This window comes from Onychomys torridus, chromosome 3, assembly GCF_903995425.1.
Source record: "Onychomys torridus chromosome 3, mOncTor1.1, whole genome shotgun sequence".
Taxonomy (NCBI): domain Eukaryota; kingdom Metazoa; phylum Chordata; class Mammalia; order Rodentia; family Cricetidae; genus Onychomys; species Onychomys torridus.
Window position 1 is genome coordinate 86,906,801 of NC_050445.1, and position 254,010 is coordinate 87,160,810.

At 42.0% G+C, this 254,010-nt stretch overlaps 1 protein-coding gene across 2 annotated transcripts; it reads right to left on the minus strand.

The window, feature by feature from the left end:
- Positions 1 to 22,999: 22,999 nt before the first annotated feature.
- On the minus strand, positions 23,000 to 215,846 carry Tafa4 (TAFA chemokine like family member 4). 2 transcript variants are annotated; one of them, XM_036182088.1, is made up of 6 exons: positions 215,580 to 215,846; positions 169,981 to 170,116; positions 165,176 to 165,291; positions 50,461 to 50,616; positions 37,188 to 37,312; positions 23,000 to 24,127 (listed from the first exon to the last, which is right to left on the minus strand). In XM_036182088.1, exons 3-6 carry the CDS (start codon positions 165,288 to 165,290, stop codon positions 24,116 to 24,118), a joined length of 408 nt encoding a protein of 135 aa, XP_036037981.1. In that variant the 5' UTR covers position 165,291; positions 169,981 to 170,116; positions 215,580 to 215,846; the 3' UTR covers positions 23,000 to 24,115. The 2 variants fall into 2 exon arrangements, with proteins under 2 accessions (XP_036037981.1, XP_036037980.1); XM_036182087.1 differs by having other exon boundaries at positions 169,981 to 170,120.
- Positions 215,847 to 254,010: the final 38,164 nt, after the last annotated feature.

Consider the following 254,010-nt stretch of genomic DNA (forward strand, 5'->3'; position numbering starts at 1 on the left):
TACATACTTATTGGTTGTTAGAGAGTAGTGACCAGAGGCTGTGTATCAAGCTTTCCATTTTCCCCTAGGAGCCTGGGTTAAGTGTTCACCAGTTCAGTGTTAGTGGCAATAAGGTAGGACATATTTACTGTGAATAATAAAAATCAACTCTAAATTCTTTAGAGGGGGCAGACAAATTGGGTGTCTAATAAAAGGGATGTGGCAGTATGAAGTGCACAGAAACTCTGGAAACAGTTATAAATTTTCTTATGAAGTTAAATATACAAGCACATACTTTTCCCTAAGTGTTGTCCTTGGTTTTCCCACAGTAAGGAAAACTTAGCTATACATGCACTCTTGAAATGGGAGGTATGAATCTTTTTGCCAAATTTGTCATGTCTTCAGCCACACCTTTAAAAGATTTTGTTTTATATATGGGATATTCTGGGCTCTCTTCCCTCTCCCAAAGAACCTGAATGTGAGTTGTTTCGCTATTTTCTTACACTTTTGGAGAATCTGTTCATTGTGTTCCAGTCCATTTTCTGTCCATTGTTCAACATGGGTGGTTCCTACTGTTCTACTCAAGGACTCTCATCCTTTCCTTCCTCATTTCCTTCTAATCCACCTATCCAGAGAGCTTTTACACTCGGAGTAGTTTTAGATTCTAAATGCGTTCATCTTTATAGCTCCTGTTTGTTGCTAGGGTAGCCTACTTTTAAGTTTGTTTTAAGAATGTTTATAATTGTTTGTTAGAATATTGTTCTCTAACATTCTTATCCACACTCTAGCACCTGGTCCTCTCAGTGCTGGATTGGGCCCACCCCATTTCCTCATTGAGTTGGGATTGTTTCTTCCTGTGATGATGATGATGATGTTTAGATTGCATCCTGGAAATTTTGTGTATAGTGTTATCAAGCATTTCTATTTAAATGATCTGCTAAAGCAAGATCATAACCTGTTTGGGCATGTCTGACCTTGAAGGTCATAGTTCATCTGTCATTTTGGTTTATAAAGCATGGTGCACTATTCTTATCTTTCTTACTTGTGTAGTCTATAAAATAGAGGATAGGTGTCCAGTCCACCCAATAAGTTCATCAAGGAATCCTGTGTCATGTGCTGCTCATTGCTACAGGGTAAAGGCAAGAGACAGGCTTTTGTGTGCTGACAGAGCTAGGGATGAGAAGGTATTCTTGTCTCCCTTTAAAGGAGATAGTGTTACAATTTTGTTCCCATGCTCCACACAACAAAGGGCCCCTTGTGACTGAAGGCAGAGGCTAGCAATCAGTTCTTCCTGGAAAGAAGTGGCTACTTCCTTACTGCTATTGGCAGGTGGTGGAAATCAGTTCATCACAGGCCATGCAGGACTACTGCACTGTGGGAGGATTGAACACAGCCTGAGCACTGGGTGGGGAGGAATATGGTAGAAAGGATTCCAACCACAAACCCCACTAGAGGAGTTCTAGAGTAGAGTCTTTTCATTGTGCTCATCTCAGGAATAGACAGGATTGGGAGATGGCTCAGTGGGTAGAGGGCCTTTTGTGCAGGCCTGACTACCTGAGTTTAATGCCCAGATCCTACAAGTTGATAGGTGAGAACAGACTAGCAAAAGTTCTCCTCTGAGCTCTATGCATGCACTGTGGCACTCCAGATGCAGCTGTACTCACACACACATAGTCAAAAACAATTCATTAATTTTAAAAGAATAGAAAATGTTTATTCAAGGTTTCTGCACTGTTAAATTGTGACTTTCACATTTCTTTAGCCAGAGAAGGCACTCTGTCTCAGGATTCCTTTTTTGTCTGGGTCTTCAATGAGGCTCAGTTGCTGATTTCTCAAGATCCCAAGCTAATACAAGGAAAAGAACTAACACATGAGTCCAGCACTCAATCCCAGAGCCTCCTGGACTCCTACAGTGCTTAACCAGGCTCCCTTTCCTCAACCTTTCAGATTCCTCCGCTAGGAAATTGATGTGTTTTTGTTCTAGTTGTTATTTGACTCTGTGTGTGTGTGTGTGTGTGTGTGTGTGTGTGTGTGTGTGTGTGTGTGTGTGTGTCTGTGATAAACTTATGTAGATGTAACCACCTTGTTAAATAAGAAACACAGGGCCAATTGCAGAGTTAAAAGCCAAGAGGTCAGAGCAATAACTGAGAGTTGAAAACCTTACCCTTCACTGCTGCTCTGTCTTTCCTCTCCGCCAGAGAGCTACTTCCTATGTTTTTCTCTTTTTTATAGACTTTCTGTTCTGCCTTCTCATTGGTTGTAAACCCAACCACATGACCTCCTTGTCACTGCCTGTCTGTACAGACTTCCAGGTCTTCTATAGTTGGTATTGAGATTAAAGGTGTGTGTTGCCATGCTGGCTGTATCCTTGAACACACAGAGATCCTGCCTAGCTCTGCCTCCCAAGTGCTGGGATTAAAGGCATGTACCACCACCGCCCAGCTTCTGCTATGACTTGCTCTGACCCCAAGACAACTTTATTAATATACAAATAAAATCACATTTCAGTACAAATAAAATATCACTATACTTACCTAGAATCAGAATGACACCACTCCCCTTTTGAGGGCTATGATACAGGTTTTTTTTTTTAACTTTTGCTCTTATGAACAGTTCCATGGTTCCTTTTCTTGTCTATGCCACTGGCTTCTTAATCCCTTGAAATAAATTCCTACAAACAAAGCAACTTCCTCTCAAGCCTGCTCCCCACTGCAGGGAGACACTTCTCTACTCAGTAAGACTTGCCTCTTTCACAAATGAACAAATAAATAAGTTCCTACAAATAGAAAAGAGTTGTTACCTTGTTAACTCTTACTATATATCATCTAGCCCTGCATGCATCTTCTCAATTCTTATTCAATATTGTCTTTCTTTTTACTATTGGACAAACAGATACACTATAGACTAATCTGAGCTACTTCTCAAAACCTTGAGTCTTTGTGGTTTTTACTGCAACTTCTGTGCATTATGTATGTACATTATTCACTTTCTCTTGCAGTATTTATCTTTCACTTGCTGCCTTTTATTTTATTAAAATATAATTACACCATTTCCCCTTCCTCTCATCCCTCCCACCCCTTCCATGGCCCCAGCTCTTATTCACTCTCAAATTCATGGTCTCCTCTTCTTTAACCACTGTTGTTACATGTACATATAAATGTATAACTATACAAATATGATTATCTGTGTCTACTCAGTGCTGCCTGCATGTGTATGTTTCTAGGCATGACCACTCAGTATTGAATAAATAACTAGGAGGCTCATGCTGGGAAGATGAGTTGCCATTTCCTCAGCAGCTGTCTAAGATGCTCCCCCTCTGTATTGGTTTGTCAATAGTTGAAACTGGTCAGGTCCTCTTTAGGCAGCTGTATTGCTGGCATTTCATAGGTATCACTTTCCTGTTATAGAATGAACAGTTTCACAGTTTCACAGTTTCTGCCCCTCTTCTGTGATGCCCCTGCACTGCAGGTGCAGGAGGTGTGCTGTTGATGGCTGGGCACCCGACTGTCAGCTGCTCTCCACATTTGAACCAGTTGTAGCTTTCTGTGATAGTGCATTTCTACTGCAAAAAGCAGCAGCTTTGATAAGAGGTGACGGTTATACTTATCTGGGGGGGGGGGGGGTATGAGGATATGAGTATTTAGAATGCAGTGAGGAATTACACTGGTTTAGGAAAGTAGAAAATGTAGGTTGTTCTTTCAGGTCTATGACATCTCTGACCACAGGTAGCTGGTTAAGTTTATAGTATCAGGCATGATTTCCTGTAGGTGAATTTCTAAATAGTCTTATTAAATAAAAACAAACCCAGAGCCAGGTATTGGGGTGAACACTGGAAGATCAGAGAAGCAGAACAAGTCACAACTACCTCACCTTGACAACTCCTTAGCCAATCCTGTTTCCTCAAGCTGGAAGCCTCTGAGTCTTCATCTGAATGGATCTCAGCTGAACTGCTGCTCAAAGTCCAAAATCTAAAAAGCCTCTACTTCCTGGTCCTCATGCCTTGAATACCTTTCTGCTTCTTGCCATCACTTCCTGGGATTAAAGGCATGTGTCTTTCCTAAGCAAGACATGAGATCCCAAGTGCTAGGATTAAAGGTGTGTGTCACCATGCCTGCCTTGGTGTAGCCTTGAGCTCACAGAGATCCAGACAGATCCCTGCCTCCAGAATGCTAGTAATTAAAGGTGTGTGCTACCACTGCCTAACCTATGTTTTCTTCTAGCAGCATTTCAGACTTCACAATTTGAGGTCTTTGATCCATTTGGAGTTGACTTTTGTGCAGAATGATATATAAAAGTTAAATTTCATTCTTCTGCATGCAGATATCAAGTTTTCTCGGCACCATTTGTTGAAGATGTTCTTCTCTCCAATGTTTGTTTTGGCATCTTTATCAAATACCATATGTCTATACTTATGTGCTCTCATGTTGGGGGTCTTCTATTTTTTCCATTTGTCTACATGTCTATTTTGTGCCAATACCATGCTGTTTGTATTACTATGTTTCTACTGTATCTTGAGGTTTGGCTAGTAATCCCTCTGGCATTGTTCCTTTTGCTCAGGATTGCTTTGACTATCCTTTATCTTTTGTGGTTTCATAAAAATTTTAGAATTTTTTTTCCATTTCTGCAAAGAATGTTGTAAGAAATTTGATTGGGAGTGTATTGAGTCTCTAAGTTGCTCTGGTGGAGTGATCATTTACACAAAATTCATTCTACCTCTCTGGAAGTTTGGATGTAATTGGCCCCTATAAGCTCATAGGTAATGAATGGCACTATTAGGAAGTGTGGCTTTGTAGGAGGAGAAATGGCCTTGTTAGAGGAAGTATGTCACTGTGGAGGCAGGCTTGTGGTGGTATTGTATTCCCCGAAATATTGTGTGTTCCCCAAAATAAATTTATCTGGGGTCAGAGAACAGACAGCCACTAGAACAGAGCCAGAAATGGTGGCTAGAAAATGGGTCAGAGCAAGCCATAGCAGAAGTTGGGCGGTGGTGGTGCATGCCTTTAATCCCAGCACTTGGGAGGCAGAACTGGCCAGATCTCTGATTTCAAGGCCACTTTAGAAACAGCTAAGCATGGTGACACAGCCTTTAATCCCAGAAATCCAGCCTTTAATCCCAGGGAGTGATAGCAGAAAGCAGAAAGGTATATGAGGCCTAAGGACCAGGAATTAAGTTAGTTAAGCTTTTGGCTGGTTAAGCTTTTAGGTTTGAGCAGCACAGTTCAGCTGAGACCCATTCTGGATGAGGATTCAGAGGCTTCCAGCCTGAGGAAACAGGATCACCTGATGAACTAGCAAGATTTATGCTACACAGGCTTTGAGGTATCATATATTCTCAAGCCACACCCAGTGTCTCAGACAAGTTCCTGTTGCCTGTGCAAGATGTAGAAAGAACTCTCAGCTACCTCCCCAGTACCAGGTCTGCCTGCACATTGTCATGTCCCTCCATGATGATAATGGACTGAATCAATGAACTATAAGCCACCAAATTAAACATTTTCCTTTATAAGAGTTGCCATGGTCATAGTGTCTCTTCACAGCAATAAAAATCCTAACTCAGATATTATCCATAAGAATTATTGGTTTTTTCACTTTCTGTGACTTCTTCAATCTCTTTCTTTAGAGACTTAAAGATTTTGATTTAGAGGTCTTTTACCTCCTTAGTCATGGTTTCATTCTGGTATAGGAAAAGGCTACTAGTTTTTTGTAAATTGATTTTATATTCTGCCATGTTGCTGAACTCATCAATAATATCTCAAAGTTTTCTGGTGCAATTTTTGGGATCTTTTATGTGTAGCATATTATCTGCAAATAGGAATTATTTGACTTCTTATTTTCCTGTTTATAGCCCTTTAACTCTCTTCACTTGTTGCTCCAATTAGTACTTCAAACATTAAATTGGCAATATTTCGAGATAAGTGACATCCCTATTTTAATCCCTATCTTAATGGGATTGCTTAGAATCTTTCTCCATTTAGGGTCATGTTGACTATGGGTTTGTCGAGGTATGTTCTTTCCAGTCCTGCTCTCTCTGGGATTTTTATCAGGAAAGCATACTGGATTTTGTCAAAGGGCTATTTTTTTTCATCATATGTTGAGATGATTATGTAACTATTGTCTTTAAGTCCATTTGCATGGGTTAATTATATTTCTTAACTTAGATATGGTGAGCCATTCCTGCATTTCTTGAATAAATCCAACTTGATCATGGTGGGTGACACTTTTTTCTATATTTAGTTTGTATTTTTGTTGAAAACTTTTGTATCTATGCTAGTCATGAATAATGGCCTGTAGTTTTACTTTTGTTGTTGTTGTTGGATCTTTACCTAAGATTAGTATTAGAGTAATACTGGATTCATAGAAGTTTGGAAGAGTTCCTTCAGTTTCCATTTTCTATTTAAAAAGTATTGGTTATATACAAAATTGATTCATCACGTTGTATTTATGTACTTCTCTCTCTCTCTCTCTCTCTCTCTCTCTCTCTCTCTCTCTCTCTCTCTCTGTGTGTGTGTGTGTCTGTGTGTGTCTGTGTGTGTCTGTGTGTGTCTGTGTGTGTGTCTATGTAATAACAATAATCAAAGAAAATAGGGTATCAATTTGAGAGTGGGATGGACAAGGAAGGGGCTTCAGAGAAAAAAGGGAAAAGGAAAATGATGCTATTTATTATATTTTAATTAAATTTTTTGTTTTGTTTTGTTTTGTTTTTCGAGACAGGGTTTCTCTGTGTAGCTTTGCACCTTTTCTGGAACTCACTTGGTAGCCCAGGCTGGCCTTGAACTCACAGAGATCCGCCTGGCTCTGCCTCCTGAGTGCCGGGAATAAAGGTGTGTGCCACCACCGCCTGGCTTAACTAAAATTTTAAAGATAAAAATTTTTTGAAGAAATTTAAAAATAATAGTCATAGATCTTCTTTGAAAACCTGGTAGAATTCTACTGTGAATCTATCTGGACCTGGGCTTTGATAGGAAGGCTCTTATTACTGTTTCAGTCTCTTTATTTGGTATGGGTCTGTTCACTTTGGTGATTTGGATTAATCTGAAAATTCATCCACTTGTTTTAGACTTTCAACGTTAATGGAGTATAGATTTTAAAAATGTCTCCTTATAATGTTTTGAATTTCTCTGTTGTCTGTTGTGATGCTTCCCTGTTCCTTTCTGATTCAGTTAATTTGGGGATTTCTTCTTCCCTTTTGGTTGGTTTGGTCAACAATTAGTAAGTCTTGTTTATCTTCTCAAAGGACCAGGTCTTCAATTACTTGATTCTTTGTATTTTTCTTTGTTCCTATTGCATTAATTTTGCTCTGTCTTTTTATTTTATTTTTTAATTATATTTGTGTTTTAATTTTACACATCAGCCATGGGTTCCCCTGTCCTCCCCCTTCCCACCACTGCCCCCGCCTTCCCCCCAGCCTCTCCCTCCATTCCCATCTCCTCCAGGGCCAAGACTCCATTGGGGATTCAATTCGACCTGGTGGATTCAGTACAGGCAGGTCCAGTCCCCTCCTTCCAGGCTGAGCAAAGTGTCCCCGCATATGCCCCAGATTCCAAACAGCCAGCTCATGCACTGACAGGTCCTGGTCCCACTGCCTGGTTGCCTCCCAAACAGTTCAAGCTATTCAATTGTCGCACTCATCCAGAGGGCCTGATCCCTTTGGGGGCTCCACAGCTTTTGGTTCATAATTCTTGGGTTTCCATTAGTTTGGCTATTTGTCCCTGTGCTTTTTCCAATCTTGGTCTCAACAATCCACACTCTTACAGTCCCTCCTCTTTCTCGACAATTGGACACATGGAGCTCCACCTGGGGCCTGGCCAAGGATCTCTGCATCCACTTCCATCAGTTATTGGATGAGAGTTCCAGCACAACATTTAGGATGTTTGGCCATCTGATCACCAGACTAGGTCAGTTCAGGCTTTCTCTCGACCATTGCCAGTAGTCTACACTGGATATATCATTGTGGATTTCTGGGGACCTCTTTAGCACTTTGCTTCTTCCTGTTCTCATGTGGTCTTTATTTATCATGGTTTGTTATTCCTTGTTCTCCCTTTCTGTTCTTGATCCAGCTGGGATCTCCTGTTCCCCTAACCTCTCTTTCCCTTGAAACTTGCCCTTCATTACTCCCACTCTTGTCTAGGTTGTTCATGTAGATCTCATCCATTTCTCTGTCATTGGGTGATCCCTGGGTCTTTCTTAGGGTCCTGTTTTTTAGGTAGCCTCCCTGGAGTTGTGAGTAGCAGTCTAGTCATCTTTGTTTTACATCTAGTATCCTCCTATGAGTGAGTACATACCATGTTTGTCCTTCTGAGTCTGAGTTTACCTCACTCAGAATGATTTTTTCTAGATCCATACATTTGCCTGCAAACCTCATGATGTCATTGTTTTTCTCTGCTGAGTAGTACTCCATTGTGTATATGTACCATATTTTCTTTATCCATTCTTCAGTTGAAGGGCATCTAGGTTGTTTCCAGGTTCTGGCTATTACAAACAGTGCTGATATGAACATAGCTGAGCAAATACCCTTGTGGTATGATTGAGCATTCCTTGGGTATATGCCCAAGAGTGGTATAGCTGGGTCTTGGGGGAGATGGATTCCCAATTTTCTAAGGAAGGTCCATATTGATTTCCAAAGTGGCTGTACAAGCTTGCATTCCCACCAGCAGTGGAGGAGAGTTCCCCTTGCTTCACATCCTTTCCAACATAAGCTGTCTTCTGTGTTTTTGATCTTAGCCATTCTGACAGGTGTAAGGTGGTATCTCAGACTTGTTTTGATTTGCATTTCCTGGATAATTAGGGATGTTGAGCAATTCCTTAAATATCTTTCAGTCATTTGAGCTTCCTCTGTTTAGTTCTAGAACCCATTTCTTAATTGGACTATTGGGCATTTTGATGTCTAATTTCTGGAGTTCTTGATATATTCTGGATATCAGCCCTCTGTCAGATGTGGTGGGGTTGGTGAAGACCTTTTCCCATTCTGTAGGTTGTCACTTTGTCTTGTTGACCATGTCCTTTGCTCTACAAAAGCTTCTCAGTTTCAACAGGTCCCATTGATTGATTGTTTCTCTCAGTGTCTGTGCTACTGCTGTTATATTTAGGAAGTGATCTCCTGTGCCAGTGTGTTCAAGACTACTTCCTAATTTCTCTTCTATCAGGTTCAGAGTAACTGGATTTACTCTACACATTGACATCCAGTTATGCCAGCACCATTTGTTGAAGATGCTTTCTTTTTTCCATTGTACATTTTTGGCTTCTTTGTCAAAAATTGTATGTTCATAGGTGTGCGGGTCAATGTCAGGGTCTTCAACTCAATTCCATTGGTCCACAAGTCGGTTTTTATGCCAGTACCAAGCTGGGTTTTTTTTGTTTTTTGTTTTTTTTTTTTTTTGTTTTTTTTTTTTTTTTTACAGTAGCTCTATATTAGAGCTTGAGGTTTGGGATTGTGATGCCTCCAGAGGTTGTTTTATTGTACAGGATTCTTTTGGCTATCCTGGGTTTTTTGTTTTTCCATATGAAGTTGAATATTATTTTTTCCAGGTCTGTGAAGAATTGTGTTGGTATTTTGATGGGGATTGCATTGAATCTGTAGATTGCTTTTGGTAAAATTGCCATTTTTACTATATTAATCCTGCCTATCCATGAGCATGGGAGATCTTTCCATTTTCTGACATCATCTTCATTTTCTTTTTTCAGGGACTTAAAGTTCTTGTCATATAGGGCCTTCACATGCTTAGTTAGAGTAACCCCAAGGTATTTTATATCATTTGTGGCTATTGTAAAGGGTAATGTATCTCTGTTTTCCATCTCAGCCTGTTTGTCTACTGTATATAGGAGGACTACTGATTTTTTTGAGTTGATTTTGTATCCTGCTATGTTGCTGAAGGTGTTTATAAGCTGTATCAGTTCCTTGGTTGAATTTTTGGGGTCACTCATGTATACTAACATGTCATCTGCAAATAGGGAAAGCTTGACTTCTTCCTTTCCACTTTGTATCCCCTTAATCTCCTTATGTTGTCTTATTGCTCTGGCTAGAACTTCAAGTACTATATCGAATAAGCATGGGGAGAGGGGACAGCCTTGCCTTGTTCCTGATTTTAGTGGTATTGCTTTGAGTTTCTCTCCATTTAATTTGATGTTGGCTGTTGGCTTGCTGTAAACTGCCTTTATTATGTTTAGGTATGTTCCCTGTATTCCTGATGGCTCCAAGACCTTTATCATGAAGGGGTGTTAGATTTTGTCACAGGCCTTTTCTTCGTCTAGTGAGATGATCATGTGGTTTTTTCTTTCAGTTTGTTTATATGGTGTATTACATTGACAGACTTTTGTATGTTGAACCACCCTTGCATCCCTGGGATGAAGCCTACTTGATCATGGTGGATAATTGTTTTAATGTTTTCTTGGAGTCTGTTTGGCAGTATTTTATTGAGTATTTTTGCATCAATGTTCATGAGGGAGATCGGTCTATAGTTCTCTTTCTTTGTTGCATCTTTGTTTGGTTTAGGAATCAGGGTAATTGTGGCCTCATAGAAGGAGTTTGGTAATATTCCTTCTGCTTCTATTGTGTGGAACAATTTAAAGAGTATTGGTAGTAAGTCTTCTTTGAAGATCTGGTAGAATTCTGCACTGAAACCATCTGGTCCTGGGCTTTTTTTGGTTGGGAGACTTTTAATGACTGATTCTATTTCGTTAGGGGTTATTGGACTACTTAAATGGTTTATCTGGTCTTGATTTAACTTAGGAATGTGGTACCTATCCAGAAAATTATCCATTTCTTTTAGATTTTCCAGTTTTGTGGAGTAGAGGTTTTTGAAGTATGACCTGATGATTCTCTGGATTTCCTCATTGTCTGTTGTTATGTCCCCCTTTTCATTTCTGATGTTGTTAATTTTGATGCTCTCTCTCATCTTTTGGTTAGTTTGGATAGGAGCTTGTCTATCTTGTTGATCTTGAGAACCAACTCTTTGTTTCATTAATCCTTTGTATTGTTCTCTTTATTTCTATTTTATTGATTTCAGCTCTCAATTTGATAATTTCCTGGCATCTATTCCTCCTGGGAGACTTTGCTTCTTCCTGTTCAAGACCTTTCAGGTGTGCAGTCAAGTCACTAGTGTGAGATTTCTCCAACTTCTTTATGTGGGCATTTAGTGCTATGAATTTCCCTCTTAGCACTGCTTTCATAGTGTCCCATAAGTTTGGGTATGTGGTGTATTCATTTTCATTGATCTCTAGGAAGTCTTTCTTCTTTTTTTCTTTATTTCTTCCTTAACCCATTGGTGATTCAGTTGAGCATTATTCATTTTCCATTAGCTTGTAGGTTTTCTGTAGTTTGTTTTTGTTGAAATCTAATTTTAAACCATGGTGGTCCAATAGAATACAGGAGGTTATTCTAATTGTTTTGTATCTGTTGAGATTTGCTTTGAGGCCAAGTATGTGGTCTATTTTAGAGAAGGTTCCATGGGGTGCTGAGAAGAAGTTATATTCTTTTTTGTTCAGGTGGAAAGTTCTGTAGATATCATTTAAGTCCATTATGTCTCTGTTAAGTTTCAATTTGGCCTATCTGTCCAGAGGTGAAAGTGGGGTGTTGAAGTCTCCCACTATTAATGTGTGGGGGTTTTATATGTGATTTAAGCTTTAGTAATTTTTCTTGTACAAATGTGTGTGCCCTTGTGTTTGGGGCATAAATGTTCAGAATTGAGACTTCATCTTGGTGGTAATATCCTTCATCATCTCTTTTGATTGATTTTAGTTTGAAGTCTATTTTGCTGGATATTAGGATGGCTACACCAGCTTGCTTCTTAAGACCATTTGATTGGAAAGTCTTTTCCCAGCCTTTTATTCTTAGGAGGTGTCTGTCTTTGAATCTGAGGTGTGTTTCTTGTATGCAGCAGAAAGTTTGGTCCTGTTTTCGTATCCATTCTGTTAGTCTGTGTCTTTTTATAGGTGAATTAAGTTCATTGATATTAAGGGATATTAATGGCCAGTGATTGTTCATTCCTGTTGTTATTTTTATTTTTTGGTGGTAGTGTGTCTTTACTTCTCTTCTTTGGGATTTACTGCTGTGGTGTTATCTATTGCCTGTGTTTTTGAGGGTATATCTGACTTCCTTAAGTTGGAATTTTCCTTCTACTGCTTTCTGTAGGGCTGGGTTTGTGGATAACTATTGTTTAAATCTGGCTTTGTCTTGGAATGTCTTATTCACTCCATCTATGATGACTGAAAGTTTTGCTGGGTATATTAGTCTAGGCTGGCATCCATGGTCTCTTAGTGTCTGCATTGTATCTGTCCAGGTCCTTCTGGCTTTCAAATTCTCCATTGAGAAATCGGGTGTTATTCTGATGGGTTTGCCTTTATAAGTCACTTGGCCTTTTTCCTTTGCTGATCTTAATATTCTTTCTTTATTCTGTACGTTTAGTTGTTTAATTATTATGTGGCAAGGGGACTTTTTGGGGGGTTCTAGTCTGGTGTTCTATAGGCTTCTTGTATCTTCATAGGCATTTCCTTCTTTAAGTTGGGAAAGTTTTCTTCTATGATCTTGTTAAATATATTTTCTGTGTCTTTGAGCTGGTATTCTTCTCCTTCCCCTATCCCTATTATTCATAGGTTTGGTCTTTTCATGATCTCCCAAATTTCTTGGACATTTTGGGTCATGATTTTGTTGGCTTTAGTGTTCTCTTTGACTGATGAATCTATTTCTTCTACCGTATCTTCAACACCAGAGATCCTCTCTTCCATCTCTTGCATTCTGTTGGTATTACTTGCATCTGAAGTTCCTGTTCATTTACTCAGATTTTTTATTTCTAGTATTCCCTCTGCTAGTGTCTTCTTCATTTTTTCTATTTCCCTTTTCAGGTCTTGGACTGTTTCCCTCATCTGTTTCATTGCTTTTTCATGATTTTCTTTCAGGGACTTATTGTTTTCTTCTGCTTTATTTGTCCTTTCCTCTAGTTTTTTTATAGCGTTCTTCCCATTTTTTGTTTGTTTGTTCCTCCACTTTATTTTTGATTTCTTCTATATAAGGCTCTAGCCTTTCATGATGTTATTTATAAGGTTGTTTTCTTCTGCTTCTTCCATTCCGTGATGTTCAGGTCTAGCTGTCGGAGGAGGACTAGGATCTGGTGCTGCTGTATTGCTCTTTATTTTGTTGTATGTACTTCTGCCTTGTCTGCCTATCTCCTCATGGATTCATTCTTGGTCTTATCAGCGTACTTGGTCCAGACAGAGCTGACAGATTTAGGGAGCCTCTCTCTGGCCCAGATGGAAGCTCTGGGCAGGATGGGAGTTCTGTTCCAGATGGGAGTGCTGGCCGGATGGGAGCTGGGGGCTGGTCTTTGAGTCTCAGGAAGTCGCTGGGGTCTCTGTATCTTGTCCAGAAGGGAGCTCCAGGGCAGGATGGGAGCTGGGGGCTCTGGTCCAGGTGGAAGTTCTGGGACTGGATTGAAGCTGGGGGCTGGTTTATATGTCTTAGGAAGTGGCTGGGATCTCCGTATCTTGTCCAGATGGGAACTCCAGGACAAGATGGAAGCTCTGGTCCCGATGGGAGTTCCAGGGCAGGATGGAAGCTGGGGGCTGGTTTCTAAGTCTCCAGAAGTGGCTGGGGTCTCTGGCAGATGGGTGTGGGAGACGGACATGGAGGTTGTAGGGTCCACCAGAGGGTCTTGGAGAGGGGGAACCTTCCTGGTGGGATTGGGGTGTCCTGCCCTATGGCCAGAACCTCTGGTCCAGATGGGAGTTCCGGGGCAGATGGGAGCTGGGGGCTGGTCTTTGAGTCTCAGGAAGTCGCTGGGGTCTCTGTATCTTGTCCAGAAGGGAGCTCCAGGGCAGGATGGGAGCTGGGGGCTCTGGTCCAGATGGGAGTTCTGGGGCAGGATGGAAGCTGGAGGCTGGTTTCTAAGTCTCCAGAAGTGGCTGGGGTCTCTGGTGAATGGGTGTGGAGGCAGGGTGTGGAGGTTGTAGGGTCCACCAAAGGGTCTTGGAGAGGGGGAACCTTCCCAATAGGGTTGTGGGGTCCTGCCCTGCCAAGTTGGGCAGGTCTTCCCCAGAATGGCTGGTGCCCAGGGCTGGGACCTAGGTGCCGGCCTCTCTGGGTGTGAGTCCAGGCACTCACCTCTGGTCCAGATGGGAGTTTTGGAGCGGATCAATTTTGCTCTAATATTTATTAGTTCTTGCTATCTACAAGGTTTGGGCTTGGCTTGTTCTTGTTTTTCCAAAGTTTTGAGTTTTATCTTTAAGTCATTTATTTGTACTCTTTCTGGTTTTTTATGTTGGAGCTTAAATTTCCCTTTTAGGGCTGCTCTTTTTTTTTTTTTTAGTTTGTAAGTTTAATGAACAAATGGAAGGATCCAAATTCCAAGTAGTCAATCAAAGGGCTGCTCTTAATGTGCCCCAGAGGTTTTGTTGTTTTGTGTTTTCATTTTTGTTTAGTTACATTTTTTTATTTCTTCCTTGATTTTATCTTCTATATATTCTTGCAGTTATGAGTTGCTTAATCATCATGAGTTTGTGTACTTACTAAAGACTATTGATTTTAAGTTTTATTGCTTTATAGTCAAATACAATATGTATAGTTCAATTTTCTGATTTTGATACTTGTTTTGTGTCTAAGATGTGGTATATTTAGAGAAATTTTGTGAGTTGTTAAATAGAATGTATATTCTTTGGTGTTTGGTGGGATATGCTATAGATACATGTTAGGGCCATTTAAAATATGATGTCACTTCATTCTGATGTTTTTCATTATTACTTATCCATATGATCTGTCCACTGGTGAAAGTAGAGTATTATCTTCTATTATTTTGTTCATGTTAATCTGTATTTCTTTATTCCAGTAGTAATCTTTGTGTGAAATTGGGTGCACCATAGTTTGATACATATATGTTTAGGATTGTAATGTCTTGTTTAATTGTTCCATTAATTAGAATGAATGTCTTTTTTATTTCTTCTGATTAGTTTTTGTCTGAGATTTATTTTTTTGGACATTAAGATAGTCTGCTTACCTCTTTGCTCCATTTGCTTAGAATACTGTTTTACAGTTGTTCACTTTGAAGGTGCTGCCTATCTTTACAGTAATGATAATGTCTCCTATAGGGGACGAAAAGATGGTTTTTGTTCCTTAGTTCCTTCAGGTGGCATTTGTCTTTTGACTGGAAAATTGAAGCTATTAATATTTAGAATTATACTTGAAAATTATGTATTAGCTGTTGTCATTTTTGTATTCTTAGTCATTCTTTGTGTTTTAGAAATTATAGCTTCAATTTTTTCCCTTTCTACAGTCTTGTAGCTGTGCTATTCCTGTTCAAAGCATTGCTTCTGTTCAAAGCATTGCTTCTAGTATTCTCCAAAGGGCTGATTTGGTGAACATGAGTTCTTTCAGCCTGTTTATATAACTGAAAGATTTCCTTTCTCCTTCAGCTATACTTTTTCTGGGTATAGTAGTCTAGGCTGGCATCTGTGGCCTTTAGAGCATGGATGATACTGCTCTATATTCTTGAAAGTTAGAGCTTTCAAGGTTTTCATCAAGAACTCAGCTTTTATTTTGAAGAGTTTTGCTTTATGTGTAACCTTTATTCTTATCCCAACTTTGTTCCAATATTTAGTGTCTTAACCAGGATATGCAATTGGTAGTTTCTCTTCTTTTCCTATTTAGCATTCTGTGTGCTTAATTTATCTGTATGGTATGTCTTTCCTTGGTTTGGGGAAGTTTTCTTCTATAATCTTGTTCAAGATGAAGTCTATGCCATTGACCTGGAATTATTCTCCCTCATCTATGCCTATAATTTGGAGATTTGGTCTCTCATGATTGTTCCATGTTCATGTGTTTTGATTTTTTTCATATTCTTTGCTTGTGTGGTCTAATTCTTCTACTTTATCTTCAAGCCCTGGCTATGTGTCTTCTGCTTGATCTATTCTATTTGTAAAGCTTTTCTTTGCACTTTCTAAGTGGGTTGTTGAGTGTTGAGTTTTCTAGCTCATCTTCATTTTAGTTTGAATGTTCTTTAGTATTTTTATCTCTCATGTGAATTTATCCTTAAAATCCTGAACTATCTTCATCGTTACCTTCTGCCATATATTTGTGTCTTCTTGGTCATCACTACTGCTATTTTTCTTTAAGTTCATTAATCTGTTTGTTTGTGTCTTCTTTAAACTCCTTGAATTCTTTGAGGATGTTAATTATTGCTCTTTTGATTTCTGTGTCCTGTGGATCATCTCATTGGAGAAATTTTCTACAGGACTGGAGGATTTGGGGGGAGATGTACTGTCTTGGCCCTTTGTCATATTGTTTTTGTTTTCACAATGAGACTGGAGCCTGTGAACTTCATTGGTTGAGCATCTGATATAAGATTTTAGGCCAGCGTACAAGCTATGTGGCAGACTTGGAATCACACATTAGGAAGTGTTCCAAGAACTCACCAGAGTGGTTTCTCACACAAATGTGTGATGTGGGCTAGACCCAGAGGTTGTGTATGTTCTGGATGGCTAGGGTATCAAGAAGAGGACCTCATCAAACTGGACCTTTGCACAATGTATATAACCAAGTCTAAGTCTGGAGACAGGGGGAGAGTTCAAGTAGGATCATGTTCAATGAGCTGCCAGACTAGACCTGGATACACCACCAGGGATAGGCCTGAAGGTTAGATGAAGGAAGAAGTTGCTGATCAGACTCAGTGAACATACAGGGTAGGGTGTGGGGCCAAGCCTGGAGGAGGGGGTGAGGATGATGTAGCCAAGACTGATCATATTGGACCTGCAAAGAGGTGTGTGCATATATGACTTAGGCTGTGTTTGGAGACTAGAAGTGGATATAGGTGACTCCTGTTCAGGGAATTCACTGAGGATTACTGGACTGGACCAGGCCACAGAACATGGGATCTATCTAGGCAAGGCCTGGGGGTTCAATATGGCACAAGTTACTTGAGCAGAGTAGGAAGGAAGAGAGAGCAAAATTATCCTATCTGGTAGGAAGTGGGTCTGGGGTGAGTCCCGAAGGAATGGAGATGGACGAAGAATGGGGCTGAAACTGTCAGTGGCTGTTGGACTCGGGTTCATTTAGGGAGACTAGAATGGAGATTCAGTAGAGCACGGGTGACCTACCTGGGTCAATGCCATATGTTATAGCTGTGGGTATCTGTCAGGCCACCAAGAAGGGCCACCAAGTTCCAAAGACATGAAAATAGGGTGGGAGGAGTTAGTGCTTTTTGAAAAGCTTTATGTAAGCAGATTCTAATAGCTTGCTAGTAGGTATAAACACTATTCCTTGTTTGGCCCTTGTTTAAATGTGTGTGGTTTGGTATATGTGAGGTGTGAAGTGTGTATCTAGTCCAGAAAGCAATCTTGGGTATCTGTTTAGGATCCACCCACTTTTGGTTTGTGTGTATGTGTGCACATATCTGTGTGTGGCCTACTTGTTCCTGTATATGTGTAAAGAGGCCAGAGATTGACATCAGATGGCTTCTACAGGTCTCTGCCTTATTTTTTGAGACAGGATCTCTCACTGAACCTAGATCTCACCATTAGGCTAGACTTGCAGGCTAGTGAGAGTCAGGACCCACCTGTCTCCAAACACCCCTAACTCTGCAGTTATAGATACCTGCCCTAGGGCCTGGTTTTTATGTATGTGCTGAAGTCTAAACTCGGGTTCCCATGGTCATCAGGATAGCACTTTACCACTGAGCCATCTTCCCATCCTTGTTGAAGTTTTCTGAGATAGTTTTATCTTTTTATAGCCCAGGCTCACTAAGTAGGCTACATTGACTGGCCAACAAGCCCCAGGGATCTGCCTGTCTCTACCTCTCCAGTGCTAGGATTATAAGTGCACACTGTTGCACCCTCCTTTTTTAATGTGGATCCTGGGGATCAAACTCAAGTCTTTATGCCTCTAGGCACTTTACTGCATGAACTAGATCCCCATCCCACTTCATTTGAGGCTTATGGAGTGCATGTGTGGGGGTGAGTGTATGTGTGTGTGTTTATGTGTGTGTGTGTGTGTGTGTGTGTGTGTGTGTGTTTGTGTGTGTGTGTGTGTGTGTGTGTTTTAAATGGCCATATCATTTTATACATATTTCTTTTTGAAAATCTCTGCCTTCTAAGTCCCATTCTGAGTCTGAACAGTTCTCTCCCCACACTGTTTGCCTTTACGCATCTGTGGTATCAGAAATGAGCAGAGAAGCTGTCATGGGTCTCTCTGAGCCACAGAAAGATGAATGGAATTACAAATGGCAGAGGTCTCAGATGAATCTCTGTCTAATCAAAAGTGAAACTAAAGCCTTCCCCAAACCCATGTCAATCCCTGTCTTCTTTGGTCTGTCTGACCTCATCCCAGATGCCACCATCACCTGCACACCTGTACTGGCTTTCTGTGGGGGAAGTTACTTCCCTTGGGAAATCCAGGCACAGCAATTGAACACCCTCCCTCCTGGGCCCACTCGTTGGTGCTTCGGCACTGAATCAGGAGAGACAGTGATTGAAACAGCACATGCCAGTATCAGATACCAACTTTTCTGACTTTGACAGTTTTGATGGTTGTAAGTTTTTCACAAGCTGAGACTTGGTGGCTTTGCCCCAGTTTCTTTACTGGGACATAAAGAATCAGTTTTGGTCTTCTGTCAGACACACAGCACTCATAAATATTTAAGTATTCCAAAGCATGGTCCTGATTCTTGTTTCAACCCTGGACCCCACTGAGCTGACCTATGCATTTCCCTTTATTGTGTGAGAAACTAGAAGTGATCTGTGTGTGTATCTGTATGCACATGTATGTGCATATGCACACATGCTGCTTTTAGTTCTGGGGATTCAAACTGATTTCCTCAGGCTCAGAAAAAAAGCTAACCTAGCTGACTAACTGACCTAGCTCTAGGCGAAATCTTTTTAAATGCCTTCTTTTCAGTTAGTAGAGTGCTGAAATATGAAGAACATGATTTTATTTTCTATAGTTTTATGAGTGCTCTACAGAACATGGAGTGTGTGTATGTGCATGTATAATTTTGTATATGTGTGTTGGACATATATATACTGAACATGAAACTCAAAGAAGACAAGAGATTTCAGATGATTGAAGTTCATTTGCTTGCTTCTATTTCCTGGCAGCTAATTATAGTTATTAAATTAATAATTCAGTGTCTTGAACTATTTTGATAACTCCTCATTAAAAGAATCAAAGGTTATCATCAGAGGATGGGTCAGAGACCTGATCTACAAAGAGCAAAGACCCCAATGTCCAAGGCAAAGACCGCCTTGTATATTCCTAGCACGTGAGTGGGCTGTGAATATTTATGGACAAGAACAGGGGAGGAAGAGACTGAAGGAAGAGAGCTTGCAGAGCCTGTTTTGTTCACAGTCCTGAATCAATACTGTGAGAACTGCCCAACATACTTCAGTAAGTGCTCATCCATTATTTACAGGGCTCTTTTGTTCAAAGTTTCTGTTTACAAGATTACTGTGTAAGTTGAAGTGATTGTTTCCTTTCCTGGGGAAGCTGGACCCAAGTGGAAGTCTTAAAGGGTGAATTTGAAAGAACCGAGTCGGTACTCTTTATTCCTCACATCCCCAGCTCAGACTCGACCCAGGATAATTAGTGTCCCTCCTGCCTTCTGCCAGATTAGCAGCCAAGGTCATGGGAAGCTTTACTGCCCGAGCTTAGTCCCTCTAGCTCAGGGGTTCTCAACCTTCCTAATGCTGCAACCCTTTAATACAGTTCCTCATGGTGTGGTGACCCTCCAATCATAAAATTATTTCCAATGCTACTTCATAACTGTAATTTTCTACTATTATGAATCATAATGCACATATCTACGTTTTCCAGTGGTCTTAGGTGACTCTGTGAAAGGGTCCTTCAACTCAACCAAGGAGTCACAACCCACAGGTTGAGTACTGCTGCTCTAGCTTGCCCTTCCTTTCTACCTCAAAGTTTGAACTGTCTTTGGCAGGAGAAAATGAAGTGCCTCACCTTGTCCATACCCAGGCTTCTGTGAGCCACGGGCCTTTGGATTGCTGGCCTCAGTGTAGAGGAAGGGTGGTCTGGTTTGGTGTTTGTAGAAAGTGTCTTGAACAAGTTAATCATGTAAGGATATGTTCTTTTTTAACTGCCACCGTGGGTTATGGTTCCATCTTTGAAATCAAAACTGATGAGGTTGTTGTGGTTTGAGTATGGTTTCTCTGCTTCTAAATGAATGTTGATTGATCCTCAGCCTTTGGGCTTAAAATCAAGTGAAAATGTAAGTGGAGATTGGTTTGCCATTTTGTTGTCAGATGGGGGTCTTGGGGGGGGGGACTAGTTTGTTACTAAAAACAGTGGCTTGCTCATCTGGCACATGTAGGGATCCAGTCTTCTCTGAGATACTCAGTTCTTGCTCTCACAGACCTGGATTAGTTATTGTGAGAGCATGTTATTTAGAAGTAGGAGCTGGCATGTCTTTGGGGCCTGATTTTCAAGCACCTGCTGCTCCTTATACCGTACACTGTGTTGAAGCCTTTGCAGACACTGCTATGGCCTTGGACTCCACAGCTGCAACAAAATAAACTCTATTCCTTTAAACACTTCCCCATCTCGACCATTCTCTAAGACAGAGGTGATAGGTAGATGATAAATAGTTTCAATATTCCCATTTCAAGAGACCGAGGCGTAGGGAGTACAAAGCCTTAGGAACAAACAGTAGAGGCATTGTTCAAAGCATCTTGTTTTTCCCACAGCACTTGAGCCTTCTGCTACTCTCCTATACTGTTCTAGGGAACTCAGTTCGAAAGGTCATGCCTTTTTATTACATAAAACAAGGATTGGAAAACTCCTGCTATGAGCCAGAGAGTGAATATTTTAGGCCTTGCCTGTCATAAAGTATTTGCCACAACCAGTTTATTCTGCTTTTGTAGGGCAGCAGTAGCCAGGGATAATATACAAAAGACTGACATGACTGGTTCTGATAATTTTGTGTTTATACAAATAAGCCAGCCAGAGATGACCTCTGCACCTCAGCTAGTGTATGAGAGTCCAAATGCTGATTTCAGAGAGGTGCTTCATGGTGCAAGTAGTCATGAGCATGGCATTGGCTTTGTCCTTGTTCATGAGGCCCCCATAGCCCACTGTTATATGCAGAATCAGCTCCCGGTCCTGGAAAGGCCATTTGAGAAATAGATATTGGTACAAAGCTTTATCCTACTGCCATTTTCAGGAGTTGGGCCTTGGTCTTACATTGCAGCAATTTCCTCTGGAAGTGCATGTAAGAGGATTAGCAAAAAAAAAAAAAAAAAAAGAAAAGAAAGAAAAAGAAAAAGAAAAAAATGCAAATGAGAAGAGCGCTAGCTATGAGATGATGAAAGGAGGTGGGGGAGGACATGCCTACTAACATGGATGCCACCACCATACGCTAGGTTCTCTCCAAAGTTCCTGGTGACCAGACAGTGGACACAGCGCTATGTGTAATCCTATAGGCCAAGCTCATAGGCCAAGTCCAGTCACATGGTCATTCAGTCTGTGTAATACTCTCCCAAACTAACAATAACAAAGAACTTCAACTCAAGTAGAAAACCAGCTATGAATATTTGTCTCCCTTTATAAATGTTACCAATTTGCTCACTATCAGTTGATTGATACTTATTACATGGTAGCAAAGTACACAGGCACTGATTGTAAACATATCTAACCCAGGTACAAACATGACCACATACAGCCAGATGCTAAAGCTAAGCCCATGCCCTTGACAGTTGCAATGAGGAACATTGTGTGATATTTAAAAAGTACTCAAAGAAAACTAAGCCTACAATTCGCTGTATTTTTTATCAGGGCCACTCAGTTTTGGTATGAGCTAGCTGTGTGAATTTAAGCAAGTTCAATATTGCTAGGTCTGAAATCCTCCTCAATATAATGGAAATATTCATAAAGATCTCCCAGGAATCATTTGTATGTGGATAAAAAATAATATTGCAGTAAGTCAGGGCAATCACGAGGAGGTTAGATTTGTTGAACTTAATGTTCTTTCTTCTCCAAGTGCAGGTGATAAAAAAAAAAAAGTCTATCCATGTGAAACAGCACATCTGCACGTGAAGGCAAGCTGTAAATTTACACTGGTCACTGGTTTTGTTAGACTGAGGCTTTAGTTATACCTCTAGATGGGCAGCTATGTGTTTTAAGATTCTTTTAAAAAAATTTTTTTTTTTTTAAATTTAAAAAACACACCTTAAGATCTACCTGAAGGGTACTTGATTGACTGAAAGCTGCACCGCCCCCTTAGAAACCTGACTTTAAATTCTGTGAAAACACAGAAATGTCCCTACCCACTCTCCTATAGAAGGAAGAATGATAACATTAGCCTGAGCCTCAGAGCCCCGGTTCTCACTTTGGACTGACATAAACAGCGCATATTGAGGCAATAGTGGATGGCAGAGCACTTTCTGGGCCTTCCATTTACCTAATGGAGCATTTATTCCCTGGAAATAGTTTAGTCCCCAAAAACGCTCTCCAAGGTGAAGTAGTGTCTTCCTCGCTTATTCTGCTTTCTGATATAAGATCAAATGTGAGGGCTGCAAGCTAACATGGTGCTTCATGTACCACAAAAATCTCCTTACATTTTTAAAGCCCTTTAACAGTGGAAGCCAACAGAGGACACGCGGGAGACACCATAAATGTGCCAAGCCTTGCTGACATCCACTGGATTCTCAGCCTATTTTTCTAAGCTGTACACACTGGAGACAAAATAAAGTAGTGACCTAAATTAGTCGTATTCCCAAAGTTAAATTTAAAGTAACCCAATTTTATATTTAGGTTTAAAAGAACACTTGCAAGCTTGTGTTCTGAACACAAAATCTTAAGGCACCAAATCATCACAAGATCTATGCCATCAACAGCATGATATTTTACTTATTCATATGAGGGTTACTGTTCTGGTAGGCCCACAGTCAGTCAAATTCAAACCAAAGTTTAACCAATAAATAGGTAGCACCCATTTCCATTCCTTCTGTAAGAACAAAATCAAATAATTGACACCACTACAGACAACATAACAGAATTGATTTCTCCTTGTAACTGTGAAAGAACAGGGACAGCTGGTGCAGCAAGTATATTTTCAACATTTCTTAATATATACAATCAGTCCCACATTACAGCATGTACATAAATAATATCGCTTTCCAAACTTGTGCCAATTTTTCTTTGTTTCTTATGTTTCTGTATGACAGTATCTATGAAATCATTAAAACAGGAGGAGAAATGGCTGAGGTTTTATTTACATTTAAAGAGGTAAGAGAGCTGACAAACGGGGATAGAAAGAACCATGTTAGGCTAGCGTCATCTGGAATGTAAATATTTAGCCTTTAAAGGCTCCTAGGAGATAACAAAAATATTTCCATAGAATTGGCATAAAGTGAATCTAAGAAATCACCCTTACTCTAAACAGAAATTGTCCTATATTTTAAATGGTTCTTCCATCTGATTAGACCCAAGTCATAAAACCCCAACATGATTATGTTACTTTGTGAATGTCATGATAAAGCTTTGGTTATAAAACTCTACTGTTAGTTTATTTCCCTTAGAACTCAGTTAACGGCACACCAAGGTTAAAATGTTTCTGCTGTGTCTCTGCAAATGTAGGAATGGAACTAAAAAGGTAAACATGTTAAATTATCAAAAGGAAAAAATACAAATGCATACACAATAACCTAACGAGTCCTTTCATTCTCCAAGGTTCATACAGTAAGTTTTCTGCACCAGATAATTTGAGTTCTTCAATCTACAACACATATATGTTAGCCAAATCTTCTGTCATTTAGAGTCTCTTCATACCTTCTGTATAATGGCTAAAGGACATATCTGAAAGAAGAGCAAATGGGGTTCATTGGACTTCCTGTCCATGTTCCAGGGAAAGGCAGAAAGTGAAGAGCCAGGTTCCCCCAGTGCTGCTCACTTAGGTCCCCTCCAGCATGTCTCCTGCTCTGTCCTTTTGGGATCAGAATGTGTCAGTTGAGTAGCCATTTGTAGTTGTGGGTCAGTGTGATAAGATCACAAAGCAGAAAGCAGGGGCAGTTGGGTAAATGCCACTGTTTACGATGCATGTATTGCAGTTGTGAATTTCTGAGATCCAAGATGAGTTCTCACTAGACTGGCAATCCACACAGCACAGCTCTGCATCCTGATGCCCCTCAGGGTCAGACACTTCCTTGTCTGCTACCGTGTCACCTAAAACAAATGAAACTATGTGAGCATTTGACCTTATAGCACCAAGAAGAACTCTTCCTGCCTCATTTGTATCCAGTTTATCAGTTGGAACCTGTGTCTGTAACCGACCTGAACCAAATCAACTCTTCACACCCAACTAGGCTTTCTATTTCTCACTTTCATTATACAAACAAAACACACACAAAGGCTTCTATGATGGGGAATTATGTGCCCTTGATTTTTATTTTCTAAGGTTATAAAAATGCCATGAGATTAGGTACAGTCACTGCCCATGAATCCATGCATGTTAATTAGGCATGCTTTGTTAATGGCACTGAATAGTTTTTCAAATGAATGCTGATTAAAGTCACTATATGTCAAAATCAAAATTTAACCTTTGTTACATTTTTCAATATAGTTAACCTGTCTTCAAAAGCAAAAATTGTTTGACAGAAATGATCAGTTTAATGGAAGCATACAACCATTAAGAAAGTTACTGGGTTTTTCATTTTTAAACACATGGTCTCATTATTAAGACCTTTAATACAGTTTGCAAGTTACACAGTCAACACACCAGCTCAGGGGGAAAGTAGCATAACACTTTAACACATTTATACTATGCAAATATTTTTAGAATATGCTGTGTTATTTGATAACACAGTCATCATGCCTAGACCTAACAAACCTTTTATTCTTAAGCAGGAACTAGAATGCTTTCTCTGCAAAGAATTAAGTATAGGGCAGACTTTGAGCTTTCTCTGCTGGACATTAACTCACAATTATAGCCATGACTTTAGGTAAGCTCATAGGCATTGTTTAGTTCCAACAAAGTATCAATGGATAGTGAATGGGGATTTCACGTAATTCTCAAATGTTACAAAATAGTCTCATTTGATTTTTTTTTCTCTTTCTTTTTTGGATTTTTGAGACAGGGTTTCTCTGTGTGTAGCCCTGGCTATCTTGGAACTCACTCTGTAGAACAGGCTGGGCTCTAACTCACAGAAATCCACTTGCCTCTATCTTCTGAGTGCTGCGATTAAAGGCATGCACTACCACCACCCAGTTCTGGTCTTTTTTTTTTTTTTTTTTTTTTTTTTTGAGACAGGGTTTCACTATGTAACCCTGGATGACTTCAAACTCCATATAGACCAGGTTGACCTTAAACTCAAAGAGCTCCTCTTGCCTCTCTGCATACTGCATGCTGCGATTAAAGCTATGCATCACCACACCCAGCCTAATAAAGTCCATTCTTATTGCATCCTATAAAAACAATCAAAGGGGCACACGTCATGGCCCTTCCCCCAGTCATTGCAGCCCCAGACACCAGGCAGCAGCCTCGTCCCCTCCACCCCCTCAACAACCATCCCTCCACAGAACCAGCGATTATCGGAGGCACACACCCCTCCTGCACCCATTGGGAAAAAGAGGTAAGGCCTCATATCCTAACTGGACAGCCTAGTTCTCTAGCCCCTAGGCCTTGAGGGCACATTCTGTGCCCCTCCCAAAGAGGACCCAGAGCTCCACCTGTATAGATTAAAGGAAGAAATGGGTAGATGGCAGTGTAAGAACACATTCAACAACATAAAGAGCAATATGGCACCACTAGAACTTAGTGACCCTACAACAGCAAGACCTGAATATCCCAATGCAGATGATCCAAAAGAAAATGACCTTAAAAATAACTTGATGAAGATGATAGAGGAGCTTAAATAGGAAAAGAAAAATTCCCTTAAAGAAATGGAAGAAAAGCCAAGAAACCCAAGAAAAAAATGATCAAATAGGTAAAGGAAACAGTTCAAGACTTGAAAATTGAAATAGAGGCAACAAAGAAAATACAGGAAAAAGAAAATCTAAGTAAGTAAACAGAAACTACAGAAGCAAGTATAACCAACAGAATACAAAGATAGAAGGGAGAATCTCAGGTGTTGAGGATACCGTAGAGGAAACAGATTCATCGGTCAAAGAAAATGTTAAATCCAGCAAATGTTTAACACAAAACATCCAGAAAATCTGGGACACCATGAAAAGACCAAACCTAAGAATAATAGGGATTGAAGAAGGGGTATTCCACCTCAAAGACACAGAAAATATATTCAACAAAATCATAAAAGAAAATTTTCCCAACCTAAAGAAAGACATGCCTATGAAAGTACAAGAAGCTTACATAACTTCAAATAGACTAGACCAAAAAAGAAGTCCCCTCATCACATAATAATCAAAACACTAAACATACAGAATAAAGAAAGAATTATAAGGGCAGACCTATCAGAATTAAACCAGATATTTCATGAGAAAACCAGATTTAACCATTACATATCCACAAATCCAGCCTACAGAAAGTACGAGAAGGAAACCTTCAACCCAAGGAAGTTAGCTCTAACTATCAAAATGTAGGCAATAGATAACCTCACACCAGCAAATCCCAAAGAAGGGAAACACACACACAACTACCAACAATAACAAGAATTAACAATCATTGGTCATTAATAGCTCTTAATATCAATGGACTCAGTTCACCTACAAAAAGACACAGGCTAACAGAATGGGTACAGAAATAGGGTCCATCCTTCTGCTAAATATAAGAGTCATACCTCAACCTCAAGACAGATATTACCTCAGAGTAAAAAGTTGGGAAATTTTTTTTTCAAATCAAGGGGGCCTAAGAAACAAGCTGATGTAGCTCTCCTAATATCTAACAAAATAGACTTCAAATTAAAATTAATCAAGACGGAGAAGGACATTTCATGTTCATCACAGGAAAAATCCATCAAAATGAAGTCTCAATTCTGAACATATATGCACCAAACACAGGACACCTACATTTGTAAAAGAAACATTACTAAAGCTTAAATCACACATCAAACCCCACACACTAATAGTGGGAGATTTCCACACCTGACTTTCACCACTGGACAAGTCTGCCAGACAGAAACTTAATAGAGAAATAAGGGAACTAACAGATGTTATGACTCAAATAGACCGAACAGACATCTATAGAACATTTCACCCAAACACAAAAGAATATACCTTCTTCTCAGCACCTCATGGAACTTTCTCCAAAATTGACCACATACTTGGCTACAAAGCAAATCTCAACAAATATATATTAAAAAAAAAAAAAAAAGGAATAGTTCCCTGCAACTTATCAGACCACCAAGGCTTAAGGTTAGACTTCAACAACACAAACTGCAGAAAGTCTACAAACTCATGGAAACTGAATAATGCTCAACTGAATCACCAATGGGTCAAGGAAGAAATAAAGAAAGAAGTTAAAGACTTCCTAGAATTCAATGAAAATGAATCCACAACATACACACACCGATAGGACACCATGAAAACAGTACTAAGAAGAAAGTTCATAGCACTAAATGCCTACATAAAGAAAGTGGAGAAATCTCATACTAACAACCTAACAGCACACCTGAAAGTTCTAGAATAAAAAGAGGCAAACTCAGCAGAAACAGATGACAGGAAATAATCAAATAGAAACAAAGAGAACAATACCAAGAATCAATGAAATAAAGAGTTGGTTCTTTGAGAAAATCAAGATAGACAAATGCTTATCCAAACTAACCAGAGAACAGAATATTTAAAGTAACAAAATCAGAAATAAAAAGTGGGACATAATAACAGCCACTGAGGAAATCCAGAGATTCATTGGGTCATACTTTAAAGATCTGTACTCCACAAAATTGGAAAATTTAAAAGAAATGAACAATTTTCTGGATAGGTATCATATAACAAAATTAAATCAAGGTCAGATAGACAATTTAAATAGACCTATAACCCCTAAGGAAATAGAAGTGGTTATTAAAAGTCTCCCAACCAAAAAAAGCCCAGGGCCAGATGGTTTCAGCACAGAATTCTACCAGAATTTCAAAGAAGAGATAATACCAATACTCCTGAAATTGTTCTGAACAATAGAAACAGAATTTACAAGGCTACAGTTACCCTGATACATAAAACACACAAAGATGCAACAAAGAAAGAATTACAGAACAATCTCCCTCATGAACATTGATGCAAAAATACTCAATAAAATACTGGCAAACTGAATCCAAGAACACGTCAAAAAAAAAATCATCCACCATGATCAAGTAGGTTTCATCCCAGAGATGCAGGGGTGGTTCAACCCACAAAAATCTGTCAATGCAATCCACTATATAAACAAACTAAAAGAAAAAAAACTACATGATCATCTCATTAGATGCTGAAAAAGCCTTTGACAAAATCCAACACCTTTTCATGATAAAAGTCTTGGAGAGATCAGGGATACAAGTAACATACCTAAACACAATAAAGGCAATATAAAGCAAGCCAACAGCCAAAATCAAATTAAATGGAGAGAAACTCAAAGTGATTCCACTAAAATCAGGAACAAGACAAGGATGTTCACTCTCTCCATATCTATTCAATATAGTACTTGAAGTTCTAGCTAGAGCAATTAGACAACAAAAGGAGATCAAGGGGATACAAATTGGAAAGGAAGATGTCAAACATTCAATATATGCAGATGATATGATAGTATACATGAGTGACCCCAAAAATTCTACCAGGGAACTCCTACCACTGATAAACACCTTCAGTAATGTGGCAGGATACAAGATGAACTCAAAAAAAAAAAAAAAAATCAGTAGCACTCCTATATACAAATAACAAATGGGCTGAGAAAGAAATCAGAGAAACATCACCCTTTACAATAGCCATAAATAACATAAAATATCTTGGGATAACTCTAACCAAACAAGCGAAAGAGCTCAAAGACAAGAACTTTGGTCTGATATTGAAGAAGATCTCAGAAGATGGGAATATCTCCCATGCTCTTGGATAGGTAGAATCAACATAGTAAAAATGGCAATCCTACCAAAAGCAATCTACAGATTCAATGCAATCCCCATTAAAATCCCAATTCTTCACAGACCTGGAAAGACTAATACTCAACTTCATATGGAAAAACAAAAAGCTCAGGGTAGCCAACACAATCCTGTACAATAAAGGAACTTACAGAGGCATCACCCTCCTTGACTTCAAGTTCCATTATAGAGCTATTGAAATAAAAAAAACAGCTTGTTATTGGCATGAAAACTGACACATGGACCAATGGAATTGAACTGAAGACTCTGACATTAATCCACACACCTATGAACACCTGATTTTTGACAAAGAAGCCAAAAGTGTACAATGGAAAAAAGAAATCGCCTTCAACAAATGGTGTTGGCTTAATTGGATATCTACATATAGAAGAATATCTACATATAGAAGAATGCAAATAGATCTGTATCTATCATCATGCATAAAACTCAAGTCCAAATGGACCAAAGACCTTAACATATAAATCCAGTAACACTGAACCTGATAGAAGAGAAAGTGGGAAGTAACCTTGAATGCATTGGATGCATTGGCACAGGAAACCACTTCCTAAATAGAACACCCATAGCACAAACACTAAGAGCAACAATTAATAAATGAGACCTCCTGAAACTAAGAAGCTTCTATAAAGCAAAGGATACAGTCATTAAAACAAAATGGGAAATATTTTGTCAAGGCCACATGGGAAATAGAGCCAGGCGTGGTGGCACATGCCTTTCATCCCAGCACTTAGATCCCATGCCTTTGCTACCAAGTATTTGGGAAGCACACATGCCTTTAATCCCAGCACTAGGAAGGAAGATGGCAGGGCACAGAAAGGGATATAAGGTGTGAGTAAACAGGAAGTCTGGCTCTGGAAGCTGAGGAGTTGGTAAAGTGAGGTTGACTGTGGCTTGTTCTGTTTCTCTGATCTTCCAGCTTTCACCCCAATATCTGCCTTTGGTTTTTTGTTTTGTTTTTTTAATAAGACTGTTTAGCAATTAAAGTTATACCTGGAAACAACCTAGATGCCCCTCAACTGAAGAATTGATAAAGAAAATGTGGTACATTTACACAATGTAGTATTACACAGTGTTTAAAAAAAAACATTCCATCATGAAATTTGTAGGCAAATGGATGGAACTAGAAAAAAAAAAAATCATCCTGAATGAGGTAACCCAGATCCAGAAAGAAACAAGGCATACGTGAATATTAGATGCAAAGCAAAGGATGAACAGGCTTCAATCCACAACCCCGGAAAAGCTAGGTTTACCAAGCACGAATTTCTTCCTACTGCATGGATCTTAAGTCAAATTAGATAGCTGTTGGTTCTCTCCAAGATAAAAGTGCCACTATCACACCTTGTAGGATATTTTGCTGGGCTGAGCATTGTTGTTGTTCATAGGCTTTACATCTGGGTTTGACTGCTAAAGATTGTTCCCCTCACCTGGCAGCTTGCATAACACTTTTGGATACTATAAAGCCAGCCCTCTGGGAGGAGGTATCCAGGTCAGTTCCAGCTCAATTCCTACAAGTGCTCTGATTGAGTGTGTGGTAAGTTCAGCAACAGGGGCTAATATTCAAGTTCTGGCAGGCAACCAAGAGCAATGACAATTGCCAGTAGCCAACATGATTTTGGGAGACTCTGAGCAACAACTCAATAGGAAAGTTTGCCATTCATGGAACTGGATTTTTGTTAGATAGTGCATGACTCTTGGGGGGAATATCATTACCTCTAACTCCATTTAAAACTAACTAACTAACTAACTCACTCTCTCTCTCTCTCTCTCTCTCTCTCTCTCTCTCTCTCTCTCTCTCTCTCTCTCCTCTCCCCTCACCCCACACCCACCCACATACTAAAATAATAGGTTGCCCTAGGGCCTTATCAGACATCCTCGTGTTCTCTCCTTCCCTCTCCTCTTGTATTACCCCCTCCCCTTCTCCAGTTAAAGTCCTACCCACCCCCATTTTCCCACTACCCCGTCCATAGCACCTGTTTCCTCACATTCCACTTTCTAGAGCTCCATCTCCTACTCCTCCCCCACGGCCTCTCCCTGTTTTTCCTGGCTTCTTCAGAAACTTCAGGCTACATACTCTAAGAGTCAGAGCTAGGGTACACAAACAAGAAAAAAAGATACAGCATTTTTATATCTGGATCTGGGTTACTTCACTCAGCATAGTTTCCAGCTCCATTTTCTGGCAAATTTCATGATTTTATTTTTCTTACCAGCAGAATAGAATTCCAGTGTGTATATATACCACATTTTCATTGTCCATTCATCAGCTAAATGACATTCATATTGATTCCATTTCCTAGCTACTGTGAATAGACCAGGAATGAACATGGCTGAGCAAGTATCTTGAGAGTAGGATATCAAGGCCTTTGGGTATATATCAAAGAAGGGTACAGCTGTGTCATATGGTAGATTCAGCTGCAGCTTTTTAAACATTCTCCATGTTTATTTCCAGAGTAGTCAGACCATTTTTCAAGCCCAACAGTCAATGAGGGTTCCCCTTTCCCCACAATCTTGCCAACATTTGTTGCTAAATGTTTTCTTGGTTTTAGCCATCCTAACTTGGGAAAGACAAAATCTGAAAGCAAATTTAAGTTGCATTTCTCTGATTTATATATGTTGAACCATACTGCATCTCCTTGACAAAATCAACTTGATCATAGAGGATGATCTTTTGATAAATGTCTGTATTAGGTTTGCAAGTATTTTATAGGGTTAGAGTAATATAGAGTAGAACTCCTTCATAGAAGGGGTCTGAAAGTGCTCCTTCTTTTCTATTTTTTAATAAAATGAGAAATATTGATTGGAAGTCTTCTTTGAATGTCTGCTAGAATTCTGTACCTGTGCTCTTTTAGTCAGAAGGTACTCTTGATTACTGTTCCAATCTCCTTATTTGTTATGGGTCTGATTCAGCGCTGGGTTTCTTTGTGATTTAACTTTGGTGATTTAGATGAATCTAGAAATTCATCCATTCTTCTAATATCTTATAATTTAATTAATTTAGATTTTTTAAAGTATTACCTTGTAATATACTATGTTGCCTTGCTGTCTGTTGTAATGTTTCCCTGTACATCTCTGATTCTGTTAATTTGATTCCTGCTACATGGGAGTGTGTCTATGGTTTCTTTCCAAATGTATTTGTTGGTGGTACAGAGAAAGCATACTGATTTCTATGAGTTGTTTTCTATCTTTCCAGTTTGCTGAAATTTTTGATCATTTCTAAAAGCTTACTGATGGAATTTTTGGAATCTCTTATACTTTTTCTATAGACATATATTTTGTTAACTGTACTAAAGGTCTTTTGATCAAGCTTATCTTTTCAAGGAACCAGCTCTTAGTTTTAATGAATATATTATTTTGTTTTTATTTAATTAATTTCTGTTCTGATTTTCATTATTTCTTGCCATCTACTGGATTTCAGTTTGTTCTTATTCTTCCAAATTCTTGAGTTGCATTTTTAAGTCATTTATTTATGTAGTTTCTGATTTTTTAATATAGATACTTAGGGGTACATATTTTCTTCTTAATGTGTTGTCCCATAGGTTTTGTTGTGTTGTCTTGTCAATTTTTCATTCCAAGATTTTTAACTTCTGTCTTGATTTTTTTACCCATTCATCATTCAGTAATGTGTTAATATCTATGAGTTTATGTAGTTTCTATAGATTATTTTGTGACTGTAAGCTTTACTGAACTATGGTTAGATAGTACAAATAAAGTTATTTTATGTCATTATTTTGTATTTGTAGGGATTTGTTTCATGTCTCAGTATGTGATCTGTTTTGGAGAAACTCCCATGGGTGGCTGAGTAGAATGTATGTTCTTTGGTGTTTGGGAGGAATGTCCTATAGTTATTTCCTATGTCTATTTGATGTATAATGTCACTTAATTCCAATATTTCTCTGTTTATTTTTGTCCAAATGACATATCTCCTGGGGAGAAGAGATATAGAAAATCACCTACTATTATTGAATTGTACTTAGTTTGTGTCTTGAAATTTAGTAGTATACTTTTGATGAAATGGGGTGTGCTAGAGTTTGGTGCATTTATGTTTGGGATTGTAATATGTTCTGGGTTCATGTTTTTCCTTATCTCTACTGATAAATTTTAGTTTCAAGGCTAGTTTATCTGATAGTAGAGTGGAAACTACTTGCTTTCTAGTCCCATTTGCTTGGGATATTTTTTCCCTGTCATTTCACTCTATGACAGTACCCATCCTTGAAGCAACACAACATTTTTCAAAGTCTGTATTCTAAGTCCAGCCCTAGGCTTAATATGCAAAATAGCCTAGATGCGGAGGCCTAAAACTGCAGTTTTAACAAGTCCCATGGTAAATATTCTACAGTCATGAAATAATGAAATAATTATGACAGTGACCCATGGTGGTACCCCTAAGAGACAAGAGGAAGGCCCCAATTAAGGTGTCACTTGAGGAAGGTACAAGCAAGGACTAGGGCATGTGTGACACTAACATGAAGGAAGCTTCTGAAGCCAACATGGCTGTTTCTGTTATTTTATGAATTTCTGCATTTTTCAGATGATTAAATTTTATTTTCATTCCTGATCTTACCAATGTAAGTTTCTTAGGCTACTAGCATGATCATCAGAAAGATTGAAGTCTCTTTAGGTTGAAACAATTTGCATGAGACATTTCCCTTCATAATTCATCCCTCTTCACATTTCCAATGAAACTCTAGAAATTTTATAGAAAATGTGAATAAAGTGAAGTAACATCCAAACCCACTATTGTGGGCCTGTCATCCCAGCCACTGAGAAGCTGAAAATATTGGATATTCAATACAAAAGAGTTTATCTCAAAATTTTATAAGTAGAAAGAAGGCTAGTTGCTCAATTGAAGTTGCCAAGCATGTTTAGGTCCCTTAATTCAATACCTAATTCTGTGTGGTAGAGGGAAATAACAAAGTGAATTTCAAGAATGGAGTAGGGAGGTTACAGAAAGCTCCTGAGAAAATGTATCATTCTCTGGAACAGGGCACCAGCCTAAGCACTGTTAACTGTGGGGACTACCCCATCCTTTGTAGGATGCTTATTGCTGTCATTGGTGTTGATTCATAAATGCCTGTAGCATCCCCGTCTCAACATATGACAACCCCAAAATATCCTCACATATTATGCAGTGTCCCCAAAGGGCAAGAAAATACCCAGTGTAACTGTTCCTTTAAGACAGGTCTTACCCTTATTCACAGTTTCAAAATAAGAAGCTTAAATACCATAGACTTTCTCAAGATCAATGCTGTTTTCTTCTACGGACAAATTATTAAAATGTTCTGACAAACTTGCTGTTGATGCTACACTGGGTCCTTGAAAGACACCTCAGCACTGACAGTTTGAAATAGGGATGTGTCAGTCAAAACCTCAGAAGAAAGGGAATGAGACAGGAGGCATGAGAACAGCAAGCCTTCTTTTCCCACAGGAAGTGGTTCCTGAGCCTTCTCAGGGAAAGCTGGAAACCACCTGGGGAGAATGAAGAGGATGTCAATCTTTTCTATCCAGGGCTGATGACTAAGGACAAAGACTTGTCTGCCTCTTTATTTCATTTCTGAGACAGAGCCCATTAGTATGTCAAACCCAGTGCTAACTCTTTATGTAATTGCATTAAATAGGAAATAAAATCCTAGCATAGGTGACTTATGACCCAAGACTGACATCCTGAGCTCTGTGTTCCCATGCTGCTGTATACAGATTCTCTAAGGAAAATGGAAACGTTTGGTTGTTTACTTAATACCTCCTCTAAGGAGACAACTGCATGGACATAACAGGATGGCTGTCCCTCCAGAAGTATAAGGTCAATACCATTCCAAGCAAGAATGCCAAGTTCAGCATGGGAGGCAGACTGAGCTCCCTAAACGAACTTCTGTGTGCAAATGAGCCATCACAAACAAGATGTTTTATGCAGTTCAAGGCATGCTGACTTGGACTCATAAAGGAAACAAAGTTTTATACCTTCCAGATTACTCTCAAAAGGCATGGCACTGAAAAAAGGCAGCCCAAGTATTACAGTGGCTTGGGGAACTGTATTATGTTTCTACATCTTTCCAGGAGATAAATGAAATGTCACTACCATTGAGAATTTAGCTAGAGCAAACTCATATTCCCAGCACATGGTGGCAAAATGCCCCGAAAGGTTTGCTTCCTGCTAATGCTCTCACTAACTGCACATAAAGAGAGAGGGCCACTAGACCAAGTGAACTACTTACACACATTCTTTTTCCAGAATTCACTTGGCTTCCATTCAATCTTGTTTTACATTTATATCTAAAAATCAATACAAATTTAATCTTCTAAAATGTTATTTCTTAGTCTACAAGAAATGCAATGAAAGTTTATTTTAATCACTGATAGATGGAAGATTATTTTTTTAACCTCATAGGAGACTTCAATACTTCTTATTTAGAAAGTACTTATGGGAACCGTTGCTGAAAGGAGTCAGGAGCAGGAAACCTAATTTGCTTAGCAAATACAATATCTTTAGGTGGTTGGAAGTTTATTTGGAGTGGCCTAGTGGGATCAGTGGGGTAGTGGGACAGTTAACCTCCTTGCTACTTCAACAAATAACTCCATGGGTTTCGTCTAACATGCATGTAAAAAGAAAGCTATAACTTGCTGTCTATAGAAGACTGTCTCAAAGATCTCCCAGATACCAAAATCTGTACATGCTAAACACTTACCTAGGATGGTATAGCTCTTACAATGTAGTGTATGCAAACTTTATTTTTCTTTAAGTCATCTCCAGATTGCTTATAACAGTTGCCACACAAATGTAACAAAAAATATTTTTGTATGTATGAGGCTTTCTTTTATTTGTCTGCATGTATGGTAAGTACTCTACAAAAGCAGCAAGTGCTCTTAACTGCTAAGCCGTTGCTCCAGCCAGAAATGATTTGTATACTGTATCATTTATGGAATAAGGACAAAAAAGAAAACTGTGCATGTTTAGTTGAGTTGTGATCATCTTTTAATATTTTAGTCTGTTATGGGTGGAATCCACACAGGTCCTGTCAATACAGAACTTATTATAATCACATCACTAATCAGGAAAAATTATGTTCTAATGGGAAAGGAATTTGAATGGACATCATTGTAACCCATCTATTTCCAGTAACCTCAGGAAGACAATTCATTAATGGGTGTTCAAGAAATAACTATGGAGACATCAGCTGGATCTGGGCCTACCAAGATAAGCAAACACAGACAAGGACCTGATGTCACAGATCCCACACCAGATAGGAACAAAGGAATACAGTTAACCATGGTAAATATAAGCCTAGCAGACACTCCAACATTTAACCCAGATGCAACCAAGGAAGGATTCCCTGAAGAATAATAGATGACTAGAAAAAACAGGAAGACAGCATATCATATGAGAGGGAAGAACCACCTCAAAGGCACCATAACAGGGACCAACAGAAGACCCGGAGATCTAGAGCAGAAAGAAGAGCAGCCATCTTGCTGGATTGTCTATGAAGGGCCAGTGTGGTGACTGAAGCTGCTCAGCGGCTTTAGGATGGCCTGGGTTAGAGGGTGACACTGCACAGATACTGTTTGTCACAGCCACTGAATGGAGTCTATACCGGAAGGAAATCATTACTCATCTGGATGTGATGGTAGATTAGGTAGGAGCTGAGAAAGCAGTCATGGAAGGATTTGGAAGTAAAAACTTCTAAAATCCAAGTAATTGAGTGGACATAAGGAGACAAAGAAGTTTGCCTTCTCACTGAAAAACTGAATGGCTCCTGTTTACCTTCAGGTGTGGAGAAAGTCAGAATGGGGGAACCACTAGGGAGAAGCAGCAGAAGACTTTAAGAATCTCACCTGGCTAGCCTCCAATCTCTGTGGCAGTGCATTTCTTACCTGCATAAATCATCTGGCATGGATTCTCACCATGTTGCTTTGATACACCACTCTGTCAACTCCAAAACCTTTACTTTAAATTGAGCTCATGAAGGAGCAGAAGGGAATTTAGGGGCCCTGCTGAAAGAGCGAGCTCACCCACCAAATCACTTCCCTGACACATAGAGCAACATTGGCAAATGGACTTTCTGAAAAGGCTAAAGACACAGTATAGCACAGCCCTGTCTGGTTTACCAACATAAAACAATGTTGTTCTGTTGCTGGCTGGTGAGATCCAGTCACAGTAGGAACGCCCCTGAGTTAACAGCTCCTGCAGCTGTAAATTACAGTTGCCTTTTGGCCATACTTGCCTTGGTGGTTTTGACTTTATTGCCACTGCTGCAGGACCAACCGGAGGAGTCTGGAAGCACTCTGCAATCCTCTCCTTCCAAGCAAGGATCCATGTGGCACCACCACTTCTCAATCACAATGGAAGCTGGAAAACAAAGGTTACATTGTATTTGCTGCATGCTTTCTTCCCCCACACGTGGGTGGCAACGTTGAATACAGACCAGCACACTGACACAAACGTGGGTCCGGAAGGACTGCATCAGTGCATTTACAGAATTCAGCTGTGCCTCCACATCCTCTGGAAAGTGCAGTTTTGGGGTTGGCTACCAGATATAATAGAACTGGAAAGAACCGATGCTTTGTGGGGCACCTGCCCTGATTGGAATCTCAATGTGTTCCTTTTTTCATTGTTTTATGACCTCAGACTTATCATCTAATTTCTCTTAGCCTCAATCTGTCCAGAGACAGAGGTAAAAAAAAAAAAATTGTCCAAAGATGCAAAAGGATACAATGAATACAGGAGAAACTTGGAGCCAATTCTTTGTCCCAGGAAATGCTAGATACTATGATGGCCATCCTCCTGTGGCAGGCTACAGCAGCAAGTGTTGGTACTGCAATGTTATTCTTGGCTATGAACAGAGAATATCTACACTAAACGTTAAACTTTTGTCCTGCATGATGATCATCTCCATAGACCACTGCAGTGACTAGCTGAATGGTGAGCCACTATTTGTCATGTAAGGAAAGCTAACTGAAGGTGACAGAACCCAGCCTTGCCTCACAGTCTACCTGTGATTATTCTGGGGTGCTCAGTTTATCAGTGAATTCACTATTCCCCATCCCTCACCATCTGCACACACACAGAAGTCTGCTGATAAAACTGTGTTTTATGTTCATAAAGCAAAAAAAGCACAGTAGATATCTGGAATTAAGCACACACAGAAGTAGGGGTATCTCCATTATATAGGATGGTTAGTCCTGCAGGTTCACAGGGTGGCTGAATTCTAGGAGTGAATCCAGCCAATGAGCTGGTACAGAACTGAGCTGGGCTGCGGTGTTGGAGAGTCAAGAAAGACTGACCTGTTTTTATGTTGAAACAGCAATATTTACATAGAAAACATGCCCCAAGCAGATGTTGCAATTCCCTCTTTGGATGACAATTGTATTCCATATTTTCTGAGCTGCAGAGATGTGTGACCCATAGATTTCTTTTGTGTTTTAAAATAAGGACTTTAATGGGTGGCATCAGGGTAAACATAACAGTTTGCTGTGAGTGTACAATACGTGGTGGTACCAGAATCAAATAAATTAATTCATCACTGATCATTAGATCTCCAAAACATGTGCACCTTGTAATTGAAGATCTGCACCCTTGAGCAACAGCACTTCATTTCTAATCCTACCAAACCCTCCAGCTCTGGAAACCACAATTCTCTGTACTAACAGGAATTCTACTTTTTGAAAATTATATATACATGAGATCATGGGATCTTTTACCCTTTGGTTCCTAGTTTATTCCTTTAGTATAAAAGCACTCCTGATTCATGCATGTTTTCACAGATATTAGGATCTCTTTGTATGAACAAATACTGGTCTAGTATGAAGATAGCCAACATTTTCCTTCTCTCTCCATCAGTGAAGTTATTGGGCTGTTCTCACTCAGCTACTTCAGTGAAAATGGTGGTACAGATACCTTATGGGTACCAATGTCAAGGATGGGGATGTGGCTTGGTGTGGTGGTATTGTGTTCCCCGAAATATTGTGTGTTCCCCGAAATAAACTTATCTGGGGTCAGAGAACAGACAGCCACTAGAACAGAGCCAGAAATGGTGGCTAGAAAATGGGTCAGAGCAAGCCATAGCAGAAGTTAGGCAGTGGTGGTACACGCCTTTAATCCCAGCACTTGGGAGGCAGAGCTAGCTGGATCTCTGAGTTCAAGACCACTTTAGAAACAGCTAAGCATGGTGATCCATGCCTTTAATCCCAGAAACCCAGCCTTTAATCCCAGGCAGTGACAGCAGAAAGAGAAAGATATATAAGGTGTGAAGACCAGAAACTAGAAGCATTTAGAGTAAAGCATGTAGTTAGTTAAGCATTTGGTTGGTTAAGCATTCAGGCTTTGGAGCAACACAGTTCAGCTGAGATTCATTCTGGATGAGAACTCAGAAGCTTCCAGCCTGAGGAAACAGGATCGCCTGAGGAACTAGCAAGGTGAGATAGCCGTGGCTTGTTCTGCTTCTCTGATCTTCCAGCATTCACCCCAATAACTGGCCTCAGGTTTGATTTCATTAATAAGACCTTTTAAGATTCCTACTACAGCTTGGAGCATCTGTTGACCCTGGACAACACTCTAGGTTGGATCCCCCAGAACCACATGAAAAGGAAGGGCTGATTTAATTAATGTCCTGTGGATTATGTCTAGAAGGAGGATTACTGCATATGTAAACTTCTTTTCCAACTTTGGTATAATAGTTTTTGCTTAGCTTAGTTTATTTTGTCATGTTTGATTATTGTCTCTTGGAAGCCTGTGAGACAGAAAGGGAGTGGATCCAGAAAGGAGTCAAGGAACTAGGAGGGGTAGAGGAGAAAGAAATCAGGATACACTGTATGAAAAAAGAATCTCTTCAATAAAAGGGAAAAATGAAAAAAAAATAAATATTTTAACATTGTAGTACACATTCATTGAAATACTATGTTTAAATCAACATCCTTCATGTTCTATGCCTTTAACAGTACATGGGATCTGAAGCCTTCAACCTCTTCTCTTATGGTAAAATAGTATTTTAGATTAGTAAGAACTGGATTGACATGACATATCATAAAGTAAAAGTGCTTTCTACATGACCCAGGCAATCTGAGTTCAATCCCTGGAACCCATGATGGAAAGAAAAAGAATAGATTCTTTAAAATTATCCTCTGATATCCAATACATGCCTGAATTCACACATAATAATAATACAGTAGATTAGTGAGTAATATGTAGAGTCTTAATATACTCATAGTATCACACAGTTTTTTTCATTACTTCCTGAATACCTTGGTTTGGTCCCAAATGGACATCAAGGTAAATAAATAGCATATGGTTGCCAGTCCTCAATTTAAGTCACCATCTACAAGACTAGAAATTATATAAATGTTAGTGACGCTTGGCTATGTTTACACAGTTAGAGCTGAAGCTAAAGGACTTTTCATCTTTAAAATGTTGTCTTGAACAAAGTCTTGCTCTCAGTGGGAACCTCAGGCACTCTGAAGCAGGACCCCAGCCCTAGGGAACACCTGGAAGAAGCCACATCATGTGGCTCCTGATGTGACCAAGGAAAACATAAGGGGCAATGGGTCAGTGGCCCGCCTGGAAGCCAGCAGACTCAGGTTGCCTCAGTAAGACTGCTGGGGGAACACTGGCATCTGCTTGAAGAGTGTATCTGGGGCAAACCTTTCCGATGCTCTTGAGGACTGTTTAAGACTTGAACGGTCTCTAAACTGATGAGAATCACGACAGGGGTCTGCACCAGCAGTGAGTGTGATGAGACAAGGGAATCTATAGCTTATGGAAAGATGCCTGGGTGGCGAGGCAAGGGACAGCAGAATTTAGAACAGGAAGAACTCGGAAGGAAAATTTAAACTGGGTATAAATGAAGTGAAAAATGAGGAAATCAATATCCTGCAGATAACTGCCAGAAACTTATTCAAACTGAGGGGACACAAGACACTTCTGATGTCATATATGAAAAGGAACTTGACTAGAAAAGTACTGAGGCTCATATCATGGAAAAAATATGTTCCTCACATGTAACTAGAGAAAGCTTAAAATACTACAGCCTCTTGGTGAAATTATTAAGGCCACTCCATGTAGTTAAAAAGGAGGGGTTTTTTGTGGGGTAGCTTACAAATGAAGGGATAGGTTGCAGGGTCTGGGAAAGGTATGGTGCAGTCCTGCAGTGTTCTCTAGAGAACTCTGCTTGGTCTACCTCCAGCATCCAGGGTCCTGGAACCAAGAGAGACCTCTCCTCTCGATCCTGGGTCTTCAGCGTCCTCCCTCAGCCCCACCTTGTGGGCGTGACCATTACCAAAGCCTCAATGGGGATTGGAACTTCCACTATAACAGCCACTCCTGTACTGTAGGTTTTAGTGTATGGATTGATGGGATTACTCTGAAACTTCTATATACTCATATATCATGAATCAATCTACCAATCAATACGTCAATCATGTTCATCTACCCTACTTCTCATTTTACTCTGAACGCATCTCCAGGCATTCTTTCCAGTCCATAGTAATCCCTCTTTTATTTAGAGACCAATTTACTTTTTATATTTCAGCATCTACATATGAGAGCATCTAATATTTCTCTGATTCTCTAGGTTTGTGTGGCAAGCCTCTTTATACACAGATTTATCTCATTGGCCCTCAGTTATTTGTTTGTTGTAATAGAAAAAAATAATAAAAGGGTTACATTTGAATATTCTGCATGTATACATCCAGTACATTCTTCTAATTTATAAATATACTTTTTAAAGTTTTAGATAAAAGAAAATATAATATCAAGTTCTTATCATTTTTTTTTTACCAGTTTTCTTTTGTTTGCTTAAAAAGTGATGTTCATTAAAATAACAAGCTACTCTGGAATTTTAAATTGCCACATTTACACAAACAAAAGTCCTGTTTGTATCTAACAGGAGAACACAGTAAGGGAGCCCTAGTGAGAGATTATCCCTAGGGAGTTTCTATGTGAATGACTTAGCAGCAAATATTCCTGAAGAGAGGAAAGAGAAAGGGGCCAGTGCAGAAACCAGAGTGCCAGTTTCGGATGCCCTTTCGCACTGAGGATTGCCTCTGATTCCCACAGCAAAAGTAAGAACTGACTGAGGTCAGACCTCACAGAGAGACAAGCACTGAGAAATCAGAGCTTCTCAAACAGTTGGAACCTAGCTCTGAACTGAATCAAAGGGCCATATGTTGGATTCTACTAAGACAACTGTCAGTGACATCTGCCCACTTTCCTGGGCCCTTCCTCCATAGGGAATGCCTTGTTGGAGGTATGTCCACCATCCTGCTAGAGAACATTACAATCTACTCTAAACAAGAAAATGCCCTGTTGTGTCTATTTTTAAAGTAAAATTCTTTCAAAAGCTTCATGCCTTCCTGGTTTAGGAAAACACATAATAAATACCCTCATTTTCAAGTTGTAATGAACTTGTGGTTTTACATGGAAAGGAATAAACAAGACAGTGGCAACCCAGTCTTTGATGGTGGCTAGTTCATCATATAAAGTTTTCTAGGTCTAATTGTCAAGTGACTAATTAGCTGTTCTGCTTTGGTGCAGAAGGGACTGCCTTCTCAAGAGTTAGTCTCTCGTTTGTTCACTTAGTTTAGCTCTACTTACAGAGTTAAGACCTTTCTGTTTGGTCTTTGAAATAACGTTTTATTTATTCTTTAAGAATTTTAAGGTCAAATATTTTGATCAAGTTCATCCACCTCTGCCCAGATCTTCCCTCATATCCCTACAGACCCAACTTCATATTCATAGTCTCTCCCTCTTTATGTCTCTCTCCCCACTTTCAGTTTGTGTTGTCACACTACTCAGAACACAAGGCCTGCCCTGGATTGTGGTAAAGACACCAGGTGTCAAACCATTGATGAAAACTGACTTCTCTCAACAGCAACCAAGTGCCAATGGATCCTCAGCTGGGGTCAGACTTCATGCCCCTTCCTCCACACTGGAATTTTGTCTGCCTTGAGTTTGTATAACTCTGGTTTATATTGCCTCTGTGAGTCCACATGTGCAGTTGTGTCTGGAAAACATTGTTTCCTTGAATTCATCTACCACTTCTGGCTTTTACAGTCTTTCTACTACCTCCTCCACATGGAATCCTGAGCCTTGGAGGACTGTGATGATAGACATCCCATTTAGCACTGAGCACGCCAAAATTCTCTTATTCTCTGCAGGTTGACCAGTTGTCCAATTCTGTGCTAATCACCATCTACTGTAAGCAGCTTTTCTGATAAGGGTTCAGAGATGCACTGATCTATAGGTATATCAATAAGAAATTATTATCATATTCATTTGGCAAAATAATAGTAGGTTTTTGCCTAGATCTATTTAGCCACAAGTTCTTGGTCTCATTGACAGTGTCAGGTATGGGGTTCATCTTGTGGAGTAGGCTTTGAAAATGCAATCACAAAGTGATCCAATCACTCCTATAACATTCATGCCACTATTGCACCAGTGGTCCCATCTTCCCAGGGATGCTATTATTGTAGCTTGCAGGATTCATACCTGGGTGGGTGAAATTGCTGATTACTGTTCTCCTCTGGCAGCATACATAGCACTATGCACAGTATAAGGCAAAAGGATGAAGCTTCTTAGGTGAGTACCAGCTAGATTTCTCCATGTTCTATGATACTAGTATATAGTATCTTCAGCCATAAAGTCTTATTGTTGAGTTCTGTAATAGCCTGTAATGTTTGGGGGCAGTCTATAGGATCCTATTGGCTTTCTGTTTTTTTTTTCTTTCAGTCTATTTTTAATCTCAACATATGGATGAGGCAATTTTGCAAATACCTTCCTAGAATATATATCTTTGAGCCTCTGCACTGAGATTCTAATACATTAAAATCCTGTGCTTATTGCCGCTGTTCCAACATGCTCACTGAGTTCTTCACTAATGATGCAATGAATTCCATGACCTGCCTTTTCAACAAAAGAAATCATAGCAGCTTGACCCACCTAACTAATGTGAGCAGTAAAGAGTTAAACTTCCTTATAGAAATAGTATTTGTTTATTTTTCTAGCAACATAGTACTGTCATTTCCACACGTTCACATAGCCCTGAATGAGCTGCTATGTAAATCCATGCTGGTCCCTTTTGGTTTTTTTGTTTTTAATGAGCTGAGTGATTCCTCCTTGTCAAACACAGACTCATAAATATATGTATATATACTGGAGACTTCAAAGTCCAGTTTCTCAACTTTGGTACTATTGCCTTTTGAGGCCAGGTAATTCTTTCTTGTGCAGTCTACCCTGTGTACTGTAAACTGTTTGGCAACATCTGGACATCTGTAGCCTCTACATAACAGATACCAGTAGATGCTTTCCCAAGTCTGTCCAATATCCCCAGGGGGCACAAAATTCATGTTTCTCAGCCATAGATATTTAATACTTTGCAGTCCAACTCAGGGGAAAAAAAGAAATAGAAGGTGGCCTTTTCTAGTTTATTAGGTCTGTTCAAAGCTTTGGTTGGTAGAAGGAATCCTAATCCACAATAAAAGGCATATCACCTCTATTCCATGTCTTCCTTCCTGCCCCTACTAGGGACAATACAGCACTTCTAAAATGTGTATGTACTCACTTGCTGCCATTCATAGAAACACAAATGCAGGGCTCACTATGTAACCTGTGCTGAGAAGTGGGGCTATCAAAGGCAAGGACACACTTTGCCCTTTCAACAATTCTAGGGGGCTCTAGAGAAACTTGGATTACAGCAATTCCCATCTTTTCCACTGGCACACAATCTGCTTCCTCCATTCTCCTAAACATAAACTCCCAGAAGCAGTGAAATCCCACCCCAATTCCAGGGCTCTGTGTTCCTCCAGTCTTCAGGTGCTCACACTTGCCTAACCACTCACAATACATGTTGTGCTTCCTCTTTCCCTTCTCCATCTTTTCACCTCCTACCTAGTCATTTAAGATCCACTGCTTCTCATGGGGTCCATAGCTGACCTTCTCTGTTCTGCCATAGAATCTTGCATGTGTGAGGGTTTGTCTGTCTCTCTTTCCTTGGGTATTATCGGCTTCTTGGAAATGGTACCAGAGTCCACTCTTACCCTATCCCCAGCATGTAGGGTAAGGCCAACATCAAGGAGCTCAATTAAAGCTTAATAAATGATCCAAGATATTCAAGATGTACATCCTGCCAACCCCAGGGTGCTTGTGTGAAATAAGCTTCCTTGCTATTGTCCTGACTGCCCCTTATAGAAACTCAGTGGCAAGGAGAATAACCCAACTGAAACTCCAACCCCAATGAGAACACATCATTAAGAGAGACCCTGTCTTATCACACAGCCCCCAGTGCAGTGAGAACTGTCTGGTCCAAATATTAACTCTGTTCTGTAATTAAACCAGTCCTCACAGTAAGAAAGGCAGAAAAATTGGAGCCTTGTCAAAAGATTTAAAAATACCTTTAAAAGTAACTGTCTTCCTTCCCAAAGCTTTTGTCTTATTAATCTATTTTAAATCCAATATTTACAAAACATTCATTTTGACAAAATAAATTAAGCTTTTTTGTAGTACACATTTATCTCTCTTTATCATAAAGCTAGTCAGCATTATCTCTATAGGACTGTGTTTTGATAAATGTGTAGGACATTGCTCCCATCATAAAAAGCCCTTGTGTATGCCAGTATGATTGCCATGGCTCAAAATAATTCCCCTTCCTCCTTCCCCAATCCCCAGTGTATATTGAAGGTGAATTTAAATAACTCAGAGCTAATTGTGATTTAAAAACTGGGGTGACTGGGCAAAAATATCTGAGTTTTGTATTTAACTAATGAAGGCTAAGCTTTTGCAGAGAAGCAATGAAAGCGCCAGATAAGTATCTGTGGTGTGGATTAACAAGAACGCAAAAAGATATTCCAATTTCTATGTCAACATTAATTAGTGCCCTGCTCCAACATCTCCGTGCCTTTGTTTTAATTTAAATGTAAATTCAAGCTAATTTTATGTTTTATATCCTTTCTACTCTTATTTACAAATAAGATAAGAAGGACATATCAGCAGAGAATGGGTCCAACCACATGCCAATTAACATGATACTGCATAATTATTATGGAATAAAGATTAAGCAGGTAAAGCTAAAAAGCCCTAATGGAAACACTCAGATAAGCAATAGATGGCCAGGTGGATAGGAGATAGATGTACATCCTAACTAAAGCTTAAAATTTCTATTCTCCCTCAGTGACTTTGACCCAATAAACACTCCTTGAACATGGCTATTTACCAAGTGAGGCTAGGTATGGGGGAGGAGAGCAAGAAGACACAATCAGTTCTCTTTGGGATACTGCTTGGCAGTCTCTGGCCATAAATGTTATATTGAAGTTGCATATTACATAAATTAAATGGTGTACTATATAATATGAAGCTTTGTGCCAGATATGCCCATTTCAAATCATACTAGACACATGTGGATCATCATTTCTCTTGAGAGAGAGAACATTTGTATCAACACAGAAAGTATTGCTCAACAGAACTGCATAGACAGTCATCAAATGCCAAATAAATGATTGTCTGTCATCACTTACTGATCCTAAAATGCTTGAAGGATCAGGCATGTAACTGGCCTATGAGTATGTTGAATTTGCTGTAGACACAGCCAAAATACCCATCAATAGAGGAATAGCTTAGTTACAGCCAATTCCTTCTATAGATAAAAAGCCAAGTTAGATTCACATATGTATCTGTGATCCAATACAGATAGAAAAAACTAGGTGGACCTAAGAAAATATACAAAACATACATAGATAATTGCTGTCTCTACTCTATCTCTAAAATTTATAGACACACTAAAAAAATACACTGTCTAAATATTATAGTTATTCCAAGGGTGAAGGCCAAAGATGGAGTTTGGGTATTTATATATTTTTTTTACTTAGGTGGAGAGAGATCTGGGACATTCACAATCTTTCGTTGTGGGGAAGATGGGGTATTCATATATTTCCTTTACTAAGATGAAGGTGGCAACAGAAATCATCATCATGTCAGTTTTCAAGTACCATTAAAAGTGCTGACTACTGCAAAATATTACATGTAAAACTTTTTCTCCAAAGCTGCTGGGCAGGATATAAAAATAGTCCACATTATGATTCATCACTTCCCCTAGAAGAGGTTTCAAGCCCACAGAGAAAAAGGTAGCTGTTGCCTTCAACAATTAGATAGGATGAGTCAGTTCTCTGTCAAGCTAAAACTATTCCATAGCTAGCCTGTGCATGAAGGTGAAAATATTGCTTGCAGACTATCAGGAGGGTATGCATACAGCAGGATTTTACTGAAAAAATGGTATGAGAAGAAACAAAACTTTAAAGGAGATGTGAAAGTACAGAGGAATTCAGTGAGCCAAATATATGGCCTGGAGCAGAGATGTGTGGAAGTCAACATGTTCTGGGTTGACTGAAGCAGAGGAATTCAGAGGGGAAATGAGATACAATAAGATCTTGGAACTATTCTGGAGGACGGAACACAATCCAGAACTCATCTTACAAGACTGGTTGCCTAAGTGTGGTTTTAGCATGAGAGTCACAGGTCCACTCTGTTTTTACAGAAGATCTATTCTGGGTGTGGGATGGGAACTAGGAGGTAAGAAATCATAAGAACAAAATGTACATTGGCCTCTGGGATGAGGAATTAGCAAATGTGGGGATGGGGGAAAGTGAACTGATGTGAGAGACAGGAGACAGAACACAGGACTTGAAATGATAAATGAAAAAGATCACTATTCTCTTTGGTCCTGGATTGAGGTAGAGTACCTTAGTGAGTTTAAGTGTCATTTTTAATATTTTTTATTAATGTTTTGAAAAATTCATATTGATCATATTCACTGACATTCCTCACTACCACTCGTTCTGGGTCTGCCCCTCACCTTCCTACCCTCCCAACTTTGTATCCTCTTGTTGCTGTTTTTTAGAGCTTACTGGTTTCCTGCTTGTACTACCCATACACTCACAGGTGTGAGGCCATCCTCTGGACCGTGGTAGACCAACAACAGACCACTCTTCCTTTAAACACTTACTCTCCCTCCCCTAGAAGTCATCAGCTGTTAAGACCTCCTGCTCAGGTAGAGCTGGGGGTTCCTGAGTCCCACCAGTCCAGGCTAGAATGCTGACTGCCTTGATCTTATGCAGGCAACCACAGCTGCTATGGGTTGAGGGCAGAGGTCCTGTCACATCCAGAAGACACTCTTTGGCCCCAGTCCTCCCTGACCTTTGACTCTTACCATCTTTCCACCCCCTTTTTCATGATATTCCGGAGTCTTGAGGTGAAAGGAGAATGTTCCATTGGTGGAGCATTCCCCAGACACTCAAAACTGACCGAAGTGCGGTGAGTGATTTTCTGTGTTAAACCGTCTACTGTGAAGTGTCAGGTTGTTTTGTTTTTTAAATGTTAAAGATCCTCATCCCTTCCATGGGTCTATAATCGTTTATCAATAATCTACAAAGCTCTGAGGAGAAAAGGGTTTCTGTAGATGATAATGAAAGCTCCTTACCTTAACATAAGGTTATTCTCCATATGTATATGCCATACTACATGAAGATTTATATACTACACTGCAGAAATTGTACTATGATTTTCAGGGTGCATGTGCAGAGTAAAGTACGTCTGTTGGGCAATAGATGGTATGGTAGTTTGAATGTAATTGATCCCCATAAGCTCATAGGATGTGTAGCCTTGTTGGAATAGGTATGGCCTTGTTGGAGGAAGTATGCCACTGTTGGGGTAGGCTTGGAGGTCTCATATATGCTCAAGTCATGCCCAATGCCTCAGTCCATTTCCTATTGCCTTCAGATCAAGATGTAAAATTCTCAGTTCCTTCTCCCATACCATGTCTGCCTATATGCCACCATGTCTCACCATGATAATAGACTGAACTTCTGAACTGTAAGCCACCCAATTAAATGTTTCCCTTGATAAGAGTTGCCGTGGTCATGGTGTCTCTTCACAGCAATAGAAACCTTAACTAAGACAGATGGAATATGTACCATGTTACCCTTATAAAGTCTGAATTCAGCAATACAATTGACCCCATGGCTTCTGATAAGGAATTAAAGTGAGGAAAGTTTCCCTTTGCACTTTCCCCCTTTAAAGGTAGTTGAGAGGTTCATTGTAAAACTGTGACAACCCAATACATAATAAATGTAGGGGTGTCTGTTTGCTTGGGGGAGTGGAGTCAGTTATTATCACTGACTGCAGTAGATGCAGCATTAAAAATCTGCTTATTTGTCTTTGCTGCTGACCTTTCAACAGACATCTCAAAGACTCCTGAGCTTACGATGGTCAGAGTCATGAAGCCTATATCCTATAACAGGATAGTTGTTCCAATGATGTTTTATAAATGTTTGTTAACACAATAAAGTAGGGCCTGGGAAGATGGCTCCATGGTTAAAAGCATTTGCTGATTTTGCAGAGGACCCAGGTTCTGTTCCAAGCACCCACATAAAACTCAAATCGCAGAGATTCTGACACCCTCTTCTGGCCTCCACTGCTACTGTATACACATAGTGCACATGCATACATGCCAGCAATTCACTCATACACATGAAATTTTTAAAAAATTAAATTTTAGAACATGAAAAACTAGAAGTAATGAAAATAATATTAGTAATAAGGGGGTTATTAGTGTGTACTACTAAGTAGGAAGTAAAAGGCCATACTGCCAGTTCCGACAATAGTCGCCTCTCCATATACATCAACTAAACATCCTTAGACTTAACTGATCACAGGTATAAATTACATTGTTTTAAGTGTATGTGTACTAAAAACATACAGAATTTTGTCTCCATAAAATATGAAATAATCAGGGGCTGGAGAGATCGCTTAGTGGTTAAGAGCACCAACTGCTCTTCCAGGGTCCTGAGTTCAATTCCCAGCACCCACATGGAGGCTCACAACCACTTGTAATGAGATCTAGTGCCTTCTTCTGGCCTGCTGGGACACATGCAGGCAGAATACTGTATATATAATCAATAAATAAATCATATATATATATATATATATATATATATATATATATATATATCACTCTATATTGTTTTAGGCATTATAGGAGAGATGACTTCAAGTATACAAAAGAATGCACATAGGTAATAAACACAATCCATCATTTCAAATAAAACTCTTGAGCCTCCATAGATACTTGGGTATCCACAGGGAATCCAAAAACCAGTTCTATAAGAAAGTAGGGGACATATATGCAATGGGGAGACTGAAGAAAGAAGTGCTTGGTCTGAGTGGCATTTGGAGACAGGTGAGCAAAGTAGCTTTAAAGCATGCCTTCCCAAACCATACCATAATGAAGAACACACACACACACACACACACACACACACACACACACACATACACATGCACACACTGAGCCCTCTTGAGAGAGATTATTAAAGGCTTGCCTTATTCAGCAAGAGATTTTGAAACTCAGATATCTGTTAACTTTGGGACAGACACTTCCCTCAAAGCACCCTGAATTTCTACAGGTTGATTTTCAACCCTTTTGAAATAACAGAGAGACTAACCAGAAAGGCCCTTACCTTCAACACAAGAAGGCTGTGCCCGAGTTGTGCCAGCCACCTGGCCTGGGAAGCAGGAACATTTGACAGTTTGAGAGCGTTCCTCTATGCGGTTCTTATTGCAGCAGCGGTGCACGGCGACCACCTCACAGGTACCCTGCTTGATTAGGTGGTGGCCTGTGAGGTAATAAGAGAGAACACAGACCAGTCACTGTTAGAATGGACCAAGACACCACGAACTCAGTGATGCTCTGACTATCTGTTCCCGCCTGCTATGTTGTGTATCTTGGTAGCACTTCCATTTGATGACATCTCAAATTAACATAAAATTCATAAGAAAGGTGCAGAATACTTGAGAAACTCAGCTCCAGAACTCTTGTAGCTGTTTTACATTCATGACATGGCCCCAGAGATGTTGGTGAAATAATTAAGACTTCTGATTGTTTGATTTTAAAGGAGCAGATCCCAGATTATCCAGATAGAGACAATATAATCCCACGAGCCCTTAAAAGTTGACAGGTTGAAAATATACATGGACTGTTGCTAGTTTGCAGATGGAGGAACAACATGTGGATGAACTAGAGATTTCCATCTCATCCGACATGAACTCAATCAATAATCCAAATGAGCCTGAAGTTGATTCATCTCCACAGCCTCCATAAAGGAATGCAGCCCTGTTGATCTCTTGGCTGTTGACATCTCAGTCATAAGAGCCTGGGGCGACACTCAGCCAAGCCCAGACTTCTCATCTCTAAGAATGAGGGGCTGACTTGATAGCAACTTGTTAGAGCAGCAACAGGAAACTAACTGTTCACCAGATTTACCAATTTGCATGTGACAACATTTGATGTGTCATTCAGAATCTGTCTCACCTGTTTTCTCTAGACATTCAACATTACAAGCCTGACACTCATTCACCCCTCAGTACATCAGTGAATTGTTTTCTAAAAATGACATCCTCATACACATACTTTCTGATATATGCTGTTATATAATACCCACACATGCAGATTGCCCCAACATGTGCATACCATTTGCTTCCTTTAATCAGAACCTATTCATTAAACTGACAAATCTTCCTTGACCTTGACATTTTTAAGAACACATGTCAATCACTTTACCGAGATCTTTCCCTTTGCGTTTTTTTTTTTTTAAGTCTTCTTAAGCTCAAACCATTCACTTTTAGCAGAATATCCTGACAGCCCCTCCATATTCTCCACCTATCAGGAGACACATGATGACCTCTTATAACATTCTTGGCTTTAATCACCTAGTATCTGTCAGGCTTCTTTGTTGTGAAATTCTATTTTCTCTCATAATTTAATATACAGTTGAGAAGAGAAACCTTGAAACTATATACTTTTTATCAATCTCCAATCCTCTGATTTTAGAATCCATTGATGATTTATACCTGAATTGATCATTAATTTGATGGTTAGAAGACTGATTCTCTATTAGCTTTCAAATTGTTCCAGATCTGTATAGAAGGACAATCTTCACACTTGACTGCTGTATTATTTTTACATGGATCTCTATTTTCTTGAACAATTTATTAAGCTTTTGGCCCACAAGAAAATAGCTCACATTTTCCCACTTCTCATTTCTCTAGCCTTGGTGACTGTTAAGAAGCAGTCAGACTTAGAAACTATGACCTTCATATATAGGCTTAGTTACTACTCCAATTGAGTAATTTGGACTCTTAGTGTGTATAAGTACACATACATGGCATGAGTCTGCATAGACATCATCAGGTTCTAGTCAAGTATCAGAAGTTCATACTACCCCATCCTATACTGTCCATTACTAACAATAACAAACCTGACTTCCACAGTCCTTAGACACCAGAATAAAATGGATACCATGGTTGTTTTCATCACCAGTGGTATGCAGCATAAACAGTGCCCTGGCATGTCAAAAATCAGGAAGCTTCCATCCCTGTTGATCACATCCCTCTCTTGGGTACGAGCAACTAAATTCTGTTACCAAGATCCATGTACATGAGCTTGCAAGCAAAGCTGTTCTAATGACCCCTCCCCAGAAGGAACCAGAGCTGGTCTGTGTGACAATGATATAGCACACAGAACTAAAGATTGTCATTTTATCTGACAAAATAAACACAATGAAACTGGAGCTATTATAGCCCTACCTCCAAATGCTACCACACTCAGGGTTATGGAATCAACACATACACTGGGCAAAAGCATCAGCATTCTGACCACAACAAACAGCAAGCCATACTAGATTATTAAATGATCCTAGAGAGGCCATAATGAAGGCAGTGCTATGCTTCATTTAGAAAATGAAAGAAATATGCTTTAATAACTTCTTAGAAAAGTTAACAAGTAATTTGGACCTTCAGTAATAATATGGTCTGCTTGGTGCTCTGGTGCTGTTTGGATAACTATGCACAAACACAAATGGATTGTCTACTATTCAAACTTAGAATTGTTCCAGGCCTCCCTGAACAGTAATTTTGCCTGACTAGAGATTACATTTACTTATACGAATCAATCTATTGTACTTCCTTGGACTAAGACTTATTACTTCATTTTCTAACTTAAGAGAAAATAATACAACAAATAGCATCTGACAACAATATTTGACACGGCTTAAAATCCTTAGGAGTACCCACACTGTGGTGAGTCTGAGAACTGATGACATCTCAGATTTGATTAAATATGGCGGGCACTGTTGTGAACATTTTACAAATATCCTGTATGATCTAATAAAAATGCTGTGAGATAGGAATTATTTTTAGCACAGTTTTACTTCTTAACAAAATACACAAAAATTGTTTCACCCTAAGGTCATATAAATACATGACTTGCATTTGAATCTCACCTCTCACAGCCTTTGCAGGATGGGAGGAAATGGTGTCTCTGCCTCAGCCACTCACACAGCACATGTCAGTGTCCAACTTTCCTATTCAACCATGGTGTTTTTGTGGCTCCAGGTACACATGGTTTCTGGGAATGCGTGTGGTGGTGACACTGAGTCATAATCACTGGTAGAAAATGCTTCATTCCTCTGCAGTCTCCCAGTGTAGAAGATAAACACTCCAGAGCAAGTGTCAACATAAAAACCCAGCACACACTGCACACAGAATTCACTAATTATGGCTGTTTGCCCACTTCGTGTTAGAACACTACATTGGGCAAGGTCTCCAGAGAAGCAGTACAGAAGGGACACAAACAAGGGAAAAGAGGTCCACTGTCTGTCATTCACCATCTAGACACTGAACCAGAAGCAATGCTTCCTTTCCAGACCAAGGACAGAAAAGAACTCCCTGTCTCAAAAGCAAATTAGTAAGGAAAAGGTCTTTGATTTTTTTTCCCCAGGAGAGTGTCAGCCATTGTATTCTGTTTGGGACTTCCGTGGGTTGGCTGAGGCCTGTGCACACTGGGAACAATGAACTAGTAAGACTACAAATTCAAATGCTAATCTCATCCAGAAACGTGCTCACCTGGAACACTCCTGGGCCGAGTATCTAAACGCCCCCTTGGGAAGTCAAGTTACCATAGAAAACTCATCACCATGAATGTCATATGACTATGTGTGATATACAGTGTTCTAAGATAGAGGAAAACATGAAGGTTGACACAAACTAGTGGCTTTCATAGTAAACTTACCTCTAAAAATGCATAGGACCGATGTCTGATATGTAACCCCACTAGCAAGACTCTATCAAGCCAGCTCACTTGCAACAGAGAGAAGTCTTCCCCTTCAATAAAAGGGGAATATTCTCATGGGTGGGGCCTACCTGAAAATTGCAACCCACGTTAATAATATAGTAATGAGTGGCAGGCTGTGCATGAGACTTCTCTTAGGGGATGTAAGGGTTTGAGCATGGTGTAGGGGAAGAGAAAACTAATTCAGAAGTGGGGATTTTTCTGAAAGGACACTGGATAAAAAGAAAGTAAAGCCCTGACCCTCTGACCCTGCCTGTGGAACCATGTCAGTTGCTACACGGTTTCCCCACATGCTTTGTCTGTGTGGGCAGGGGTATGGATAGATACAGAGGTTTTTGTTTCTTTTACCCACATTTATATACAGTATACAATGATCTGCCAGACTATAGACTAGGTGACATGTGATGCTCTATAAGGTGTGTTGTTGAAATGGGGAAACTTGAAACTGTTAGGTAATTCTTTTCCACACCCCTTAAGTTGCATTCAAGGGCTGCATGTATTCTTTTCAAAAGGGAAGACTCAAAATATTGACAGGGCTGTAAAATGCAAAAAGCCTCTTCCTTCACTCACCAGAATAGTTAATGTGTATAGCATTATAATGTGAATGGGGTTATGATAATCCTTGTAATAAAAATTGATTGCTTCAGGATTGCTATGGAGGGTGGATTAACTTTATCTGAAGAGTAAACAGCTTAAATACATATGGGGGTATTATTAAATATACCTTTAAGAAAAATTTCAAACAACAGGAAAATATTCATTTGTCCCAGTCAAGCAAGGCTCTTCCATTGTAAAATGGATAAACTACAAAGCCATGTGTACAATGTAAGTACTTCTGGGTAACGCTCTTGAAAGTCAGGACAGGGAGAGGCCATGGACTGGTAAGGCTTCCTCATGCTAGTGTTTGCCCAGCATCCTTTCCTACTGAATCCTTTCTTCTCTTCCTCCTGCCCACCACTAGAAAATAAACCCTCCAAGAGAAGTCTCATACTCCAGCCATCTTCTCCAATGATGCTGATTTGACGCAGACCTGGTCTCTTTGGAATTTCACTCCATGGAAGCAGAACAGAGGAGAGAGATGGTGAATACAGGATTTCAGTACATGAAAGCAGGGGGAGGCAGTGGCTCATCGGTGCCTGTGGCAAAAACATGACTGGTATTCCAATGTAGTACTTAATTTGTTTACCCTAACCCCATCCCTCCCAAAGTGAAGTGTTTATTCGAGAAAGGAAATATCACAGTACAGAAGCAAAGACTCTAGTAGCCATTAGCCAGATTTCGTCAATACTTTGGGAGACAAGTAACTACTGAGTCCCTCCAGGTCCTCTGCTAGCTCTTGAGGGCAGAGAAATAAAGAAGGAAGTGACCTTGGGCTCCATGTGTGATAATACCAAATGGAAATACCTTACAAGCAGGTGGGAATGGGCATATCATCTGATGTAAGAAAGGAAAGAGGAAAAGACTTAAAGAGTCAGAAAAGCTGAGCTACACATGCCAGCTGCAGAGGCAGTAATTGGGCCTCTCAAAATTCACTTTCATCATATGGATGTGGTAAGTGATATATAGGGTTTAAATTATTTAATGAACATTATGAGCCGCTTTAGTCACCATCATTTATCTTTTTAACTATTTAATAAATAATTTTTAGAACTTCCTGTGTGCTGGACACATGAAAATATAGCATCAAAGCAGATCAAAAAAAAAAAAAAAAAAGGTTAACTTCCTGTGGACCTTTTATATTTTAATGATGAAAGAAGCAAAAACCAGAAGAGAGCCAATTTAAAATAGAAAGGGCTTAACAAGTTAACATCAGAGTGCTAAGTGAGAAATTAAGGCAGTGAGAAATGCTCCTCACTAGTAACAGAAGCTCTGTGAGAAGGAAAAGTTAGTGGACAGTAATGAAAACAGAATGGGCAGGTTACATGGAGCTAGCTTCACGTGTCATTTTGCTCTAAGAGGGATAGGGTGCCACTTGAAATTTAGAGTTTAGGATGTTAGGATGACCGAAGATAACACATACACACACACACACACACACACACACACCCTTCTGAGGAAAATCAGACCTTTAGATATTTGTGTATGGAGCTCAGGGGAGAGGTCTGGCTTTGATAGACACATGCTCATATGGGGTATTGAAAAAACACAAAACTAGATAAAATCTCCAAGGGGAAAATGACAGCTAGTGAATAAAGAAAAGAATCATTTCAATGCTAAGAGACTCAAAGGGGAGGAGGAAGCATTGCCTAGAAAGAGAAGCAAGAGTAAGTACATGATTTACAGGAAGGAAGCCCAGTGAACAGGGCTGTAAGGATGGGCAGATAATCATGTCAAAGCTCCTGGGAATCCAAATAAGACAAAGAGCAATGTGAAGGTCACTGATGACCTTAAGAGAAGAGGCAGGAGAGTTGAGATAAGCCTTGATTGGAATGGGTTGAAAGCAAGCAGGAAGTAGAAAATTTCTTGCAGTAATGGCTATTTGAGAAGTTGTACTATAAAAGAAAGGAGAGTAGAATGCAACTAATAGTGTATTGAGATGCTACCAACTAGGAATGGCAGCCATGTGTCTGCACAGATGCTTGAGTAGATAGAATGAATAGACCATCACAGCAGAGGCAGACCTGTGATAGGAAGATAGGCAGTGCACTGATAGTCTGACTCTCCCAGTTTTCTACATATTGTCCTTCTAAAGAATGATCTATATGGGATGGGAAGTTCTTGGTGTGTATTTATTAAAAATCATTAGAAGAGAAATATGCCTACCATGAAAAAAATAGCCCCAAGCAATAACAGGGATTGCCCAGATGTATCTGTCAGTACCTCAGTGACTATCTAAGACTCTATGATGCAAAGATTACACAAGATGAAGAATTTATAAAGACAATGAAAGTTATATTAAAGAATTATTTGAATACCATGCAGAGCCATTGGTTGTGTGGAAGACATAAGTCAAGAATTGAAAAGAACATTGACTGAATAGTGGATAGGGATTTGTCTAAGTAGAAAGGGGCTACCCTTAGGAAAATGTGGGATGTTGAATGATACAGCCATGTATGATCATGAGACACAATTAATGTCAAAAGAAGGGCATATTGGATATACTACATGTCTCTCTCTAAGAAGCCATGCAGCAAAATTTGGTTTATGAATTAGATACCAGCTCTGTTTTGTTTCCACTGACAGCCTCCCTCCTCTTTCCAAAAAGTACACTCTACTTCCCAACTTTACTCAAAGAAAATTTTGTCATTTTCCTGGAATACTCTGCAAGAATAACTATAACTATTCTCTCATAGATTTGACAAGTAAATGTTTTTCAATTTTTTTCAAAAATAAAAACAATAAGTATTAACTACCATACATCTGTTTCTTACCTTAGTTTTTTAAGATAACAAAGCATTTTCCAAAGTTTATCATTTCTAATAAATCACAATTTTTTCTTCTTCCATAATTCAAAATACTACTTAATTTAAGGGCTGTTCTCCCACCATTTTTCTTAATCAGAAATCTATTGTTTCTACCGTTTGTTGCCAAGAATGCCACCAATGAGAAGACTGGTTACTTCTAAAGGTACAGCTAATGGGATGTCTAAATGCTCAGTGCTGATATCATTATTAAGGAACATTGGACTTTAGGATGCATGGCATGGATGATTTTATATACACATAAGCTGACTTTGTAGTGAGATACAATGTGCTGAGTCTTCCTGCATTTGATAAGTGCTCTACACTACAAAACTGCCATACAGTGAACCATGTCACCCTAAAATCTATGTGTCAAAACCCCAATGTGACCATGCTTAGAGGACTTTGTAAAATGAATGTAATTAATGTTGAGGCCCTAAGGGCCAGGTCCCAACTCAACATCCCTGTGTACTTGTAATATGAACCCCTGGAGAACTCAACTCAATGCTCACATAAACATAAAGCCCCTATGAGCTTTCAGAAAAAAAAAAAAATGATGTCTGCCAACAAGCTGAGAACAGAGCCCTCACTAGAAACCAACTGTTGCAAGTCCAAGATCAAAAGTTGTCAATAAATAGCAGAAGTGACAAGATGAGTCTAGTTCTGCAGAACTGTGATGAGGTAAGTTCCTGTTCTTTGTACCATCCAGTCTAGGATACTTTGTTATGGCAGTCTCAGACACCTGTCACTTAGTAATTATCACTTCACAGGCTGAAAAGAGATAAAATGCTTCCTGTTAAGAGGTATCACACTGAAAATATAATGGAGCAAATCAAATCTCTTTGGGATCACTAAGGTTTCTGAGAAATCTTTCACAACTTGTTCCTATGCATGGTAAATTGGCTTTTTAGATGCTATTCAGAAGACTGAGAAATTCCAGTTATAAGTCAAGATCTATGTCCTAGACTGTTGGTAGTTCAGCCCCTGTCTGTCATTGACTTTATATCAATATAGATTACTACAATACCAAATTGTATCAGAGGATGGCCTTGTTCTTGGGAAACACATGTGGTCTGTCCCTCACTTTCAACTTCAGAAAAAAAGAATAGATGGTGAGGCAGATACACAGTGAATTCACACTTCTAATACGGTAGCATGCCAATGGGTTACAAATCTAGTACATAATATAAAGATGTCTGTTTTGATTTGTTTAAATCTGAAAACCTTCCAAATACAAATGTGTGTGGCAGAGGGTAATGAATCACACAGAAGTAACTATAATCCATTATGAGGGTAAAGACTCCCAAACTCCCAGGCCCTCATGCTCCTGTCTAGTTACTTTGCCATCTCCTAGCAGGTTTTCAACAAATGATTTCATTATTTTTTTCACCTTGCCTTTCCTGTCTGAAAAATAATAAGCCAGGGAGGGAGCTGATATGAGAAAACACAGTGACATGGGTAAAAGGCTGACAATGGTAACTAACAGGTAGTGAGGACGGAGCTTAACAACAGACGGATCATAAGTAGTATCATTACTACACCCACCAACCAATTGAACTTACTATGGACTTGGGCAGATCTTGGACTGTTCCTTTTAAAACTCAAAATGGCTGAGCAGAGGTGTGAAGTGCTGGCCTCATCTACCACAAAAATGCACAGCAACAGGTGGGTGGCTCATCTTGAGGTGGATGGCCGTAGAAAATGCTGGCAATCACCAAGGGGGAGACTAGATCCTTATAAGACTCAGAGTGTCAGGGTAAGAGCCCAGGAAAAGAAATGAAGTTCCCCCACAACTGGCACCTCATATGCACAGCTGGACACCAAAGAAAGATGAACGGGAGAGAATCCCAGCACATTCTGTCAGCATAGACCCTGGCCTCTGAGCTTTGGGAAATTTTCACAGCCATCACAGGCTTATAGCCCAGTTGATAGAACAACCTAGAACCTGCACAATAGTTTTGCTTTGGAGAAGAATCTCACATTGTCTTCCTGTGAACACCAGTCTATTATTACTAGGTGCCATATACAATGCAAACCACTGTCCAAATTCATATCCTCTAGTGGTCAGATTCCTGCATATTCCCACCTCTGGGACCTCACAGATCCCCATTGTTGTGTAGACATTTCCTCCTAATTAAAGCATTCTCTCCTAGATGGAGGAGAGTTAAAAAAAACAAGAGTTGCAAACCCCATCCCCAAAGTTACAAAAGCAGTAAGCAACTGCTGGGGAGGGGACACCCCAAGTGGCCATGCTATCTGACAGTTCTCCAGGAGATTCCAGGGACCTGAGTTCTCTCCCTTCCTGGGCTCAGATTTTCAATGATGCAGCAGCCTTTTAGTCAGCCACTCCCTAAGTGACCTCTCACCCAAGTACAGTAAGGGACTCCAGTAACATCATGGGTTCACTGAGCTGGAGTTGATGAGAACTGTTCCTTTAGTCTGTTGGTGCCCCATCTGGGATGAACAGACATTGGTCTGTACCTTCACAGGAAAAGGCACATAATAGAACTGGTACCCAAAGAGGGACCAAGAGAACCAAAGATGGATAAAGGAGGAATGCTCGGATAGTGATGAGACAGTGGCTGAGCTTTCTAAGGACAGCACATCTGCAGGGCAAACTTTCCCAGTGTGGTATGGAATGGTGTGGCTTTTTTGTGCTTGATTGTTCTCCTGGAGATGGGTGACAGGACACAACCAAAACTGAGCTGCTGAAGGAACCCAAAGCAGCTGATCTTCTTCTGCTTGGTATGAGATGACACTGCGTCTGTGATGAGTGGGGTCCACCATTTGAGTATGGGGATGTTCCTACAACCCCTGGTGTACTAGAGAATATAGTGCAACCCCTAAAAGACTCACACTTGAGACAGAATCAGAAGCCTACTCTGGGGCCAGTTTTGTGGCCTTTGATATGAGATGCAACTAAAGCTTAGCTGTCTGCTCAAGGGGCACATGCCTGATTCAAGGAGAAAGCACAACAGGAAAATGGCCGGTGTAGACCATCCACTGCATTTGCCTCTGATTTACCAGAAGAAGTGGGAAAGAAGGGGATTAAACAGAGCTGTTGGCTTGCAAGTTTTCACAGCAGGCAGGATGCAAAGGAAAATTAGATCTGAGCTGAGAAATCCTTCTTAGAATTCAAAAGGATTCTCCTTTGGAACTCCAGGAAAGGATCAGAGAGTGAAGAGGAAGAGAATATAGTGGAAGTGATGGAATATGCCTCTCAGATCCAACCTTTAGTAGAAATAAAGGAGGAAAGCCATGATTTATCATGCAGACAGGGGTCTTAATAAAGGCCTAATACAAGAACCTAGGACAACCACCATCTCAACTGCAGTACTCAAGAACAAAACTTTTAAGCAACTTCAGAAACTGAGAAAGATTTCTATGCAAACAATAAAAGAGCCCCTCATAGTCTGGCCCTTGGGACTATTGAGCATGGTGATGGATAGGCTAAGGCTGAATGCTGTGGAAGCAGGGAAACTGAGTGATTTAATTATCCATAGTCTTTGAGTAAGAGGCATAAGAGTCATTAGGGGAATCTGGCTATTGCCAGCTGAGGTCTCTATGAATGTCAAGGACTGGAAGACAACAGAGAAAGGACAGGTATAACCTGATGAGAGATGGTGTTTGATGACCAGTTTACCAAGCCCAATAGGACCATGTTCAGCGATGGGTTAAGATCCTGACTTAGCACACACCTTGAGACTTGTATGAAACTTTAGAACTTTTACTGAGCTCCATGGTCGGATATGATCTTGATGCGGCAGAAGAGGCTCTGGAAAAGCTGAATGAATTAGACTAGCAGGGAAGTCTGGTTTGAAAAGTGCAAAATAAAGAAAGAAATAAAAGAAGGAAAGAAGGAAGGAAGGGATAAAGAAGGCAAAGAGTATAAGAGTGGAGTTTGAATAAGGATGGTTCACATAGGCTCATATATTTGAATGCTTAGTCACCAGGGAGTGGCACTATTTGAAAGGGTTAGGAAGTGTGGCCTTATTGGAAGAAGTGTGTCACTTGGGGTGGATTTTGAGGTTTCAAAAGCCCATGCCAGGCCTCATGTCTCACTCTCTGCCTGCAGATCAGGATGTAGCTCTCAACTACTTCTTTAGCACCATGTCTGCCATGCTCTCCCCCATAATCATAATGGACTAAAGCTCTAAAACTGTAACCAAGCCCCCAATGAAACACTTTCTTTTATAAGTGTTGCCTTGGTCCTGGTTTCTCTTCACAGCAATAGGACACTGACTAAGACACCAAACCATTCAAAAGCAAAATGGCAAGAGTTGTGTTGAGTCACAGTTTTAAAGAAAAAACATAAATCAATTGATGTGAGTTTCTGGAAGGCTTTAAAGCCTGAGTAACAGTTTTAAAAATTAAAATAAATGATAAAATAGTGTAAGTGAAAAAAAAAAATAGTGTAAGTGAGAAAGACTAAGCTTATCCTAAGTATGAGCAGCAATCTCCTAAAATAGTCTGTGTACATTTCTCACAGGTAAGGGATCATTTCAACAAGATAAAACAATTTAAAGATATACTCAACAAATAGCAGAGAATTTAAATATATATATAATTAGATTTAAATACAGAAGTGGGAGACAATAAAGTAATAGTTGGTCATTTCAATATCTGACTCTTAAGAATGTATATATCATCTGTACCAAAAGGTAAGTTTTAAAAAAAAAAAAACAAAAAGGTCAACAAGAGAATCAGAGTAAAGGTCCACTATAGATCACATATGCTCAACACATTTACAGAGAAGTCCCTCAATGGCTACACACTCACATTACTTTCCTCATACTTAAAGTTCCCTAGAACAGGCCATGTATCAGGCCACAAAACAACTCTCAATAAATTAAAAATATTCTAAATCACACCAGCTGTCTTCTAAAAACACTACAGAGTAAATGTAGAAATTATAAATGAAGAGTTGTGGAGTAAGTGAAGTGCCCACTGTGCAAGTGACCTGAGTTCCAATCCCAGAGCCTATGCCAACCAGGTATGATAGCATGCCTCTGTAATGCCAACTCCAACAGCAAGGTGGGAGATGTAGATAAGAAAATCCCAGAAACTCTTGGGCCAGATAATCTGGCATATGAAGCATGAATACAAGAAAGACCCTACCTCAAACAAGATAGAAGTTGAAGACCAACACACAAAGTTGTCCGTCCATGTGTGACTGTACTCACACATATACACATCATACACACACAAACAAAAAAAAATTTTTTTGAAACACTTCAGAAAGTAGAAAATACATAGAGAGCTAACATACCACTGAATGGATGATAGATCATTGAAGAAATGAAAAGGGATATTTAACAAAGGGATGAGAAAGTAGAAACATGGCAAACCATAATTACGAGATATGACATTGTTGCCATTTGAATGATAAATGTCCCCTATAAGTCTCCAGCTGGTGGCACTGTTTGGGAAGGTTGTAGCTTTCTGATGTGATGACCAAATAGAAGACATGAGTCACTGGGGATGAGCCTTGAGGCTTTGATTTTATTTTTCTGTTTGTCTTATGGACTGTGTCTCATAAAGACCCGGCTGATCTAATATGCTGTATAACTGAAGATATCCTTGAACTTCTGACACTATTGCCACCATCACCAGAGTGCTAGAATAATAGGTATGTACTGCTGTTCTGCATTATATGCAGTGCTGGGACTAAATCCAGGGCTTCATGCATGCTAGGCAATTATTGTACCAACTGAGCTGCATCCCAAGTTTGAAAAATTACATCTTTGAAAAAACAAAATCAACTATGAAACGATAGGAATGACCCAAACAACAGGAATGAATAGAAGGTATTACTATTAAAATGCAATAAAAAGTATATATGTGAAATGTACATATTTGAACACACACACCTACCCTTTGATAAAACTGAACCAGGAAGATACAGAAAACCCAAACAGATTGATAAGTAGTGGTGAAATAGAACCAATAACTTTAAAAACAGCCTTCCAATACAGAAAATATAGGAGTCATCCATTGATAGATTCCACCAACATTCTAAAGGAGAAACTAACATTGATTTTCCTCAAACTATTCCCAAGAATTTAAACAAAATGAATCCTTCCAAATGCACCCTATTAGGTCAGAGGTGAACACACAAAAAAAGTAGAATCACAATAAAAATTATAAAATACAAATCATTATCTCTGGTAAATATACATACATACAAAAATGTTCAACAAAGAACTAGGAAATCAAATTCAACAGTACATCAAAAATTTAATTCATTATGATGAAGTGGAACTTATCCCAGGAATACAAGGATGGTTCAACATATGACTAAGGCATCACAGCAACAAACTGAAGGATAAGAAATCCTAAGACTGTCTCAGAAGACAAAGGAAAATTACCTGATAAAAGTCCAAGCCCCTACACAAAAAGAAAAACTATTTGAACAAATTAAGAATGTGAAGTTCATGCTCTAACCTGTTTTAGACTCTACATGAAAAACCCATCACCAACATTACACTGCATAGGAAAAGAGAAAAGCTGAAAATGATTCCTCTGGTGTCTGAAACAAGAAACGGTTGTCACTGGACTCACTGTTGCTGAATCCAATAACACAAGGTTTAGCCAGGACAACTAGGCAAGTAAAAGAAAAACCAATGGCTACATCCAGGAAAGAGAAAAGTCAAAACACCCTTTTTTGCAGACTCTGATTCTCTACATAGAAAAATCTTGAGATTCCAATAGAAGATACTAAAAGTGATAAGTGAATTCATTAAACGTTCAGAATAAAAAAAAACAAACAAACAGCATGGTATAGACAAGTTACAGACTGAAAGAGAAACCATTAAAGAAATCCCATTCCAAATAGTGACAAAATAAGTAAAAATTAGGTTAACCAAGAGGGCAAAGATCATTATAATAAATATTAGAACATACTAATAGAATCAACTGAAGAACACATTAAAATGGAAGACTTTGTTTCTGGACTAGAACACTTCAAATCCCAATGTGATTTATAGATACAGGGCAGCCTCTATAATAATACCAATGACACTCTTCCTAGAACTAGGCAGAAACCCCAAATTCATCCCAGAAACCAAACAGAAAAAAACAAAGCCAAAGGCATTGCAATGCTTAACTCCAAGGCACACGACAGAGTCACAGTAGCCAAGACATCATGGAGCTGGCATGAAAACAGACCAATCACACTGAATGCAGAAAATAAACCCACACATGAGCAGCCAACTGATTCCTGACAGAAGTGTCAAACATACACATAAAAAGACAGCTTCTTCAAGGACCAGTGCTTGACAAACTAGATGTTCATGTGTACATGAGTGAACCTTGACCCTGCCTCTGCCCTGTTCTAAAATCAAGTCAAAATAGATGAGAGACCATATTATAAGAAACTTAAACTACTGGGAATAAAACACAGGACAACACATTAAGACATACATGTAGGCACTGGAGAGCTCCTCTTCCAGAGGACCCAGGTTTAATCTCTAGCACCCACATGGATGGCTCACAACTATCTGTAACTCCAGTTCCCAGGGATCTAATACCCTCTTCTGGCTTGTGTGGGCCCCAGGCACACACATGGTACACAGAACACACACACATCATTCGAATAAGATAAAGGAAATTAAGACTCATGTGCAGGTAATGATTTTCTGGCTCAGAGTCTGAAAGTACAAGAAATAAATGTAAATGTTGACAACTACGACTAGATAATCCTAAAAACCTTCTACACAGCTAAGGAGACAACTAGCACAGTAATAAAAAAACAGCTTACAGAATAGAAGATAGATGCCTAAACTTCATCTGACAAAGAACTAATAGCCATGTTAAAACATCAAGTTTCAAAGTGCTCAATTCTCTGAATATACGTCTCAAAAACAAAAATAGACAATAAACATATGAAAAATACTCATCATCATTAGCCCTCACAGAAATGATGATCTAAACTACAAAAGCAAACCATCTCTCCCTAGTTAGAATAACTGTATGTTGACTACCTTTGTCAACTTCACACAATCTCAAGTCACCTGGGACGGGAGTGTCAATGAGGAGCTGTCTAGATTAGATCAGGCAGTGGGCATGTCACTAAAAGATTTTCTTAATTGGGTTCATTGAGGTAAGAATGTAGGCAGCATCCTTCATTGTCCGGACCCTGCACTGAATGGGAAGGAAGGAGGGAGCTGAGGCTGGAATGCATCCATCAATATACTGTTCTCTGCTCTTCACTGTGAATGTGCCCAATTGCTTCAGGTTGCTGTTGCCTTGACTTCCCTCCGATGATGGATTGGACCCTGGAATAGTGAGCCCAACTCCCCTTCACATGGCTTCATCAGGGTATTTTATCACAGCAACAGGAAACAAAACCAAGAGAATCTATTATTAAAATAACAATAATATTGGTAATGACATGGAGAATAAAGAACTCCTGCACACCATTGGAGAGGATCTAAATCAGTACAAACATTATAGAGAACAGTATGGGGGATAATTTTTTTAAATCTAAAATTAAAGCTACCATTTGATATAACAACCTCACTTCTCAGTATATATCCCAAGAAAATGAAACCCACATGTGCCAAAGAGAAGCCTAAACATGCTTGTCTGTGGTGCTACAAACAACAGCATACCATGGAATTAACCTAAAAGTGTCTATCAATGCGCAGATGGGCAAAGAAAAATACATGCAATGGAGTATAATCCTGCCATTCACAGAAAAATGGGAAGTCGGGGGCCTTATGTTAAGTAGAATCAGGCCAGCAGAGGCACAAGGACCAGTACTACGTGTTTTCTTCCATGGGCAGAGACTGAAACATCAGCTGGAATGTAGGATAATTGTTAACCAAGCACCTTAGTTAGGGATACTATTGCTGTGATGAAACACCATGACCAAAGCAACCTGAGGAGCAAAGGGCTTATTTGTCTTATCCAGCACTGTTTGTTCATCACTAACATCAGGACTGGAACTCAAACAGGGCACGAACCTGGAGGCAGGAGCTGATGCAGAGGCCCTGGAGGGGTGCTGCTTACTGACTTGCTCCCCATGGGTTGCTCAGCCTGCTGTCTTATAGAACCCAGGACCACCAGGCCAGGGAGGGACCACCCACAATGGGCTTGGCCCTCCCCCATCAATCACTAATTAAGGAAATGCTCTACTGGCTTATCTACAGCCTAATCTTATTAGAGGCATTTTCTCAGTTGAGGCTCCCTCCTCTCAGATGACTATAGCTGTGTCAAGTTGACATAAAGCTAGCCACCACACAGAGGTTGAAGGGTGTTGATTTGATTGTTGCAGAGTATATACTACACTGAACTTTATACATGCCAGTCAAAAAGACAATAAAGCACAGATGGGGATGTAGCAATGGTTAAGTGTGTGCTTAGCAAATTCAAGGCTTTTTATTTGATCCCCAGAAAGGAAGAAGGAAAGAAGGTAGGGAGGAAAAAGGAAGGAAGGATGGAAGAGAGAGAGAGAGAGAGGGAGAGAGAGAGGGAGGGAGGGAGGGAGGGAGGGAGGAAGGAAGGGAGGAAGGAAGGAAGGAAGGAAGGAAGGAAGGAAGGAAGGAAGGAAAAAGAAAGGAAGGAAGAAATATACTTTTAAATACATTTTTTTCACTACACATATCAGGTGACAGGAGCCCTCTTACCGGATTGATGCTCACTATATTTGGGGCTCAAAAGAGCTGGCATCTTATTTTCACCTGTCACAGGACCCACATTATTATTTTCCCTACAAACATTAGTTTAATGCCTTCTTGAACTCTCAACTCTCCTATAAAATAAATGAACTTAGACCAAATTTAGGATGTGTCCAACAATCTGAGTGGCCTCATCTTGCTGTATTGACTGCATTGGACACTCTAGTTCCTATGACCTGCTTCTGGTTTTACTACTGCCTAGTAATTTAAATGTTTTAGGGTCAGCATTAAGGAAAAGGAAATCAAGTAAAGTGAGTCCTCAGGTGTGGCAATATTTTATTTGTGCACCCCAATAATGCTTATCTGAGGATCAGAAGAAAAAGCCAGCCTATATTAAACGTAGAAGTCAGGAAATGGTAGCACACGCCTTTAATCCTAGCATTTGGGGGGCAGACATTCATCCGGATCTCTGTGAGTTCAAGGCCACACTGGGAACAGAGCTAGGTGTGGTAGGTAGCACATGCCTTTAATTCCCAGCACTAGTTAACCTTAGAGGTCTGGAGGTCTGTACAAAAGACAAGAAGTGACAGAGCTGGGCAGGAAGAGGAAGTGATGTAGCTGAGCAGAGAGGAAGTGAGATGGCAAGGCATCTCAGAGAGAAAGACATATAGGTGAGGGTATACAGGAAGTAAATCTCTCTTAGGATGAGAATTTCCTGGCTGTAACAACTTGTGGCTTGGCTTGTTCTATCCCCCTGATCTCTCAGTTTTTCACCTCAGTATCTGGCTCCAGGTTTTTTATTAATAAGATCATTTAGCAATTCGTCTTACACCCAGGCTCAAGCCAGGGAACCTGTGCAACGTGTTTCTAAAGGACATCATTACAGAGACATGGAAGGGACTCGGACATGATGGGAGGATGAACAAGTGAAGCAGACAAGTGACTTCTCCTACAAAATGGGCTTTCCCTCCCAGCCCCCATGACCTCTCCTTTTCCCAAAACTGCAAGGTTCACAAGCAATAAAAAAGACAGACGCAGAAGCAAAATTGCTCGGGCCAATTATAAAACTATCTATATTAAATCAGAATAAACTCAAACACAGCTAGGCGAAAGCCCTGTTGAAGGCCTTTCCGGTCTCTCGCAGTGCCTACATTTGTGATACTGGCATCTGAGCACAGTTGGGTGGATTTCTTATTTGGTTTTCTATTACATTTGTATGCAGAACCCTCTCAGTGGACAAAAATATATAAATCTCTGTGCGTGTAACATAGAAACCAATGATGAACTTGCACTTGCATGTTTAAATAAAAAGCTTGTTTATATTTTTAACATTTCCCCTTAGGAAAGTTTATTCTATTTTATTTCTAAGTAAAAAAAAAGTCTCCCAAAATGAACTACATAATGTGCTAGATAACCTAAATAGCATTTTAGGTGTCATTTAAACTCTCTTTTGTAAATGTTATTTACACACACACACACACACACACACACACACACACACACACACAATCATTAAGGCTCTAAACTTAGAATTAAAATTCCAGGGCATTCACCATAGCTCTCTCCTTAGTATCTAGCAGATAGGAGTTTCTACACAGGTTTATTTAGTCCCAGGGAAAGATTACAGCACCATATTTAACAACCAGCTATACTGATTTTTTCCCCTTTCTTTTAGATGCTCCCACTAAAACTGTATCTATAGAAGGAGAAAAGACCCATCCATGCTCAGAACAGGAAAGATGTGGGGAAGAATGCATGCAGGTAAAGCACAGTTAGTGGAAGTTTGGAGCCTGGGAAGCAGGGCTGGGACAGTAGAGGCAGGCATGGGAGACTCTAGGTGGAAAGAATGATTCACCCCTAAGGAACTCAACCTGAGCTTCCAGGAAAGGGCGAACAGCAAGAGGCCTGCGTGGCCATTGTTCATGCCCTGTTCACACTGTGAGATTCCGTGTTTTCACTAAGCGCTGCCATGTGTGGACAAAATCTCCTTTCAAAAATAAAAGTGGGGATGGGGAAGCTAGAGACCAAAGGAAACAAACAAAACAAAGAAATCGAGAGGACAGAGGGACAGGCGTCCTGGCGTCTGAAGGTCTAAGGACCTGTGAGCACCAATGGTAAAGAGTGAACATCCCTAATCTAAAATTATTTCAGGTTCAAAACATTGTAAAGAAAGATTTAGGGTTATTTCACCCTTTCTGTGTTTTTTTTTAAATTAAAAAATTGGTCAAATTCTCAAATCTATGTGAATACTACAAAATCCATAAACTTCTAAATTTAACACACTTCTGGTCCCCAGCCTTCTCATCAGCAATCTCCAGGCTACAGCAGTCCCTCCTCCTCATGATGAAGAGGAAGAAGCAGTAAGGACTCTCACCAAAGGGTCAGGGATCCTAGGGTCTATTGTTCCTCCTCATTAGAAAGGTTGTGTGCAACAAGGAATGGGCATGTGCACACAAGCATTGGAATCACATTAAGTCTTTGATGTTGTGTAGAGTAAGGGAACCAGAAACAGTTCCCAAACACACCCACCAAAAAAAAAAAAAAAAGAAAAGAAAAGACCTGACACAAAGCTGGTACCTTCTGCCATGCAACTTCCCAGAGAATGGTGCAATGTATGAAGAAGTTGAAAACTGATGAACAGTCAACCAGACACTGTAACAACATGCCTGAGACTATTTCACAGGTAAAATGCACTCCCATAAAGAGTACACCTCAGAAAAAAAAATAATAATAAAGATAAGGAGATTGGAATTAGGAAAGTCAACTGAAAAGACTGACAGACACAGTCCAAGTGGTCCAGTGTCCTATTTTCAACATAGACAACTACAAATAACACAGTAAAAATCAAAGAAATAATACATGTTCCTGATCAAAATAGTGTAAATGCAGTTCACTCCCCAGTACACAGAATGGAGGGCAGAGCCCCACCTAAGCAGACGTCCTGAGCTTTACGATCCTCAGGCACTGCTGCAGCAGCAGCTATGACAGCAAAGCTAGGATGGGAGCTGTGGAAGGCAAGGTGGGATGCTAACTTGATGAAAAGGAAGGAAACAATTTTATTAAACTTACGTGAAAGCAATACTCTGTAAAAAGCCAGTAGTGTCAGACTTCAAAAAAGATTTTTCTTCCCAGCCAAACTGTCCAAGTCTAAGACAAAATAGTTCATATTCCACACTGAAACTGTCACTTTCATAAGTACAGCTATTTAGACATTACCTAGAGGGTACTCTGCCGAAATAACAGCAAAACATAGTGCCCATGTCGGTTTCTCAACCAGATACACCAAAAGAGGAGGCCAGTGTGTGAAGGGCTTTGAAAGAAAAGGGCATCTGGTAAAGTGAACAAGCTACAAACATTTTCACATGCAAATAAATGAAGCAATTAGAATAGGAAAATAAAGAAAGGAAACACATTTTAAAAGTGCCCACATAGAAGACCTAAGATTTACATTTATCTAAATCATAGGATGGATACATGTTTTAATTACACTTTGTTTATTCTGCATGTGTGTTATGTGGAGTCATGCATGTGGAAGTCAGAGGACAACTTGAGGGAGCTGATTCTTTCCTTCCACCGTGAGTCCAAGAAACCAAACTCAGTTTGCCTGGCTTGGTAGCAAGTGCTTTGACACCCTGAAACATCTCTTCAGCTCATTCATGTATATTTTCAGAAACAGGGTGTTAATACACAACACAAAAATCTAAAGAAAACAGTAGCTAGAGCTGGAAAATGAGGGATAAAGAAAGTCAAGGCAATGACTTTTCAGCTCTATGATCTTGAGAAATATCATTGTATATTTTAATATCTTGAACACCCAAGTGTTTCCAAACCATAAAACTTTACTTCACATACAAATATGCACATATGTATCCACATACAACACATAAATGCACACATAACAGCTTCTCTTGACTTTGTGGCATTGGCTGTGTATTGCATCATGCTGCTACTGACCAATACTATAGGATACTGCAAGCCACCAGTCCAGGAAAAGATAAAAATTTAATGAGTATTACCTTTGTACCATTGCAAACTATTTTAAAAATCATTATCTCAGCTCTGTGTATGTATATATATGTAAGAGTTGTGCATTAATAACTATGTGGAAATTTTCTACACATTTCTAACTTTGGCAACTTTCCCCCTATAATACCAAGGTTATTTTCAAGTTACTAGAAGCCTCTTAATACACCTTTTGTCAGATCTACTTAATAATCTACATCCCCATACACAGACTCAACTCCTGCCAAGAATAATGAGTAACAACTATGAAAACCTCCAAGACAAAAGTGGAAATCCCATAGAACTGCCATCTTGGTATCTAATTGATATTAGGAACCCTACCTGTGCACTGTCTAAGGCAGTAGGCTCCACTATTACAGGGAATATAACCCCTTTATTCATGGATGTATCCCTACAAAAAACAATCATTAAGTTCTTGGATGAAGGACTAAATTCTTCAGCTCCTATTTTTCATACTTGTTACACTAATGCTAGAAAGCAACTGTCACATAAAAGCTGCATTAGAGGCTGACCAACTGGCCAAACACACCTTTCTCTCATGAAAACCCAGGGAAGATAGCCTGCAAGGGTGCCTATCCTCTTGGGTAGACACAGAACCACACTTTTTTTTAAATCTGAGGGTAGCCATATGGCTCAGCAGGAAAAAGTTCTTGCTGCCAATTCTGGTGTCCAGAATTTGATTCCCAGGTCCTACCTACATTGTCCTCTGACCTCCAGATGCACAGGAATAGCACCACACAATGAAAAATGACTGAGGGTGACATCTAATGTTCACCTCTGGCCTCCATATGCATACATATATACACATGTATACATACTTAAACATGTACCCATACACATACACACAAATGCACACACATACAAAAATCCAAATATAATTCTATTCAAATGTAAGCTTCTTATACCCTTTATTTGAGGTTGTTGGCTTATTATATTTTGTACTCTGTTTTTCTCAGCTTGATATTGTTGTAATCACTTTTCTGTGGGTTTCACACATACTAGGCCAGGGTTTTAGCAATGAGCTACATCTGTTGTCTACTTGTTATGAAATTTTAATCTATGACAGCTATAGCAATGACTTCCAACAGCAGTTAAAGTTAGGACTTGACAGCCACCTGAGACCATGTTGGTATCCAAGAGCCATGCTGATCTGGGTAGCCTGTGCTGCCACTGGGGCCATGGTGACGTCCAGCCTCAGCTGCTACCTGGGGCCATGCCTAGACCTGTGGCCCTGCAGCAGCCAGGGTCTGAGTTGTTGTCTGTGGCTCCCGTTACTACTGAAGGCTGTGAAGATGCCTGGGGTCTGGTCAGCTACCTCAGACCATGTTGGTGTCCAAGGGTCATGCTGCCACATGGACCATACTGATCTGGGTGCCCTGCTCTACCACTAGGGCTATGGTGATGTCCATGCCTGAGTTGCTGCCAAGGGCCATATCTGGGTCTATGCACACCCCTGCTGTAGCTGGAGTCTGTGTTGACATCCATGGCCTGTGTTACCACAGGGGGCCATAGAAACCACATATGTTGACATCCAAGGGCTGTGCTGAGCCAGCCCAGCCATTCATTGGCCCTGAGATAGCTGACCCTGCCCCCACACTGGTCACTGCAGCCAAAGATCTGGCCCACCCCTTACCTGAATGGGATAATCCCAGTGTCCCACACTGACCAGCTCACCTACCACCCAGGCCCAAATCCTGGGCCTTGGGTTGGCCCACCCTAATATTTACCCCATCTATGACCTCCTAGAGAGTGTGAAGGGGACTGGTCCTATGGAATCACAGCTGCAGATCTCCATGCCTTGGGGCAACAGCAGGATATCCAAGAGGAGTTTTGATGAGGGTACAGTGATGATGGTGTGCCAGAGGCCAGAGGCCTTGGACCAGACCAATAACTTATTACAATGAACATTTGCATGTGGGGCTGACTGGACAAAAGGGTATACTGTATGACACACCATAGTTCCCAATGCTACTAGGACTAATGAAGAGAGGTGTTGGAGAGGAGGGAAAGACAGAGGAGCAAGGTGGGTTTTGTTTTTATTTTGTTTTGTTTTTTCATTAATTTGGGGTGGTCTTTTAGGGGACACTGCAAAGGTGAGAAACTGATGTGGAGGGACTGAGAGGTGAGCAGGATTGGGGTGCATGATATGAAACTCCCAAAGAATAGATAAAGAAAAATGTTATATAAAAATTAGGGCTTGAAGGGTCATATATTTTTAGTGTGGTAAAAGTAGAAAAGATTTTGACAGTGTGTTCTAAGATGGCCAGAGTCAAGTAGACTGTAGAGCAGGTGACGCTATTAGAAAAAGTTACTTAGAGGGATGAGCCAAAGGAAGATGATGTTTCATCAAGAATTGTTGAGGCAAAGGGAGCTGAGGAACGGCTTGGTGGTACTCAAGATCCCTTTGATATGACAATTCCTAGAATGATTCAACTCAGGACAGCTCTTTGCCTTGGTCAGTAGTTATAAAGAAATCCTATGGGGCAAGGCCAGAGTCTTTCTCAGCCTCTATCCAAGGACATGGTACTCGATGTTCTTCTTTAGCACTATGAAACTCAAGTGAACCTCAGTGCCCAACACTTGGTTGGAATCTACTGAAACATGGGGCACTGGTGGGGAGGTGGAATTCCCTCTGGCTTCCTTCATTCTACAGGAGAGTGGGAATTCCATCTCTCATCCTATGTTTATTCGTCTTACCTGACTCCAGTCTGAGGTCATAAAGTGACCAGACTTGAGCCAATGTGGTTGCATTAAGGAGAAAAAAAATGCATTCTAGAACTTTCAAGATTTATTGTTTGTTTGTTTATTGTTTCATTTTGTTTTAGATAGCTCTGGACCAGGAAGCAGGGACATAGACCAGATGCACTCTTTGTTATATCACACCGAGTAAACTAAAATGGCAGAATGGGGGCAATTGAATTTTAATTCAATGCTTAGTGAACTGTTGAGAGATTCCTAGTAGAGGAGCTCGTGAAGAGGAAGGAAAGATGCATGGAGTCAGAGATCTGGGACAGAAGAGCATGAGCCAGTGAGAAGCTGACAAAAGAAGGAACTGAGAGCATAACTAGGTTGTCATGATGATGTCAGCAGAAGCCTCTAACTAGGAAAGCCTTCACTGGCTCATTCCATAACATGAACTGTAACTGTCACCCTAGGCCTGCGACAGGGTAAGAGGCCTGAAATAAACGCTAGAGCCCACACCCTGTCTTCTATACTAACCACCTGAAGAAGCTGGAAGCCCCTGATTATAATGATTCAATTTACTTTTTTGCAACTTTGGGATGGAACACACTGTGAAGATGATTTTCTGTCAATGGAAACTCTACTTGGAATTTTCCATCATGATCTTTCCCTGGACTAGAAAGATATGTAATACAGTTCCCCTCCATGATGCTGGGCAGATGGACTCCTGGTCATCCACACAAGCATGAGGGGGAAACAAACAGCCAGGGTCTGTTAGACATGTTGCTCAGCTAGGATATTCAGCAGCTGTGGTACCTGGTTTATTAACTGCATCTTCTAGGGGTAGTTTTGTGGGGGATACTAAGGAACAGACCCTAAGCCTCAGGCTTCCCCAAGAACCTTCACTCTGCCAAGTACATGTTCAACTTACATTATTTTTATCTGACAATGAGTAGATCAAGACACAATCCTACCACAGGCAGAGCCCTTGCTTAGCAAGTGTGAAACCTTGGGTTTGAACCCTAACAACTGAAAGAAAAAACAATGCCAGCTGTAACTTAAAGGACATTTGTACTGAAAAGGAAGCCTCTAGAGGCCATTTACCTCTATGAAGGCCTGGTGAACTCGTTCAACAGAATGCTGGAATGCACACACTGAGGGGAACCATTTCTATGCATTATCCACTCAAGCAGAAAATAACCCCAAAAGGCAGACGCCCACAGTGAAGGCTGTGCATGTGACCCACTCTGCCTTCTACCAGGGACTGCCCACACTGGAGAAGTCACACAGCAAAACTGACTTAGCCAACCAATGGGTCCACTAGATAACTGCCTGGAGGGAGTCAATGTGAATTAACATATCGTGTTGCATGGGTGGGTTAAATTTTTGAATTGTAAAATCATAAAATGTAAACATGATATGAAGAAACATGGTTCTTTTCTGTTCGTTTACAGTTAGGGAAGCTCTTTCTAATCAAAACATCAAATCAAAGCATAAAGAGAGAAAATTATATATGTGTGTGAAAAATTACATGGCTACGACTGACTGGTAAAAAGAAAACTCCAAAGGCAGACAGGAGCTCCATGCTGGTGCTTAAGATGCAGAAATCTGCAGAGAAAACCGCTTCCACCCAAACAACCACAAACAAAGCTAGAAAAATTGGCAAAACTGTAACCCCTGTGAGCCCATCAGAGGATCACAAAGAATTCCCGGGAAGTCCATTCCAGAGAATGGCCAGTGCCTGTGAGGCATCAGTTGCCTTTTGTTGAAGGCTGCCATAAAAGCTAGTAATAAGAAAGCAACAAGATTTTAACAGTTTTCTAAAGACCAAATGTAAACTGGGGGAGGTAGGATGTGCACTCTCACCCTCTTCCAAGGTCCTGTATGTGGTACAGATGGCCAGGGAACAGGCATAAAGCATGCTTTCCTGGAATCTTCTCACACACTCTGCAAGAGTCACAGCAAAGACAGTAGTCAGGAAGAGCCCATGGGGAGGGGAACAGCTGACCCTCCTTCCCAAGGCACCACACACCCTGGGAAGGAGGAAGAAAACCCACTCCTTGACAGGATCCTACAGTGAGGAAAACAAGAGTTGGCCATGGTGTGAAGCAACTGGCACCCTCTCCAAACCTAGCTCTCTCTGGATACAAGGGAAAGCTCAGCTAGAAATGAAGAAAAAGCAGAAGCATGGAGAAGGCACCATCTTGGGCCGGCCTGACATGGGACTGGAGAAAAAGAGCCAGGAAATAGCACTGTATCTAAGACAGGGGTTGTGCACAGTAACAAGCAGCTCCCATCAACCAATGGGGAAGGACAAGAGCAAGAAGGGAAGACATCTTGGTGATACAGATGATGGATGGGCCTCTCAAGCTCGGAATATAGTAGGAACTATGAAGAGATGTGCTAGCAGGGTGAGCACTGACCAAGACAGCACCCCAACAGCCCACCACCACCACCCCACCACTAAAGGCATGGGAGGTTGTGGGGGACTGCAATAATGAGAGCAACAAGAAACCACAAACACAACTCAACTTCAGGTGAGACTGACTGAAGCCAACAGCTGGAGAGCAGATGTGGCCCGGGTCTGAGTGTGAATGCTTAGCTCCATCTCCCATTCTGTATACACACCCAAGATATTGACTCAGAGTAGTGAGACTCACATAAGAAAATGCTCTGAGCATGGTAACACCTGCATTTAGTCCTATCATTTAGCACTTGGGAGGTAGAAACAGGAAAGTGTCTGTGAGTTCAAGGCCAACCTGGTCTACATGGCAAGTTCTAGCTCACCCAGAACTACACAATGAGAGTGTCTAAGAAGGGAAGAGGAGAAAAGGGCAGGGGTAGCAACTTAAAAGCAAACTGAGAATCTATTTTTTAGTGTGTGTGTGTGTGTGTGTGTGTGTGTGTGTGTGTGTAGGTTCACATGTTTGGCCATGATACAAATGTGGAAGTCAGAGAACAGTTTCAGGCATCACTCCTTTCCTTCCACTTTGTCTAAGATGAGGTCTCCTGATATTCTCTAAAGCTGTGTGTGCAGGCTAGCTAGTCCACAGCTTCCAGGATTCTCCTTTCCCTGCCTTCTATCTTGCCATAGGAATGCCAGGGTTGCAGATGTGCACTTCTCCATCTGGATTTACATGTGTTGTGGGGATCCCAACTCAGGTCCTCATGCCTGCACCACAAGCACTTTAACCACACATCCATCTCCCCAGTCCATAATTCCAATTGTTATCCTCAAACGTGCAAATGAAATACAGAAGCAAAATTAGAACAGAATTCAAAAAATTATACAAAAAAAAAAAAAAAAAGATGGACAATAACCAGGGCAATGAAAGAACAGAAAAGGAGAAGCAGCAAGCAGTAAAACAAAACTAGACTCAAAGCAAAACATACTAGAAGTTACAGTCCTCAGTAAAGGACTACAGGGACAATAAAAGGTAGTGGTTTCATGACAGACATATTATCCACTATAGGTACACTTCTCTTCTGGACAACCAGCCCACAAATAAATGACACTGAGACTTATTACTAATTATAAAATCTTGACCTTAGCTTAGGCTTGTTTTCAACTAGCTCTTATAACTTAAATCAATCCATTTACATTAATCTATGTTCTACCACATGGCATTACCTCTCTTCCATCCTGTACCTCCTGTTTCTTCTCCATCTCTCACTGGCTAATCCCACCCTTCTTCCCAGAGTTCTCTCCACATTCCCCAGAAATGCTACCTATTCTCTTCCCGCTTAGCTATTGGCCATTTGGCTCTTTAGTAAACCAATCAAAAGGCACATTGGCAAAGACACATCTTCACAGTGTAAACAAATATTCCACAACAATCTACAATTTAGTATAAAAAAGTTGAGAGTAAATGAATTTTAAAAAAAAAAAAAGATAAGTCATGCATACAAGATTGTAGAGTGTTTAAACGTCAATAAAATAAACCACGTAGTGAGTGGCACACTCCTTTGAATCAGCACTCAGGAGGCAGAGGCAGGCAGATCTCTATGTGTTAAAAGCCAGCCTGGTCTACAGAGCAAGTTCCAAGACAGCAAAGGCTACAAAGAGAAACCCTGACTCAAACAACAAAAATTTAAAAAAAAAAAAAAAAAGTAAATGACTCAAAAGTGAGGAAATTAAAGAGAGAAAGAGGAATTCCTACAACTGCAGCTGGAGATTGTAACTCTGCTGTCTTAGCAACTAGGAGAACCATGATACAAAGTCAACAAAGATACTGTGAGTACAGCAACAGTATCAGCCAGCTGCACTGCAAATGGGTGGAGTACTGGCCAGCAAGTCTGAACACATATCACTGTGGTATGTATGGTAAGCCATCTGAATAAGGAATACTGCAGCCAGAAAATAAGTCTTAATAAACTCAAAGGTATTAAAATTACAAAGCATGTGATACCAAAATAACAATCTAACAAGTTAGACGCCAACAATACTGAGAAAACCATTGGGGAAACTGTAAACTAAACAACATACTGCTAGGCAATTATTGAATCAAAAGAAGTGACCACAAAGGAAGTTACACTTACGGGACCTGTGTGATAATCCTTTAAAGAAAAAATGAAGTTTCTTGGACAAACAAAAGTCAAGAGAAATTATTATCAGCACAACAGGAAATAACAAAGGACCTTCAGGCAGAACAAAAGAAAAATAACACTACAAGGAAATTGAGGTTTATACAATGAAATAAAAACATGCTGAGAATTTGGGCTGAACTGATAGGTCAGAAATTAAGAGTAGTCACTGCTCTTCAGAAAACGTGGGTTTGTGCCCAGCACCCATGTCATCTCACACCTGCCTGTCACTCCAGTTCCAGGAAAGATGGAGAACTGATGCCTTCTAGTCTCCATGGGCATCTGCACATGTGGTGCATACAGACTCATGGTGCCTACATGCACACATACACACACACACACACACACACAAACACACACACACACATGCATACATGTACACACACACAAATAAATAAAAAGAATAAATCTGTAGCTGAAGTTTTCCTGGTCCCACCCAACTCCCATGGTCTGCAGTCCCAAAGCCACTTATAAAATAATCACTCAGGAGATTTTATAAAATAAAACTGCTCAGCCACTGGCTCAGGCCTTCCACTGACTAGCTCTCACACTTAAACTCAGCTATTTCTGTTAATCTATATGTTGCCATGTGTTCCATGGCTTTACCCCTGTGCCGTTACATACTGCTCCCTGCACGGCAGATTGGTGTCTCCTGACTCAGCCTTCCAGCCTTCCCACAATTCTTCCTGTTTGCTTATCCTACTTATACTTCCTTACTGGCTACTGGCCTATCAACATTTTATTAAACCAGTGTACAAAAGCATTATCCATAAATCTTTCTTTAATGCTGGAGAGGTAGAAAAAAATGGATACATATGAAAGAGTTTTCTCTTATTCTTAAATCTCTGATAGTACAACAGTCTAAAGCCAACATGGTTGTTGTATCAACCAACATGGTTGATTCACTTGTAACACAAATTGCTGTGATTAAAGGCATGTACTGTCATTGTCTGACTTCTATGTTTAATATAGTAGCTGGCTTTTTCCTCCGATCTTCAAATAAGCTTTAGTGGGGTGCACAAATAAAATATCACCACATTCACTAGTGGGTTAAAGAGGGACTCAGGAAACAGAAGCCTAAAGAAGATCACACTATGGCAAGACACTCACACTACACGTAAGATGGCATGCTGTGTGAAGACACCAGACATGACTATTACATATAATAATCTTCCACCCATGACGCCATAAAAAATTTTCCCTTTTGAGAATGTGGAGGTTGTTTTGTTTTGTCTTGTTTTGTCTTGTTTTGTTTTGTTTTGTTTTGTTTTGTTATGAAACAGTCTCTACCCTATTTTCCCAGACCCAGACTTGAAACAAACTCTCTTTCACCAATCTCTCTCTGTTCATTTTGGTAGAGGTGGTAGTGGGTCCACCAGGACCCAATAACACTACATCAATCAAAAAAATCAAATTTGTAGTTTAAAACCATTCCACAAGGAAAAGCAGGAGAGCTTACTGCTAAAATGTTCCAAAGAAATAAGAATTAATACCAATTTAGCACAAATCATTCTAATGCAAAAAAAAAAAAAGATGGAAACATTTGCTACCTAATTGTATGTGAACATTACTACTGTGATACCAAAACCAAAGACATAAAAATAAACAGAACTACAAATCAGTAACTTATACATAAATGCAAACATTCATTTAGATATGAGGGCATCAATTAGAACTAAAACTACAAAGTTATGGGAGCACTGCTCATGAAAGGAAAATCATTATTATTGAGAGAGGGCGGAAAGGGACTTTGGGGAACATGAGAATGAGGAGGTACCCCTTATCAAGGAATCTGGTTGAAGCCTTTATCAGCAGAGCAGCAAGAACTACAGCCCAATTACGGACTTCTGGTGGCCTTCTCCCATCTAGCTGTGAAGCTTCAGTTTCCTAGGAATCTCACTTGACACGCCCATTTACCATGGAAAGGATGTAACATGAATCTTAAAAGATCTTTTAATAAAAATCCTGGTACCAAATACCAGGGTAAAAGCTGAAAGATCAGAGAAGCAGAGCAAGCCACAGCCAACCTCACTTGGCCAGCTCCACAAATCCTGACTGCAAGCCTCTGAGTCCTCACCCGAATGGGTCTCAGCTGAACTACTTTAGTTCCTGTTTCCTCGTGCCTTATACACCTTTTTCTCTGCCCTGCTGTCACTTCTTGGATTAAAGGCGTGTGTGCTTCCCAGTGCTGGGTGGAATTAAAGGTGTATGCCACCACTGCTTGGCTCTGTTTCCAGTATAACCTTGAACTCACAGAGATCCAAATGGATCTCTGCCTCCCAAGTGATAGGATTAAGGGTGTGTGCCACCACTGTCTGGCCTCTATGTCTAATCTAGTGACCAGCTCTATTGTCTGATCCTCAGGCAAGTTTATTTGGGTACACAAATATATCACCACAAAAAGACATATACTTAACACCTATGAAGCCCTCAGTGGCTCCTGATTTTACCTAGTCATATTATAATACCATCCAAGTTTGTTTCCCCTATGAAATAAGGACAAAGACCCATGGTGAATTATGAGCTAGTTATGTAGCCTGGGAATAATGGGTTGGATTCAAAGTAACCCAAAATAAGAAAGAAAGTGAACAAAGGTACCCATTATGTAAGAACACCCTCCTGATATACGGCACATGATGGATTCTGCTGTTGGGCCAAGGGCAATGGGTAACACATTTCCCTTTGGTGTGATGAGAATATTCCAGAACTTAGTCATGATGGTTTTACAATACTATAAATGTGCCAAATACCAATGATTTATAACCTTAAAATTATTTATTTTGCAGTGATAATTTCCAAATTAATCAAAATCAAGTCCAGGAGTTCACAAAAAATAACAATATACAATGAACAAGTATATATAATCAAGAAATGCAAAGATTGTACAACATGAAAAACTAGATCATCAGGGGCTGGAGAAACGGCTCAGCAGTTAAAAGCATTTGTTGTGCAATCATTAGGACCAGAGTTCAGATCCCAGAACCCACATAACAAACTGAGTATCCTTCAAATGCTCCTAACTCCAGCTCCAAGGGATCCAACACCCTATTGTGACCAAAACACACACAGAGAGACCTGTATATACACACACACATGAACATAAATTTGAAAAAAAATAAATTCATTAAATTCTTTTTTAAAAAGTCAAAGTAGTTTATAAAAAGGAACACACAGAGAAAGAAAGTCACAAAAGTACCTCGCTGAATGCATAAAAAATAGTTAATATGAGCCAGACATGGTGGTGCATGCCTTCAGTCCCAGCATTTGGGAGGCAGAGGCAGGTTCTGTGAGTTTGAGACCAGACTAGTCTACAAAGTATGTCACAGGGCAATGTAGAGAGTCCTTGTCTCAAAAAGGCAAAATAATAATAATAATAATAATAATAATAATAATAACAACAAACAAAACTCAAGATCCATTTATTAAATAAAAAGCCTCTCATTACACAAAAGACACATACAGCCAAAACAACAAAAAAATGTACATAATTGTAGAAGAGTAGTGAACTCCCTTCTAAGACCAGAAATAAGGCAAAAATATTTGCTCTCACTTACTGAATTCAACTGTATAATGGGAGTTGTAACCAGCAAAATTAGTCAAGAAAGGGTGGAGGAGATGGCTCGGTGGGTAGAGAGCTTGATGAACAAACATAAAAACCTGAGTTTGAATGCCTGGAAGCCATGTACAGCCAGACACAACAGCGTGCATCCATAATCCCAGCACTCTGTCCAAGAGATGACCAAGATGAGCAGCAAGCCCAAGGAAACTCACAAGCCAGCGAGCCTAGCACATGCAGTGGGTATAAAAAGACCCTAGCTCAAAGTGGAAGGTGAGGACCAATGCATGCAGTTCTCTGATATGCTGCTGCGGCTCATATACCCACATTTCACATACACACACACACACACACACACACACACACACACACACTATATATACATATATATATACTGAATTTTAAGTTCTTCTTTAAATTAGGAGAGAAGAAAGAGAAAGCAAATGGAACTCTATTTTTAAGAGACATAATGTCCAAATTTGTGTCAATGTCCAAAACACAGGCATACAGTCCCAGAACCATGTACATAAGCACAGCCCAAGGTACATCACCCTGCTCAGGAGACTTTGCCCTGTGAAGACAGCACAGTGTAGGACAGTCAACTCAGCTTCCCAAGAAGGAACTCAGCAAGAAAAGGAGTTCCCAAACACGGGGGTTTTTCGACTCCGTGAAATGGAAAGAGGCAGTGATATGAATGGATATGTCCCAGGCATTCCCACACTTGTTTCTGGCCTCAGAACTGCAAAATAAAGTAAATATTGGGGGAAGTCACAGATACACATAAACATACATGAGTAGACAGGACACACAACAAAATAACAAGCGCGGCTCTCATTAATAAACGGCAGTGTCAGGACTTGAAGTTGCTTCTTTTTGGCTTTTCAGACTTCCTGAGTATAGTTTTATAGTTACTATTGTGGAAAATTCTGTTTTAAATGGGGGAAAGATCAAAACACATATATGAATAATTGGGACTATTTGTAACAGAATATATGGAGATGTATTCTTCAGTACATAAAGAGCTTTAGAAATCAATTAAGGAATACATGCATGTACACATGTATGTATGTATGTAACAAAATTAATGAAAGCAAAAGGGCCAGATATTGGGAAGAGAGCAAGAAGAAAAATCTAGAGGAAGAAAAGGAAGGGAGAAATGATGAAATTATACTATAATCTCAAAAATAAGAAACTATTTTTAAATCAACTAAGAAAAACATCACTGAGAACCCAAAATAATCATAAACAAAAAACTGGATATGAAATGCAAACTACTTATAACTATTTGAAGAGCTGCTCAGTCTCACTAATAACCAAAGAAATGCAAATGAAAACAGCTGAGATTGGCAGTCAGGAAGGCTGTATGACTCAAAGCATTAGGAGTGGTCATGAGGGCAAGGCAGGATCCTTCATGTCACCTTTATAAATACTATGGTAAGATACTAAGATGATTTTTAAAATATGCATTCGAATTTTAAATAACCCTGAACTCAGAAATTCTACTCCCAGGAATTTGTTTAGGCATATGTACAATATGTTATGCAGAGATCACAGGCATGGCTATTCAGAACACTCCTCCAAAATACAAAACCAACCAAATAAGAAGAGATGACTTCATTGGCTGCTTACAGAGGATTAGTTAAATAAGCTACAATCAATCCGCACAAGTCGAAAGGGGCACTGACATGGTTCTTGCCACATCTATTTGACCTTAATCCTACACAAATAGGTTAAGCAAGTTGTAGATTGCTGTGAAGAATACTGTCTATGTTTAAGAAGAAAAGGTGCACGGATCTGAATGTGTGTGAGGAAACCGCTGTTCCTGAGAACTGGTGACTTCACCCCCGCCCCCCCCCCCACACACACACACTGACTCAGGTCTAACCACGCCTGTGGGTTGGCTTGGATTGCCACTTAATCTTGACTAATAATGTAGTGCACCTTGTCTGTCTACTTTGTAAAATGGCAGAGACACTTGTCCAGCTGCTCACAGAAGCGGAAGGACAGGTGAGAAAATATAGCTGCGTGAACCACGAGCTTTAAACGGTGATCCACAAACCACACTGAAAATGTTGTTGCTGATCATGGTAATTTTTCTTTTCAGCTCCAAGAAATGATATGGTGCTCGGGATTTAAAATGAAAAGGTCCGAGGAAATTTAAATTTGGGAATGGAAGATAAATGGGGACTCAAAGCTAAGATCGACTGCTACAAGAAACTGTATTAGTGGGTGAAGGCTGCTGCTGTCTTGTTTTGCCCTTAAGGCTGGAGCAGAAAACCAAAAAGGGTCAAAAAATATATACGGAAGCTCGCACAAGAAGCTGCTTCTGTTCCAAATACAAATTTTAGCCCATGGAACATTTCTGAAGTCCCTTAAAAATGAAGATATAAGACCCCCCGTGAAGTTGCACGGGGGCCTCATAATTAAAGAGGAGTCGGCTGAGGCCAAGGTGATCCAATGAGAAATATGTCTGCTCCGTGCTGGGTGAATCTTAAGCAGGTGTTTGCAGGTATCCATAAAGCTAATGGTAAAGGAGAATAGAAAAACAACGAGACCTCAGAGTATTCAGCAGAGACGGCGACTGTAACCAACTAACCCCCCACACTCACTATTAAAACCTCATTAGCTCCCAGCTGTTCATCCATTAGGCTGCAAAGAAGAAAAAGCACGTGCCCTTATTGTCACATATTTATACCGGGGGTTTTCGTCTCGTAAACGGGAGAGTGTGGGAAGATAAGGAGAGGATAACCATCATAATTATATCACCAGGCTGCGGAGAATGCTGCGCTAAGTATAATAAACCTCTCTGGCAGTAAAGCCAGATGGATGTCCGAAGGCTGCCATGTCAAGAGGAAGGGAGGGGGAGGGCCGCTACCCACTGGCATCAAGGGACTCGTCCTTGAGCAGCTTGCAAACCGTAGCCCCGTGATCCACCTCGCAGGGTCACATCTAATCACCTCGGGCAGTGATGCTTGCAAGTGAAATGCTTTCACCTGGTTGTCAACTAAGGCGCAGCAGCCCTGGCAATAGTTTTAAATGGTAGAAGGCCGAAAGAACACACTTCAGATCTGAAGCAATCTATACCCAGACAACTGTTCTCCATAAACATTAGAGAATGGGGCTGCGTGTTGTGCGATTAAAAAAAAAAAAAAAAAAAAAACTCAAAAGCAGATTGACTGCAGCCCCATACTAGCCTGCCATTGTTTCACTTGCCTCCAGACTCCTAAAAGCAAAATTAATTTCACAGCTTAAAAATCAAGCGAAGTAATACAGTGTTGGGAAGGTAGCTCGACCTGTAAAGCGTTTGCCTTTTGAGTGTGAGAACCTGAGTTCAAGGCCTCAGGATTCACATTTAGCAAATTAAATTTTGAAGTTAGGCATTATGATGCATTTGTAGAGCAGTGCTGGAGAGGCAGAGACAGGCGGGTCTCCTGGGATTTGCAGGCCAGCCGACCTAATCCATATCACTGGGACCAAGAGGTAATGGCAAAACGTGGGTGAGGACAGCTTCTGAGAATGACAGCCAAGGCCTTACACATGGGCACATGCACCAACACACATGCACCTATGCACACACACACACACACACACACACACACACACACACACACACACTGTAATTCAATGTTCCATCCAGCTAATCTTGCAAATTAGAAAAATGGCATGCACATGTTTCTGTAAGAGACTGGACTCACGCTTTTCAGGTTGTTTTCTTTGCTAGCTGTTATAACCTTGGAAGAGTGGACATTTAAACAAAGCATTTCCCCATTAGTCTCAATGACATGCAACAGTAGCCACCTTTTCCCAGTCCAGTCTCTAGGACTCAGGCTCCCTGGTGGCCTTCCTCACCACCACACCCTCATTCCTAGCCACAATGGAATCTGTGCTGCCCCTCACACAAGCCTCTGTCTCATAACATCAACACTAACTCTTCCCTTGCCTAGAACATTCTCTCCAAATAGCGTGGTCTGACTCCCCATTTCCTTGGAGTCTTCACACCTAGCATTCTATTCTTAGGGAGGTCTTCTTTGGATACCCTATTTAAAGAACAAATCTTTGCTATGAACCAACTTTTCAATTTGATGTCATATTGCTTTCTATCTTAAAAAGACATGTATGTCTATGAGAGCAAATTACATCATCTTCTAGTGGGATTTCTTCAACACATATAAAACCAATATATATGGAAACTATTGCTTGAAAGGAAGAAAACATAAAAGAGTATATATATATATATATATATATATATATGGGAAAATCAAAATATTAACCTCTTAGTAGACTTGAATAATAAGGTATGTACAATCTAATAGTAACCACTAAAAATTTAATACTGCTAAGGTCAATCTCTAAATAAATACTCAGATATATTGTGGTGATATTTTGTTTGTGATATAACAAATAAAGCTTGCCTGAAGATCAACAGAACAGCACAGCCACTAGTTCTTACCTCTATGAAATCCTCAGCCAAAAGGGAGCTGAGCTCCTGTCGTCTCCTCCAGCCTTATAATCCTCTCTCAACCCAGCCATATCTCTTCCTGTCTCCACTCTGTTTCTCTTATAGACTAGATCAATCTTGTGTAGCCCAGGGTGGCCTTGAACTCACAGAGATCCATCTCTCTCTGCCTCCCGAGTGCTAAGATTAAAGGTGTGTACCACCTTTGCCTGGCCTCTATGGCTAATTAGTGGCTTAGCTCCACACTCTGATCTTCAGCCAAGCTTTATTTGTTAGATCACAAACAATACATCACCACAATATATCAAAAAAAAATCCATTAAAATAAAATGCTATAAATTATTCATGTAAGTCAAATGAAGGGTTGGAATGAGAACCAAGAAGCAAAAAGCAGAAGTGACAAGCAGCAAATTAGTACAATCAGAAACCTAAATTCATTACAATAAATGTAAATGATCAAAACATACAAAGTAAAAGATGTATAATCAGATAGGCTAAAAATGAAATAATAACTTAACAAACAGAGCCTTTTTTCATTTTTATTACATTTATTTTTTACTTTGCGTGTGCACACCTGTGTGCATACATGCCATGGTGTACTTATAGAAGTCAGAGATAAGTTCTCTCCTTCTACTGTGTTGGTCCTGGGGATCAAACCAAGTTGTCAAGCTTGCTTGCAGGTGCCTTACCCATTGAGTCATCTCTCTGGCCCCAAGAACACTTCATTTTTTATTTTAGTTAAAGAGCCCTGTTGTAGACACTTGAGTGACTTGAGTCATACGGTAAATTCTCAGGAAGGTCGGTTTTCATACAGAGGTGGGACTCTCTTGAATCAGCAGTGCAAAGAGCTTCAAGTCTGGTATGTACACACTCAAGCCATGAAATAGTGATGTGCAGCACAGGGATGATCACCAAGGGGCTAACATAGAGAACGTGACCCAGAGTCATCGAGGAACTGGAAGGACCTCCTCTCCTGGCGGCACTGTAGCACTCAGATGTGTCAGGAACTATGTTTTGGCAAGTATGGGGATTATGCTCATTTCCTAAACAAACTGATTGTTCTCTTGAATTCTTTATGACAAGCTCCAGGGTATGTAGAATCCTGCTGAGACAGCAAGGTAGACATATATAGGCAGATATTCATCGAGATATGACCAGATGGGTAATATGCATGATAAAAAAAATAATAAACTAACACAGGCCACTGTGATTGTATATCAGAGCATCTGCCCACCACCCTATCTTCCTCCCACACAGAATTCTGAGACATGGGTCACACTAGCCAAACTCTCCATGTACTAACTCTGATGTGGAAATAAGAGCATGGCAGACTTAAGTGAGATGCGATCTAATGCTGTGTAAAGCTGAGGCACAGAACACAGAAAGGGAGAGAGGGACAGAAGTGCTGTGGCTGTGAGCAAAGGAAGGCATGAAGCTACTAGAAGTTGGATGGACCAAGTGAAGAATTCTCCCCTAGACGTTTCAGAGGAGCCGGGCATTGCCAACAGAGAGAGAATAAAGCCCTATTACTTTAAGCTTCCTAGTTTGTGGTATTTTTTTATGGAAATTCTAGGAAACTAACATAGCAAATGATCATATTTCCTTCTTCAATACACTGTACATCTAACCTTGCAACACTGTGAGACACCAAATCATCTTCAGAGTTCACACTTGAGAATCATGCACTTGAATCACCAAAGAAAAGAAGTTTGAAAAAGAAAATACTTGATGTTTAAATTTATAAATTTGTATTGAGTTGCATTCATAGCTATCCTGGGCTGTATGTGGGCAAAGGTCACATGTCAGACACACCTGGAATAACTTGCCTTGGTTTCTTGTCATGAAGAAAGCTCAACTCTCAAAGACAATGAAGTAAATGACAAAGGAAGTGATGTGTCCTGGAGGGACATGGAAGCAAAAACATCCCAAAGAGGAGCCACAGCCTTTCAGCTCTACAGGGTAGAAACTACAAATTAGAATGTAGATGTGATAATCCCAAATGTGAAAACACAGCTCTTGGCAAAGGTCGGTCCACCTTATTTACATTAACCAGTTTGTCATCTCTGCTATGGGAGCTGGCAAGAATGCTCAATGGTTAAGAGCATGCACTGTTCTCCCAGAGGTCCAGGGTTCCAAATAGCCACACCGGATGACTTACAACTGTTTGTGACTTTAGCTCCAGAGGATTAGATACACTCTGACCTCATCAAGCATCAAGCAAACTCATAGTGCACATAAATTCACATAGTCTCTCTCACACACACATACACACACACACACACACACACACACACACACACACACACACACACAATCACATACACATATAATAAATAAATAAATAAACTAACTAACTAACTAACTGTACAGTCTTAGTCATGAGGCATACCTCTGTGCCCAGGGCAGAGATCCCATTTTTAACAAAACCTGGGGGCTGTCAGAAATGCCCCCAGACTTTTTATATTTAATGACTTATCAATAGTTTTCACTAGTTTAAAGACTTTCTGAGGGTAATAAGCAATCTTATTGTTTTCCCCTAGAGACATTCATTCATACCCATCCTTGCCAGCTCATTTCACTGACCCACAGAATAAAATTCCAGTTGGATAACATATTATTCAATAGGTCTTATCAGGGATAAGAAGTTGGTGGACCAAAATAGCCTCCTGTCATTAGTGAGGGGAAATTATAAATCGCTGACCTCATCCTTATATTTCGGTTAAGAACATTGGTTATGACTACATATGTGGGCTCACCCACAGACAACAATCATTCTCTACTTCAAAGGCCAAGGAAAATTTTGGAGAGAGACAGAGCTGAACTGCAATACTTGGTGGTGCACCTCCCAATTTTCTGACCTGGGATACAGCCAGCTATCCGAGTTTTGAAAAGCTTTCTTGGTACCCCTGCACACAACCAAGCTTGCAACCACTACCACAAACAGCACAATGATGAACTCTTCCCAGCACTATGAAAACATTCTTTGTTTATCTCAAATTCAAAATAAGCCATGTGCATCCCAAACAGATGATCCCCTCAAAGATTTCAGAGTTGGGGAACAGCCCGATGTTTGCTGTCTCCTACCCTGATTTGAGCTGGTGAGAACCTTCCAGGATCCTAAACCAACCTAATGTTGCCCAGGGATTTGGTAATCACTGTTCTCCATGTGGCAATAATTTTCATCTGAGCTGTTTCAAATTAACTAGATTAAAAGAATGCTACTTAGGACGAACAGAATCTGTTCTGAAAATAGCAACAATTTAGCTCCCATTCGTAATGAAACTCCAAGCTTTCATCTTCAATTGAAGCAGATCTCAAGCACTCAAATGAAATGAGTTTGACGCTTTTATATTTCTATTAAGCGGATAGCCATCTACACGTAGGTGAAAATCCTCCTCGCTCCCTTCATTATCTTTGTACAGCTGCACACTGCTTCCATGACATCAAGGGCTGAGATTGTCGGTAATGGCAGGATTACATTTCCCCTATATTTCTGCTCTCATTATTCTTGTCTTTGCAAGGCATCTCATACTTATCTCAGACAAATACAGAAAGTTAATCACTCTCTGATTTCAGGAACAAAGGAAGATATCCAAATCCTACCCTGAAAGATAGATCATCAGTTGTGACCACCTGATCAAATTCATGGAAAAAATGTAAATGTGTGTGTGTGTGTGTGTGTGTGTGTGTGTGTGTGTGTGTGTGTGTGTGTGTGTAAAGGTCCACTGGCATAACCCCAGAATTCACCAAGGAGAACAGAAGAATGTACTCTTGTCTGTAAGCCCCACCATGCAGATTGTGTAATTAAGAGAATATACAGTCAGTAGGTAGGAAGGCTGAAAACACCCAATTTCAATAGCTTGTTTGCAATTCGTTTCAGGGCTTGGTTTTGCAGTAAACTTTCAGATAAGCAATCCTATTTTGTGGTTCATAGTGAAACCGCCCAACGTAGAAATCCAATTGCTACTTAGGCAATAATTAGTCATAAAGCTAAATGGCAAAAATGGCGTTTTAATTTCCAGCTTATATTTGAGCAAGAGAACATTGAAAACATTTAGTATGAGCCACTGCGCTCTCCTGTAACAGTTAGCTGAACTTCATGGAGAGTAACAATCACAATCTTCGTGAAAAGAATGAATGAGATGTTGAGCCTTTTTTTTAAGGGCTGCCGTTTTTATTACTGTGCTTGGAATTTAGATCTTAAGAACTGTGTCACCCAGGAAGGTTTAATTTTCTCTGTAACAATGAATCAAACGTAGGTGTAGGAAGAAGGAATCCAAACCAGGTAAAGTGAAATTCACAGAATGCCATCTCTTTACCTGCCAGTCTACACAATAACTCAAAAGATACACCCTTACTGTGTTTGATGGTGTCATCAAAATATGTGTCATCCAAGGCACTGGAATAGCGAAGCCAATCCACTTACACCCCGTCCCAATGACTCATTTAAAAGTGGGCCAGTTGTCAGAATCAATGGATATAAACACCTTTCATTCCCTGAGAAGCTTCAAGGATCCTGACACACACGACCCCTTATTTTTTGTTGTTGTTGTTGTTGTTCAAACTCTTCTCTCCATAATAAAAGGCAGTCTTAAAATTTCTAGTATCTCAGGGCAAACCTTGGTAGGTACAAAAGGATTTATTTCCTCTGATAGGAACGTGGAGCTCATGCCTGAAGCAGCCACTCTATAAACACAACCTAAGAGAAGAGAACACCAAACAGTGTGTGGTATTCCTCCTCCATCCTGGAGAATTGAGAACATGGGAGGTTTGTTTTCATGTCCCTCCTTGTAGTTTGAGAAGCCACAGGGAACATCAAGACCACAGAACCATAACCATACTAGCTGCACACAGCCCTTTACAAAGTAACTCAACTGCCTTCAAGACATTCACTGTCATGGATAAAAAGAATAGCCCCAAACCACTCAGGTTTAGAGGCTTAGTTGCTAGATAATGGACTTTTGGTTGGATGAAAAAGATTGTATTTGCCAATTGCTTGGGGTAAAGGAAAACCATATATATATATATACTTAAACACACACACACATACACAGTCTTGGTTTGCTTTCTATTTCTGTGATAAACATCATAATCAAAGGCAACATGGTAATGAAGAGATTTATTTGGCTTAGATATCAAGGCTCATATTCCATTGAGGGAAACTGAGGCAGGAACTGAAGCAGAGACTATGGAGGAGTACTGCTTACTGGCTTGCTCTCCACAGCTTGTTGAGTTTGCTTTCTTATACACCCCAGTGCCACTTACCCAGGAGTGACACCACCCACAGAGGTCTGGGCTCTCCCATTTCAATCATTAATAAAGAAAATGCCTCACAGACTTCCCTATAGGCCCAGTGGTTATCAACCTTCCTAATGCTGTGACCCTTTAATACAGTTCCTCATGTGGTGCTGATGCCCGAACACAAAGTATTTTGTTGCTACTTCATAACTGTAATTTCGCTACTGTTATGAATCATAATGTAAATATCTGATATGCAAGATATGTGATATACAACCCCTTTGAAAGGATCATTTGACTCCATGGGGTCATGACCCACATGTTGAGAACCTCTGCTATAGGCCAATCTGATGGAGGCATTTTCTCAAGTGAAGTTCTCTCTTGCATCATGCTGACAAAATACTAAGTCCACATCTTAGAGATCATGATGCAAACCCATAATTAACATAGCCCAATAATTCTATTGCACTCTCACAAATGAACGAATCCCTTGATGGATTCGTAACTTGGTGGCATTATTAGAAAATGGTAGAAACAAGGAGGCAGGGCCTTGTTGGAGGAAGTTGTTCACTCAGGTGGTGCGCTGGAGAGGTGTATCTTGTCCCTAGAGTTTTCTTGTTTCCTTTGCTTCCTGACTGCTGTGAGGTAAGCAGCCTTCTCTGCCTCATGCTGGACCAACACAGCACTCCACCTAACCATAGGCTCCAGAACAAAATGAATAAGCCCAGAGCATATGTTTCAGGCAAATGTAGAGCACATTTTAAAATTAGGTCAAGGTGATAAACAGAAAATGGAGTCTAGTTGTCTGGTGTACTTCTGGATAGCTTGTTGGCTTGTTTCTTGCAACTTTTTTACACAAAGTCTCGCTATGTAGCCCAGGCTGACCTTGAACTTGTGACAATCCTCTTGCCTCAATCTCCAAAGTGCTAGGATTACAGGAGTGTACCTCCATGCCTGGTTTGGATATCTTTTATAGAGAATAAAGTCAAAATCCAAAGAACTACCAAATAAATTCTAAAGTATGTAATTACAGTCTTCTTGTGACATCTGTCCTGAGGGCAAGCCATGGAGACCTGGTCCCCAGGCTCCTTTGGGGACCATTGACGTGCTCTTCTCGCTGTGGAGTCTGGCTTTCCTTTGGGCCACCAGCTCACCAAAAAAAAAAAAAAAAAGACATGGAGACATATTAATTATGAAAGCTTGACCTTAGCTTGGACTTTTTTCTAACTAGCTCTAATAACTTAAATTAACCCATTCCTATTCATTTACTTCCTGCATCATGGCTTTATCACATCTCTGCACTGCCCATCCTGCTTGCTCTGTTTCTCCTGGAGTCTCTGCCTTCTCCTTCTCAGCATCCTCTCTGCCCAGAAATCCTGCCTAGCTATTGGCCATTTAGCTTTTTATTAAACCAATTATCTTCACAGTATACAAAAAGATTGTCCCACAGCATTGCTGCCTACTTGGGTGAGCATGAGATTGTCAATGGACACTTCCCATCTTCTGAGAACCACAAACCATTTTCATCTATTCAGAAGAGCCAATAAATGCCCCCAAACAAAAAGGTTAGGTTTCAAAATATAAATGTATCAAATGTATCCTGACAGGAAGCACACTAGGTTACAGATTTTCATCTTTTAGATGGGACTTCCTAGAATGGAAATGACTGGAACAAGTTCAGTTGGAAGGAGATGAAGAACATGAACTAGCAGGTGGACAAACAGGGCCCAACTTCATCACACTCAGGCAAATAGCAAAGGCTACAGCATCCCATGATTTGATTAGAAAAACAAAGATGTGCCTCAGAGGTACAGGTCTTTCTGTTGGATGTGGGATAACAGTTCTTATATTTCATCACAATGCTTGTTTGTACTCTGGCTGGAAACAAATACAAACTGCATAACTCTGCCCCATGCTACCTTCATTTTCATCTCCAGCATTCTGCCAAACATCAAAGTCTAAACATGCATGCCTCACAAATTCATCATAGTGGACTATAAAACTTGCTGCTTTCCTCCCTTTCTGCTATGTCTGTACAGTGTGATTGATAGCTCCTATCAAGAGGTGGTTTTTCTTCTATTCCCTTGAACCAGCACTGGGCTGGTGACTGCCTCTGACCACAGAGACAGTAGCAGACATATGGAAAGTGCTCACATACTGTGGCTTGCCTGTTGTATGATATTTTCTGACAAATAAAGCTTACCTGGAGGTCAGAGGGTGGAGCTAGCCACTAGTTAACCATAGAGGGTGGTGGCACACAACCTTTCATCCCAGCACTTGGGAGAAGGAAGCAGGAAGATCAGGAGTTCAAGGCCACCCTGGGGTACATGAGATTGAACCAGTCTAAAAGAGAAACAGAGCTGGGTAGTGGTGGTGCATGCCTTTAATCCCAGCACAAGGCAGGTGGAGACAGGAATATAAAGCAGGCAGAGACAGGATCTCCCCAGCCCATTCAGTCAGAGGATTTGTAGAGACAGGCCAACCCATTGGGTCTGAGATCCTGTAGAGGTAAGAAGTCTCTGGTGGCTGGCTGCTCTGCTTCTCTGTCTATCAGCTTTCACCCTAACATCTGACTCCAGGCTTTTATTGTTAAGACTAATTAGAATAACACTTCACTTGCCTTCAGGCTAGCTGGAGAATCTAGTGACCACATCAACAAGCTCAGGCTACATGAGAAGAGCACATTATAGTCACCCTATCTCCTAGCCAACAGCCAACTGACCCTATACAAGTAGGTGAAAATATCCCAAATAGTTGGGCCCAGGATGAATGCTACCTACATATATGCACAAGCAGACCCAGATGAACAATTGAGCTGGTCACAAACCAGGAAACAATCTGAATATTCATCCACTTCCTCATCCCCTTCTGACACCTCCATGTGATGTTATGCACCTATAATACATATGTACACATTATATGTCGCTTGGAGGAAATGATCAACCTATTCTCAATGTTTGTTGTATAATTATTCAGATGAATTAGAGACCACTTTGAGCTGAAAATACAATAGGGATAACTCAAAAATATAAAGGTTCTAGAGTAGGAAAGATGACCCAGATGATAAGGCTTGCCTCAGTTCAAATCTCTAGAACCCACATAAAAAATATCTGGACACTGTAGTATATATATATATCCCTATGCTCATCAGGACTCTGAGAGGTAGAAAGAGAAGAACACAGAAGCTTGTGGGCCAGCAAGGCTAGCATTCAAAGAAGTAGTGAAGGGCAGGACTGTCTCAAAGCAAGATGGAAAGTGAGACCTGACACTTGAAGTCCTCCACACATACACCATCATACATACATACATACATACATACATACACAATAAATAATTAGATAAATGAATAAAAGATAAGGACTTTAGCTAGATTCTTAAAAACAAATTCTAGATTACAGTCTACATGGGAAAGGCTTTAAAAACTGACAATTTGGGAGGACTGACATCCATTACCATTGATGCCAGTAACAAACCAAATCTCCACTTCATACATCACCCTTCCCCCAGTCTTGGTCTTGGGGACCTACATGGTCTGAAACAGTGATGAGGACCCAACCCTACCCCAGAGTCCTGGCTAGAGCGAGTTGAAGACTGGGGCCCAGCTGACTAGGTCCAATTGCCACTTTAATCCCACTCGACAGACACTCGAAGGCATGAGACCAGACTGGAGGTGCTGTCAACTATCTTGTCACCACATGGAACCTAAATATAAAAATACAAACTAGAGGAAAGAGGAGACAAAAAATAGAGGGAAAAACGAGCCCAAGTGCTATTCTTTGGTGTATTCTCAAGCTGTAACCAGAGTGAGTTCTGCAGTCACAAGACTCATTACTTTGTCCCCTTGCTTAAGACAAATTAAATGTGTCTCTGCTAATTGGGAAGAGACATAAGTAAAATAAGGGACTATGGGAACAAGTTTATAAAAACCTGGGCTGTGTCCCATGAGCCTTAAATACACCCCATGCTGCCTGAATTTGGGTGTCTATGTCAGTGGCAAGGAGATGGAACTGGGGAAGGAAAGTTGGTAACAAACTATAGAGAACAAATGCTTGGCTGCAGGGTTGTGATGGAAGGGAGCTATACACTGATGTACTGAGTATGTTTAAGAGTAAAGAATATGGCAAGGATGTTTACTCAATGCTTTCCAAGTTTATGTATACTGTAACTCAAAAGAGACCTAAACATAACATATAAAACTTACATAGATTTCTTAGATTGGAAAAACATAGGAAACTTTCATGAAATTGGATTGTACAGTGATGTTTTGGATATGACACCGAAGGAGAGGCAAGAAAAGAGAAATAATAAGTCAGGCTCCATCAGAATTTAAAACACATATGCTATTGTAGTTTGAATGAGAAATGTCCCACGTAGGCTCATTTATTTGAATTCTTGGTCCCCACATGGTGTGAAAGTTGTAAAGCCTTTAGGAGGTAGCACTTTCCTGGAGGAAATACATCCCTGGAGGTGGACTCTGAACTCAGCTCCACTTCCTGGTCACCCTCAACTTCATGAGTAGGATCCAGTGTGACCACCGAGCCTCCCGATCCTGTCATGTCCTCCCTGCCCCATCCTCTCCATGATGGACTGTGTTTCCCTGGACCTATAAGCCAAAACAAGTCCTTTCTCCCTCCAATTGCTTCTATCAGATTATTCTATCATAGCAACAAGAGAAGAAACAGATATATGCATTAAAAAGACACAATCAGCAGACTGAAAAGACACCTTACATAGATTGAGAGAAAATATTTGCCAATCATATCTCTGAAGCAAGAATGACATCCAAATATATAAGACGCTCATTACTCAACAACAAAAACAATTTTTAAACATGCAAAGGACTTGAATATGTGGGGTTTTTTTTTTCTGAAAATACCCAAGTGGCCAAGATACACATGCAAAGCTGGTCAACATCAATCACAAGGAAAATGAACCTAAAGGCAGAATAAGATGTACCTCACATTCATTAGAATACTGTGGTGGTTTAAAGGAAAACAGCCCCCATAGGCTTGTAAGGAGTGGCACTATTAGGAGGTGTGGCCTTTTTAGAGTAGATGTGACCTTGTTGGAGGAAGTGTGTCACTGTAGAGTTGGGCTTTGAGGTTTTATTAGCTCTTCTTGCTTGCTGCCTGCTGGTCCAGATAGAGAACTCTCAGCTCCTTCTCCAGCACCATGTCTGCCTGCACACCACCATGCTTCCCACAATGACAATAATGAACTAAACCTCTGAAACTGTAAGTCCCAATTAAATGTTTCCTTATTAAGAGGTGCCATGGATGTGGGGTCTCTTCACAACAATAGAAACCCTGACTAAGACAGATACTGAGCACCCAAAAGAGAGAGACAAAAGAAAACAACATTGACTGAGAATACGAAAAAGGCAGAACCTTGCACACTGTAAATGGGAATGTAAAATCTCCAACCACTATGACACTTCCTTGGTTTTAAATGATGTAGCAATTGAAAGCAAAGTCTTATAGACATACATCCAATCCATGAGGACTATTCTAATAGTTAAAAATTCGAAGCAAACCCATGGTTTGGTGGCAGGTGAGAAGAAACATAACACATATATAACACAATGAAATATTATTGGGATGCATGCTTCAGGGAGAATAAACCATGAGATCATTATCTAAATGAAACAAACCACTCCCACAAAAGACATCCACCGTATAATTCTACCAGTAAGAAGTTCCTAGAACAGTCCTATCTAGAGAGATGGAAAGCAGAAGATGATTGTTTATGACTTCCGGGGAACAAACTGCACTTAATCCCACTAATAAGTGAAGCTGTGCAGACAGCAGTTGCATGTACAAAGGTGAGTGGATGGAAACTGATAGGTGCAGAAATACATAAGTCACTAGATTTGTCATTCTAGCAGGTGCTTATCCATCTCAAAGTAAAGTCTTTTCTAATTACAAAGCAAATTGCTTTTTCTCTTCAACAGAATTATGAACCAGCCCATTTTTCTAAACCACAGCATTTTTGATAATGCAGATGTGAAAGAAATGGAAATCACCAGAACTGATAGGTGGAAACTACTAGACATACGTCCGAAATCCAAGACGGCATCAACTGTACACACTCGGGTGATGAGCACTGAGTAATCATCATGAGGAAATGCTCTTTGGGGGTACTTGAGGAGAAAATATGAGAGAGATGATCATGAGGTTAAGTATGATCAAAGCAAACAACAGACATGTTTGAAAATGCAACAATGAAGCCCATTGTTTTGTACAGCTTATATATACTAATAAAAATGAAAGAAGAGAGGGAGGGAGAACCAGAGGAAGGGGGAGAGGGAGAAAGGGAGGGAAGGAGAAAAGCAGGGAGGGAGGGAGGGAGGGAGGGGCTGGAGAGATGGCCCAAGGTTTAAGAACACTTGTTGCTCTTCCTGGGGAACTGAGTTCAGTTCCCAGTACCCACATCAGGTAGCTAACCACTGCCGATAAGTCCAGCTCCAGGGGATCTGACACCTTCTTCTGGCCCCCTTGATCACCTGCACTTACATGCACAACCTAAATTCACACACACACACACACACACACACACACACACACATACACACACCAATTTAAAAATAAATCCTTTTGTAAAGAACATAATGAGCTCTTTCTCACTTACCTTTCTCTTGACCACATGTGTTTTCCACAGGCCTGTTCATGTCTGTCTCTTTCTTTCCTATCTTAATAAAAACTCTTATTAGTGGAAAAAAAAAACAAAATGAAACTTCTGTGTGTGTGTGTGTGTGTGTGTTTTGTTGTTGTTGTTGTTGTTGTTGTTGTTGTTGTTGTTGTTGTTATTTCAACAGCATGGCCATATACCATAAAACCCATCCATCTCAAGTACATATAGTTCAGTGGTTTACGGTATATACACATTTGAGCAATATATGAACTGTTGCTAAAACACAAGGTTTGAGGCATGCTGCAGATATTGTTCAGTGGTAGAGCACCTAGCTAACATGTATAGAATCTTGATATTGATTACTGAAAAAAGTAAATGAGCAAGTAGGGCCAGGCATGATGGTACATGCTTGTAATCAATTCTAAGACTCCTGAGGCAGAAGCAGAAGGATCGCAATTCAAGATCATCCTCAGCCACATAATCAATTCAAAGCCATCCTAGGCTACATGAGACTCTATATCAAAAACCAAAAATTTATTAATCAACTCATTATATATATATAAATAAAACAAAAATAAAATTATATAATTATATGGATTTTATATTATATAATTGCTTTCACACAAAAAAGTATGTACAAAATAAAATCAATAACAGAGTTCCTGAGGGAAGCAAAACCAGTAAAATAAAATCATACAAAATCTTAAAATGATCCAAGAAAAGAATAACATTTTCAACTTTAAATTTCAGCACAATCACTATAAGTTAGCTCAAATATATCACAGAGTTTCATATTGTAACCAAGGTGAAAATGAAATTGCAATCTGTTTTATTATATAAACCCTGTTTGAATTTTGAAAGAAAAATGTTTTATACTCTATGCAACAAGGAACCATCAAAAGGGGTGTGGGTGTGTGGGTGTGGGTGTGGGTGTGTGTGTGTGCACGTGTGCGTGTGTGTGTGTGTGTGTGTATACACATGTTGGAGCTATACACCCATGTGAGTATGGGAGTGCACACAACCATGTTTTGTGCATCTTCAGGCCAGAGTAAGATGATGATTTTTTGAGACAGGATCTCTGAATTGGAAATTTCCTTTTCAGCTAGTCAAGCTGACCATGTAGATCTCAGGATCCTCCTGTCCCAGCCCACAAATGCTGACATTACAGGCATAGACAGCCACGGGTGCTAGGGATTTAAACCCAGGCCCTCATGTTTGCACAGCAAGTACACTGACCCACTGAGCCATCTCCCCAGGACTGCGATCAAAAGCTTTTAAGCAGAAAAGTGGTGGGCACATATGGTAGGCAGAATAACGTCCCCTTCTTATTCCACTCAAGATAATAGCATCCTCATCCCCAAACCTGTGAGCTTGTTAGCTCACATGCTGTATCAGTACATTCAAGTTGCTATAACAAAACACCAGACACTGGGTCAGTATCTTATAAATAACACTCTTTCCTTGCAGTGCTGGAAGCTGCCAAGTCCAAGATCAAGGCACTGACTCAGTTTCTGGCGAGAGCTGGTTTCCCAGATGAAACAGTGCCTTCTCAGTGTCTCCACTTGGTGGAAAGGGCCAGCAGCTCTCCATGGTCCCTTCTTTCAGTGTACTCTCCTCAGAGGTACCACCTCCCAATGCCATCCCCTTGGCATCTCCATGTACACGTGGGTTCCAGGAGACACAGATACTCAGCACACAGCCCCTGGTAAAATGCTAGGTAGGGGAAGTTCAGGATCTTGGAAAGAAAGTCCTGGATTCCAGGGGAATCGCCATTAAGTCATGTGGGTTTTTATAGGAGGTGAACAGAACAGAGTCAGAGAGATGGGGGAAACACCAAGAGAGGGGTAAGGAGTCGGCTGGTCCTATTGATGGGCAGCCATTTACAGAAAGGGGGCATACTGGGCAGATATAGTTTTGCCTCCACATGTCCTAAGATGGCTAAGATAGTGCTCAACTTCCTGGGTCTTCCCTGTGAATAGAAGGTAGAAGTTCTTTTTCTACAGTCCCACCTCCCACCTCAACATGGTTCCAGACATGAGTAGTCTGCTGGCTTGCTCTAGACATGTGAAGTCCTGTAGCCTGCTAATGAGTCAATCTATAATACGAATGTTTAAAGGTCTTTTAATAAAAAAAAATAAAATAAAAATAAAATAAATAAAAAACCCTGAGCCAGATATTGGGGTAAATGCTGAAAGATCAGAGAGACAAAGGAACAAGCAACTGCCACATCTTACCTCTAGGAGTTTTCAGCCTGAGAAAGCTTTAGTTCCTGTCTCCTCTCGCCTTATACACCTTTCTCCACCCAGCCATTAAAGGTGTGTGTGCTTCCCAAGTACTGGAATTAAAGGTGTGTGCCTCCACTATCTGGCTCTGTTTCTCTTCTAGACTGAGTCAATCCCATGTAATCCGGGGTGGCTTTAAACTCACAGAGATCCAGGTGGATCTCTGCCTCCCGAGTGCTAGGATTAACTGCCTGGCATCTATGTTTAATCTAGTGGCTTGTTCTGTTCTCTGATCTTCAGGCAAATTTTATTAGAGTACACAATAAATCACCACATCAACCCTTCCATCTTTGAGTAAAACAATGTAGGAGGAGGCATAAGAAAAGATCACCCATTCTGATAAAGCCCTCACCCAAAATAGAAAACGAAGATCTTCTGGGGAAAAGGGCAGGGGAATATATTTCCCCAGTTTCTGGATCTGCTTTCTTACTTTTATTTTATTTTACTTTATTTTATTTTGTTTAATTTTATTTTATTTTGAGACAGGATCTCACTATGTAGCCTGACTGACCTGAAATTGAAATTTGCACTGGCGACTACTCTGCCTTCGAACTCACCAAATCCTCCCGCCTGTCTCCCAAGTGCTGAGATTAAAGCCATGAGCCACAGCGTGGGGCTTTTCTCATTTACTTTTGCTTTAAAGTTTAGTGTGTTCCACCTTTCAATTATTTAATCCTCGGAGAAAACAAACCCTTCTTGCAGCCCTAGAAAGCATGAGAAGGAAGGAAGGAAGACAGCCTGGCGAGCACTGGGAAAGGCAGGAGGAAGGATGGGGCTCCAGGGCAGCCTGCCATCCCAACACTGAGACTCAAGGACTTAAAGAAATGCAGACCTAGAATATGGCAGCTGGAGGTGTTTTAAGCTACTGAGCTCTTGCTCACTTGTTAGAGCCACAGAAGGACAGGAACACAGAGCAACTGTGCTCCTCAGGGAGCAGAACAGGATGAATAGCAAGCAGATATTCTTAGGGTCCACCATCCCACTACTACAGAATCAGACTTTCAAATTGACGGACACGTGGAGTGGATCTTGACTAGTCCCTCAATTTTACTTACGAGGATAAAAAATAAAATAAAATAAAACTTAGTCCCAGGGTGTGGAGGAGAATGCCCCATGTTAGGAAGCCAGGCTCTCTGTCTCCCTGGTCCACGGTCACTGCTCTACTAGACTTTCTCTGAGCCTGCCTCTCGGCTCGAAAAGCCTTGCACCAGAATGGGGAGGAGGCTGCTCTTGCCGATGTTCATTAGGGTACATTTGAAGGCTTGACAGACTCAATGTAAGACAGAGAAGCAAGTTCTGCCAGGTGCATATTTGACAAATAAATGAGAAGCCAAGCACTGAGGACAAGAATTATCATTAAGGCAACTTGTGAATGAAAATGAGGCTAAGGAAAAGGCAGAGCGACAAGATCAAAACACGGGGGCACCCGCTTTGTCACTATAGTCATGACAAGAGGCAAGCATCTAAGAGGAAGAGAGATGTCACCCCTTCAACAATAGCACACCTAATTGGGCTTTCAAGTGTCAAACAGACAACCACTGCCTGGTAATTCAGAGCCCCCTATCAACTATTAACTTGCATGACCATCATCAAGATAACAGACAGTCACAGGTAAACTCCAGCATTCAACACCCAAAATCAGTAGCCCTTCTATGTACAAATAACAAACAAACTGAAAAAGAAATCAGGGAAACAATACCTTTCACAATGGCCTTAAATAATACAAAATGCCTTGGGGCAACTCTAGTCAAGCAAGTAAAAGACTTGTATGATTAAAAACTTTAAGACATTAAGAAAAGAAATTGAAGATAATATATGGTAGAAAGATCTCACATGCTCATGGATCGGTAGGATTAACAGTAAAAAATGGCCATCCTACCAAAAGCAATTTCGAGATTCAAAGCAATCCCCCATCAAAATTTCCACACATTTCTTGACAGATCTTGAAAGGACAATTTTCATCTTCATCATCTTCATATGGACACACACACACACACAAAAAAAAAAAAAAAACCAAAAACCCAAGACAGCTAAAACAATCCAGAATAATAAAAGAACTGCAGGAGGTCTCACCATCCATGAGCTCAATTGTGCTATAGAGTTATAGTAATAAAAGCAGTGTGGTGTTGGCATAAAAACAGACATGTGGACCAATGGAATTGAATTAAAGACCCTGACATAAATCTGCACACCTATACACAACCATTCTAAAATTAACCCATTTCTAGAAATCTATACCTTGCCACATGGCTGGTGGCTTACCAGTATCTTACATGTTGGTACACATGGCGGTAGCTGGCAGTGTCTCCTGACTCAGCCTTCCTGTTCCCAGAATTCTCTTCTCTGCTTGTCCCGCCTATACTTCCTGCCTGGCTACTGGCCAATCAACATTTTATTTATACAGAGTGATATCCACAGCATCACCCTGCACAAAACTCAACTCCAAAGGGATCAAAAACCTCATCATAAAACCAGATACACTGAACATGATAGAAGAAGAAAGTGGGGAACAGCCTTGAACTCACTGGCACAGGAAAAGACTTTCTGAACAGAACACTGTTAGTATAGGCACTAAGATCAACAATTAATAAAAGGGACCTCATGAAATTGAAAAGCTTCTGTAAGGCAAAGGACACCATCATCATTCAGACAAAGCGGCAACCTACAGAATGGGAAAAGGTTTTTACCAACTCCACATACAATAGAGGGCTAATATGCAAAACACAGAAAGAACTCAAAAAACTAGATATCAAGAAAACAAATAATCCAAATAAAAATGAGATACAGATCTAAACAGAGAATTCTCAAAAGAGGAAACTCAAATGTCTGAGAAACACTTAAAGAAATGTTTAACATCCTTAGCCATCAGGGAAATGTAATCAAAACTACATACACCTGCCAGAATGGCTAAGATCAATCAAACAAGTGAGTTCATGCTGGTGAGGATGTGGAACAAGGGGAAGCAGTGTCCATTGCTGGACCAGCCCACTGCTGGTGGGAGTGCAGACTCATATAACCCATACCCAAAGGACACTTCAGCCTACCACAGAGACACTTGCTCAACCATGCTCATTGCTGCTCTATACATAATAGCCAGTTGAAAAGCTGCTGTAGGGCAGAAGTTGAAAACAACCTAGATGTCCCTCAACAGAAAAAACATGGATAAAGAAAATGTGGCACATTTATACAATGGAGTATTACTCAGCTGTTACAAAAAAGAAAAGCATAAAATTAGCAGGTAAATGAATAAAGCGAGGAAAAATCATCCTGAGTGAGGTAACCCAGACCCAGAAAGACAAATATGGCACACATTTGTTTACATGTGACATTAGCTGTTAAGTCAATGATAATCAAGCCATAAAAACACAGAGGTTAGGAATAGAGAAAGGGACTGGGGACGAGGGGCAGAGATATCTCATTAGAAAAGGGAATGGAAAAGATAGTTATGGGGGTAGAATGGAAGAATCAAGTGGAGAGAAAGGGATAAGGGGGGAACACAGAGAGAGACAGCTAAAATTAAGGGCCATTTGAGTGGTAGTATGGAAACCTAATGTAGTAGAAGCTTCCTAAAATATATACATATTTGAAAGTGATCTAAATGAAATAACCAAATAATGGGGAGAGAGAGTCCTAATTGGCTATCTTTTGTCACCAAACGAAGCTTCTAGTACTGGGATTAGGTTAAGGGAATCCCTAAACAACCCAGGCTGTTGCCAAGACTACAGGTTGCTTTCTACACACTGACAGCGAGGCCCACATTACTGAAGACAGCACCCACACAACTCATTCAGTGACCATGGACAAGTCAAGCTGGTGCCTCCAGAGAGCCTTTGCCCCCACTTTCTAGCATCTTTAGTACAGGAAGGTACCCTCCATGCTACCAAATGAGAACCGTAAGCACCAACCCAGCTACAAACCCTTTGATCTACAATGGTGTCCTGCCTGTAAGACACACTAGGACAATGGTGGCACAAAGCCTTTAGGAGTAACCAGCCAAATCTGAGTGACTTAAGTCCCCCTCCACAAGATGGAAACCATACCTGATACTGATTTGGTGACCAAGAACCAAAGACTAGATAGCCCAGGCACCTAGGGTAAAACCAAATACTACTGTTCTAAGAAAAAAAAAAAAAAAAATGTAGCAACAAATGACTCCGAGTGGCCTTCTGCTACTACTCATAGATCAGTACCTTGCCCATCATCAGAGAAGCTTCCTTCTGCAGCAAATGGGAATGAATACAGAGACCCACAGACATTATAAAGAGAGTGAGAGACCTTGGAACCCTCAGCCCTAAACAGGATGTCTCCATCAAATCTCTCCCCTTAGGGCTCCAGGAATCCTGTGTAAGAGGAAGCAGAAAGAGTGTAAAAGTCAGAGAGGATGGAGGACACCAAGAAAACAAGGCCTTCTAAATCAACATGATCAATACAATATGAACTCATAAAGACAGCATGCACAGGGCCTGCAGGAGTCTGCACCAGGTTTTCTGCATAGATGTTATAGCTTTCACTTTAGTGTTTTTATAGGATACCTCAATGTGTGAAGGGGTGAGCGTCTGTTTCTTGTGCCTTCTCTGGGGCTCTTTTCCTTCTGTTTGTTTTGTTCAGTTCCAGTGTTTTTGTTTTATCTTGTATTTATTTTATTAGCCCCTAGAAGCCTATTTGTTTTCTAATAAAAGACAGAAAGGAAGTAGACCTGGATGGGAGAGGAATAAGAGGAAGTGGGCAGAGTATAGAGAAGGGAAACTGTAGTTAGGACATATTATGTGAAAACAAAAACCTATTTTCACTAAAAGAAAGGAAACAAAAGCCTAATCAGGGCTGAAAGCTCAATCAGAAAGGGTTCTCTTGCAAGCACAAGGACCCATCATTTAAGTAGCATGTATGGTGGAAGGCACTTGTAATCTCGGCCCTGGAGAGGCAGACAGGCAGATCTTTGATTATTGCTGGCCAGCCTAGACTACTTGGTGAGTTTTAGGCCAGGTTAGTAAGAGACCTTGCCATCAGAAGAAAAGCAAAAGTGCAGTCTATGTTAAGAATGAAACCTGTGCCAGATGGTGGTGGGGCACACCTTTAATCCCAGCACTTGGGAAGCAGAGGCAGGTGGATCTTTGTGAGTTCAACCCCAGCCTGCTCTACAGAGTAAGATCCAAACAAGGCACAAAGCTACACAGAGAAACCCTGTCTCAAAAAAAAATTTTAAAAAAAGACTGAAACCTGAGGTTTTCTTCTTGCCTCCACACACAGAGAAACACAGTCTATTCACAGATCAGATGAAACAGCCACAGTTTTAGTTTTAAAGTAGTTCTGTGATTATTCAAATCTATTACAAAAATTTTCATGTAGTTTCCTGAAGCATTTACATAATTATTTTTTATCAATAAAAAATTGGGAGTCAAATATTGGGATAAGAACCTGAATGATCAGAGAAGCAGAGAAGCCACCAGTGGCCTCCTCTCCCTTCTGTTCCTCAATCCAAAAGGCAAGGAACCTCTCTCCACCCTGCATTACTACTTCCTGTCTCCTGTCTGTCCTATCCTCCAAAACCTCTATGGTTAATTTTGGTCAGCTAGTGGCTAGCTCCACCCTCTGACTCAAAGCAAACTTTATTGTCAGAATGTAATCAAAATATCACACATTTCCCCCTTTTTCTCTAAGTGAAAAAGAAAAGTCTTAACTAACATAGTAACGTGATATACGAGGAGTACAATAACCATATATAAATATATACAGGCAAGAATTACATTCACAATGTCTGGTCTGTTTGCATTTGGCAAATTCAGAGAAAACATTCCATTAGCTATCCTATCTTGATGAGCCCAAAGTTTTGTACCTAATTTACTTTATATCCTAACTTGCATTACCAACTCAAAGTGATCCTTTTACGTCTCTCAACCTTATACAATTTACACATCTTTTGTGAGTTCCTTTTCTGAATTTGGTAACAAGGAAAACTATAAAGATTTAGTCTTCAATGCCATCAGAGACCCAAGAAGGATATAAAATTACCTGAGTAAACAGGAAGTTCAGAGCAAACAATTTCCAAAACCAAGAAATGACAGAAACAGCTGGTTGCCTGGACAGTCACCCAAGGTTTCTTTGTAACATTGGGGCAGGAATGACTCAAAGATGGCTGCATCACCAAAGCCCACCCAAGCATGAGTGACACTCACAAAGGCTGAGAGCCTGAAGCACACTGCACAGCCTGCAGGAAGTTCAACAGGTCGGAGAATATCTTTTCCAGGCAGCTCAGTTGGTCTGAGCCTCTTCCAAGCAGTTCAGCTGTTCTCTGTTTCTTAAAGACAGGTTGGGGTTGGGGGTCCTCTGCTTCATCAAGGCCATTGGGCTTGTCTGAGTCTCCTTGGCAGCTTTGCAGATCTGAGAGTGACTCTCAGCAGTCTTTACTCTTGGGGAGGTGTTAGGGACCAAGATGTCAGGAACCAAACATGAACCATGGAAAGTACTAGCTAGACCAGAGAACAAGTCATAAGCCCCTTCCCAGAGCAGTAACCAGAGGCCCCCAAAGATAAGAGAACATCCCACAGTCAGGTGCCATGACAACCGAACATAAAGAGCATTCCATGGTCAGGTAGCCTAGCAACAGAATAAACTGCCCCTGACCAGTGACCTTAGCCAACATCTCACAGTTGCACGATCTGCCTCACAGGTCTTGCACCCCTTCCATGTTCTACACACCCCTTTTCCCTTTCCCTCCTTCCTGCCCCTTCCCCTCTTATCCTATATAAGCCATGCAGAGAAAAATAAAGATTGGTGGCTTGATCAGAATTCTGTCTTGCTGTCCTCTCTTGTGTCGCCCTTCCCTTTCATTCACTCCCACAGGTGGGTCGCCCCCATTGAAACCCCACTGGCCAGGGCAGGGAGGGAGGGACCTAGTGAATCTGCTAGATTTCATGGATTTTCTGAAGCTATCTTGAGTTGTTCCTGTCTTAATGGAGCTTCCATGTGGTATGGAGTTTTCACCAGGCCTAGAACATCCTATTGTCTTACCTCCTTGTAAACATACTCTTCTAAAATATCCTGTTTTTCCACTTTCCCTTTGTATCCTATGGCTTAAGAAGTTTCCCTCCAAGATGGAAGGTTTTAATACCAGAGGAAATTGCTACACAACCCAAGGGTGGCATTGTGTTTTCCTCTGATGATAATGGTGGTTCTCAAGAAAGCTTTCTAATAGATACAACTACTTAACCAACTTAGACATGTAGTTTTGCCATCTCTAATTGACATTTTATAAATGGTATCTGTGTCTAAGTATTCCACTTTGATTCATACCAATCTGTTGGCATTGCACACAAACTGGAAGGAAATATGGAGCCTTCTGCTTCCTGTATTCTAATTTTCATGCTACATCTGAAGGTCAAAATGAGTCTCTGTCATGTTTAGAGCCCTAAACAGCAGCCTAGAACTAAAAGGCAGCCTGTTGGTTTTGCTAATTATTTGTGGGTGACAAGAAATATCATTCTGAAGGGAGGTGGTACTGATTAACACTGCAACAAATTTTAATAGAATGAAAATAAGTTCTACGGGAAGTGTATTGTGTGCTGAGTCTGACTTGGTTTAAGTTGACAATTGTTGTCCATTCTCCAACAGTAGCAAGCAGCAGATGGTCTGAAGTTATCATAAATATGTAAGCCTTATAAACATACTACACTGGAGAACAGCCACACCATAAGAATGTTGAACAACACATAGCACACAAGGTTGTCTAACACATACAGAGAAATGACAGTCCTCCACTAGACAGGAGGAGCTCTCACCCTAGTGCAACAGCTGAGCCATCATCTAGATTTTTCTACACAGCACTGACACATGTGGCAACCTCACTTCTTAAAGGTTACAGGGAAGAAGTTAGCCTTTAAATTAAATTACACCTTCACAATACAGAGCTTGAAATGGAGCTCCACACACCTTTGCCTTTCAAAATGGCTGCCAACACCCCAGCTTGCTGTTAGGATGAGGAGTGGCACAACACAAGGGAACACACTAGTGGGGAAGCTTGCTTCAGTGTGTCTGCCCACATTTCCTAGGCACCGAGCTGTTTCTCCTTCCTCCCTTCACCTTTACTATCTCAAGTGCTATCCAAAACAATCTTTATTAAAAATGTCCTGCACAGGCTGGAGAGTTGGCTCAGTGAAGTACTGACTGATCTTCTAGAGAATCTAGACTCAATTTCCAGTGCCTACATGGTGGCTCATGACCCTCTGTACCTCCAGTCTCAATGGGATCGGATGCCATCTTCTGGCCTCTTCAGGTACTGGTACAGATATGGTACACAGACGTACAAGCAGGCAAAACACTCAGACATAATAAAATTTTAAAAGTTAAAAGGAAAATGTCCTTCACTATCTACTGAAGCACCCAATCTCCTCTAATTTGGAAGCTAAGCAGGGTGGAGTCTGGTTAATAATTGCATGGGAAAATGTCCTTCACTGAAAAATTACAAGTAGCACATGTTATGCCTTTTGTAGATGTAGTAACTTTTTTACTTACTAGGTTTCAATAAATAAATGCATGTGAGATTCATCCACCTATATTAATGTCAATGATATTCTTGCTAAGTCACTAGAAATAAAGAGATGAATAATTTAAAAGGCCAATCCTTCTGCTCTCAGTGATGTTTTACAAGTGGCTTGACGCTGTTCCCTGCTCGCACTAACTCTTCTAAATTGAAATAGAAGATGTTTGAGTGGCAAAGTGACAAGAGTAGGCATATACTTGCCCATAACTCTGCCCTGTACGAGACTGACTTTGCCACTGTTCTGCTGTGCTTTTCTGTTGCTGTGATAAATAGCACGGCCAACAGCAACCTGAGGAAGGAATGGGCTTAGCAGGTTTACAAGTGACAGTCCTTCACCAGTGAAGTCAGGGCAGGAACTCAAAGCAGGGGCTTGAAGCATAAACAAACAGTAGAACACAGCTTACTGGCTTGCTCCCCTTAGCCTACTTAGTCAGCTTTCTTGTACAGCCCAGGCCTATCTGCCTAGGGAGAGCTTCTGTCATTGATCCACTTTTACCCTGTGCAAAACTGATGTCTTCCTTTCTCCCTGACTCCAATGTTTACTCTCTAGCAGGTTCAGTACTGAAAATGAAGGTTGTGAATCATGGTTCCTCAGGCTCCATTTAAAAAAAAAAAAAATGGTATCTATCCCCCAAAGGGCTCTTGGGATGGATCTTGCAAGATCTGGAATTCTCTAATTTTGTTCTGAAATATTACTTGAATAATTAAACTATTAATACAAAACAAGGTCTAGTATACTACTTGATGAAGCATCAGGAATTGTACTGAACCCCTAAGGGAGCTCTTAAAGCAAACTATGATTCTCTATTCACCATCTAAGACTATGGCCTTTGGGTGAGTTATTATATGAAAGGGGTTAATTACATAAAAATGCCATACCATATCATGAGAAGGTAATTCCAAAACAATAAATATAGTACCCAGTGTCCTTAATGTGTCAATTTGAACACTCTAGAAAAGCAATATGCCAGTGACTTAGGCAGTATTGTATCTTAAAGTTCAAGCCCTGGTAATCAGAAAGGAAAAAAAATAAGAAAAAAGATTCTCACTTCAGGCTGTGACATGTATGTATGTTATTTTTGCATAAGGAAAATGGTTTTCTCAAATTCACTAACAAGTAGAAGATTGCTCTTGTATTGATTTCCAGACATCATAACTGGCTGCTTTAAAAATAGCAAATAAGAAATACAAAGCAGCCCTTAGTTCCCAGCACTCAGAAGTCAGAGCCTGGTAGAACTCTGTGAGTCTGAGATAAGCTTGGTCTACATAGTAAGTTTCAGGCCAGCCAGAACTATATAGTGAGACCCTGTCTCAAAAATAAAAATAAAAGAAACAAAACAAAGAAAGAAGGGATGGAGAGAGAGGGGGGGGGAAGGAGGGAGGGAGGGAGAGAGGGAGGGGGAGGGAGAGGGGGGAGGGAAGGAGGACAAACTCCTTTAATTCTACGGAAGAACAAGAAATCTCCAGCCTTTCAGCTCACCAACTTGTTAGGCATCCACACTGTATGTATATTATGTACTCTATTGCCTGACTAGCTAGAAGTGAAGTTCTCATCACAATTGTTTCACACAGAGAGCTCAACCTATAGTATAGAAGACATTAGCAAATATCAGTGGAGCCTTTTAGATTTTTTATTTGTTTATTATTTACTGTGTGTATGTGTGTGGACCTGCAGGATACAGTGTATGTGTGGAGATCAGAGGACAACTTTCTCAGACTCCAACTCTCTCCTTCCACCATGTGTGTCCTAGGATTGAACGCAGGCTTAGCAACAGGCACCTTACCTGCTGATCCCTCTTGCCAGCCCAAGAGCACTTACAGAAGACATGAGAGAGCTTGCTGAGATTTTTGGAATGTAAAAATACAAAGGGAAGCTGTCCATAGGTAACCTGGATGCAGGCCTGCACCGGAGCCCAACCACAGTGACACCCTTGTCTCAAAACCTGCAACCTCCCAGACTATGTCAGATACATTCCTATTGTTCAAGTAACCCTGTCTGCAGTGTTTCTTTGGTTTTTAAATTGTGTGTGCATCTGTGTATCAGTGTCTTTGTGTGTGTGTGTGTGTGTGTGTGTGTGTGTGTGTGTGTGTGTGTGTATGCAGCATGGCACACACACAGGTTGGAAGATAACTTTTAGGATTCAGTTCTCTTCTCCACCTAGGTTCTGGAGATCAGTCTCAAGCAGCCATGCTAGGCGCTAAATTCCTTTACCCATTGAACCATCTCATAATCCCTTTGTTTTTGTTTTTGTTTTTGTTGTGTTCTGTTCTGTTTTGCTTTTGAAACAGGCTTACTAGGAAACCCATGCTAGCCTCAAACTCAAATCCTTTGACTTGGCTACCAGAATGTGTGCCACCATACCCAGCAGTGACACTCCATTACAAGCAACCCAAATAAACAACATTTACTGAATGATGAAAGGCACCAAACACTATTCCAGAAGCTAGCAATAGGTGAAGGAGCCAAATTCATTCCTGCATTTAGTGGCCTTCCTCAGTTGATAGACATGAAGTGCTGAGCCCATCAGATGTGTCCATAGTGAGGCAGTTCATGCTATCTCTGTGTGTTTCTTTGCTACAAGTGAAGGTTCTAGTGCCATTGATCCACAGGTCATCCAGGAATGGGAACTAGAATTTTAAACCATCTACACACACATACACACACACACACACACACACACACACACACACACACACACACACCACACACCACCACCACCTCCACCACTCATCATCACTACCACCAAGTGGGTTTATCTTCTTCTAGTCCTTAAAATTCGAACAACCTGAAAACAATCGACGAATCATCAGCAAGTGCAGCCAAAGCTGGGTGTTCACAGCGTCTGTTCTAAGGAGAGCAGTGAGTCTTTGTGAACTCATAGATATGTTGGTGGTACTGTGCAGCAGGAACCTTACACTAGCAGAATAATCATTTCAAAATGTTAGCTAGAATTACCACAACGTACATCTGGAAACACCCAGGTCACCAGGTAATGTGGACCACGCAGATCACATCTTGCAATCTGGAATCCTAAAATGAAGGCTTACCTAAAGGTCCACGTGATTCTTAATGCCCTGCAGGACAGTCCATAAAGGAAAACTGTAATTACTAGAGCTTTGAGCCTGTATCTACTTTGAACACAAACAAAAGATGTGTTTATAAGGTTTAAGAAGTCACTTTCTATTGAAGATAAGAGTGCAGTTACCATGTAAGTTAACATCAAGCTATTATGTCCACTAGTGTTGTCTCAGCTGGAAATGTATACATTGGACCACAAATTATTTTATTTTTCTGTTTCTCCTATATAATACAGTTGAACATTATGCTAGAGGGATTTTTAATTATGTATATGTGTAGATTATAATGTGTATGAGTCAGAGGCTAGACTAGCAAGGGGATGGCTATAAAATGTAAGAAAGCATAGGATTATACTTGCTTGAAAATTACTGACACAGAAGAGCCAGGGACTGAGGAGTTGGAATGCAGAAGGGATGTGTAGGGAAGCACAGCATCCAAGAAAGCATCTCCACTTACAAGAGCAAGCCCCTGAAAACAGCCTTCCTCGGCAGCTCCCAGTTGGTGAAGGCCTTCAACTCTCTCTCCTGGGTCAGAATACTGGAAAGAGCCTCTGGTCTCCTATCTCATTTCCAATCTGTCTTTCTGCTGTTACATTGTCCCTACCACTCTGAATACATCCACGTTTGTCTGTTCTAGGAAGCTAAGCAGGAATATGGCTGGTTACTAAGAAACAACGTGACCAGGGTCGTCTTCTTATTCAAAACCTTTCCAAGTTGTCATCAAGTAGTCACAATCTAGACCCAACCTACCTCCCCCAAATAATTGCTGTCTACCCAAGCCTGCTGAGTCGCTCATTCTAGTTTACTTTGTGTGCTAAATAGGTCACAGATAGTCCCAAATCCCAGCTTTATACCCCTACCTCCTCTGACTTCTCTATAGCAAAGCCCATTCTCACTACTCTTAGTAAGTTCTCTATGCCCCTTATGATTCAAACAACTTCTACAAGTCCATACGACTCGGTGACTGTTTCTTCATTTAAAAACCTAGAGATAATAATGAAGCTTGGCCCAACCATCAGTTTAGGGTAACTCACAAGGTGGCAAAAGTAGCTTCCAAAGCTCAGAGGGTGGTAGCAACAATTTCCTTCTTGGCCCAAATGTCCACCATAGGTGAACAACGCCCCTGGCTCTGTGCCATGCTCATTCAAGGGCACATATGACAGAGGAGGACTTTGTTTGAACACTGCTATTCAATATGATAGAAGAAAAAGAATACACAAGAACATCTACCCACCTCCAAGCAGAAGGTACAGAGCCACCTACACTCAAAAGTTGCTAGAGAATGCAAGTCGCATGACTGTGTTCATGTGACATCAATAAACTAAGGCAACTAGTGATATTAATATTTAGGGTGGTCAAATCACCCTAGTCAGTGATTATTTCTGAAGAATTCTCTCACACTCTACACAACAGTGCAAGGTTCACTCATCAGTGAACCCTTACAAGCATTCTCTCTAATGCCTCTAAACAATGTGTGTGGCATGTGTCTAATGGTACAGTGATAGCCATTTGACTATTTGACAGTGTAAGTCAAAGCACCAAAAGCCCAGGAAGGCTCAGTACAAATGATATCTGTTTGTCCTGCCAGGTTTGGAATTTCCTTCCCAAGGCAATGCAATTCTAGAACAATAAAGGAATTTGGGCCTAAATCTGAAGTTTCACTCTAACACTATGTGGCTTTCAAGTCATGTGTCTCCAAATACAGCTTCTGCCAATGTGATTTGATTGCATTATGCAGTTTTGAAGTCTGCACGTTGCAAATGGCAAGATGAGATATTGCTGTGCCGAGGTTTTTAGTTCCATCTAATCCCATTTGTCTGGTTTTGATTGCATTGCCTAAGCTTTGGGGTCACTGCCAAAAAAGAAAGTAGAAAAGCCACTGCCCAGACCTGTATCAGAGATTTCCCCCTGTTTTCCCTTCTGGTTTATAATTTGAGAGTCTTAAATATTTAAGACATAATCCATTTTGAGCTGACTTTTCTGTGGTGTGAGATGAGGGTTTCATTCCACTCTTTTCCACATAGACATTTACCCTCTCAGTTCCTTGAGTGAAGAAACACCAGCCTTTCTCCATTCTGTGTCACATGTATCCTTGTCAGAAATCAAATGACTAGGTTTATTTCTGAACTCTGTTTCATTGCATTTTTGCCAGTACCCAGCTTCAGGTTTGTACATGTTTTCTTCTTCTGCAAACTTACAAAATTCATTTGTCATTTTTAACTCATTTTGAGTGGGGTCTTTAAGGTCTTCTATGCATAATGCCATGTAACCAGCAAACAAAGGAAGAAGAAAATTCTTATGGCTTAGCTGCTCCTCCGTGTTTCCTCTTTTCTAATCATTTCTGGCTACAACTTCCAGTGTTGCCTTGATAAAGGGAGGGGAGTGGGCACCTTCATCTTGCTGAGGAATCTCAGGGGGAAAGCTTCCAGTTCTCATCACTAAATGTAGACTTCTTACTCAAGACCTCTAGTTTGTTGAGTGAATATATCGTCAGGATGGTATTTCCAAACCAAATGTATGAGTGTAATATCCAGACTATAGAAGGAATAGGAACAACTCAATAGCAAAAAAACAAAAAACAAAAAAAACCCTGAATTTTGAAATGGACAAAGGACATGAATAAACATTTCCCAAAAGAAATACTAGTGGCCAACAGGTACACAAATAAAATCTCAATATTATTTATCATCAGAGAAATGAAAGGTAAAATCTCAAATGAGATAATGCTGGAAAACTACTAGAATAGCTATTATGGGAAAGATGAGGGATACTATGTTTTGGCAAGGGTGTAGGGAAGAGAGATGTAAATTAATCTAACTGCTATGGAAAACTACAGGTGCTCTAATGAGAAATTACAAATAGGACTATCAGATCCAGAAATCTTACCCCTGGATACAATACGTATCCCAACAGAGTGAAATCTCTCAACACATTCCTGAGGCTAGAACCATCAATAGTTAAAAAAAAAAAAAAAAAAAAAAAAGCACTGGCTGTTCTTCCAGAGGGCTTGAATTCAATTACGAGCACCCACATGGTGATTCACAACTGTAAACTCCAATCTTGCAGGATCTGATGCCCTCTTCTGATCTCCACAGGAACTGCACTTATGTGGTGCACAAAGGCATACGTAAAGGCAGAAAGAACATCAATACTTATAAAATAAAAATAAAGGAGGAAAAAAGACACATTCCTTTGCTCCTTGCTGTATCACTCATAATTTCCGACATACAGAACCAACCTAAGGATGAACAGAGACTAGTCGCAGAAATATACAACGGAATGTAATTTGACCTTCAGAAAAGAATTCCTGTCATTACATAATAACATGGATAAGTCCAAGAGCTAGTATGCTAAGTCAGCAGTTCTCAGTCTGTGGATCATGACCACTTTGGAGAGGTCAAATGACCCTTTCACAGGGGTCACCTAAGACCATCTGTATAGCAAATATTTATATTACAATTTATAACAGTAGCAAAATTACAGTTATGAAGTAGCAATGAAAATAATTTTATGGTTGTGGGTCACTGCAACATAAGGAACTATATTAAGGGGTTGCAGCATTAGGAAAGTTGAGAGTCACTGTGCTATGTGATATGAGTCAGGCACATAAGTCAAATACTGAATAACCTCATTAATACATGGAGTCAAAAACAACTGAGGTCCTAAAGACAGCAACCAGCATGGAGTGTACCAGAAGCTGAGAGGTACTGAGGAGAAGCTGGTCAAGAACATGCAATTTCAGCTCTACAACAATACATTCAGGAAATCTATTGCACACCAGCAATGACTACAGCTAATCACATAATTATTCTTGAAAATTCCTCAGAGGGATGTTAAATGCTCTCCACAAAAATAAAATAATGGTAATTATGTGAAGTAATGTGTATGTTAAATAGCTTAATTTAGTCATTCCATGATGGATGTACATAGCAAAACCCCACTGTACACCATAATTATACACAATTTTTCTCTAATAAGTAAATAATATATTATTAGTTTTTCTATATATGTAAAATTTTAAACAATGTAAAAACTTCACATTTTAGTAGGAGTGGGGTGATGGATTCCATTTCAAAGCTGGTAAGGGAATGGTCAACTCTTCTCATGCTACTCCATTTAACGGTGCCAATTTAGAGCCGTGCACTTTGTCAGGCGATGGAAACGGATTCTGTAGATAATTTTCCTCACTACTGTTGTTTTAACGCTCAATACCCACAATTTAAAATCGTTTTAAAATTCCATAATAATGCCATCCATACATCCAGTGATGCTGAAAAACATGGCCCAAAATCAATACCTTTTGAACCACAACCGAAACACACTGTGTTACTGTGAGTACAGGCGTGGAGCCGGCAAAGCAAGTGCTGAGACAGAGTCAGCCTCAAAGGTGATGGTTGAAGATGGGGGAGCCAGGAGACACCCAAACACTGCCCCCACACACACCTTTTTCTTCTTTCTTTGCAGAAAACAGGACCAGAAGGATGTGCACCGTGGATTTGGAGAGTCCCTCAAAGCAACAAGTAATACTGTCACCTTAAATTTCCACCTGGATACAAAGACTGAAGCCATGAAGGCACAGTCTCCAGAGACCACACTTCCTTCGAGTGTCTTAGCCATAAGTAACTTTCTAGTCCAGAGAAAAATGGGAAAATATCGACACATTCAAACCAGGGTACGAACTTAGCAGCTCTCTGTCTTCCATTAAAAGACAATATTGTCAAATCTGTCACTTAAAAAAGGTATTTGTGAACACTTTGCCAATAATTCTAGGGTGGGACGTAGCTGTGGAAAACCTCAGCTTAATTTTGCAATCCTACAGAGTCCATGGTAACCAGACAAAGACGTATCAGTCTTGTTGTCTCTATACAGTGGGCGTGGGCAGATTGCAAAGTAACCTGCCTGCTTGCGGCTCTTCTAACTTGCTTTCCAGGTCACAAAATCCAACACTGGATTCAAACAGTCAACGTAATAGAAATGTTACTGAGTCTAAACAAAAAGCATTTGAAGGCCTACTATGTACAAAACTATGAACAACATTTAAGTCTAAATGTGTACCAAAGGAACTCATAAACTCTGGCTGAAGCTCACTTGTATGTCCCACCTCTGATAATACTCAGTTCCCTTAACTTTTTTACTCACTGTTATTCAAAACTATTGTTACTTATTAAAAATCACCTACAAGACCAGGCATGGTGGCTCAGGCCTGTAACCCTAGCACTTGGGAGATGGAGGATGAAAAGTTCAAAGCCAGCCTTGGCTACATAGTAAGTTTGAGAATAGCTTGGGCTACATGAGACCCTCTCTAAAATAATAATAATAATAATAATAATAATAATAATAATCTCCAAAAGGCAATTTTGCTAAAATTCTCATATCACTTTCCTCTTCGTTTTGGAACTTTGCTACTGTAGAATTAATTTTACATTTACCTAAACTACTCTACAGTTGCTTTTTTTTTTAATTTTTATCACTTTTCTTCTTTGTTGCTGTTCTCACTAGGTAAGTGACTTTACAAACAACTGTGGGACCTGAATAAACTCAGTAAATGCATAAGAAAGGCTTGGGTTTCCCAAGTAAATCGCAATAATTATTTTCTATTCTCAACCAATGTATCATAGCCTGTGGAAACCTGAAGAATTATACATTACAAACACCACCTCTATTTTATTTTTGAGATAGGATCCCACTGTGCACCCTGCCTGGCCTATAACTTTCTAAGTAGAACAATCTGGCCTTCGACTCACAAAGCTAGAGCCTCCTGCTTCTGCCTTCTGAGTACTGGGATTAAAGGCATGTGCCTCCACACCAAGCACTTTTTTGGGATGGGGTCTTGTGGTGAATTAAATGAGAATGCCCCCCCCTTGGGCTTGTAGATTTGAATGCTTGGTCACCAAGGAGTGGCACTATTTGAAAGGATTAGGAGGTGTGACCTCATCAGAGGGGTTTGAGGTTTCAAAAGCCCATGCCAAGCACAGAATCTCTCTCTTAGCCAATGGATCCAGATGTAGAACTCTCATCTCCAGCACCATGTCTGCCTATGTGCCACCATGCTTCCTACCATGATGATAATGGACTAAACCTCTGAACTTGCCAGCAAACCCTCAGTTAAATGTTCTATTTTATAAGAGTTTCCATGGCCATGGTGTCTCTTCACAGCAGTAGAACACTACCTAAAACAGGTCTCCAACCCAGTTTGTCTTCAGATTTGTTATGTAATTGATGGTAACCTTGAACCTCTGATCCTCCTGCACTCCATCCAAGGGATGGGATTATGGGTGTACACTACAGTGTCTGATTTATGCAGAGCTGGAGATCAAACCCAGGGCTTCACATATGCTACATTCTATCAACTGAGCTACATCCCCATCCCCAAATATGGGATCTTAATGCATGTATTAGGATCTGGTGCTTTCCATATGCTTCACTGTGATTGTTTCAAAAGCCCCTCCATGGGATTCTAGCCTGAGGTACTCTGGCCTCAAGAGATCACAGTATTGAACTCAGATTGGGCAAAGGCCCTTTCTCTAGCCCACGAGTCCCTGCAGATGTAGCCCTTCCTCAACAATGAGTATAAACAACAAAAGGCAATGGTGCTGGCAGTACCTGAGACGTTAACTAGAAGAAATCACCAATTCTGGGCCTCACATCAGCATGCATGCACCTACCACTGTCCAACATTGCTGCAATTATAAGGCCCAGCACACTATCCTTTGAAATGTGTGGATTATGCACAAATTTCTTCTATTGCACACACCTATTTCCACTCTTTGATGACAGAATTTCAGGGTAACTTGTTCCCTTTGTCATCTTACTGGTTTTATTTTCTGATTTAAAAGGCAGTTGGGGTCTGTTGGCTTCACCCATACTTCTGCTATCGTGTCCAAGTGGATGATGCAGGATCATTTTCCTAGTTCAAGTTCCTTGACCACATATACAAATCCATTTCACCATGTAGCCAAGTAAGGTAATAACTGCAGGTTCCAAAGGTTACCCTGAAGGTCTCTTTGGGAGACAATTATCTCCCTATCGTGAGACATTTGAGGAACCAGTTTTATAAGGCAAAACAATACACTGAGTTTGTACTATACCAAAGTTCACAGATGAGAGAGAATTTATAGGCTCTGGCCTCAGAGGTCACTGCCACGCAGCCAGCATGGGCAGAAGTAGACCGTTCCTCTCACCAACCAGACTCTAGCAGCAGCTGACCTCAGGCGCCTGCTGTAGCTGTGGCTTTTCACGTGTCTCACCTTTTCTTGTCCTTGTCCTCTCAACTGCTTTTCTTACTCTTCCGATCCACCTCTATCTACCACCTCGGTACAAATGTTAACATTTTCTTTCATGGCTTCCTAAGGCCCAAGACCTTCGCTATCAGCAGACTAAACCATTACTTCCACCTCTGTTTCAGTACAGTCATTAGAGCAACCAGGCATGAGATCAAATGAGTCCTTTATAATTTCTAAAGGTTTCCATTTTTGAAGAAAGATATCTATTCATCCACATCCATCCAACTCCACCACTGTTCAGACACCTTAGGGATGTCTGCCCCAGCTGCACCTGAGAGATTGCACAACTAAATCAAGTCCCCTTGAAAGCCAAAGGCCCAAAGCCACATTGTCTAATAGCTTTGAGGCTATTAGCAACGAGAACATGGAACTTCAGTCTTCTGCCTGAATGACTGTGTTGTTATCCACTGGTTTTCAACTCAGTCACAAGTAAAAGAAGGTTTTATGTATGATGTTCACACACCCCCAACAGTAAGTGTGTAGCACTGATGGCTAATACCATGGTCATCATTCTCAACCTGGTCTTTGCCCATGTACCCTTCCTGACATGTCCGTTTGGATTATCTAATAGCCATTTCAATGCACGATGCCCCAAAATCAAAGCCCTAATTTCCACTTCCACTCTCAAAACGCACATACACATGTAGAGAAGGGAGAATGGAGAAGAGAAAGGAGTGGAAGGGAAGGAGAGGAAACGAGAGGAGGGAAGGGAAGGGGAGGGGAGGGGATGGGAGGGGAGGGGAGAAGAGAGGAAAGGAGAGGAGAGGAGAGAGTTTCTCCCATGCACCTCCCTATTTCAGACACAACAGTCCTTTCTTTTTTGGGATGCTCAAGCAGGATTACTGGCACCCTCTCTTTCTCTTACAGTCTACTTCCATCTGTCAAACAAAACTGCTGCCAACTCAGTCCTCACAACACTGCTCAGCTCTTACTCCATCTATTGCTACTTCCCTGTCCAAGGCATCCAGTTGCTCTCCCTGCTAATTCCCCCCAAGCTGGTCTCCTGCATGTCACCCACTAGAGAAGGCAAAGCACCTCAAGGGGTGGGGTGTAGCATCTGCACCCTTAACCTTCACCCTTACCACCTCTCCCCTCTCCTTCTCTCTAGAGTCTGAAGAGGCTACCATCTGGAATTTATTTTCTGGTGTCCTCAGAGCTTCATCCAAAAGACCCCTGCCTGGCAAGGCCCTCCTTGGTGGTTCTATTTGAAAAGACTACTTTTCTAAACCCATTGTAGACCCCCAGGGCATTGGTGAAATTATTAAGGCCACTACATGTAGTTAAAAGGGAGGTTTATTTAGTGTCATAACTTACAAATGAATGGATAGTTAGGTGTGGTAGCCCGTTTTCAGGTTCCTCGTGGCTTTACCCAGCAGGTCCACATAGAGGATGATTAGGGCCTCCGGCCTGAGTGCAGGTGTCTAAGATGGTCTGCACTTGGCTGTGCTTGGGGTGGTGAGGTCTTTTGCTCCACCCCTTGGCATCTCTATAAATACCCTGGGGCAGAGACAGTCGGGACCTGTTGGAAAAGGTTCCAGGCCCTCTCGAGGCTATCCTTTGTTTTCTATTTGTTTATCTTTGCACTATAAATCCTTCTATCTAATATTTCCTGCTGCTCACACTCAAGAAAACTCTGGGGAGATGTGGGGTTGGTGGGTAAACGCCCCACAGTTAGATTATAGGGTCTGGGAAAGGTGTGTCGCAGTCCAGTGGTGTTCTCTGGAGAACTCTGCTCGGTCTACCTCCAGTGTCCAGGGTCCTGGAACCAGTTCAGCGTCCTCTCTCAGCCCTGCCTTGTAGGCGTGACCATTATGGAAGCTTTAATGAGGGTTGGAACTTCTAGGTCAAAGCTGGAATGGCTACCCACTACACAGGTCCTTGATTTGGTAGTTTCTCCTTACTCTATTCAAAGTTTCTTTTTGTTGTCTGTCCACTGTCTCTCCACTGAGAACAGTGCCTGATACACAGCCAGTATTTGACTATTTGCTGAATGGGTAGATGGATGAGGTACATGTATACCATAGAAATAAATGCATTTCTTTCCTGCTGGCAGGCTTCTAGAAGGCATAATAAATAATAAATACTATGAATACATAAACCTTGGAATTGTGTGGTTACATTTTCTCCATTTGAGAAAAGCTCGGCAAGTTAGCTGTTCCACTAGAACAGAGAGAGAAACAAAGTGATATGAAGTCACTACAAAGCCCAGATGCCATGTGACAGTCTCACATGGGTAAAAAGCTAAGCGGCTTGTGACATAATTATGTCACTAAGGGCAAGAGTGCTTAGAAATGCTAAAGAAATCTACCTGACTGCTCCAGTGACCTGTTGCTGCAGCAGCTGCCTCTGAGCATCCTCTGGATCAAAGCCAGCTCCACCATTCCACAGTGTCTGCACCTCAGGAAATTTCACTTCAGGCCTGCCATCCTGACCTCTAGTCAGAATTAGTTGTGATGCTTTCAACACACCCACTGAATTGCCCTTTCACTTGGGATCAGAAGACGTCCATCCAAATTACAGTGGGTTTTCTCTCATGGTGAGGTATTTTTACCAAGAAATCTAAGGATTTTGTTTTACAGCTTGCATCAGGTGTTCTAAAATAAGAAACTACTGAGAAGAAAGAAGAGTACACATACACACACACACACCACCACCACCACCACCACCAACAACAACAACAACAACAACCTTCATTTCCTATGGTTAATAGAATGCAAAGTGACTGATGATTGTGTTTAGGAGTATTTAGACCATAGGGGCTGTGTCATGAGTGTGTTGCTATAGGCATTGTCCACATTCCACTAAGCACCAGGATGGTTTGCCAAACCATGACTATTCTCAATCTGGAAGGCTCAAAGTAACTAGGAAGGAACACTTTGATTCAACCATTCAGATCCCTGCAAATGGGCTTCTCAAACATGTCAGTGAACTGCTGAGTGTGGAGAAGCCTGTGTGTAGTGAAATCTGGGCTTATTTTGTATAACTGAATGTCTTGTTGCTTGTATATTTTACCTCTCAAATCTTCATATAAAATCATTGCTGTGGATATCGCTCTGTACAAATAAAATGCTGTTTGGCCAGTGGCTAGGCAGGAAGTATAGGCGGGACAAGAGAGAAGAGGATTCTGGGATGTAGAAGGTTGGGGAGAAACACCGCCAGCCGCCGCCATGAGAAGCAACATGTAAAGACACTGGTAAGCCACACGCCATGTGGCAAAGTATAGATTAGCAGAAATGGGTTAATTTAAGATAAAAAAGTAGATAACAAGAAGCCTGCTACAGCCATACAGTTTGTAAACAATGTAAGTTTCTGTGTGCTTTCTTGGTTGGGTCTGAGAGGCTGTGGGACTGGTGGGTAAGAGAGATTTGTCCTGACTGGGCCAGGCAGGAAAACTCTAACTATAAATGGCGTCCAACGTGTTGGCAAGAGTTTCCACCTAACACCTGAGAAAAAAGATTCTAAGACGGAGCTAAAAACAGCTTCCTAGTTGTCCTTCTTAAGTTAGCAGCAGCCTGCCGTTTTCAGCTACTATGGCGGGTTCCTGGCGTGTACGTCTGACCTGCAGTGTGGCGGGAATGAGGAGTCTACAAACGACACTTCACTCTGCTGCGTGGTGGATTTAGCCTTTGCTAATAAAAAAAAAAGGGGGGGGGGATTTCTGGGCTATGCACTGCTTTGAGAGAACTGCTTCTGATAGTTGATGGTACAAATGGCTCCAGACCCAGAGCTGGCGGTAAACTGTACCACCGCCATGTTGAGAAGCAGAGGTGGGCGGAGCCAGCAGCCACAGCAGCGTTTCAGTCTTACAAAGACAGATATTACACAAAGAATCTGGTTTATGTTGTCTTTGGGATTTTTAACTGCAGAAAAAGATTTGATCGTAAAAGATGTTCAGTTAAACAAATATATAAATTTTAAAGGTACCTTGACTTCGAAATTTGGATATAAGGATATGTTGCTTTGGAAAGGAGTCTCTGCTTTTGTTTCCACAGAAAACCAGAGGCTGTGGATTTGTTCCAGATTAAGATACATCAGGTTTGATCAGCCAAGACCACCTGAAAGGTCTCTGATGACACCATGGCCCAGATGATCCAACATCCAGAATGGTTTCAAGGCAACTGGCTCGGAGGTTCACCCTAATGGACTACTCCATAATCCTAAAATTTTCTTTGTGTCCCCATAAGATACAGCGCCCCCCCTCCAGCAGGAAGTAGTAAGAGAAACTACGCCCACATTCCCAAAATTATCAAGCTGGCTTTGGAGATGGAATTGGCTCACTCCTTCTCTACACCCAGACATATTGCTAAAAGAAAAGGTTAAGAGATTCTTGTGTCCCAAATCAGAAGAGCCCTCTGGTGTGGGACAGAGAAAAACCAATATTTTTCTTTAAAGTAGATTGATTATAAACACGATCTCTTTCTAAAGAAGAAAAGGGGATATGATATAGATATAATAGGATAAAAGGGTAGTTTAAGGAACTTACTTCTAAAGAGCAACAACTTGTTTAAAATGTTTTACATTGGTATAGATTTTAGTCTATTGATACAAACTTAAAGTTAATTTTGTTATACTGTGTGTATATTTCTAATCGTGTTTAAGGTATTATGTTTGTATAGCTCATTTTAAATTGAAATGGATAATTAAAAATAGATTAATAATTAGTCATCTATGATAATCATACTTGTAGCCATGTTAGTTAAGTCTTCTAGATATACATAAACATATTTCAGATAGATAGGTAATCTTCAAATACTTCAAAGACCTATAGAATATGGCATTTAAAATACTGTTAAAATTTAGACTTTCTGGACAGTTAGACATGTCTGCTCCTGGCAGCACCAATTTACTTCAGAGAGGAGGATGGGCATTGAAGACACTTCATATGGAGTTTATCTTCACCTTGACAAAAATAGCCATTTTGGCAAGAAACTGTTCTTGCCTGGACTGCTTGATTGACTGGACATGCAGGACCCATAGAAAGGTAACCACTGAACTTTGCTTTCAAAATGGTCCTTCAGGTTCCTGCTTCACAGAGGAAACTTCCAGACATTCTACAGGACACTGAGAAAAGGGACCAAGGGTCTCTAGCCCTGTGGGCTGAAGACAAATGCCCCAACTTTACAAAGGAACATTAGATGACTGTCCAGGCTGCCAGCTGTCTCTGTCTACCCTGCAAGACTCCCGAAAGTTGCTTGCATCCTTCTCCCTGTTCTCAGGTAATATTATATCCTTCTGAGGTCTTTGATGTGGTTGAAGACTAGATAGTTATAATTTTCTCAGTTATGATAAAAGATAAGTTAGATATAAAACCTTGGACTCACAAATATAAGATAGATAGGATATCTTCTTTCATATTGTAACTGTAATTCTTGCTTGATAATTGTTTTGTTATATGTAATTTTACTATGTAAAAGTTAAAACCTTCCTTAAAAAAAAAAAAGAAAAAGGGAAGTGCTGTGGATATCGCTCTGTACAAATAAAATGCTGTTTGGCCAGTGGCTAGGCAGGAAGTATAGGCGGGACAAGAGAGAAGAGGATTCTGGGATGTAGAAGGTTGGGGAGAAACACCGCCAGCCGCCGCCATGAGAAGCAACATGTAAAGACACTGGTAAGCCACACGCCATGTGGCAAAGTATAGATTAGCAGAAATGGGTTAATTTAAGATAAAAAAGTAGATAACAAGAAGCCTGCCACAGCCATACAGTTTGTAAACAATGTAAGTTTCTGTGTGCTTTCTTGGTTGGGTCTGAGAGGCTGTGGGACTGGTGGGTAAGAGAGATTTGTCCTGACTGGGCCAGGCAGGAAAACTCTAACTACAAATCATGGACATAGAAAGTGAAATACTTTGAAATATCCATTGCATATAAGTAACCATAAAATAACCATTAACTCAATAAACATTTACTCATGCATGACATCTGTGCTCAATCTTCCACCACTGAATTTTTTTTTTAATTATACTAAGCACCTACTATATTCCAAGAACTCTCCCAGGCAGTACAGACAGAGAAGACTAAGCAAAATTCTCTGGAGGCTCTTGTCTATTGGCCATTCAAAAGGAAGACCATTTCCAAATAAAGATCTATACTGTAACAAAATACTTGATGAAAGCAACTTAAGGAAGTGAAGGTTTATTCTTGCTCATACTTCAAGGGGATACAGACCATCAAGGTGGAGAAAAAAAAAATGGCAGCAGACAAGGACAGCATGGAGACAGGAACAGATCTGCTGGTCAAACTGCGCCCACAGTAAGAGAAAGCACAGTAAGCTTGCTTTCTCTTTCTTAGGCATTCCAGGACCCCTGGCCATGGAATGACCCCACACACAGAGTTGGTTGCCCACCTTCATTAATCTAATGTAGAAACTTCCTCACAGACATGCCCAGAGATTTATGTCCAGGGTAATTCTAGGTCCTGTCAAGTTACCGTGTGTCCTGTCTTGTGCAAAGAAGAAACACCCAGACTGGAGCTCCTAGGTCAGCGTTCCTGACTCTGCCACCTGATAGCTGTGTGTCCTTTAGAAGGTCTTCAGCTTTCCAGACCTTCAGTCTTGGGTATTACGTGAGAACACAAACAGAGGCATCTGGCAAGCCACCTGTCACATGGAAAGTGCTAAGTAACTGAAGAACAGTGATGACATGCACCATGGTCACATAACCTCCAGGAATCATCAAAGTATGACCAACTAAAGAAGTCTGGCTAAATTTGGACATTTGTTTTTATAAATAAAGTATCATTGGAACACCTGTACATCCACTCATGTATGCATTAGCTATGGCTCACCACTATAGCAGAATTAAATCATTACTTTAGAGGTTGAGTGGCCAACCAAGTCAAATAGTTTTACTATCTGACCTACGAGAAAAGGGTAAATTTCTGGTCTAAGAGAGCACCTATTGGATTCACCCAGCAGCCTGTTAGAAATGGGCACTCTGAGAACTGCTCCTGAATGGATACTTTAACAAGACCCTTGGGTATAGTTTAAGTGCCATGGGCACTAGAGAAACACTAGACTGGAATGAGCCCATAATGATGTCAGCTTTCCCCTCCCTCCCTCCCTCCCTCCCTCCCTTCCTTCCTTCCTTCCACTCAGCCAGTAGGTGAGTTCAGAACAGTGATTTCCCAACTCGGTGGATATCAGGTGGAACTTCTTAGAAATATGAACTCCTGGGGTCTCCCTGCGGCAACTCTGACCAAATGAGATAAAACTGGGCTTGGTGATACATGTTCATGATCCCAGCACTTAGGAGGTAGAAGCCCAGTTTTATCTCGTGCTAGGGCTCAAACTCAGGGCTTCGTGCATGCCAGTCTAACACCCTACCAACTCTGCTACATCCTCAGCCTGCTTATTTTCTTTTGAACACTTAAAATACTACCAAAAGATGAATCAGCATGCTTAAAATGATTAATTTTGATTGAGAAACTCCTGGGAAATTAGCAACACAGGCCTCTGAACATTTATTTCTAGAAACAATCAGCTCATAGGGGCCCTACCCTAATGAAAGGCTTAAATCCTTAACAATTCATAATATGATGACATTATTGAGAGGTGGTAAAATGCAGGAGGAAGGACCATGTGGGTGGAAATATGTCACTGGGGGTGTGTCTTTGGAGCCTGTACCTTCCCCTGGGTCCTTCATACTTTGTTCCACTTTCTGGCTCCACTTTCCCCTCTATAACAGACTGATGATTCAGAACTGTGAGCCTAAATAAGTAGTTTCTCCCTTGCTTAGGTTACTTTATGCTAGACGTTGTGGTCATAGATATAGTAAGTAAGTAATCATTCATACAGTAGTATGTGTGTGAGAGAGAGAGAGTGTGTGTGTGTGTGTGTATGTGTGTATGTGTGTGTGTGTGTGTGTGTGTGTGTGAGTGTGTGTGTGTGAGTGTGTGTGTGAGTGTGTGTGTGTGTGTGTGTGTGTGTATGTATGTGTGTGTGAGAGAGAGAGAGAGTGTGTGTGTGTGTGTGTGTGTGTGTGTGTGTGTGTGTGTGTGTGTGTGTATACACCTATGTGTAGAGCCCAGATATTAAGGTCAGGTGTCTTCCTCAACTGCTCACCACGGTGTCTGACACATGGTCTACTACTGAACTGGAGCCCACTAATTCTTGAAGGTTGGCTGGCCACCCAGGCTCAGGGATCCTCCTGGCTCTAAGCCCCTAGGCTGCAGCTACAGATGCCTGCCGCTTGTAGCTGGCTTTTTCACATGGGTGTGGGGGATGAAATTCAGATCCGTTACCAACTGAACCATCTCTCTGGGCCCTTTGAATTGTTTTCTAATTTACAGAAAGAAATTGTATATGCTTAGGGTATATCATGTGATGTTTTCCAATAATTACACATTGTGGAATGACGAAACTAAGAAACTTAATGTCTATTACTACACACAATTATTGGGGGTTTTTGGGGGGGGTTTTTTTGTTGTTGGTTTTTTTTGTGGTGGAAAAACAGACGTTCATCCTCTTGGGAAATTTTAGAGATGCAATAAAGTTCTATTATCCATAGCCACCATGTTGCACTCTAGATCTCTCACACTTCCTCATCCTGCCTCGTTTTGTGAAGTGATGGCCCTAGATGCCTCCATGGGTATGGACGGGTTAAGTGCTGCGACTCTCCACAATAAGAAAATACTTCATCATTATTATTGCACTCGGTGTCAAGAATGGATTTTTATGTTTTTAGGGCCTCACTCAAGAAAGTTTATTGAACACCAAATGTTTACAAGACATTATTCTAGGATAGAGCAAGGGCCTAAGAAATGAAAAATAACCCTTAAAGAATCTAAAACTGAGTGACCCAAGGAGCATTTACTCATTTGGAAAGGCCCTGATTAATGGCCAGCCACTGTTCCAGGTCACTTATGGGCAGATGTTTAACTTAAGGAGCCAAGGAGTAAATTATTTGGAGTTTTGTGCCCCATATAGTTTTACTTTGGGATAATTTTTATATAGGATTTCTGGTGCAAGCTGGCCTCACACTCCCCAGATGCCTGAGAATGTCATGAATGTCTGATCTTCTAGGCTCCATCTCTCCCTCCTAAATGCTGGGACCACAGGCATGTACCTTCATGCCTGCTTTATGTGATGTTGGGGATCAAATTCAGGACCTTATGTGTTCTAGGCAAGCACTCTACTAGTTGAATTGTGTCCCCAGCTGGACTTCAGGGGACATTTTTAACCTCTTTATTTTAACCCTTTAATAATGTAAAACTCATGCTTCATTCACAGGTAGGATGAGGACAAGTCACCCATCAGATATGGTCTTTGGGCCATAGTCTGCCAATCTCTATTTTAGGTGATATGGTTCCAGCAGTAGACATAAAAAGACCAAGCCTTGTCCTCAGCCTGGCACAAGTGGCACCGGCCTGGGATCCCAGCATTCCTAGGACCTGAGGCCAGGGAATCATTGATCTGTCATATAAAAAGTCAGGCATAGTGACACATGCTTGTAATCTGAGCTCCGCTGAAATGGGAGGGAGAGACAAGAAGAGTTCAAGGCCACCCAGAACAATATAGATATACTCCAACTTAAAGTAAAAAGAGACTGGGTTCTCACAGAGTACAGATGCTAGCTGAGGAACACACAGAGTAGTCAAATAGATGCAGACAAACACAGACAGTAATTAAATCCTGTGAAGAAAATAATGCCATAAAAAAGACAAGAGGAGCTGGGGATAAATCAATGGGCAGAGTACTCACCTAGCATGCCCAAGACCCTGAGTTCAATCCCTGGCACTGCACAAATCAGGAACAGTAACAAATGCCTGTCATCACAACACTCAGAGGTATAGAAAGGAAGATTGGAAGTTCAAGATCATCCTAAGTAACATGGTATAAATTCAAAGCCAGCATGAGAGATGCAGGAAACCCTGCTTCAAAAACACAACAAAACTGTTCTAAGTGACAAGAGAGAAGGATGGGGCAGGCACAGAACCGTGTTTAAGGAGAGACCTGAGTAAAGGCTGAACAAGTATTCTCTTTGAAGATGGTAAGACTCTCGTTAAATGAGTATGGTGGGAGGTAGGAACACAGGATGCAATCCATAACAAACAAACGTAATTTGTGAGAAGGTGGGCAGCAAAGGCTACCAAATAGTAACAGGGAAGTAGGTACCTAAGCATTTACAGTACAGCTAAATGTGAAAGCTTCCTTCCCAATATGCAGGCTCCAGAAAGGCAGCAGCTACGCAAGTTCATTAACAGCCAGGCAGGCTTGGCAACATGGAGAAGTATCCCCTTGCATCTTATATGATCCATGAGTCCATGATGTATAACCATAGCTCTGCTCTCCCACCGCCGTTTATCCGGTAGCTGAGTTGGCTTTGAAATCCACTGATCCTCACTACAGAAGTCTATTGCAAAGGTGACTCAGGGTCTTTGGGGGAACGATCCAAGGAGGAAGTCTCAAGAGAGAGACTATGTAAGGTGAAAAGAAGCAGAAGCGCCAAAGGTCAGGCAAGCCATCAGCCACAGTTGACACAAGACATTGGGCTGGGGGGTGAAGGGATGACAGATCCTTGTCAGAGCCACCATGGAAGTGGAGCACGGTCACTGAGAGATTTCCTAGGTAAGTGGAAAGCTGAACAAAGAAGAAGCTGACTTTGCTGAGACATTCTTTGAAAGCACCCACGGCTTTCAGGGGGACGATTATAAGCCAAGCTTTTTCCACTTAAGGCACCCCTTTGTTCCTGCTAGCCGAGAGTCTCAAGGAAAGATGGGGATGGCAAGAAAGGAGGGAGCTCTTGAGGCTGAGATGTTAAGCACTTGCTTCAAAAGCATGAGGAGCAGAGTTTGATCTCTCATATAAAACGTCAGGCATCGTGACACCCGCTTGTAACCTGAGCTCTGCTGAAACGGGAGGGAGAGACAAGCCCATCACTAGAGCTGGCTGGCCAACTAGCCTAGCCTACTTGGCAAAGTTGTGGGCCAACGAGAGACTTGTCTCAAATTTCAAAAACTGGGAGGCAACTGAGGAACACCTAGGGTTGGCCGTGGACCTACACATGTATACACATTCTCGTCAAGAAGGAAGAGGACAATGACAACAACCACCATGACAAGGAGGACACTGCCTCTTAAAAGTCCTCAGCTCTGACATTAAAAAAAAAAAAAAGTATGCTAAGTGAGAACTCCTCAGCCACCCAGGAAGGTCTTGACACTCACTGGGTTTAGAATACATATTTACAAGTCAAAATCAGCAGTTAATACAAAATGTATGCTCCATCCACACCTCTACAAAATAAATTAAGACTTCCTCCATTGTATCTATCAATATCTAGACATAATGACTGTAGCATGAATCTTAAAAGTCTTATTAATAAGAACAAACCTGGAGCCAGGTATAAGGGTGAATGCTGAAAGATCAGAGAAGCAGAACAAGCCACAGCCACCTCACCTTGCCAATTCCTCAGCTGATCCTGTTTGCTCAGACTGGATGCCTCTCAGCTGAACTGTGTTGCTCAAAAGCCTAAAAGCTTAACCAGGCTATAATTCCTCATCCTCATACCTTAAATACCTTTCTGCCTCCTGCCATTACTTCCTGGGATTTAATTCGTGAGTCACCATACTTGGCTGTTTCCAGTGTGGGCTTGAACTCACAGAGATCCAGGAGGATCTCTGCCTCTAGGATGCTAGGATTAAAGGCGTGTGCTATCACTGCCTAACCTCTATATTTAATATTGTGGCTGTTCTGTTCTCTGACCCCAGATAAGTTTATTAGAGTGCACTATGTTTTGGGGAACACAATACCACCACGGATGACAATTATATATATGTGATACAAAGACAGAAAGGAGAAAATCAGGTCCTGCAGATTATTCATGTAGAAAAGTTGCAGAAAGTGGCAAAGTTGGCTTTGGTTTGCCCCCCAGGGGATGTGCCATTTAATAGCCAATGAGGACCCTTTGTGATTTGCCCTTAGGGGCCACTAGGCCTGCCAAGTACCACACTGGGCCTATTGCCTCATCATGACCAAACAGACAAATGGCATCAACTTTTATAGCCTGGAATTTGGTGTGCCTCACACTCTCCACATCTGCTGTCAACCTAATAGTATAGTAATGAGCATTAAGATACAAGGTCCACAGTTTCCATCTATCAAGCTCAAACCATGATCCTAGAGAAGGAGGCATACACTAAGCCACAGGACTTTAGGGCTCTCTTTCTGTGTGTGTATGTGTGTGATGTGTGTGTGTGTATGTGTGTTGTCTTTGTGTCTCTGTCTGCCTCTCCATCTCTCTATCACTGTCTCTCTCTCCCTCCATCCCCCCCCCACCCCGTAGAGTGGGGGAGGGGGAGTACATCCCCATTGGCCCATGGGACTTTGAATGTGCATAGACTCTGAGTGTCACTATTGTCTGTCATTGTTCTTACCCTCTTCTTCCCTGACAGCACAAGGTCACCTGCCCCAAAGCTAAATTACAAACACCTGACTATGACCCTGCACAAGGCATGCCATGTCACCTCCAACTGATTTACTAGCAGAGTCTGAGAACAACGGGGCATCTCAAAGGCCACCAGCTCCAAGTTGGGAGCTCCGAGTACACCACAGAGTGAAGTCATCTGCTCATAAACACCTGATTAATTCCCTGGGTGTCCTGCAGTTTTGAAAACACTCAACATCGATATAAGCAGTGCCTACTTTCAATTTGTCCTCCAAAGGTTAAGTGAAATCCATCAGAAGCCATTCATCCAACAGTTCTCCCCACTTTTTGTGAAGAGCTCACTAGGAATAGCCTGCAGAACATGAACTCTGATGCTGCCAGCCGCTGTCACTGAAGCCCTTGCTACATCTCACTACATACAACATGCACTTTGGGCTCATGACTATGCTTTGAGAGCTTGCTCTCATTGCCTCCATTGTACAGTTGAGATGTCTCCACAGCTATCAAGCAGCAGAGCCAAGATTTCCACACACTGATTCAGACTCCACTGCCTGTGCCATTGGCTGCCACACCCACCGCTGCAGGCGGCATCTGTTGAAATCTATCACTTCCATAGTTAAGTGGAACATGCACAGAATTAACCTCTCTTGCCTGCTCTGAGGTCCTGATCTACACGCTGGTCTAATGAGGAGATCCTAGCTGGATCAAGAACAGAAAGGGAAAACAAAGAATAACAGATCATGATAAATGATGACCACATGAGAACAGGAATAGGCAGAGTGCTGGAGAGGTCCCCAGAAATCCACAATGATACATCCTCTGTAGACTGCTGGCAATGGTCAAGAGAAAGCCTGATCTGACCTAGTCTGGTGATCAGATGGCCAAACACCCTAACAGGTGTGCTGGAACTCTCATCCAATAACTGATGGAAGTGGATGCAGAGAACCTCAGCCAGGCCCCAGGTGGAGCCCCAGGAGTCCAGTTGTCGAGAAAGAGGAGGGACTCTAAGAGTGTGAATTGTTGAGACCAAGATTGGAGAGGCACAGGGACAAGCACATGAATTATGAACCAAAGGCTGTGGAGCCCCCAGCTGGATCAGGCCCTCTGGATAAGTGAGACAATTGAATAGCTTGAACTCTTTGGGAGTCATCCAGGCTGTGGGACTGGGACCTGTCCTTAGTGCATGAGCTGGCTGTTTGGAACCTTGGGCTTACACAGAGACACTTTGCTCAGCCTGGAAGGAGGGGACTGGACCTGCCTGTACTGAATCCACCAGGTTTAAATGAGTCCCCAGGGGAGTCTTGGCCCTGGAGGAGATGGGAATGGAGGGGAGGGGATGGGGGGAAGGTGGGGGCATGGGTGAGAGGGGGGAGGACATCACCCATGGCTGATGTGTAAAATTAAAACACAAATATAATTTTTAAAAAAAGTTAAAAAAAAAAAAAAAAAAAGAGGAAACACCAGGTAGTGTCTTCTCTCTGCTCCCAGCCAGTCAGGTATCTGCCAATACAAGACAATGGTCTCACTCCTACTTTTTCAGGCCTTTAGAAACAAGTGACTGGAGTTCTCATGACCTACATGCCTGTCTCAGCAGGAAGCAGGTATCTTGAATCAGTAACACAGACACATGCAGGGGTCCTTTCACTCTGAACCTTGGCAGGTCAACTCACCTTCCTGTCAATGATACAGCACATGGATTAGAAACCAAAATACATAGGCATAGTTAATCTCTTTATTTTACATCCCCCTCTTCCTCCCACACACACAGAGAAAGAGAGACAGAGAGAGAGACACAGACACACACACACACACACACACACACACACACACACACACACAGAGAGAGAGAGAGAGAGAGAGATCAGGCTGCATTCCCTGTGCCTTTTAACATTTCCTGCATCCCATCCAGCATCACTGACTGGGGCAATAACCTGTATTGCCATCCCCAGAGAAAGTGAAGGCCATGCTGTGTCACACCCTGACCATAGAGCAGGTCCCTAGCCCCTCTACCTTGTCCCGAGGCATGACAGATTTGGGATAGGAACCTTCATACCTCATGAAGCATGGAGGGAGGCAGACTGCCCCCTTTCCACCTCATTAACTCACCCTCCAAAAATCAAGATGATTCATTGGAAAGGTTCAGCAAGGAGAACATAAATTTTAAAAAAAATACCTAGGGAAAAAATAAAAACAAAATTTCTCCCTTAAATAAACAGACTTCGCAGCCCTAGCATAAACTCATCTTCCATGGAAATAGGATTGTGGGTGTTCCTGCTGATAAGTACAATGCATGTATAGTTTCTGCTGCACATCTCACCTCGGTTTTTATGGGAAAGGGGTTTTTTGCTTAAAACTCATATTTTCTTCTCAAATCTCTCAACTTCTTTTTGATCCATACATTGATCCAAAGGATGTTAACTCTGTGTGCCAGACTAAAGATGGTCACACAAGCTTTGACACTTCTCTGGTGGCAGAGGGGGTCTAACGTTGCCTCCCTTTGGATCTGGACTGACTCTGTGACAGCTTTAAATAATTTAATAAGGCAGTGTGACACTGTGCTGGGTCCCAGGCCTCAGAAGTCTGACAGCTCCTATGCCTTGACTCAGGAACCACCACTGCTTTTCTTTCTTTTCAGAACTGACCTTTTAAAAAGTAATTAATTCAGGGAGAAGAAGTGAACCGGCCCAGCTGCAGAGCCAAAGGACCTTTTTCTAGCCACTTGCCCAGCACCCAAGTTGATGCTCATCTTTCTTTTCAAGGGTCCCCGTGCCTGCTCCCTTTATAGCTAAAATAAATCCAAGTCCCCAGGACCCTGGGTGAAGGTTTGGAATTGGTATGAGAATTTTGGATTGGTGTTAAAATCATTATACACCATGATCAATTTTTCAGGTTTACTAGACTTGATTCCTTAGTCATTTAAATTCATTCACATAGTTTATGAACATTATTTTTCATTCTGGCCTTTACATCATCATCTATTAAAAAGGGAAATAAAGCTAAGGGGACAGATCAGGCAGTGAAGTACTTGCCTCATAAGGGTGCAGACCTAATTTCAATCCCCGGAACCCATGTAAATGAGGCAGGAGTAGAAGTATCCATTCATAATCCCAGCACTGCCAGCCACTTAGCCCAGTCAGAGAGTACAGGGCCAGTGAGAGGCCCTGAGATGGGCGTCTCGAACAATTTCTGAGGAGCGACAGTCAAGGTTGTCCTGTGGTACACACACACACACACACACACACACACACACACACACACACACACACACACATACACACAAACACACACACATACACACACACACACAACACACACACACATACACACACATACACACACTCACACACATACACACATACACACACACACACACACACACACACGTAGATATATGTGTATGTACCCACATGTGAGTAGCCACATACACACACACATACATACATACAGAGAGAGAGAGAGAGAGAGAGAGAGAGAGAGAGAGAGAAACAAACCAATAATAGTGAGATTATTTCGGTTCCTGTGAGTGTAAGGAAGAAGGAAAAGAGAATAAAAGAAAACACAAAAAACACCTACTTCATCTCATATTCAAGATTAGCCTAGTTAAGCCTTTTGGATCTAAGACTCCACTTGCTTCCCAGTAGTATTCTGAAATAATTCCTCCTTAATGAACTCTGCTCCCTTCTCAGGAAAACCAAGGGTTCTTCAAGGGAAATGCAAAGGTTCGATTGTGATTCATGTGCGTCCTTTGCAAGAACACGGTAATGATATACATGGCAATGCAATCTCCATGTGAGTAATACTCTAATTTCCAATGTCAAACAGATCTGAGGCTGGAGTGTCACAATGTTTTTATCTCCATTAGCTTTAATTATTATTATTATCTACTACAGAATTAAGCAAAGAGAAGAAGAAAAAAACTTTCACCCTGTTAACATCCTAAAAATAAATCTCCGGGAGTTAACAGACGTGAGCCTCTAATGTTTTGACTACAAGAAGGTGCACCTGTGACGTCACTCCTTACTTGACCTACAGTCTGCTGAAAGAGGTGTTTGAAATGCGTGACTTGTCACTTTTTGGGATGCTCCACTTTTCCTACCTCCTGCCTACTGGAAGGAACTATTCTGAAACCCCAGGGGTAACTCCATCTCTCCTTTGAAATGGGACTGGGAGAATGGGGAGAGCTGACCCCTCCCTCCTCTGAGATGGTTCAGAGCTTGAACTCTTTTCCTACTTCAGATTTATGAGACATGAGGAGCGCCTCTCAATCTACGTCTCCATTCTCTTGCTACTTTTCACAGTACAGACATGTGTGCACATAAGTGTGTTTGCAGCCACACAAGCATACAGAGGCCAGAGATCGGTGCTGGGCATCTTCCCCCAGTCACTCTCCATATTATTTTTTGAGACAAATTCATTAAACCTGTAGCTTGCTTACTCTGACAGACTGGCTGACCAGCCAGCTCCAGGAATCCTCTCTTCTCTGCCTCTCCAGTGCTGAGATTACAGATACATATCTTCTCATCTAGCTTTCCTTGTTGTTTTTTGTTGGTTGGGGCATTTGGGTGGGTGGGTGGGTGTTGGGTGGGTGTTGGGTGGGTCCTCATGCTTATATAGCAAACACATAAGAAACTGAGCAGCACCTCCCCAGCCCTACTCTATGGTCTTTTATGAATTATTCATTTTATTGGAACAGTATTTACTGACTTCCCAACTGGAGGCTAAGAGGAGCTGATAGAGTAATTAAGAACATAAGCCAGGTAGTGGTGGCACACACCTTTAATCCCAGCACTCAGGAGGCAGAGGTAGGTAGATTATTGGTGAAATTATTAAGGCCACTCCACATAGTTAAAAGGGAGGCTTATTTTGTGGGGTAGCTTACAAATAGGTTGCAGGGTCTGAGAAAGGTATGGCACAGTCTGGCAGTGTTCTCTGGAGAACTCTGCTTGGTCTACCTCCAGCATCCAGGGTCCTGGAACCAAGAGAGCCTCTCCTTTTGATCCTGGGTCTTCAGTGTCCTCTCCCAGCCCCGCCTTGTAGGCATGACCATTACCGAAGCCTCAATGGGGGTTGGAACTTCCAGGCCAAGGCTGGAATGGCTACCCACTACAGTAGATCTCTGTGAGTTTGAGGCCAGCCTGGTCTACAGAATAAGTTTCAGGACAGTCAGGGCTAGAAATAGAAAACCCATCTCAAAAAAATAAAAACCATAAAGGAACATAGTGGAGAGGGTCTGGTTCTTCAACTCCATGTCCACAGCTATTTAGCTAGCTGCTCAATCACCATGTCTCCATTTTCTTACTTCTGAACATCAAGAAAATAACAGGACCTACACCTCAAAGACTCCTTAAATAATAAATTAATGCTGTAAATGCACTTGGAACAAGGCCTGGGGCGTAACATGTATCAACTGATATAAGGTTCACCTGTCATTATTACTGCACATCAAAGTCCTATCTGGTAATGCAAAACAAATAGACTCCAATGCCTGTCTCATATTTAGAACCTATTCACTTATTTAACAAATATTCTCTAAATATGTACTGTGCATGGGCATCATTATCATTCAGGGGCTGTAACTGTGAGAACTCTCAGTATGAAACAATAAACAGTATAAAAACATAACCAAATGGCAGATAGTTTTGAATACAGGTAAGAATGACAAAGCAGTATACGGAAGAAAGAAGTATGTAGCGGGAGAGAATCTAAAAAAGGGACATTGAAGCAACAGGAAAGTTTCCACAAAGAAAGAGTGTCCCAGAGAGAGGGCCCGAAGACCGGAGGTGAGAATGTTCCTTGAGGAACAGCAAGAATGCTAGTGTAGGCAAACATAGGGAAGGTGAAGTATGTCAAGAGATGATGTCATGGACCAGGCAGGATAAGGCCACAGAGTCCTGCAAATGACAAGTGACTTTACTATACAGACCATGGGAGGCCACCAGGAGGATGTGAACAGGCTGTGACGGTGACCTTGGACACTGAGAAGGCGCTACGTGGAAGGACGTTCTCACGGGTGTCAGACAAGGTGCTTTCCAGTTGCTCTTATGAGCATTCTGAATCCTTGTGTGCAGGTGTTGTGTTCTGTGACTCTTACAATCTCGGGTACACATGGGATGAAGAGCAAACACATCACAAAAGCCTCATCAGCTAGGTGGATGACCTCAGATTCTGTGGGGATTCCCTTCTTTAAAACAGTCAACACATTATTGAATATGTTCTCTGCTTTTGTTTGAATGCTGGGGTTTTGTGTGTTTCTTTTTCTAGTTCTCAGAGAAAGTTAGCCAACAAGTCTATCTCTGCCAAAGTCCATTTCCAACAACCTGAAGCTTCTGGGATGCAGCCTTGAAAAAGGAGCAAAACACACTCCCCCGAGTTTCCTAAGGATAAGCCGTGGCTTCCCAAAGTGAAACCTCCACATTCTCCTGGTAACTGTGTGGATACACATCCGTTGGATCCCAAATGGTCAGTACAGTTAAAGTCATTACAGGGGACAGCAGAGTGCTTAGTAGCCTGAACACTGACAAGGACAAGTAACAAATGCCTCTGTGAGAGCTAAGCAAGAAACAGAAGGATCTAAGTCACAAAACCAAAGGCAGCCACACCAACAAATTCAATTGGGTCTGCAGCGTGTGCTTTACTAACAAAGGAAACAAAATACCATGGATTGATTTCAATGCAAACAGTTAAAAATCAGCAAAGTGTTGGTGTTATGACGGGAACATGTTATCTTATTACACTCCAGACATAATAGGAGGAAAAAACAGATTTCCACAATGAAACCCCATCAATTGCTCACATAGAACATGCTCTGTGTTCTCAAAACCAACTTCTCACTTCATTACATAAGCATTACAACAGTGTACATTTAAATATCCAATGTCAGAGTGAAAATGTATAACCTAAATGCCTAATGTGCCAAGAACAGGAGGTTTAATGTTGCAGGACCCACAAGCTGTAGGCAAATAGAACTGAGGTGAGTAAATTAGTTACAAACACATACCTGACAGGAAACACAATTACCAAGTCAAACTGATCAAAAGACATAAACTGCCAACCAATGTCTAGAGTTCTGATGGTTGATATTAATTGCCAGTATGATTGAACTATGAGCAGTCAAGGGGATGAGGAAATGATTGACATGTCAAGGTGTATCTGTGAGGGTGTCTCCAGATCCTGAGGGCTCTGAACTAACAAATGGATCAATCACTTAATGTATTAATAATTCAATAACATTTTTGGGAGGTAGGAAAGGGTAGCAGCTAGAGCCTCTTGGAAGAAGGTACAGAACAGGGTACATCTTGACTGACCCCTTCCTACATCCCCTCTTTCCTATTCTTGCCTACCAAGCCTCCACCACAGACTCCTGTCACCATGGTACTCTGCCCAGCACGGTATGAACCCTCTAAATCACTGGTGTGAAATAAGTCTTTCCTTCCCAAGTTGTTTTTGTCAAGTATGTTGCCACGGTGACACAAAAGTAGCTAACACAAGAGTGTGTTTTATTTCTATTGAAATCTCCTTGTGTACAGATAAATGTATGGAAATGTACATAGAAATCCTGAGTTGATAGCCATACACTGGAAAATGCCCAATCAATATCCCTTCTCCCCATCTGCCTTACTGTGAGAATTAAGACTTCTGTGGCCCCATTTTAAACCAAATAATATAAACTGTTGTTAGTGAACATGGCTTCCAGAACACTATTATTTTCTTGACACAAAGGACCAGACTCATGTAATATATACTCCTTTCCCTCTGCCTGCATCCATCTTTCTGGACTAGAGAGTAGATGCAGTATCTAGTGCTAGAGCGGCCATCCTGCCACCAGAACACAGATCGCTAACCAGGATGGGAAGGCAGAAAGAAACCAAGATGTGGATCCTCGGACAGTTGGCCAGTTCTGTTTTATACCCCTCCAAACTTTCTAAGAGAAAAATAGCCTACCCTGGCTAGACAACTTAGTAGATACTGGGGGAATGAAAGAAATCCTACCTAATTCAGATACCAGACTAAAAGTTTGTGGTGATGCCGGGGGAGAAAGTCAAGTGAGTATAGATTTAAGTTAGCTTTATCTGTCTTTAGAATATGTTCAAACTAAGAATATTTTATAACAATTTGTCATACTTTAATTCATAAAAGAGGGACAGTGTCTAACATAGTTACTTTTCTTACCACTTTGACAAAATGCCGCCCAGAAGCAACTTAAAGGCTGAAGGATTTGCGTAGCCTTATGGTTTCAGAGAACTTCAGTCCATCATGGTGGTGACGGCATGCTGGTAAGACACAAAGGAGATCAGTAGCCATACTGGGCCTTCACAATAGTGTTCTCCAAACATTAAGCTGTTCCTAAGCACAAGTACCTTATCTAACTCATCCCCCTTAAGAAAAAAAAAATCCTGGTGTCTTCCAGGAACTTCTCTTGGGCTATATTTGGACTACGTTCTCAAGCTTTCAATCCATTAGGCAGCATCTTCAGATTCTAGGCTTTCTGACTTCTGCAGGCTGCATGTGTAGCTGTCATCAAATGAATCTCTAGACAGTGGTACTGAGGAAGACACGCTGACCTGGAAACACGTTCTGGAGGTGCCCCTTTCACTGAGAGACAACAGTCATTATAGAGAAGGCCACTGGACCCAAGTCATAACTCCCCTATCCTACAGGAGAACAATAATTACTCCTCACTCATATGTGGGGAAATGCAGGAAGGAATCACAGCACAGGAATAAGCTCATGGCTGGTGAGGCATTGTGGGACACAGAACAGAAGTCCATGAGCTCTGGGAGAAGGCAGTTGACTCTGTGTCGAGCTGCTGAGTGACCTTGGGTGTATCACAGGATCAGGCCTCTGGATCTCAGGACAAACATAAGGTAACAGCAGTCCTTCAGAATTAGGCAAGAAGTCAAATGAGACCACACTGAAGATGGAGGATCTCCCCCATGTCTGTTACAATGTTCTAGTAACCAGCTCATTAAACTCATCAGCATGTTAACAGCATTCTTCTTGAATTAGACTTAACTTTCCCGAGTTCACAGATTCCCATGTTCACAGAGCTGCGATGGGATTTTCTTCCATAACATCTTCCAAAGATCTCTGTGGAAATGGCTACTGCACAGCCACTGTGGAAGATGCAAGGCTATCTGGGTGGGTGGCACTAATGCCAAACAGCCTTACAGGTCTAGAGGACCACAGTCCCTCATGATAAGGATGGATTCACTGAGCACATAAATACATAGGCAGCTTTGCAGACATGGAAAAACAATGCCTAAGACATGGAGCTAATTTGGAAAGAGAAACAGGAAATGAGGTTAGATGCCAGTTAATGAGGACCCATGGCTGGCAACCTTGAGTCACTCTGATAATGCTCTTAATTGCCATCAGAATCATTTCAAATCACTGGAATTAACAATGGCGTCACAAGCCATGCCTATTTTGCTGATTTATCATCACAGAAATGTACATCAACTAAAGATGCATCATGGAAAGCAAGTGCCCATTCTGTAGTTAAGGTTAGTGTTCACTGAGTGCATGGCTCCTGAGATGAAGAGTCCTCAGAAATACCATTCTGTGTCAGCACTAAATAGCTTCTCAAGCTAATGTCCTTTAAAGGAAGAAAAGGAGGGGGTGAGGGGGAGTCATCTTAGCTAAAGAAGTGCAAATACATTATGCTCTGTCTCTAGTTAAAGGGGGGATGCAATGACTACAGACCAATCTGTCTCTACCACATCCCATCACCCCTTCATTTCTACCTGATCCCTGAGTCTCCATCTGCTTATCAAACACCAAACAGCACTTCCAATAAGGTGCTGTCCCCAGTGATAGGGAGCCTGTTTTCCTTCACTCTGCAGAAGAAAGGAGTCTGCACTGTGTGTGATCTGTTTCATGTTAAAGAAATGAGGGGCACTCATGTGAGTGGGGTGTTCAGCGGAAACACTTGGCACACTTTATGTACACGCCTCCCCTCACGTCTCCCTGCTTTGAAGGGCATCAAGGCAGGATGGTGACTACTGGTTTTTGAAATTTCCTTTTGTTATTAATGCTAAAATAAGGATTAATCACACTCTCAAGCCAAAGCACTCTATGCAATGTGCCATTTTAATGACTGCCTATATGAGGCAGAATTGGTATTTCTTACCTTCCTCAGCTGATGGGGAGTAAAGGAAGAGAAAGCATCCTTTTTATTTTATGTGCTTGCTGCTTTTCCTACTGCTGTGGCAATATATCTGACAAAGCAGCAGTCCATCACGGCTGCACAAGCAAGAGGTAGCTGTCATATTCTATCCACGGTCAGGAAGCTGAGTGAGATGGATGCTGATACTCAGCTGCCTACCTCCTTTATTGTTTTTGTTTTGGTTTGGGGTGTTTGGGGGAGATTATTTTGTTTTGATTTGTTTGGGACAGGAAGTCTCTGTGTAACAACAATTCTGGCTGTCCTAGAACTCATTTTGTAGACCAGGCTGGCCTTGAACTCACAAGAGATCCTCCTGCCTCTGCCTCTGGAGTGCTGGAAATAAAGGCATGCACCACCACTGTCCAGCTTTCCTTCTTCAATTCTAACCCATGGAGTGGCCCTGCCCACATTCAGGGTGTGTCTTCCCTCAATTAACCCTCTATGGAAACAGCCTCACAGATACATCAAGAGGTGTGTCTCCTATGTGATCCTAAATCCTGTGGTGTTAACGTTCAAAATTGACTGACCATCACGTTTACCAACAGAAATTTTGTTGGCAAACAATGAAAATTCATCTGTGACCTAAGAAAAGAGTTGTCATCTACTCTGAGTGGTATGTGTTCATGTGTGTCAGTGCGGAGCAAACATAACCATTTAGATGCTTTGGAATGCCCCTAACATAGGAGCCAAGTGACCAGCCAGTGTTGGGAACCAGCATTCAGAGCAGTGAAGTCAGGTCTATAACCGCACAGCCAGCCTGGGTAGAACCAGCGCTTGAATCCCAAGCCTGATCCGGGAGCCCAGATTTTTAACTACCGTGATATGAAGTACTAAAGACAGCTGAACCTCAGGATGAAATCTTCTAGTTATTTTTACTTTCAGTCAAAGCTCTCAAACTCAGTTGCCTCTACTGTTAGGTCAAAGAGGTCAGCAAAATAAGGGAGGCAAGCCGGGTGGTGATACAGAAAATGAAAATGGCCCCTTCCGAGGGAGGCAGCCAGCACTCAGCTGCGGCAGAGGCTGGAAGGAAGAAGAGCCTAGAGTTGCCTCCAAGCTAGATATTTTATGTGAAATTTCATGATTTTTTTTCAAGCAATGCAACCAATTTATAAAAACAGCTCCTAACAAAGTATCTTATATGCACATATTGAAGCCCATTATTTTAAACCATGTTCTCTACTAAAAATCTATTTTAAAAATCATGAACATGGGGATGGGGAAGAGAGGGGGAAATGACTCAGTAGGTAATAGCACTGCTGCGTAAGCATGAGGACCTGAGTTTGAATCCCCAGCAGCCATGTCAGAAGCCAAGCATGGCCATGCATGAGCTGTAATGCCAGTGCCATGTGAGGAGAAACTGAGAGTCTGATTCTCTGGGGCTTGCTGCCTGACAGCCTAGTTCCAGGTTCAAAAGGAGATTCTGTCTCCAGGGAATAAGACAGACTAGGGTTCTCAGTGTCCTCCTCCTATTGCCTCTGCACACCTATGCATATGCATACACTCACAGACACACACACACACACAGAGACACACACAGTCATACCATGAACACAATCTAAATCTTACAAAACACACATATAGGCCTAAATTACCCATGAGCATCCACTCTGAGACCTCTGCTCAAGCTATGCCTTAAATTTTTGTGGGAAATGCAATCCCTGGAATAAACAGTAATACCAAATCTCACTGCAAATGTCATCTCACACACCTATGGAAATCTTAATTCCAACCCCCTCCCCCTTCCCTGGAGACACTTTACCTACTCCTGAACCCATGCCTTTGGCTGCCAAGCATTTCTTTGGTCATGTAGAAAATGACCTTGCTGGTTCTATTTATTATTTAACAGAACTTGGTCTTGAAATCCCTGTCATAATCCATAATAAAACAGAGAGAGCAAAGCTTAATCGGCCGTAAATGTACAATAGTTAGCATTCACCATAAAATGCTAATAATGTTTCCAGAATGCCATTCCTCTTCCTGGCCTTTTGACCAAGTTGGTTAATGGACTGAGACTCAGGAAATAATGAAAATACTTTAGGCTGAGAAGTTACCCACCACACGTCAACCTTGGAGGGAATCACATTGCTACTGTGTCAGTGGCCACAAGACTAGAGCCTGAGGAGCAAGTCTAGTCGAGACAGTGACCAACCAATGCGGACACTCGGGACTCTCCTAAAGGCAAAGGGTAATATTTTAAACACAAGAGGCAAATGGCTACCACTTAGCTGGGGAGATAACGTAGTTAGAGAAATGTTTGCCTTGCAAACATGAGAGCCTGAGTTTGACCCCTCGAGTCTCATTTAAAAAAAAAAAAAAAAAGATGTGGGAGTGCTTGATTATAATCCCAGTATTGGAGAGGTGGACTCAGATGAACCTCTTGAGCTCAATGGCCAGATAGACTAGCCTTTTTATTAAGTACCAGGTCAATGAGATATCCCAAATCAAAAACAAATAACTAAATAAGGTGAATAATGAAGATTGTCCTCAGGCGTACACACATGAAAACACACACACACACACACACACACACATACACACACACACACACACACAACCTACTACTTCCAGTGCTGGCATTAGTATTTCAAGAACACAACAAACCTACAATGTGTTGCCCGATATATATGTAAGATACTTGAATCCCATGGTGGTAAAGATCTTTCTAAAAGACAGTGAGAGTCCATTACCCAGGTCTCTAAAGTAGCATGCTAATTGCATATGGTACCCATTACGCTGTGACACCAAAACTACATAAAACCCAAAAATTATTTTAAGAAATATTTGTGTCTTAAGTCCTTCCTTTCAAATAATAAATCTCACATAGACACTCTAGACCAGTAGTTCTCAACCTGTGGGTGATGACCCCTTTATGGGTCACATATCCAATATTCTACATATCAGATAGTTATACTACAATTCATAACAGTAGCAAAATTACAGTTATGAAGTGGCAACAAAAACAATTTCAATGGTTGGAGGTCTCCACAACATAAACTATCAAACGATGGCAGCATTAGAAAGGTCGAGAACCACTTCTCTAGAATATAAAGCACAATGGCCACCATATATCAGCATTTTGTGAAATTAAACATGTGCCCTCCCTAGCACTCAGCAACCTTTCCCATCTATACATCCCAGAGGAATTCCTGGACAGGTCCATAGAGTAGCATGTACACGATGATCACCCAGGCTTTGTTTGGTTTGCTGTTGGTTTCAGGATACTGTTGAGGCTACCTAACTCCCTATTACTACGGGAATAAAGAAGTCATCTGGATGGAATGTTCACTATGAAATATTCTAAACAATTAAGATCTTACTGGATCATTCATTGCCGAGAACTAATTTGGGCAGCACTCCCACTTGAATGTTGAAAAGTTGAGACGATAGACTTCAGAAAGTTTACCCTAGAAAAAGTAATATTCTGCTTACTCGGTGTTTGTTCTCTCTGTTAGTTTAAAAAATACATTGACTTTCCTATCTATCTATCTATCTATCTATCTATCTATCTATCTATCTATCTATATCTTTCTCTCTTTTGTAGCCCCCTGGATATCCTAGAACTTACTGTGTAAGCCAGGCTAGACTTAGACTCACAGAGATCCTCCTCCTCTGCCTCCCAAGTGCTGGGATTAAAGGCACACACCACCTCTCATCTGTCAAAAGGAGATCTTCTAAAGAGACACATCCGTGCCCTCTCTTTGGCTGTCAGACTACTGAAACTGAAACAAAAGCTCCTTCTAGTGCTATCCTGGGAGGGCAGGCTTAGACAGTTCTCACACGTGGTGATAAAAGCTACTGAAGATGCTCATGGCGTGCCAGGCGGGATGCCCAAGGTTCCAACAGCTCTGCCAAAGGACACAGGGAATGAAAGGCATTCTGTGTGAACCCTCTTGGAGGGTATGGGGCAGACAGGCCCCTGGACCAAGGCTCACCCTCAGAGAAAGTTCCACAGCCCTGGAAGATTGCAAATCCTCACATTCCTCACCATGTATTCAGAGGAAAGGGTGTGAGGAGTGAGCAGCAAGCTGTGACCTGGATTGGAAGCCCACCTGTTGAAAATGCGGACCGAGAAGATAAAGCAAGTCCTAGAGGTCCAATTTCCTGGGCACACGTGTGAAGCAAGAAGCTTCCTCCAAAACAGCAGTTCTCAACCTGTGGGTCAAACAACTCTTTCACAGTAGTTGACTAAGACCATAGGAAAACACAGAGATTTACATTATGATTCATAACAGTAGCAAAATTATAGTTATAAAGTAACAATGAAAAAAATTTTATGGTTGGGGGTCACCACAACATGAGGAACTTATATTAAAGGGTCAAAGCATTAGGAAGCTTAAGAACCACCACTCCAAAGCTTTACTAAGGTAGCCAAATGTGCAAGCACAAAGTCCCATCACACAAAGCCCAATACCTGGTTTCCTATCTGCCTGTGGATGATTGACTGTTCTTCTTCTTTTGGGAAGATGTCATGGGGTAAGCTCAATAAGGCTGACACTTGAGGTGAGGACAGAGCAGTGTCTTTAGTGTCCATTACTTGCCTGTAAGGAATTCATTGCAGACATGCCACTTAGTGCCAGGACACTAGCATTACCTACCACATCAGAGGACTTGATAAGAGCAGATACCATGAACTTATCTGTAACCCAGTTCTTCACCCATTTTAAAGTCTGCAACATTCTCAGGACATACCCTGTAGATGCATAAAATTAAACGTTTTAGGATTAAAAAGGAAATCAACTACATTAAAATACTCTGAGAACCCAGATAATTGGTAAATGCCATTAACGCATGTTCGCTGCTGGCTCAAGACACATTTTGCAGCACAGGGACCACTTGATAGGCTGCAGGATATTTATTTTTATGCTGATCTACCAGCTTATTAACATGTTTCTGGGTGATTCTGGGATACCATATAATACAGAACGTCCTAGAAAAAGAGTCAAGATCCACCATTCCAGGGTAGCCTGAGCTACAAATATACAATACTCCACCCATAGCCCATGTCATTTTATGAACCCTTGGCAATCTGGCCAAACAGAATAAGGTCTATTGTCAGTGACCTGGGAACAAAATTTGGCCATTTGACGTCTCCTAGTAGAACCATTGAACTCAACTGGCTTCTCGTTGTACCGATACCATCGCTGGCCTTCAAACAGTTCCATCATGGCCCCACTGAACCTCATTGATTAATGAAACCTTAACAGAATATCATTTTGCTAGCAGTTTTTCTGCTCAAAGGAACAATACAATTGAGTAGTAAGAATAAAATCCACAGTGGAGCGCTAATCAGACACATCATATGATAAGGCGTAAATGGCCACAGCATCAATAGGAAGTTAACAGTTCTTTTCAGTCATTTAATATTTTTCCATCAAAATGCCATTAATAGGTGCTTTAAAATTATATCATACAGATAAGAGCCATTTTATTCAATCTGGTCACTGATTCATACTAACATGGACATGTGGACCTTTAGGCATAGACACCACCTCTAGTGTTACAACAGGGTGGGGTGCTATGAATCCATCCACTCATTAACTTCCGTGCTTTGCTCTGGTAGAGACTGCAGCTGAGAGAGTGAGCAGTTTGTCCGCATCATCTCTGCACAGCCTGTTTATTCCAAAGTATGGAAGAGAAAGCAGCCTTCAGGTTGACATTCTTCTTATGCAGAGCTACACAGAGATATTCAAATGCTTTTATCTGCAAACAGTCAATGCAAAGAGTCACTGGTCTGGTTCGAGGCCTCTGGTTTCTGCTACACTATTGATGCTGGTTCCTCCCTGGGACTCCTCTTGGATAGCCTGTTGTTGCCCTGTGGTCGTGGAGATCCTGCAGCTTTGGATCTGCAGATCACAGATGAGGTGGGTATTGGGGTGTGGCCAACTGGTAGCCCTGGTTATGATGGGCCTGGGTAGTTGCAGGGTTGGTCAATCCTCCAGCTCTCCCTTGTCCTCACTGTCAGGGTGAGTTCTCCAGCATTGCCCCAGCCATTTCACTTGCACATAAAGACATATGGATGAAAAGGTTTACTGCATGACTCACTATATTACACTACAACTTCCATGATGAGATTTTTTTCCTTTTCTTTTTTTCCTCTTATTTTATTTTATTGTGGGGAAGAGGGTTGCAAGGGCAGAGGATGGCCAGAAGGGACAGGAAATGAATGGGATCGAAATGCATGATGTGAACGACACAAAGAATAGATAAAAAGAAAATTAGAAAATAAAAGCAAAATACTTTTGTCAAAAAATTAGCCCTGCACTCTTTAGTCCACTTACTCAGCCTATTCAGTGTGGGAATACCTGATAGCTTCTTAGACTGCCTCATTCCCTTAGGATAGGCCTAGAGCCTGGAGAGACCACACAGACATTGTGAGCACTGGCTGCTCTTCAAAAGGACCTGAGTTCGATTCCCATGGTAGCTCTCAATTGTCTATAATTCCAGTTCTAGGTGATCTAATGACTTCCTCTTGCATCTTTGGGCACCAGGTACACACTTAGTACACAGAAATACATGCAGGCAAAACACCCACACATGAGATTAAAAGGGATTTAAAATAATATCATGTCTGTTGTATTATTCTCAAACTGTTAATAATTTCATTCAGATAGCAAGAGGAGAATTTACACCACACAACTTTGCTGCTGCTGCTGCTTAAAGTAACAAGTCTAGGGCCAGCAAGATCACTCAGCAGGTAAAGACACTTGCCACCAGGACTGACAACCTGAGTCTAATACATAGGGTGCACATGGTGGGAGGAGAAAACAGACTCCCACATGTGTCCACAAGTGCACCACAGCACCCATGTGCCCACATGCATACACACACATAAAAATAAACAAATGTAATTTTCATTTAGAAAAAAAGTATTCTTTCATAGGTATGGCTTCTGAAAACTCAAGCTCTGAGAGGGTCTGGCTCTTCCTGTCCAATGCCTCAGTTCTAGCTCCTTGTGATGGCCAGAAAATCTTGCTGTTCATATAATAAGCGAAATTTCATTTATCAGAAATGTAGTTAAGTGTATCGTATACTAAAATAACTCAAAACTCATCACAGACCTAGGTGTAAAGCCTACATGGAAACACAAAGAAGACAGAGAACAATCTTAGAGATCTTCATTTAGGGGCAAATATCTTTAAGATACAAAAGGGATGAGTACTTGTTATGTTGATCATAGACATGGTTTCAGGATATCTGCATGTATTAAAATTTATAAACACTAAAAGGATGCAGTTTATTATGTCAGTTAAAACTTAAGCTTGTTTTTTTTTTTTTAGAAAAAATAAAGCTAAAATAAATACATTAAGTTCCAAGCACATCAAATCTTTTATTTTTGTCTGGGTCTGTAAGCCTACTGCCTAGTTTCCCAGTATTTTAAAAAAATTAGGAAACAGAAATTTGTAAAAAAAATAAAATAAAATAAAATAAGTAAATAAATGGATTCTTTTTTCAGTTTGGCCAGACCAGTCTCTCTTACTACTTTTCACCTCAGAGTGATGTGGTGACTGTATAGAAAAGAAGAAACCATGGCCAGCAGCACATAGGTGTCATGGTCACCAGGTGAGCTCTCAGGCCTGTGTGAAGGATGAGTCCTCAGGACTGCATGAAACCTCTTCCTAAGGCAGGATCTCCTTCCTCCTTACTGTGTGTCCTGGCCCATGGCTTCTTAGTCTTCCCTTCTCCCCAGCATGAGATTCTTTGGGTTTCAAAGATTTGAGGTCCCTGTTTCAGCAATCTGATAATCAAAAAGAGTAACACAAGGGTCTCTCTTCCACACCTCGCCAAAATGCTGTGCAATAGAGGAGACACCCAGTAATGCTAATCTGTGGCTCCGAGTTGGATAACTTTGTGCAAAGTCACAAGGTCAGGTCTCTGCATAGCAAAGACACTAACATTTTGATGTTGGAATTAAATGAATGTTTCCTGAGTGAATCAGCCCTGGATGGTTCCCTGAGATCAATGACAGCTGCTAGGTAAACATATTTATTCTATATATTTGCCCAGCAAATCTGTTTTTCATAACGATATATGGGTAAATGTCAGCCTTATCATTTCAGGATCATCTCAAATTCTGAAATTAATAGAGTTCAAATTCAGGTTTCAGTGGCTTATGGGAGCCACTCGGTTCTGATGTGTCCCATTCCGAGTCTGGAGTCAGGCTCACTGGAGAGCATATTCAAGATCAGGGAACCATAAGACAAAAAAGCAGGTGACCTTGCTTGCACCTGGAGAAATCAAGAAGACAGAAACACGGACACACAGACAGACCCACAAATGCATGCATGCTGCACGAACACTCCTGGGAGAACAAACCATTGCTCATCCCTTCTGACATCAGAAGACACCATGGTTCAGACAATGCCTCAGGAGGGCTTCTGGGGTCTTAAGTCCCTGAACAAGGAATGAGTGGAGATGGTTGGTTAAGAGATGGTGCACTGGGCTGCAAAGAAGGCTCAGCATTTGGGAGGACTTTCTTCTCTCTTCCAGAGGACCTAGAGATGGTTCAAGTCCCAGAGCCCACATGGCAACTCATGAGCATACTTAACTCCAGTTCAAGTGATCCAGTGCCCTCTTCTGGCCCCTGCACGTATGTGCTGCACAGACATACATTCAGGCAAAACATCCATACACATAAAATTTTAAGAGATAAGTTTTTAAGAGAAGAGAATACACTTCCAAGGAGGAAGAAGCAGGATACAGCAAGGGGATAGTTCGGCAAATCAATATGGCACCGCTGTGCAAAGAATTGAGGGTTTGTTGTTTGGGGATTTTTGTTCTTTTTCTTTTTTTAACTCACATAGCTCTGGCTTTTTGAGTCATTTGCTCAGCAGGGGCTAGCTTTTTCACAAATACTGGCCTTTCAGGGTAGTTCCACACACAGTCTCATGCATCACATTTCTCCTTAACATCTAATCTCCACCCAGGGTCATCACACACTGTGGAATGCCACCACACCTATGCCGGTGGTCAGACCGAGGCCTCAGGTTGGGGAAGGGGGTGGTTTCCAGTTTCCTTTTGCCAACTGATCTCTTTCATATACCAATTTTACACCCTTTGCATAAGGTTCTCCTAGCCCTCACTCTGCCCTACACTCCTGTTAGAATTCTGCCCTCACTCCAGCTACATGACTGCACATGCGCAATTCAGGAGTTAAGCGCATCTTGCGTCATCAGTGTGCCCTGGCGATGACTACATGCACGGCATGTTCATGCAATCAGCACATGCATGGTATAGCTCCAAAAGCCCACTTCACCGGGAGCCCTTAAAAAGCCAGACGCAGCCCCCACCCTCTCTCTTCTCTGCTCTCTCTCCCCCCCCCCCACCCCACCATCTTTCTCTCTCTTTCCTCCCCAGGCCTGGTCCTTTTGTCCCTCCTTCCCTTCCTAATAAAGCTCTCCACTACTAAGCAACCAGGTAACTGAGACTTTTCCACCGGTCACCAGTGCCGCTTATCATTCATTTCGACTCTTGCCCCTGCTATGCAGATGCTTCCAACTTTGGGAAGGAATCCCAAAGTTATAAACCACTCTTTCCCCTTTATGCAGTGTTACTGTTTCCCATGAGATAAACTAGATAGCAATAACTCAGTCACCAAGGCCGTCCCTTGTTAGCAATTACTGCCCCTGGCTGACACACCCTTTACTTGAAAGCCTGTGAATTGACAAGAAAACTATAGAGTTGGGGGACAGAAAAAAACAGCAGGCCCCTATCTTCCTTTCTTGAGCTAAAATCCAACCACACTTACAAAGCTTTTCTTAGAAGAAATGTCCTCCCACCATCCTTGCAAATACTTGCCAGAGGACAAATCCATCTGAAGAAGATTAGGCATTCCAGTGTCTAAAGTTTGACTTGGTGGAAGGAAAGCAGAAATGTTGACCAAGGACCTTAGCCAGGTACTTCTTTGCTTACAGTGTAAGTTATCCAAATCCCACCCCCGCCCCTCCCCCTTGAGCTGGTAGCTGTACCAAGTTAGTGATGCGCTATGCAGAGTGCCTCACTGAAAAGTGTTGGGTACAGCCATTTGTTTCATTTCACACCTAAGTTCTAACTCCATGTTTCCTAAAATAAACTTCTCTATTGTTTCCCAGGTCTGAGACCTCAGGGCTCCCCCCTACAGGTGAGAAACAGGCCCAGCTTAGCCAAGTGTGTCTGCTCCTTTTAACTTGCCCACATCTACCGGCTTCCAGACATTCCCTAACCACAGAGATGTCATGTGGCACCGGGAGTTGTTTTTAACTATTGCAAACACCATCTTCCCACAGCCAATTAATCATTTCAAATGTGTTATTAGATGCCTCTTCAATAACACTATTTCTAGCATCCTATTCTGAGACCACCATATGGGCCAAAATATTTAAAACATCCAAGCAACGCCTAGGAAAACACAAAGCCTCATTTTTCCTTCTTGCCCTGTCTCGACTCTCCTCCCTTGCTGCGTTTTACCAGCGGTTTTATTTTCCTTGCAGAGAACAAAGGATTCTGATTTCCTTGTCGAGCTCTGACATACAGATGAGCCACTGACCTATGGCTTTTCAAACCCCAAATTGTAGGCTTTGCAGAGATGAGTTTAAGTGTGTGGCTTGAAGGAATAAAGATGAGGACTTTCCCCAGGAAGGAGAATCCTAACTACCCTAAGAACTGCTCAAAGGCTGAAGTCTGTTCTGCCTCCAAGACCAAAAGGGAGAGAAAAGACCAGGCCCTGCCAGTAGGAAGTTCAAAAGCTTACTCTTCCCTATAGAAACTGTGACAGCCTCTCTCCCTTGCCATGGGAGAAAGGACACAAATAAACCATGTCCAGTTGCCCGGTACTTCACCTGGCGAACCTTGCCAAGGGCATTGGACATTGACTTTCCGAGGACACAAGGGAATGTCAACACCCTCTAACCAGTGGTTCTCAACCTGTGGGTTTCAACCCCTTTAGGGGTCAAATGACCCTTTCACGGGGGGTTGCATATCAGATATCCTGCACATCAGATTTTATATTGCAGTACATAACCACAGTAAAATTACAGGTATGAAGTAGCAGTGAAATAATGGTATGGCTGGGAGTCAACACAGCATGAGCAACTATTAAAGGGCCACACCATTAGGAAGGGTAAGAACCACTACAACATGTTCCTTCCCGCTCTGAGCAAGAACTGAGCTCCTGATGGATGCATCAAGATGCCACTGAGAAGAATCACACAGGGCCAGGGGCAGATGGCAGACTCACACACCAGAGACATTAGCAGCCAGGAGGAAACAGGCTGGTACAAAACAAAGAAAGGTTTTCACAGTCCTCCTGGAGCTGTGGAGGCGCGTCCTGCCTCTCTGGTAATCCAGGGCTTAGAGGCACTGAGAAGGAGATTCATCACTCCTTCTGGGCCATAATAATAATTTTACAAGAGCCAGAATTGAATTCCCTCTTCCCTTTCCTTCTAAAGCAGTAGTTCGCCATCTCTTACTAAGGGTCGGAAAAGTGACCGGTACAGCTGCTACGTGACAGGCCTCTAGACGCCACCTTGTAAGATGTAGACACACTACAGCCATGGCCTCAACATTTTCCATTATGATGGCTCCATCCCCTTCAGATCAAAACAACAACAAAGAGTTTATGGATGCTTTTCCATCATTAAGCCACACACTTCCTAAACCATCCCACCATGCTCCCTTTGCTCTGTTCATGCTTTTACCGGTTTCCTGGTTCAGAGTTAAACTCCTTGGAGAAGCACACGGAGGCAGGAAACAAAGAGCAAGCAGGTTCCATCCAGAAGGCGGCTGCTGGCTGCCTGCAGCAGGAAGGGTCCCGAGAGCCTGTTGCCAAGCAGCACTCTGGAGGAGCTTTTCTATCTTGGGAACAGGTCGACTTGGTACTTCCAGTGTGTAAATGAAGTTGGGATGAACCTGGTTAGTTAATTTGAATGCATATAGAGAATTCTGATTGGTCAAACACAAAGAGGGAAAATGCTAACTCAGGAAAAGCCCACCAAAGGCCCAGGGAGGAGGAGCACCAAAGACCAAAGGCTGGTGACCCACCACATCTTGAGGAGTCAGGGTCTCTTTGGATTTTAGTCTCCAAACTCTTTCATTTGTTCCTTGAGCTTAATTTTGATTGCACAGAGTTTACTATAAAATTCCTGTGTTCTTGGAGTTGACTTCCAGTTTAGCTAGGCCATATAGATACTTGTGTTTGTTTGGGCCTGTGACCCTGAGTAGCTACCTACAGAATGTAGCTGTCTTGCTCTTAATTCCTAGCAATGTAATAGAACGTGTTACTGTGGAGACTCATCAGCCAAGCAGCCATCGAGGGGCAGGAGGAAGGGAGACATGGAGATGGTGGGAGAAGTCTCTATAAAACTGTGCCTTTGTTGGACACTGGGGGCCAGGAAGGCAAGTGACTCTCTGCAGGTTCAAGGCCAACCTGGTCTACATAGCAAGTTCTGCATCAGCCAGAGCTATATAGTGAGACCCTGTCTCAAATAAATAAATTAAATTGCATCATTAGGCTTCATTCTAGGGGGTAAATGTCCCTATGGGTCAAAGTAAGATTCCTGGAGACAAGTTTTAGAGCTGTAACCAGACTTTGAGTTACAGTCTCAAACAATTCAACCAGTCAAATTCATAGTGGAAGCCAGGAAAGGGAGATCTGTTCAGTATGACCATGTTGGGCAGAAGGATAAAGAAATCTGTGAGCACGCCCACCCCTCCACCCTCAGCAACTGTATCCTCAGTGTCCTGACAGGAAGCCAAGGTTTACATAAAGGGCCAGAGTCACACATATACTAGCAGTCCTGATAAAGGTGTATCCTGTCCACCATTAACTCATCATGGATCTCCTGTAAGGTGGTCTGGTAAATTGTAAATCTCTTCCCAGGCAAAAGGTTTCTTTATAAACTTTCTGTTGTCCCAGCATGAGATTCTTGGGAGAATTTCAATTTTTCAGGACCACTGTCTCAGTAGTTCTGATAGCAAAGTGAGGAACACTAATCTCTCTTTAAAATACCTTCATCATAGCCAGGCCAGTTAACATGCTCACACACACTGTCTCTGTCTGTCTCTGTCTCTCTCTCTGTCTCTCTGTCTCTCTGTCTCTCTGTCTCTCTGTCTCTCTCTCTCTCACACACACACACACACACACACACACACACACACACACACTTCTTCTGCATATCCCATTTCAAATTATTTCCTTAAAAACTCTCTCCTTTAAAACGTGCTGTTGCATAGGTCAGTGTAATTAATACCTTAGTGAGTAAAGACACTTGCCACCAAGGCTGATGACCTGAGTTAAGTCCCTGGGATCCATAGAGTGGAAGGAGAACCAATTTCCACAAGTTGTCCTCTGACTCCACACAAACGCTGCTGTACACACACTGATAAATAATGAATGAAATGTAAAAAAGAAAACAAAAAAACAAAAACATAATCTTGCAGAAAACGTGCACACAATTAATTGACTAAGAACAGGCCATCTCCCTGCTCTTTAATGAGGTGGAACCCCTGCTTCTCTGGCACTAAAATCCAGCAGATACTTTAGAAAAAGAAAAAAGAGGAAGAAGAGGAAATAATACCCATAATCCATAAGAGGAATTTGTGAGATGAAGGGACACAGATCACACACTCCATAAGCCAGACAAATATCAACTTCTCTCTTTGATACTTAAAAATGCAATGTTAAGAATCAGTTCCTTAGCCAGGCAGGATGATGCACACGTTTAGTCCAAGCACTTAGGAAGCAGAGGACATGGATCTCTGAGAGTCCAAGACCAGTGTGGTCTACATAGCAAGCTCTAGGCCAGCCAAGCCTACTTAGTAAGACACTGTCTCAAAGAACAAAACACCAACAATAACAAAAGAACTTGAATTATGTTCTCTAGTCCATGTCTAGACATTGATTACTCAAGAGTCAAGGTCACATGTTTATATGACAATTACTTGAATGTATGGGATTTAAAAACATATTAGTGAAATTAATTACACTGGTTTCTTTGTATTTTTTTAAGTGGCCAGAAAACATGGGGGGGGGGGGGGGGGGGGGCAGCGTGCCGAGGTGCTATTAGCTATTCTAAGCCTCGCCTGCCCTCTAGTGTCAAAACTTCAGCAATGCAGGAAAATCACTTTTTTAAAACTGAAGTAACAGTTGATATAGGCAGCATATCATGGGCACAACTAACACAGTAGAGTGGAGCCTCACCAAAGAACTCTCATGTAATAGAAACTCTATTATGCATACGATTAGCATCTTTGAAGAAATGGGGTTTCCATAAGAATGAGTAAGGGTAAATGAGCCAGTTCACACAAGAGTGTTCTCACAGTGACTGACCAAAGCATGGGTCGCTATCAGAATGCAGCCAGAACCCTTCAAAGATTTCAAACAAAGTTAAAAATAACACCAGGCACCCAAACAGCATCATGTAGTGTTTTGTGTTGGCGTTTATAAACAAGAAAACAACAGAAAAACTGAAAATCTTTCAATCACAAAAAGAGCCCGGAGCCACCAGGAAACAGAGTCCATTGAAACAGAGAAGACAGTGCTCACTCAGTAAAGATGGCCAGTGTCTTCTGTGGGCTTCCTCACAGAAGGCACTGTACAGTCAGCATCATCTCACTGACCCCTCGAGGGTCAGTTTTAGTTTCTTTCGCTGTCCTTATCCTTTAGAAGATGGGTCTGAGCTCTGAAGAGGTTTCCGGGTTCCCCTAACATTGAAACAACGGAATCAACCAGCAGACGTGAGCAGCATCTGCTCCCTCCCAGGTGGGAAGGCACTGTAGGCTTTCCTTGGCTCTCAGCATCTACCCATCTACCCTGACTCAGTGAGGCGCCCCCTCCTGCAGCTAGCAATCACTCAAGGTTAGCCGGGACCACTCTGCTTCCCAGCATAGTGACGCCTTTACTCACCTCTTTCTACAATCTGAGCAGAAACTCGGTGTTTATACAAACAAGAAGCTACTTTCTTCATCCTCATCAGCTTTTCCAAGGCAATGATAAACAAGCTTTTTTCCTTATAAACCATAAAGCTTCGAACTCACAGATCACATCTGCCCTGAGAGCCCACAGCTTCCAGCCACTCCTTGGATGCAGGACCTTTCAGAGTCTGCCATCTGTGTACCTCTAACTACAAAAACAGTGTCCACTTCTGACATGTCTGCTATGTTAGATCTAGTCTTCCACCTGCTTGCCCTCAGTCATTCCTGCAACCTGACATAAGGTGGGTGTGGCGGTTCTCTCATTGTATAAATGATAAAACACGCTCGGAGGGGTTCAGTGGCCTGGACATGGTCACACAGCCAAGACAGGGCAGAACTGGAGCTATGTTGGACCCCAGCTCCCCAGTACCTGGTTTCCTGCACTGCCTGGTTGCTAGGTGTACTCTAGTTTTTCTGAGTCTTTTTGTGAGGAGCATGCTGAGTAGATACCAAGCAGGCACCACAGTGTTCAGTCAGACAGCCGAAGTCAGACGCAGCACTTTCTGGGGAAATAAAACAAGCAAAGACACCCACAACACCTAGATCTCCACTGTCTCGCCTCCATCAGAAAAGCAGCTATGTCTGTCTTTAAAGGGAAAAATCTACATTAAAGTATTCAGATATGTCCAGAGACAAGTCCCACAGATTTAGGAAGCTTGGTGTGTTAATGTTACCAAGGTTACAAAGGACAAAAACTTTCACAAGGCCTTTCTTTAAAACAGTTAATTCCAACAGTCACTTGGTTTCAACATCTCCCAGCCAGCAGCCTTCGCAGGGCGCTGTTTGCTGCCCTCTTGTGGAGAAAAGATGCTATTGTGTGGGGAAGAGCATCAATAGAGGATTTAAAAGCATCGGAGTGAACCCTACTTCCCAAATAAGAAAACTGACCTTCCCCTTTCTCTGTCACCTCGGGCTACCAGGCACCTGTGTGTGTTCTCTTGCCAAATCAGGCTGGCAAACTGAACGGTAAAACATGAGGGACCAAGATTTTTTGTGGGTTTTTTTGTTTGTTTGTTTTGATTCCTTCAAAGCACAACTTCCAGATGCTCATGGAGTTTTGTGGTGTTGTTGGCTTTAAGGAAAGATTCCCAATGGCCAACTGTGAAACTCAGGTGAATGTTCTTGTTTAGCTGCTAGCATGTGCTCATTGGACTCAATGATGGATCTTACATACTTTGCTCATATTCACTCCCATTAACTACTTGCTTTTCAATCTTGAACTAAAAACATTGAACCACAACTAACAATGCCTTCTTCCAAAGGCATTGGTACACCCCCACGTCCTTCCTCTGTTGCTGTCTTAACCTGCCGAGTGGACAGGTTTGGAAAACACCTCTTTTGCTATACACAATGATCAACAAGCCACCCAGAAACCTCTTCCTGAGGCTTCTGAGAACACAGCTTCCCTCACTGGCAGGAACTAGCTGGAAAGCTGAGGAGAGGCGGGAGAGCAGGGCAGAGAGTGGGATCTGGAAAGCATCATCAAAGACTGCAAAATTAGCATATGGGACAAACCAGTTAGCCAAGAGAGCGCCCCCATACACACAGACACACACCCAAGGCGAACAGAAGCAGCACGCACCTCTGGCATAGTCACACAGCTAACTCTGTATCAAAAGCAACCTATGACTTCTGATACCACAACACACACCCCTTCAGCAGAGATTTGAGATGCTAATGAGACAGGGGTACATGGTGATGTGTGTAGAATTACATGGAACAAAATATACATAGAAAAGCTTGCACTATGCAAATCAGCCAAAAAGTCAAAAAGTACCCATCCCCTTATATAAAAGTCCCAGTCCTTTGCACAATGGGCCCTGGGGGGGAGGGGGCTAAACTCTTTGTTGTTGTTGTTGTTGTTTTTATGCAACCCATTTCCCTACCTCCAGAAGTGTACCATCTCATCATAAACTGCCTCTTCTAGTGCAATTAAGTCACAGATCTATTTCTTGTTTGGAGACACAATAACCTGGCACCCCACTATTAGCCAATATCCCTGGGATACAATCAGGAGCCTTTCTGGACCATCCTAGCCAGGTGCCTGTGGGTCACTTTGCAACTAAATCCCACTGTCAGATATCCTGAGACACACTCAGGTGTGAGGAAAGACAAGTTTCACAGCATTGCAGTATAACAGAAATCCCCTCTCCTGGTCTCTCAGTTCCCCATCATCTGAGGGCTGCAATGGTAAGAAAATGCCACCTGGGGCTAGAGAGATGGTCCAATGGCTAAGAGCACTGGCCGCTCTTCCGGGGACCCAGGTTGGATTTCCAGAACCCACATGGCAGCTCATAACCGTCTATAACTCCAGTTCCAGAAGATTCTGGATTCTGAGGGCGGTGTATGCCTATGGTGCATAGACACACATGCAGGCAAAACACCCATACACATAAAATAAAATAAATAAAAGCCTTAAATGCTGCAAGGCCACTGCAGGGTAAGGGGTGCTTTCTTCTCCTGGTGGTCATTGGTGGAAATTGTACAAAATGGAACATGAGTTGGAGGAGAAGGAGCATCCCAATCCTCTGGGGGCTGGGTCCTCAATATTAGGTAGGGCTTCCAGAGTCAACAAGTAAACAAAGAACGAAGCCAATAGAAAAACAGATACAGGATAAAAACAGAACCATAACATCTTACATCATGGTGTGAGAGAGAGAGAGAGAGAGGTAATAGATGCCAAGTCCCATTATAGTAACTGGGAAATTCAAGACAACAGCACTCAGAGTCATAGAGAGGATTGTCGGGAGCATTAGCTATCACTGTTGGCACTGTCCCTGGAAATATGAATACATTGGAAGGTTCTGGAAGGCACTCTGGGGTTCCTGGGCCTGCAGCTACAATAGGCTCCAATCTTCCCTTAATGGCAGGTATGATCAGATTTCTAAGCCCCAGCCAATGGCAAGGAAGCGAAGCAATGCCATTCATTCCTCAGCCTGCATCATTACCATTTCCCAAGTCAGCCCTTCCTGGCCTCCAAGGTCACCTCAGAAGCCAGCTGTACCTGAGAGCAAAAGAGTTCCTACCCACCATGGGCCCCAAAACACTGTTAATGGTCCCTGGAATATTGACCTGCTGATCATGTGGGAAAAAAATGTCATTTTGTTTGAACAATATTTATTTTGTTTTGTTTTGTGTATGTGTCCCAATCAACTGAATCTTATTAACACCTTCACATGCACTAACTTAGCCATTCCACCAGCACAATTTCATCTCAGTCAGGATGTGTGTCCTTGTACACATCTGACAACAAACTATTCCACACTGGGGTGACCAAATAACTGATGGTACGCCCATACAAAAGAACATACCACACTCCCCAGAGGAGTAGATGCCAGCAAACATCCTTAGCAGAAGACTGCCAAACCCTGTTGTTAAATGGATGAGAGTAAGTTAGTTCAAATAGAGTGCATGGTAGTATTTCCAAGAGTGTACACATGTTCTCATGTATACACATATATAGCCAACAAAAAGAAAACATCTCTTTCATACTTACCTGAATTATTTGGGATTATTTTACCACCAGCAAAACTACACAGCAGACCACATGGTGACAAATGAGGAAAATTAGTCAGCCTGTTCAGAAATAGTTTACCACCCACCGCATTACAGGAATGGGGGTGCAGCTTGTGAGACCACCAGACGAGTAAAACTTCAGGCAGGCTTCAGGAGCCCTCACTCTGGGCAGGTGCATGACAGACTGGAGGTCACAGTGGGAATGTGGACGTCCCCATGGCTAGTCATGTGGCCTCTACAAAAGACGACTCTCCAGGTAGAACAAACCTCAGCTACAAAATGGAGTCCTTGTGAGGCAGGAACAAGCCCTGATTCCCTTGGTGGTCATTTAAATATACAGTGACAGGCATTAAAAATTCCAGAGATTAACAACAGAGGACCTCCAACAGCCAGAGAAGGCCACAAGTGGAGCATGTGTACCGAGAAGCCAAAGGAACCCATCCGAATAGAAATCCCAGGTTATGGCTGCTATTTCTTCAGCAGGCTTATCCAAGGCTTCATGCAGCCCCCTTACCGTCCCTTCTGATAGTCCAACTTCTGCTAGAACGGAAGATGCCATCTGCCTTTCATGGGAACAATTCCACTCTTAATTGAGAGTTAACTATAGAGTTGTCTATTTCCTGACTTTGGAATTATGCATGAAATAAGAATTGTCACAGATAAAATGGGAAGTTCGGCTGCAGCCTATTGTCTTAGTTAAGGGTTCTATTGCTATGAAGAAGCATCATGACCACAGCAACTCTTACAAAGGAAAACATTTCATTAAGAAGGTAGCTTACAGTTTCAGAGGTCTAGTCCATTATCATCATGTGCAGGCAGATATGGTGGTGGAGAAGTAGCTGCAACATGTTGATCCACAGGCAACGGGAAGCAGACTGAGATACTGGGCATGGCTTGAGCATATACAAGACCTCAAAGCCCACCTCCACAGTGACACACTTCCTCAAACAGGGCCATACCTGCCAGTTGTGCCACTCACTCTCTGTGAGATTGTGGGGGCCAATTACATTCAAACTACCACACCTGTTTTCTTCAAGTGTGCTTGCATGCATGCATGAGTGTGTGCATGCATGTGTGCGTGCATGTGTGGTATGTAGACTTGTTTGTGTAGGTGTGTGTACATGCCTGCTGTAGGCCAGAGGTCGATTTCAAGTGTCGAGTAACCATTACTTTCCACCTTATTGTTTGAGACAGGCTCACTCTCACTGAACCACAGCTTTCTGGTTCCAGTAGACTGCCTGGCCAGCAAGCCCCTGGATCTACCTGTCTCTGCCACCCTTACACTGGGCTTGTAGGTACGAACCTGATGGAGGTCCAATCTCAGGTCCTCTCACTTACATGGCAAACACTTTATCAGCTGAGCCATCTCCCCCACCTGTGGTGGTATTGGGTTCCCCAACATATTGTGCATGCTAATAAACTTATCTGGGGTCAGAGACCAGAACAGCCACAATATTAAACATAGAGGATAGGCAGTGGTAGCACACTCCTTTAATCCTAGCATACCAGAGGCAGAAATCCATCTGTTCAAGGATACAGCCAAGCATGGTGACTCACGCCTTTAATCCCAGGGAGTGATGGCAAAAAGCAGAAAGATATATAAGGTGTGAGGACAAGGAACTAGCAGCATTTGGCTGGTTAAGCTTTTAGACTTTTAGCAGCAGTTCAGCTGGTTACACTTTTAGGCTTTTGAGCAACAGTTCAGCTGAGACCCATTCAGATGAGGACACAGAGGCTTCCAGTCTGAGAAAACAGGATCAGCTGAGGAACTGGCAAGGTGAGGTAGCTTTGGCTTGTTCTGCTTCTCTGATCTTCCAGCGTTCACCCCAATACCTGGCTCCAAGTTTGTTTCTACTAATAAGAACTTATAAGATTCATGCTACAGCCGCCACCTTCCTTAAAGTTTTTCTCTCTCCTCCACACCTTCCCTCTGCCCCGCCGCCACCACCACCACGCCTGGCACCTGGGAATCTGTGGATAATGCACCCACTACCATGTTTTACCAAGCTCTACTCTAGAAAACAGATGTGCATTAATCAGGTAAGATGAGTGACGTCAAACCCTCTGGCCCCTAAATGAACTCATCAAAAGACACACAGCACAATAACCAACTACCTATAGATGCTCTACAACAGTTGAGTAGTATTGATTTTATGCTGATTCCACAAAACTTCAATCATTATTTTTCTCATCTTTGAACTGTCACTTGAGGGGAGAAAATTGAGTTGTGAGAGACTTAAATTATCTTGAGCCTAATACTGCAGCCACCCTTAACACATCAAGGTAAGGGAGGGGAAAGTATGGCATGGTACCTGTCTGGGGGTGGCCTAGCACAGCCATCAAATTTTCCTAGACATAGAAGTCTGTGGACAGGGGCATTTACATTTCTGACATGTACATAGTTTAAGGTTCACACTTCACTTTCTTGGGACCAGGGGAGATGCAGGGGCTCTCTGTATAGTGCAGGCTGGTTTTGAACTCACCATCTTCCTGCTGAGAGTGGAATGCAATAGGAGTCCCAGCTACTCTGAAGGCTGAAGCAGGATGACCACTTAAGCCTCAAATGTTTGGAGCTAATAAGGGTAACACTGTGGCTTGTATTGGAAGGTTCCTCACATGCTGTGTGTTTGGCTCTATGTCTGCAACACTTGATCCCCAACTAGGTGGTGCTCTTTGGGAAACTTGTGGGACCACTGGAAGATGGGAGCAGGCTGGGGAAAGTGGATCACTTTGAGTGGGGTGGGGGCTTCTAACCCTTTCTTGGTTTCAGCCCTTTTTCTGTCCACATCCTGAGCCACTGAGATGCGAACAAGCAGCTGCCTCCTGCTCCCCCTGCCACAGAGATGCCTGTTGCCAGCTTCCCCTGCCTGATAAACTATATCTCCTCCACCCTCCCTTACATTGTGTTTGTTCAATATTCTGTCACATCGATGAGAAAAAAAAAATAACTTCTATAGCAATAGAACTCATAGCAAGATCCCTGCTCAAAGTGAGTACTGTCTTGCATGTAGAAACTATGTTTAAATATATATCCTCATATATCAACATAGATGCATGAGGCAAAGGGGGAAATATTTTTCTGGAGGCCATTTTTATCATCAACTGAGAGATGATGCATCTGTGTTCTTCTAGGTTAAGTGTGTTATACTCCTGAGCCAGAGTGGCTTGGAAAATGCCAAAGAAAGTGAAGAAACAAATATTCCCCCTAAATCACAAAGGTAAGTTGTGAGCCAGCTAGAGTCTTGGTTATTTTATCCTTATCAGACATGTGCTGTTTTATTTGTTCAGCATGCTATTTCCAAGATGTGATCTGGAAGTAAGGCGAGGCATTTGGGTGACAAATTGTATCCTGTGGTTTGTAAATAAAGATGAAAAGTGCTAGGGATATAGCTCAGTGGTAGAATGCTTGGAGGTGATAGGTTCAGTTCCCAATACTAAAGAAAGAAAGAAAAAAGCAATACTGAGCATTTGACGATGTTGTAGTCAATCATACCCACTGCCTGAGCTCAAAATCTCATGTTACATCTGACTCTAGTGAGAACTTTCATCCACATATGCTGTGGCCTCCGGTAACCGCACTATGGAATTTACCAACCCGCCTTTGGTCAGGAACTAAGATCTCTCAGTGTCTTGGAACTCCCAAATGCATCAGAAGGGTTAAGCCGTAGTGATGTGGGCCCAGTTTCCTGGGCCCTTTGTGACACACAGCATCCTGGAAGGTCTGAGATTAAGGGCCCCTTCATCGTGGATAGGAGGCAGACAAAAGGCCAGAATGGGAACCACTTCCAGGGATGATGGGGAACTCAGGAGGAGCAGGGGACAATAATGGAGAAGGGAAGACAAATAGCAGGCTTTCTCTCAGAGGCAAAAATAGACTTAAGAATACCTAGAGCTCCTGGGGAGATGCAGATAGGACTCAGAAGCAGGAGGGGCTGTTTGCAGAGAAGGAAGAGAGTAACAAGAGGTGAAAGGATCGCAAGAGGGTAGTGGAGGGCAATTATGAACAAAGCACAATGATTGGTAACCATGACAATTACATCACGACACCTGTTATTTTACACAATGCTATGAAATTCACTTTAAAAAGCAATGCACAGATACAAATTCCACCAGAAATAACCAGAACAGCTGTCACTCCAGATTTAGACACACTTCCCTTTGAGGGTCATGACAATGCAGAGGTTATCCTTGCTGATGTCCCTATCATTTCTTCTCTCCTTCATTATGTCCATCATTCCGCATATTTTCTCAGAAGGGACTTAAGTTATCTGAAAGGGTCCTCTCAGGACAGCACTGTATCAGCTGAGGTGTAAACCTGCCCCTGAATTTCAGGGAGCTGTAAGAGCGCCTGTGTATTCACACACACGATAAGTCACACACAGAGTGCTACAGACTTCCTGCCATTCAAAGAAAAAGCACTACTAATACAGAAGCATACCCAGGAAAGTCAGAGTTAAAACTCCAAGGAGAGCCCAGACAACACCTTGCAAAGATGCCCAGAACAGCCCTGTTGCAGCACAAGCCAACACACCCTGTCTGGCCGTGGCTCTACCATTATTGACACACCAGCCAAAGCTCTTGTCAAGCACCTGTGTCTAATGTGTAGACTCTGGCAAGTCCAAGTATTTTATTAATTGATCTCAGCAGTACATAATGAGCTTAAAGGGCTTACCTGCATGTCCCCGGAGGTGCTGGCTTGAGGCGGACGTCAGCTTACAGCAGACCATTAGCACATAGGCCAGAAGCAGCCAGTGTGACAGCAGCACCCACTTAGCACACACTCTCATCCTGGGGAGAAACAAGGCCCCAGTCAGTGAGGGGGAGGAAGGCCAAGCTCCCTGGCCAGCCCCAGGCAGGGAAACAGAGGGGCTGGGGAAGAACTCAACACATGACTTCATCCTCCCTCCCCCAAGAAAACTGCAAACCCATCAAGCTTCAATTTGCACTGAGCATTGACACCACTTCCAACAAATGTCTTTCATAATTAGGAGTTCTCTGAGTTAACACCACGCCTTGGTAAAAGTCTGCTTAGGAGTCTCCAAGGAACAGCTAAAGCCACCCTGAAAAAACATGGGTTCATATTCCATCATACCTCAAAATGTAGATGGAACAAACTGGGAGCCATTTTTAAAGAGAGTACACAGGCTATGTCTGAATAAACCCCCCAAAAAATGTGCATACGTGGCCCAAGAACTTTGGGGTTCTCTGTCTGCATATTAAGACCCTCTGATCCAGACATGATTCACAGTTCATTACACAAACCTCAGAATGAGGCCAGAAAAAAACAGCCAGTATTTTTTTAAAAAGTCTCAGGTATGGGGACTCACACCTTAATTTCAGGACTCAAGAGGCTGAGATTAGAGCATCACTGAGCTCAAAGTCATCATTGGTGATTTAATGAGCCCAAGCTTGCCTGGACTATGGAGGGAGGGCCTGTCACCAAAAACTGGAACAAACAGAAGTAAAAATAAATTTGCCATCATATTCATGGACAGTATCAAAAGAGTTCTCCAAGATCATTCCATTACAATTGGCTATATCCTCTCTTCTAAAACAAAATGAGCAAATGAGAAGAACCATCAGGGGCTAAAAAGATGGCTCAGGATGGCTGCCACTAGCTGTGCAAGATGAGGACCTGAATTGGTACCTCAGCATCTAAGAAAAAAGCCAGATGTGGTGCACACACACACCTGTAACCCCAGTGCTGTGGAGGACAGAGCTGGTAGGCTCTCTGGGGCTTGTTGACTGTCAGCCTGTGATAGAGGACATCCAACGTCTTCCCTCTGCTTGTATGCACACAGGTACACATATTTGCACATTCATGGGCATATGTACCACACACATGTACAGCACACCTACACACACACATACACACTCACAAGTATAAAGGACTATCAAATGCTTTGTTCTGACTTCCTACTCTTATCACTTTCTAAATATTGTAAGGAAATTAAAGTTGATTCACTTTTTCTACTTGACTTTTCAAATAACTTTTTCAAAAAAAGGTGTGTTGCGTATGTGTGTGTGCGTGTGTGAGATGTGTGAGTACAAATCCCCTGGAAACAGAGATACAGGCAGTTGTGAGAGCGTGTGTATGTGCTAGAAACTGAACTTATGTCCTGTGCAAGATTAGCAAACACTTTTTTTCCTCTCCAGCCTCTCAACTGACTAATGCAGCAAAAGTCAAGGCATCTGATATGTGCTTACGAGCTTCTGCCTGGAACATATCTCGTAGTGTCTATTATCACCACAATGGACCAAGGAAGCTTTCTGTATATACAACCCTGCCTTAGAACTCTGCAGCTTGAGTCCCAGTAATCTGAAACAATGGGTGTTCAAGTCCCTCCCCAAAATCAGGGTAGCATTTGCCTATAACATACACATCTGTATGGCCTCATCCATCCTGTACAAGTGCACACTTTCTATACAACCACACACCTTCGGTATAACTGTATACTTCCTGTATAAATTCACACCTAACCACATACCTCCGTACAAGCACACATGTCCTGTGTAACAAACAGCACACTGCTTCTATAATTGCACTCCTCCTGCACAACCACATACCTCCTGAGTAACCACTACCTCCTTTCTAACCTCACACCTCCTCCGTATCCCTTCTGTACAACCATGGGCCTCCGTACAACAGCACGCCTCCTCTACAAGCTCACACCTCTTGGTTAACCTCACACTGCCTCTGTTACTGCATACCTCCTGTGTAGCCACAGACCTCCCCTTTAACCACAAACCTGTACAACCATTCATCTCTTCATAATCCCACTCCTGCATAACCGCAACCTTCTGTATAAACGCATACCTCTTGTACACTTTAACAATCATCTCTAGAGTACTTGTGATTCCCCAAATGATGGGAAAGCTACAGCAATTGCTGCCTTTCTGCAATGTGTGAGAAATGCTGAGAAGAAAAGTGTCTGTATATATTGGTACAGACACAGCTCTTTACAAATATCTTTGATTGGCAGTTGGTCAATCAGAGAAATGCAGTCCATGGATCACCATTTAGGTAACACTCAGAGTCAAAAGAAAATCTCCCAAGGATGCCGACTACTAGCCAACCCAGAGATGCCTGGGAACAGCCACATCTCAGTTCCAGGAGCCCCAGCAAACACTCCTAGGCACAGGTTCTAGCCCAGCCCTCTCCTTCTAACTCTCGTATTTCAGTCAGATGCATCTTTTAAAAGAGATGTCACATTGCTCATGGATCTGCTACCGAGTCTGCCTTTGAAGCAGCTAGGCCAAGATGGGACACTAAGACCATCTCTGAAGATGGTTGCCCACATATAAAACATGCAGAATGAAGATCAGATTCCACTTCCTTGAAAAACCACCTCTGGAACTCTGAGGCTCACATTTCTGCGGCACAGGGAATGTAACATCAGCTCCCTAGAGATGTGTCTCCATCTGCCCCACACCCACACCCAATGGCTGGTGCCTGAGGCCCTGCCAACCCAACTTATAGCCTTCTCGATTTTTAACCCTAGAATAAGAGGGAAATATCCTTTGAGACAATTTGGTCAATAATGATGGTGGGGCTAACAGAATTTAAATCACTCTGTACAAGAGAGAACATTCCACTAAAAGTTAATCATGGGGCTGAAGATGTGTCACAGTTGGTAGAGTCCTTGCCTAGCATGCACAAAGCCCAGGGTTCGGTTCCCAGCACCACATAAAACCAGGCATGGCGGTGCATCCCTGTTACCCTAGCACTAGGGAAGGAAAGGCAGGAGGCTCAGAAGTTTTCAGTCATCCTCAGCTAAATAATGAGTTCAAGGCTAGCCCAGATTACAAAAGGCCCTATCTCAACAACAACAAGAAGATCAAATAGGAAATTCCCGTTCCCTTTGCTTCCCTTAGGTTATACATAATTGATAAGCCATAGCATCTCAGATTGGCCTGAGGTCCACAAAGCGGTTTCTTTGTAACCTGTCAAGCTATTCCAGGGCTTAGGTTCCCTTTAGCAAGTACACTGAAGCAGAGGAGGTGGACGTATTTTCATGTTAGCCCTCCAAAACAGAGAGGGACCAAGTTTCTCTCCAAGATGAGAGTGCTGAGGATTTCTGAAGTAAATGACTAAACTTAGCACTTGACAGTAAATCAAAAATACGAGCTTGGCTCTTGCAAGGTGGGAGTCTGGCCTGGGTCTTCTGGTCATTGCTGGAGGCCTGAGAAAATTAGAGTCCTGGGTTCAATTTCCTACCACCCCTGGAGAGAAAGTAGGAAAACAAAGGTTTTAGCCTGGAATGTCCTCAGCTAGAGGCCCAACCAGAAAAAAAAAAAAAAAAAAATGGTCCTTGGGATAGTAGAAAGCATGGTCCCTGGGCTTTGGAATTGAGTTTGTCATGTTATAGCACTGGCCAGGAGCTCTCTCGGGCCCTAGAGGCTTGATGGGTGGAGTCTCCCAGCCCTGTCTCAATTATAACTATTCTTCCAAAGAAATCACAGTCCTATTTTAGGGTTCATTTGAATACTTGAATAACTCAGTTGGACAGAGGACAAGCACATGCCATTGAACTCCAAGTCAATTATCTGAGATCTTAATTACATCTGCAAAACCCTTTGCCTTTGCCCTGTCCTTGGAAACTATTCAAAGAGGTGGACCTCTGTTAACCACAGTACTTCCCACACTCAGGAGGGGACTGCATCAACCCAGCTTCCCAAAGTGTGAATGCTGGGCTGCCCTGATCATATGCTCAGCATCTCTGATCAAAGCATATGTATAAGCAGTCCCCTCAGTTCACTTCCCACCGTTTCACATCATCCGGAATGGTTTCTGTTTTCCTGTTGAATCCAAGCAAGTGCCCCAAATAAGAAGACCAAAGAGAGACATTCCAAATCCTAGCTGGGGTCCCTCAGCCAAATTCTTACAGGAACTGTTCTAGATACCAGCTTCCTCTGCTCCTCAAACAAGTATTTGCTAACAACAGCTGTGAGTTCCAGGCATGGTTATGCATGCCTCTAACCAGTACTGGGGAACCAGAGGCAGATATTTATTTCTCTGTGAGTTCAGCGCCAGCCTGGTCTACATAGTGAGACACTCTCCCCACCTCATCCCCCAAAAGATGCTGTGGTTCCAAGAGAAATGTCAGTTGGGTATCCAGGTGGACAGGGGAGCCATTCAGACATAATACTGTGTCTCCTCTTCTCCCTGTGGAATGTACCAGAGAGTTTCACACACTGAAATGACTTAGTTTCAAAGACAGTGCTGAAATGAAAAGGAACAACAACTATCCCTTTCTTCTTTCAAGACAGGGTTTCTCTGTGCAGCCCTGACTGTCTGTAGACCAGGCTAGCCTCAAATTCAGAGAGCTTCTGGCCTCTGCTTCCTGAGTGCTGTGGTTAAAGGTGTGTGCCACCACCATCCAGCTTGACAATTATCCAAGCTTTTAAAGGCTTCCAGAAAGCTTTGCCAGCTCTTGGATACTTGGCATCTACCACGATCATTTTTAATCCTTTTACCTTGGAGAGTTCACAGGGTATGGGTCCCGTCAAACACAGTTACTCCAGCATGTCCTGCAGAGTGGCTGCAACTGCCCCTTCGTAGCTGGGACCAACCATATCGGCAGCTCCCCGAAACTGCTGCGGCTTGGAAAACCTGTCTTCAAAGGATACAGAAAGAAGAAAAGCATGGCTCCATTAGCACATAATGTCTCCAGGAGTAAAATAGGCTTTCTACCATGACGTCTGCAGCAGGCCCTCAAATGAACAGACTCTTCCTTATTGGTAATATTGGCCAGGAGCATTGAGGATTCGATGCTAATTCACACAATATAGACAATTTTATGTTTGTTTTTGTATCTAAATAAGGTTGTTGGCATTTGTGCATGTATGTAAGCAGGTATGTGTGCACATGCATGTGTGTGCATACATGTAAGCAGGTATGCATGCATCGGTATGCAGGTGTGTAGGAAGGTGTGTGTCTGTCCATGTGGATGCCAGAGGAGAACCTCAGGTGCCATCTTCTTTTTGTTTTTTTTAGACAAGGTCTCTCACTGGCGTGGGGGCCCCTGAGTAGGCAAGACTGACTGGCCAGAGAACCCTAGGAATACATCTGTCTCCACCTCCCCAAAGCTAGGATTACAAGCACTATGCTACCACATGAAGCTTTTTATTGGGGGCAAGGGGTTGAGAAAGAGTTTCTCTATGTAGCTACAGGAACTCCTCTGTAGACCAGACTGGCCTTGAACTCACAGAGATCCAACTGCCTCTGCCTCCTGGGTGCTGGCATTAAAGGCATGTGCTACCACCACCCAGGAAAGCTTTTTGTTTTTGTAGTGTGAATTCCCAAGATCTATTTCAAGTCCTTCTTGGCAAGTTGAGCAACTTCCCCAGCCCAACACAATACAAATTTAAAACAGAAATGTTCTCAACAACACACCCATTCAATTTTTGACAGAGGGACGCAAATCATTTAAGATAAACAGTTTCACAGTCCTCATTTCACTGACCATTGGACAAAAAGGAAATTTGAGACAATCAGTCCCGAAGGGTATATATACAGTTTTCTCAAGCTCACAGAACACAGTCTGAGGATCTAAATCCCTACATCTAGGTGACTAATGTCTGGGATGACATGAGGCCATCTTCCAGGCCCCTATTTAATGTTAATGGGAGATACACAGACAAGGTCTTTTCAATGTAACTCATTGTACCAAATTATAAAGAATTCAAGTAAGTCCATAGTTGACACTCAACACCCCAAATGCATCAGAACTTTCCCACCTAATGGAATCATGAGAAAGAGAGAGAGAGAGAGAGAGAGAGAGAGAGAGAGAGAGAGAATTGAATGATCCAAGCACCAGAAAAAGCCCAGTAGTCTTTTGTGAGCATACTCAAAGCCCTGGGTTCAGTCTCCAGCACTGCATTAAATAAAAAACACAGTTACAAACCAAAGCATCTGAAAAACAAGATGGACCCCAGAATGCACCGCCTTACATACTGCTAAGGGAAACATGCCCCTCCCCGAAATACAGAGAAAACAATCACCTGCACTAAAAAAGACTAATGAGTATGGTACTTAATAAATACGGAATTGCAAATATCAAAATGATTTTCAAAATACCACCTCACTACTTTGGAATCCTCATGAATCAGGCCCACGTGAGATCATTTTTCTTCCTTAGACAATTTAAAGGTGAGTCCCCCAGTTTGATGAGAACCTTTCAGATGATGGACTTCAAGACCAACCCCTTTGAGAGTCACAGAAAATGACAAGTATGCCAGGAACAGTCCACTCCACAAAAGGAAAATGGCTTTGAACAGCTGCATAAATACAAGTTCCTCAGGATGTTCGTACTTTCCAATTTTATGAAGCATCTTTGTTGTCCTGTCCTTCTGCTATTGGAAAGGCAAGCATCACATACTCTATCAGAGCCAACTCTTCACATACTGGAAACAAAGGTGACCTTTCCTGGCTACTGTTTATCTTGTTTTCTTCACACAGATGGAACCCTGAGAGTTCTGTTTTCAATTCACTAAAAAAATGCACTGTCAGTGAAGAGACATACATTAGCATAGTTCCATGCCAAAGTACCAGGAGTTCAGTTTTAGGATGCAAGGTTGCTCATTCAGTTAGATTTTTCTGTACCTTGGGCAAGTTCTAAAAATGATGAACTCTTCCTTCTAAACCAGAATATCGAGACCACCCGACTGCCTTGCACATCCCCCAAGCATCCACTAGAGGTCAGGCCGACTCTGACACAGTTGTTTTTGTAATCCTGGCTGGCCTCAAACTCTCTACAGAGCCCATGATGACCCTTAACTTCTCATCGTCCTGCCTCCACAGCCCCAGTGGACACAAACATGCATCAAAGCCAGTTTTATGTGGTGCTAGGGACCAAATCCAGAGCCTCTGCCCTTGCTAAGTAAGCACTCTACCAAACAAGCTACACCCCTAGCCAACACCTCCATTGCCATCAGTCAGCTTCAAATCTCATTTATTTTTAAAGAGTTTTCCGAATTCTCAGTGATAAAAGCCGCTGCCCATATCGAGGCTAAGATGTTTAAAAACATTTTCCGATGTCTGGTCCTTCTCAGAATGCACTGAAAAGTCAGAGACAGCATTTGGAGGTCGGGCTGTGCTTTTCATCTCTCACCTGACATGCTGGCATTATACAGACACCGACATGTTTTCACAAGAGAGGAGAATGTCTATTCATGTTTCCCAATACTGAGAAACTTTGAGGTTGCCAGGCCAAAGAGACTATTCTTCAGATGTTTAATTTATTTCCATGTTACACAGCAAAGAATGCCGCCTGCCCTTGATTTCTTATCAAGGAAATAGAGAGGCTGCACCTTTCCATTCTCTTGATCTACCCGCCTTCTCTGTTAGCAGGGTAAGCTCCCAGGGGACTGATTCTCCTCTGCGGCACCACCTCCAGCACATGTGCCAATCTCTATCCCATCCCGAGTTTTCTCATTCTAAAATCCTGTGCTGCTGACACGTATCGGTTCCTTTTTCAAAAGGGCAGAGAGTGGCCCGGCACCTGGATCCAATCCAGAAAAAAAAAAAAAAAAAAAAAAAAAATTCAGACAAACTCAGCTGTTAGGGGTATTTGAAACATAAACATCCTGCTTTTCTTAAGAAAATTATCTAGATTATAAAGACCAACGCCCACCCACCCAAAGAAAGAGTAAGCATTATTCGGAGCAACGAGGCAGATGTAGCATCCACTGGGTCTCAGGAAAGGGAAATGAATTCCTTGTCATTCCAAGGACGAGCCATGTACAACCAACAGCGATAAAGGGCATTACTTTGACAATTACCAAATCTGAATAGAGGATGGAAAGTACAATGTTGAATAAACATTCAAACTTCTTATTTTGATTATATTGAAGTTCAAAAATATCTTTCTTATTGAAAAATATGTCCTGAAAGATTAAAGAATAAAGAGATAAATATCTCCAACTCATTTCAAATGAATCCACAGAAAATAAAAAAGGGAAAGTGGAAAAGGGGGATACATGCAGGAGGAAGGCAGGTGGGGTCTGAGAGAAGATGACAAGAATGAATGGTTAAGTGAATGAATGAGTACAAAGGTCCCCAGTGGATGGGGTACAGAGTACATGGGGATGCTTTGTACTATTCTTTCAAATCTCCATTGTCAGAAACATCAAAATAAGGGCCACACTTGAAAGGCTTCCATTTATCAGATATGTTAAAAATGATTGACACCATTATCTTCCCTAAGCCATAAATTCCATAGCTTAAACACTGCAGTTGGTGCTACAACCCCCCAAAGGAGGCCTGCCTGTTTTATTATTTAAAACTCGTAATGGGCCAGCAAGATGGCTCAGGGGGCAAAGGCACTTGCCGCCAAGCCTGATAACCTGAGTTTGATCCCTGGAACCTACACGCAGGAAGAAGAGAACTGGCTTGTCCTCTGATCTCCATGTTCTTGCTGTGGTACATGAAAATATACATACATACATATACACACACACACACACACACACACATGCATACATACCCACACACATTCTATAGATATAGATAGATAGATATCAATAAACCAATCAATAGAACAATGGAATGGTATTTGATTAAATAAATAACTTATAGTGCTAGGCATGGTGAAATATATATGTCTGTAGTACCAGCATTGAGGAAAGGAAGACAGGAGGATTACTAGTTCAAGGACATCCTCACCACATAAGGAACTCCAGGCCAGCCTGGGCGCCATAACAGTTTCTCTCTCCTGTCTCTGACCCTGGCCCCCACAAAAACATAGACTCCTACAGGATCTACTATAGACCAAACACCCAAATGTTGCGATATGCATTTAAAAATATTAACCCCCACTGGATATAAGGGTGTGCATCTTTAATTCCAGCCACTTGGCAGGAAAAGACAGGAGGATCCAAGGTTCCAGACAAACTTAGACTACATGGAACTCTGTGTTAAAAGGGAATTAGAACGGACTTGGGGTCAGTTCGGTGCCAGATTATTTTCCTACCATGAATAAGGCCCTTCATTCAATCCCCTGTACTGCAAAACAAACAAACAAGTGAATAAACTCCATTTAAAATTAGGGTTTTATCCGGGCAGTGGTGGCACACGCCTTTAATCCCAGCACTCAGGAGGCAGAGGCAGGTGGATCTCTGTGAGTTCAAGGCCAGCCTGGTCTACAGAGCGAGATCTAGGAAAGGTGCAAAGCTACACAGAGAAACCCAGTCTCGAAAAACAAAACAAACAAACAAACAAAAAAAAAAATTATGGTTTATTCCTCTCCCCCTTATGGCCTAGAAAGGACCAGAAATTTATCCAGTATCACCCAGCTAGGAAGCATATGTTCTAAGATTCCCATTCTAGCCACCTGACATTAAGATACCAAATGTCTGAAATATACCAGACTATATATTTGCTAATACATTCCCAAAATATGCCGGTCTTCCCTTGAATTTAAAGTACATTGAAAATCAAGGCAGTTTTTCTCAGCATCTGAAGACAGTGACCTCTGGGACTCAGTCTGCAGAGACAGAATGGCTTCATCAGCAGACTGTGGTGGTTTACACCGATCCTTACACATTAGTTCTGCTTTGTCTTAAAAGGCTGCTGGAAGACAACAGATTCATTGAAAGGTAACTAGCTCCACATCCCGGGTGAAAATGAAATCTGCAAGAATTATACAGGCTGTGGGGGTCTGGGCCACCATTTTATCAAAGGCCTGAAAACAGCTGCACTTCTGATCAGAACTCTAGAACATTCCAGGGAAAATACAGCAGAGCTGAGTGGCATATATAAAGAAAGAATTACATCTGTGTTGGCTTCTGTAAAAGAATCTAGCACCAAAACAAAGCAAAAATAAGTAAGCGAATAAAAGGAATTTTTTTTTCTGTGCATGCGTTTATATTTATACCTGACACAGTCCAAGGCAAAGTCTTGCTTAGTTACAAGTAAACAGTCCGAGTTGCCTCTCCCGCTGGCCACCGGTGGGGAAGGTCTCAAAGGGCCTCTTGCATCAGCCCTGAGTGCTGAGGACATAATCGTTAGCTGTTTACAGATCACCACCAGATCTGCTCTGACCTCCAGGGCTGTATCTACCGGGGTAGCTGGGTGGCTTCTTCTATTCACAGCCCTTGGGTACCAGGTGCAAGGCAGAAGAGTGCTGGCTGCCCTTGTTAAGAGGCAAGATGCCGCCGAGTCTCTAAGCGTGTTAAATCACTTTTCCACACTTGTTCCCACTCAAGACAGAAGATGATGGAGGGGGAAAACTAGTTCATAAATACACAACCTCGGCTTGGGGACCCCAAAGGGGTCTTAGGAGTAGAAATGGAGGGGGGAAAGACAGTCATCTCCTGAATGACATCCTTACCAACAACCGCCAGACACTCTGGAAGGGAGCCTGCCTACACAGAAGGACCCATCAGGACTCCAGACAACAACTAGGGAGGATGTTTTCATTTCCAGTTGCTTAAAAAACAACTGCATTGAATGCCTTGGCTCATTTCCAACCAGCTTTTCCACTAAAGAATACATGGCCAATGGACCTTTCCTGGCAAGTTAAATTCTGAAAGAAAACAGGAATTAATAAACTCCCTTCAGCTAAAGCAGGTGCTGATGAAAGTTACAGGTTACCAATGTTTTTGACTGGGGGTAATGCAAGCGGTATCACATGGTTTGAATCCTCCACCAAGCTCTCAGTTATGATTATGGCATGATGCATGGCATTGCTTCGCCATTAGAGTGTGGGCAACAGCTACACTAAAGTCGCCTACTTTTCTGCCAATATGTGGTAGATGCACACCACAAATTGCCTTTTTACAGCTTCCTTAAGAACATCAATGAAGAATTTACTACTGGATCATTTTACAACATACTAAAGTACATTGTAAATGAGCCATTAAAGACAATAACTGTGTCTATTAAAAATTAAAGAATTTTATAAATGGCATTTTAATTTCACATGTTATCGATACCTTCTGTTCTGAATGATGGGGTAGAGTTCTTGAAGAAGGCTCTTCTAATTGGAGCTGAATTAAATTAATTAAATATACATGCCACATCCCTGCATGGCTTGTACTCTCATTTTAAGACCTGAGAAATTCCTTCTAACTACAGCGCCTTCATCTCCACGGGGTGATATTCCTTCCTAAGGCAGACAGGACCAATCCCTTCATTTTCTTCATTAAGAAAACGCCATTTAGCCTTCAGGGGACCCTGAAGAGCACGAAACAGTTACTATAAGCAGCAATGGGGGGGGGGCAGAACACATGAAACAGGGAAATCTGGAGAGGGCCATAAAATCAAACACACTCACGAAATCCAGTGTCACCCAGTGTCACCCAGCACAGCTGCACAGCTCATCATCCAAGTGAAATAGCCAGGTCTGGGACTGAGCAAATATGACCGGTAATGGCCATTTAGCCATAAATCTCTCAAGGCCCAATTATCCTCACTGCAGAGGCTTGATTCCTTTTAATTAGACTAGTCTGTAATTGGAAATGTTCCTCTCATTTCCCATTTTTCAAATAATCAAAACAGAGTGACAAGGATTTTATCTACCACCATAAAAGATCAGTATAGCGTATTGAGGGTGGGCCACAGGCCACCAAGCTCTGAACTTAATCCAAAAACTGCTTGATATGCCATGACCTTACTTCAGTGTCAGGAATATGAACAACGTGGAATGAAGCTGTAACACCTTCCACGGAACTCCTGCTCCTTACTGGGGGTTGGGGGGTGGTAAGACTGCTGACAAAACACGTGACCCTCGGGGACAGGATGGTGTGTTACTGCCCTCCCACACCCCAGTCTCCAGGATGCTGTCATGCATGTCACAGGATTTAAATACGTGTTGTTTATAAGGTAGCCCCTCCAAAAGAAAAGGAGGGAGAGAGAAAGAGAGAGAGAGGTGGGGGAGGAGAAAGAAAGAAAGAAAGAAAGAAAGAAAGAAAGAAAGAAAGAAAGAAAAGGAAGGAAGGAAGGAAGGAAAGAAAGAAAAGGAATGGCCAATTGACCACAAAGCTTCTCCAAACTCCTGTCAATTAATAGAATTTGACTAAGAGCCCAGTCAAGCGCCTTCCAGCCTTAGGAACAGATACACAGAGCATCATTTAAGGCTGGTACAGTGTGATTAGCTTGAAAGACCCTCACACTAAATTCAGGCATAGCAGAATGGCATGCCAAGACAAAGCCTGTTGCAGACAATACTGCTTACTTTAATCCATTAGTGAGCTAAATGCTGCTTAAAGGCTTAATCTAAACCTCGATTAAATTTTCAACTTTAAAATTATCTTTTGTTAGACAAGAGAGCCCTCTTGTGGACAAAGAAAGAAAGTCTGTTGCCTGCTAATGTTAACTGCCAATCCATACTTCTATTATAATACATTTTAATGTTTAATAAATCTGCATTTGCAAAACAGAACACAAATCATCCCTAAATAAATATAGGCTGTAACTTAAATAACAATGCCACAGTAAATAGACTCTCCATTTTAAAGTTAAATCAATAAGCAACAGCCTATAAATGAAATGGCAATTGTTTCTACCGATTCCTACCCATACTAAAGGCAAGTGTCACATGATGTCGTTATTTTCAGCTTCTCCATGGTACCTTTGAAACACAACCCCAGCGACAGTCTACCAAGGCTTCTAAGTGATTTGAAGATACTCAAAATACCCATATGGACTGACAGTGGACTTGATTCGCACAGAATGCAAGGACATGCAAGGGAGATTAGGAACAAAACTGACCCCTGTCTCCCCAGATACCACCATCTAACTGGAGACCACACACTTGCATGGAGCAGCTGAAGGAGCAGTCGGTTAAAATGGGAATGTCTTTGGGGAGAGTGAAAACTAAGACTTGAACCACAGTAAGATCAGCAAGGCCCTCGGAGATCCAGGAAAGAGGACAACATAATTAATCAATTAATTGAAACATTTAAAAAGATGACAGCAGGAGAAGAATGGAAAAGGCTTGTGGCTTATTTACTGGGTGGTCACAAATCAGATCTCTTGATTCCGGTTTGAACTGGAATATAGAGGGTACAGGGTGGCAAAGCATGTGGGACAGGCTGCCTAAAAGTCACGGTCATTGCATCTCATCTGTGTGGTCAACAGGCCACTTCTACACGAGGCCCTCAGCAAGTGTGTTTAAGCGGCTCTTCTTATGAGAACTCATGCCCTGTGCAGAGAGAAGAGACTCGGTCCTGGGAGCCCTGCAGCTGGTGTCCCAGCACACAGAGACAGGCACACCTTCATAAGCAAGCTGAGTAAGGTCACTGTGGACTGGGAGGAGAATTATAGAGGAAGCAGACTGTTGTGGGGAGGAAGTGGCTGCTGAGACTTGGCACTTCAGGATGCTCTGGCCTCTCTAAGTAGGGACCTCAGCCTCATGATGGATATGTGAGGAGAAGAGGAAGAAAAAAGTGAGGCTGCCAGAGCAGAGTGAGCACAGAAGAAAAAGATGCATCAGAGTATACAAAGGAAGGATACCTAGGAGCTCAGGTAGCCCAGGCTGGCCTCAAACTCACTATGTAGCCAAAGATGACTTTGAACTCCTGATCCTCCTGTCTCCACCCCTTGAGTGCTGGAATTACAGATATGGGCCACCAGAGCCAGTTTGTGTGGTGTTGAGGGTCAAACCTGGGGCTTTGTGCATTCTAGACAAGCACTCTAGCAACTGAACCACAGTTTGATTCTAAATGTGATGTGGGCGTGGGAAGTAGGAAAAAAACAGAAAGTGGCTTAGCTTTTCACAGGAGCATCTTAACTGCTGGATGGAGAAAGGAATCCCACACATGGGGAATAGAGTCAGAAACTAAGAGACCACTGTAAGGAGGAGTGACAGCTTGGAGCAAGTAACAACAAAGTCAAAGAAAAGCTGATGCTCTGAGCAACACAGAGCCTGGCACATGCCTATCAAACATGCCAAAGAGAAAGCTCGCTCATAGGCCATTGAGTCAGAGAACTTAGGAGTGAGACCCTGCTGCATGGTGCATGGGGTAGAGTTTGTGGGCCTGCAAGGGGATGGATGCTTAGGGGACTGGAGAAGCAGGGCCTCACCATTGGTTTAGCCAATCCCTGCTCCTTGCCCCGCAACCCATCATTAACTCTCTCCAGGACCATGATCTGTCTCACAGTGTATCAGCAGAGCTACCTCTGACCTCAAGACACAAACCCCACCCCCCAGCTGATTTTTAAGTACATACTAAGATTTCAGCAGATGAACAAGGCAATGAGTTCAGGCAGCTGTCTGAGAAGAGGATGTCAATGGAGCCAGGTCTTCATGCTAGGGGGTCCTCTTACATGCCTGCTGGATACTTCGTTCCTTCAAAGCAGGAGCAAACTAGGAAGCTACCCACAGGGCTAAAGCTCTGGATCAGGGCGCTTTTATCTTATGGATGTTGTCTACCACATAGTGGAATATTTTCAATCTTGGCTTTTGACACTAGGAAGCTCAGGACCAGTTTTACAGTCCATTTCCAGTCAGTGAATGGGGCCTTTAGTTGTGCATCTTCTGCTTGGCTCTCCCTTATCTCTCTTTCTCCTTTCATCTGAATGTTCTCTCGAATCTGCTTTGATGGAAAACAGATACAACATCATCAACAAGACACTATATGCATTCATTGATTCAAGTTCGAGTAACAGTAATCTCCCTCCATCGGCACCCTTGTCTCTACCTACCCTGCAAGACAAAAGTGTCCACTATGGCGAGGCTATGAGGAGAGAAAGAACTACTTCCAAATAACAAAATAAAAAGCTATGCTGCACAGGACATGCAAGCAACGTGTCTCCCATGGGATACAGGGATGATGTCCTGGAAGACCACGAGACTGTGAGGGCTGTGACAAGGGACTGGTGGGCTTTGGAGGGAAGTAAATGAGGACCTGAGGAAGAAAGCCCAGTTAGTGCCTGTGGTCTAGAGAGCGAGGGGAAGACACAATGAGCAGGGGACCCCAAGGACACACGTTTGACAGCCTCTACAGAGATCAATCTTGCCGAGCAGTGATCAATAACCAATCACTTTCCACAAAATTAAGATCAGCATGCTATATATGATGCAGAAAAATGTTCATGGGCCCTAGAAAATACTGTGATGCCCTAGTGGATGTATCACATATTATTTAAGAAGAGAAGTGAATCAAAGAATCCAGCATTATGATAACAGAGCCACAGATACAGGGTCACACGCTTGTACCTTGTGGCATTGGGCCTCAGAACACCACTAGAAGGCACTGGATTCTTGCTGTTGTGTTTGTTTGTTTGCTTGTTTGTTTTCTTGACATTCCCATGTAACATAGAACAAGAAAATTAAATCTACCTATTCAGGCAAGGACTCCAAACAAGAAGCAATAGACTGAGATTTCAAACTAGGCTGGGGTTTACCATATGGGAAGGAAAGGAGAGAAAAATAGAAAAGTGGTAGGAAGAAAGGGAAAGGGCTTGAGACTGAGCAGCAGGTGTTGAGTCAAGACTTCGGGAGCCAGATGTGTGGAACACACCCGAAGTCCAGCTTGAAACTCTTGGCTCCAACTAGAGCCTCTGAAAAAGATGGAGTTCTTACATCTGACCAGAGTGATGAAGACTTTCAGGCGCCTCTAACTTTACATATGTGACGCTTATGAACAGATGAACCACCCATTACACACTCCTGAGACAGGGCAGCCCCCTGGAGCTCTCAGTGGAAAAGGCCCTTGGCATTCTCAGAGGACCTCTTAAGCTCCTTCTAGGGTCTTGTACCACTGGCCCTGGTCAAAAACTTGCAGCCCACTCCTCTTATTCTCCATCTCAAAAATAAGCAGTTCACATTTGCACAACCAGAACCCCAGTCTTAAGCAACATCTGTGATGATTCCAGGTATTCACATATAAATCTGTTGATCAAAGCAGCATTTGGATACCAGAGCTGGGTTCTCACAACCCCTTTGGGGTCAAACAAAGCTTTCACAGGGGTCACCTAAGACCATCAGAAAACACAAACATTTACATTACAATTCATAACAGTAGCAAAATTACAATTATGAGGTGGCAGTGAAAATAATTTTATGACTGGAGGTCACCACAACATGAAGAACTGTATTAAAGTGTTGCAGCATTAGGAAGGTTAAGAACCACTACACCGGAGGAACATTCCAGAAATAAGTATGTCTATCTTAAAAAAAAAAAAAAAAAAAAAAAAAAAAAGAGGGAATGATCCCAGATCCCCCTACACAAGAGAGACACAGCATACTTCAAAATACTTTTAAAGCAAAATTAACCACAGTCATCTGGGAACGGTGTACTCTTCCTAGTCATAATATTTTGCTCTCAAGGTAATGTCTGTGCTTTTCATCCCCAAACAGAAACACATGGAAAAACTGAGATATAATAATCTACTCTGTAATACAAAGATTTATACATGGGAAGCATGACTGACAGAATTGTTAACCTTAGTTAAAATAACAGAATTGCCTAAAAGTCCACCATTCCCTTTGGCAACCAAGGCCAAGGGCAGAAAAACAATGAAATACAAATACTATTCTGCTTTTTTGTTCCCATCCTTTCTAGCCTTCCTGCCCCAGGACCTTTGCACACACCAGTGCTCTGTTTGCAGCCAGATACATTCTTCTGTCTTTCTCCACCTTGTTAATTCCTACTCATCCTTCTTACCCTGGGGGCCATCATCTCCTCAGGGAAGCACTCTTTAATTTACTAGATAAAATCTTTTATTTCACTCTTCCTTCACAACATTTCTATACTCTTCAGAACCTTCCCTATAAGACACCATTGATGAAGATGAGCTGTAGACATCCACCCTCAGCATTTCCCTTAAGAGACCACCTAGCACAGAACCTGACAGGCACCAAGCATTCGACAAATCTTGTCATGACATATATTTATTTTTTGTGTGGGTGTACTTACATGTAAGTACTATGATGCACACGTGATAATTACAGAACAATTTGTAGAGTTGGTTCTTTCCTTCTATCATGTGGGTCCCAGATCATTCATTTTGGAAACAAGTGCCTTTACCCACCAAGCCATCTCACTGGGCCCCTCAACAAATATTTGCAGAAGCAACAACTAAATTAATGAATTTAAAAACATAAACTTAACCAAGATTTGCATGTTCCTTTCCTAAAAATTCTGGTTTACCAATCACAGGTTCTGCCAATCACAGGTTCTGTCTTACAGCTAAGTTTTTAACTGGAGATACTCATTTTGGTCTCAGCCTAGTTCACAACTAAAATTTACTGCAAACATCTGGAGGCCCAGCAGACTTCCCAGAGGGGTGGGGCACAGGGTTTCTGTGAGGTTCAGCCACTCAAGGCAAATTCAGCACCAGCCAGGTGGCACCTCCATTTTTCCCTCCCCACATGCAGGACAACAAAGAAACCAACTTTACAGACAAGACTCGGATGCACAAAATTCTGGGAAGAAAAAAAAAAAAAAACAGGAGAGCGGGATCCAGGTCCCAGAAGGTCATTCTCTTTGCATTTCCCATACTTCCCTTACTCCACCTGCATACTTCGCTTCCACTCTGTGAGAACTTCATTAACTACCTTTAAAACAAAAAACAAAAAAACCCAACAACAACAAACTAGTAATTCTCCCCTATCTAGGCCTTGTTAGAGTGAGCTTTTCTCAAAGAATGTATCCCATTCCATAGACAGGAAAACTGAGTCCTCCACCATGACCTTCTCCAGGGTACAGGGCTGAGGGGTAGCAGAGGTGGGAATTGTATCTGAGACAGTTGGAGAACTCCATCTATTCTCTGCAGCTGAACTTTAAACAGAATTTAGTTCATCAGATGCATAAGACCCAGGTCACATGCTCAAGAACACGAGGTGGTGAACACTGTCAGTCATTCAAGAGTGAAGTTCCAATGGGACCCTATCAAATGTGCCTGAACCACTTTGAGCTACAATTAGCAACAAGAACAGCCACTACTGCTTCTGCAACCAAACAATGCCTAGATCTGCTCCAGGAGCCTTCTGCACATTCCTTCATTTCATCCTCCCCACACTTGAAGAAGGGTGGTCCATGAGCCCCCAATTACAGAGGAGAGTTGGGCACAGCAGTGACATGGCTTGGGTCAGCCATCAAGAGGAGAAGCTGGGCTGCAGCATCTGCTGGCTGAGCACTGGGAATATGACCTTCCTCATACCCCAGAGTATGAATCCTGTCCAGCGACAGCCACTCCTCCCTCTAACTGTAACCAGGACGGTTTTCCAGTCAGTACCTGAACCATTCCATCTTCCCATCACACACTGTAGTCAAGTGGTTCTCAACCTTCCTAATGCTGTGACCCTTTAATACAGTTGCTCATTTTGTGGTGCCCCTCAACCATAAAATTATTTCATTATTACTTTAGAACTGTAAATGTTATGGATTATAATGTAAATATCTGATATTCAGGATATTTGATACATAACTCCTGTGAAAGGGTTGCTTGACCCCTCAAAGGGGTCGCAACCCACAGGTTGAGAAATGCTGCTTTTGTAACAAGCTGTCATCAGGCTTTCTGCCTCTTACTTTCCACTTACGTGCATATGTCTCTGTAGAGGCACCTGAGAAGCAACAGTAACCTTGCTGGACATTTATACACTACATGCCCAAACAAGAGGATAGCTTGTTCATCCCAAACTCCATGCACAGGATGATAATCAGCAAACCTGAGAAAACCTGACAAATCAAGTTAGGAAAGTCACTTTCCAAAGTATTTTCAATCTAATAAGTAATTTCAGACATCGTTGGTCTTCCAATCAATGGTCATTTCTATAACAGATAAAAGGAAGCATGGCGGGGGGCGGGGGGGGGGGGCAAAAAACCAAGGACAGAAATCCTACTTCCTTGCTTGTATCTGACCAGAACCGGTGACAGACTCAATGTGTTTATCCAGTCCACATGCCCCAAGCCTTTCCAGGGAGCCAGATGCTGCAGGTCACCCACCTTCCACAAAATTGGAGTTCAGCACAGACTTTGAAGGACATGGGGTGAGGGTGGGGGTGCATCCCCAGCAATGATGGGTAAAGGAACTATCAATCTAGCATGACCTGAATCTGAGGTCTTTGAGTAGAATTCAGAAGTCCATGAACCAGCATAAGAAAAAAGAAGAAAAAAAGTAACATTTGTTTTCTTCTCAAATCTCTCTTTGAAGTCCATTATTTTCTCCTGTTGTAAATGTCGACAACACATACGTGTACTGAGCAGTCCCTACAACTGGTCACAAACAGGGGCCTTAGATATTGTCAGTTTTCTTACAGTCTATTGTAGACACCTTCAAATGTGTGTTTATCGTAAACCTGACACTTCCATAGGAACGGACTTGCTGTCAGTTGTACACGTTGGACCTGGACGACTGAGCCCCGTGTTCCATATCACACAGTCCTTCCGTGTTTCATCACTGAATTCCTGCACAGTTGGTTTTCCTTGGTATCTGGTGCATTTGACTTTGTGTGTTATATGACATAATCCCGGGAGCCAGGGAAGACAGCTCAGTGGCTACGGCACTTCCTGGACAAACTTGAGGACTTGAGTTTGGATCCCCAGCACTCATGTAAGAGCCATGCAGGGCAGCACACATCATCACCCCAGAGCTAGAAGGTGATGGGGTCAGAGACAGGCAGAGTCCGGGCCAGCTAGTGCAGCCAAATTGGTGTGTTTATGTTTCTGTGAGAGATCCTGACTCAAAAATAAATAAGTAAATAAATAGGTAAAGAGCAATAGAGAAAGATACCTGACAGCTCCTTCTGACAACTCTCATGCACGCGCGTGCGCGCGCGCGCACACACACACACACACACACACACACACACACACACACACATATATATATATATGTGCTGGTGCACTAAATAAACATAATTTCAGGGGGAAAAAGACACTTTAAAAAACCAAAAAGTAAATAGCCATAATTCAGCTTTGCGGAATCTCCAAAGGGAATCACAGTACACCACACACCTAGAGGGATGAAGAGCATCCACTTCAGGAATTGCAGGGCTTTTATTTGCAGCAGCGAGGCTGTCCCTTCCCTTTGCCTGCTCCTATCCACATAAACTAGCCCTGTCACCCATCCATTCTGTATTCTGTACTAAGCCTCAAAGTTAACCAGCAGATGATGTAATGATTTCTATATAAGACATCAACTTGTCACAAAAGCACCAGGAAACTGTTGCAGAATGCTTTGGGGATAGGAAAAAAATAAAAAATAAAAAACACAATTTGTCCTGTACAGAGTCCCAACGTTTCAAGTGCCTCTTGCAAATACTCTCCTATAATGTATTCCACCTTGCAGGTGTAGAAATGGCCTCATTATCCCCCACAGAAGTCCTTCAGAAAGTCTATTTCAAAGCAGGCACCTCAGAAAGTTAGCCCACAGTTGGAAAACTAGCGCTATAAATACGCATGGCCCAGGAAAGCGACATGAGCTTGACTCCATGGCTGTTTCTTCAAGGAGGAAACCAGGAGAGTCTGAGGCCAGCAGGCTGCTGAGTAGACAGCTGTGAGAAAGGGGAGGTGAAGTCTCTAAGAACTCCAGGATGGCAGGGGTCAGAGGTCCAAGAACAAAGGGACCCTCGTCATCCTGAAAGAGGCAAAGAAAGCAAGCAGGCAAACGTTAACAAAGAGAGTCATAAAAAGCTCGGAAGTGACTGTGGTGCAGGCTAGGATAAAAAAGACCAGTGACAATGAAGCCAAATCATTAGTATCAATGGGGCCTCGGTATAGGTCTCTCCAAAGCAGAGCCTCAGACAAGGATGTGGGACAAGAACGCACGGCAAGGTTCAAGAACAAGGTAGCTGGGTTCCACCAAGCTTCCCCACAAGAGCAGAGATGCTCAGAGAATGGCTGGCAGAATGGTCTGCAGAAGGCATTTATTTATGAGCTGTACCCCACCAAACACTGAGGGCTTCCCTCAGGAGCATTCATTTCCAGGTTAAAGGAAGTAAACTTTTGGACAGTCTGTGCTAGCATGCCACCGCAGGAGAGAAGACATCATGAAGAAGGTAGGAAGACACCTGGTGACTGCTAGGGCCAGAATGGGACCTGCTGGCCTTTGTAGCTTGTTAAAAATCAGTAAGGGCTATAGAGATATGCCATGACGTACCAGAAGCCTCTACTACCACAAATGTGGACCCCAAGCTTTTTCTTTCTAGAAGACTTTCCTCAATACTGAATTTTAAGATTCATTCATTCACTAAATAATTATTAAGCCCAATGGTTGCTAGATCCTGGGACACTGTAGTGAGTAATCCAGGGGAGTTCTCTATGTCTACAGACCCTATAGATAAAAAAACAATAGCATTAAAGATATTGTTAACACAGGAGATAAACAAGGGGGTGTGAAGAAGGGGCACAGGAAAAGAGAATGACTTTCAGCAGGGCTGGAATCTACAAGATGAGACAGCCTTGAGTCACATGAAAAGGGAATGCAGAGGTGGAAGTGACGAACCCTGAGGTTCACTGCAAGGATCACACATCAGGGTAACCTCCTTTAAGGTGGGAAACAGAGGAGCTGACAACCAGGAGATCCTAAACCTCCATGGCAATTCCTGTTTAGACACGAATGAGATCTGTACCAGTCACAAGGCCTTTCTTCCAACAGGCTTCTAGGCAAACCAAAGATGGGGCGGGGGTGTGCATGTGTGTCTTCTTACTAAGTTATTATCCACATATTGCTGAACCCAGAATTTCAGTTGGCCTTCTCCAAGTGAAAATCCCCATCTAGATCTCTCTGTAATAAATTGGTGATATCATGGGGCAGCAGGAGGTGCTCTACTCCATCCAGATTTCTCTATGGTACATCAAACCATGGCCACAGACACCACAAAACAGAGCGGAGAACCAACCAAAGTGAAGCTTCTATGATGCCAAAGGAGAAAAGGACCAGCATATGTTGGGAGTCTCTCTAGCCCATCCCAGTCCCTTTTCTCTATACTCTTCTATGATTAAGGGACTGCCCGTAGATGTGGGGTGTTTTAGATAGGTCATGCTTAAGTAGGTAAGGTAAGGTATCAACCTGAGGTAGAGAAGGAACAGGAAGTGTAACACATGTGTGTGACAGGTAAGGTTTTAGGTACACAATAGATAAGATGTGGAAGCCAGTGTGGTCAAGATGCTCCTCAAAGCAGCCATGGTCCTTTCTCAGATCCACAGTCCTTACTCCATCTCTCTCATACCTTATGCTGATTCCTGGACCAGAAAAGCGAGTGCTGATATCACAGGTCCCTCCCCAGGCATTGCACCTGAAGGTCTCACCAGCTGAGTACTCTTTAATTTTCAATTATTTGGAGCCTTCTAGCCTTGGGGGACTTAGCATGCAAATAAGAACTATTAATCAAAGAGCTTTTAATTTAACATTATCAAAATCATGTCAAAAACTTGTTACATATATTAACTTAAATAAATCTTGCAACAGCTATCTGAGATAGAGATGTTCTTAAAGTACAGCCCAACATGGAAAGAGCCTAACAGACTCCATAGGGAAGCTGGGGTTTAAACCTGTGAAGTTCAGAGCCAGCCTCCCTCATGGACCCCAAGCTGTAGGGATCTGTGAGGTTAGTGGTAATCAGAGAGAACTTTCCTTGATGGTGGAGCTTAGAAGGTGCCGGGATCCTGACTATAGAGAAGACTGTGGATGTTGTACAGAACTTATTGCCAGCTAAGAACCCATTTCCAGACTTCATTACATCCAACGTGAAGGGCTTCACTAAAATGATTCCAGCCTAGTGGGGAAAAGAATATGAAAGAAAGCTTGAAGAAATTGATCTTCCTCTAATTCCCAACATAGCCAAAGCAATTAATGTGCCTTGTCCAAAGAGAAGGTGGGGGCTAAGATAGGTACCCATTGTCACTCCCAGTATAATAGTTTTCTATGCAGCTGGTTCCCTTTAAGTCATCTGCTTGGGACAATGACTCTGTCTTCAAATGAAAAATCGCCTGTCCTCTGATATGCATGTCAAAAAAGGAAAAAGGGCCAGGATGAGCTGAGCCCAGCAGAAAATGAGAAGGGTGTCAAAGGGGCAATTTTTGTTATGCTCCAAACAAGGAGAACAACAGAAACACATGGGTCTTAGGGCTGGAGAGCACGGTGTGAAGCTAGCCGGTGACAGCTAGTAGGATTGCTCAATGCACACTGTTCATTTGTGTTCATCAGAGAGAACGGGACACCTTCCACAGAGGGCACAAGGGACACCAGGGAGAAGGAATTGAGGTCCAAATTATATGCCCCAGCAGTCTGAAAGTCTGCCCTCTCTAACTAAGTCTAGGGCTTCTGACCCTGATGAATTAAACCCCAGGCATCTCAGGGCAGGAAGTCTGCAGCAGTGAGGGCTTCCATGAAACTCCAAAGAGTTCTGAAGAACGGGGATCTCCCAGCATGGAAAAGAAATGAAAACTCAAATTCTGCCACTCACCAGCCAGTAAGTACTACACAACACCCAGGCAAAGTCTTCAGATGCATTGTTCAGAAGGAAGGCTAGGGATGTGATTGCATATGCCAGTAGGAAAATGCTGAAGAGGATGAGGCAGGAAGATCATGAGTTCAAGACCAGCTTGAACTATACCCTGGGATGGGAATATAGTGCAGTTGGTAGATGGCTTGTCTACCATGCATGAAGTCCTGGGGTGAAGCCCTAGCACTGCTAAATAAAGAACAGTGGTACTTTGTAATCCCAGCACTCGGGAGGTGAAGAAGGGTGGATCAGTTGTTCAAGGTCATCTGTGGTACATAATGAGTTCAAAGAAAGCCTTGGCTACAGGAAACATTGTTTTTCACTCCCCGCCCCCCCAAAAAAAAGTAATGGGAAGGAGAGAGAGGGGAGGGGAGAGAGGGAAGAGCAGCTGTTTCAGGAGCACCCCTGAAGCTGCAACCCAACCACGTGCCAGGACTAGAGGGCCAGCTGAGTGACTGTTCAGCTCCCATGCCTATTTGGTGGCATTTGGTATTTCCTCCTTGTGATCCCAGGACTAGGGGGCTTCTAGTTGGTTCTGGTGAAAAGGCTGACAGCTGTCCCTTCACACACCAGTTCCACAGTGTCACTCACTTCTCCAGTCCGTCACAGAGACTCGTCAGCTGGCAAAGCACTGGCTTGGATGTCCCAGGCATACACGTTGCTGAAGAAACAAGTCAGTTTTCACTCAAATGCAAAAGGAGAGGACCATACTAGGACCGCACTAGGATGCGAGGGTCACAGGGGCCACCCTAATATCTGTCAGTGAAAGTAACGCCTGCAAGTCACTTAAACTCTATCTCTATCTGTAAAAGGGAAGCTGCTGAGGGTACAGTGCCATTCCAGGCACAGGTAACTTAAAAGCTCAGTTTAGGATGGACCCACAGCTTGTCTCACAACAGCATTTAAACCTCACCACACTAAGTCTGATGAAAATCCGGCTAAGGAGGCTTAGGGTTCAAAGAGAAGACAGCCAACCTTTTAAACTAGAAAATTCAAAGAACCCTTGAGCCATCACCTACACCGTAGAACTTTCTAACTTAGAAGTACAACTCATTCAGCAGCCACTTACTCCATAACTGATTTCTAGACTTCTGTGAGAGACATTCCTTGTGCTTCTGCTTGGGGACCAGATCAGTGACTATAGAGTGTATCAGAAAATGTTTTACTGGATTGTCAGTGACTATATATGTGAGTGAGTCGGTGGGGACTGCAGAGGGGGGCGGTTACTAACATAAACAGTGTTGGGGTTCTAGGTGTTTGTGAAGTGTTTTATACTGATGCTGGGCATTCTAAGTCAGGTCTTTAGATTTGCCCAGCAAACACCGTGACCAGCTGAACCATCTCCCATCCCCTCATTTTTCTTTAAGACGCTTAATTCAGCAACAAACCCCATGAACAGTGAGATTCCACCCTGCCACCATGGGTTTCCAAAACAAAACATCATTCTAAAGTCTGATGCAATGCTTAGTACTTAACAGTTTAAGAAACACAACTGCTACCCATTAAACTACTAACCCTGTGAAAATATAGGATGGTAAGAGTTGGTCTGAAAAATTAGTTCATTTTCATTCCTCAAAAGAGGGTCCAAGCCCACCTTTCTTTTCAGGATTTACATTTCAGTAACTCCAGCCCCCAAAAAAACGTTAAGGGTGCTGCTCACATTCTGAACAGCGTGCTGCTGAGAGCACCGCTGATGCTTGAGAAGAAAGCAATTATGCCAAGGCAATCAATAAAATGAACTGTAGCGATTAATCCCCCATAATCCATTTTCCTCCTATAGAAGACTGCCCTGGACTTCCTTAGCAGCGTTTCCACATACCACTATCATCTTCATATAAGACAGAAACAGCAAAATATAAAATGGTGATGTTTATTTAGAATCACACAATCTTATCTCAGACATGTTCATCCCCTGTGTATTTTGATTGAGAAGGCAAAGGAATGGAGAGTCTAATAAAGGCAACTTGTGGCCTGCACTGTGGTGGGCAAGGTCCCTGGGCTGGTTCACTGACACCTCTCAAATCGCCTCCCAGATGATGGGCATGATCAACAGTGTCACAGACAGAGAAGGACAAGTGCAAAAGAGGCCGAAGAGTTTGGATTGCCAATGGCATACACACCCCTCCCAAGCTGAAACTACTGGCAACACCCTCAAATGTACACAGAGCACATCACTGCATTGTAGAATCCCCACGTGAATCATTTGCTCAACAAATACAAGTTTTCTGTGTGCAGAACCTCACCGTCTGTTGCCTGGCTTTTAAAATTAACCAGAGCACCAATAAACAGGAGGGACACACAACTACAAGTTCGCCTGCGATCTTGCATGACAGGGGAGGGAGGCTTCATTACATTAGCACCTCCAAAACAGATAAAGTGGGAAGATGACATGAATGGAACCTTCCAGGGCCAGCGCACAGGTGGCTTGTGCACGTCTGCAGGTTGCAGCTGCCTGCTCTCAAAGCCCTTATTAGTAGTAACACATTTTTAGCCATGCCATGGGCTCTGGTGCCCAGATCATCGGTCCAAACGCTATGAAATGATTTTAATTCTCCACACCTCGCCTCTGGGGCATTGCTCCCTCCCGTCCACACTTTCGGATCAATGTTTCATCTGCCACGTTTGAGAGAATCACTGATCCTTCTCATTCATTCTTTGGATCCAGGCTCACAGAATGTTTCCCGCACCCTTTATCCCATTTTTTTTTTTCACCCAAAATCATCAGCACGCAATAGGAGGAACTGGTCGGTCCGTCCTTTCCCATCTGTTTGCCACTTTCTAGAACATTAAAGAGAAGCTCACTCCTAAAGGGTAGAGGAGCCAATTTTGCTTTTCTACACCTGTGTTGGTCCCTTTAATCATAAAACAACAGGAAGAAACCCAAAAACCAAAATATCCTTTTACTTTGACCGGTCCCATTGAATTGGCGGCTTTTATTTGCTTGCAGAATAGCAGTACATCAAAAGCAAAAGGGTTGGGGCGAGAAGAGGAAAAGCCATGATTAAAAGCCTGCCGTAGCTCAAGGACACAAGCAAAGTGTTAGCTGCTTGACTTAACTACTGCCCACTAATTAAATGCAAAACAGTGAGTAGCATGAATGTAAAACAGGATGAGCAAAACCATGTGTCCCCACCCCCAATAAAATGCTGTGGTTCACACACACACACACACACACACACACACACACACACACACACACTCCCAGCCTGCTGGATTTTTCTATCCAACACTTGGAGCAGATGAGCATGCTACCAGGATGCTGTTAATCAACACTTTCCAGTCTGCAAGTGCCTCAGCATTCAAAGAGAATTAATAATGGGTCCAGCTGCAGACCGCCAGGCCCAAGGTGCAGCTGGCCCCTATCCAAGTGGCTCCAGGATCCACGGATGGTCTTTTAAGCCCCAAGAGATCAAATTTAGTTCTCTTTCTGGGATAGCCTGAACACTGGAAAGCCCTAAGAAGAACCTCTATGGGGTTTCAGAAAAGCACTCGAGAGTAACGAAGTGGAGGGAAGAAAACATCTAGGTGGCTGTTAAACCATTTGTGGATCCCTACTCAGCGGTGTAAGATGATTCCCTAGGTTCTAAAAAGCTGAGAGAAGTATGACTCTCCAGTGTCCAGAGACACTAGGGGCGGGAACGCTTTCCTTCAAAGTGCTTCCTCAGCCTCCTTACACTACAGGAGTTCATCTCTGGGAGGGGTAGTTACTGAGGATCTGTCACTCCCACAGAGATGAAGAAGACTTTCAGACAATCTTTCACTTTCCAGCACTAACCCCACTTGTTACAGCAACAGCCAAAATTGATAGTCTGCACAATGTCTGCTTACATATAATAAAAGCTTTCTGCACCCAGCATTGTGCAATAGGACACACCCCCGCCCTACCTCATTCTCACCGGATGGTATTTCTGCCGTAAAGGTGAGGCCTGACAAAAGAGCTCCGTTGTCTGCCAAGGGCTACAAGGATGAAGCCAGCATGTAAAGCCAGTTTTCTGAAGGCCACCTATGTCTGCCCCCTTTCCCATCTGGTGGCCAGGCAGGGCAGCCAAATGAAGCTGGCCACTAGGAATCAGAGCAGGGGACAGGGAAGACAACACTGACAGCCTAAAAGCAAAGGGTGGTACTCAGAATGGCAATCCCAGAGCTGGAGAGGCAGTGACAGCCTTACTGGACAAGATGGGCTGAGGCGTCAGGTCAGCAAAAGGCAGTTTTGTTTAGTACAGTGGTTACAGCAAAGCCTTGGAAGCCGTGCTGCCCAGGTCCCAAGCCCAGCTGAGGGTTGAGAGCTGCTGGAGTACAGTTTACACTACTGATTGCTCCTCCTGTGCCCTCTCCCGGCATGTGATCCTGTGGCGTGGTAATCACTTGGAGAAATTGCTTGTTACTAATCTGATCAGTGTTTCAAAGATGGTCTTGCCAAACTGCTTCGCCTCACACCCCCACCCCCAGGTGCACAGTAATCCTACCCATCCCAAGAGAACAGGAGAGGAGATGGAAAGATCTGGAACAATTCTTGGCACACGATAAGGCCTGTATAAGTGGTAACTATGTACCTCTTTTTTTATCATGTATTACTTCCAGCAAGATGTAGACCTGACTCAACATTTAGCCTGCAAAACAAAGGCCTGCAACAGAAACGTGTGCTAACGTCTACCATAACATGCATAAGAGGTTCATAGAAGCCCTCTTTACGAATAGCAGCCAAAGCTAGCAGGCAAATAAAACCCTCCCACATTTAAAACGAGGGTGGATAGAGTGAACAATTTGTACAGTAGAATCCTGCATGGGGATCAAGAACACCTGCCCCAGGCAACAACAGACCTAATGTTGAGCCAAAACTTCGGAGACAATACACACTCTGTGTTTCCATTTAAGGGCAGCTGCAGAGGAAGAAGTAAGCTCTGCAAGCATGTGGTCACCTGAGAGGGTGCATATGAGGAGGAGAGGGGGACAAGGGACCCATGTGGAGGCTGGAACTTCTACCTCATGGATTCAGAATGTGTAAAAATCCACCAAATTCCAATAGTTAAGACACTTAATGGCACATGATACCTCAGAGTCCACAGAAGTGCTACATCAGTCCACTCTGTTTCATGACTTTAGGCCATCTATGGTTTTAAATAGTGACATGCACGTGTCATCTATATTCATTAATCCAGAACACCAAATTCACTACTTCACAGTCAGCCCTATCTTAAATTTGAGACCAAGTAAAAGTCTATTTCAATAAAAATATGTAATGAAGAAAGTGGGGTGTTTGTTTTTGTCAACTACAGAGACTGGGGAGATGGCTCAGTCAGCAGTGTACTTGCTTTGCAAGCACAGGTCCCTGAGTCCAATCCCCAGAACTCCTAAGACCCATGTAAGCTACAGGCAGTGGCTAATAACTGCAATGCTAGTGCTGGAGAGGCAGAGACCGGCTTCCTGGTCAGGCTGCCATGCCTGGTGCATTTCAGACCAATGAGAGATTTTGTCCCAAAAACAAAGTGGAACAACAAAGTGTTATTTCTCCTAAGGAACATCAGAGCTGTCCTCTGGCCTCCACCTGCACACATGTTCACATATGAACACAGAGGCAGCAGGTGTGTGTCAGGTATGAAAGCAGTAGACTGGATCAGCACAATCACTGGTACAAGAGACAAACAGGCCTTCACTCTAGTCTAGGAAATAACAGACTATGCTCAGAGGTCAAGCCCAGCCCGTTGCCTGCTTTTGAACAATCTGCAAAGGAAGAATAATTTTTCCATTTTCAAATGGTTGTGGGAGAGGAGGGGTCGTAGGGGGAGCTGAGGTAACTCAGTACATAAGGCCCTGAGTTCTATTCCCAGTACCACCAAAAAATAAATTAATCAAATTATTTGGGGATATCAAAAGAAGATTTATTGGCATGTAAATAATATATGAAATCTAATTTTTACCATCCACACATAAAATGTTATTAAAATATTAACTACATATTAATTTACATATTGTCCTTGGCCTTTTTTGTAGGCCAAGGAATGAATGTGTCTGCAAAACTGTAAATATTTACCATAGCCATTTCCTGAAAAGATTTCCCAAGCTCCGCCCTGATGTAGACATCCATCATTGCTGGTTTTGCTTCTCCACAGAGCCATGTCCCAGTTCTCATCCCTCCTCTAAGAGGTGGTTCTCAAGGATCTCTATGATTCACCCTTGGTTGACATCTGACATAAAGCCTAAATTGTACATCTAGGCTCTGAGAACTTGGGACAAGCTCTGGTTCACTGGCATTGCCCTCTTCTGGCCCCCATAAGTTATTGCATAAATGTGGTACACAAACGTGCAGGCAAAAACACTCATTCATGTAAACTACAAATAAATAAACCTTTAAAGTAATTTAAGAAAAGAATGTTTGCTCTCCAAGTTGGATGGAGGTCGGTGTTTCCATACAGCTGATGGACTTCTTTCCTCCACGTGAAACACCCTTCATTCTATCTCCATTGGAGTCAATTCCCCCTTAGCAGATGGAAACTCACTGGATACAAAATCCATACTAGAATTAAGACTCTTATTCGGCCTTCTGTCTCATAAAAACAAGAACTTGAGGAACGTATGAGGAAAGAAAAAAATATGTGTAAGAGAATTTCTATCGTCTTTTAATAAATATTGAATCGACCAAAATATGCTGAATTTACCCGCTCGTCATTTCCGAGTATGACTATTTCTCTGTCTGCAATAGCAATAACTGTTTTTGACAGACAAGATCAAAATCTCGAAGGGCAAATGTGTACTTTAGGAAATAGAGTAAACACCTTGCAGCGGCGAGTCCCTTCCTGTGGAATGCGGCTGAAGAATCGGGGTGAGGATCCCTCCATTTAATGTTAATCATTTATGAAATACTGTGGCTCACAGCGCAGCAATTGGAGTCATTGCAGGCAGTAAATATACATTTCCTGTCAAAACACATCAAACAGAGAAGGCTTCAATTTATTTGAGAATGAGTTGTAACTAACTTCCAGATTGGCAATTTGGAGAAATCTCTGGTGGTATTTAATACCCTTGACGGTTCTCTTTTCTTCTTCTTCTTCTTCTTTTTTTTTTTTTTTGTTCCTTTTTTTATTCGTTTTTATTTTAAGTCTTATTTTCCTTTAGTGTCAAGGATCAAACCCAGTCCTTGTGCATGCAGGGCTAGTGATCTACCACTGACCTACATCCTGAGACCCAGTTTTCTTTACTTCTTGCCTCCCCAGAAATGGCTCCAGTTCACTCCTGTGTGGAACCTCTCCTCCAATTTCAAACCCACCATACCCTTTCCTTTCCCAGAACTTGGGTTTTACAGAACTAAAGTTAGGTGTGACTATGCTACCTTTTTAAGAGTAAGGAGCTAACCTCACCAATCATTCTGCTGTACCATTTCAGCCCACTGAAAGGAACAATGATCCAAGAAATGAAGGCATCTACACACACACAAAAATGGCTTTTTACAAAAATTAAGTCCCAAGGTGGGCAGACCAGGCAAGCACCATTACCAGAAATTTGTGACAGGGTTCGGGCAGTCTTAAGAGACTAAGTTTGGCCACTCACCCAATACAGCAACTAAATAGACAATGATGGTGTAAAACAGGGGAAGAAGACTTAATACAGTCACACTGGAAATGTTTGAATAAATAAAGGCATCCAGTGACCTCAAGCCCTTCTTCGAGTACCACATGAAATTTAGGTTTAAATAGCATAGCAATCAAGAGGTATACATAACTAAGGAGTCCTGGTCACAGAGTGGTCCCACACATCCCTGACCCATCATTGTCTCTCCTCAGGACCTGAAAGTGGTCCTGGAGATTGTTAACCTGTTCTGTGCTGTCATCTCTGAGGGCACCAATCTGGTTCCCACACGGTAATTACTTGTACTCCAGGATAGAGTCTTGCCCCCTTTGCTCTTCTTGGAACTCAAGGTGACCTTCAGCCAAAGTATGAACACAAAACGAAGGCAGACATTAGACTTTCATGTAGTGTTAGTTACCTGTAGGCCCAAATGAGAGGCTAATGCTTTTTAGCAAGAGCATTTTCTGTGGGAGCCCACAGAATCTTCCTAGTGAGAACTCACTCAGGGTCAGATAATCTAAGCTTGCTTTACCCAGCAGGGCTGCATAATGGAATGATTTGTCCATGGGCATGATTACCAGGTATTTGGAAAGGTCTACATATGGCTATATGGTATGCCTTGATCTTGCAAGGGGGAGATCTTTTGCCTCTCCCCTTGGCATGTTATAAAAAGCCTTTTTCAATAAAGAATGAGGGTGTTGGATATTGACCCAGGCCCTCCCGAAGCTATCCTGTGTTTCTCTCTTTCTAGCTGATATTTTCTTATCCCTCTCTGCTCCCTCCACCTAAGAACGCTTCAAAAGGTGGGAGCTGGACTTCCACAATTTTCTCAATGCCCTATTTTAGTTCCACAAGCTCTACAGAAGCATGGGGCCTCAACCTGCTTCTTGCTCCCCATCCTCTCATCTTCCCAGCTGTCTTACCTCCTCAAGGTCACTCCCCAGTCCAAAGTGGTTGCTGCAGCACCAACTAGTACATCAGATCCCAGGCCATGATAGGATCAAGAAAGGGTCCCACTGTTTAATTACAGAAAACTCCTCAAAAATTCCACTCTACACCTAAGTTATGTTGCCATTGTAGTACAATAGAAGCTGTGAAACACCACCTTGATTCTACATCGTGTGTGCCTTACTGGAAATCAGGGTTCTAATACTAAGGAAAGGCCATGATACAGACAAATCACATCTCTTCCACCACTTTCTATTGTATATGCCCATTTTGTATACACAGCCCTCCACAGAAAGAAAGGCCACAGAGGAACACTGGAGAGAAAACAAGAGCCTTAGCAACCATCAATTGTTGATGCTACTTCTTGATACAGTTTCTGCTTTTCCTCCAACCAAGTGGAGGGAGATCCTTTCTATCTTCTTTCTCTGATCCCCATTCCCTTTACTTCTGAAAGTATTTTTCAAGAAGATAAAGATTCTATGGCTGAAGACACTGTACACTTTGGCCCCAGAACAAGAAGGGATCAAGCTGGCACTGAACTGCAAGTTTCTTCCATGACGGTTACCTTTCATAGTGCTAAAGATATAATAAAAAGCTGCTGAAGGAGAAAAAAATTATCCATAGTCTTAGGCAGCTGTGAACCCTGTGTGCTTCAATAATGAGCAGCTTGGCAAAATACTCCCACGGGTACAATAATGGCATGAAAGTTATGGGGGTAACCAATGGCTTTTTCATTTGTTTGTTGGTTTTACTGGATTTAAGACTGACTTCACAGGAGGGAATTCATACCTAGTATTGTAATCCTAGCAAAGAACCTGTGGCTGGGAGATCAAAATCCCTAGGGAAGAACCTCCTACTATCATTCTGCTAACTAGGTATGGTATCAAATGGCATTCTAAATACTTACCTTTCTTCCCATTGATTACTATAGCCCTCAGCCTTCATGGGAGAAGCTTCTTTCTGCATTAGGCAGCAGTTAGTAAAAAGACTCACAACTGGTCAAGGTACACAAGTGACTGTGGAGTGAGTACTCAGCCCTAAGTGGACATGTATGTTACACACATGCACGTACACACCTCAAAGAACATCAGTGAAGAAGTGGCAAAAAAGTGGGAGGAGTCAGAGGTTGGGATGATTGCTGAGGATCAGTGTCTTCTGGACATGAATCACTATGGTATTCATGAGCTCACAGCCACTGAGGCGGCCTACACAAAATCAAGTCAACATTCCAGCCCTTCAACACCCTTCCCCTAGCTAAAGAGCTCTGTCTCTGCAGCACTGGGCTACAGGCACATTCCACCACACCTGGCTTTTCATGTTGGTGCCAGGGATCCAGGCTTGGGTCCTTGCTGTGGATATTGCTCTGTGTAAATAAAGTTCTGATTGGCCAGTGGACAGGCAGGAAGGGTAGTGTAGGCGGGACAAGGAAGAGGGGAAGGCTGGGAAGAGAAAGGCTGGGAGAGACACCGCCAGCCACCGCCATGAGAAGCAACATGTAAAAACACTGGTAAGCCACAAGCCATGTGGCAAAGTATAGACTAACAGAAATGGGTTAATTTAAGATAGAAGAAGTAGATAACAAACAGCCTGCCACAGCCATACAGTTTGTAAACAATGTAAGTTTCTGTGTGCTTTCTTGGTTGGGTCTGAGCGACTGTGGGACTGGCGGGTAAGAGGGATTTGTCCTGACTGGGCCAGTCAGGAAAACTCAAACTACAGGTCCTCATGCTTGCATAGCAGCCACTTTATTGACTAAGCCATCTACCCAGCCCCATAAGCCTAATTTTAAAGTATATGCCAAACTCTATTAAAAACCAAGTTTGTCACAGACTTCCCTTAACCAAAGCTTTCAGATTACAAATTAGTGTATGTACTTTCAAACCTAAGTATTCTGAAGCAGATGTGACAATGAGTGTCCATGATCCCAGTATTCTGAAGGTAGAGACAGGAAGATCGGGAATTCGAGGCCATTCTAGCCTATATAGGGAGTTCAAGGCCAGCTTGTGCTACATGAGACCCCTTCTCTAATTAATTAAATAATTAAGTTAAATAATCTGTAATATGGTCTTTGTATGCCGTCAACTCCATGGGCTTCCTTATTCTGTAACAGCATAGGCCTGCTGCTTCGGCCAATTAAAGAGGTAGGTGTGTGTGTGTGTGTGTGTAGTGGTAGGGGGAGGTGTACAGTCTCTTCAAGCATTTTTTTCAAGGGCAAGAAAACTGCACCGCCCAAGGAGCTGTCTGAGGTGCTTAAGGTTAATGGCGGTATTTACATAGCCATCAATTCACTTTACAAAGAACTGCCCCAAAGGACAGTACAGCAATTGACAGAAGCCCCAGCCAGAGCAGGGCAGACAGGCGTCTCCAACCAGGAGGGGCAGTGCCTGATAAATCCTAATGACACCACTTAGTTTGCATTCCCTGGTTTATCTCCCCATCTACAGTTTAAAATCCCCAGGCCTCCTGCTCAGCCTGTCCTTCCATCTCTCCATAATAGTTAGAAATAATTCTGAAATATGTTGTGACTAGTAAGATACAATGGTTGCGTGTCATACAACAGTGCATGTCCTTCTCCTGCACTATCTGATGTGGTAGCTACCACACACACAACTAGTTAAGGCTACATTGCTTAAACTTAAAATTTTAAATGCAGGTCTTTGCTAGGTCTCAGGAACCCAGGGCCAAGGGCTAAGTGAGGTGTCTATTAACACATCAAAGAAAATGCTGGCCAGCTCTCCCAGCCTTCACTCAGTACCTGTGGCTCCTACCACCCCACCCCCTACCCTAAACCTCTCACTCCAAGAGACTGGGCTTCTGCTTCCCTTTCCCCAGTTTGGTCCCTAATAATCCAGCCATTTTGGCTATGCCAGTGGTCTCTTGGCCTCTGGCTGCCTCTTGGTCCCTGGTGGCTCCTCTCTTGCTCTCCCTCCCCCTCTCTCCTCTCATGGTCTGGTTTAGTCTGCCAGCCATGTTCAGCCTGGGCTCTTCCCTCTGCCTGCTTTCTCCCTGATATCAACAATGCAAATCTTCTCCACACTTTAGGGCTAGACATGTCCTTCTTTTATTGCATTTCTTTCATTCAGTCCTTGTCCATAACAGGCACACTTACAGAGCCCACGAGGGGGATGTGGCTTACGCTATAATAGCAGAGAGGGAGGATTTTGTTTTCTGTGTATGTATCATACATGAGTGTGTACATACATTTGTGCATGTAAGCATGTGTGTGTGTGTATGTGGAGGCAAGAAGACCACCTCAGGTGTCATTCCTCAGGGACACCATCCTTTTTCCTCCTTCCTCCCTTCCTTTTTGCTTTTCAGACAAGTTCTCTCACAGATCTGGAACTCATCAACCTAGACCAGCTGGCCAGTGAGCTCTGGGGTCTGCCTGGCAGCAGGAATCTAAGCACATTCTCATCCTTACAGAAAGTTCTATTGGAGCACTCAAGCATGTGTAAGATTGGGAGCTGGGGGGGGGGGGGGTTCAATTGGTAGAGTGCCTATTGAGCAAGTATGAGTTTAGGTTCCTTGGCACCCACTTGCAAAATACAGGTGTGGTCATAAAAATCTACAAAGCTATGAACAGAGACAGGTATATCCCTGGAGCATACTGAACAGCAAATCAGTGCTGTTGGTGGTGGTATTTTACTCTTTTGGAGGGGGCCACCACCCAGCTCCCAAATAAATCACACACAGAGGCTTATTCTTACTTATAAATACCCAGCCTTAGCTTGGCTTAGTTTCTAGCCAGCTTTTCTTATCTTAAATTATTCTGTCTACATTTGGCCTCTGAGCTGTTCCCATTCTCTTACTTCTGTATCTTACTCTTAATTCCATGGCTTGCTGTGTAGCTAGGTGGTTGGCTCCTGGAATAGTCCTAGTCATTGTCTTCTTCTTATTCCTCCTCTTCCTCTTCCTCCTCTTCCTCCTCCTCCTCCTCCTCCTCCTCCTCCTCCTCCTCCTCCAGCTGCTAGATCTCCAATCCCTCTTCCCAGATTTCTCCTTCTATTTATACTCTCTGCCTGCCAGCCCTGCCTATCCTTTTTCCTGACTCGCCATTGGTCAGTTCTTTATTAGACCATCAGGTGTTTTAGACAGGCACAGTAACACAGCTTCACAAAGTTAAGCAAACACAACTTAAACAAAAGTAACACACCTTAAAATAATATTCTACTACAGAGTGTACTCCAGGCTCTGTGAGAGACCCTGTCTGAAAAGATAAGGAAAAGAACAATAGTAGAAGGCTCCTAGCATGGACCTATCAGCTCCATATACACCCAAATACATGTGTACACATGTATACACACACACACACACACAGAGAGAGAGAGAGAGAGAGAGAGAAAATAATGTATAGGATTGCAGTTGACAGATTTAACCTCTGATACCAAGAGCCTGACCTCTTCCGCGGTTTCCGTAACTTAACTCTAGGGGAAGATACAACGAAATGAGAACGGCTTTGTGTGTCCTCTCATTGTCCAGACACACCTGCTCTAAATCACATCCTCTCAGGTGGCAATTCCACTTCTGCCCCAGAAAACCCTTAACACGTGAATAGAAAGAGACCTGTAATCCTGAGAGGCTTCACTTAATAAACGCCACATCTCAGTTAATGTCGTGCATGAACTTGTGCAGAAACAACCTCCCAACACCCTCATCCCTAGTAGGAAGAAATGGGGGAGATTTGCATGTGCACCTGAAGAGGAACTGGTGAATGATAGGCACATTCTTAGTGGAACATCAGGTAACTGTTGAAAGGTCTAAGGAAGCTCCATGTGCATCTCTGTGTAAACATCTCAAAAACAGTCCATGAAATACACTTGTGAAACCCAGTATCTTATGTGATATGCTTTAAATGAAAAAGTTCACCTACAAGGTTGTATTTAACAAGCATACTTAATTTAAATAACAAACAGGAAAGTTTAATGCATTTTAATGTTAATGTGCAATGATGAATATGTTTCCCGATTCTTTTGATTTATTGACAATGACAAATATACTTCACATGGTCAGAGAGATCCTCCCAGGTCTCCTGTCCATTCTTCCTCCCAAGGCTCAGAGCCACTTGAGATATAATGTATAATAAATATTTCTTGGGGCCGGAGAGATAGCTCAGTTGGTGAAGTGCTTGCTTTTTGAGCACAAGGGCCTGAGTCCAAACTCCATAACATTGATTAAAAAACAGCCCAGCACAATGACACTCACTGTATTGTCAGTGAGTATTGTCAGAGACAGGGAGATCCCTTGATTGCTGGTGGGTCAGCCTAGCCTACCTGGAGAGCTCTGGGCCAGCAAGAGACCCTGCCTCAAAATTAGAAAGTGTCTGGTGTCTGAGGAACACCACCAAGGGTTGTCATCTGGCCTACACACACACACACACACACACACACACACACACACACACACACACACACACCTGCACACACGCACACACCTGCACATGTACACTACACATACACAAACACACACACACACACACACACACACAGACACACACACACACACACACACACACACCCCTGCACGCACGCACACACCTGCACATGTACACTACACATACACAAACACACATCTCCCTGTGTGCAGAAGGATCAATTTAAACCCTGCAGTGTTTAAGGGTGGAGAGAGATGTACTGGAGAGAGAGAAAAGCAACCTCTACATTTTCTCTCACGCTCCTTTTACTTCCACTTTCTTTATCTTTTTAACTTTCATGTGACCCGTGGGGCTCTTACAGAGTCACTGTGGTCCTGCACTGTGGCAGGTGGCTTCACTAATGCCACAAAGCTGCTTGAACAACTGTGACAATGTGAACCAGCTATGCCCCCCCCCCCCCCCCGCCTCCCCTGCCCCCTCAACACCTCCCCACCCACCCCGCCACCGCCACGGTTCTTTAAAATGTATATCTGCCTTTAAAGAATATTTTTTTAAAAAACACTAGTTGCCTTGATGTTTCTATTTCTCAGTCTCGTGTGGACACTGTGTCCAGTTCTGTCCTCTCTGCCACTGAACTGGGAGCCAGGAGCCCCAACTCCTGACAGTCCGGGTCTGAGGCTGGAGGGTGGCAGAGGCCCAAAGGGCAGGCCGCTGGAGAGGACGGGAAATACACCGGGCAGTGGGGCAGAGATGACCAAAGGAAACTTTGCCGAGGGGAAAACCGTGACTGATGCGTCCTAAGGAAATGTTAGTGCTGACCTAGTCACACAGAACGCAACTGTGAGAGAAGACCAGGGTTCCACACACCCGCCATGAAACTAAAACCCAGCTCTGTGCAGCAGGGAGATTAGATGATTCCCCGGGCCCAAAAGCTTCCTGACAATACCATGTTTCTATACCTCGGACTCCCTCTGAAAAGAAAGAGGGAAGAGGAAAACTCACCAATCTCCATTTTTTAGATGAGTAAACACACGCCGGTAATCCCAGCACTCTGAAGGTGCAGGCAGGAAGGTGGGAGTTCAAGGTTATCCTGGACTGCATCGCTAATAGAAAACTAGCATGAGCTATATGAGACATAGCCTGAGGTCAAAAAAATGTCAAGCGTTTTACATACATTCAAGAGAGGCTTCAGTTTGCAAACTTCGAAATTCTTTAAACAATGCGAGACAGAGTAAAACCCCACTCAAAGCTTTTCACTTAAGCAAATACAGAAGGTAATTGATTCCTCCTGGTGGCAAGAGAAAGCAGCAAAAGCATTCTACAGCCCTCGTGTCCCACAACTCCATCGACTGGTCCATCTCCTGTTCCTGCCTAGCAATTCAGTTATTCTCAGAACGAATGAAATCTTAAATCCAGATCAGATCTTAACACCAGAGGAGTCTTAATGACCCAGAACAAAGCCACATTCCCACACACGCCCTGCTGGTAGGCCTATAATCTAAATCAGAATCAAAAGTCTAGCAGGCATGTTTGCCCTGCCATTGCAAACACCAGCAAAACGACTGGGTGCCTTGTACAGCCAAACCCTCTGAATTCATTCAAACAACTGTACGGTTGTTTTCAAAGCCTTCAAGTACAGCAAGTGCACCTTGCACTCTGAGAGAAATTGAAGGACATCATCAAAATCAGTTTCTCACATAGAACAGTGATTCCATTCACATTAATTTATGTTTTGGGCTCAGTAATTTGAATCAATCTTCAGAGTCATACTATTTAGACAAGCTTCTCAATGGATTACAAAATTGACTAAATCCCATGCTAATCAAAATGGCCATTTTTTGAAAATCTATAAACTCAAACTTTTCATCTCTGAAAAACGCACCATCCTAACAAGGTGTTGCTCAGAGTATGGCCCAAGGCTAGCCCCATGGAAGTCGGTGAGGCACGTACACTGATAGGCTCTATAATTGATATTTTAGATCCCAAGCTCCGGATGTAAGGATGGGGGGCCTGGTTCAGCAAGCACTCCAGGTGAGTCTTACTTACTGGCAACTAGGGATGATGGCACTGCCTATAATTCAAGAGCTCCAGAATGTGAGGCAAAAGGATCTTGAATTGGAGACCAGACTGGGCTACATAGTAAGGTCAAAGCCATTTGGGGTTATGTTAAGAGACCCTGGCTCCTGAGCTGGGAAGGCAGATGGCTGTCGGAAAAAAATGCTTGTCAGTATGAGTTTAATCCCAGCACCCAAGAGAAAGCCAGGCAATCTCAGCAGCAATCCCAGTGTTGAAAAGGTAGAAACAGGAGAAAACTTGGGACTTGCTGGCCAGTCTAGGCAAATCTGCAAGTTCCAGGTACAGTGACAGATACTGTCTCAAAAAATGAGGTGGGCAGCAGCTGGGAATGATACTGATGCCAACCTCTGGCCTCTATATGCAGAGAGAGAGACAGACAGACAGACAGACAGACATGCAGACAGACAGACAGAGAATGAGACAGAGATGGCAGAGGCAGACAGACAGATTGGCCCTGGCTTTAAAAAAGGAAGTGAGGTAGCAAATAGTGCAGTCAGGAGCAGAAGACTGATAGTATTAATATAAAACAGATTGGAAAACTCCAGCCTTCACAGTCTGTAAAATGTCAGTCATTAGCCTAAACTTACTTCATCCCCACTCCTTCTAGGTAAATGAAGACTGAAACTCATCCAGGGATGTAGTCAACGGCTTGTAAGTTCATGTCTATTTATGCTGTGGCTCAGAAATATTTGCACATCAAACCAGTATCTGAGTTTACACTGGGGATCCTGAGTCTTTTGTAAATGTGGAGAGAGTAAATTCAGAATCAAAATGTCTTGAAGAAACAGTTCTCTAGGAATGCTGCCAGTCCCTTCTCTCAGGGTGACCTTAACTTTCAGACTGAGGAATCTTCTCCTCTCCTGATTAATACTTCAAGGGATGATTACTGGGCTTTGTTCTTGGAGACACTGGGACACACTGACTTGTGACCTCCCTGATCGAGAGCTCTTGAAGTTTTTAACATAGGGATCCTGCATGGACAGCAAAGCTAACCAGTGCATCCTGCTCCCGACCCCCCCCCCCCCCGCCCCGGGAGAAATATGGCACCCATGTGTTCCAACCCTTGCTACTTCCTCCTCAATGGCACTGAAACCTTACAAATGAACTTCACACACCTGAAGCAGGAGTCCATGGGACCCCATCCCTACTCAGATAAAGGCTTATGTCTAAATCTTTAGAATCAAATTAGGACATCGTCAGACCCCTATTTGTGCAAACGTTAATTTCAAGTGTATTTAAATAACTTTGCCTCTTGCTTTTCCTCTTCTCATCAAGCAGAGATGCTTCCACTGTGTAATCACGATAATGAATAAACATGGGGTGCTTACAAAGGACTGGGGAACTGCCAAACTGATCAATTGTTAATTCTACCAAGTGACGAAACGTGCCTTCTTTGGCAGCAACTCCATCAAGCCATGATTATGGTGGGAAAGATGCCCATATCCTCTGCCCAGTGCCTCTGGAAAGCAAGCCCACAATCATCCCTGGGACCCCACCTTGGGCTTATCTGGATTACTTCCTCTCCCGACCCACCTCTCCCTGCCATCCCCGAGAGAGGCAGAAATTGTTGTGCATTTACAAAGTCCTGAGCTACATGATTATTAATTGGCAGAGGACTGGAAGCAGCTATTACCAGGCTAAACAGGCACAGACTATATCCAGGGGGCCCTTATTATCTGGATAAAATGACAATTTCATAATAAGCATTTGGCCTGGAGCATCCAAATCACCATGAAATGCTTTTGTGTGTCCGGATGAGGACGATCACTACTTGTCCCAGAGATAACACATTCATTAGTTCTCCTGTCCCACCTAGGCCTGGGCCATGCACCAGAGGAGTCGGGTCAGCCTTTTGTGCAGGGAAAGAATGAATGACCTCCTAAAGGCTTTGCCTCTGCTCTGCCATGGGCTACTGGAGTGTCTTCTTCCCTGTGTGCCTTTCTTTCCTCTTGCATGGAGGACACTGATGGCGGTGTCTGCTTTATAGGACTCTGAAGACAATATGGCTAGCATGGGAAAATGCTGCAGCCACTATGAACACTATAGCATGTCAGCTCTAAAGAAGATTAAGCACAGAATTCCATCAGGTCCCGAAGCCCTACTTGTGGATACATAGCTGGGGAAAAAAACAAAAACAAAAAAACAAAAAAAAAAAACCTGAAAGCAGGGACTAGAATGGCTATTGCATTCATAACAGCATGTTGGTAATACACAATTTGGGGGTCTTAGAGGGGCTTTGCGGGGGCAGGGGAGAAATTTGAGGTTGGGTGGGTAGGGAAATGGAGAGGTTCTGGGAAGAGTTGAGGAAGGGAAAAGAATATGATCAAAATATATGGTATGAAAATAACTTTAATAAAAAGGGGGTGAAATTAAAGAATATTTATACCTATCAATCTCTACACATTTTAATTACATTTAATTGTCTAAGTGCTTGGTCCATCTTATATTTGTGACTTTTATCCTACTGAAGAACTATAATATGTAAATATATGCTAAAAAGAAATAAAAAAATAAACTTACTACACAGAGTGGGGGAAAAAAGATAGGGCCACCCTAAATGTCCATTGACAACCTAAGAGAATGTGGGAGACAACCCCCTAAGAGGGAAAGAAATTGTGTTGCCTGGTGTGACATGAATGAACCTTGAAGGCATTTTGCTAAGTGAAATAAGCCAGCCACAGAAGGTCAAATATTGTGTAGCCCCACTACAGAAGGTACCAAGAGGAATGCAATTCAGGGACACCAAAAGTAGAATGCTGAATCAAAGTAGTCATGGCAGCAGGTAAGGAGATGGAGCATAATAGTTATGCTTCAGTTTCATGCAAAGAAAAGAACGCCATGCATAGAAAGAGATGATACCCCAACAATGTGAATTACTTAATGCAATTGAAATGTAGCCTTAAAAATGGTTAAAATGCTCAATTTTATGTTATTTCTATTTTTTCAATGCCCCCCAAAAATCTTAGCATATTACAAGACAACAATGTCAATACTAGCGATTGTTGCTGCTAATATTTGTTTTAAAAGCTCAATAAGACAAATATTTACCACACATCCCATAATCTATAGATAGTAAACACTAAGCTAGACATGATGACCCATAACTGTAATCTCAATACTCAGGAATTTGAGGCAGGAAGATTGCCATGAGCTGACTTTGAGACCAGTCTGGGCTACAAAGTGAGTTCCAGGCTAGCCTAGGCTACCTTGTGGGATCCTATTTCCAAAACTCCCATGAAAAAGACACATGGCTTGCTCCGTACAGTCCAATACCAAGAGGTTTCCTTAAGAACCCACTCTGTTGAGGGTAAGTCCCTATTGATAGAGATTCCACGCTCTTCAAACACAGGGCCTAGAGGCTCCTGAACTAGTACTGACCTGAACACCTCCTCCCTAAGAATAACTTTCATGCTACAGAAAGCACCATGCAGGCTTCCAAAGGAAAAAAGCAAGCAAAAGTCTTACCCAGCTATAATACCTAGAAACCACAACAATGACCAGGATGGCATGATAACCCTGAGGGTGCAGCAGTGCACACAACTTGGTAGTAACCAACAGCTCTCTGATTAGACTCGAGACCTGCTGAACAGGATGGAAATCATGCCTGGTACTGGAAATCTAGCAAACCACCCAGGACTAATGAAGTCATGGATCTTAGAGGAGAACCTATAACCACCAATTTACTAAACCATCATAATCCCTAACTACACTCTAAATATTTGTCTTTATATCCACAGGTAAGTGTAGCCCTCACCCTTCAACAAGGAAATTTCTCTTTACAGACAGAGACCACAAAAGAAAACCACAACCAATCAAAATGCAGAGTTGTGGAGCCCAGTCCTAATAGATAAATCTTCAAAACATCTCCAGTACCATAGGCTCAAGGATCATTGCAGAAGAAGGCATAGAAAAAAGCATAAGATCCAGAGGATCAGGAAGACTGATATGAAATTGTGTCTCCTAGCAATGTCAAAAGCTATGCTATGGAATAAAGAGATGGCTCAGAGGTTAAGAGCACTGGCTACTCTTCCAGAGGTCCTGAGTTCAATTCCCAGCAACCACACGGTGGCTCACAACCATCTGTAATGAGATCTGGTGCCCTCTTCTGATGTGCAGGCTTACATAGAGGGAGAATGTTGTATACATAATAAATAAATAAATCTTAAAAAATAAAAAGCTAAGCTACATCCATAAAGGAGCACCAACATGACTGCCTAACCATGAGCTGAAGAAGGATAACAACAGCCATACCAAAATGGATAGCAGAAATACTATGAGGCCTCAACCTCCTTCAAGCACTAGAGGCAACCAAGGAATCCTGAGAGAGGGAGAAGGAGTCTTCCCCAGGGAAGAGCACGCCAATGCTCTGACCGAATGGTCAGCCCTGAAAACATACATACAAGTAACATTACACAGACTCAATAGGTTATATTTAGAAATACATATGTATATACATATGAGGGCATGAGTTTGAAGGAGAGTCAGGGGGTTGGTTATATAGGAGGATTTGGAGGGAGGAAATGGAAGAGGGGACAGATGTAATTACATTATAATCTCAAAAAAACAGAAAGAAAGAAAAGAAAAAAGACTCCACCCACCCTCCCCATTCTCGCTGGCAGTGACTCCAGAGCCCTACTGGAGAGTGTTGCAATGTTAGCCAGTGAGTTTCCTAAATTGCCTCAGCTGCACATCAGTGCCTAAGTTTTGAGGTGGGGAGAATTCAGCACATAAGGAAGATGAGATTGGTACCAAGGGACACACGCAGAACCATCTTCCAGCTTGCTTAATGCAGCTCCGTGCTCCTGACAGACCCTGTGGTCTGCAAAGAGCAGGACAGAATTTGAAAAAGGTGTGAGTTTGGTATCTTGGGAGGACCCGACCCACAGTAACCAATTTTATGGCCTTTTTGATTTGTGTGTGCATGAATATTTGTGGGGGGTGGGGGGATGGGGAGAAGAGTTTGTGTGTGCTGAGAAAGAATTAATCCAAAAATATAGATGAAGAAAGCCCTGTCTGTGATGCGAGGTGCATTGCATAATCAGCTCTGAAAGCAGAGAGAAGGCAGCAGATGCTTACATTACAATCTGCCGCCACGGGAAGGGAAGGGCTGCCAAACGTTTTAAACAGCAGTGAAGATTATGCACCCTGCCCCCTGCCTCTGTCCCTAATTCCTTGTTCCCACAGATACGTGCAGAGAAGAATGCACCCCAGTAACTTTTTCTTCAAGCTCCCTTAAACATCCACTGTACAAGATAGAGCCTTCAGGTTGTTCAAAATCTTAAACTGAACACCAGTTAAAGACTTGTTCTGATACCAACTCACAAAACTTGATTTCTTCAGCCAACATGAATGTACTACAAGCCAAGTGTAATAGCACATGCTTGAAATCTCAGCATTTAGGTCACTGAGGCAGGAAGAAGGCTTTGAGCTCAGAGCCAGCATGGGTTATATCATGAGTTCGTTACAGCCTGGGCTAGACTGTAAAAGAGACCCTTTTCTGAAAAGCCAAAAGGTGGGATGGACCATGATAGAGTGCTTGCCTAGCATGCACAAAGTCCTAGGTTTGGATCCTTAGCCCCACCCCACCAAAAAGAAAATCCAAAGATAAAAAAATAATAATACATTAGAAAAAAATCTTCAAAATTTCTTTTAACTTTTGGGTATTGGATACATAACTGTAGAAGAATAGCACACAGCCATGAAAAAGAACAACAATACACCCTGGACTGCTTTGCCATCCTTCCTCAGATGGAACCAAAACATCTCTGAGCCTCATGGGAATGCCACTGCATGAGGAGGCCCCATGCCCAAGGGGAGGTCTACAGAACACATGACATGACGCTCCTCCTGACATCAGCAGAGTCCCTCCCAACAGGGTGGGAAAGGTAATGAGGACCCCTCTTATCAAGATGACTGAGTCCAAACAAGGCAATAGTGGAAAGAGACTAATCAGCGTGTGAAAAGATGCTGTGTCTAGGTAGCAGGGCAGCGTGGGATCTTTCACCTTCCTTTCTGTATCATTACAGGATTTGAATTTTCTACTCCAAGCATGTATCGTCTTTGTAATTTATGGAAAGAATAAAAGAAACCTTCAACATAAAAAAGCCATGAGTAATGAAAACCAAAATCTTGTCTAGGCAATAAGAGTCCCGGGATCTCTGTTATAGACACTAGGTATCCCCACCCTTGGCTGAGGAGCTGTTGGTAGCTAATGGCTCCTGGTGGAGGGAACATCCATTTTCTTCAGGAATGTGGACCTATAAGTTGTCCATGTGTGGACAGCCCCACACCCACACACATACGGACAGCACTAACTGAATTCAGTGGATTAAAATAAAAGATATGAAGTATGGAAGGAGATATGGTAGAGGGTGGGCAGTGGTTGGAGCAGGGAATGGGGGTAAAGATGATCAAAACACATTGTATACATGTATGACATCCTCGAATCTGTAAACTCAGCACTCAGGAGGCAGAGGCAGGTAGATGTCTGTGAGGCATAGAGGTCTATGCCAGCCTGTTCTACATAATGAGTTCTAGGCCATCCAGGCTACACAGTGAGACCCTTTCTCAAATAGATAGATGGATGGATGGATGGATGGATGGATGGATGGATGGATGGATGGATGGATAGATGGATAGATAGATAGATAGATAGATAGATAGATAGATAGATAGATATAAAAGTCTCCAATTTGAAGCCCAGGGAGTCACAGGCAGGTAACTATACCATGCAAAAGAAAATTAAGTTTTCCTGATTTTTCAAGCAAAGGTGGACATTAAAAATAAAGTAATAGGACTAAAATCTCAACGAACACTTAAGGACATACGGTACAGATGAGAAAGTGAAGGATCCAAGCAAACACAACGGCCATTAAAACAATAAAATAATAACTCTAACAGCTCTACCTTGACATGTTTTAATATATTGTATTTAATTTTTTGTGCATGTGTGTGTAGGTGTGGGTGTGGTGTGCACACGTGTGCACATGCATAAAAGAGTCAACTCTTTCCTTCCACCATGAGGGTCCAGGGAGATCAAATTCAAGTTGTCAGGGCCGTCAGCAGGTACCATTACCAAGCGAGCCATCTTGTCTGCTGCCCCACTTCAGATCATTAAAGTGTCGCAGAATGAGCAAGGGCTTTGCAGTTTGGCCATATTTTGTCCAGTGCCTTTTTTATTTAACAAAAAATGTTCAGTGTTTTCTCTTTACTTCATTATTTTCCAATCACCATACTTTTCTAAGCAGGACACTTTATACATGGGTGCTAGCAAGACTCAGTTTCAAAAAGGAAGTGATTGATCTGTGACTCCATTGCCTGTTGAGTCACAGCACCTTCTCTGTTTTTGTCAGGCTGTCATGTTAAATAAGTCCTCCCCAATATCCGATGCCTCCAGACTTCTGGATTAAAATTACTTGTGTTCACACAAATGACCTACTACTGTAAGATCATGCACACAGCTGTCACATCCCAGCACCTGGTTTTTAACCAAAGCAGTGTTCCAACAACTGGGGCAAACCAGTGAAAGAAATCCACGAGGTTCTCCTCCGCAGAGACAGCCAGGAGAAGGGTCCCACCACAACACAGAAACTACTCTACATAAGTCTTTCTTAGAGCAGACACCAGGCTGAGAATCGGGACTCTGGGATTCTAGCCCTGTTCCCTGTCTACCACAGTGGGATCAAGTCCCAATACCCCCTCCCTCTGAAAGCAGAGCTCGGAGGCACTTTGCAGATGTGCATATTTCCTTAACCCAGAATGCATAATTAAGTTCATGTTTGAACAAAAAAGAAGGAAAAATCACCCCTTGGACAGGCTTTATAGAAGGGACTGGACTGAACTTAACTGTCGACCATAATGCTGTAAGTTATTTTTATTTGTGCACAGATATCAAATAGATGGGAAGACAGAGTTAGTGATCTCTTGGGAGAAGTGGTGATGATGCAGGGTGAGAACTGAGTAGGCTATTAGAAATGCAGTTCCGTGGGACAGTTCTCCAAGTCCAAACTACCTAAGGTCTGGACACTGGCTTTGTCATGAAGTGATGAAGGTAGCTAAGATGACCTCCCCAAACCCCTGGTACACAGCTTTGCCTGTCCCAACTTCAGGCCTGAGTCATTTTCAGTGAGGAGAAATCACACCCAATGATCACCTGCAGGACTTGAAGTCACCTTGTGATCCTGACTGACCTAGGGCCAACCACCAAAGACACGAGCACCTGTACACAAACAATCCAGCGCACTGCTCAGTTGCTGCAGTGTGAAGGATGAACCATACACAAAGCCAGTCAGTTTACTGTGATGGCTTCTCATCCCTGCAAGGAAACAGAACCACAGATGGGCTGGAAACTCCCCAAGAGAAAGCACAGATAAAGGGGAGAGTACACTTAGACAACTTCTAATGATATCGTAAAACTGTAATCTGAAATTTTCATTATTGTGCTAAGCCTCTTAACATAGAAATCCCCCCCCAAACTCTACAACCAGGCAACTAACTGAGAGTTAGAAAGTGTCAAAAGAGACTTCATCCCCTTATCACAGGCAATGTAGGATTCCCTTACTTAGTATACTCAGTATAAGGTGATTTTTCTCAGTGCAAGCTCTAGTCAGGCAGAGGATTGGCTGGTGATGACATCATACCCATGGGCTAATCCCCAGTGAATACAGTTTTAATATCATATGCATCAACATATCATTTACATAACAAAGTATTATAATGAGTATAACGGAAAAAGAGAGGTGCAGATAAACAGAGCTATTAAGAAAGGCTCTGTGACACAGAAAAGGAAGTGTTGCGGGGAAGGGCAAAGCACAGATCTGCCCTTTTCTAACTGGAACCAAACAATACACACCTCTAAAGGGATCACAAAACGAATATTGAAATCCAAATAACCTAGAACAGTCTATTACTAAAAAATACCAGAGGCTGCCTCCAATAAAGAATATTCAGTGTCAAAGGGCTACTCATAGATGTACTTTGCAACAGGGTAAATTAATAAAGCCATTCACACGGCAGGCAAACTGCTGTTCTGGGGAACTTTGTTGCAGATCTCAGGGAACACCAGCCAATCAAATCATGACTCAAGTCTCCCAGCACATGGTGACAAAGGGTAGTGAGTACTGATGGGAAAAGAACAAAGTCTAGGAAGACAGAATAATAAAAGAGGAACTTAGGGAGGGAACCTTGAAACACAGCTATCAATCGAGCTATTGAAACAAACTATTGATCAAGAAACATCCACACCTAGAAAGCTCTGTGCACCAATGAGTGATACCAACTGACGGGGTCATTTGGGGAGCACATAAGTCACCATTAGTTGGAGATATTCTGGAAAGTGCTCTCACCATCTTCAACCCAAGGGACATAGACTTGCACCCTGATTTGTGACTTTCAAGTTAGCAGAAATGCTCCTCATGCAAAAATTGGTTGAGGAATCCTTCAAATCAAGGCAAACATCTGCTCCTAAACGACCAAGCGGTAAACACTACACTGTCTGACTGCCATCCCTAAATTATATTGGGTTTTTGTTGCGGTTTGTTTGCTTGCTTGCTTGCTTGCTTGCTTGCTTGCTTGCTTGCTTGCTTGCTTGGTTTTTGCTAGCTAGGATGTTGCTAGAAAGCTTAGCCACCAATGTGCACATGGGTGTCTGAGTCTGCAGATGGACTATGCCTGTATCGAGGATATTACAGAAAATACCAGACTAAGGCTTCAACGGAAATACCTCCTCTCCCATTGCCCCAGCTGCCAAGCGGGGATTTTGCCTGTCACATCATATTAACTTTGCTCCTCTTGAATGGAAGGCCATTTAAAAAAAGTTAAAAGCAAAGAGTTCGGGGATCAGTACTCTTCACCAAAGGGGATCCTTCAATCCCAGTGGGTGTGGACACAAGGCAGGGTCTCAAAGAGTCTGTGAACTTGTGCTCACACCTATTGCTGGCTGACTCATAACTCAGCTAAGCTTTCTCAACGGGGCGTGTGGAGGGAGCCCCCAATGATCAAGAGAAAAACACACCAGCACACTAGAGAGGTGCTTGTGGCTTGGGCTGCCTCCCCAGGTGCAGCTTTCTAATGGCAACTCCCCGAGGACAAGCCTGGGTTAAAGACACCCTGCTGTGCGAGGCAACTGGCCGAGCAACTGAAGATGGAGAGAGAAAGAAAGGTCCAGGCGTTGCTTTGTGGACAAAGCCAAGACTCTCCCCCAGTTAACCATTTGTGCCCCCAGGCCCAGTCCGGCTATCAGGGATCCTGGAACCACCCCACCTGCTGACTTCTGTAAGGACCCCCTGCTCAGATGCAAAAGGATGAAACTCCGAGGAGGCCAGGTAGCCAGAGCCCCCGGTTCATGGAGTGTTCGCCCTGCTGCTGCCGCTCACTCCAATTCATCAAGTGGCTGCCTGAGCACCAGCGCGACTCCAGAGTCTCTGAACCGCAGATATGAACCCCAAAACTGGAAGTGGCTGCTGCCCGCCATCCCCACCCGTACCCTTCGCGGCACATATCCCTACTTGGCAGTGTCTCTTCCAACTTTAGGACACACGCGGCAGATACAAATACTTCTCCCTGCTTCCCCCAAAAGCCGGAGTGATCTGGGCTGCTCCGAGCCCAGTTAACTGATACTAGCCCAAAAGGTCACTGATGCCCTGGAGACAACGCTTGAGCCCACATTCCAAGGCAGCTCCAACCCCATCTCCCGCCAACTCTTCTCTAGAGCCCATTCTTACTCGACTAGAAAGGGCAGCGGAGTCTGATCCGGGAGTCCAGGGCAAAGCACAAGCACTGGAGTCAAAGGATGCTCAGCTGGCCGCATGCAGGAGACCCAGGCAACAGCCCATCAACATCTCAGTCTGACCAAGAGGGGAGAAAGTTCCGGTGCAAAGAGAAGCCGAAGCTACTGTAGGAAGCGCAGTGTCTTAAAGGAAAGACATTGCCCCAGCCAGCTTCCTGGGCTGCAGACAGCCCCGCAACCAGCAGGTGCACCCGGTCCAGAGTGTCTCCAGGCTAGCTGTGCAGAAACCAGCCCGGAGCAAGCTGACCAGGAGGAGCTGGGCTGGCCGCGGACAGCGCTGATTGGCCAGACCTCCCATTGCCCGCGCCCTGTCAAACTCCGCAGTCCACGTGGGCTCTTCCTCTGCACCCCGCGCCTCCCCACCTTACTGATGTGTGCGCCTCTCCCGAGCGCCTCACTGTGGACACCACTCTGCAGGTGTTGAAAAAAAGGTGCTGAATTCTTCTGAATACCTGAGAGCTACTTTGAGCCCTGAATAAGAGAGGAAAATTTGGGGTTCAGCTCCCAGTTGAGACCATTTCTTCCACAGAGGACCCACAACCGTCTGCAATCAGGAGTCTTCTAGCATGCACAAAAGTCATCTGGCTTCAAGTATAATGTCTTTGCATGGGAAAAAGGAAAAAAGAAAACTTGACATACATGTCAATAGCTGAATGATAAAAATAAATTTTTAATGGAGCTAAGGATATAATACAGTTGGCAGGATAATTTCTTAAGCATGCAACAAGACCAGCCCAACATAAAACCAGATGTGGTGGTACAATCCTGTGACCCTAGCTCTTGAGAAGTAGAAACAGGAAGATCAGAAGGTCAAGGTCATCCCTGACTATACAGTAAGTTTGAGGGCTACAGGATATTATTCTGTCTTAAAATGAGTTTTTAAAAATGCCTCCAGTTCTTTTTTTTTTTATATCCTTCTACCTCATCCCCAGCCATGCAAAATCCCTTTCCCCTCTTCCTTCACAGAAGTAACTAGCAATCAGCAGTGCCTGACTAGTAATCCCTTTGCGGAACTTCTTTTGTCTGATCTCCATTGTGCAGAAGGAAAAAGTGAGGCACAGAAAGGCTGAATAACTTACTGAAGACTGTGGAATTAATTAGTAGTGCAGATTACATTTGACCCTGGTTTGCATTCTCTGAGACCAAGTTGGAATTTTGGACTTTCTGACTCCACCCCAGAACCAGATTTTTCATTTAAACCAGATTACCCATGTGGTTATTATATGCACACATTTTGAAAAATCACTGTTCTCTGACACTATGCTGTCCTCTGTCACTGGCTAATAGCCCCCTTGTTCTTTTACTTTACATTGAGCTGAAATGATGTGTCGTTCTACCAGAGATGCATCCAAATGTATTCATTCTTCTCTGCCCCTGCTGCTTGAACTCAGCCGGGGCAGACTGCTACCTCTGCTCCCTGTGGCTCCCTACCATTCACACACACACACACACACACACACACACACACACACACACACACACCATATTGTAGTATTTTACTGATTGCTAAACACTGACAATCCTTGGCTCTTTTGTTATCCAATAGGACTTAGCAAAGACAGAAATGCTATTAAATTGTCACCAGTCTAAGAGGGTTTTCAAACATGAGCAACCCTTGCAATATTGCATGTTCCTATCGCAGTACAGTTAAAGGGCTCCCTGGGAAATGTCCAATGAGGTGATGTGTCTCACGTGGTCCTTAGAGGCAGAATGGCCCTATGAACTGAGATATGTGGCCAAATCACTGTCACAGGAAGGTAAGCTATGGGGGGAGGTAGCTAAATGAGTCCCAATTATTTCTTCATCCAGCTGCTTATCAAATGTCTACGTGCCAGGCTTGGGGATTCTATGACAAACAGCAGGCGCTACTTCTTTCTATAGTCATGGGGAAAGTTGGGCATTAAACAATTCAACCAATATATAAGAGGCAATTTTATAGCAACTATGTGTTAAAAATAATATAAAAATAAGCATGAGAACCATGGTGGTGGGTTTAATTTAGATCGTCTGCCCTGGGAAAGTCACTATGACATGGTGACACCCAAGACCTCAGTGACAAAAGGCCAAGCAAGCAAGCAAGCATCTAAGAAGAAGCAGTCCCCAGCAGTAGTTCAGTGGTCCTCTTGTAAGAAACAGTCCTTCATTTGTTTCATAGAAGCCTCCTCCTACCCTGCCACCCATTTTGCACCTTATGAAGTTATGTAAAATCAATCAATGTCTGTATTATTAAAATGAGTCAGACTACTTTTTAATGTAAGACAAGCTGAAGGTCATGCCAACAGGGCTTTTTGTTTTGTTTTTGTTTGTTGCTTTTCATTTAAACACAGCAGTTCACAACACCCTTTGTGCCTGTAGGAACTCATGTGATTTGAAACTTTCTCTTTCTTTATTTGTAGACTACTGGACATGAACACCACTGGGCATGTCCTGGTGTACAACACACGTGCTTGTGACTGAGTCTATGAAGGGACAGTCTGACTCTCCTAAGCCTACTTATAAAAATCTCTCTATTGTCTTGGTTGGTCAGATGACTCAGTAGGTAAAGCACATGCCACTCAAGCCTGATGACCTGAGTTCGGATCCCTAGGCCCCGTATCAAAGCTGGGTTCAGTGGTGCATGCATCTAGAATTCCAGGGTTCCTGCAGCCAGATGAGAAGTAAATACAGGAGACTCTCTAAAGCTTATAGGCCAATATTTGCAGTGACAGCTTGCCTCAGACAAAGGAGAGGTAAAGACCCAAGGTTCCCTTCTGACCTCTACATATTCATATTCACAAACACACACCCTTTTTATTTAGTAAAGCTTCAATTTAAATTTTTTTGCAATGCTCATGTACTTGGAGTATAATTTTTCCTTGAGGGAGTAATAATGATAACAAATATTAATCATAGCCCTGTGTGTCTGAGTATGCTAAGTGCTTCATGTGGCTCTCATGCTCATCATCTGAAAAAGTACATTTCTCCTATTATAGCTTCTATTCCACAGCTGAAAAAACTCCAGCGCCAAAAGGGCTAAGAAACAAACCCACGTTCCTGGGCCAGTCTGTCACTGCAGCCTGAGCTAGGTGGCTAAGCAGAAACAGATGAAGCTTCAAGAATGCAAAGAGCATGTGTCTATTCCGTTGCACTGGTCTTTGAAATGTTCAAAGTGCCGTTCTTTTACTTTTTTTTTATTTACCCCAGCCCTTTAACTTTCAAGTTCACTTCCTCGCTAGATACTTGTGTTGCTTCCCCTTGCTTCAACCTGGGAACTATGAGGACTTTGATAAATGAAACAACTGGTCTATTTTTTTGTTTGTGTTAGGCCGATCTGCTCTTCAGCATCCTCTAAGGAAATGCGTCAGGCTTCTTAGAGCTCAAACCCTGACAGCTCTTCAAGACAAAGCAGGCCCACCCCTTACCCAAGTAACGCATAGAGGATGCTGGATGCTGTATAAAGCAGTAGTTCTGGCTCTCGTTGCTCAAATACAAATAGGTCCTCCCTCCTGCCTGAGAATGAACTCCTGAAAATGAATTAGTATCTTCTCATGGCTTCCCCACAGTCCTGATCCGAGAGAAAGCACAGTGAACTTACAGGGGAAAGATGTAAGGTCCCTCTGGCTAGGGCTGGAATCCCTCACCTTTCTCAGGAAGTATGAGGTCTGCTGCAGTTGCTAATGACTTCCTGCTTTGGATGGCTTGGTCAGGCTTGTTTCAGACTTCTGGAACTCAGACAAGGAGTCTGGCTATTTGCTTTGGAAGGCTCAGGTGGGTTTCTCTACCCTTCCCTTTGCTGACCACAAGGGTTTCAATAATTTATGTCTCTGAGAGGAACAGCACTTCAGGGCAAATTAGAGTAAGAGGGATTTATGAACCCACAGCAGAGCGCATTTTTAGAGATAACAGCAGAGCTGTTATACAGAGAGATACAAAGTAGATTCTGATCAGACCTGGCCTTGTGCAAAATCATCAAAGAAATGATGCCGTCTCTTCCCCACCTCGTCTATCCCAACGTCTCTCCCAGTCTGGTTGTCGACCTCTGAGCTCACTGAAGATTGGGGTTGTCATTCATTCTTTCTTTCATTGATCCTTTCACTAGCTCATTTAGAATTCCTGCTTATCAAAGGGATGTGTATACACCTGTGTTTATAGCAGCATGATTCAGAGTGTCTGAAAAGTGAGAAACAGCCAATCTGTTCACAGACAAATGGTAGTCAGTGTGGTATGCTTGTACAATAGAGTATGTTCAGCCTTAATAAAGAGGGGGAATTCTGACACACATAACGATGAATGAAACTTAGAAATGGAAAGGGAAAAGGAAATAAGCCAGTAACAAAAAGACAAGCGCTATATGATTTCCCATATACAATGTACCTAGAACAGTAAGATTTATAGAAATCAAAAGGTGAAATGGTGGTTACCCAGGACTGGGTGAGCAGGAGAACAATGAGGCATTGCTGTTCAACACATGCAGACTTTCAGCATACAAGGAGAAAGATTCCAGGAGATGTGGGTGATGGCTGTCCCAAAATATAAATGCACTTGATACCATCCAGTTCTTTACTTACACATGTTTGCATGGTAAATTTCATAAAATGTGTAATTTGCCACAATTAAGAATGGCTTTACAGTTATTCTCATCCTCTCTAAAGCTCTTGAAAGCCGAGGTTTCAAGATACAATTCCATGTATATCACAGATTACCGGCGCAAACATACTTTGGTTATAAAGTGGTACCTAATCCTGTTTGTGTGTACTTGACATCACACCCAGCATTTGAGATACAGCTGTGAAAGGTATTCATAATGCCTGGCCTCAAAGAAAACACAAGAGCCACCATACTGATCCAGATGGACTCTATTTACAACATACTTTCCTTCTCCACACATTTGTTTTAGCTATTATGTGCCAGACTCACCGCTGCATGCTGCCGTACTGGTGAGTAATAGAGGTAGTCCAATGCTCCATAGTCCAGCAAGGGAAAACAGTAAGGGAGAGATCATCTAACCCCTCTCCATCAATATCCATAGGGTCTTCAGATTTTCACATCCTAGACTCTATCAAGATGTCCTTATCAAGTCTGCCTGCAACACCCAGATATAAAAAAAAGTCTATGATTCCTTCCCATTTATAACGTAACAGTAACATATCTTGTCTTGAAATTAAGTACTAACCCAGCATTTTCTAAAATGCAATTTTTATCCCACAGATGGGATGTAAAATGATTTAACCCAAAACACAGGGGAAAAGTTAATAGTTGTAATTCATTTTATTGTCCATTGCTACATGAAAACTTCAAACCAGTGGTTTCATAGATTCTGTTCTTTCAACTGAGGTTGTAGTCAGAGGAGTTTCTGATTAAAGAGATTTCCAGAGGTAGTAATTTAAGATTACAGCAAGTTTGGGAAAGAGGTTGACTTTTGTAAATATATTCATGATTCCATTGGCAGAAATGGCTGGTAGGAAGAGCATTCTGAGGAAGCCTGAGGCTTCTAGAGCCCTCACACCCCACCATGAGCAGTCTGGCCACAACCATGATTTCTCTTTCTTTTCCAGCTTCCCAAGCCAGGGCCCCACACAGACTGGAGCAGAACTACTTCTATGTCAGTTCCACAACTCAGCTTTCTCTGGAAGAATCCATCTATTAGATATGGCAACACACACAGTCTGAGTTAAACATCTTTAGAACCTGGGTTCTCAGAATGCTGAGTCTGTACCTTGCAAGTTGATGTTGTCTCCAAGGAAGGATAAAAAGAGAAAAACCCACTTCCAGTCCGACTTGCCCTATTTATTCTCTGACATGTCTAGTGCAAAGTTTTGGACAAAGCAGAAGAATAAATGTTGAGTTTTATTCCAGTTTTTTCCATCTATGCTATTTTAATACATGCAACAAAACCCACATGTTATTTAATTTTTATTTTTGGACTTGAGTTGTTTTTTTGGTTTTTTTTTTTTTGCCTCTACCTTAGGAAAACATTATTTAGTAAAAGGTCATAAATGTTAAAGTAGGATTTAAGAGACTCCTTTTGGACATCTGACATTTGGAATACTCCTGGCTGGTGACTTTCCCACCAGGAACCCTAAACCCATCAGTGGACCACAAATCCCATGATTTCAAGCTGGATGCAGGATTAGTCTTTTGCTTACATGCCAGCATCCCTTAGGAGTGAGCATACAAGCCAAAACCCTTGATTGCAAGAGACAGAAACAACAGATTAGAAGAGGAAAGAAGGGACAGCTGTCCACCAATGGAGCTGGAGCTGAGAGGCTTCACCAGTGCAAATGATGCTAGTACTCAGACTGGCAAGATGGCTCAGTGGGGAAGGGAGTTTGCTACCCAGCCTGCTGACCTGACCCTAGGACACATGTAGTAGAAGAAGAGAACAAATTCCACAGGCTGTGTTCGGACATCCACATGGGTACTGCAGCTCATGAGTATATACACGTACATGTACACACATACACACACACACACACACACACACACAGTGTTTTTGTTTTTACTATTTTAAAGATAACTATACTCATGGGAGGGCATCTGTGTGTGCACACGTCTTCCCACATATCTTGGCACTGTCTGTTTTTGTTGCTTGGATTGGACTCATTATCTCTTACAAAAAGGCTTCTTCCCAATGGCAAGAAAGATTTCCCATGCTGACCCAAGTGTTCCTGTACGCATGTGAGCTTCATGCAATAAGAATTATCCTCTGGCTTCAAATTTTTAAATTTGTTTTACAAACTTATCCCATGACCAGGACATGAAGATGGTACCAAAAGCACCCCTGTCAGAATTGCATACTTATAACTTCCTGGAAAAGTAATGTTGACAGCAGAAAGTGATATCCATTGCAGGACTCAGCATTACTCACAGCTCTGCCTGCCCAACCAGACATATGCTGTATTACCTAACCTTCATGGCAGTAGCCTATTGGGCTAGGTTTAGGCTCCTAAAGCAAGTAATGGCTAACCTCATAAATCTCTAGCTGGTAAAGTAGCCAGTGAGAATCAGACATCTTCCACCTGACTTTGAAAATTGAAGCAAGAAATGAGCCATGTCATTGAGACAGTTGAACTAATCACCATAAAATAGAAGACACATCATAGGCAATGTGTGAAGAAAGACATGAAGAAGTCAGTCTACAGAGATTAGGGGTTGGAGCAAGAGGAACACTGCTTCTGAGATACATCACCTCTGGAAGATGAAGTGGGCAAGTCAGTTTCCTAGTCTGAGTAAATCCTCAGTGCCTGGAAATTTGTGATGTGTGTAGAAAATTAAGACAACATACAGCTAACTCATGTGATGTTTTTACCTAGATTGTTATGTGTCCACTTTGGAGCAATTTACTTGAAGGACTTCCTTTTCCATTTTCTTTATTATAGACTAAGGCCCACAGGACCTATTTGATGATCCTTAATGTGAATTCTGTCAGACTGTAAAGTTTCTTAGTTATGTGTTTTGCCACCTTCTTCTTCTTCTTCTTCTTCTTCTTCTTCTTCTTCTTCTTCTTCTCCTCCTCCTCCTCCTCCTCCTCCTCCTCCTCCTCCTCCTCCTCCTTCTTCTCTCTCTCTCTCTCTCTCTCTCTCTCTCTCTCTCTCTCTCTCTCCTCATTGGTATAAGTATAGATGCATGCATACTGTTCTAAACATGCAGAAGCCAGAGGACAAGCTATCTCATGAACAGTACAGTGATCTCAGAGGAGACACAGATGTGAAGAGCACATTCTAAATTGGGTATCACTCAAAGAAGCCAAAAGAAGGAAGGAGGCTTTTGAGAAGCTGAGTCTACACCATCAAGTATCTTGTGTTCCAGAAACCTGAACCATCAGCTGTCTGCTGCTCAGTGCTCTGAGCCTCAGCATTTGGCTTTGCTGTGTCTTCAGCTTACAGAGAGCAGACTGGGAAACCCTTATGCCTTTTGCACTCTCCTGAGCCAGTACTTTATAAAGACTAACATAATATCCATCCATACATGTGCATATCCGTATCCAAACGTATGCCCTATCAGTTCTGTTTCTTAGAGAACTCTAAGACAGCACTGCTGTGGATGATTGATTGATAAATAAAGTGCTAATTGGCCAGTAGCCAGGAAGGAAGTATAGGAAAGACAAGGAGAGAGGAGAATTCTGGGAAGTGGAAGGCTGAGGCAGAGAGATGCTGCCAGCTGCCATGAAAAGCTATAAAAAGTGAGATGTAAAATACTGGTAAGCCAGGAGCCACATGGCAACTTATAAACTAATAGATATGGGTTAATTTAAGATATAAGAACTAGATAGCAACAAACCTGAGCCATTAGGCCAAACAGTTTAAATAATATAAGTGTCTGTGTGTTATTTTATAAGTGGGCTGCGGGACTGGGAGATGAGGGGCAAGACCCAGAGAGAAACTTTCCAGCTACACCACACTCTATCAGCAAAGGGAGATTGAAATAGAATTTGGAGCACACCATGACCGTGTGCCCAAGTGTAGTAAGATAACAAGGACTTTGGGTAGTTTATCTAGTGTTTGGTTGGTTTAGGGGGCTTGTCCTCTCTGCCAGGCAGGTCATTTCTTTTAACTTGTACAAATTACATACCACCAGGCAAAAATTTCAAAAGAATTTTCCTTGCATTCTTATATTTCCAAAACAATCTTGCACCTTAGCTCAGACCCAGAGGGCTAGGCTGAAGAGAGTGAGCTGGGGCCTGGAGAGAACATAGGAGCAGGTGTCAGCACAGGTATGATGTTCCCCAAGACACCCAGTCCTGGCAGGAGAACTTACCAGTTTCAGTGAACTTGCTCTGGTGAATTTAGAATATGCCAATATTTTAGACTTGAGATTTTGTTTCATTTGTTTCATTAAGGCAGGTCTCACTGTATAGTCCAGACTAGACTCAAACTCCTTATGTAGATAAGGCTGGCCTCTAACTCATGGTCCTCCTGCCCCTGCTGGTATAAAAGCTGTATCCTACCACATGGAAAAATACTGAAGAACAACACAAGTGTGATCCATCATGTCAGCACTTTATTTTGCAAGCTTCTTGGTGCATACTCACATACACTTTAAATAATAAATACTGTAAATGTGCTGAGATTATTTTTTAAATATCCCCTTCCATTCTCTTTTCCTCCACGACCCTTTCTTCCTGCTCAGCCCTCAACCAATTCCAGCAGTTAAACAGTATGCTTACAGCCCTAGGGAAAATGAGACCAAAGCAAAAGTCAGAGAACAAAGACACAAAGCCACGGCTTATGAGTTTCTAAATAGGCTGCTGAAACTCAGGCCAGAGATAATAGTTTTGAAAGGATTTCTGAGCCCCTGAAGCCGAGCTTCTGAATATCAAAAAGCCACAGCATACCCTCCACCCTAGGCTGGGAAAAAGTAGCACCCCCCTTCTTCCTTCTCAACAACATATGGATGGAATAGGCTGAACAGACAAGACAGAGGAAAGTAACAGAGTCAGTGGCAGGGCAGAGATGCCACTGTTAGCTCTATGAACCTGACAGCAGAAATCTGGCCTGGAAGGAATGCTCAGAGTTTCTCAATCTTGACACAGTTGACATTTCGGCTAGATATTTCTTTATGGTGCAAGGCTACCACAGGTTCTGCAGGGTGCTTAGCAACGTCCCTAAACCTTATCGTTAAAACGCCAAGAATAACTCCCAAGTGTGACACTCACATATTCACTGAGAATGAAGGTACAAAAGTCACCTGTAATTGAAAGTTAATGAGATAAAAATATAGATGATAGATAGATAGATGACAGATATATTATACATACTAATAAAAGCTATATATGATTTATACAGACCACTTCAAAACTACAGGACATTATCCCCCAAATAGAAAATGCCCCTTACACATGATCATTAATATTTATCTACTCCTTGTTTTTTCTATGTATTCATGCATTGTATTTCTATAATCAAAACCTGAGGTCACATAGGTAAATACTGCTACACATGCTGGGCAAGGTTATGCATACCGTTAATCCCAGGACTAAGAAGGCAGAGGCAGGTAGATTTCTGTGAGTTTGAGGCCAGCCTGCTCTACATAGTGAGTTCCCAGAAAGCCAGGGCTGTGTAGAGAGACTCTGTCTTAAATATATATATATATATATATATATATATATATATATATATATATATATATATATATATATATATATATTATATACATATAAACCAATATATATGTGTGTGTGTGTGTGTGTGTGTGTGTGTGTGTGTATGGTGGTGTGTGTGTATGCATGTACACAATCTATACTTTAAGTTTATTAAAATGTTTATTGACCTAAAGGATGTCTAGCAAACAACTTACAAATAATAAAATATGTTCTGCAATCCTTTTTTGCCTAGCAACTTGTCATGGTTTCATAGAAGGATAATACCCCTCAATATGGCTGCAACATCTAATGGACAAAGCCCCTATTATTGGACTTAGGTGATTTACAATGTTTCCCCATCATTGGGAGTGGCTTTATGACCACCTTCCCATACTGCTTCGTAGGTTTTCCTGGGATAAATTCCCAAGGAAGTTCCTTAACAAAGAAAGCATAAATGTTGGTGTTTGAACGTGTAGTATTTATTCCCTCAGGGGTTTAAGGCACACTTAGCTGGCTCCGATTCTCTAGTACCTCTAACCACGAGCAGGGTAACCGATGTTCCATCTCTCCAGAGTCTAGCCTTCTTGTCACCTGCACTCATATAGGCAATACATGTATTACCCAAACTGAAACTAAGCCATAAAAATGCAGCATATCCCTTATTCACATATGGGATGCAAATTTTTGAGAACTGTGTGCTAGGAGCATTCTTGCCCATGAATCCTGTCTCTAAGTACATCTTGTATGAGCTTGGTTTTCCAAAGCACAGTTCAGCTATGAACCTTGAATGGCACATCTCCCACCTCCTCCTCCAGACTGCACAGCCAATGGAGTCTCCCGATACAACCTTGAAGGGTAAGTATTTAAAGATACTAACTCCAACATCTGCATCTTTCTTTCCCTGAAGCCAAATGTGGTTGGCACAGTCTGTTCTCACTTCTCTTCCACTCTAACACAGATTTATTACCAATTAATTGCTTATTGAGGAAAAACAAGCCCATTATAAGTCTTAGATAATGCCATCTAAGTATTTGGTATGACTTCAAGTCTGAGCAGCCAGACTACAGAGTGCCTCCAGTGTCCATTACCCCATAATGCTGCATTCTTTTTCAGGTTGTGATTCACAAAAAAAAAAAAAAGTAAAAATGCTGCCCACTGCTTAGACATTATTTAGATTTAATGAGATTAAATAAATTCTGAGAATGGGAGAAAGAGTAGAGCTTAATAACGTTTTAGGTGATTTGTACAAATATTCCTCCTACCCTGAGCACAATTTTAAGCCAAAGCAAACTTCTACAGTGCTATTGAAGCTAATGAATGCCTTAATAACATGCAGAGGAAAAATACAATGAGTTGATTAGATACAGAAACAAGCTAGACCTCTGAAATACAGTTAGGAAAACAACTCAATTTTACTCAGAGAGACAAGTCACAGCAAAGATTTACCCTAACATCCTAGAGACACATTGGGCTACAAGTAATATTCCTGGCAACATGGGGGTGTGGTTGAGGGTTGTCTTGTGTTTGTTTGTTTGTTTGTTACTTTACTTTAACTTGTCTATCTTGGTTTTTAAGACAGGGTCTCGAGTAGCCAGGCTATCCTTGAACTTGCTATATAGCCTGCCTGGCCTGGCCAATTCTCCTTAGCTCCACCTTCCAAATGCTGTGTTTACAGGTCTGCACTGCTGCACATGGTCAGGGAGTTTAGATTTTAAAGCTCTGCATAAACCTTGAACCAATTTCTTTCTGTACTAATAATACCCAGAAAGCAATACAGCAGAACATCATGTGACTTACTATTCCCTAGACTCCAGCTGAAGTCAGTCCTTCCCTGCAGTTAAATAAACTTCTTTTGTAGGTATATGCTTTTCTTCTTGTTTCTTTTCTTCTTCTTCTTCTTCTTCTTCTTCTTCTTCTTCTTCTTCTTCTTCTTCTTCTTCTTCTTCTTCTTCTTCTTTTCTTCTTCTTCTTCTCCTCCTCCTCCTCCTCCTCCTCCTCCTCCTCCTCCTCTTCTTCTTCTTCTTCTTCTTCTTCTTCTTCTTCTTCTTCTTCTTTCTTCTTCTTAGACAAAAGCTTTTTATGTAACCCAGAATGGCCTCAAACTCATGCTGTAGCCCAGGCTATCCTTGGACTCACTGTGAAGTCCAGGCTGCTCTTGAAAATGTCTTTGTATCCCAGGTGAGCCTTGAACTCACAATCCTTCTAGCTCAGCCTCCCAAATTTGAGTCTTACCAGTATGAGTCCATGCTTATACTTTTTTTAAACAAACAATTTAATAAAATCTTCTTTAAATGTTATCCTTCCTCTCCCATTGCATGCCTAGTCATCAGAATAATCTGTACATCTCTGTCTCTGCAGGACTGTTGCTTCCAGACGACTTTCTTCCCAGTGGACAGCCAGTCACTCAAGTGCATATCACACAGAGCAGAAATGAGTAGGCAGGTGTTAGAGTCTGGCAAATGCTAAGTTTGTTGTTAGTTGGTCCTTGGGACACTGAGAAATGAGATACATTAGAGGTGACACGTTTTGGTAAAGAAACTAAATATCAAATCACAGGGCCATCTGAACACAGACACTGGAATCATCAAAGAATGTGACGCAGTCAGAACACCAGTAACAAGGAATAATGATCTAATGCATGCTATAACATGGATGAGCCCTGAAACCCTCTTGCTAGATGAAATAAACCAACCCAGGGACTGACACTTTGTATAATGTCATTTATGTGAGATGTCCCAAGAAGGCGAATCCACAGAGAGAAAAAAAAAAAAAAAAAACTAGTGGCCAGGAATGAGGAGAAGGAGAACTGGAAAGTGACTGATAATTAATGACTCTAGGATTTCATGGGGGGTGGGGGGTTGAGGAAATATTCTGTGGTAAAATAGCCATAATGGCTTTACCACTCTGTTTTAAAAACTACAAAGCTTCCTTTTAAAGGGGTAAATTTAGTGGTAATGAGCTGAACCTCCTCAAAGCTGTTCAAAGAGAGCAGAAATGAAAATAAAGAATCAAAAGAAAAAAGAAAAACCAAAAGAGTGACTTGGGTAGCAAATTCAGATACTGAGAGAAGCTTTCCCTCACTGGTCCAAGGTGACTGCTAAGACACCATTGATATGACTGAAATTGGAAATTTCTTAAGACAAGATATAATCAACACCGGACTTTCACTGAGATCAGCCAGCTGGATCCAGCAAGCATTACCCATGTGCCACCATGCAATAGCCAAAATAATACAGTGGTCCAAGCTTTGAAATGAAAAGTGATGATTTTCTTTCTGGGCAGGAGACATGTAGCACACACAGGCGGGCCTCAACCTTGCTATATAGCAAAAGGGAATAGGCAGTAGGCCCGCGGCAGGGATGTCGAAGAGAGTTGTACCAGCACCATTCATTATTGGTGCCGAGAGATGGGAATCATGGAGAAACGGCTGAAAGATGTTCTTCCCTCCTCCAGGCCCACCCTGAGAGGCCCAAGATGCTGTGTGCTCAAACCCAGAGAAATGTCATCTTCTGTCCCTGCAACTTCCACCCATCTTTTGGACCTACTTCCTGATGCGGGTCTCTTAACAAGAGTCTTTATCAAGGAATTAACTTCTGGATTTCAGCCAGTAGGCACAAATTCAAATTTTGTTGTTGCCAAAGCACATTATATAGTGAGACAATTGCTCTACAACTCATAAGCAAATATTTGCTCTAAATGCCAAAGTGAACAACAGATGTGTATGTATATATACATACACATTATATATACATATACATATATATGTATATATATATATGAGAGAGCCAGGTTACTACTCTTTCAGAGGACTAAGTTTTAACTACACTTACACTGGTTTTAACTACAGTGCCAGTAGGATTTAATGTCCCCTTCTGGCTGCCATGGGCAAATGCACTCACAAGCACATACTCTCAATTTAAACACACATGTATACATATAATTAAAAATAAACATAAATTTTTCAAAAGAAAGGCCTCTAGGGCTGGAGAGAGGGCTCCGCGGATAAAGTGCTTGCTATAGAAGCATGAGTACCTGAGCTCAAATTCCCAGTACCCACACATAGAAATAAGGGTACAGCAGCATGTCCCTGTGAACTTGGCATGGGAGGCAGAGACAGGAGGATACCTGGAACTTGCTGGTCAACCAACCTAGCTGAATCAGTGAGCTCTACATTCAACGAGAGGCCATGGCTGAAATTAATTAGTTAATTAATTAAAGTGGAGACTGACTGAGAAAGATAGCCAGTGTTGATCTCTTATACAAAGTGGGAGAGGGAGAATGAATCTCTATTGCATCAGTTATTCTGTAGGAGGGACAGCCACCTTTCCAAGGGAGATGCAGAGAGCTCATTTATTATTGTGAGCTATATTCATCACCATAGCTCTCATACCAGCATCCTTTGCTGCTGTTGGGGAATATGATTTGAAGGTGTGTTACCTTTGCTTATGTTGCATTTGTTTAACTCTGTGAAGCTGTGCTACTGTGCCTGTCTAAACCACCTGGTGGTCACATAAAGAACTGGCCAATAACAAGGCAGGAGAAAGGACAGGCGGGGCTGGCAGGCAGAGAGAATATACAGAAGGAGAAAACTGGGAGGGAGGAAAGAGCTAGGAGCCAGAGAAGGGGAGGACATGAGGGGCCAGCCACCCAGCTACACAATCAGCAGGCCACAGAGTAAGAGTAAGAATCAGAAGTAAGAGAGCGAGAAAAGCCCACAGGCAAAAGGTAGACGGGATATGTTAAGTTAAGGAAAGCTGGCTAGAAACTAAGCCAAGCTAAGGTCGGGCATTCATAAGTAAGAATAAGACTCTGTGTGTGAATTTATTTGAAAGTTGGGTGGCGGGTCCCCCTAAGAAACAATGATACAACAGCTGCTCTCTGATGGAGTGAAAGAAATGGCTGAAATCACATTGGTGTCAGCCATGATGTACAACCCCTGCACACAGTGCATGACATGAGGGGAAGGCTGCTGTGGGAAAGGTGCAGGGACCTAGCATCAGCCCCCGGGGCTTGACTGCTGGCTGGAGGGACACACAAGCTGGCTTTGGGGAGCACTATTCTAGCCCTCTGGAGAGTCCTGGCCGCCTCAATCAGGGAAAAAGACATAGTATTCCTTTTCTCACAATGGCTGTGATCACTATTTGAAATAAGACAGATGTGCACAGTCTCCTGGCTCCTTAGCTTTGTAACAAATCTGAAGTCATGTTCATTCATGATAAGAATAAAGGGAACCTCTGGCTGGAGAGATAGCTCCACAGTTAAGAGCACTGGCTGTACTTCCATGAGGACTCGAGTTCAAGTCCTGGCACCTACACGGCAGCTTACAACCATCTGCAACTCCGGTTACAGGGGATGTGCCACCCTCCTCTGGCCTCTGTGACCACGGGTTACTCACATGTTGCATAGACGTATATGCAGGCAAAACATTCATACATGTACAATAAAAAAATAAATAAAAACATAAAAGTAAGAGAAAAAGACTCGATGGCGGCATGCTCAAAAGCTGAAAAAGACACAGCCAGAAAATACGGTCATTTTCTCCTAGCTTGATTATATAGGTTTTGCTCTGCACACATCCCTAAACCATCTTAAGAGTTTTGCTTCACTGGAACTTTCTTGGTTACAAGCCCATGAAAATACTATTGAACTGGCTTTGGAAAAAAAAATTTTTTAGAAGGCCATTGATTTTATTTTTTAAAATTACTCTAAATTCATTAACTGTTAATAATTCCATCCCATGAGATGGCTAACCCTGGCTTTTCCTGTCATTTTATGTACTCTGCCTGATCTGGATTGGAAAATTTTTCCAACAAAACAGTACAATAGCCATTGTTTTGAGCCCCCTACCATAACAACACAGTAAGATGCCATCGCTGAAGACACAATACGCATGGAGAGAATCAAGCTCCAAATAACTAGCCAGCAAACTTCCTTCCTGGGTGCTCACTTTCCAAGTACTGGAGGGTGCTATACAGGCTGCTGGGGGAGAAAACTCGTCAATGGCACTACCCAGCAGTGAACCGTGAATGTCTAAGGAAGACACCCAAGATAGGCCTCTGGTCTCCACATACATGTTCACAGAGATATAGAAATGGGGTGGCTCTCCCCTGGATTGAGGGCCTATTTATGGAGTCATGTGGATAAAAGAAAATCCAATAGGAGTTTAAAGTGAGGTTATATCGTTTTAGACAGCTAACGTTATCACAAACACCCCTCTTCCTAAGTTGACCTTTGCTCCTCTCTGTGTGGGTAAATGAATTAGTGTACATATAAAGCACTTAGAGTGCTCAGGGCATGGTAAATATCACACACATGTGTGCCACCTGCCCTCTCATTTACTCCTTCCTACCGTCCTATGAATATGTATCATTATCTTTTACAAAGAAACGGAGGCACAGGGCAGTCCTGTAGCTATCTAATAACAGAGCTGTCTAAGCAATCCCTTCACGGGCCCATTCTTTGCCACCTCTCTAAACTGTCCCTTCAATGGCCACAAAGAAAAGTTGGGCTTCAATGGTAAACAGACAAAAAATATAAACCCCAAAGGACACACGCTTTGGAAATGAAGCAAATGACCAAAAAAAGGTTGGGCCATTTGCTACACAAAGGGGAACCATCTTCCAATTTTGTTTTTCGTTTTGAGGCAGACTATGTCTCTCCTTCTATAACTCACATGTGGATTCTATGAATACTAAAAATAGGAGTTACATCTGATGGAAAGTTCCAGAGGTGGGGACAACAGGAGTCGAAGCCTCTGCACTGGTCACATTTTGGCAACACGTATCCCAGCTCCGATCAAGTCCTCCCTCTTGCCTGCCCCACTTCATGCCCTAAGATGCTCGGCGAAGGCGCTAGATGCCCCACTCCAGCTTCTTCTTGGCTTGGCCAGTTGGGGCACCTTCTTTTATCATGCGTTCAGGCGAACAAGCTGAGACAGCTCCCTGCCATTGTCCCCTGAAGCTTCACCCCACCCCCCTTCCTGGTTCTCTTTTTCACTTCATTCTCCAAAGTTATATATATATACAGAAGGTGGCCTACTGTCAAGTGGACATCACAGTCCTTGAATTGAATTCCCAAGTAGCATGTTTCTATTATAGTGAGCCCACTTCTAAACACATGTTGTTTCGAAGTCACAGCTACAATAAGAAGATAAAAACAGAAAACAATACTGCAACTAACGCTGAGTGGACACCTAATTTGTCGACCAATCACCTCTGGTGACTAAAGACATAGTTTACTAGTAACTCCCATTGCCTCTATGTAAGTACATCCCTCCCCACCTGACAAGATCATCTTCTGTGCATCTCTTCTCAGAAAGATCAGTTTTGTTTCCAGCATTGGAAATAACATTGTTGTTTCATCTCCTTTAACAAAACATGTGTCTGTGTGGGAAATGGGAGGGCACATATGGAAGTCGGAGGACAATTTCTTGGTCAGTCCTTGCCTCCTACCTTGTGTGTGAGAGGGTCTCCTGTTCACTGAAGCGAAGTAATGTCAGGCTAGCTGCCTTGCTAGTTTCCTAACTTATGGGGATTCTCCTGAGCTCAGGGATTACAGATGAGCACTATATCTGGTTTAATATGAGTTCTAAGGATCTGAACTCAGATCCTCACATTTGTACAATGTCCTAGTTAAGGTTCCTATTGCTGTGATGAAACATGACCAGAAGCAGCTTGGGGAGGAAAGGGTTTATTTGGCTTACACTTCCACATCACAGTACATTGTTGAAGGAAATCCAGACAGGAACTCAAACAGCACAGGGACCTGGAGATAGGAGCTGATGCAGAGGCCAAGAAGGAGTGTTGCTTACTGGCTTGCTCCCCATGACTTGTTCAGCCTGCTTTCTTACAGAACCCAGGACCACCAGCCCTAGGATGGCACCACCCACAAGGGGCTGGGCCCTCCCCCATCAATTAAGAAAATGCCCTACAGGCTGGCCTACAGCCTCATCACAGGCAGACATTTTCTCTGTTGAGGCTTCTTCTTCTCTGATGACTCTCCCTTATGCTAAGTTGACAGAAAACCGGCCAGTCCACACAACAAACACTTTACCCATGAGCTGTCTTCTCAGCCTCGCTTTGTCTCTTTTTTAAAGGAGAACATAGAATTTTTGGATGCTGAATACTGCCTACAATTGGCAATTTGTTAGGTATTAATGATATTGAAGGTTATATTTAGGATTCTATTTGCTCTCAATTTGTGGCCCATCTCACAGACCAGACCGAGAGAAATGGAAAACGTGAGATTATGCTGGGAAGGAGAAGCAGCAAGACAGCAGAAGTATTTTTAAATCTAAAACGAGCAGTTATTGATTTTCTGTTGCAGGTAAACACCTCATACCTTACGCAAATGTGGGGCCCACACCACTTCAGACTGTCTTTCCTCTATGGTCACCTTCAACTCTAACTTCAAGTTAGTGCCAAATTTAAACCCATGCTCATCTGGGTCATTCTGCACAGTTCTCTGCCATACTAAGGGAATGAAAATCCCCCCCAAAGGGTGGTGGGGGCTGAGAATTTACCCCCTCGGCACCCGAAATATCGTCCCACAAACCTACTGAACTGTGGCAACTGAACTGTCTAAGTCACTGTAAATGAATGTCTTGGTAAAGTTCATCTTTGTTTGCAATTATCATACTAGAACCATAATTAGAGAATCTGGGGATAGCTCCCTGGCTCTCTGGATCAAAGTACATACAGTTGATAGGCAATGGCACTCTTTAGAGGATATCTAGGGCAGTAGGAACACATTTTTTAAAAGAAAACAACAACAAACCAAACTTGTTTTTAAAGAGCTGATTCAGAAAAGATCTCTGGAAAACTTCCCCTGAATCCACAAAGAGATAAATACCATACACTGTCCCTCATGTTAAATAGGCCTTAGAAACTGCTTGTGGTGAAAGGCATTGACGCCTTACTTGGCCCCTAGAGTAAATGGAGCAGGATGAGAGCTTGCTGTCTCTGCTCCCATTTTGCATTTGTCTCTTGACTTTGGGTCAGACACTTGCTCACATCCACACACAGACAACTTTAAGGAGGGTCTGTCTAAAACCTGGTGATTCTGAACCTGTATCCTCTCTCTTCAAGACTGAAGATTCGAAGATAACTGTCATCTTTTTACAAAAGTGTTTTCCATACTGCCCAAAGACATGTAAAGGTCTCCAGTCCTTACCCTAAGCCTATTCATTTTTAATTCTAGGAACTACAGAGTTTTACAAGGCAGATCATTTCCCCACCCTCCACCCTACCCCAAGATGAGACCAGTTATCCATAGGAGTGAGGCTGAATCCTGGAATAGGAGAAATCATCTCCTGAGAGCTGGCTTTATCTCTCAAACAACAGGAACTTACTTCTTCAGACCACATTGAAGAACCAGAACTCATGACCACCCAAGCCACACTTAGACTTTGACTGCCTCATTTTGCAATATATCTTAGCCCCCTCTCCTTAAATCTTCCTCTAGTTGAACCTAAAAGTTCATGTCAGTACTCCAAACACAAACTTGGGGTCCCTGGACCCCTTCTGTTTCTCATCCAATGGGCATTGACTAACTCTATTTCTTTGTCTTTTTCCATTGGTCATCTCTGTCACGGGTTCATTGGGTTAGTAGCCAACCTAGACCTTCGGGACTCCTGAGCTAAGACTTCTGCCCTAGAACTCTTGTTATATGTAATATGTGGAAATTGAAGACCCCGGTTCATTCAAGGAGAAAGTCAAATGGCAGTTGTAGAGTATGGGAAGGAAGAGAGGGAAAGGGAGAATGTTCTAGAGTGGAACAGCATACTGAGTGACTATAATTGACAATATCTCACATGTTTACAAAGAGCTAGAAGAAAGGAGTTCAGAGTTTCCCAACATGAAGAAATGATAAATGTTTAAGGAGCTGGAACTGCTAAGCACCTGATTTGATCATTATACAATACAAACCTGTCAAATAGTCACACCACAGTTATAAATATATTCAACTATTAGATGACCATTAACAATGCTTCTACTGGCCTTGACTCAAAGAATGCATCCTTCTGTCAAGTCACTGAGGGTCACATTCTTAAAGTACATTCCCCTTAAGTATTCATAACCCAGTTCTAAATTCATGTTTATTTTATAGCATTTCTCCCTCATCCTTTTATGACTATTAACATTCACCCTGACAAGTTGATAAAGAATATTGAGCCTGATACTTGCGAGTCTTAGTAGAAATTAATCAAAATCCATCTGTTCCCTTCTCAGTCTGGACAATTTCATTACAACTAAACCTGAGATTACAGGGTTCTTACATTCCCCCACTACCTCCTCCCACCACCAGTTCAGTTGATTTAGAAACAATGATTAAAGCTGCTTACTTTAAGGAAGATTGTCTCCAATCTTCCCTCTTGGAAGGCACAGAAAGATGAAAGCCTCTCGATCCTGAAATATTTATATCAAAGACTGGAAATCTGTATCTCGGGCAGGTTGACCAGCTGCAGCCACAGACCTTATCTTAACATCCATATTTCTTATCTTTACACTTTCAATTTCCCCAATGTGTGATGAAGTTAGAAGGTCTGAAGGCGCTCCCAGTTACCTTTCTTTAATTGTCAATCTAGCATGGCATAATAAAGAGACTTGCAGGGGAAGATTACCTTCCTGACACAGACTATTTACAGGGATAAATACCAGTTATCCTTATGTGGCCTTAGAATGGCTGTGTTCAAAGGAATGCAGAACACCAAACAGGGGGAGTGAGTTTAAGCCTCCCTCGAGGGAATACCTTGATCTTGATTCCAGAAAGCTAAAGAATTAGAAGTGATTACAAGAGAGTAATTCTGGGCTCACCCAGCCTCACACAAGTGCTGTAATTAACTGCTCTCGCTCTTTTTTTTCCTTTAATATATGCTTTCCCTGTGATTTTTTTCCCTTTTAATGCCCTTCTAATTGAGGCAAAGTGCTGATATCTTAAGTGCACAGTTGGATAGGCTTTGACAAATGCATATACGGTAGAACCAGCCTTCCCCACTGCTGGCTTCCTCTTCGCCATTTTCAAAAATGAGCATCACCATACCCTCTGCTACTAAAAGCCAACACCCCTCTAAATTCCAGAAGGAATGTAGGCACACAGGCAAGTTGGTTTTTGAAGGAGCTAAATGCTATTCAAGACCAGCCCGTGTCAACCCGCATCCTTTTAACAAGGCAAGAAAAAGAAACCGGAGCAGGGTGGGGCGCGCGCAGGTGGCTCGTGACCGGCTAGATGGGCATCATGACCCAAACATTAGGTTAGACACATAGCAATTCCCTGGGACCAGACTCCAAATCCCGGCAGACCAGGGCAGCCTTTGAGCTTCTGAAATGTTTAAATTGAATGAAGCAAGGCCAATTCTGGGCCAGGCTGCTGGCTGAGGTTTTGTGGGGGATATTTTTTTTTTTTTTTTTTTTATGTTCCTAACTGTTCTACATAGACATTAAAACATCAGTTACAGCAGACCCAGAAACTGTCCTTGTGCCCTTGACATTTTCTCCCTCCCCACCGGCTTCTTTGTATGTGAGGCCGCTCTCCGCCCACGGCTCCCCACCCTTGGTTCACTGCACCTCGGGGGCGCTTCCTTCTGTGCCGGGATCCCCCTGGATAAAGGCAGAATTATAAACACTCGTCTTTAGAAGTGTTCAAGGGTATATATATACAGCCCAAGGAGGACAAAGTGTTCTCCACTTCATTCAACAACTGCTGTTCGAGGTGATAGGAAAACTAAACGAAGAACAAATATAGAGAATAGTGAAAAGGAGCTAGGTTCCGAAGAGTTCTTTTGGCTGGGCTGTTTTTAAAGCAAGAAATTTTGTATCAGCAGGTTCTCTTGTCACCATATTAGGATACTATAGTGGAGCTGTGGACCGAGACAGCCTGGCTGTTGGGGTTCAAATCCTAACTCTGCCACCTAGTAAGAGATTCATTAAATCAACTGCTTCTCTGCAAAATGAGGACAATGAGAGAGTACTTAGCTCAGCAACCTTTTTGGTAAAGAGTCAGATACTAAAACCTTTTTACTTAGTGGGCCAGTGGACCTCTGTTCCAAGCTCCCAGTTCCATTGCTGCAGTGTAAAAATTGACCTAAGCAACAAGATAAAAAGGTGTAGCTATGCCCCAATAAATCTTGATTTAAAAATACCATATCTGTAATCCTGGCTTTTGGGAGACAGAGGCAGGAGGATGGAAAGTTGAGGCCGACTTGAGGTATATAATGAGATCTTGGCTCCAAAAGCAAAAGCAAGAAGCTGAAAAGATGGCTCAGTTGGTAAGAGCACCTGCTGTGTAAGCCTAAGACCTGAGTTCAAATCCCCAGCACCCATATAAATAAGCATAGCTGACCATTCCAGTTGTTGACTGCTGTATACCTCCAGCATTGTGGAACAGAGACAGGAGGATCCCAGGAGCTCCTTGATCATCCATCATAGCCAAAATTTTGAGCTTCTGGTTTAGTGAGAATCTCAGGACAATAAGGTGAAGAGCAATAAAAGAAAATAACAATTGTCCTCTCATGGCCTCTGCATTTCATTCTTTTTTAAATTTCATTTTAGAAAGAAAACAGCAAAAGCAAATTGTGATGATTTGAATAAGAATGGCCCCCATAAGCTCATATATTTGAATGCTTGGTCATCGGGGAGTGGCACTTCTTGAGAAGGATTAGGAGGTGTGGCCTTGTTGAAGGAAGTGTGTTACTTGGGGTTGGGCTTTGGATTTCAAATCCCAAGCCAGTCCTAGAGTTACTCTCTTCCTGCTGCCTGCAGGTCCAATGTAGGACTCTTAGCTACTTCTTCAGCATCATGTCTGCCCGCATGCCACCATGCTCACCTCCATGATAATGGACTAAACCTCTGAAACTGTAAGTAAGCCCCAATTAAATGCTTTATTTTATTAAGAGTTGCCGTGGTCATGGTGTCTCTTCACGACAGTAGAATACTAAGAAACAAACGCAGTTATAGATCTGAATATGAATACATTTGAATGTTATATAACTTACACAGATCAAGAAAGATTGCTCTTTTATCTTTTTCTCCCACCACTTAAAAATGTAAACAACTGTGTTAGTTTTCAGGCTATTTAAAAACAGACTTAGTGAAATTTGGCCAGTAAGCCATAGCTTGCAAACTGACTTAGTTCAAAGAGTTGAGTGTTAACACAAGTGAAACTCTTAGATCCTGTATACTGTAAGCACTGCCTCTGAGCTACTGGTCATCATTATTATGTAGTGGAAAATGATGAAGGTCTCTCTTTTTTTTGGGGCGGGGGGAGTCTGCTGACTGTTCTTCCCAGCAAGTCGGCCTTATGGGCATCTAGTTTTGAAAATAACAGTTGGAGGTCCTAAGAGACTTGGTGATCTCAGTGCCTCCTTTTAATACCTTGGAAAGATATAGTGAACACTCTCACCAGATATGGATCCAACACACAGAGTGCCCGATCATATAGATATGATCATTTGGTGAATGATTTTTTTTTAAAGCCATTGCTGTCCACTTTTGCACATTAAATCCCACAAAGAGATTTATTTACAACATTAAATCATTTCTTTGTGCTGCCTGGCTACAATTTTAACTATTAAAATATTCATCACACACTCTAAGAACCTAATGCCAAGTGTTTTATGACCTTTTAAAGGATGGCTTCTTTTAAAACTCACCTTCAAGTGTAGATGTGAGTTTCCAACTGAGGCTAAGGAAGAACAAATATCAAGAGGATAAACAAGACACCACTGCCCTGGAAGACAGCACCAGACTTAAGCTGATTAAGCAGAAACATATGTAATCAGTAAAGCAAAGCGGTGGGTTTGGGAAGTAGCAATGGGAAATGAGGGGAAATCTGTTTGCGCCTTAGCATGAGGAAAGCCTTCTATTGCCTGCAGCAATGGGTTTTGACAGAGCGAAACTCTAGCCCACAGGTGACAGTTAGCAATGTCTATGGACATTTTCAGTTGTCACAGCTAGACAGAAGTAAGGTCACATTGGCCTCTAATGGGAGAAGTCAGAGGCTTTGTCACACTTCCTGTGATAGTAGATGTCGATTGTCAATGTCCTATGATAGCCAATATCAATTCTCAAGGTGACAAAAATCCAACATCACCTAGGAGATGGGACTCTGGGCATGCCTGTGAAAAATGTTGCTCATCACATTAATTGATGTGGGAAGGTTCATCTTAATTTTGTGAGGGGCCTGAACTGGATAAGTGGAGATGGAGAACTGGGTAGCGTATGTGCCTTCATTTCTCTCTTCTTCTAATTATGGGTATGATGTGACCAGGTACTTCAACTTCTCCTGCCTCAACTTCCCCCCAACTCAATGGACCTGATGGACCCATGGATTGTGCCTGGAACTGTGAGCCAAAATAATCCTTTCATCCTTTAAATTGCCTTTGTCAGAGTATTTCATCCCAGTAATGGGAAAAGAAACTAAGACAGCACCTACGAAATGCAGCATAGTCCCCCCCAACCAAGAAGCAAACAGCTCAAAATGGTCAGCGAGAATAGCTGGGAAAAGACCACCCAGCGCCGCCTCACTCACAACAGACTTTCATTTTGCTTCTACTTGAAACTGACTCTTTGAGACTTGAGTGAAACTAAAGAAAAACACAAGGAAGCCTTCCCACACTTAACACTGCTGCTAGGAACGGCAACTATGCTTGAACTCTGTATCCACCTACTTTTTCAAAATCATCACAGTGGGGAAAAGAAATCCAAGACTGGTGTTCATTTAAATTGCATAAATTAATTCAATTACCCTGGAAGAAACTGGTACCAGATCACCAGACTGCCAAGCCACAGATGCTAATTTTGTAATTCAATTTACTAACGAGGTAGCTTGACAAATGTTTAAGAGCTAGTGGGCTGTGGCTAAAACCAAACCATTCAAGGAGGTCGGTACCTGCTGCGTGTCCATTTGAATATGAGTCTTTCTTGTTCTCCACCGCGGTGAAGCTGCTCAACTTCCTTAAGTAAGTAAGGCTCTTTAGACCAAGGTAAGGTGGAAGAGGAGAGTGAACGTCCATCCCTTTATGACAAAACACTAGATATGCAGAGGGAAGTATCAGGATCGGAATATGGAGCGTCAAAGTCATTCTGATTCATCTCAAGGTAACTTAAAATTATAGGCACACTCATTAATGCTGTATATTTAACACTACTTTAAATATTTATGTCAGTTTTAGGCTTCAATTTTACAATACAATTCTATTTAAATTAACCCATATTGTATAGTGCTGTACAATTCCATTTCAGTCCATCTCTGTGTGTAGGGTCTTTGCTAATTCATCAAGTGCATTCACATCGGTCATCTCACTGGAGCCCTAAAATAATTCTGAGAAGCGACTGCCAGTATCGTTACCCTCCATTCACACATTTACTTACTGCAACGTGTGCGGCTTTGGGGCCTCACAGAAGTTACAAGTGATGATAGATGTCTTAGAAAGTTGGATTCAAAGAGAGGGGACACCAAACAGTTTCATTTTCCTATCACTCAGCAAACATTCCAGTATTTGGTAACTTTAAAGAACAGATGTTTTAGCGGTTCCCACCATTTGGTGAGACTGGAATACAGCTGAGGTTCCCTGGAGCGTTAACGCTGCTCTGGTGGTATTATAGCTGGGGTCCCAGGGGCTGTTCTGTGGCCTTCTGCTGGCAGGTAGGTGGGTGAAAGTGTCAAGATAGCTTCACTCACATCTGCTGATGACGTCAGTGGGACAGCTGAAAGGCCAGGGTCAGCAGGACCCTTCTCTCCACCCTAGCTTGGGGCTTTTCCAGCAAGGTAATCCGATTTCTCCCCCCTCCCCCTTTAAAACAATCCATTGTATTTACATTTGGGAAGGTGTTTCTGTGTGCCACTGAACTCATGTGGAGGTCAGAGAACAACTTGCAAGAGTCAGTTGTCTCCTTTTATCATCTGGGTTCTGGGGATCAAGTTCAGGTTGTCAGGCTTGGTGGCAAGTGCCTTTACCCACTGAGCCATCTCGCTGGCCTCAGATTTTCGTAATGGATAACTCAAGCCCTGAAAGTAAATATTCCAGCAGACATGAATGAGAGAAGATGACAGTTTTTCATGCCCACGCCTGAACACTGGCACAGGGGCACTTCTACCATACCACACTGGTGGCAGCAATCATAGAGCCCACTCAGGCTTGAGAGGCAGAGCTACAAACAAAAAGGACGTCAGAGAATTCATGGCCATCTTTAATCTGCCATGTCATCTTGAGACTCTCTTCCATCTTAAATATTTAACATGACAGCTCAGTCACTCTGGGTCCTTCTTTGACATGGGAGCAATTCTGAAAAAAAAAAAAAATGAGTAATAAGGGTGAGCTTTAATGGTTATATTCAATCCCTGCTTCCAGCTGGAGCCTGTCTGCTTATTGTTCAGCTCCATACAATCAGCTGCCACATTCCTATCACTGCAGACCTAGATCCTTCGGCCATCATGCCTTCCCAAACATGATGGACTGTATTTCCTCTGAATCATGAGACAAAATAAATCTTCCCTCTCTTAAATTGCTCCCATCGGGTATTTGGTCACAGCAATGCAAAGATAACTAATATAGAAAAATGGTACCAGGAGTGGGGTTGTTGCTATGCTCCACCTTACCGTGTAGTTCTAAGGTCTTTGGAATTGATTTGCAAAGGAATGTGAAAGAGTTTGGAGCTGTAAGGAAAACATTACCAAGCTGTTATAAGTAGAGGTTAGTAGGCCATGCTGGTGGGAGTAGGGAAGACTGAAATGCAAAAGAAATGTAGACTGTGCAGGCCTGGATCATGAGGTTTTTGGAAGGAACTGGGGCAAAGACAATTCTTGTTGCATTTTGGAAAATAATCTGGCTCTGTTCTACTTAGGTCCTGAAAAATTGATCAAGGATCAATTAAAAAGTGATGGACTAATTTGTTTTGTGGTGGGAATTTCAAAACAGCAAAACATTTAGGCTGTGACATGCTTATTGCTCAGTGAATTTTAAACAGGTTAATAGTGAGAAGAAAGGTATAAAAATATACCATTTGACAAGGAAAGGAGCATGGACCAGGAAGTATATAACTTGGATTTTTATTTTAAAGAGACTCAGAGTTAAGAGATCACCTTGAAAGAGATTTGGGGTTTTGAACAGGCAGTGTTAGTGCTGTGAAGACTGTGTGGGCTTTCAGGTTGGACAGAATTCATTTTGCATTATGAACCTCTAGGGGCCATGGGCAAAGTCTTCTGATTTTAATATGAAATGTCCCTATGTGGTTTCAACACTTGATCCCTAGCTGATGACAGTGTTCTAAGAGGTTATGGAACCCTAGGAAATAGAGCCTATCTTTAGGAATTGGGTCCTGAGGGGGCAGGCCTTAAGGGCTATAACCTAGTGTCTCTTTTACCCATCTCTCTCTGCTTCCTTGTTGGTACCATGTAAAAATTAGCCATTGTGCACCCAGTAACCACAGACCAAGCTGTTTCAGCCACAATGCTTTCCCCACATAAATGGATTATATTTTCTGAACTGTAAGTCAAAACAAATTCTCCTTCCCTTAAATTGCTTCTGTTGGATACTTGGCCAATATCAACATTGGAATAACTAGTATAACATACCTGTTTTGTAGTTTATTAATTGGTCATAGTAGGAGATTAATAACTAACAATGAAATAAAATATACTGTAATAGAAAATATATAAACTTTTCATTTATTGAATTTCCCATTTAATATTTTCAGTTAACTGTAGGTAAAGGAAACCATGGACAGAAAAACTAGAGAAAAGGGGATACTGTAATTATGTAAAGGAAACTTCAAACCAGAAAGGGTGCAAGCAGGCCTCAGAACCTATGTATTCAACATTTTCTCTCGTTCTAATACTATCTCCAATCCTGCTCAGTCCATAGCTCCCTGCAAGATCTATTCTCCTAGTCACTAAGTTCAACATCTGTCTTGTACCTACATTAGAGAGCCCAACTCACAGTCATGTCAGAGTCGATGAATTCAAGATGGAGCTTGCCATCAGGCTTTCTAAGCTTCCCTCTCTCCCCATCTTTGTTACTACCAAGTGACATGGTCAGCTACTCCATGTTCCAAATCAGCATCCACCTGAATACCATCCTTGTCTTTGGTACCTTCTTCGCCTTCCAACATTAAACTGACAACCATGTTTGATGGATTGTCACTGCTAACTTTCACCCACTTCAGCCCACCCTCACCCCCCTTTTCTACACTTAGACACCCCTCCTTACTGTTTCCCTTACCCCTTGTCTCACTTGCCTATGATCCAGAATGACCTTTCTAAAACCCAAATAAGATTATGTCACTTACCATTTTAGTTGGAAGGCATGCTGTTGAGGATAAAATCTGAACTCTTTAAAATGATTTATAAATTTTGTTCTTGTGTGATTTGATTTGAAGACATCAAATGCCCTCTTACCACCCCCCACATTTCTCTCACAAACCCTGCCAATGCAATGTCCATTTTATTTGTTTCTTCCAGTTAAGACTGCTGAAGCTCTTGTTAATTGCAAATGGTATCTAAGAGGCGTCAAGCCAATTAACATCTTATCAGCCATTAACTCTTTTACTTAGGAACATTCATCAGAGCACCTTGGTGGCTCTTTGATCCTTTGGGGGGGTGAGTCAGAGGAGGTAAGTTTTGAGGAAGATTGTATAAATCAGTGTCTGGAGCTATTTTTACTGCATGGCAATCAAAGGAATTCACAAATGAAATGTGAAATATGCAAATACTGGGAGAGACTCTATATTTTGAAATTCTATGTTCTGTTTTTGTTGTTATTGCTGGAATCAAGTAACTAATGACTGTAGCAAGCTTTCTTGTTGGACTATCTTTGGACTACCAGCCCACAAATAATGACCTGGAGACTTATTATTAATTATGAAAGCTTGGCCTTAGCTTAGGTGTAGATGAATTTCTAAACAGTCTTATTAAATAAGAAACACAGAGCCAAATACAGGGTAATAGCCAAAGAGATCAGAGAACTAGCGAATAGCCACAATTAGCCTTAGCTTACCACCATGCAGTAGCTTGCCCAGAGAAAGCGAGAGAAAAAGAGAGAGAGAGAGAGAGAGAGAGAGAGAGAGAGAGAGAGAGAGATCTTCCTGTCTGACCTGTGTTTTTATTGCCTTTCTGTTCTGCTTTTTCATTGGCTCTAAGCCCAGCCACATGACTTCCTTGTCACTGTATGTCTATGCAGACCTCCAGGTCTCTATGGTTGGTACCAGGATTAAAGGTGTGTGTCACCACGCTTGTGGTGTGTCCTTGAACACACAGAGACTCTGCCTGCCATGTGATCAGATGAAGGGCGTGTGCTACCACCACCTGACTTCTATTCCTGGCTCACTATGACCTCTGATCTCCAGGCAAACTTTATTTATTAACATATAAATAAAATATCACATTTCAGCACAAATAAAATATCACCACACTTGAGCTTTTTCCCAACTAGCTCTTTTTGCTTAATTAACCCATATTTTTTTTTTAACCTACATTCTGCCACATGGCTCAATTACCTCTTCTTAGTACATCATATTTAACTTGCTCCAAGTCTGCTGGTGAAATTAGAGGCTTAGACTCCTCCTCCCAGTGTCTCTCTCTGCCCAGAAGTCCCGCCTGTCCTCTCCTGCCTGGCTATTGGCCATTCAGCTCTTTATTAAACAAATCAACAGGCACCTTAGGCAGAGACACATCTTTACAGTGTAAAGAAATATTCCACAACAAATTATATCAGTCAAAAATAAAGGAAGTACCCAGTGAATAGAACAGTTAAAACCAAATGTCAAAATCATCTAATCATCTTTACTTGATAAGATCAGATAACTAGGAAACTAATCAAATCTTCCCCCCCAAAAAAAAATAAATTCTGGAGGATAACATCAATGAATTGATAGTGGTAGCCTGAATAAAAATGGCTCCCATAGGTTCATACATTTGAACACTTAGCCTCCAATAGGTGGAACTGATTGGGAAGGGTTAGGAGATGTGGTCTTGTTGGAGAAGGTATGTCACTGGGCCAGCTTTGATATTTCAAAAGACTCCTGTCACTCCCAGTGTGTCTCTTTGCATCCAGCTTATAGATCAAGATTAGATGTTTCAACTGTTCCTGCCACCATCATGGACTCGCACCTTCTGAAGCCATAAGTTCAATTAGACATAGGCTTCTATAAGTTGTCTTAGTCATAGTGTTTTGTCACAGTAATAGAAACATAACTAAGATACAAACTGTCCAGTAAACGAAACAATTAAAGCCAAAATGTCAAAATTATCTAATCATCTTTATTTGATAAGATCAGATAGCTAGGAAAACAAGTAAATATCCCCCCCAAAAAATGTCTAAAGGATGAATGAATTGATCACATATAAATTTGAATACCCATCATCTCTAGAAATTAAGAGCTTATCAGACAAGATTTGAAAATTGCCTTCATTCATAGCTCTGCTTCTCCAGTGTGATATTATTTATCACTGTGATAGGATTTGATCTTTAATAGAACTTAATAGTTGAGGCTCAATTCCTCTGTCTATTCCCATTCCATGTTCCACTCATTTCCCCAAGTTTCTAGCCTGTTGCTAGTAACTGAGCACCAGCATGGGGGTAGGACCATCATAAAACCTACATGCCGGCCTGTGCCCAGGCCACCAGCTGTCCAAGCTTCACCACATCTTTCACTAACAAACCTGCAACATTTCCCATTGTCTTCCCCAGTAGTTTCTAATGTCCCTACATCTTAAATCTCAGCTTTCTGCCGGGCGGTGGTGGCTCACGTCTTTAATCCCAGCACTCGGGAGGCAGAGCCAGGCAGATCTCTGTGAGTTCGAGGCCAGCCTGGGCTACCAAGTGAGTTCCAGGAAAGGCACAAAGCTACACAGAGAAACCCTGTCTCGAAAAACAAAAAAACAAAAAACAAAATACAAAATCTCAGCTTTCTAATGCTTCTATAGGTCATATACTATAAAAACTAGATCTAGTGATAATAATTACTTAAATTTTTCATCACTTTGATATTATACTATTTAGAAACTATAATCCTCAAAATATTACTATGAATCCAAGTATCTCTTTTACAGGCAGGAAACTGAGGCTTCAAGTCAAATAATTTGTGAAAGCTTCATAATTAACCACTATTTTTGAAGATACAATGCACAATGAGAAAATTAAGTTGACTAGTCAGTCATAATCACCTTACATGCTAATAAAATACTGATGAATAAAGCAATATGATGCTGGGGGTGTACTTCAAAACAGTCCAGTGAAGAAATGATTAGACTGTAGATGTAATGAAAGTGGCCAAGACTGGAGTCTGCGGTAAGGTGGAAGTGGGCACCTGAATATCAACTATATTATTCACTGCATCTTTGTAATATGTCCAAAACTCACAACCTAAAAAGCTTGTTAGTGCTGTCATCTTTTAGTATGGTTACAAACAACCCAAGTCTGCTGATGAGCCCTGCTAATCAGTGCTTGGAGAGAATTCTGAAACTGCTTCATTATACATCCAGGTTTATGCTCACTTGACACGGGAAGGACAGGCCCTCCAGCTTTAAATACAAAGGTCTCACTTTGGTCACCCACTTGTATTTTTTTCTAGCATTGCACACTTATCTTAGTGGGAGAAACAATTACCCAGGCACTGTAAACCACTGGATAGTGTTATCTTTTAATTAACCTGTGTAGCCTTTCTCACTTAACCTAGTTTGAGAAGTGACAGCCACTTGAGCAGTCTAAATAATGTATGCCACTGCTCTTTTGTTGGGTTTATTCAGTCAAGAACAATAGTTTCGTGTGGTGGGGTACAGCCCTCCAGAGCTTGTTACACTTTGGATCAGTTGTGATACTTGTCAATACCATTGATGCTGCAACTGTCCCAGACCAAAGCACTCAGGATTGTTGCCCTGTGTAAAACCCAGAACCTGCCTACACATGCTCTTACAATGTTTCTGGGTGGCCATTCTGCAACTGCATGTAAAACGCCCCCACCCACTTATGACATTCAGTATTGGAATACTAAGGTTGAAATCAAAAAGTGCCACATTCTGATTTATCAATATGTAATCAAAGCTCTATAAACATGCATGCTCTGGGGGTCTGGAAGTGCCAGGCCTCAGAATTCATTATAAGGGCATGACTGGAAAGATGCACAAAAGTATACTATATAGTAATCAAGGATATTCAAGACAGTGGGATTTTAAAATAGTATTTAGTAGTTGCAGCCTAACTTCATATGATATTGGCACAATAAAATCATCAGACATTACAAGTATTGGTGTAAATATGGTTGTGATGATGGAGAGTGAGGTGTTAGTATTAAGTCCCATTCATAAACATCAGGTTACCAGGAACTATGTATATTATGACCGTATGCTATAGATTTATATATGTGTACATATAAATAGCCTAGCATGAGAAGTACATCCCTGCTTGTGAAACTTATGCATATGTGTTTGAGGAACTATTGGGAAGGAGTGCACAGCCTAAATGTGAGTTGATAAATACTATGATTTCTTTGAAGTCATCTTTCTCTATCTATATTTTCATAAGCATCTTCAATGAAGTATCACTGTATGTAGTAGCCACATAAACATTCTTGGGGAAAAAAACAACATGCAAAACTTACTCTGTCTAAATGTGTTTCAGGGTTCAGATAAAAGGAAAGTGAAATAGCTCAGAAGACAACTTACAAAACCTTTGGGGAACACCTTTCCCACAAAGAAAAGCCTTTCAGTATTAATTATTGAGCAGAAAGGATGGAAAGGGTATCAAAGAATGAAGAGGGGGAAGAGCAAAGAGTTATTCAACCAGTGTTTGTAATAGCCCACCTGGAGTCTGGAGATGAGTGAGATGGTCCTTAAAACCAGAGAATGACAGCACGTCTGCCTCCCCTTTTTTCAATGTGCCAGTTACATGAGCTACAATGTGGCAGGTATTATGGACCCTTTAAGGTGGGTTATACTAAGCAGTGACCCTGGGGAGTTCAATGTCATGCCAGAGTCACACAGCTGGCAGGCTGTGAGCTGAGGTGCCTGTTAACACTGGCTTCAGTGGTTCTCCACTACAGAGGGACATAGAAAGCCCAAAGGTAGCCAGTATTACTTCTGTGCTACTGACCAAGGCTAGACCTTAGCAGTGTCTGGGTAAAGTCCTTGGAAGAAGAAAAAGGTAAAGCTGAGCTACACACCAAACACTGGAAAACATTTTTAGGAAGCCTAAGCAAGCTTTTGTGATAGTGAATGATTCAGGCTAGATGTTTATAATGAGCAGTTTAGCTTCAGGCCAATATTAACTTCCATTCCTATTACTATCAGATAAATTGCATTTTGTTGCTTTTTCTAAATACACTTCAAATCAGGAAACCTGTAATTCAGCAGTCACTCATTAAAGTAAGCCCTGGATCTGCAACCGAGTTATCTGATGCTCATCTTCCAAATGAAATAAAAGCCCAGAGCCTCCTTTATAATAAACAGAGCATTAATAATACGTAACTAAAATATTGTTTTAGAGAAAAAATAGATCTATACTGAAAATTTCTTCAGATCAAAGAAATCAAGGCAAGGAGACAAAAATGATGGCAAGAAGTTGGATAAATGTGCACTTTAAATAATGCACTTATAGAATCATGGTAAATACTGATGCAAATTTTATTTGAAGAGAAGTCAAAATTAAAGGGAAATTCATAGTATCTGATAAATTTTAAATACTAAAATGCTCAAAAGCGCTGTTTTCTCTACCCCTATTACCTCAGAAGCTCTATATGGATGTGTAAGTATGTGTGCACACATCTATTCTTCTTTTCCATTGTTCCTTATGATCTCATACCATTACATGCAGCTAATATCAAATATGGTTTCACAGCTAATCAATAAAACATAGTTTACATCAAATGACCAGAGAGTTGTCAATTTTTTAAAATCCCAGCCTCTCTTGTGGATTGCTGACTTCAAAGACATGCATTAAGATTATTAAGCAAGTAATGATTGATTTATTACATAACATTAAGAAATGTTTTCTTTGAAGCTCAAATTAAAAGGTCATGCATGCCCAGATTTTTCTTCAGGTTGATAGTTAAAAATGTAGACTAGCTAATACTGCTGGCTGTGAAGGACACATAAAGGGGATTTGAAGTAATGCTCCTTTCTTGGCAATGTTTTAATGAAATGCTTAATATTCTGGTGTGGATTAATGAGGCAGTTCACTATTTTCAAACAATGGCTGAACAATTAAGAGCCAATCCTAAGAACAAATTAATGCTGCTGTTATTTTGATGGTATTTCAAATGACCATTGTGGTAACAGAGAGGCATCATTTAACAGGAGTGAAAATAACCATTTACATCAAGCAATTTGGTGCAGACACATTCAGGGGGTGGGATGTGGCAGCTGCTATTCCTAGAGATAAAGCTGACATTTTAGGATGAAAGCAATAGGACCAGCTGTAACCTGAGCATGCTTTGTGCCATGTAAAGAAGTCACCCAAAAACACATGCCAGTGTGCTAAGCAGCCCCCATAAAGCCAGTGAGTGGTGCACTTTCTCATGCTGCTATCAAAACTGCAACAGAAGAAATGGGCACAGGGTTTTCAAGAGTCAGGAAGGAATTGATTAGCTTCATAAAGGTAAGAAAAACCGTATATCCAGCATTTGGGCAACAATCTCCATGTGGAGGCTAACTAGGGGGAAACTGGTGTTCCAACCAGCCTGAAGTCTGATCCAAGGCTGCCCTAAACACCTGTGTGCCCTAGATTATCGGGGCCTCTATTGTCCACTAAGCCTGCATAACAGAGTAATAAATTGTCTCAAAATTTCCCATGCCAAAATGAAGATGTAAGTACTATGAGTGGCCAATGGGAATAAACTGTGTTTCAGACCCAAGAGTCATAGGAAATAAGGATACTTTCTTATATATTGTGAATTTTATGTTCACCTCAATGCCTGCTCAGGGGAATATTCCTTTTAATCCAGTCTCTCAGGGTTATTACTGCTGTGATGAACAGCATGGACAAAAGCTACCTGGTGAAGGAAAGGTTTATTTGGTTTACAAATTCAGAATCACCGTCCACCAAGGAAAGTCAAAGCCAGAACTCAAACTGGGCAGGAACCTGGAGGCAGGAGCTGATGCAGAGGCCGTGGAGGGGTGCTGCTTACTGGCTATAGAACCCAGGACCACCACAAATGCCTGGGCCCTGCCACATCAATCACTAAGTAAGACAATGCCTTATCGGTCTGCCTACAGCCTGATCTTACAGAGGCATTTTCCTACCTGAGGTCCCCTCTTCCCAGAGGACTTTAGCTTGTGTCAAGTTGACAGAAAACAAGCCAGCACCTCCAGCTTCTCGGAGCTCTCATCTTTTCTTCCCAGGTCGCAAAGTTGTTTTGCTTGCTATTTGAGAAAACTTCTGTAATTTAATCCTCCCCCTTCCAGCTCCCCCATAGAATAGTCCATCTGACCAAATTGATGTGATGAAATGATAGGTTCAAAGAATAATTCATTATACTATCAAGATCTTGGCATGCCAATTGCTGAAAAGACTATTTTGAGCTGTCAGTTTTAAAGCACATATTTTTTCATTGACGGACATGCCAAGTGCTTGATGGAATAATGAATTGTTCCCATTGACATCACTGTCGCACACAACCCTTGGGCTCAGGACAGCATTTTTCAGGCATGATGAATAACACTGCTGCTCTTTCCTCCGTGAGAGAAGGATAAAGTCGGGCTCTGGGAGTTGCTGAAGAAGACAATAAGGCCTGAAAGAAGAATGGGAAGTGACTGGAAGATCAGCCAAGGTCAGACCTGACTGTGCTGCATTTTATAACATGTCAGAATTTAAAATATTTGGATACATATTTAGACATGACTATCCAAAACAATTCCATCCAAGTATTCTGCTTTCTTGCTTGGAAATGTGGTGTGTTTGGGTTTTCTGTTTTTGTTTGTTTGTTTGTTTTGGGTGGTAGTTGGTATTTTTTGCTTTGTTTCTCTAACTTGGGAGATACTTCCTATACCCCAACTTAGGATTCCAAGTGTTCTTTTGGCTCACAGAAAAAAAGAATTCACCCAAACCAAAGCCTCAGAAGTCTTGTCCTCACAACTCTCATAGAACTTTCATGTCCCATGTTTCACTCTGTACCCAAGACATCATCACCATCCATGCATCCCAGGCAGGGCACATCTCTACCATGTCATGCTAGGGAATGGCCTGTGAGGACTTGAAGTCCCACAAAACAAACTCCTCAGGGGTCATCAGTAACAGTCAGTGCAATAACAAAGTCAGTCCACAGAGACAGGCATTAATGTATATGGTATTCACCCTTTGAGTGAAGACCATTCTCCTTGCATTTCCAAGGCAGTGTCAGATGTCTTGGAGATGGCTCACCAGGTTCCACTTAAGAGCTTTGTCTGCCCACAAACCTAAGTCATCAACACCACAGTGGGAACAGCTGTTTCAGGAGGTCTCACCTTCTAACTACTTACTTCTGTTGGCCAAAAAATAAAAATAAAAATAAAAAAGCTTTGGTCTTCCCTTTTCCCTCTCTTCGTGGTCATTTTCCTCCTGTAACTGAAAACTCTGGATTCTGCCAGGATTCCTTCATGTCTCAGCTCATTTCTATATACTTCAGTTTGTGGGAGACCCACTCCCACTTTTTCCCCAGGGTACTTTTGAGGAAGAAGAAGTGAGAAATATTTTAGATAGAAGGATAGAGGGGGAGAAAGAGAAACAGATAGAAACATAGGATAGCTCGAGAAGCGTGGATCCTTATCCACTGGCCCCTTCCATCTCTTCTAAAGGGCATTTTAAAGGAATGCAAGGGGTGGAGCAAAAGACCTCCCCCTAGTACAGTCAAGTGCAGACCCTTCCAAACACCTGGTAACCACACACATGGTCAAGCAATCCTCTGACGAAACTCTGTTGGATAAGCAAGCTCAGATTTCACTAGGAACTTTTCTGGGCCTCCACATCAGTTGATCAATGATCCCTTTATTACTCTAAAGTTAAGAATCTATGTCTATGTCTACATCTACATCTGCAATTCTACATCTATAACTGTGTGGGCTGGAGAGATGGTTCAGCGATTAACAGCACTTCCTGCTCTTGCAGAGGACTGCAGTTTGATTCCTCATAACCATCTGTATGTAACTTTAGTTCCAGGAATCCAATGTCTGAATGTCCGATGTCCTTTTCCGGTCTCCAAGGGCTGCTTCTTACAGGGGCACTTTCCTAACTGAGTCTTCTCAGAGGACTTTAGTTTGTGTCAAGTTGACATAAAGCAAGCAGCACCTCCAGCTTCTCGGAGTGTTCATCTTTCCTTCCCAATTCGCAAAGTTGTTTGCTTGCTATTTGAGAAAACTTCAAGTAGGCAAGTACACAAATACACATGAAAATAACTTATTAAAAAATACATATACATGTATGTATATATATATATATGTATGTATGTATGTATGTATGTATGTATGTATGTATACATGGTTGATTGGTTGGTTGGTTAGTTAGTGGATTGTTGGTTTGATATATTCATGTAGCCCAAGCTAGCCTTAGAGTCTTGACATGCATTACAGTTAGCCCCCAAGTGCTGGGAGTCACCTTTTGAGTTCTCTATCCCAGACTCTGGGTCATGTCTCATGGTTATGATGGATTTCTTCCATCCACAGCACTCAGATGTTTATCTTTCCATTATCCTCACTTCTAGGACTATCTGATTATTGTATGTTCCCTATTTGAGCACCATTGTCTCCCCAGCAAAGTGGCTCATTCAGAGAATGGCCAAACCCATCCTGCCAGCAACCATGTGAGGTGACTCTCTTCACAATGCCCATGTACAGGTTAGAGCTTAAGGCTCTATGAGCCTGCATGTTCTGTGAAGGAACCCAGCTATAAACATTAGTCCTGAACTGACTCTTGTACCACCCCACTATCCTGTGGCTCCCCAAGCTCTGCCAAGATCCTCAGATTTTTACTAAGTATCACCAGGCACCATCACTCTACAGGATATCCTGGGGTGGTGTCAAGAAACTTCAGTGGATTCAAGAGGCATTATCCACAGGCTAATTTGGGTTCTTCAAGCTAAAACCTAAAACCTAAAATCTGCTCTCATTGTTAGTAATGAAGGAACAGAGACACAGAGCTACACTGTCACCCCTGGCAGCCTAAGGAGTTCTCTTAAGTTTTTAGAGACCTGGACTTACATCAACCCAGGATTCATGGTGTTGACATAGAGAAGGATTTCAGCACTAGCTCATATGAAATAGAGTAGAGTTTTATTAATGGCCTTTTTTTTTTTTTTTAATCCAAGCAGCAGGGTTAAAGACAAAGGAGTTCAGGAATATAAGAGAT

Excerpts from the sequence above, each read along its gene's own strand:
- Tafa4 (XM_036182088.1), bottom strand. The coding sequence starts at position 165,290 with ATGAGAGTGTGTGCTAAGTGGGTGCTGCTGTCACACTGGCTGCTTCTG. Across the intron at positions 50,617-165,175 it reads GCACCTCCGGGGACATGCAG|GCCACCACCTAATCAAGCAG; the intron begins GTAAGCCCTTTA and ends ATTACCTCACAG. Across the intron at positions 37,313-50,460 it reads ACAGCCTTCTTGTGTTGAAG|CTTCCATTGTGATTGAGAAG; the intron begins GTAAGGGCCTTT and ends TTTGTTTTCCAG.